This window comes from Agaricus bisporus (assembly GCF_000300575.1).
Source record: "Agaricus bisporus var. bisporus H97 unplaced genomic scaffold AGABI2scaffold_12, whole genome shotgun sequence".
NCBI classification, from domain to species: domain Eukaryota; kingdom Fungi; phylum Basidiomycota; class Agaricomycetes; order Agaricales; family Agaricaceae; genus Agaricus; species Agaricus bisporus.
In genome coordinates this window covers 881,079-1,143,613 of record NW_006267347.1, presented here as the reverse complement: position 1 = coordinate 1,143,613, position 262,535 = coordinate 881,079, and the positions used below count along the sequence as shown (strand labels likewise).

Genomic DNA, 262,535 nt, shown 5'->3' with positions numbered 1-262,535 from the left:
GCCAACTCGCTATATTAAGGTGCGCGCTTATCTATGTCATATGATAAGATAACTACTTTTAGAATTCACGCGTTCTGTCTTCCCTGGGAAGACAGCGCACCTCGTGCCGGAGCCAGGTGAGTTCTATCTATTCCGGTCCTTCATCCACTCTTTATATTGGTAGTTATTTCTGTATTGTACCTCGTTCTTTGGAAGCGAGGCGAGTAGTCTGATCGGCTTGTCAGATGCTCGATGTCCGAGGTCTTGGCCCTTATGACGTATGGCACCTGACGAGTCTTTAAAGACGAAAGGGCAGGCTCGGAGGTCCCCCCTCCCAGCCCTTGTGCCCCGTCGTCGAAACTACTCGCTTCGCTCGTAGTTTCTCCTCCGCCCCTAACCCCCTTTGGGCATTTCTGCTCTACTAGTGCCTAATTTGACAATATTTTTCCACAAGTTGGAAAACACGGAAAGATGTGTATTTTCCCCATTTTCCAACCAATGGTAATAGTTATTTTTAGGATGTGGGAAAATGCAGTGGGAAAGCGAGTATGGTATTGGGAAAAAGCGGGTAAGCCACAAATGGTAAGCAAAGTAGAGTGGGAAACCGAGTACAGTATTGGGACGAGGCGGCTATTCCAGAAGTGGCAACCAGAGTGGAGTGGGAAGTCGAGTACGGTATTGGGAAAAAGCGGGTAAGCCAGGAAAGGCAAGCTCCACAGAGTGGGAATCCGAGTATGAGATTAGGAAGGTGCGGATCAAGGGTCCACGTCCCTATCCGGGCATGGTTACCGTGAAAGGCAGCCAAGATCAAGGCACGAGCATGGGGCATGCTCGCTGGGTAAGGTTATTAGAAGCTATGTGGATTTACTCAGCACACGGAACGACATAAGACCTCGCATGCATGTCAAAGGACACTTCTCTTGGAAGATGAAAGACAGCAGCAACCCGCTCGTTAGGTATCCCCCCAAAGATAAGAACCTTAAGTGCTGGTAAGCGTTCCTGAAGTGCTTTCAGGTCGTAAATAAAAGTCTTCAATTCAGCTTTTGAACGTGGCTATAGTTATTCAGGGCACTTCAGTCCTAGTAAGTTGCATATCACTCACCCGGTGTAGTGCCTTAGGCTCCTCGGAAGATGTGCTGCTCTGATAACGAGCACATGCCGGACTCATTTCCTTCCAGTCAAGGTGTCCAAAGACAAGGTCTCTGAGCTGTACTTCCCGGAGAAGCTCTTTATCAAGGGCTGCGGATGAAACGTCCTGCTAGAAATGTGAAGCTCTGAATTGAAGCGAGAATTTGGGGTGATTTACCTTGGTACCAGATACATAGCCAGAAGGGTGATAAATGTTCGGCGGAAGATCGCGGAAACCAGATGCGAAGTTCACGAAGCCTCTCAGCTTCAAAAAATAACAGAGCTTTCTCACGTGAACTTTCTGTAAAGACTCATATACGGGAGGCGACATTGGTGCTAGCAAGAGACGAGGCACGATGGTTGCTATGTCAAAGATAGTGTCGTGGAAAAGGATAGTATGGAACTTTTCAGCTTTCCATGACATTGACTTGTGGTTCAATTTTGAACAGTATTGTTGCCACACCAGTTCGACGGACGCTGAAACCGAATTTAATTTAGTTGTTGTGAGGACGAGAAGACCATACATACCTGCGCTTGTATCGTCTCCACTACACTTATTCCAAACCTCTAGAAAGCTCGATATCACTTCTTGCTGAGCGTCCTCTTTATTGCCAACATGAAAAGCTCCGGATCTCGTCGAGTCCTTCAGATAATCGGAAAACGATGCATGAAGGAATGTCAACCGATTCTTATGAGAAACTGTCCAATCTGGTATCTTGAGTATGGATCGGCATTTGTCTAAGCTCGCATAGACGACGTTCTGAGTGACACCAAAGAGAATAGACATTCCGCGGAGAGTGAGTAAATTTGGCAGCAATTCAAAAAGAACAAACGATCCAATATCAATCCGCCCATAATAGATTGAAAAACAAAGCAATTGCCTTGTAGTTCGCCACAACGTCAACGGAATTGATGACAGAATTTCTTGGTAGAGCGCGTCCAAGTGAATGAAAGGGTTCTCTGTGGTTGGGACGGCATTAGAACGATCAATGACTGACAAGAGAAGTTCAAACTGCGAGACGGGATCGGCATGGCCTGAATCCCTGACAAACTCCATTACTACTTGAGCATAGATAAAAAGACCAGAAGCTGCGGCAGTGAGTTTCAGGAAATCGGTGTCGCTAGGCCAGTCGCTCTGAACGGAGTGCCGAAATTTCTTCCGCGTCACCTCGAAAGCTGACCGTAAAAAGCGTTCTACGTCCTCGCTGGCTTCCGTGGAGTCAATCGGAATGTGCTCTGACCAATAACTGCGCCGTACTTGGTCGTTGTCGAACGTATTAGAGATGTGTGACTCTGGGCGGCTGGCTATTATCCAGACAAGAGGAGCATCGGGATGTTCAAGCACAAAGGTGCTGATGATTTGTATGATTTCGCATTGTGCATCTGTCCCTTGGAGCTCATCGAGTCCATCCAAGAGTATGCCCCATCTTTTACCGCCAGTTCCGATCTTCTTCCCCACAAACGGCTCGACTATAAAGACCATAAACTGCGCTTGCATATCTCCGCTTAGCAATTCGGGATCAAGGGAGAGTCGTTCAATGATATAATGGCGATACGCCTCGATCCTCGTGGCTAAATGATAAGCGATAGTAATGAAGATGCCGTGCGGGTTGTCGCGTTTATTGGGTCGAGAAATGAATACGGATGCTCCCAGGAGTTGAAACTTGGCGAGATACTCGGCAAACGTCTGAACGACGGCGGATTTTCCAACACCGGCAGGGCCAGTTATCCAAAGGAGCGATTCCAGTGACGTTTGGCCTTCAAACCAAGCGGTGATACGAGCGATCAATTTGATACGTGTGTCGGGGTGGCACCGTGGAGGAGGAGAGCGAGCAGAAGAATTATGCGCAGCGCCACGGATGATATGTTTTGAAAGTAAACCCATCACTTTATAAAGACGAGATGAGCTCAAGGAGGAAGAGGAAGATAGCTCGACCCACTCTGTGCCACGACGCTGTGGTCCCCTTGTGCATTTGTGAAGGTATTATATTGATTTCCGTGTACGGCAGTCATTGTTGGGTTGTGTAAAGTAAAGCGTTGTACGTTATTGAAGAAGGCTCCTGGTCCTGCGTGACGTTGGGGACCTATGGATAAACTGTGTTGAGATTCATGACGCGTTGTCAATGAAACACTAACCATCAGGCATGAAACGAATCTCTTCCTTTGAAGAAAAGAAACCCCAGATCCACGCCTTCAATTTATCCCTTATCCGCCCGAGAGTCATTGCGCAAGAGAGAGACGGCGGACGTGTTGGGAAGAAAGAAGAGACATTAACACAGGGCGCTCGGCAATGGCCCGTCTTCCCTAGAGCCCATCATCTGATAACCACTGGTGCTTAGTCTTGCGCTCTTCCGTGTCTCCCGAACGAGTCATTCCGGTCAGTAGGCACGCTGACCTCCTTTCCCCGATGGTTTCAACAGTCAGCCATTGGTGCTGATACCTGCTCGATAGTTGCTTTCAAGCATTCCTCGCTACGCAACGCCATGAGAGTATGTTCTATTATAGTCGGAGGAGTGAATGATAGGTATGTTTAGCCATGTTTGTATCCGAATGAAAGAATTTCCCTACGTCAGAGGATGTGCGACACTTGCACTCCTCTTCGCTACAAAGACATCAAAGAGACCAGTTCAATGCCAAACCAGTCTGCCGTCACTAGCTACACTTATGACAGTATTGCCGTGCTTGTTCGGACTGCAGTCCGCTCCCCTCTTTCTCTCCACCACACTTCAACCGCTGGCCACATAGACTCAAAGAAGACTGGTTCACAATTCGGACAGACTGTTTTGAAGGATGTGGGAAAGAAGCACGACGCTGGGAATGTAGGATGTGTACGTCGGAATTGATACTTTCTACTGTTTCCACTTCCGGGAGTGCTGCTGTGAGTAGTCTCTGTCATAACTCTACTTCTACCTCATTATACGGAACATACAGCTCACGCGTTTTCTGTACATTTACCTCCAAATCTCATCAGTTCGAGACTTCTTGTCCTGGTCAAATAGTCGAATCAAAATTTTGTTGAAGAGCTTCGGGTCACGAACTGTTGGCCTTCTTCATCATCTGGATCTTCGTACTTCATCGTTACCAGCAATAGCACATATGTCCTTCAACTGTCGCGCCTCTGAATAGCCGTGTCGACACAAAGAGTGCCCCCCCTGGTACCTTCAACTGTTCTATTCTTCTTCATGTCCATAAATCGTTCGTTCCTGTTCGTGACAATAAACTTCAGGATGACCCGTTGAAGAATTTCATGAACATAGACGCCAGATTTTCCATCGTGCTCAAGGTTGTGCTGGAAACGCCAGGTTCACGATCCTTTCCACTTGTACTTCGAGCGTCTCCTTAAACAACTCCATGAGTTTCGGATAATTTGATTTGTGGGCTACCTCGATTCTCTTAGATAACGGCGGTAATTCTGGGAAATAAGTACGATGGTGGTTGACCAGCTTGAACAGCTCGAGAACTGAACGTGGGTGTGCCCTCGTCATGGTAAACAACGTGAGATTTAATGAAGTGGGCTTAACTCATGGCTAGTCCATCGCGGGACGATTCGTGACTGGAATATCATAAACCTAGGATCGAGTAGATGCCGGATAAAGACAGGAGATGTTAATCCCCAGCTTTCGATAGGTTGGGTATAGTCTGGATCCCGTATTATGATATTCCATGGAATGATGTCGCCGGTGAAGGATTATGCGGTCGAGATAGAGACCTCGAGTCACTGAAAACCTGTGAAAACTCGTCGTCGACGCATGAAGAAAATGAACACTTGGGCGTAAATGGCGTCGCGTGCGGCCGCTGCATCCAGCTTGTGCAATCTCACCATAAAAGCACACCCTCACAACGGCAGAGTATGTTACATTACATGTATCTTGGTCAAAATGTCGATCTTTGACTTCAACGAGAAGACGTGGTCCTATGTCGCCTATAGCCCGGTTTGCTCCTTTCGAGCTTGGCGGCCTCTTCCTCGTGGATCGGCACCGATAAGGTTGTAGAATTCTTGAATGTCAACGTGAAGCTGAAGAGCTTACTAAGCCAGTATACTGCGTCAGATAAGATAAGATAAGCGACAGAGTTTCCGTAAAAGGAACGCCAGGCTTTGCTGGACGCGGCGATGATGGAGGAGCAACAGCACAAGACGGACCAGATCGCGTACCATTTTTACACAAAACTCTTCTCGCTCGTTCTCGACGCTCGTCTCACGCACGACCACCCCACTCCGAAGCTCGACAAATGGGTCCGTGCGTTCTTTTGTGTGCGGAATACTGACTCACACGTGCACAGTTCAACCTCGAGTCGCCCGACTCGGACCTCTTCACCAAGGATGCCCGCGAGCTCTACCGCCAGATCACCCGCCACCCGCCCCCGTCGTTCGACCTCGAAGTCGTTCTTTCCATCCCCGAGCTCGCCCCGAACCAGGCCCTCGTCTACCTCCCCCCGTCCCCCGACTCCGCCCCTCAGCCACGTGTGCAAGTAGACCCGGCCCCGCGCTCCGTCCTCCTCGAGGTCTGGTCCGTCTCCCTCGCAGGCTCAGAGAATACCTCCGTTACCCCTCCACCCATATACAAGCATGGAATGGCCCTCTTTCGCAGTATCTATACCTTGTTACGCACCTTGCCAGCCTGGTCCCTCTACAAACGCATTCGCCGCCGCTCCGGTCGTGCTGCCGCCATGTCCATCTCGCTTCGACTTCGATCCCACACTGACGCTACCAACACACTCGTATTTCATCAACAAATATCTCCCGCCATCTCACCCATCTCAACTCTGTCCCAGAGCTTCCCTCCCGTACAGTTGCCCCCCGGCACTCTCGCTTTCTCTGTCACCTACCTCGCCACACCCTTCTTTGAGATCGACGAGCTTGAATCCATTCTGTCGAGTCGGTTCCGTTCAGCAGACGCCTACCATGGTTTAGAGGACGGTTTCGTGCCCACCCTCGCCACCGCCACTGCCACAACGAAATCGTCTTCCTCCAGCCAACCCTCACGATCGCCGCCCTCTGCTCCTCGTACCTCCACTCCCGCTCACACTAGACCAGTCCATAACGAATCTATCGCCGAACGTTTCATCCTCCCATCCAAACAGACTAATATTGGCGCTTCTCCACGCGACCCCCTCGCTCGAATACGCAGGGAGAGTATAATTAGCACTAATAGCCCCACTGCATCACCTTCTCCAACCACCTCTCCTCGCCAACGCAAACTCTCCTTGAACTCGTCTTCCCCTTCCAGTTCCATCCTCAGCCAGGGTCCGTTTTTGACAAACAGCACCGCCATGCCCGTAGGCTTCCCTTTAGCCGGTGGAGGCACTACCGCACCTAATGCAACTACGACGACTACGACTCCATTACCGATTCGCCGCGCCAACCTTAATCCATTCAAGAGCAATACCATTTCGTCTCCGTCCAGCTCCTCCCCTTCTGTCTCCCATCGTACTGGTCCCGGCCCTGCTTCCAATCCTCCACCTACCCCATCTTCTCCTTTAATTGCCCAAGCACCCTCTGGAGGTCAACCTTCGTCAGTGGGAAGTACCCATTCATCCATCCACGCCCATACGCGTCTCCGACATGCGTCCATCAGTGCTAGACAGCCTGCCTCACCCAGCCTCCCCCCTAATCTGGAACGGGAACGAAAAATGAGCACGTTATCGACAATGTCCGAGCGTGAAAGGGCGACCGTCGCTGGTACTGAACCCACCGGAGGATCTAGTCCAGTACAAGTTCCTCCTCCGACACGAAAGCGATACTCAAGTAGCTTTGGGCATCGATATACGGGAAGTGTTGGCTCTGCTACCGGAGTTGTTGCTGGAACTGCAACGAGTGGAGGAGGGCAGCGACCTGCGACGCCAGAAGTATCTGGAAGCAAGCCGGCAAGTCACTTTTCACTGAATCCCATCACCTTTGTCTCACGTATCTTACGTTAACAGGCATATTTGCATACGAACCCGGACGAAGACGACATTTCAATTTTTGTTCAAGAAATCGATTCTCGGAAACCTCTAATTGGACGCGCGAGGGAATACTCATCTGCACAAAGGCAACTACAAGAACGCATTTCTCCATTTCCTCGACGTTCTGGCGAAGGGTCACGATCACGGTCGACTTCACGTACGCGCGCCGCAGTCGTGTACGGACCTAAGGAACGAGAACCCCTCGGTCAGTTACCTGAAATTGGTCTAGGGCTGGCTGGCATCAGTAATTGGGCTACGTATGGGAATGAGGATTATGATGATCAGTTTGGCGAGAGGGGAGGGAGGGAAGATAGAGGGCCTTCAAGTGCAAGTCCACCCGTCTCACCCGATATGCTGCAGTTCCGGTATCAACAACAGCAACGAGAGATGAGAGAGAGGGGTTCCCCGCCTAGCATTGGTCCCCGAAGAGCAATCTCGCTAGGAGCGACGTTTGCAACGGCCCACTCCCCACCTAACGACCCAACGACCGCTGCCACTGCATCCTCTCCACCTTTAGATGTCAATCCAGCATACGTCACGAATCCAGAATTATCGACCTCACCTGGCCGCGGTCCAATGTTAACGTCCCAAGAAGAGGTCGCTGATCGTCTCCGCATCATGAACGAAGTTTTCTTGAAGAGCCTTGAAGGTATAAGCTCCGGCGTCTCCGGTCGTGAACGACGAAGGCGTAGAGAACGAGAACTCGAGCTTGAGCGAGAAAGGGAGAGTCAGAGGCTCTTCGAACGAGAGAGGGAGAGACAAGAAGAGGAAAGAAGGTATGAGAGAGATTGGGAATCGGAGCGGGAGAGAGAAAGGAGGTACTATTACGGGTACGATGAACAGTCTGGACTGGGGTTAGGGTTCCAATCAGCTGAACCGACGACGACGAAACACGCTGGGGACGACTCGGTCGTGGGCATAGGAATCCACCCTAGTACACCATCGCCACCAGACTCCCTTGCCAACGCGCCGCCTGCAGGTGCTACGGATCTCATCTCACCAGATCCACCTACGTCTCCATCTCCATCGCCACCTCAAGAATCGCGTCATCAGCAGCCCTTTCGGGCTTCGTACGCCCCAACGTCGCGAGTTGGGAAGTACGATACCAACGCTTTACCAAGCCCTTACTCGCCAACAACTACACACGGACAAACCTCAAGGACGAGCCTCGGATACAGTCAAGGGTCCGAAGAGGTCATTGGCAGAATGGAACTTCCCGACGATAGAGAGGGAAGAAGTATCTATGATGCGGAGAGAGAGAGAGAGAGGAAATTCGGGATTGGGGGAAATCGGTTTCGGGGCTTTTGATAATCGTGTGAGAGATGAAGAGGAGGAGGAGGAACGTGAGGATTGGGAGTGGAAGGAAGGAAGTGAAAGTGTTATTCTTGAAAGAGTTGAGGAAGAGGGGGAGGAGGAGATTACACCCGTGATGAGGATTTTGGATGATTTGGGTAGCAGCATTGAGTTGAGTGATGAGGGTACGGTCGGTGGAGGCTCCGGTATGGTTCGACGAGAGGCAAATAATCCTACTGCAACATCTTCAACACTCCTCAATCCCATTCCAATAATCAACTCTAGTACAAACTCATTACCCAATCGTCCGCAACACAGCCACCCCTCCGCACCTTCCGAACTCATAAAAGTCCACCACCGGCTCCCCTCTCGTGTTACTCCCAGTTCAGTGACTCCGCCTCAAGAGTCATCCAAGTCGAATCCGAGTAACTTGAATCAAGATCGGAAGAAAGAGACGGAAAAGCTGAGGAAAAGGACGCAAGTCGTTAGCGGCGCCGTTGGTGCTCTCGTTCTCGCTGTAGCCGGTTGGAGAATTTTCGGAGGGAATGGCGGTGGTGGTGGTGGTACCACAGGGCCTGGCGCCCCATCCTAGTCGAGGGTCTTTTGTATCATGCTTTCTTGCTGGCTGGTTCATTGGTGCTTTGGTAAATTGCATTTCTTTTTATGATATACCACACATTGTTCTTTTATTTTTTGTTTTTCAACACAACCCGGCTTGACTTGAACAATTTTTTTTTATCAGATTGGATTAATGCATTATAGTATTGCAGTTCACATGGTATTATACTATAGTTCTTTATATATAGATACAGATGTGTTGGATTTTGCTGACTAGTACTATGATCAAGATGAGATACGGCGTCGATCGAGTCCTCGATTTTAAACTCTTGGAACTTGAGCGCCGAAATTTTCCAATCGAGCTGTTTCTTTCTCATGATTTCTTCCCCGAACATTAGGCTTGGCATGGGTACCCAGACTTACACCGAGAATGTGATCTTTCTCGGTAGTTTAGAGGACTTTTTCCACTCCCTGGTCTCGGGCAGGCTCTTCCTCAAGGACAGAACAAGAAAAGCCTGGCTACCATAAACTGGCGGTTTGTGAACCTTCCTTCCAGTGATAGAATTTTACTAGGGTAAACTTACGTGCAGAACAACTTCAAGGTTTTAATCGCCTTCGTTTGTCCCACTCCTCTCGCCTCGGGTTAATTAACGGAACACGGACGCCTAAATTAAAATGCTCTCACGGAAAGGTTAAACATACTCAGTTTCAAAATGCGGCTGAATGTCAGGGTTTTTTTCGCTTGCTGAAAGTGGTGAAAGCCGCGTGACCGACGAGTCCAGGGTTACTCACGTGTCATTTAGAGCGCTTTTCTCTTACCACTATCACTCATAATCTTGTTTTCCTTCTCAAGTTCTCTTTAGTCCTGAGGTATCAACCTAGCGCCAACACGGTCCTACATCAGTTTGTTTTGTATCACTCGCCTGAACCGCAGTCCTAAGAATCTCCTTCACTTTCAGTTGAAAATAATACGCCGAATGGTTTTTTGACACGGAAAATCCATTGGCGGGATGAAACCAACACCTGACTTATAACAGAAGTGGAAGATTGTCAAATGGAGAAACCGAAAGAACAATGTGGAGTCTCGATGAACTTCTCTGCGGCCTTTCGCCAAGGTTGTAGAGACGTACGGTGCGCTATGTTTCCGTCAAACTATGCTAGAGACGTTCGTTAACGATTAGTCTATGATATCTTCACGTAACCCTGATAGACAGGCAAGGCTGAGTTCGCACTGGTAGTTCTAATGTCGACATCAAAATACTTCCCAATTTTCACAAGGAAGGCATATCGTCAGCTGTCTTTCCTACCTACTGCTGGCGCTTCGGCTGATCACTATGGAACCTCGTGAAACGGTTCTGCGAGGATTTAGCGACCAGCACGGGTATTAAAGGAAGCGGGGCACAGTACATTTGAGTATCAGTTCAGACAGTTCCTTTCTGCTATGCTGCTATCCACGAGGGTTTTATCATTCGCTTTGCTCAGCGTTCAGATTGCTCACGGCGCCATTATATATCAACATTCGGACAACTTACCGGACCATACTGATTATGACTTCATTATTGCAGGCGGTACATCCTCTTCCTATATATCACAGAAGTGATTATTCTCAAATATGTTCAAAGGTGGTACGGCGGGTTTAGTTGTTGCATCTCGTCTCGCGGAGAATCCTCAGTGGAAAATATTAGTCATCGAGGCTGGACCTTCGTAAGTTGAAATCACGGCTAGTAATTGGGCCTTCTCCATAGTTGACCGTAACGTCAGGGACAGCGATGTATTCGAAATAGCCGTCCCTGGACTCGTGGGCTCGATTCCCAAAGCTGTCAATTGGAACTACACAACTGTTCCTCAGAACCACCTTGGTGGAAGAAGTTTAGGATACTCAAGGGCGATGGTATTGGGTGGTTGTAGCTCCCATAGTATGTGATTTTCCCGAGATACCAAGCCAGAATAGGCACGATTATCTGTTTGCAGACGGGATGATTTACACCCGTGGTTCAAGAGATGATTGGAACCAGTGGGCAGATATAACTGGTGACGACGGACTACGATGGAGTAACATGCTACCAGTTATGGAGAAGGTTCGTTTTTACTACATTTTATTTTTGAAGAAGCCTAACAATCATCGTAGATGGAGCAATTTGGGCGAGATGTCACGTTCCTAGACGTGAGCGGACATATTGATCCTTCGTTCCACGGCAGCAACGGCGCATTGTCCGTGACGGCTTCTTATACCAATGTATCGATGAACAACTACTTGCTTCAGGCGACAGAAGAATTAAGTGACGAGTTCCCTTTCAAGTTGGACATGAATGACGGACAGCCAATCGGCATAGGCGAGTAAACCTCCCCTGGGCTCCAACTTTCTTGCCGGGTTAAATAGTGGTTGTTAGGCTGGACCCAATATACAATCACCAGTAACGGCGAGCGTAGTAATGCTGCTTCTGCATTTTTGCCTCGCACTGGGGACAACATCCACGTATTGGTTAACACACGGGTTACTCGCGTTTTGCCTGTCGGTCATGGATCCGATTTCAGAAAGGTCGAATTTACTGTTGATGCTAACGGTCCGAAGAAACAACTTCGAGCTAAGAAGGAAGTTATTCTAGCTGGTGGTGTGATTTCCTCTCCCCAAATCCTTATGAATTCAGGAATTGGAGAGCGAGCGGCACTTGAAATGATTGGAATCAAGACACTGGTAGATAATCCCAGCGTTGGAAAGAACTTTTCAGATCAGGTAGCAACGTCTATGAGATTCAGTACAACGCTTCCGACCACAAAGTAAGCCTCAAATCTATGCAATCGTTGTGGTGCTGATTAAGTCGATAGCTATGAAACTATCCGCGCCCTTGCCCAGTGGAACGAATCCCATACAGGACCTATGGCTCAAGCAGCCGCCTTGAATCACCTCGCCTGGATAAGATTACCTGACAATAAACTCTCCGGGAGCTCTGACCCTGCCAGTGGCCAGAGTTCGCCTCATATCGAATTCCAGTTTGGAAAAATATCACCTTCGATAACCTCGCAAAACGAAACAGGTGGGACGTTAAGTGCTCTCGAATGACACTTTACTAACTGCCCACCTACTCAGTACTGTCTGTCTCCGTAATAAACCTCCATACTACTTCACGTGAGTATCGTTAATCCGAGTGCCTTGATATCGGCAGCTGATCTCCCCGTATGTAGGTGGATCAATCTCTCTCAGCGACAGCAATCCATTCACGGACCCAAACATTGACCTGAATTTACTCGCCGAAGAAGTTGATGTCTCAATTTTGCGGGAGGGGGTTCGCAGTGCTCAGAGGCTGTTCTCCTCCACTGCCTTCAAAGCTCATATTAATGGGATGATAGCTCCTGCAGTGAATGTCACTTCGGACGAAGATTTGACTGCGTACATCCGAAGCTCTGCTGGGTCATATCTGCATGGAGTGGCCTCACTGTCAATGTCGCCTAAGAACGCCCATTGGGGGGTCGTCGATCCGGATTTCTACGTGAAGGGTACCAGTGGTCTGAGGGTTGTAGATGCCTCTGTGATCGTGAGTTGCCGCTTTATCTCCATTTCATTCCTCTCACCCGGGTGACTATAAGCCGTCCGTGCCAAGCGGGCACACTCAAATACCGGTTTATGGATTTGCCGAACGTGCGAGTGTTTTGATCGCAGAAACCTATCGTTCTACTTAGTAACTGGAAGTATCTTGAGCCGCCTGACTATATCTCCGCCAGTGGTTGAGATCTCCTTCATGGTTTGATGATCCCGATAATTCATTCTAGCCGATTCAAATAGGAGCTCCATTTTTGCTTTTTATCTGGCTGCCTTCATTGTATTCAAACGAAAACATCAGTCTCACGTTTGTGGCCCAAGTCAACATTTTGACAACCTCCTCGAGTCCCCAGAATCCCAAAAAATATTTTTCTTGGGGGCTGAAAAATCACCGCTTTCTTTCTTTTCGACGGCATCTCTGACTGGAGTATTTTTAAGAAAGAATCTCATCAAATCATCAGCGAAATAAACCAAATTGAGCTGGAGAGTGTAACGCGGCTCATATACTGAAATATGATTGCTATCTACCATTACAGTAAAATTTAAAATGATGAATCGAATGCGCGTTGGTCGGCCAGGGTCTGCCAGTGGCGGCTCGTTATTTTGGACCTCATCATTCACTTATCTATCGAATTGAACTGATGCTAAATGGGTTCGCTGAAGGCTTAAGCCCAGTAGTCTACCTCAGTCAGCCTTTCGAGCCGAAAAAAAGAGGCTTTTCCTTCTACCTACGAGCCCAAGGGGTTAATCAAGATACTAAGCCCTTCCTTTGATTCTTGTACAGCAGTGGCATGTACACTGCCATGGCTATTGCCATGTCCTGTCACTCTAAGGCTGGGAAGGTATTAAAGAAAGTTTTCGTTACTTTTCGCTCACATCATCATGGTCGCAAGTGGCGCCATCATGTCGAATCATCCAGGGCGTCTGCCCTCGGGGCGTTGACTATGACTTCATTACTGCCAATGGCGAGCTATCTTTACATTGACGATAACCACTTTACGTCTATATTTCTAGGCGGAGCGGCAGGGTCAGCGGTGACTTCTCGACTCGCTGAGAAGGAGAACCCCAGGTGAAAGCACAGGTGATTGAGGCTAGGCCTTAGGACGTCCAATACATTGACGAATGGCCACTAAGGCGTCGTCATTAAAATAATGACGATTGATGCAGGCACGAAGACACCTTTGAGAGACATGACTTAGGACTGACATATCACTTCCAGGAGCTCGTATTACCTGGAACTATACGGCAAGACACTCTCGACGGAAGGATTACCGTCTACCCGAGGGCCAAAATTAAGAAAGATTGAGGTTCTCACAATAAGTGACTCGACAGCCTAGAAATTCGTCAGTTCGTAATTTGTTTATACAAGTGCAATCATGATGACAAGTACGCGGGGTCGAAGGATAATTGTGGAACCGGTGGGCCAAATGATGGGATGATATTTTTTCTGGAGATGGTTAGTTTGTTTCGATCAGGTCATCCTCAACGTAACTTTCAATATCATTCGAAGAAAGTTTGGACAAGAGCAGTGAAATACCACTTTCGACAAGCCACATGAATCCTTTGTTTCAAGGGTGTAATGGCGGTACACTGCCAGTGATAACATCATACACCCGGGCCTATACTGCGCTGTCAATGAATGAGACGTTGCTCGAGGGTACTTGAGTGGGCAAGTCCTTGGCAATTTGGTTATGAATGATGGTCAACTGATTTGGGTATTTGAGTGCTTAAATTCACCCGTTCAGGGACGTGAAGATCTGATTGACTTGTCAGGGTGGACTAAATACACAACTGACGTCAATGGCGAGTAAGTCCTGCGCATATTTGGATCTCACGGAAGACAACGTCCAAGTTGTACTGAAAACATTGGAACAGTTTACAAGGCATCGAGTTCGCCGTCGATACCAACAGTCAAAAAGAGCATTCTGGCAGAGAATTTCAAGGCGATGGTTTTCAGGGGGAGTAATTGTGACATCGGACGAGGATCTAACTTCTGCCATGCGTAGCCAAATTCAGTATTGCTATTCTTAGCGTGCGTGGGGTCAATATCTGATCAATATGTCAGGCGGGGTAGCGTTGACCCAGAATTCCGCGCCAAGAGTACGGGTCTGTTGAGAGTAGTCGAATCGTGAGACGTGCCAGTGTGCGGGGCGAACCTTCCCAAACAGTGGCAAACGCCACTTTACGAGTTCCCGAATATGCGAACAAATTAATAGCAGAGAAATAATGTTAGAATATTTCGATACGTCGATCGATAGTGTTAATGTAATCAGACAGATTTTCGGTAAGGGTACGAAATGTAACAAACTGTGTCGAAGAAAAAGAAACGCGTAAAAAATACACCGGTACAGTGCAGAAAGAGAAGCAACGAAGATAGAGCGTTCGAGATCTTACCATCAGTATTACACGACAAGCAAAAAAGAACCATGATTGACAGACTACTAGTAAACATCCGATCCCCCAAGGGGTTCAAACCATACAAAAGAAATCGAAAAAGGCAAGCACACGGCATCATCAATCCAGAAAGCGCATCATGTTTGAATGATCAGGCCTTCCCCCTCCAACTCTCTGATTATCTTCCGTCCCAAAGTGATATCTGGATCTTCGCGAGGTGAAGGTTGACAGATTCCAATCCAGGACAACTTTGGATCCACAATCTTAATGGTCCTCAAATTTCTCTCATTGCCTGCCTCAGCAGCTTCTCGCCATAATACCTGTATTACCCTGACCACTTGTAAACCATTATGCACGAGGAAATGCACATGCTCCAGAGTTGGACAGATGTTTCGTAATAAAAGTGCCTCCAGAATCGCTATGACGTTGGTGTGAGGACCCTTCGGGAAATCGATAGTCTGGAGTGTGGGGAGAAGATTCAGGATATCAAGCAAATCGAGAGAGTTGACGCTGGTGCCGAAACCGTTCCCGGAGGAGGGGGTTCGTTCAAATCGCAAATGTCGAACATTGGGCGAGCGGAGGAAGAATGATTTGAGGGAACTACAGGTTTCGTTGAAAGCGAGACCTTCCATTGAGGAGAAATTGAGAGAAACAAGGGAGGGAAGAGATAGCAGGTCAAGGATCCCGATTTGAGTTTTCGCATCAGAATCCCTAAAGTTGAGGGAAAGTGATTCCAGGCGAGGCAACTCGAGGCGTGGGAGATCAGGATCGGTTGTTGGTTCCAGGGAGAGGGAACACGACTCTAGGGATGACTGGCATGCCTCAAGGATGGTGTGGACCCAAGATATGGGGAAGAAGAACCGGGCCTTAGTAGCAATGAGGCGTAGTGCTTTGAGATTATGCCACGAGATTCCCAATCCTCGGACATGGAGTGGCGGTCCAAGGATCAGTGTGAAATCTTCGAGTGGCGACCTTTTGAACACAGGTTCTACGCCGAGTATAGATGCCTGTTGGAAGTCGAGGCATTGTGCCCAAAATTCACAAAGTTGAGGAAATGAGCCGGGTGGTGACAGAGTGAAGAGTGTTTCTAGAGCATCATAAGTGAGGTAGACGTGGAGGCGAAATAATCGGTTGGCGTATGGAAGCACGAACTCCTCCAACTCCTGCACCGAGAACGCCATCTCCTCCCGATTCTCGATTGAAATAGGAGGAGAGTTGCCCGCTTTTTCACCACGACTCAACCACTCCTCATATAGGCCCCTATGCCGGCCACTTTTGGCGTCGATGATAGCAAATCTGGTCCAGAAAGCAGAGGTGCTGTGGATAAGCAAACGGATTCGATGACAGATCCTGCAAAGCAACAATCGCTGGCTTTGAGGCTCTGGAGGAAGTTGGATTGGATCTTGTGTGGGTAGGCAATACTGGAGAATGGTGAGCAGAACATCGTCGTTTAGGTTGAGGAGCTTGGAAGGGGGTAGACCATTCATTATGGTCTGGCGGTGATGGCTGGACGTCAGCATGGCAAGGGATAAACGATTTTACGCGTTGTTCTCCATCTCATGTTGTTTTGTCGGCTAACTCCGGGAGCATTTCCCGCAGGTTCAAAACAAGCCCTGAGCCCGTCTAATTTTACCGACTGATGTCTTTAAGGGTGCATCCTTGGAAACCGACAGCTTGAGATATCAATCATCAAGTATATGAAGAGACGAATGTTTTACGAGTGAGTATCTGGCCCCAATTCGGCATTTTGAAACGCTGACCCAGTTTAAGTCTCGTTCTCGTAACAATTTCACACGTAATGGACATAGATTGTTAAGCTCGCACATTTCTGATTGCGAGAAGGTACTAACTATCATAGCCCGATCGGACCTTGGCTGTATCTGACGTTGAATCTTGATTGAGATAATTAATGCCTCGAGTTTATTAAGTCAACTAGAAACATACCTCGTAGGATCGTACTTTTGGTAAACATGTTTGAGAAATTCATAATCGCCATATGTCGCATAGACATTTTGGGTGGCATCGCTCTCATTCATATCAAGGGGTGCTCCAGAACAAGGTGGGTTCCTGAATGCCAAGTATCCGTAAGTGCCACCCTTACATGATATTGATGTCTACCTAGTACGTACCGTCTCATCAACCACTTCAGTCCTAACTCAACCTTTGCAGGTATTTGCTCTTGTCCTTCTAGGAATACTGTATTCCAATGAGCAGACAAGTAGGGTCTCAGAGCGGGTTGCAGTGCATTCCCGCCCTTCTTCCGCGCAGTCTCTATCTGATGCAGTGGTATTGGGGTTAGACCAAACACGGTCGAGTTGACCGCATGAGCAGATTCAGTGGCAAAGCGCTGAAAATCTCTAAAGGCTTTCAAACACTTCTCCGGCTCACCCACAAAAGATGTCCCCGAAAAACGGTGTCCGAATCCACGGTCATCTCCTGCACCAAAGACATCTGTGGCTTCTATGTAGCTCATTGGAGCTAGGCTCTCAAAATCATGTGGGATGTCAAGGAAGTCGCCAAAAACGTCTCTTGGAAGTGATGAGCCTTTGTAGAAGTACGCCACTGTATGACTAGCGACTGGCTTTCCATTCTGCATCACATAGCCTAGAATAAACAGAGCCGCTGTTTTCCCCAAATCGATATAAGGCGGTAATCAGCTTTTCAATATATCTCCAACTAAAACTCACGCGACATCACCTGCTTTTGGATCCGTATTCGTTTGTACAAACTTATGTACTGCTCGGATCAATGCTTCAGCGGAAGATTCGGGATACTATTGAATCAAAAAAAAACCAAATCAGAAAAACTTGTCAGACAGCGGCGTCGATCCGATAGGATGAGCGCTAAATTGAAGCTCTCTTCGATAAATGATGAACGGTTGACTGACAAGGATGACGCCTCCGTACCAATTTTTGTCACTCCTCCTTCCAACACGGATAGGTTCGACCTCGAATCGCGTCACGATACCAAATCGACTACCACCCCCCTTCAATGCACGGAAAAGGTCAGAATATTCATTGCTGGCATTGACAGTAACTTGTCGTCCGTCCACGAGTACGACATCCATTTCGGTGACACCATCGGTGGACCAACCATTCTCGGGCGCAAGATAACTCACACCCCCTCCCAGAAGAAGTCCCGTACCGATATCACTATTGCGCGTAGTGCCATAAGAAATTGAAACCAATGTATGCCATTACTTACCCCAAGCGACCGCCCATCGGAGCAACGCCGTATGGTTCCAGTTGACTCAATGCTTCTCCCCATCTCACTCCTGGTTGTATCGTTGCCCGATTTCGACTCTCATCGTAAGTTATGCTCTTCATTTTCCCAAAAAATATAAGTATGCCATCCTGGACACTATAGAAGTCTCTGAGCGATCGTTTCATAGGAAATAGTTGAACACGAACGAATTCCACCCCGTCATTCCTGTATGTCCTCCCGACATGACTGCATATCTGACCCTATCATGATATATCGTCGCCATAGCCCTCTGTACATGCACGTCTACTCGGGGCACGACGACGCATGCAGGTCGTTGAATTGAATTAAAGAAGCTCGCAGGGTTTCGCATAGCTTCCACGTATTCCTCCTCACCGTAAAGTTGTACAATATCCGACCCAAGCTCCTCTCGTAAGTTTGTACATGATCTGGTTGACTTCGCTATTTCAGAAGTCAAGGTTGTGATATTGAGTAACGCGTCCTGATTGATACCAGGACCCCACTGAGTGTTGATGGCGAGAGCGTTGAGCACGAATGGTTTATCGACGACAACCCACACGGTAGCCAATACCCATACGAAAAATGCACCTAGTCGAATACTGATCAACATGGAAGACGTAAAAGGGAGAGAAAAAGGTAGTTGAAATGCCCTGTGGTATTTTAGGGTCTTCAGTGACCTTATATATAGTATTTGGTGACCACGCGAACGAGCCTGACTTCGAACTTGGAAACGCGAGCAAAATTGTAAGAGTCGCCATCTCCCATGATGGGTTGATAATGAAAGATGACTGATAAGAAATGAATGATGACAGATCCCATCTCTGTAATATTTAGATCTCCATTAGCTGCATTATGAACGTTCCATTCATACACTTAGTTTTCATTATTTTCGTCCTTGACTCGGAATAGTACGTCACGCGGCGTCCATTTCGGCGTTATGGATTGTGGATTTAGGAAGGCTAGAAAGTTTCGCATAAGTACGCCTCGATGCTCCTGCTTATAGGCTTGTTACTGCATCTGACAGAGATTGAGGTTTACGCAGGATTAGAGTTGAGAGATACTTTAAGGGGGCAGGGGCCTAAAATCCAGTTAAGCCAGAAGATACACAACAAGCAAAGGAAACTGACCCAGAGATTATAAACGGTATCATAACTCCCTTTTCCATCCCCAGTTTGAATCTCTCGACTTGGGCTTGCGAGGTTTTTGATCCGGTTGCAAAGGACAATTATTGGGCTGTTCGCACTATGGACTTCGAACATTCAAATTTATGACTCCCATAGTGTACAATCGAATCGGAAATTTTAGAATGAAGGCTAGGTATCATTATACTAGTAAGGACACATGGGTTATGTGGTCAACGCCGACGCCCGGCTTCTCTAGACTCAATTTTCTAACACTCCTTTTCTCTTATGACTAGCGGCCTTGCCTCTTCACTTTGTCGTTATTAGAATCATCTGAATAAGTATCCCGACATAATACATAAAGCCTGGCTAATGCGTAATTTCTGTGGCCAACTCGAAGCACATTCGAATGAGCAGGCACTGAATCGTAACAATGTGCGCGCTTAATAGGCGGGAGACCCAGCAATAGCTTTTCTCACTACACAAAGCTAGTTACAAATGGGGTATGTCAATGACCCGAGCAAGGCCTGAGGCCTAAGGAGGTCCCCATGAAACCGTTATCTCAGCAACATCATTGACCTAGTTATAGACCATTCCAGGACCATTCTGTAGAACACGCGATGAATAAATTTCATCGGCAAACAGCGGATAAAAGCGCCAGGTATATGATGTTTCAATGAAATTGACGCAGAAGACAGCGGGGTTATTCATTAATTGACGTACTCTCCATTACAAGGTCTTCTATTTGTATCTAATTAGCATCCATATTCATAACGCCACACATGCTGTTTGTGCGTGCCCAGCGTACAAGTGAACTAGTCCAAAGAGGAGGACAGAAACAAGGCCCGACACTGGTAAAGTTGCCGTATCCATATCAGATGCTCAGCCAACGAAGAGAATAGAAGTTGGCTAAATTTACCTATAAACTCGCAACTCCTTAAAGATAAACCCGCTCCCTCGACTGCTTTACTTTGACCCGACACCACACCCTACAGAACCCGCATTAGGCATAGTTGTGATCATTGCCCATCTCTCCAGAGCTCCATGCCTGGACAATGCCACCACCAAACTTGCCATCCGCGCACGCGCAATATATGTGTACACTCAATTATCAACGACGCCCAACAGATTTACTTAGTAGAATCATGGGACGCAAAATTTAAGAACCATTACGAGTGCTATTAAATTTTTTTTAACACCCAAATCAAGATCAGCAATAGTCTAAGAATCCTTGCAGCTTCTGCGCCGTTCTTGGTGGGAATTTGAAAGCGAATAGCTTGTCCCCAAAAGTCCGCACAATACGCGCTACGCCTTCTTTGAGACCTGAAGCGAGGGAAGATGGGAAGATGGGCGTTCATTAGCGTGATATTCATTCGACAAAGAGGGGGGGAAGGCAATAGGGGTGTTCATGATGAAATCGAAGTTCTTACCATCAGCCACCGCGCCCAACACTTCTCCAGCCTTTTCAACTTCATAACGCAATCTCTCGTGTTCTTGAATCTCCTTCGGCGTCATTTTGTCCTCCGGTTTAGGAGCGACACACAACGAATTCACTTTGATTTGACGTTCTTCGACTGCTGAAAGGAAGGAAAGGAAAGCTTCGAGAATACGCGGGATGTCACGTTGCACGACACCATATCGATCTTCTGTGAGAGAGGCGCATGTAAATCGTGAAATAACTGTTTGTTTATCAACAAAAGATGCGAATAACAGGTTTGGTTAGAGTTCCGTGCGACCATCAGAAATCTAGAAATTCTTAAACTCACCTTCTATGACGATGATATCCAACTCCCGTGAAGGCAAACACTTCTCTATGGCCTTTTGTGTACGATCATTCTTCCACCATGACATCCAGCTCTGAAGATGCGCCACAACAACAGGGGGGACATACATCTTGTAAATCGCACAGGCATAATGGCAGACTTTTTGCTTTATGGGGGCGAAATAATCCTTGGGGGTTTCAGCTGTCTTTTGAGCTTCCCTCGTAGCCTCTGGTGCAGGTTTCACCTCCACAGACCGAAATATTTGGGGTAAATCCGCAATCCCAGTGCTGACCTCCACTGCTCTTGGTATCAGGCCATTGGAGTGTTTAGCGTCTGAAGTGGTCGCCGAAGCATCATTAACAGAGTATTTGAATATCCCTTGACGAAGTACAGGTACAGGGGTGGATGGGATCGAAATGGCGGGAGTAGCTGGTGCCGTAGATGGCACAGTGGTGGGAGGCGGCTCTGGATTTCCACTACGTAAAAATAGCTGGTAGTCCTTGCCCAACAACAATAAGCTCTCACGAATGAAATGAGCCCATAAAGATGGGCTATATTTTTGGTCGGCGAAGAAGGCCCCGCGCTGGGCGATTGCTGATGCAGACTTGTCCTCAGCCAATGAGCATAGCTCCGAGTAGGCAAAATATTTAAATGTGGCGTCCTGCGAGGATATACCAGATATCAGTGTCTGGTTTGGATCAGCAGTAAGATAGGCAACGGGAATGCGCTAAGAGTAAGCGGTCAGCCATTTTCCGATGATATCTTTACGGCGTTAAATTCTTACCTTTGCCACGTTGAGGTCGAAGAGGGTGTCCAGGATTTCCCATGTGAAAAATGAAATGAATCCCAAACAAAAAGCCCGACATATGAGATTTATATGAGAGAACGGAAGAACAATTGTCCAAGAACCACGGAGAAAATGGGCAGTGAAGGGCTTGAGAAATGAGGGAAGGATGGGAAGCTTGTAAACAATAGGAAGGAAGAGGCGAGTCAGGGCAAACACCGAGGCGGTTACGGGCATAACCATTGCTGAGAGGACAGCAGAAACGATAGCAGCTCGCACGATGTCAGAAAACGTGAGCTTCGAATGAGTTTCATCTTTCTATAACATGCTCGTCAACAATGGTATCAAGAATAGACGGATATCACGAACTTGACTGGCAATATTCCACTTGAACGCAAAGCGATCCAACATGACACTTCGAAGTCCGTAGCTCAGGCCTACAACGAGTTGTGATATGACAAGGAATATGAAGCGACCATTCAGATAATGCGGATGCTTCCTAAGGAAAGAAGTTTCAATTGGGGCTTGGCGGAATTACATCGTTCAACACACCTTGATTTGACGAAAAATCCAAGCTTGGGATCAACTTTTTCTAGCCCATATGCCATTGCAGTATGTATTAGCACTAGCGTAATAGCCGAGGACGCGTAAACTCCCAAGGCACGCCGTATACTCGGTTTGGCGAGTGCAGTAGCAAGGGAGCTGGCGGGGGACGTTGTGGTGGTCCGAGTCGCTGTGCCACCTGGAGTCAGTGTCCTGACCGAGCAATAAAATATAACAGACAGACGTGTCAAAAGAAATTTCCTCAGCACAATGACAGGGAGCGCCATGAAACACCAGATGGCCATAGAAGCCAAAAGTGTAGAGGGACGGAAGGGTACGACCAAGAACTGGCCGACACCGTGCAGAAGTGAATTCTGCTGCCACCAGACGGAGAATGACGCGATTGCCCACGTCACTAGGCCAGAGTGAAGGAAGATGTTGTACAGCAGTCGATGTCGTAGCACGGTCTTGACATGAGGTTCGTAAGCATCGGTGGGTGGGGGGATGGTAGGCGCAGACTTGACAGCAATCCGAGAGGGTATGGCCCTCAGGGGCGTATTACGCGCAGTGGGCGGCGCTGTGGCAGACAACGAGGCCATCGCGTCGTCGCTGTGTCAAACAGTGAGCAGTGTGGTGGTCAACCTTCTTACTTATGTAATCATTTCACAGATTCATCAACTGGCAATTAATTCTGAAAACCTAACTTAACAATTCTCATATTATAATCCGTGCATCTGATATAAGCTCGTTATCTTTGCCATAGTGCGCCATCGTCTCTTCATCCGCCCATCCCAAAAACCCAGATTTATCTAGAGTCATTGATTGCGGAGCTCCCATAGTGCGTATCTTCATCTTCACTACAGGTATCCCTCGAACGTCGCCATCCCCGAGTAGCTCTGCTACTTGAGGATACTCTACAGGTAAACTCTCGTCGAAGACGATGAGCTCTTTGAGGGAATGCTCTCGATCCAACACGGGCCAAGCAAGTCGCCCGTCTAAGAGCAAGTCGTCGACCATATCGTCCAGTATCTCCTTCTCTCGCCGAATCTTGAGGCAAAATACCTCAAGTTTCGGAGCTTCTACCCTCCTCAAACTCCGATAGACACTCCTCCCCAAAACACTGAGGTTTAAAGCGCGTATGTTGGAAACGTGAGCAACTGGACCATCATAACCTTCCATCATGTGAACTTCCAATCGCATTGTCACTGCAGAAGTGCAAGATCGAAGAAGCCAAAAGACTTCTTCAGTAGACATCATATATGTCATATCGAGGTGCACAAGTTGATGCCACAGAAGAGTTGGCATGGCGCATCGAATACTCGACCGCTTGCGTTCAAATTCCAGAAATGTCAATCTACGCAAAGCAGTTAACCCGCGCAAAGATTTAAAGATGTGACTGTCAACATCCTGACCACATTGACTTGCTACTTGTATTTCTTCCAAGTTTTTCGCCTGAAAGAATGGAAGTTTCCCGAACGCGAAAGCAACTTCTCGATCCGGAACCACGAGCGTAAGCTTTACGCAGCGATGAATGTGCTGAGGTAAACAGTTGAGGGATTCCACGAGATTAAACGAGGAAATATTGTCATCTCCTTGGCGCTGAATTAGAGGATGACTTCCGTGTATGTCTCCTGCCCCGTAGAGATTTACTTCGACCAGAGAAGGATTTGAACATTCCACAATAGAACGAAATAGGGGAGCTGGAGGATAGCCGGGACCTGCCGCTATGTCGGAGATGATGTTCGCCCATAATGTAGCCATGCTCTGGACAACGCCTCGCCACCGTCGGCATACAGACGACAATAAAATTCTGTGCTTATACGATGGCGTTCGAGAGTACGACGGCTGCTTATCCATCGATTTAATGAAGCGAAAGAAAATTTCTCGTAGAACGTCATCAGGAAGGGAATGAACGTTTGTCAAAGACCTACTCATATTCGATTCAGCCCATCAGTTCAAGCGTAAGAAATAATGACATTTCAAACGTACATGAAAAACGGAAAGTTCGAAATGAACTAGAGGGATTAGGGGGAATTTAGTGAAAGATGGATGAACTCGATGAATCGCGGGTTATTTATACACAGGTAACCACGAACATACTTCTTGGATCATCCCATCTTTTGTTTACAACGTTAAACTTCCCGGATGACGACTCCAGGGTATCCATAATACCAATCAAAAAAAAATGAAACGAATCATGATCCCACAGGCTAATAAAGGAAGCTACCGAGGAATGGTCACACAAACACCGATAATCCAGTGATACGGATGGGACACAATTGGGGACAATTGGGGCACAATGGGGTCTCGGAAATACGTAGGCTACACGTGTATGGCGGCCAGGCTGCGGATTTCTTGTACTACCCTGGTACTATATACCTTGATTGAACACAATGGCGCATCCTAGAACCAGTTGATTCGAACGTCGATGCTCTATTTCGCCACTGCCTTTTGTGTTTGAACTAGGTCTAGCGATCTTCACCGGGCATGGCGATCGTTTCAGCATAGTAACCGTTCCACCGATACACTGAGAGGGCCATAAAATAATGCCTTATGATGTTCCGGCAGCGACTGATACAGGTCAAGCTCCATGTTCACAGTTGTAAGATTTCTGATTGAAGCCGGTATAGGTATGTATAAGATTTGGCAGCCGCTTAAGTTCCTTTACTAGTGTGCCCTGAGAAAACCTGAGATTGACCCCGAAAGAATTCCATGTCGTACTCTGATTTGATTGATATGTCGGCAATTTAAAGGTACTAGAAGGGGAATCCCAAGTAAGGAGTTGCAGAATTTCCTGTGTTATTCGGCCGTATCGGTGATATGACGCCCATGATCATAAATATAACGCACCAAATTGGAGGATAATAACTCAACCGCAATCAAATATCTCGATCTATATGATAGCACATGACGCGTGACGAAGGAAGCTCGAAGTTTGAAGATTTAAATCTGGGGATGTGCAGGTCCATCATTCAGAAACAATAAGGATCAAAATTCTCCACGTCCCGAAGCACAACGTGTTGAACGACTAATGAGAGAGCGCCCGTAACCATTGAAACTTATTGATATCTATCACCACGGACGAAGTAATGGGTACTTGCTTCACACGATGAACAAATCTGAGAGGGATTTCTGCCGATTGTTATACCCTGCCATCTGTCGACAGATATTTATGGCATTTGATAAATTTGATCCTTGGGCAAGGAGAACATGACTCCTTAAAAAAGTAAGTCAAACGAGATGGAGTCTGCCCTCGCAAAGTGGCGCTGAAATCTAAGCCCCGATTTTGGGTAGGTGGCCTATAAGGCAATGGATGAGCTGAACGCAAATGTGGGCAGTTCGTGAGTTGGTATTTTCAATTTCCTACTATTCAGCCGGTGCCCTGATCTGATACTAGTAGCGGGAAGTGGCTCGGCATCATCCGCCGTTTTTCGCATGGAATCATGGGTGACCATCCCTGGGCCTGGATAATACTTTCCCGATGTACGCAGTGGCGTGGTTGGCCTAGGGTAGCCAGTACTATCCCTTGATCTGCATGGATCAGTGTCCTAGTGTCCTGGCGTAACAAGCGAGGGTTCTCACATGCTATAGTCAGAAGTCCAAAACGTGACATCCAAAAACACCTCTATTTTTTTTTGGTCACAGCTATGTCGTCCGCACAAGGAAAAGCTGTTTCGAGACCACCATCTCCGCCCGATCCAGAGGATGCGGATTTCAGTATCAGGACGATTGTCTCCTTGCCTCTACTAGATCGCACAGAAACGTTATCTCGTAACGATAAGATACACGAGGTGCTTGGCTTCGGGCTGAAACTTTTTAAGCAAGATCTGCGAGCTTTTGGGTTGTCCGCATCTACTGTCAAAGAGCTTTTAATTCCTCCTCAGCTGGAAATATTTCCTAGTGAGTATAAAAATATATTTCTAGCACATATACTTAGTAATTGTAGTTCCCAAGAACGTTGATGGCGTTGTTGAAGAGCTCCTATCTTTGGGTACAAACCAAATGGCTATGATAACCAGCTTGTCAACTCGACCACAAGAAAATCTGGTTTCACTTCTGAAAGCCGGATCCACTTCTGCAACGTCTCCCCCTTCCGATACTTCACCGGATAATCAGGATTTCACCATACGGACTGTTGCCACTTTGCATGCCCTAGCTTTTGAAAATGACTTCCGGGGAACGGAATCTCATGAAATTATCATAACGGTGCTTGATGTAATTGCCCGTAAACTGCGCCGGGTCCTTGGTTTGCCCTCCTCCATTTTGGATGCTGCGGGAGAATTTTTTGAAGGCTTGGAGGTGTACCCTAGTGGGTAGACTCGAATATGTCATCCCCGGAAACATTCCTGACATGGGATCTGTAGATATGGTCGCAGAACAATTGCCGGAAGAAGGTCAAACGGCATGCCTACGCCAAGTTTTTCCTCAAGGTACTCAGAAAGTGCTCGCCATTGCTCGTTTGAAACGCGAATACTATGACTTGCTACTCGGATCTTTGGAAAAGGGATTATCTTATGAGAGTTTTCCAGACACACCTGAGTCGTCCGACGATGATTGCGCGTCAGAGGAGGTTCCACCAAGTTCTGCGACATCCGACTCGGGTAAGTGCTTGTCGAGCGTGTCGGGTTCCATGCTACGAACTGATACTTTCGCATACTTTCGCACAATTGAAGGAGATGCCACTCCCAGCGACGCATCGCCCGAATCGGCATTAACCGCTCCAGATTACGGGCTTGTCTTATCGCAACTACTCGAACGTGTTGCAACATTTGAGCACAATAACGCAGTTCTGCTGGACAAAAATATCGCTCTAGAGAGTGAAAATAACAGTTTGGAGGACAGAATCGCTGACCTCACGCGTGACAATGCAAACTTGGAGGGCAAAAACGGTAGCCTAGAGGGCGAGAAGGCCGTATTACTGGCTGAGAAGGCTCAACTAAAGGGCCGCAATGAACATCTGAAGCGTGAAAAGGAGAAATTCAAGCGCGACATTACTAACCTGCAGAATGACAACGCTGATTTAGGAAAGGATAATGATGGATTGTGCGAAGAAATCGCCATGTTGAAAGAACGTGTTTTGGAACTGGAGTATAAGAATGCAGCTTTAGTAGCCAAGAATAATGAGGGAACAAAGAAATTGGCCGGTGTGCAGGAAGCCCATGACAGTGTAAGTATCAACTATCTTGCCGCTTCCAGGTTTAAAACACGGACTGACTTATCACCGCCAACAGCTCTTAGAGATAAGCAGAGCAATAAGTCGGCGCTCCCTGCTGGAGAAAGTTCGCTACAGGCTTCAACAAGCGCATGGACTTCCCGACGATTATCTGCATCCTGACGCAACACCGAATCCCGAACTTCCAAGTCCGGAAGGCCTGAGCAACAGGGTGCGAAAGGGTGGTGATCGGACGCTGTCTGCAACTGCAATCATGATGGTTTTTGGGGCTGAACCTACGACAGATGGAGATACGATGCGCCGACAGACCAACCGAGTTGCCCATCGCTTCGTCAAGGGGGATGTTATGGAAGCTGTTCTGGCGGATGATTTAGCAGAGCAACAAAAAAGATTGTTTTCAGAAGTTTTCACGTTTTATTGGGGACATGTCCCCTCGTCCTCAAAGAGTACGTAGGATATTTGTGTACCAACGTCAGAATATGCGGTCCATAGGAAGGAGTGTGACAACCCATCACATCATCCGTAACAGCGTGACTGCACAGCTAGACTCCCCTCCCAAATGACCTCGTTAGTTCACAGTTCGGCGTATCTTGTAAGGGCATACCATACATCTCCTTCTCACCTATATTCACCAGATTACTAGGAATTCGGCTCAACAAAGTTTTCAAGAGATAAGGAGAAGGCATGTGGTGGTAGACTCTTAGCTGCTCAGATGAGGCACAGCAAACGTAGCACTGGGAGAGCCGAAGCCTCGTCAGGCCCAGGTTAGTGATTTCACTCTACTCTACTAGGCCTTACGATTTCAATAGTAGATTGTTCCAATAAATCAAAAAAACATATCAAACAGAATGACTCCAACTTTCGACACCAGTTAATGCTCGTTGACCAACGGTTGTCCGCGCTTGAGCGGGACCAGGGCCGTATCCGGATAAACCAAGACTGTATCTCTAAAAAGCAGGCCAGTATCCGGGACAAGCAAGATATTGTTAGGAATCAGCAGGTCAACATTGCCCGGGATCAGGAGCGTATTGCCTGTGACTACGCAAACATTAAGAAGGAGTTTGATGATATTGGACGAGAACAGGGTGATATTGAGCGCGGGTTTCGAGATATTCGGTTGGAGCAAGAAGACCTCGAGAATGGTTTCGCCAATACAAGATGCAAAATCGCCAAAAATCGCCGCTCTCTAGAGGATATTCGTGAACGAATGTCAGTAGTTGCTGAAGATCAGGCTAGGATCAGCCGCAAGCTTGAGAGTGACGACGAGACCTGCGAAACTGTAAGCCTGCCGTCATTTTATTGATTTCAGCTTAACGTACGATTGTCCTTAGTTCTTGAGAGCGCTTGATGTTTTCAATCGAGTTATAGTTGAGGATGAGGGGTTAGTAATAGGTGTGTGTACGTGGTTTTTCTATCTAAACGGATACCTAACCTATCTACTCGCTTTTAGATGAGCACTTTATGTAACATAGCAATGACAATAACAACACCGCAATGTATTTCCCGCTATTCAGAACGCTGGTATGATTTAGATGGACAAGACTGAGTTATATTCCCTTTTCATAATTCAAACTTGTAGAGCGGAAGGGGTCATCGATATCCAGCATGAGCAGGACATCAGCGGGGATCAGCTGGCTACCATTGCCCGGGACCAGAAGCATATAGCTGGTGAGCAGGCAAACGTTAGGAAGGAGTTTGGAAGTATTGTGCAAGCGCAAGATGATCTTGACTGCGAATTTAAAGAACTTCGGCTGGAATAGGAGTGTATCAGGAATGGTTTTGCTGATAACGGGCGCAAAATCGTCAAAAGCCGTTGGAGAATATCAGGACACAAACATAGGCGGTTCCTGACGATCAGACCAACATGAGGTGCAAGCTAGCAAATGACAGGGGAACCTGCGAGATTGTAAGCCGGCAGTCACTCCAAGATTTCCCGCAGCTAACCTATGACTGTCTTTAGTTCACGAGAGCGCGTTGATGTTTTCAATCGAGTTACAGTTGAGGATAAGTTCCTCCTCGACCACAAGAACATCTGATATCACTTCTGAAAGCCGGGTCCACTTTTGCAACATTGCACCCTTCCGCTACTGATTCGGAGAATCAGGATTTCTCCATGCGGACTGTTGCCACTTTGCATGCCCTAGATTATGGAAACATGCAATTACCCGAAAACTGCGCCAAGTCTTGAATCTGACTTCCTCCATTTTGGACGCCGCAGGAGAATTTTTGATGTCCTGGAAGTATACCCTAGTGGGTAGTACTCGAGTTTATGATCACCGAACACATTACTAAAGCAGATCCTATAGATATTGTCGCAGAGAAGGTCAAACTGCGTCCCTCCACCAATTTTTTTCCTGAATGCACAAAGAAAGTGCTTACAATTGCTTCTTTGGCAAATACTATGACTTGCTACTCGGATGTTTGGAAAATGGATTATCCTATGACATTTTCCCAGGCACGCACCCGAATCATCGAACGACGGACTCGCTTCGGAGGAGGTTCCACCCAGTTCCGCGACATCCGACTCGGGTAAGTAGTACAGCTACAAATCCTTCTACGGGCTAACCTTTGCAGTTAATCAAAGGAGCCACCACTCCCGGCGGAACGTCGTCCGCACCGAAGAAAAGCACCCCAGATAATGTGGTTATCATATCGAGATTAGTCCAACGTGTTGCAATAGCTGAGCACAGTAGTGCAGCTCTGGAGGAAATGAACAGCGATCTCAGAAGCGAAGTTAACATCTACAAAAATAAAAACACCTCGCTCCAGCGTGAAAGAGCCCACGTCTTAGCGTCATGGCGATGGGAGAAAAAATTTTACAATGCATATATATCGTACTCTGGTGAATTAACTTATTGTTTCCGCTCTCGTTTTCGGGTCTCTCGCCATCTCTTGTAGTCTCTCGTCCGTCCTCCGACAAACATGCTCCAATTAATTAGCATCTTTGTCAAATAGTAGCTGTTGCTTAGTAAGCACTTCAGCACCTCTTTCCTGCACTCACAGAATGGACACCACACAGCGCACCTCTACCCCTGTTGACTCTCCCTTGCGTCAACGGTCGGAGGCAGTTCACTACTTACCACCCATGGATGAAATTGGAATAGTAGAGTTCTACAGGCTTATCGATACGGATCCGCCAGCTTCTATGCAAGTGGAGGAGGGGACGTATGGAGAAGGAAGTCAGCAAGTTCAACAGGTATTAAAGGAACAGACAGAACCACGGGCGACAGAGCAAGTAACAAACAAAGCACACGCATTTGGAACAATAGACGCATTTGTGGACGTCCTCGAAAGCTGTTTAATGCGTCTCGAGAAGAATGGTAACTAGCTCATTCATCCATGCTATCCAACGTTTATGTGGCGCTTTGCGGTTTACAGTGCTCAAGGCCGATAAACACAGTTCCCTTGCCTCTTCCGGCTATCGAAATGTCACCAAGGCCAGACCCGACATCGTTATCTTTCGAGAGGAGTATTCACTCAAACCAAAGGAAGATAATGTATTCTGGAGTTCAATCGAAATGCCGATTCAATTCCACTCAGCTGGGAAATCACGCGAACAGCGCGTGGACCAGGCTGTTAGCTATGTCTCGGACCTTCTTCGGGCCCGACCAGACCTTGTCTCAGCGTTTGGTCTTCTCGTTGAAGTCAATAGCCTCGATTTCTTCTTCTGCAATATAAATGGAATCAAGAAGCTCAGCCTCTCGAATGCACACGACTATCTGAAGACGGAGTTTGCTGATATTGAGAGCCAAAAAATATTGAGCGCGAATTTCGAGATGTTCGGTTGGAGCAAGAGGATCTCGAAAATGATCTTGTTATTACGTTCTAATCACAATTGATCATATGGTTCACACACACGGTCGTCGCTCCGAAAAATCAGACCGCGCTCGTTCCTCGCGCGTTCTTCCACAATAACTCAACCGCAATCAAATATCTCGATCCATGATGGCACATGACGCAGGAAGCTCGAAGTTTGAAGATTTAAATCTGGGGATGTGCAGGTCCATCATTCAGAAACAATAAGGATCAAAATTCTCCACGTCCCGAAGCACAACGTGTTGAACGACTTATGAGAGAGCGCCTGTAACCATTGAAACTTATTGATATCTATCACCACGGACGAAGTAATGGGTACTTGCTTCACACGATGAACAAATCTGAGAGGGATTTCTGCCGATTGTTATACCCTGCCATCTGTCGACAGATATATATGGCATTTGAAAAATTTGATCCTTGGGCAAGGAGAACATGTCTCCTTAAAAAAGTAAGTCAGACGAGATGGAGTCTGCCCTCGCACATTGGCCCTGAAATATAAGCCCCGATTTTGGGTAGGTGGCCTATAAGGCAACGGATGAACTGAACGCAAATGTGGGCAGTTCGTATGTCGGTAATTTCGATTTCCCACTATTCAGCCGGTGCCCTGATACTAGTAGCGGGAAGTTGCTTGGCATCATCCGCTGTTTTTAGGTTGTACGCAGTGGCGTGCCTAGGGTAGCCAGTACTATCCCTTGATCTGCATGGATCAGTGTCCTAGTGTCCTGGCGTAACAAGCGAGGGTTCTCACATGCTGTAGTCAGAAGTCCAAAACGTGACATCCAAAAACACCTCTATTTTTTTTGGTCACAGCTATGTCGTCCGCACAAGGAAAAGCTGTTTCGAGACCACCATCTCCGCCCGATCCAGAGGATGCGGATTTCAGTATCAGGACGATTGTCTCCTTGCCTCTACTAGATCGCACAGAAACGTTATCTCGTAACGATAAGATACACGACGTGCTTGGCTTCGGGCTGAAACTCTTCAAGCAAGACTTGCGAAATTTTGGGTTGTCCGCATCCACTGTCAAAGAGCTTTTGATTCCTCTTCAGCTAGAAATATTTCCTGGTGAGTATTAAGCTATAATTCTACATATACTAGTATTTAGTAATTCTAGTTCCAAAAAACGTTGATGGCGTTTTTGAAGAGCTCTTATCTTTGGGTACAAACCAAATGGCTATGATAACCAGCTTACCAGCTCGACCACAAGAAAATCTGACATCGCTTCTGAAAGCTGAGACCACTTCTGCAACATCTCCCCCTTCCGCTACTGCCCGGGAGGATCAGGATTTCACCCTGCGGACTGTTGCCACTTTGCATGCCCTAGATTTTGAAAACGATTTCCGGGGAACGGAATCTCATGAAATTATCATAACGGTGCTTGATGCAATTGCCCATAAACTGCGCCGAGTCCTAAATTTGCCCTCCTCTGTTTTGGATGCTGCTGGAGAATTCTTTGAAGGCCTGGAAGTGTACCCTAGTAGGTAGACTCGGATATGTCACCCCCGGAAACATTTCTGACATATGATCTGTAGATATGGTGGTAGAACAATTGCCGGAAGAAGGTCAATTTGCAGGTCTGCGCCAAGTGTTTCCTGAAGGCACGAAGAGAGTGCTTACGATTGCTCCTCTGAAACGCGAATATTATGACTTGTTACTCGAATCTCTCGAAAAGGGACTTTCCTATGAGACATTTCCAGACACACCCGAATCATCGGATGATGAGTTCGCCTCTGAGGAGGTTCCACCTAGTTCTGCTACATCCGACTCGGGTAAGTAGTTCTGGAAGATGTTGGGTTCGCACTGCAGGCTGACATTTTCACAAAATCAAAGGACCCACCACGCCTAGCGAAACGGAGTCCGCGTCGGAGGCAAGCACTCCAGATAACCAGGCTATCGTATTGAGACTACTCGAACGCGTCACGACAGCTGAGCACAATAATGTTGTTCTGGAGGAGAAAAACAGCGATCTAAGACGCCGAGTTAACACCTTGAAAAACCAAAATGCCGAACTCGAGCGTGACAAAGTCAACCTGGAAGGCGTAAAGGCTAGCCTGGAGAACGAGAACGCTGTGTTGCTGTCTGATAATGCTCGACTCAAGGGCCGCAATGAACATCTGAAGCGTGAAAAGGAAAAGTTCAAGCGCGAGAATACTAACCTACGGAACGACAAAGCCGACTTGGAGAAGGATAATGATGAACTAAATGAAGATAACGCCTCGTCAAAAGAACGTGTTTTGGAATTGGAGTCTGAAAAGGCAGCTTTAGTAACCAAAAATAGGGACGCAACGAAGAAACTGGCCGCTGTCCAGGAAGCACATGACAGGGTAGGTACCACGCCAATTCCGCAAATCAAACCTAACCTAACCTACCGCCACCAACAGCTTTTGGAAATAAGCAGAGCAATAAGTCGGCGCTCCCTGCTTGAGAAAGCTCGTAACAGGCTTCAAAACACGCATGGACTCCCCGACAATTATCTACATCCGGACGCGATACCGAATCCCGAAGTTCCGAGTCCGGAAATCCTAAGCAATAAGCTCCAAAAGAGCGGCGGTCGAACACTTTCCGCAACTGCAATTATGATGATATTTGGGGCAGAACCTACGACAGATGAAGATACGATACGACGACAGACGAACCGAATAGCGCACCGTTTTGTGAAGGAGGATGTGACGGAAGCTGTTCTAGCAAATGACCTAGCGGCGCAACAAAAAGGATTGTTTTCTGAAGTTTTCGCATTTTACTGGGGACATATCCCCTTGTCCTCAAAGAGTACTTAGGATGTTTCCTGTAGTGACGATTGGCATAATCATTCTGCGGGAGCGAGTGTGACCTTGCCTGACCAATCACCAGCACCCGTAACAGCGTGACAGCGTGACTAGCCCTCTTTCCCCCCAACCTCTCACCAAAGTCGGAATGGTGCCGTCAGTTGACAGTCCGACACATCTTCTTGTAAGAGTATAATATGGTCTAATTTCACGCTTTTCATTACCTGAGTAGGGAATCAGCTCAACAAGACAGCTAAGAGCGAAGGAGAACTCAAGCAGTGACCTCTTGACAGCATTACTAGATTCTAAGAAGAGACAGAGCAAACGGAACAATGGAAGAGCCAACAGCTCGCTAGATCCAGGTAATTTGCTTCACATTGCTCGACTATCCCTTACCATTTCACCAGTAGATCCCTCCACTAAATCCAAAACCTCCAATAAATCCAAAAGGGACCTTAAGAAGAATGACGCGAAGTTTCGACATCAGTTGATGCTCATTGACAAACGGCTGTCTGCGGTTGAGCGGGGTCAAGACAGTATCCGGACGACCCAAAATGGTCTCGCGGAAGAGCTCGTCCATATCCAGCATGAGCAGGATACTATCGGGAATCAGCTGGCCAACATCGCCCAGGATCAGCAGCGTATTGCTTGCGACCAGGCCAACATTAGGAAGGACTTCGAAAGTATTGGGCGAGAGCAGGATGACCTTGAGCGCGAATATAAAGAACTTCGGCTGGAGCAGGAGGATATTAGGAAGGGTTTTGACAATACCAGACGCAAAATCGCCAAAAGTCGCCGTTCTTCGGAGGATCTCCGGAAACGACTATCAGTAGTTGCTGAAGATCAGGCCAGGATGAAACGTCAGCTAGAGGATGACGACGAGACCTGCGAAAGTGTAAGCCACCAGTTATACCGATTTTTCAAGCTAATTCATGACTGCCACTAGTTTTTGAGAGCACTTGATGTTTTCAATCGAGTTATAGTCGAGGATGAGGGGTCAATACTAGGTAGGGTTGATCTGGTTTTGCCGTCCTACAGATGCCTAACCCACCTACTCGCTTTTAGACGTGCATTTTATGTAGCATAGCAGCGACAGATAAGAACAGCACCGCGATAAATTCTCCGTTAATTAACATCGCCGGCATAATTGAGATGGACATGACAAAGTCTTTTTTTGGCTTCGTAGAGCGGAATTCTGTCAGCGCCCTGCGAGCATGTGAGGGAGGACCCCTCTCACTCTCAACTCATATTCGCCGCTATATTCAAGAAGCTGGCGTTCCTTTCTCATCTCCTCATGCGGTGTCGTTCCATTGGTCTATAACTCTAGAAGTCAATTTGTTCCATTCTAGCGTCTTAGCGTCATGGTAATGGATGGGAGAAACTTTTTTACAATGTATATATACAGTACTCTGGTGAATTAACCTATGGTTTCCGCTCTCGTATGTACCCCGCGCGTTTTCGGGTCTCTTGTAGTCTCTCCGTCCTCCGAAAAGCATGCTCCAATTAAGCTCCAATTAATTAGCATCTTTGTCGAATAGTAGCTGTTGCTTAGTAAACACTTTAGCACCTGTTTCCTGCACTCACAGAATGGACACCACACAGCGCACCTGTACCCCTGTTGACCCTCCCTTGTGTCAACGGTCGGAGGCAACTCACTACTTACCACCCATGGATGAAATTGGAATTATAGAGTTCTACAAGCTTATCGATGCAGATTCGCCAGCTTCTGCGCAAGTGGAGGACGGGACGTATGGAGGAGGAAGCCAGCAAGCTCAAAACGTATCAAAGGAACAAACAGAACCACGGGCGACAGAGCAAGTAACAAACCAAGCACACGCCTTTGGAACGATGGACGCATTTGTGGATGTCCTCGAAAGCTGTTTAAAGTGTCTCAGGAAGAATGGTAGCTAGCTCATTCATTCAGATATCCAACGCTTATTATGTGACGCTAGTCCTCAAGGCGGTTAAATTCGGTTCCCTTGCCCCTGCCCGCCATCCAAATGCCACCAAGGCCAGACCCGACATCGTTATTTTTCGAGAGGAGTATCCACTCAAACAAAAGGAAGACAACGTATACTGGGGTTCTATCGAAATGCCGATTCGATTTCACTCGGCTGGGAAATCACACGAACAGCGCGTGGACCAGGCTGTTAGTTGTGTCTCGCACCTTCTTCGGGCCCGACCAGACCTTGTCTCAGCGCTTGGTCTTCTCGTTGAAGTAAACAGCCTCGAATTCTTCTTCTGCAATGCAAGTCGAATCAAGAGGCTTAGCCTTTCGAATGCACACGACTATCTGCCGTTGCTCTCAGCCATCATAAAGTATCTGAATGATGGGCAAACGAAGAACAGAGATTCGACATTGTCCAGGGTACCAGATACTGTCTCATTTAACGTCTCTGTAACAAACGGAAGTGCATGGCCAGGTTTCACCAAGTATGAAGCTTGATCTCTATGCTACTCATGCAATCCTTTACGCATTTGCTCAAATGTTTTCATATATAAACCTGGGAATGACGTGTCTGCGATCCGTGTCATCAAAGATCAATACATCAAGAGGGGCCGCCGTTGGGTGGAGAAAGATGTCCTGACCAAGATACACGCACACGGAACATACCCTGCCGTTGTGAGGGTGTGTTTTTATGGCGAGATCGCACAAGCTGGATGCGGCGACCGCATCAGGGTTCGGATCTGCTTACAAGATTATGGTACCGATTTTCTCTCCTTGAAGACACCGCGTGATGTCATTTACGCCCTGTATGACCTTCTGGAAGGCAAGTGTTCAATTGTTTCATGCGTTTTTACGAGTTTTTACGAGTTTTCAGTGACTCGAGGCCTCTATTTTGACCGCCAAATCCTTCACCGCGACATCAGTCCATGGAATATCATGATACGAGATTCAGACTACACTCAATCTATCGGAACCTGCTCACCAACATCTCCCATTTTCATCCGGCATCTACTCGATCCTGGGTTTGTGTATTTCATTGGAAAAACATCTCGACTTACAGAACAATGAGTAGGGTACCTAAGCATGAATCATCGATATTCCTCATCGATTTCGGCTATAGTCAAGATCTCGAATCATCACGCGATGGACTGGCCGTGAGTTAAGCTCACTTCATTGGAATATCACGTTGTTTACCGTAACGAGGGCACACCCATGTTCATTGCTCGAGCTGTTCAAGCTGGCAAACCACTACCTCCCTCCCGCGGTATGTGTTTTCCAGAATTGCTGCCGTTATCCGAGAGAATCGAGAGAGCCTACAAATCAAATCATCCGAAGCGCATGGAGTTGTTTAAGGAGAAACTGGGTGCACAAACGGAACCTTGGGAAGCAGATCGTGAGCCCGGCGTTTTTCAGCATAAACTTGAGCACGATGGAGAATCTGCCGTCTGGTCTGCTTTTTGGTGGGCCCTCCTAGCTTTTCCTGACCAAGCCGAAAATGTTCCCATTAATGCATCAATTTGGACTGAGCTGATGCCCACGTTTAATACGCCTGGAACGGGATTTCCCGAGCATGACGAGAGAGACCTGATGCTTACCATGCTTCGCGAAGGACGTGAAAATATTTTTCACCCTGAGTACAGAGGCCTTCTCGGCTTGTTCCAGGATATCGCGGAAGCAATTATGTCGGACTATCATTGGGCCGAACCTGGTGTCCGACGATTGTCAGATTATGTCCACGAGATCCTTCAACGGATCATTCTGAACTTTGTTGTCAAGAACAAGGGTGAATCATTTATGGACCAAAGGAAAGACGATAAGGACAGAACATTGAGAGGAGAGGGAGCACGCTATATTTGTCGATATCGGAGGTCGATCATCGCCGTGTGTCATTGCTGGAATCCTTGCCCGTTAGTCGGAAGAGCTCGAAGCGAAAGACTCAGGAGACACTTCCCAACCCTACTCCACCCAAACATGCCATGTCTGGTGGTAATGAACCCAGTGATAGTGATCCAGCAGATGAAGACGCTCGACGTATTGTGAGTATTCCATCGGGAGCTCCACAACAAGGCTCTAACTTTATTATTTGACCAGGAAAAGAAGGCTCGCATTGGTGATGTATAAGTTAATAGTGTACAAACAGAATAAATCCCATGTTGTATAGAGAATACAACGAGTTATTCATATAAGCAGAGGAGCAATTAATATGCGAACTCAATGGAGGCGAAAACAAATCCACACTCCACAACAACTTGTTTTGTCATGAGATCGGTAGTAAAGCTAACACTGCACAATCCGCCATCTATGCACCTCGAGCGATCCCCGAAGTGCTGCTCCATCCACAGGAAATGCAGAGTAGGAATACTGTCAGTCATATAGTAAATCAAAGGATGAGCCATGAGAGCCACTTACTGTTAGGCTCCGGACGACTCAGAACGGCCTCTCGAAAGAGCTTCTTGATATCCAGGACGAGCAGGGTTTTACCGGGAATCAGCTGGCCCGGGATCAGAAGCGTATCGCTGGTGAGCACCAGAAAGGCATTCAAAAGTATTTGGCGAGAGCAGGATGATCTTCGAATGCACGTTCAGACTCTTCTGATGCACTTAAAATTTCAGAGATTAATGTAGTATATACTAAAGGGCAACGCAGCACTAAATTCCATCTCCCTTGTACAAGTTCGCCAAAATTGCATTCCTTTGTAGGGTCTCATGACAGCAAATGCCGAAGAACAGGCCAGCATTAGGCGTTAGTTAGGGAGTGACAGTGAAAACTGGTACAAACGTTCAAGCAAGCAGTCATTTTTGATTTGATTCTAGGACCATCGCAATGACTCTAACCCTCAACCCTCCTCGTTCCCCTATCATATATTGAAGAAACAGGACCAACGCTATTTCGCGAACTTTGGAAACTGTTGGTCGGATAGACTTGATGCCATTTATCTACGATTCTACGACGTTTGATCGTTGATGTTCAAGCGTACCACTTTGAGTATCCTCACCCACTATGGTACGGCGTTATTGGCGTTTTCGAACTCCTGAATCCTTTATGTGTGTGCCCGCTTTGGACGGCCTTCGGTTCGAGCAGTCTCAGGCTGTCAGTTTGACAAACATGACAGACTTATATAATCACTCCCATCCTCGTTGTCCCCTTTCACTGTCCGTTCTCCAAACAATTATCGGTTGTGTTTCTTGACATGGGCTCAGGCATTCTCGGGTCCTTTGCTCGGATATACACGCTTTTGCTCATTTCAGGGCTCGCTCTCGCTGCTGACCAGGTCGTCCTCGACCCGCCAAGAACTTTCACAACTTCGGGTATTCTGAGGCGCTTCTCTCTCCTTGGCGACGCTCAGAGAAAACAAATCCTACGCTCGGCCTTTGTACGCATACTATAACACTATTTGCATGCTTCCTGACGTGATTGTATATCAGGACAATGATGTTGACATCTGGCAAGTCACGGACTCCCATATCGACATATATACCCCTCCCCACGATCAAAATACACGTTTTGGCTTTGAAGACATTCCTCACACAACCTCCTACATTGAAACTAAAGCGAACTATACCTATACCCGCCCTGACGATTGGAGGTTGGAGTCCTTCGCTACATCCGAATACCATGCGACATATCACCCTTTATTCGAAATTGAACAATTCATGGATGAGCTTCAGAAACTTTATCCAGATACCATCAAGCTTCGAAGTATAGGACGTAGCTTTGAAGGACGGGACTTGCGTGCCATTACTTTATCAGCTCCTTCCGTCAATTCCACCTTAGGTCCTATATCAAAAGAAGGAAAGTTAGGATTCGTCATTGGAGGAGCGCAGCATGCGCGTGAAGTATGTATGAAGCCCCATTCGTCTTGATGACTTCTGAATTCAGTATGCCTAGTGGATCGCAACAGCGGCTGCAACGTACATCGCGCATGCTTTGGTTGCCCCTCCATCCCAACCTTACTCGCTCAGACATCTTTTGGATACCTTTGTGCGCCTCCGACATGATCACGCTAACAAGTCCCCTAATCCCGACATAGGACTTTCATATTATACCAGTTCCTAATCCCGATGGCTATACTTACACCTGGGAGACAGATCGGTACTGGTATGTGCTACTCCATCTCTTCGTCTCCTGGGGATCTCATAGGGCATAGGTACAAGAACCGCCAAGTACTCGGGTCTCACCTGCAGTGCGTCGGTGTGGATATGAACAGGTTCGCTGAATGCCGCTTAAATCTTGTTCGTTTTCTGATCGCTTGGCCTGGCTAATAAGAAACTGGGTGAGCGTTTTTGCTGGCCTAATCGCCGTCTAGAAACTGATATCTGTTGCCTTTGTAGGGATTCAAGTGGAAACATACCGTAGACGATGTTGAAACTCTGAATACCTCTAGCAGTCTGGGTCCCAAACGTAAACCACCTGCTGACCCGTGCTCGCACTGGTATCCTGGTCATCGGCCTTTTGAGTCCCCCGAGGTCAATAGTGTCGCGAACTTTGCAACCACATTGCCTAATCTCGTCGGGTTTTTGGATTTACGCAGTTACGGACAAATGCGTACGTACAGACTATCCTCGGCCATTCATTCTGAACTTAGAAGCCCTAGTCTCGGCTCCCTTTTCCCACAGCTGCACAAAGATGCCAAAGGATGCGGAGGATATGCTTGAAGCTGCTACTGGCGCAGCTGGTGCTTTGAAATCAGTGCACGGGGTTGGGTTTACGGTGACCAAGTCATGATCCGTCCTTTCCTAGCTTCTGCTGATGCACACTATCTTCCACAGATCGGTTCACTCTGTGATCTTCTATATCCAGCTCCCGGAAATATCATTGACTGGATGTACAAGAAACAAGGTATAAAGTTCACCTTTGCTGCTCACCTTCGGGATACTGGGACCGTGAGTTCCGTCATCTTCAATTCCAAAGCTTGTTAAGACTCATACCATTCAATGTTGAAGTATGGTTTTTCTCTACCCGAAAAGTTTATCAGGCCAGTTGGCGAAGAGACATCCAAGCTGGTAGAGTACTTGTCAAAATTCATCCCGGGGCGCGTCAAACGTGAGGTGTACTTCTCCTTTCGACGCATTCTATATGCTTATGTAAAGACCCCAGGAAAATCTTGACGTAGTGTTATCGCATGTCCATTTTTGCTTAATCTGTACAATAGTGTGATCTTGTTTTCTGATGGGCTTGTTCACAAATGCGGACAGTCGTCAGATTCTAAATGACCATTTTGATGAATATATTATCGGCCTGATGGTCTAGTAGTATGATTCCTTGTTAGGGTGGTAGTAACCGCGTATCGAGGAGGTCCCGGGTTCAATTCCCGGTCAGGCCCACGATTGTTTTTGGTGTTTTCGGAGTTGTTATATTGTATGAGACAGGGTATACAACACTATAGTATTCGTACGGGATCTATGCTGATAAAGTAGTCCACATGTTATCAAATCAAACAGTCTTGTTGGTATCCCTGTCGTCTTTCGTTCCTTCAAAATCAAACATGACTAGATCATTAACCTGGGCGAAGGCAGACTTGGATTCTCGACGTTTCGACGGCCTCCTCCTATACCTCGGGATCCTACTATCAACAAAATTCCACTCTGGAGATGAAGACGACGAATCCTGATCTCGGGCTCTCATAGCGGCTAAATGAGAATGCACACCGGTGGTAGGGGGTGTAGCTGTATCGATGGAGACAGGGGAAGAGAAGCTTCTGCTATCATCGCTGCGGACGTTGGAAGGGGACCGAGTATTGTTGCGACGGCCGTAACGACGTTGGGTTACTTTGGGTGTCGACGTTTGTAAAGGACCGGCGGCTCGGGAATTGGAGAATTTCGCGGCTGAGCGATAGCGAGGCCGAGTGTTTACCAAGGAACGATCGACGACGGTGGTTTTGACGACGACATTGTTTTCCTTGAGGAAAGAAGTATCAAAGGAAGGTTGGTCGAATACGACTTTGCGTTGAGAACGGACTCTGAGGATGCGATGGGGAGTAGGTGAAGTCTCGTTGGCGTCGTACATTTTCTTTAACATCAAGGGAACTTTGATACGATGCATAGTAGGCGTGATCATCTCGGTGTCTTCTTCGGTGGTGTTATCGAATGAGGCAGAGGTCTTACGCTTCTTGATAGCGCGGAAAAAGTCTTCATTGACGCCTGTCCTTCTCTTCTCCGAGTCTATAACCGCCGTCTCTTCCATGCTCTCCATCTCGTCGTCTTCATCCTCTTCTCTCAACATCGTTAACTTTGTCGGGCTTATAACCATTGAGACATCAGTCGTCTCTCCATCCCTTCTCCTGTTACCCCTCGTCGCGCTTATAACCGCCAAAGGACTGGTCGGAGGACTAATGGCCCGTAAATCCAACTCGTTCAAGGCATCAAAATCAGAATCCTTCTTTCCTGAATCTCGTCTTCCTCCTCGACTCCTCACTCTCTTCAACGGTGCACCAGGAACCTGAACCTCACTCGCCTTCTTAACAATACCGACCAACCTTTCCACTTCATTTCTAACATCCTTATAATTCCTCGACTGACTCAAATCGATCTGAAGCGCCTCCGGTAGACGGTCATTCATTTCCTTCGCAACTTCGAAAACGCGCGTGGGTTTCATAGTGAGAAGATCCTCGTGACAGCAGAAAGGTAATTTGAGGAGGGTACTGATGACCACAGCATCGATACTGTGATCAGAGTTCTGGAGGGCCACACAAGGGACGGGTGGAGTACGATGGGGAAAGGGAGAACGACTCCTATGGACAGAAGTAGGGCTATCGAGCTCGGCGATGGGCGAGGAAGCAATGTCAGAGGACAGGGGAGGAGTATTATTGGCCATAGCCTTCCGTCCCCGCCCATAGTCAAATCCACGACGTTTATCAGAACGGGGACGTTTGCCACCAACGCCAGTAGGATTAGATTTGCGGACTTCGAACCTAAAGAAGAAACGGCGGATCGGAGTCCGGAGGTATTGTCCGGGGCGAGTGAACATGTTACCACGAGTGGCGGGCATCGAGGTGAGAGACTTGTCGGATTCTAGTATGGTGTCCTTAGATCTGGAAAGCTGGAGCGACCAGTGCGATTTGGCCATGGGTGTAGGTGAAAGTCAGTGGCTGGCGCTGGCTTCATATAGGGCGATTTAGATGAGGCTGGTCTGGTTAAGAACAGCGACTTACCGTAATACCGTCATCCGCACAATGCAACAAAAATAGCACAAGTCAAATAATGAGCCAAGTAACCGCCGATAGTGCAAATAATCTAGTCACAGAGTCTAATATGGGAGGGAGAAAGGAAACATCTAAACCAACGGCGCTTGTCCCATCTCTCAAAGCTCGTGTTGCTGTATACTTTACCTTGCTCATCACACTCCTCCGAGTCCGAGCCGTAATGAGGACCGCAGCCATGAATTGATGTCGGAATCGTAGGATATATATGGAACATGCGCTCAGTCCATGACATCTTCTAAACCACGTCAGTTGGTTTCAGTATTGTGTGAACAGAAGGTCGCACATCTGCCTGGGTCTCGCCAAATCTTCTGCCCCCCCGCAAGATTGATCGGTTTGAAAGCTGAGGTCTAGCTTGCCTTGATACAATCTATAAACGTAACTGCAGTGCTGAACGACAGCCCTCGAGTGAATTAAGGAGGGAGGGAGCTGTTTAGTAAAGTTTGATTATCACTCGAAATCCCTCATTCGCGTCCTTGCGTTCGATTTTAGGCAATTCGGGGAAATAGGATCCTGTTGAAGGCAACGTTGAGCTCTCTCAAAACGTCCTGAGCTCCGATTGAAGAGGGGACAGAGTGGTGGTGACCATTATCGCATACAACGACATGGACATGAATCCGAAGTATTAACGCTTTATTGCCCATATCGCCAGGACGTGGATGGTATCTAGTAAGGTATATCCATCCGTCGAATTACCTATTAAATAATAAATTCTGAGCCCCAAAATCAAACGAAGAATAGGAATAAAAAAAGACAATTTCGCTAACGCCTAATCCACCTCCCACGTTCCGCCTCCTTCTCCACTTCACGAAACTTTCGCTGATGCATCTCTTCCGCCCGTTCATTGATCTCATTCACCTCTTGGGTACTCGGCATTGCAATATTCCAAAATCCAAAGGGTGTTTGCGCTCTAGCCCAATTGTGACGATGCCGTGATATCTGCTTTTTGTGATATTCAATATTCGCATGACTTCTATCGGAGGGAGAAGGTGATAGTTCGCGATCATGACTGTGCGATGAAGAGGATGCTCGTGAAACGTGTTTTTCACAACGCTTAACCGGAGTCGTTGACGGTGATCGCCAAAGAGGGCCTCGATCACGTATTGGCATCGGACCAACAGCAGTATACCACTAGAGCAGAAATGGTTAACACACAACGAGAATACGACAACTGTCAAAGAAAATACGTACGTCGCGACACTCTTCACAATCTCCTGCATCCATCCGCGATCGTTCTGCTCTGCCACGTACAACTTCGTCATACTGATGTGCAAAGCCTCCATTCCTTTGAGGGTTTATCTTGTAAACTGAATTAATAGTCTTTGTAGTTCTAGAATAAAACCACCATTAGTTCAGTCACATCTTCGAGAGAGGAAAGGCAAGAAACGTACTTTTCTTTCTCTTGAGTATCGCGACCACGACCTTTAGAGTGAGTATAATTTTCCAGCCTCGTTTGCACTTTGGTCGTAGGAGCAGCCTTCCCAACAGGAGTGTTCTCGTCGTTCTCATAACGCTTTTTCCCTTTCGCGATTTGACCAGTGGAGAAAACGCGTCTACTAAGTGAGAATTCGCGTTTGACAAGTTTGGGAGTCTGTACAGAAGAATCCAAACCAATCCGAGGTCTTTTTGCGGGACGCTTGTCCTGAAGGATATCATTCTGATCGTCCTCGGGTTCGACCTTGACATGGTATCGCAGAGCAGATGTCGACGCTTCCGTGTTGATGTTTGGTCTTCTATCATCCAATGGTGGGCGCGAAGGTAAGTTAATATTGGTGAGCCTCTTCACTGTGGGCTTCATAGCCGAAAATGGCGAGGTAATAGGCGGAAGCTCGGGGGATGAAGTCAAAGCGCTAGGAGCTGGAGATGACGCTCAAAAAGATGGAAGTTGGAAGAAATCGCACTAATAATTACCTTGAGAATCATCTTCTGTATCAGAAGATGCAGCGGGGCGGTCTCTTCGACTCTCAGATGGCAATGGAATTTTGAAGAGCTCACTGGATGCTAAATCGAGATGATCAGGTTCTTCGCTTCCATTGGTTGGAATTACTGAAGGGTACCTTGTGAGTCGTCCTCAGTATCTGACGATGGTAATGATGACTTGAAGAGCTGAAGGGGTTTAAGGGGTTCAATCGCTTCGCGCTTGATGGGAATGTTTGGCGTCAGCGACGGAGACAGGGGTTTACGAACAGGTGGAGTGCTCGAAGAAGCAACAACTGGGACAGAGACAGGTCCGGGAGCTCCATCCTTCCCGACAATGAAAGGATTATCTTCTTCCACGGGATTTTCAGCAGCGTAAGTTGCATCTAAGATACGATTTGAGCTAAACAAACATAATGCAAAGCTCAAAGATACTGACCATGACCTTCCTTTAAACTTTTCTCGAGAGTCGGAATATCGAGGCCCAATAATTTCGTTAACGCTGGTCCGAATTCGCGTAATAATTCCCTTCTTCCCAATGCCGTACTATTTTTCGAATAAAATTGATTGGGTCGCTCATTCAGCGGTTCCACGCATAACCATTTTGAAATTTTATAGAGTATCCTGCGATCCCGTTGATAATATTCTGCGGCCCTCTTCCGAGCATCCTTCATTGCGTCGTATTGCTTATTGGTATCCTTTAGCTCCTCTTGGAGCCGCTTTTCGTTCTTTTCCAGAGCGGCACTAGTGAAATATCAGTGATTTAGATTAAGGCATAGGAAAATAGTATTTACTTGCGTTCGCGACATAGATGAAGTCGTTCTTCCAATTCACTACACCTCCCTTCGGAGCTTTCCTTCTCCTTGCGCAGTGCATTAGCCTCAAGTTCCAAAACCTGCACGCGTTCGAAAGCCTGCTTGAACGTAACCTCGTGGTCTGCCACGTCTAAGGCCCTTTGAACTTCACCAATATCCGTGAACCCCAGCGATTCGGCTAACTGGCTGCACCGGCTTTGTAGACCGAGTTTTTCCTTGTCGACATCATTTATTGCTCGCTTTAGTTTTTGAACTTTACGGTCGAGGCTAGCTAGCTGTTCTTTCTGCTGCTGGTTTTCAGCGAGAAGTTTATCATTCTGTGCGCTCGAGGATGGGGTCATTGGTGAGATGTTCGCTTCCCACGCCAAACCGCGTTTATTGCATGGGTCATGTGATCCTGACACCTATCACGCCCACGCCTCGTCGAGATCATGAGATGGGCCAGGATGGCTCTCGCTGGGACCTTGAATAAGTAGGTTCCTGGTTTATTAGGGTACGATATGAAGCTGTGAGTACCGCGCCCCTACGGCCCTGTCTGCAGGGATTTAATCCTTAAGGTCCATGATACATACTTGCACCAAGAAGCGAACAGTCAAGTAGATGCTTTGTGCCCTTGAACCTATTATTCAATCGGAAAACTTTATAGAAGGGTCGCATGAGCTGATATTGAGGCGGGATCTGCAACTCCTCCATCCACAGCGAGAGCGCCTGGAAAGAAAACTTCATGTTGCTAGCCTGTCTGAAAGTGTTCTTACCACCAGCATCAGTGAACCGATTTACTTAGAACTGCCTAAATCATGCTGACCATACACGGAGACGAAGTGGAACCAGAGTTTTGCTGAAAATGTACTCAGACATCTTTTTTTAGCCAAGCCACGCTTCCGAACTGTTTGAAGACAAGTTAACGCAGCAACAGACAAACACTGAGTGCTGCCCGCTTAGCACTTATCTCCGCTTCAGAAATGTGGCGGCAGTGGTGAATATTTGGGACACAGTGTTTGGCCCTATTTTAGCCTGATTCCGTCAACTTCCGTACTGTCAGCTCCGATCGCGATCTCAGCAGCAGAGGAGTGAGTTTATCGTGAAGCGAAATGACTGAATGACAAATATGCCACTATTGTTTTCTCTAGCGCGCCACCACCGCCGAAATCATGGGGGACTCGAACACTACAAATCCTTTGAACGAGCACGAGTATCAGAACGAGAGGGGAACCACTTCTCACCAAGCTAGAAGCCCGCAAAAATATCTATCATTAGGCATCCATAATACTTTCCTACGTCGCTATGCGGTCCTTTCCGCTGTCCAGCTTTTGAGACGAATAAGACCTTCGGACGGCAATGTCATCTTCTTATCAAACAAGCTCTGCGTCAAATTGGGACCTTTCGTTCAACTTTCGGAAGCCTCTACACTCCAATTCATCGCACAACATACATCCATTCCCGTACCCAAGGTCCACTGTGCATTTATACATAATAACTGCACATACATCCTCATGGATAGGATAGACGGCAAGATGCTTCTCCTCGACTGGAGGTCTAGATCTGCTCAGTCTAAGGGGAAGATACTGCAGCAGTTAAAGGGATTCGTAACGGAACTTCGATCGCTCCCACCACCAGGTCCTGGCGTCTCTAATGTGGATGGCGGTCCTGTGTTCGACTATAGGTTTCCTGGACCCTCAAAGGCGATCGGACCATTCAAAAATATTCATGAATTTCACGTCTTCTTGCGCAACGGGGTACAAAGTTCAGACACGTATCCGGAAATCGGCCGCATGGCTGCTTTGCAGGACAGACCTTGGTCCATGCCAGTGTTTACTCACGGAGATCTGAGTAGCCTGAACATTCTCGCGCGCGGGGATACTGTCGTCGGTATTATTGATTGGGAAACTTCAGGGTGGTATCCATCATATTGGGAACATTCAATGGCGTGGTATGTCAACCCATGGAATGTCTTCTGGCAAGAAGAGGTGGGAAGATTCTTAGAGTCGACTCCTGAGGACATGGAAATGGAAGAAATTCGGCTGAGACACTTCGGTGATGTTTAAAGCGGCGCTGATTGACAATTCCGGTCATTGTTTTCATGTTGCGAGATCGGAACTGCTCCCAAATTTTGACGGAAATAATCAATATTCATTTCAAACTCATGCCAGGGCGATGCCTCTCAAACGAGTTCTTTGAGGCCTTGGGACTTTTACGCCACAATCAAAGCCCAATAATAGCTATTGCAAGGCGAGCAAAGATTGCATCAGTGTTCAACGGGCCACCTGATTATCTACACACTTGCCTTCACCATTCGGCATTTTGGCTGCGCCAGCGCGTGCATAAAGGGCGAGTTCGATTTATTGGATGTCACTGAAGGGAGATAGATGCTTTCACAGTTAAGCAGGACGATTTCTATGAGTACTTAGTATCATAGCGACTAAAGGCAAAACAAATTTAGCAAACCGAATTCACTATCATTGCTCTTGAGAAAAGTCAATCATCCGAATAGCCAGTGTCAATTCGCGCCGCAATCCCTCGATTCGATTTTAGGTCAAGTTTGGGCGCCAACAGAATCCAAATTGTTCAGCACCAAAATAAACAGAAGAAACAGAAAAGAAAAGAAATTACAAAGCTGAAAACAAATAAAAACCGAGAAGATTCTATGACTGTAACAGTCTTATGGGCGTATAAAATCGCATGTGATTCGCTCACGTTTGGGTATCGTATAAAAGCTGTACTAGACCTCGTCAATCAGTTTATATCTTTGCCTACCATCCTCAAATCAGTTTGGTGAGTTTGTATTCGCCATGATACTAATTAATTATAGCAAACTCCGTTCAGCTTTTAACGCATCTATCTCTGCTCAATGTCATCGAATAAAGACCGCCTCGAAATTGCTCTTTATGCTCGTGGTGGCGCACAAAAAAAACCTGGTGGTGGAGACAGGTGTATAGGTTGAATTTTATCGCTGATGCTCTGTTTCCTCACCTTTCAATAGATATCATTGGGCTCTAATTGTGGCCCCCAAACGCGAACATCAAGGCTCACGAGGAATTCGATTTCACGAAACAGAGAAGCTTCAATCAGACAACAGCTTGAAATTTGTCTATGATGAACGTGATATAGATGTGTTTTATTCCACTAACATGCTACTCGGTCCCATTATCGTTGCCAAGGTGGAGAAAATCGATCGCGTTTGTCAAATTTTGCGCGCTGTCCCGGTTCGGCAACGTAAAAATGCTGGCTGGAACTGCATTGCATGGGTAAAGGAGGCACTGGAAATGCTGGACGCCGACGAAGGGGCGCTAGGAACACGTATGCTGGAATGGAATAAGATCTGGGACACCGCCATGACATATTGTGGCGGGAAGATATCCTCTCACCGATTTGATGGGAAGGTGGAGCGTGTAGGCATAGGTGATTCGAGGAGGCCGCCCACTTTTGATTTGCTGGAGAACGAAGAGGTTGTGCCTTGAATATGGAATACGGTTTGGACAATCCTATCTCGTTTGAGCGTATCTTTTAATGAATAATCCAACCAATATACAAATAACCACAGCGTCAATACAAGCCTTCTCAAACGTGCCCGAAGAGTCTCAGCCGGATTTCTTCCATTTCCATGTCCTCCGGAGTTGATTCTAAGAATTTTCCCACCTCTTCTTGCCAAAAGACATTCCGTGGATTGACATACCACGCCATTGAATGTTCCCAATATGATGGAAACCACCCTGAAGTTTCCCAATCAATAATACCGACGACAGTATCCCCACGCGCGAGAATATTCAGGCTACTCAGATCTCCGTGAGTAAACACTGGCATAGGCCAAGGTCTGTCTTGCAAAGCTATCATGCGGTTAACTTCCGGATACACGTCTGAGCGCCACTCTTGTATACCGTTGCGCAAAAAGAGATGAAACTCATGAATAGTTTTGAATGGTCCAATAGCATTTGACGTAGGAAACCTGAAATCGAACAAGGGACCACCATCAACAGATCTAGACCTCCAGTCGAGGAGAAGCATCTTGCCGTCTATCCTATCCATGAGGATGTACATGCAGTCCTTGTGTACAAATGCACAGTGGACCTTGGGTACGGGAATGGATGTATGTTGTGCGATGAATTGGAGAGTAGAGGCTTCCGAAAGTTGAACAAAATGTCCAAATTTGACGCAAGCTTATTCGATAAGAAGACGACATTTCCGGTCAAAGGTTTTATTCGTCTCAAAAGCTGGATGGCCGAAAGAACTGCATAACGACGCAGTGGAGTATTATTGATACCCAGTGGTGGTTGTTTTTGCGGGCTTTCAGCTGGGTGAGGTGGAGTTTCAATCTCGTTCTGATGCTCGTGCTCGTTCAAAGGATCTGTAGTGGTCGAGTCTCCCATGATTTAGCTGCTTGCTCCTGCGCTAGAGAAAGTCTCTAAAACAAATGCCATGATCAGACATTCAGTTCATTTCAAGACAGACTTACTCTTCTGGTAGGTGCGATCGTAATCTGGGGGTACGTGACGGAACGGAAGTTGACGGAAAACTAATAAAGCCGGGAATGAGCCTGGTTATTTATGCTTAGTCATTCAATGCTTCCCTGACAATAATTATAAAACGTTCAAACCTTTCATAGACCTTTCATGGCACCAGCAACCACTGTCAGTCTTGTATCCTTTGTCCAGCAATGTGCCTCGTTGACGCCCATTGGATATGACCGTAGAAAAAGTCACGTTTACGCGCTCGGCCATATACACCCGCTAAGGTCTCTCAGCCCCTGATCAGCCCAGTCATCCCGTCATCGCGTCGACGTCCGTAAATGCGTCATGTTCTAGAAAACTTACAATAACCTTCCGTAAATGTCTCACGGACCTCTGCAAACGCTATCATCCTCATATCAAGCCACATCATGACTTTGATACCTTCTTGCTCGCCACAACGGATTCTAGATTATATGGGACTACAAGCGAGGATTTCTACCCTTATTCAGACAACTTTCATATACTCAATTGACAATGACAATCGAATCACGGAAGATGAGGTCAAGGATGGAAGAGCACGCGCGAAACCTTTTGACGAATCCACCCAGTTTCTAGACACGCCAGGAGCTGTTAGCGGCGTGCGTATGCAAGTGCGATTCCAGCAGTGACGTATATTGACAGGTACACCAGCTCAAACAATCTGTTGAGGACACCGACGTTCATATTCGCCCAATCCCGATTTCTGATTACTCAATTCGCATTGCATCGATTTCGTCGAGACTGCCACCAATAAACCCGAAAATTACTCTTTCGAATATGAACTACAGGCTGTCCCGAACAAGAGAACCCCTTGGTTACCATCTCCGACGCAGCGTCTTTCTTCACTTGAACGTTGCTTTGGTGTCAAGGAGAAGGATATAAAACCTGGTGAAGAGAAATTCTTGTTGATGGAAGGAACGACTTGTGTCCTGAAACGTCCGGGAATGCGAGTGTTTACTTTGAGGCACCTGTCCGATCGCGGCCTCCAGTGAATCTTGCTGATCTTGGTGAATTTGACGAGTTGGATTTTGGATCTTCCGCAGCAAAGGTAAGAAAGAATCGCTTTGCTAAATCCGGTGGGAAGTGTTAATTTAAATATTATAGCGATGTGGGTTTTGTCAGTGCTGCAAGTCTATCGACCTGTAGATATATTAACCATTGTCGTCATTGCTCGGAATTATTTTCTTAGCTCGCTACCATCCGGTACGAGGTGACAGTGTGTTTGCTTAAGCTTCATCCTCTAACAACAAGCCGGATTTCTATATCATCAGCGTTGTCAAGTCAAGTGAAATGTCAACTTGACAGTTGACTACGACTAAATGTGACCGAAATGTTTTACTCTTTTATTGGTGGTATCCGGAAAAGCTGGTCTTAAGAAGTCCATATCCAACCAATAAATAGAAAGTAGGAGTGATTGTACCTGATGCGGGGACGAAACGATCAAAGCAAGTAACGAAGAATCAGAATCTAAAGTGCAAATAATCTACTGGCCAGCTGTCGAATTGGCAGGAGACCAGTTCACTGGTGCGCGGGTATACAAAGGCTCCTTCGTTTCTCCAGTCTGTCCAGTTCCCGTGAAAGTCTCAATCACATTCTGCCCACCAGTCTTGTTCTGTTCATCATACAAAACCACCCATTTACCAAAAGCTTGACCAATTTCTTTATCAACCAGATTGTCTTCTTTGGCGATCAAAACGCGAGCGGGATTCAATAATATATCCGTCTCGTTATCAGTTCCGGCTTTGAAAATCGTCAACCTCGATCGAACGTCTGGGGAACTCGATAGCCATGTTCCACGGTCGGTGAGCGTATATTCACTCAGAAGGGAGGCAGCTTCAAGTGCTTGAATGGGGAAACGCGGGTATTGATGGTACCATTTCGAGTAGGCATAAGCCCATGGAACCTAAGGTCCAAGGAAGAATGTCAGCCATTTTGACATCCCATAGTTCTTTTTGGAAAACTCACTTGGCCGATCTTGATGAAAATCTCGCTTTCCTTAATGTTCGTGGCACTTTTGTCATACCGAGAAAGAAAACGGGTGACAGTGCCATTGGTTGGTGGGACCTAACGCGAGTTCGAATAGCATAAGTTTAAATTTCATATATTCATGGAAAAAGTATCTTACTGCAGCTTGTTGATTTCCGACCTGGACGATCCTACGCGCCATGGCAAGAATAGAATCGTTGGTGGAAAGTTGGGCTGGGTTACTCGGAGGTCCGACAAAATAGAAATGATCCTAGACGTAGAACGTCAAAATGTGATGTCAAATATGACGTCAGTACTAGTACTCACATGAAAACCGTAGAGCCAAGCGGACACCAGCTCAGAATCGTAGACCTGCCGTTCCGCAGCCTCATTGTAGGTCACAGCAACATCTACCTGACCTTTCTCCAAATACTCAATACTCTGGGTCGTATCGCCCAGATACCACTCCACCTAACAGCAATTGTCATTAACAGTCTTAATAAACCTAACGGATAGACTCACGGTAAAAGGTTCATGGCCTTTACCGACCATGTAGTTGATAAACGCGTCGCCCCAGGCGCCAATTAGCCCCGACTGTCCAGCGCCTCCGTTAGCAATACGTAGACCAACTTTTGTTGTACCATTATGACCGCCATTATAGACAGCTGCAGGCATCAAAGAGTCAGAAGTACTAGACTGGGCTTGAACCACAGCAAGGGGGGCAGAGAGGACCGCTAGCAATGCATAAAACCTGAGTGTGGTTTTCATGGTATGAGGCGAGTGAACCAGAAAGCTGTTGCATTTCCGGTGTCTTTTATTCTTGGAGGCGTCCGAGAATGGCTAGTGGACCAGCGGGCTTCTCTTCGGCTCCACTCGCGCTTTCACTTTACGCAGTCCATTTAAAACTGAGTGGATTGGTTACGTATGAAAGACAGAAGGTTTGATCGCCAAGGTAATAAATGGAAATTTTATTTCTTGAGGAGGGTAAGCTGAAAGCAAGAAAGCAGAGAAAGAATCTGTCTCATTTACTCGTCACCCCTGTGATCTGGGCAGTATGCGCCCAAAGCTTTTGTCTTTGGTCAAGTGTGCCATGAAACGGTGTCTCCAACCCCCTCCCCAACGACGACAACTGATGAGCGCCTCCGGTATGGTTGAATACACCAGCCCACATTCTTGTCGCACAACGATTTGGACGTAACATCAACGGCGACAAAAGATAGTTCAAAACGGGGCCAGCGATTTGGAGTGCGCTTGAATCTGATGATGATAACAAGTTAGTGCGAACGAAGCCGGGGTACGCATGGATAAAAGTGAGTCCTGGGTGACGAGACGCGAACTCCTGTGTGAGAGAACGGGTGGGTCAGAAACAGTTGAGGGAGTCAGACTCTGTGAGACTTACATCAACCATCAAGTCATTGTATGTTGCAGCATGCGACGCAGCGCGGCTGAGCGAGAATGTCCTTGCAAGTCCCAGATCAGTCATATCGATTCTTCCCTGGCCCTCCCCAGCAGCGAGCACAGAAATCACTTTCCCATCCTCCTTCCCCTCAATGGCTTTCTCCAGAGCGGGCATAAAGCCTTTGATAAACGCCCATCTTGAATAATAATGAACAGCAAGTTTGACATCCAGACCTTCCTCCGTCTCATTTCTTCCCTTCGTCGACATCAAACCAGCAGTCAAAACCAGGAAATTGATTTTAGGATGGCGCGAGAGGACTTGTTGTGTCGCATCACGGACGTTTTTCATACGAGACACGTCACATTGAACGAATTCGTGTTTGACATTTGGGTCTTTTGATTTTGGTAGCTGGGCGATGATCTCTTCTGCTGCGGCGCGGTTTCGTCCGATGATGACGATGTTGGCGTCTCCCAGTGTACGATTGCCAAAGTTTTCGACCATAGCACGGCCGATACCTGCAGTACCGCCGACAAAGACAGCCGTAGGAGCAAGTTGTGGGGAATAATGCACCGGCTCGGGATCGTTGTAATCCATGATGAAATCACAGGTAGCCCCAATGACCATACCAACTGCTAATGGAGGGACAACGAAGCGGAGAGACTTTTTAACTACTTGCATGGTGGGTTGAAAGTGAACAGAGGTTAACAGGCGAGGTTGTTATACATCGTTGGGACGTGGTCGCTGACTCGATTGACAGTGTGTGCGCTCGCTAAGGGTGGCCATGGGAAAAGTTGCCGGAACGACGCGTCGACGACCGGATCAAAGGCAAGGATCGCCACGAGGTCAATAATTAATTAATTAATAATCTACACTTCATTAGGAGTCAACTGCTGTCGCTTCTACTGTATGGTCCCACAGTTTCTTCTTTGCCTCTTCACTGCCAAAGTACCGCTGTTTCCCTAGATCCTCACCCTTCGATCCCGTTCTGAAAACGCCATCCGTACTATTGAATACTGCATGCCACATATATTCTCCACAGTCTTCCGGTGACGTGAACACAGGCCAGAGTAAGAGATTGACCAGGGGGCTGGCGAATTTCACGAGGGTAGAGTCTGATTTTTCAAACAATGAAGTACGAACAACCCCTGGATACCCATGAATGAAAGTGACTGCGGGATTCAAATCATGAAAAGCCTTGAAAATTTCACATGATTGAGATCAAATAATAACAGCAAGCGCTTGAGAGACGCACCTCCATCATCAAATCATTATACGTCGGGGCTTGGAGCGCAGCCTTCGTGACAGAAAAAGTTTTCTTGAGGCCAAGATCATTCAAATCAATTTCACTACCCTTTCCCGGAGCAAGCACGGAGAAAACTTTGGCATCCTCTCCTTCCTCGCTGGCTTTATTCAGAACGGGGAGTAGATCCTTGATGAACTTCCATCGAGAATAATAATGCACTGCGAGTTTGGTATCCAAACCCTCCTCCGTCTCATTCCGACCCCTCGTCGTGAACACCCCCGGCGACAATATTAGAAAATTGATCTTTGAATGTCGAGCGAGAATCTCCTTAGTAGCGGCTTCTACGTTTTTCATCCGTGTGACATCGCAACGAATGAATTCGCGCTTATATGTTTTGTCTGTTGGGGAAGGCATTTTAGAGAAAAGCTCGTCTGCGGCTTCCTTATTCCGTCCGACAATGACTATGTCAACTTTTCCTTCGATATGTCGCCCAAGTACTTCAGCCATTGCACGTCCTATCCCAGATGTTCCTCCCACAAATACCGCGACCGGCGTATATTTAGGGTTAAAAGTAGCATTTGCGTTACGGATGGAGGATAGTGAAGACATGAGAAGAGAGACTAATAGAGACAGCTGTGATTATGACGAACTGACTCCACCGGAAAACTCCGTGGCGCAAAAGGGAATCACATGCCCAAACCGGGTAATCTCATCAATAGCCGGAATTGACAATGCCTCGGTGTATGAATTGATTCCGGTCATCCACGCTCAAGTATTGTCTTCTGGTGCTACTTACCGACTCTTCCGTCAAATTCCAGGCTTACTGCCATGCCTGTAAACCACCCGACACAGTTGTTAAAGTGTGGGCTGTATAGGCATCATACGGAAGCAAAGGGTGGATAAATTCTCGATACAGAGACTCAAAACTATGCCAAAACTTGCGCACGCGACCCATGCGAGCGGTTGAAACAAGGGTTGAAAGAGGGCGGACTATTGAAATTTTGTCCATGCTGGAACCGTTCACAAGGAATCAGATGGACCCGCAAATCAAAGGGTTCCTAAGTCCTTTCACTGCTCCCCGCTCACCGTTTGCTCTACGTTACCCTTCGCGTTTTTTGGGTTGCTAGACAAGAATGTTAAGGCTGGGGAGCGGCGCTTGCCTAACATGAACGTAGGCCTACGTTTGCGCCGTGCGGGCCTCACATCCCGAGATGCTATATATAGCCACTTACCGATATTTCCCCGGTAATATCACCACCTTGACAAAGCCGTCCAGCCGAAAAAAAAACATAAATGACAACTCGATCAAGCTCTAAATTTGTATTAACAACAGGTCCACATTCCCACATCCATTCATTTTAACCCGCCCTCACAAGATATCAAAAGATCAACCTGTCAAATCCGATATAATGATGATTTTAAAATTATACCATTTCTGTCAATGTGCCATGTGCTTTTTTTTCATTCCCACAGGGACATCGTCATTAACATTTGTCTTAACGCAATTTAGGCCATTGGTTACCGGAAGGAACTTGGAAATCCCTTACAACGTCACGTTGGCTTGATCGCGTTTACTGGGGGTATACACGGGGTTAAGGAAGGTTAAGGACCGGTTGGTCAACAGCAGCAACAGCACATTAACCAGACGAGATATTCATCAAGGGTAGGACACTGAGTAGACACACATGCTTAAGATGATTGCCGAATCCAATATTTGAATATTTTAATACTTCATTACAAGGTACAATACACACGTTCTCAGAAAGATCCGAGACGGACGTGGAGAGGGAGAGAAATGAAATGGGGATTGCGAAATTTTTTTTACATCTCCTTGTCTCTCCGAACCGGTTCCATGTGTCCCGATCCCAAATTATTAAGTTTGTCTTCATCCCTATCCAATCTTCTAACCGAGAGCCAGAAGAGCGCACCAGCAATCGCAGCTATAACCGCCATCGAACCATAATTCCAAACCAACAAGGGATCCGTTGACAAGGCTTATTTATATACGTGATTAATGACGGGTTTTTGTGATGCGAACGAAAATAACTCACAAACGAAGGCTTCACCGATAGCCGAGGCAATCGCAGATGTGAACAAGAACGCGGACATGACCAAAGACCGCATATTCGTGGGTGCTTTCGTGAAAGCATACTCCAAACCCGTGATAGAAGCAAAGATTTCGCTCACGGCGATCAGGAAGTAGCTATTGTAGTAGTTATGTCAGATGTGAAAACGGTTTAAAACTAGAAGTACTCACGCTCCAGTTTGGAGCCAGACGTTGAGAGGCGATACAATGGCGTTTCCTTCCGCATCTTTACAAGTCGCAGCTGAATAATGACAAGGATTGGTCTATGAAGGGAGTTAGCTTTCTCATCAGCAAGCTTCCAAGAAGCGGACATACCTTGTAGATGAAATGTTGGAGAACTGGAAAAAGAAACTCGTCAGCCAATAATAAAACATAATAAAGAAGCATGGGAACGGACCGGCTGCCCAAGTCATTGCCAATGCCCCTGTGAAGAAACCACCGGTAATCTTCTTCAGCGCACTGAAGTTGATTCCTAATCTTCGTAGACCCGGATACACCTGAAGTAGATCTCAGTAAGTATGGTTCGTATATGGTTTGAGGGACACTAACAAGCAAGTCACAGATGGGAATAATGATGATAATAGCGATAGGATCGATGTTTGACAAAATATCGTTAGGTAATCCGTGAGTGTTCATAGTAGCGGCCTGGGATAACAGGTTGCTGTTAATTTGGTTGTATGTAAGCCCTGGTTGAATAAATCGGAGTGAGTCGCCGCCGTACATCGAAAGCACAGTTGAAAAACCACATACAGTAGAGCGGAATCCATAAGAAGACAGCACAGGCTTTGAATCCTCTTCGTACTTCATCAACCCACAGGTCGTCAAAGTTCATCCATTTGGGTCTATCCTCTACCTTTATATTACTGGGTTTCACATTCTCCCAGAAGTCATCTGCCCGCATGTTTCGTAATGTTTGCATAGGATTGAGACTCCACCTCCCTCGAGCGGCAAGCTTCCATAACCGTAACGCTGTGGAAAACACGGAACCAGTGGGAGGAGTTCGGTTGTAGCGGTGTCGTCCGAAGTAAAGAACAAATGGACATAATAGGAAGACAACAGTGGGCAAGGTGAAAGCAAGGTAGAAGCCGACGAACTGAGAGCTTTGTGAGGACCATAATCATGATATACTTCAAAAAAGGACGCACTTTCTCAGCGTAAGTCATAGAAATTTGACCAATGACTGCCCCAATGTTGATGAACAGGTAGAAATACTGAAGATCGGGGGTGGTCAACAATCTCGTAAAGGAGCGACAAGAACGATTAACTCACCATGTACATGCGAGAAACCGTCAAAGATGGATCGACGATCACTCTTTCGCCGTGTCGAGTAGTGATAACGAAGATTTTAGTCCGCTTGTACTGCTCAGCAATTAATGGAGAGATGTTTGACTTGAAAAAGCCCGTGCCTGTATACCATAAGCAAACATGCAAAAAAAAAGAAAGCTCGAAGTGGGCAACGTACCGAGACCAGTTACTATCATTCCCACAACAAACGCGCCGACAGCGCTCTTTTTCTCGATGACACCGGGTAGAGCAGCAATGATCAAGATGATATGTCCAACGAGAGCGATCCCCACAGCAATACAAATAGTCTTGTACCGTCCCCAGCGAGTGTCCGCGATATAGGCCCCATAGAGAGGAGTAATATAACACCTTGGAGAGTATCAGTAAATGGCGTTGAGGACACGTTCAGTAACGAACCAAAATTGATAGAAAGTGTTGAGACCCGTTGCGGCCTTTTGCCCCAAGCCCAAGGCACCAGCCTGGCCTATGAGACCGGCTGCACCTGTGTGAGAGCCAGGCGGGAGTGGTTGTTGAATGAAGTTGGTCTAATAGATATTCGTGAATTGGTTTTATAGGACAGTAGTGTGGCACGTACGAAAACGACTTGGGAGCCATAAAACTGTGGATTTTTGAATCAGTTTCACAGGCATGACACATTAGACCGAACCCAACTCACTGAAAATCTCTCGGCAAGTTCCACAAACGCAATCACTGGCGGCACGTTTCCATTAGTGACTCGAAATATAGAGAAATTTGTAGGGCGTACAGTATGCGGTCCAGGGTAATGCGTCCGCAACACGGCGAAGGGTCAGCCGTTCTTCTTCGGTGGGGAATTCGAGTCCCGCATGGACGTCATCCACCTCGTCGACTTCACTGGAGACCTCATCCCTCGCGTTAACTTTATCATCTACAACCTCAGGATGCTTTTCAGCAAGGTCGAGGACGGGGCCATCAGCGACGGCAGCCATGGCGGTGAGGGACAGGTAGAAGTAAAAAACGGTCCGGCGGGGGCATCTTTATACTACGCCAGCCCCAAAAATATCGCCGGTTAGCTTCCAGTGGATAAAAGCATGCTGATTTATTTTTGGCGCGTGGTGTACAATGATAGCACCTGACAGGCACCACAACACGCACACACAACTCGGTTGCCTGATCGTTTCTCCAGCCTCGCCAGGGTCCAATTACCATTTCATCCACTGTACTGTATCTCTCGCAATCAATAACTTTAAAATCATTTCATCCAGTATCATAGTTTGGGTAGTTTTATCCCATAATCTCGCTATCCTATTCCCATCAAGGTAATCCAATGAAGGTGTCAATGGTCCACGACCCACTCCAGGGCGACTCCAGAGCCAGTTAAGGCTACTGGATCTCACCCGTCTAGCCCCTGGCTGGCTGGTTCGAAAGGTTAGTTTCCCCTTCTTTCTTCCCATTGCTTCCGCGCCTCATATAGAACCGCGACAGGTGGTCAGGGAAGTTTCTCGAGCCCACCCGTCTTCGTCCTTACCTAACAACATGATCCTTTTGGGCGTGTCTTAGATAGCAGACGGAAGCCAGTCGCCTCCGATTTATCTGAGATGCGTCTGATGTGCACCTCATGGTCGGGTCGGCCGACGCCGCATATCAATTCCATGACTGCTTCCGGAACACAAGTATCCAAGGTACAGATGGCTCCAAGATGTCAGCATAACATGCCTCCACATGCTCACTATACCCGCTCAACACTTTTCTTCCGCCGGCCCCCACATAGCCGCAGCGCCAGCGGCAGTTTTCCCGTCAACTCGGCCATGAACAGTGGAGCCGTCTCGTGGTCTCATGACCAATATTAACGATGAACTTCGCGCGTTCACCCCCGAAGTGAAGTGGACGTAGCTTAAGGTTGGGTTCATGGACAATACGCACTAGTCACCTGATGTGACTTGACAGTGACCACAATTCAAACGCTTCATTGATCAGAATAGCCGAAGGGGCGTTTCTGCCGTGAAATCCTCTCTGATCTCATCTTGAAATGATAATACCGTTGGATTCTCGGCCAAATTCAAAAATTCACTCGCGCCACGTTGTGGAATTGACCGATTTCAAAAAGATGACGCGAAGGATTTTGTCGATTGTTTCCATTTGCCAGCGGTATTAAGCTGGCAACCCGCAAAATGGGCAAATGTAACACTTTTGTCACGATTTGGTCAGGTGACTAGTGCGTGTTGTCGTGAGCGCTCAGCGCAGGTTCTCGCTGGGTTCTCGCTCGCGCCAACCGGGGTTACGAACGACCTGAACACACATCACATTGGCTCAAAATTTTGACAAACGCTATTTTAATAATTTTTGACATTCCACCCAGATTCCACCCATCCAGAATGACTGTACCACATGCACTTAGATTCAACCCTAGATTTAACTAGGTTCAATCGCAGTCTGCGAGATCCTGGTTTGTCTGAATGAAGGCCTGATTCAGAAAATCCTCGTCACAGGCTGTTCGCCGGAGTATTCTTAAGGCCACCATAAGGGCTGCATTGTCCCTTTTCACCACAATTTGTCCTCTTCCCACTTCGGGAATCTTGCTCCAGTTGTTGTTCTTGTCGAGCACCGGATAAAAAGGTATGGCCGCAATCCAGCACGATGATATTGCCATTGCCGCTATAAGTGAGGTGAAGCAAGTGGGTAGTGAGAAGCATGACCCGGACGTCAAGAGCGTATCCGATTCTGAGACCGACTTGGATGGCATCCATGATGGCTTGACGTTTCCCACTCAGGAGGAGCTCCTCAGCCTCAGGCGCATTTCCGATGCGATCCCGTGGAATGCCTACCGTGAGGAAGATGTTTACCTTTTTTAATCATCTGAGGTGAAATTGAAAAAAATTGATATAGTGATCGCCTTTGTCGAGCTCGCCGAGCGATTTTCGGTGAGCTATCTTTTCCAATTATGGAAAATCTACAAGTTATGAATTGAATTGCTCGATCTAGTTCTATGGTTGCAGCGTCGTATATGTGGGTCTAAGAATTTTTTCCTTTTTTCGCTGTTGTTCATTGTTCATTGTACTTAAACAGACCAACTTCATTCAATGGCCGCTTCCCCCAGGATCTCATACCGGTGCGGGTGGTGCTAATGGGCAGTCAGGCGCCCTAGGAATGGGTCAACAAGCGTCCACCGGCCTTACAACTTTCAATCAATTCTGGTATGTGTCGCAATTGATCAAATTGACCAATCCCTCATCTCGACCGACAGGTGCTATGTAACGCCCCTCATTGGAGCCTACATCGCGGATACCTACTGGGGTCGTTATAAGACAATTTGCTGGGCTGTCGTCTTTACTCTCTTGGGCCACATCATCCTGATCATTACTGGTCTTCCCGGGGTAATTGAACATAAGAGTTCTATTGGCGCATTCTGTGTTGCTATCATCATTATCGGATTCGGTAGGTCCCATGGTCCTGGATCTCTACCATGGCTGAAGGTTATTCCCCAAGGATCCGGTCTATTCAAGGCCAACATTTCGCCATTGATCGCAGAACAGTACCCATACAAGAAACTTTTCGTTGTCACTAAAAAAGGCGAACGAGTGATTGTAGACCCCGCGATGACTATTTCTCGCATTTACATGGTAAGTAACACCGGTGCAAGATCTATACTGGTGTCTTAACCCAAATTTCAATCAGTATTTCTACTTGTTTATCAATGTCGGTGCCCTTGTCGGCCAGATTTCAATGGCATTTTCAGAGAAGGTAAAGTCACCTTTTATCTCCAAATACACACTTGGGTTCTAACTTTTACTTCCAGTACGTAGGATTCTGGGTCGCCTATACCCTTCCTACCATTGTATACCTTATTTGCCCGATCGTTCTCTGGTATGGCCGTAACCGCTACATCAAGTCACCTCCCACTGGCTCCGTCCTCGGAACCGTCACTCGCCTATGGTTCTATGCCGCCAAGGGGAAATGGAGTTTGAATCCTCACAAGACTTACAAGAACTTGACGTCCCCCAACTTTTGGGAGAATGCGAAACCGAGTAGTGTCAAGGGTACCAAGCCGAGATGGATGACTTTCGACGATAAATGGGTTGATGAAGTCAGACGTGGTTTCAAGGCCTGTGCCGTCTTCTGTTGGTTCCCCATCTACTGTGCGTCAACTATGATTGTTCTCGGTGATATCACTGGTTGAGACTTTTTTGAAAGGGCTGACCTACAACCAATTGAATGGAAACTTGGTCTCACAAGCGGCAACAATGTCGACCCATGGTTTGCCTAATCAAGTGTTGTCGAATTTGGACCCTTTTGCTCTAATCATTTTCATTCCCATCTGCGATATCTTCGTAAGCCATAACCCTCCGCCAGTTCGATTATTAATTTATCTCTTTCATCAAGATCTATCCAGCCCTTCGCCGTGGTGGTGTGAACTTTACTGCGCTTAAGAAGATCACACTCGGTTTCTTTTTAGGTGCGGCTGCTATGGTTTGGGCAGCCGTTGTCCAGGCCTACATTTACAAGACGAGCCCTTGTGGAGAATTTGCTAGCGAATGTGAAGGGAAAGTATCGCCCCTTAATGTTTGGATACAATCCGGAGCGTAAGTGTGATGACTGGCCAATTAAATCCTTCCGAAGACAAAGTATCGCTGACATTGTTTCAACCCATTTAGATATGTTTTAGTCGCTTTCAGTGAAATTTTGGCTTCTATTACTGGGTTGGAATATGCGTATACAAAGGGCCCAAAGAACATGAAGTCTTTGGTCACAAGTATCTTCCTCTTCACCTCCGCTCTCGCATCCGCCTTGGGTGAGGCCTTTGTCGGTACGTAAACCTTCTGATCGCTAAAAATACAAACAACCGACGTGAGAGCTATTTTTCCAGCACTGGCGAAAGATCCACTTCTCATTTGGAATTACGGTGTTATGGCTGTCCTTGCAACTCTGACTGGTTGCCTCGTCTGGATCTCTGTCTTCAAGCTAGATAGACAAGAAGACGAGCTGAACCAACTCGCCGAGGGTCGTATGGTCGACCCTAATAAGAAGGATTAAACAGGACATGACTCTAATAATGATAACGATTTGATTTTTCCACCTTGGGTTTTCAAGGTGATGATGCTCTACTATTTGTATTATCCGATTACTCGAGTCGCTGTGGCGGCTCGGGGAGTTTATATAGTACACGAATGTGATAAATGCGTTTTAACAATTTCCACGCCGAAGCGCCTCAACTCAACCCTTGGAAGAACCTTGTCCCCGGAATCGAGTGAGGTAATGACCTATTTTCGAGCGAAAAATTCTGACCCGAGTCAAAAAAGAGATACAATTTTGGAAAATTGTCTAGGAATTCGCACATACAATAGTACAATATCCGATTATAACTCAAACATTTCACAAGCGTCATGAAAGCATCTCCAATCGCGATCTCCGGGAAAGTGTGGGAGCACGCCAATGCATTAATATTTGTTATCATGTCCGAAGTCTTTCGGAAACTACGCGTCGCGCCGACATTTCCGAGGTAATATCTTTTAACCTGTCGTGTATCAAGGCCGGATACTGGCGGAAGAACTACTCCGTACGAACTATCGGGGTGAACCTCTTGAGCGCATCATTTCGAAAGTCGGAACCCTGGATACGCGTATACGGATACATCACAAACCCGAGAAAAACCCGTGAAGCCACGGTGTTCGTGTCGGGCCGGGTGAGAGGGCTTACTGAGCACCCGCAATCTGCCGTAATCGCAAGTCAATGGAAGATAACAAAAAGTATGACATACTCCTTGTTGATTATATATATACATACGTCCCCTCCCGAAGCTTCAAACCAGAATCTGGATCGAGAAAGATAATTTTCCGGACGGTTTCATAGATAATAAGAACGGATAATGATAACTAGGTAGAAAGAGGATCAGTGGAAGAGAGTCACCATATTTATCCTTCTGGCATGGCATAGGACGATAACGACCGTCTACACAATCAAATACGATTTCTATCTTGCTCGACGATACGGAAATACTCATATACTGACGATAAACAGACAGGGATAACACTTTAGATAAAAACCTTCTTTTCCAGGAACACCAAATAGAAGTCTCACCCTATTTCACCTCATTGCCACAATCTCGCAATCGTTAAACTTGCACTTTCGGCAAGTCCGTATACCACTGCCTGTGTATGTCCACTTGCGGTGGATGGCTAAAGGGACATTGATAACGCAAAGCAATGTATGAAATTGGATGTCCTTACAATAATAGACGCATCAACAACTCTCAGTCCTTGAGTTCCCTTCACACGGAAATCTGGATCAACTGCGCCATGACTGGTTCCATGAGGCGACATAGATAACGACCCTACGCCATGAATCCATGCAGTCACTTTGCTTCGAATGTAAGCGTCCAATTCGTCGTCCGAGGTAACATTCGCAGGAGGTGAGATGACAGCCTTTACTGAACTCTCAAAAGATGGAGCGGAAAACAGTCGTTGTGCACTTCGAAGTGCCTCGCGCAAGATAACATAATCTAGATCTTGAGCGAGCAAATTAACGTCGATAAGAGGATAAGAGAACGGGTCGGAGCTATTGAGAGTGATAGATCCCCCTAATCCTGTGTCAGATTCGGGCGCCACTTCCACTGGAGAGCACTCACGCGAGATTGGATGGAGATTGACAGTGGATACGCGGAGAACGGTGCCTACATGATTAGATTACTTCGTTTCCTCACACGTTCGACGCATCAGTTGGTCACCTACCTTCTGATTCTGTCGCTATCATCTCAGGAGCCCTGGCGTTGATTGATACCAGCGATAGCTCGATATGAGGGCTGTCTTCACCTCCCGTTGGGTCTGCTGCACCAAGGCTGACGTTTTTAGGTAGACGCACCCAAACGACATGATTGAGGTGGCCGGAGTGCGATGCCGGCCCCATGTGAGTCTTATTCCATTCCGCTATTGCCGCATCTATGTCGTAACTACAGCTGTGTCAGTATCAGACGCGAGTCCTATATGAAGACTGACTCTGTCGTTGGAAGACTTGTGTCGAATTCAGCAGGAACCATTGCATGATCCGAAAAGTTCTTTCCGACCGCTGGATTATTCACTAACGTCTTGATTCCGACCGCTTCGAGCTCCTCTCGTTTTCCTATGCCTGACTTCAGGAGAATTTGTGGCGAACCAATGACACCTCCTGCCACAATAACTTCTTTTTTTGCCTTTACCTGCACCCTTGGACTCTGTGGATCGGCAGCAAACTCAACGACTCTGAAATCCGTCTTGTTATCGCCGGCAGGTAATACACGAGTGACGAATGTGTTAAGCAATACATGAACATTGTCGTTCGTTGTGCCGAGGTAAGCTGTAGCAGAACTACTTCGCTCACCATTATGGGTCATAGTAGCTGGCCTCCAACCTGTCACCGTTGGGTGAGATTGCTTATCTCCTAAGAAGAGCTTTGAACGCTCGAGAACTCACCGATACCCAAGGGTTTCCCTCCATTCAAATCCAATAAGAATGGGAATTCGTCGTTCATGCCCGGGTCTTCTGTCACTTGAAGTAGTAGGTCGTTGAAGGGATTGGTGACGTTGAGAGGAGATACTGTCACGGATAGCTTTCCATGAAGGCCATGAACGGTTGGATCGAAACGACCTTCCACGGGTTGGTTTTCGATATCTTTAGTAAACCTTTCTCCCTAGATTCATCAATTGAGCCAAAACCCCAGATCGTGTTTGCTAGTCGAAGAGACTACCTTCATCATAAGGGGCAGTATCTTATCCCAACGGAATTCTTCATTACCAGTTAAGTCGGCCCACCGGTCCCAATCGTCCTTCGACCCTCGCGTGTAAATCATTCCATCTCATTGATCCGTAAGTTTCCCAGGGATTCACTTAAATCCTATGTGACACTTACTATGGGAGCTACAGCCACCCAATATCTTCGCTTGTGAGTACTCCATGTCTCTTCCGTTCAAGTGAGTTTGAAGAGTAGTGGTGTAATTCCAGTCAATTTCCGGTCCCGGGGAAAGACCTGGAACATGAGTTGCGAAAACATCATCATTCCTAAGTAACCCTCAAATCACGAACACGCGCGACAGTCGCCGGAAGTAATACATACGATGGTCCAGCTTCAATAATCAAAATCTTCCACTTTGGATTCTCCCCTAGTCGAGTTGCGACAACGAGTCCCGCAGTTCCACCTAAATATAAAAGCGTCAGGTGAACAACTTGCAGAGTGGAGTTTTAAATATGCTTACCTCCGGCAACGACGAAATCATAGTCAATCGTTGGAGAGAAGTCATCTGGGTGTTGGAAGAATTTTGCACAATTGGTAAAATCAGCATACAAGAGTGCGAAAAAGAAGGAACATGTTAGAAAATCTGCGACTTGTTGGAACATCGTAGAGTGGGAGCACAAACAGTCCAGTCACCTATGCTTTATGTGTCAGAAGAACAATTGGGCCATGATTGCAGTTTTGGAGGAATATCGGACGTCGATTCGCAGCCATTTTTTGAACATATGACTTGCGTTTCCTATTGACTGACAAACTCATTGGATGGTATTGTAGGTATGAGAAAGGCTGGGCGACAAAATTAGCGATTGGAGGTGGCAGTCAGCCACACAGGGATACAGCGGCACGCTCTTGCGACTTCTTTTCCACGCTTTTCACACAGCGTAGATCACGCTACTTCCTTATTCAATTTTACACATATGGTCGCTAATCGGAACATATGGACGTCTCCACCAACTACTAGAGGATTTCTTCATCATCATTGGACATATGACTCTTGGAGCAGCCACGAGATGATGGAGTCGAATATCGAGTAGCTAAGATGGGGAGGGAGGGCTGGCACTGAAATCATACTTACATGTTCTTTATATGAACAATGGGCTATTACCTCACGGCCACGATTGGTTATGAAATTCTTACTCTCGCAGTTGATGTCGGACGATAGATGGTGGATAATTCAAAATATAGTTCCCGATGCATGTTATCGGGTATTCGAGCGTATGCTCTTGAAATAATGTGAATACTTGGATGAATACTTTTATTGGCAAGAGTACGTTTCGACTGATGAGATACCATGTATCTATGACTGGCAGCCAGTTGTTTCAATGCGTTTCTTGATACTTCTAGCCATCAATATCAATACATACTTAGTATGGGCCGAGCGAGGGTCGTCCTTTGATATCTTCACATCTATGACATTGTTGCAATGTTCTGACCGGTCTCTAAGGGGCAATCCCTTTCAATCGCTTCTTCACCTCCCGTAGACAAGCACAGCTCGAACTCACAACATTTCTTAACTGATCCACACTCAGCGTATTGTGGGTTGCGCCCTCAGGAGCCATGCTACTATGAGTTCTTAGGCGAGTTGCACCGAAAAGCTCGGAAACAATATGACAACGATGAGATGGGATCGGGCCGTAGTGCAACCCGCAACAGCATGGCCTACTTTTCCATCCATACCTGATAATAAAGAGCCTTAGAACGATCCAAGAATAGGAATGAACAATGTGATCGTTCTTCGTACAGCCTCACCACCACTGTGTAATTCTGGAGGTGAGTTCGCCGTTTTCTTGCCGAGATCCATCCAGCTACAGCGCGAAATGCAGCTCGCAGCGGAAACTTGATGTGCCGCAATGATGACGATGACGTCGAAAATTGACAACTTCATTTCTTCCGATCATCAAGCTTCAAGTGTACTAGGAATTGAGAAAAGAATATTGATGTAATGCATTGCAGGACCGGAAATATCTGCGGCGCTACTGCATAACTGATCAGTCCACATTTATAAATTCACCCCTCCAGATAGTCGACTCCAAAGCCTGGGGGTTAATCGAAATCAATCGTTATAAAACATACATTTCGATCGGATATCATAGTAGCCAAAACACAGGAGGACAAGAAAGGACAAGTAAATACATCTTTCCTCTCCTCATCCAAAACTCAAACAAAAAGTCCTTTACATACACCAAAACCAACAAAAAGAAAGAGCAAAGCCAAAAATAAAAAACCAAAAAAAAATGTAAAGGTCGAAGACATACATAAAACAGAAAAATATCCATTAGCATGTAAAAAACTTTCCCTCATTTATTCTCCGTAAACTTTCCTTGTCCCCCACCACCCCCACCACCCCCACCATACCCATCATAATAATACGTCCCAACACCAGCACCCACATTCACATTCACATTTCCTCTCCTCTCTCCACCCTCACCCACCTCCTCACCCCCCTCACCCTCATTCAAATACGCCCCAATATAATCATACTGTCCCTCCCCCAAATCCTGCTGCTGCTGCTGCTGTTGCTGTGACATTCTCGGTTTACTTATCCTCAACGGCGGCGTATCCTGTCCAGAAGTCGGACTAACCGTATTATTCGAAAACGGCGTAGAATTCATACCGGCAGCGCTCATACTGGTATTAGCACCAAGCCTAGGCGAAGGTCTCTTAAACGCCGCAGCCGAAATCTTTCCTCCCCCTCCCCCACCACCAGGCGTAAGACTTCCCAAAGACGAAGTCGATCTATTCCCACTATCCGGTTTATTCATATAAGGCGCATTCGGCGGCCTTTCATACAACGGTGAACGAGGTTTCCCACCATTATTATTCTCACCAAGTGGTGACGATATCGATACCGAAGGTGATACTGGTGGTGGTGGAGATTGTTGTCTTAGCGGTTGGTTATATGGCGGATAAGCTCCACTTGGCAAACCATGTACAGGCGACGACTGAGTTTGAGTTTGAGGTACATTCGGTAAAGGAGAACTTGATGGCAGATTGGACAACAACATCGAAGGCGGTGTACCACCTCCCCCTCCTCCTCCTCCGGTATTTCCAATATCTTGATGTTCACTATAAGGATTATAAAAATCCTGCTCCTGCTCCTGCTCCTCTCTCAATCCATACCCACCACCTCCAGCAGGATAAACGCTTTGCTGCATCCCTGCAGGTTGATACAAATGCACCGGCGTCGTCGCCTCTGCCGACATCACTTCAGGAACTTGTTGATGTGGATATGGTGTTCGAGGATAACCACGATCATGACTCTCATGAGTATAAGGCGGTTGTTGTTGTTGTTGTTGTTGTGGCGATGAAGAAGGAGGAGATAACGGGTATTGAGGGTATTGTGGTGGTGACACCGATGACGACCCAGCGCCTCCGACAGGTGGACCATATTGATTATGATACGATATAGGTTTCTCCGTATACGTAGGCGCTCTCTCAAGATCCGTCATTTTCACACCACCACCACCAGAAGATGAAGGGGATGAAGGGGACGGTGAAGAAGCACGCGCCGCCGCCGCCGTCGTCTGAGGTGCTGGCTGTTGTTGTTGTTGTTGACTATCATCGAATGGGGAATTCAACTCTAAAGCAACTTCACGAGCAGCATCAGCATCCATCAATTGTTCATTCCTCATATTCCCACTATTATCCTGTTCTAAATTTCATTTGTCAACTCAGAGCAATTAATCAATCTCTATATTGAAAACGTACCTTCATCTTCATTCTGCAATAATCGTGCCAACCTCGCTTGTTGTCCCTGTCTAGACGGCGTCCCTAAAGGATCTTCCTGCTGAGGTACAGTATCAGCCGCTCCAAAATGCACATGTCGACTCGCATGTTGACTCTCTTCCCGTTCAGTCATATAAGCCAAATTGGATTCATCCACCCCTCCCCCTCCTGATTGTTGACTCCCAGAAGACGGCTTGCTCTGCTCCAAATCCACAGAAGCCTCATACGAAGGCGCAGGTTCATTCGCAAACCTTCCAATTTTCGATGGTGGAATCTGTTCATGGGTAGTAGTGGTGGTAGTAGTAGTAGCAGCAAGAGCTTGAGCTACCGAAGACGAAAACGAATCCGATTGACCACGATCAGGAGGAGGTGTTGCCAATAACGAATATGGAGCACCAGCACCCTCTGCAGCAGATGTAGAACCAGAACGAGCTTTAACTGGGAATGTCGCAAATCGACCACCACCGCCACCGCCGCTGCTGGGCTCAACGATAGGACTTCCAAATTCGTCAACGCGCCTGCCGCCAGATAGAGATGAAGGCAATATAGCATTTGATAATGAATTAGAATACTGATGTTGTTGTGGTGATTGCTCAACAGGTGAATCGAACCGTCCTAATGGAATCGTTGGAGACTGCAAGTCCACCAAATTTCGTCTAGAAGGATCATCGCTATATGATTCTGTCATACGATGTTGAGTCGGATATGGTGCTGGCGAATAACCTCCTTGGGATGTGAAAGGTGAGTCAGAGACATGAGGGACTTGTGGAAGTTGTTGTTGAGGTGGTAGGGAATTGGAAGGGACGGTGGATAAGCGGACTTCGTTGACGCATCGATGAGCTTCGGCCACGAGGTCTCCGATTCTGGAATGGGCGAGGTAGGGAGGACGAGGTAGACCTGGTTGGGATTGGTCTTCTGGGATTTCCTGTATATAGAAAGTGAGTCAATGACACGTGGAATTATTACGACACGCACGGAGACGATGAGTTTGCCGTATTCCCCAGCGATCTGGACGAGAAGAAGGTTTTCATTTCGGGTGATCGTAAAAGAAAAGAAAAACGACGCACTACGCCTTTTTCACAACATTCGATCAATCCGCCAAACTTCAAACCAACCCACATCCTCGTGGACGACCGTTTGAAATCGCCAATCGCAGCTTCATCCTTCATGATCTCAAAATCAAGACTTCTGATTTCATCTCGAAGTTTATTGAGCAGTTCAGTTTGAGGAACAAAGTTTTTATTTTCCATATTCATCTTGTTCAGTTTTTTCTCTGCGGCATCGGCTTTGGAGTTGACGGTTCTGCGACGACGTTTGAGTTCGTCGAGGTTTTCTTCACGGGTTCTGATGAATTTGAGTTGTTCACGCATGGAGTGACCGTGGGCTGCATATTGGGAGAGGGCGGAGGTGAAGTGGGTGAGGATGGTGGTGGAGGCGGTGAGGATGTCCTGCCAGGCATCGTGTGAGGGGCGTGTTCAGTGATGAGAGAGACACGAGCTTACGCCGAGATCATCGCCCTCGCCGAGGCCCCATGACTTGAGGGACTCGGATGCTTTCGAGAGATCGGTCGCGAGTCGCTGCAAACTGTGACGTGGTCAATGCGGGCCAAGACGACAAAGAAGAAACGAACGAAAGGATGACGGCCTTTTCTGCGGTGATGAGGTCCTGGAGTGGGCGGAGGTCCTGGTTGATGGCCAGCGCAGGCAGCGTCGAGTTGTGCGCAATCTTGGTTGCCGCGGACTTGAACATCGCCGTCTCGAGTCAAGCACCAGTCACAACATATCACATATCATATCACAATATGTTATCACATTTATATATACCACTCCCCCTCCCTGCTGCTGTTCCCCGCGTAAAGCATGGGACACACCCTCCAAGACGTCCTCTGCGTCAGGCGAGCCCTCTCTACCCGTATTCCCTACGAACTCGTCGACATCGTCCTCAACCTTGCCCAATACTGGGTCTACGCCTCTACCCGCCGTGACACTCTCCTCCAGGTCCAAGCATCCAACGAGCCACTGTTCAACGCCAAATGGATCTACATGCTCTCTGACCCCATCCCCCCCATGTTCGACGCCAACGGGCACGTGGTACCCACTCAAATCCAATCCGTTCACTTTTCGATCAACAGCTGTGACCAAGGTTGGGGCGGCTTTCCCGAATACAAAAGTAACCAAATTTGTCTCTGCTTTTTCAGTTTCTAATCTTGGTTTTATATAGACGTGTATCGTAATTCGTACACATGGTTTGAAGCATCCATCATCCGCTCCTCCTCCTCCTCCTCCTCACAACCTCTATGGCTCTTCGAAGCCCTCCATAAACCCGTCAACCTCTACACTACCTCTCTCACACCAGCTCCTTCATCCCGTTGCTCCATCACAGAACTTCACAGTCCATATAAAAATAGAAAGAAGCGTTGGCTCGTTCAGATGAACGTTCAAGCTTCTCGCCATGTCAGACGTCACGATATCATGTGGTATCCTAATTCTCCACATGAACTCGAATACGATGAAAAAACAGGGAGTGGTCGTGGGTTTGGGTTCGTGGATGCTTTACGAGCCGGTGATCGAATTGCTTTAGTTGCTAGAGCTTTGGTGAGTGTCTTTCTTTTCTCTTTTCTCTTTTTCGCACTTTTAATTTTTGGAATTAAAATAGTATCCTGGATGGGAGAATAATGTGCAGAGCGCTGAGATTGAGATTGCTTATCAGATTTAATACTTGCATGATGATATCCCTAACGACTTTCATGATATACCCCCATGTTCATTACATTCTCCTTAACAATACATCTCTCTTTCATTCATCTGGCAATATATCCACTTTGTTTCTACCTCAATCATCCGTATCAGTCGACACGCCTTCCAACCAAATGTCTTATTTCTAATTATCAACAACCTCAAATTTTTGAGATGATAAACGTGCGTTTTTAAAATCCTCAACGCTGACTATCATCACTTCCTCCAATGTCCATGGTTCCTTCAACTTAGAAAGTCGACTGAATAGCGCACATAGACTTGAAGGATTGGTTTGACGAGATTTGATATAACGCCGAGTTCGTGGAGGGCATAGGGTTCGATTGGGAGAAACAATACGAGGGGGTTATAACTTTCGAAAAACGGGAGCTTGTTGGCGGCTCGGAACAATTTAGTGCCGAATTCACTGAGGGTGCCTCCAGGGAAATAACTCAAACCATAATGATAGCTTTTTGAGTTTTAAAAAAAGTGAAGAAACTCTATTAATATACTTTACTAACGAGTAAAAAAAAACATACCACTAACCTGATAATCCTAAAGTTGAATAGATACATCAATCCTCTATACTGGGCATTGTTAAAGTGGATGCCAGGAGAGAGGAGAGGTTTCATGCAGGTGGAAATGTTTCGTCTGAGGTTCAAGAAAAATCGTAATGTGTTTCGGTTCTCTACTGGAACAGAAATTGGGGCTTTCATAAATTTAAAAGACATTAGAAAAAAGCCCGGACAACTCACGCATTCCATTAACTTTGATACAAGAGAATTGAATATGAAGCGAATGATGCTGCGAAATATTTTATCCAAGGTTAAGAATTGGTATGTTCTCTCACATCTCCTAACAAAATCTCGGTATCATCTACTAGTAGTAAACACAGAGGATTTCGGACTAGTGCAGCTATACCGCAAACCCTCAGCGTGTATCGCCTAGCGGAATTGAAGGCCGATACTCACAAGAAAAGAGGCATAAATGAAGCCATCAAGAAGGCGTTGAAAGATGTCTGGCCACAGGTAATCGAATATGCGAATGAAAAAGGTGCCGCAGGATCATTATGGGCTCAATTAAGGTGAGTTTTGGCGCTCTATACTGAGTTAATCTTTTTTTTAACAATTTAAACTTGCCCTTCACAGATGCGGATTTCACCGTTCTGGCAGTGTTTCCCGTTCTGCGTCAGATTCTGGTGATCACGCAACCTTGCGAGTATACGATAGTGCTTCAAGACATGTTGGAGGCGTCCATGCTCCAGAAGATCCTGAAGTAGCAGCGACGTTCAAAGGCGGGTTTGAGAAAATTTCGTATCATGGAGAAAAAAAGGTCAAGAAAAATCATGTGTTTCAAATGATAATGTCTTAATGTAATGGCAGAATTCAAGTTCACAGCTTTGTAGTATCATGATAAAATTCTTATCGTTGAGTGGAAACGAAACTCCTCGCGGGTGGTAAACTCAAATACTAACTACCTCGAAAATCTGTGGTTACAAAATACTACTGAGGGAATTTCAGCTTTTTTTTTGGTTTTGTAAAACACCCTTGTCGGATCCTCTTTATCCTTGTATTGCTGAAATGCTCATCATTCTGCGATAAGTCCAGTTGTTGACTGTGACGTACAGTCAAATTGGAATCGACCTTTCAGATGATTTGCTTATTGTTCAAGCTTCAAAGCTTCAAGCTTCAAGCGTGAGGTAGATTGGACCTTAATTCGCTCTAATCTCACATTGTGATTGTGTGGGAAAAGCTCGTTGATTTGTACTCTCTACCAGGTACCTCGCAGGCTCCTTCCCAGACCCTCGTGAGCGAGGAATAAACAAAGGTAAACAGTTATAAGGAAGACCTCGCTCTGCGAGGGGCTGGCACAGAATGTTGTTCCCACGCCTGCACCTCCCAAATCAGGACAATGACTAATCCAATTATTCGGTTATCCCGAGTGACGCGAGAGGAGTAAGTTGTGACAGTGCCGATTTGGTGCTACGGCTTAGAAAATCCCTCAACTATATCAACACTTGTTAGAGCCATTTTAATGTAACCTTGAGTATCTACTACGAGACTACAACATGGTTTTGTGAGGGCCAAAGCATGGAACCCCCGCATCTCTTCCCTCTAGCTCGCAGAGTAGTTGAGAGAACAAGAACCCCTCCGATATGACAATTTTATCAACCGCTGCTTTTATTATTCAAGAACTTGAAGAGGCGCATATTTCATTTGTCGAATGCCTGACAGTCATATTGACAAATCCTTCAATGCAAACCTCAACCACAGCACGACAGTTGATTTCGGATATTCCAGAGGTCCTTGATCTTTTTAAATTGAACAAAAATACAGATAATGCTACTCGGACATGGATGATGGAGGGTGCTAGCAGCGTGTTTTTGAAAGAGGTTCAGTCGTTGACCAGAAGCGAAGCTGGATATCATTTTACAGCAGAGAAATCCTCGGTAGAAAAAATACAGGAGTGCGACATCGAGCACTTGGGAGCCAATATGGAGAAATACGCCCCCAGTATTTGGACTCTACTCCTAGATTGAGATTGCTTATCAGATTTAATACTTGTGATATCCCTAATGACTTTTATGATACCCCACCCCCATCATGTCCATTACATTCTCTTGACATATATACATCTCTTCAATCAAATTGTTCCAGTATATCCACGTCGGCTCTACCTCAATCATCCGTATCAGTCAACACGCCTTCCGAAAGAATGCGACAAATTGAACCAGATGTCGTAGTTCTAATTATCAGAAACCTTCAAATTTTTGAGATGGTAAATGTGTGTTTCAAAATCATCTACGCTGACTAGGCTTCCAGCTTCTACTTGAGGTACTACCTGCCTGATTGGCCCTCAATCCGCTCTGACCTCGTTCGGATTGTACGTCGAGACGGTGTTCACCATTGCGTAGTCGCCGGTAAAGAGTTCAATCACAGGCATTTTTTTCATGTGATAACAGGCTCTTGTGGGAAAAACTCGTTACTATTGTGCCCCATGACTTCCTCATTTGACTCCCTCGTCAAGAAATCATGATACTTTTGCGACTGACATATCAGTCCCTCTCGTGTGTCTAGACGTGCCTTTTCGTGCTCGCCATGTCTTCAACTTTCAGCAAGTTATGGCCACCGACTCTGACGCTTTCTGACGTTCTGGAGCGACTTTCTGTTATCAAAGGAAAACACGTTGCTCTTGCAGTCGTTGGTGTGTCCAACCTGAGTTTTGTTTTCCTTACGTACACGCTTAATTCTTTGCATTAGTTTATACCTTCTACCTCGCAGTACACCGACTCATCATCTGGCCTTACCTACTATCTCCTCTACGACACCTTCCAGGTCCGCCGACTGGCCACTTGTTATTTGGCCAGTCTCGTCTCATCTTGAAGAGCGAGCCTGGTATACCTCAACGCGAATGGGTGAAAGAATACGGACCTGTGGTTCGTCTAGTAGGGCCTGTGGGAATAGAACGGTTGATTTTCACGAATCCAGAAGTGTTGCAACAGATATTAGTTAAGGATTGGTTGCAGTATCCTCGAGTGGGTATCTAGTCTACTTGTACACCAGGTGGCACTCTGAGAACGAACATCACTAGCCAGGGTTTCTGCGTCATATTCTGGGGCTCGTTGCTGGTTATGGACTGCTTACCGTGACAGGCGATGAGCATAGGCAAATGAGGAGAGCGATGAATCCGGCTTTTTCGATACCCAACCTTATGTCCCGTAAGTCAGCCTTGTGTGATTCTCCCCTTTCTGATGCTCAAATCTCCTTAGAAACTTATATGTATTGGGAGTCCATCGATGGGTATACTATACTCGTGGGTTTAGTGATTTCCTACTCAGGCTATGCTGCAGACTCGTCGATCTTTTGAAAACGGAAGTAGACTCAACACCCGAGGGAAAAGTCGTCCAAATTTATGATTGGAGTATGTCGTCCCTTTTCTTCTTCTTCCTCCTTGAATATCTTTCCAATCGAAATTCTCAGTGAGCAAGGTTACCCTCGATATCATTTGTGAAACAGCTTTTGGATATAAAGCCGACACACTTCACAATCCACACAATGAGCTCTCTGTGGCCTATGAGAAATTGATTGCTCTACAATCCGGTATATTCTAGTCTTTTTTGTTGATGACTAGACAAGTTTTACTTACTCTCACGATAGGACCTAATATCGCTCGTCTTATTTTGCTGATGGTGATCCCTGGTAGTCCACGGTTCCTTGCATCTAAATGGGCCTACCGTCATCGCGATCTTTTTGACTACCTACCTAGTTTGTTCTGTAAGTTTATCTTCCAAACAAATATTTGTTCTTTGCCTGGCTCATCTTTGCTACGCTCCCTTAATTATCATAGATGGAATCAGTACCTTGGTGGGATCCATGTACAAGATCAGGCGGCTGTCAAAGCAGCTTCTACAAGACAAATTGCAAGAAGCGGCACATGTTTCCGACATTGACGCGAAACGGGATATAATGAGTATCCTTGTGAGAGCGCAGAAGGCAGAGAAGGAAGGGCGTGATGGATATAAAATGACTGATCAGGCTATGATGGACCAAGTAGTGCGTACTTCCATTCGCTAACCTAACATCTGTTTATTGACGTTTGTAGTTGACGTTCCTGGGTGCGGGGCATGAGACGACGGCTTCTGGGTTAACTTGGGTTAGTGTTATCGTCCCCTCTACAAATGTGATATTTATAATGTTTTGTTATGATAGACGTTATGGCTTCTAGCAAATGATAAAGAGAGCCAAAGGAAGCTACGTGAAGAATTAAGGCCCGTGATGGCTGATAATCCTCATCCGGATTATCGAACACTCAAAGACCTCAAGTGGCTTGACTGTGTCGTGTGAGTGAACAAGTACTTGTCAAACGTTGACTAATGCGAACAACCCAAAATAGAATGGAAAGTATGAGAGTGATGCCGCCTGTACCACTCACCGTTCGCATTGCTAAAGAAACAGGCGTCATTGACGGAATAGTTATACCTAAAGGAACGATGTTTTACATTCCTGTTAGTATCGCCCTATTCTTCTTCAATCTAACCCCAACGATTTAATAATCCTCAGATTCGCGTAGTCAACACATGGAAAGTCATTTGGGGCGAAGATGCAGAAGAATACCATCCAGAACGATGGCTCAATCTACCGAAAACTTACAATTCGATGTTCTCGCTTCTATCATTTATCGCTGGACCTCATGCATGTATTGGAAAGACCATGGCGATCAATGAAATGAAAGCTGTTTTAGCGTACGTGATGATTTATCATACTTGGTGACTTTTATTCATTCTGATTCACAATTTTAAGTGGATTGATTGTAAATTTTGAATTCGAACCTGCCTATGAAGGACAAAAGGCGAAACCGGCTGCTGCCATTACAATGAGTAGGTGTTTTTACCCCCCTGACTTTATGTGAACACTTCTGAGTGTGATTTTTTCTTAGAACCAACAGATGGGATGCCGTTGCGCGTGAGACGAGTTTAAAGGACGCGGAAAGTGCCGGCAACAACGAAGATGACAAGTGCAGTCTAATAGCTGAACCATCTTGCTCGCACGACGAACGCCATTTATTGATATAGCTTTGTACCAGTAGTCTTATCGAAATTACAAAGTCAAAAACGTGAACGATAAAGCTTCCAGTAACTAACGAATAGTTACGACGATACAAAGCTGATGATAGAAATCCTGCACATAAGGTTCGTTTCCATAAGCCATTGCAGGAGAACTGTCCAGCTGCTCGTTATTCGGTAATACGACCCATGTGACGGGTAGAGTTTTGAACCTTTCGGATTCTATATATAATTTAGGCCAATCACCCCACCGAGGACGAGAAGACGATTCTGCAACAGAGACCAGGAACGAGCCTTTTTCGACAGCCATACGGTCGAATCTGTCATCAGAACTTAACTCGTTCTCACAATCCAAAATCTCGGGACCATCAAGGAGTTTCTTTGATAAAAGTCGGAGTGAGGAATATTCCGGTTTGTAGTCAGGTAAAATATAGAGTAGATAGAAGGAGAATTCAACGTCGAGGTCCTTCAGAATATGGACGAGAACGGCATCGGAGCCTTTGAGGTGCATATCGGCGGGATTCGTGATTGCGGTTTTGAAAGGGTACGCATGCTCGAGCCCGAAGCCGAGGTGTGGGTGAGCCTTTATATTATCCTCGTTTTCGAGGAAGGAGCGCAAAGCCGCTTTGAAAGGATGTTCAAGCGGACTACCAATAGGGGCTTGAAACAAGGGAGGCTCCTTGGCTTTGCTGAAGTACATGTTGTACGTTATGGTTACCCTGTTTCCAGATTCAACAGAGGAGACTTCATGTTCGATGTCGCTGTAGAACGCGATATATGCAGCGGATGGAACGGAAGCTTCTTGGAGCGTAGCATATCCGTCAAAAGCATGTTCACGACCCCGGTGCCTTAAGAGCAGTTTGCCTCCTTTATGTTCAAAGGGAAGAATTACAACCAAAGATCCAAACATGTTTGAACCACGTGGAGTGTCTTGATGAGCCTTAAAGAAAGAATCCTTTCCTACAGAATGATCAGCCATGAACAGGATACGGACTAAACTATAAAAATGATATACCGTATACATTGAGCTTGTACAATTCGAAATTGATACCTTGCTTGAGAGAGTTCCAAGGGAAAAGGCCCGAGGCAACCTCCGAGTTCGGATTGAAGTTCCAAGCGAAGTCTCCTGCGTCCAGTTTTCCAGCTTTGCGATAGGTCAAGTCCAATACGTCTTCACCGTTGCGGCCAAATGTAGCAGGTTTGCATGCAGTGGCAAGGTCTTCCGCCTGGGCAGTTGTGGTGGACGAGAGACTTATAGAACTGGGACGATTGAGCCTTGTCAATGTGCTGAAAAAATTCACTGTGAATACTTCTGTACCTTGTAGTTCCATCCTGCGATTTATAGAAAAGGGTAGAGGTAGTGGGCGTTATAGGGACCACACCGAATGTCCACGGCACGTAAAGATTGCTTTGTTTGGCTAAAGAGTCGCGAAGACGCAGGATTGTGTTATCCATGAAGAGCAGAGGAAAGGTCGATGCCTCGAGATGAGTCACGTAGATGCCTTTTTCGCGGCATAGAGTGCGTTGCCGGGCTGATTATAATTTAGCTTTTGTTCAAATTCATTTAAATAGAAAGACGGAACTCGGGCAAGCCCCGCTCGGCATCGCGCTCGGCTGGGATGGACATACCGGCTTATGTGATCCAATGTACATGTTCTACTCAGGCCTGCAAAATGTCCGCGTTTCCTGCTGCTTCTGCTACCCCCTCGCCTGGAAACACACCACGTAGAATAAGACGACTATCTGGTATCTACCTTCGATTTAACCTTGGCAGTTTCGTCTGATAATCTATTTAGCTTCGGCTGCTGGCTTTCCTACCCGTTCCCTTGATCCACCAAGTCTTTCCAACGACGCCCCCAAGACCAAGCTCAAAATACAGATACCACATTCACATTCAGGATCAGATACTGATGGTGACCAGTCAAATCCATCACCTACGCCTTTACCGGGCCCAGAAAGCGCTCCAGTCCATCCGTTTGCTCATTCGACCGCAAAGCTAGAACTCTTGCCACATTCGACGGCTGGTTCGGGCGATATAGATATAGAAGAGGAAGCCCGGCTATTTGACGAGCTTTGTCGAACTTCCAAACAACATCTACCGCCTGTAAGCTCATTAATTACCTTTCCCGAGGTGATCTTAATGGCGCTATCATAGGTCCCACAATATCGCCGTTTCTCTCCACCGCCTCCGTCCGTAGTTTCCAGTGATATCTTTCTTGCTGATAATACGGGTGAGTCTCCGAGATCGTTTGCGCAAGACGTGCGTATCCCCGGGTGGACGAGCGTTGGAGATGCGCCACCCAGTAGCGGTGTCAAGAAAAGTCTTCAAGCCGTCGCTGACGGTAGCGGTAGTGCCTTCATCGGTGAGTGTCCCTCAACATCCATCGTGTTATCAAGCCTTACACCAAGCCCGCCAGTTTACGACTGCGTAATAACCACTAAAGAGGCAAAGTTCTCTACCCAAAGTGAATGCGTCATGTGCTTAACGTACATTGTACATTTTCCAGGGCACGACCATACATATCTTGAAGCGATATACCTCCTTCGTCGAACTGGATACAGCACTTCGAAGAACGTTACCTGTACGCGACTTTACTACTCCCTCTCATCTCTTATTCATTTCATTCGGCTCTCTAGCGGCACCTTTTACCCTCTATACCAATTCTCCCCCCAAAAAATCCCTTAGCACGATTCCGACCTGCATTTCTTGATCACCGTCGCAGACTTCTACAATATTGGCTGGCGAACGTCCTCCTCCATCCAGAAGTCGGTGGTTCTGAAGTTGTGAAGAAATGGGTTATTCAATGAATTATACTATTCATCGCGATGAAAGGCTAAACAATCACCGATTCATAGGGGATAACGGTTTCCCAGTCATATCTGTTAGCCACAATGGCACGCCGAGAGAGTGGTTATCGGAGGTTGGTCTTGTTGGCTAAGACGTTGGGACGGAGCATATGCATTACTAGTCATTTAAGACTCGTTCCATTGCACGAGGAGCTCGAATTCATTTGCCGTAGGCTATGCACAATGTGTTCCTTCACAACATACGCTACATATCTTCTCTTCGGCTTCTACGACCCGCTTGACCGGAAGGTACACCAGAAAGACCTCCACTACTCGAAACACCTTCCGCGACCACAGCAGGACTTATTTAACAATCATTGGAGACGCTTATTGCATGGAACACGAATAAATAAATGAAGAGATCCTTGAGATAGCAATATTATGTCTTGATGAGGCGGCAGGTCTGTCAGAAAGGTGACCCGGACCGGGGCCGGACAGTTTAATCCCGCCAGCCTTTCCACTTCCGAGCGTCTCTTGAGAAAACAAAAAAGTCCTTTTATATATATCACTTTAAAAAATAAAAAATAAATCGCGTTGTTAATGAACAAGTTTGTGCGTTAATTAATATTGTCCAGATGCGTGCAATAGTGAGTAAACCAGGTCTTAGAAAGACCAAAATGATTTGAGATAAAAGAACGAATGCTCCTTCACAGGAAAGCGAGACAGCAGCTCTTAAACTTATTGGATAGGTGATAGAATGGAGAACAATCTCAGCCTAGAATTCCCGGTACTAAAAACCGAATCAGAGGTAAGTCAAGTAACCATACGTGAACACAGTGGCACTCACGATTCAACAGATTCAACGTGCTATGCCTCTTTACCGATTTCTCCACATCGCACACATCTGGCGTCTCCCCGGGAATGTCCCTTCTCCTATCGTAAAATCGCACAAAATCAATTGCTATTGACTTCGGTAATTGATCTCTCGATGTACCGCTTGAAATTGTATTAGCTATATTCGTTAATTGGCGCGTTAAAAGAATCTTTGCCTAAGGAAGCACTATAAGAGTTCACTAACCGAGAATACCGAAACTGAGACTCAAAGTCACGTCCTCATCCCTAATAGGAGGAACGAAATTATCTGGAGCAGAATCAACATGATACCACGCATCACCGGTCCACTATCATTTAATTCGCTTAGGCCAAGCTGGAAATTGACAAATAAATATCACGACGTACGAAGAGCTTTCCCTCAGTCCCATTTGGCAGAAGCAACCCCATTTCCACAAACCCACGTCCAATGCAAAATGGTCTGATACTGTCGAGGACACCACTGATAAACCGGCCAGTGGTTGAATCAATGTCGATATGAAATTCCACTGTGCCGTTTTTCGTGGTGATTTCTTGTGCGAAAGACGGGTCATCGTTACGAGCCACAAAAGATGGATCGTCCGTGGGGATTGTGCCTGGAAATATCATTAGCGTATTCATTTGTATAAAATGTACGGCGAGACATACCTGGGGTTCCTCCAAAGGTTCCTCCCCGCAAGTTGAACTCGTCTGAAAATACCAAGTCGTATGTGAAATTATCCGTGCCCAAGAACGAAAGGGCAGCCTTTGGTGACGCAGCATCGACGAAGTTGGACCTGAACAAGATAAATTTGATAAAACGAGAGCGCATACAAAGACTCTCACTCATTAGGAGCCAGCCCCGGCAAGGCAAAAGCAACTTGACCCGAAGAGTTGACCATATTATTATCCGCAATCAAAGTGTTCCGTGAATTATCATGATGGTGTACCAATACCGGGTATATCACGAAAATAGTAAGCATGACCAACGTCATCGCGATCAACGTGAGGATGTTGAAGAAACCAATGACAGATATATTATTTTTGCCTTTCCGAACACCAGGTCTTTGTAGCAACTCATCCTCGCCTGCTGGCTCTTGATCATCTCCGACTTCATCTGATAGGGGGTCATACGCATAAGCAATTAATCCTTGTTCCGAATAGACGGAATTTGTGGGGTATTTTGAGTCTGCTGATATCGAAATGATGGAATCCCTGGAGAAATTAGAAACGACTGATTGACGAGGCATACGAGGTCGGGCAGGAATATCACGAAGACCTAGAGAAGGGGTAGAGCCTGCATGACGGTACAGGATCATTGAGGCGCGGGATGAAAGAGCAGAAGGATTCGACATTGATAATGCGCGGCTCTCTTCGGAAGCTCTGCGTGGGAAGCTTGGGGCAGAATTTAATCTTGAGCGAACGAAGGGTTGGTTGGAATTGGAAGGAATGGGAGGGTGCTGAGTAGAAGGTAAACTGCGACGGACGGTGCGGCGCGACTGTGAGGGCTTCGTCGGGCGCGTAGCGACGGCGGGGGCATCAGCGACCGCAGGCCAGCTGCGACGAAAAGACGACGCTGATATTGTTCTGGGTCGTAGATGGCCGCCAGGGGAAGATGCCGTGAAGGAATCCGGAATATTTGCAGATGCCCGACGATCCGTGTTTAGAACGCGAGAGTCTTGTTGCTGCTCATGAAGATTGATCCATGAATTACTCGCCCTCCTGGGTTCCACGAAGTTATATGGATTGAATTCGGCAGAGGTGCGCGAATCTTGTGTGTCGTAAGAGTTGAACCTCCTGTGGTCAATCAAACCAACACGGGATTCGTTTGGCTCATCAAAACTAATCCATGACCTCCTACGCTCATCCAAGGAAACTCGCGAGTCTTGCGCGTCGTAGGGATTCACGAAGCCACCTGAACGGTCGAGTAGAGAAATGCGAGACTCCTGTGGCCCGTAAGAACTGAGCCTCCTGTGATGATAGGGATGGGTATCTTGTGCATCGGAGGAGGTCCTGCTACGAGTCTCTCGGGTATCGAAGGGGTTGTGCCGTGAGTTCCTGGGGTTGGCCATGCTGAAGGCGGGGGGGAAGGGGGGTATCTGAGGCTTTACCGAGTCGTCGTGAGCGCGCGCTGGTCCTCGCAAGCATTTAATCTAGTAGCGATACGTCACAGCCATCACAGTGCATTTCCTTTTGTCAGACATTTTTCAAGTCACTGCCCCCTAGCGCAAATTCGGGAAAATTTTTCTCTCCGTGACCCCTCATTCGGCTCTGGAGCCCCTCTAATGCCCGTCAGCCCCTCAGTCACCTTGAAGAATGACGGAGGATATGAAGTGTAGTACATCATATCAGTTAGTACTGTGCGCCCCCAAGGCCGAACAGTATCCTCTGACCATTCGTCAAGTGATTTTCGTCACTTGCAGTGCTTTCAAAGTTTACTTCCGATGACTATTTGTTCGATCGAGATGCTAACTCCATATTGCTCAGCTGGAATGATCAGCAGTCAGAGGCAATCAGTCATAGTCAATAGGAAAACAAGCTTTCAGAGATGCAGGTGTGACATACCTGTATTAGTGGCCCGTGGGTCCTTGAACATGGAGAGAATACCTTATATGGTGTTGATTTGTTGATGATTTCGAGTTTCACGCTGAGAATATTCTTGCGGTGATCGAAGTAACCACCACGACCAAATGAATACCTGTGAATTCTCGTGGCATCAAAATCGACCAGACGCAAGCGGTACTCACTTTATTCACCTTCATTAATCGCGCGTTCTCCAGTGAGAGCTCATCTAAATCTTCGCATAACAACCACCTTCAAGACCTAGGGTCAATTCTCGTTTAGAAATCTAGGCCTGTTCAATTTCAATCTTCTCATGAAATGGTCACGTGAAAAATGTTGACTTGCCGCTGCCGAATCATGATGAAACTGAAAAGCGTTATCAAAAGATGATCCCACATTGTTGTGATTGCAATTTGATCTGTGACGTATAGAATATCATGATGTACAGACCCCTATTTTTATTTAAGTCAAGGGAACGTTCAATTGTCTGATACCCCTCTGTGGCAGTAAGTATGCATTGAAGTTTGAACATGTCCGACAAATGCCCCCGACAATGAATAATTGTTTACAGCAGTATACAACTACCACCGCTTTCGGTGAAGTTGCTCAGAAATACCCGGGTCTTTCCTGACCTGAGTGCTATACTTGCGATCCAAGTCCATTCTCGCATGAGTAGTACTATATAATACCACCGCCGAGATGAAATCGGTGCCTTGTTTGATGTGGGAGGTGGCAGGGGGCTTTTAGACTTGCAACAAAGGCTTGAGCTCGATTGACCAAACATGTCCTCCGGATTTGTTAACTCGTCAACTCAATTAGGATGCCACAAATCGAATTTATAAGTCATTACTCGAGTTGGGATAAATGCCGCAACTGCTGTAGCCTTGTAACGTTGGCTATCTTACTTATGATTATCTTTTATTTGTTTTTGTTCTCTTAGCCAAACAGGAGACTCGCACTTATATAAAGATGATTTTGAATGTATTTCACCTCCACTAGATGTCGATGTCTTCGCCTGAGAATAAGTTCGTAGTGTGACCAACTCTGCTCCCGCTAGCCTCATATAGCTTGGATCAGTGGATCTTCTTTACAATACATGCTTCCTACACGAGGCAAATGTCCAGCGGTCTAAATCCCTTCAGCTCGGGTGCTTCATTTCATAATTCAACCGTCCCGCAACCAGGCGAGTTGCAGTCGAAGCGTCACCACGACAATGGAAACAGCTGACTGCCCGATTATTCTGTCAGTCTTATATCTTTCAACAAGAGCACCTCATGACTGAATTCCTTTGATTAGTGTCCTGGGACTTAGTGGCGCAGGAAAAAGCTCAGTGAGTCTATCCTGCAAGGCTTGACTTGATTTTTCCATTATCTTCCCGTAGTTCATAAGAAGCCTGGCTGAAGATTCCGACAAAGAAAAAATCTCTGTCGGACATAGTCTCGTACCTCATACACTTTCAATCGCTGAATACCAAGTCAAAATTGGAGATAATACAGTTATTCTGGTTGATACTCCTGGTTTAGACACCTCAGACGTCGCGTTCGAAGATATTGATGAGTGGATGTCGCAGAGGGAGTTCCCGTATGTCACTTCTTATTTTTGAAGTATGGTCACCGCGTTCAACCTCTAAGGGTCTTAGAATCAAAGCCGTGGATGGAATAATTCTCTTACACCCGATCAACCGTAATCGTATGTCCGAAGCTTCAGTCGCCTTGGGCACTCTACGAAAGCTTTCAGCAAAGTTCTTGATACTGATTTGGAATCACGGTATCCTTTCTTTCGAGTGGCCTTGGCGACTACACTATGGGTGACTGAGGTGACCGGCGGAGCGGCTACTAAGGCAGCTATCGAAAAGGAACGTGCAAAGCAGATTAGACGCGAATGTGACCTTCAGGATAATTGGTGGAGACTCTTAGAGGTGCAGGGAGCTATGTTTCGGCGACATGACAATGATTTATATGAATCCGCCAAGGATATTGTATTATCAGTCATCAAGGTAAGACCTAATTGTCGGTATCAAAGAACTGAATTGACTCTGATAAGGCCCAAATGCCCGAGCAAAAGACAGTGTATATACGAGATCAACTAATTGTTGGGTAAGACACTCTCTGAAAGCACTCAATTGTTAAGCCCTTCTCACATATTTAGTATAATCGGGTCAACTCAGGCAGGAAAAAGCTCGGTAAGTCGCCCTTTGCGTCGAGTGAAGGATCAGCAAAGTTGTTCATGCACCTTTTTCTATTCAGTTCTTGGAAGCTCTGACAGAAACGAGCCCATCTAGTAAAGGAAATGAAATATGGATGGAATCAATTGAACCGTACGAAATCGAAATAAATAAGGAGAAAGTAGTCTTGTTGGATACCCCTGGACTCGACGCAACAGAAAATCCAACAGATGTTTTCCAAATGATTGCTGGATGGCTGAAGGCTCAGGGAAGGTAAATTTTCAGTTGAAGGTCGATGTTCCCGCGGTTCACTGACTACGATACCCGACGATTCAGGAAAACCGCAAGAACTCGTCATTACTTGGATGGGATAGTCGTCGTTCACCCCATTCTCTCGAATGAACAGTTTGGCGAACTCGTGTTACAATCAGTGTTGATCGAACAGGCCAACAAATTACTCGGTAAACTGAAGAGAGTGTACGACGTAAAAGATCCTAGAGCATACTGCCGCGTAATTCTCGCAACAACAAAATGGGACAAAGTCAGTCAAGACGAGAAAGAAATCGCAGAAGAGAAGGAGAAAGATATTAGACGAACCAATTGGAATATCATGAGCGTTGCAGGATCACCCGTTATGCGCTTTGACAATACCGCCGAGTCTGCTCAACGTATCATCAAAACCATCGTTGACGAAAAGAAATCCGCCGATGCTATTTATCAGTATCGGAATATCCGAGCAGCTCTGAATGACATTGTGAGTTTTGGCCCGCTTGTTTGCGCTCTAGCAAATTGTATTGATATCTGGTATTAGAGTTCTGGGTTTGGTCATATGCAAGAAGAGTTCAGTGAGTTGAAGAAAGCGCGCACTGCCATGAGCCGTGGGCTTAGGTAATCGACTTACTTGAATTTCGCACACATTCAGGGAATCACTGAGAAAAACTTTCAATTCTCCCAAGTTAAAAAGGCCTAGTTTGGTATTTTCTTACATAAATTAGGTACCGAATGAAAATTTATTGAAAATGTACTTTCAAAAAGCCTAACTAATCTCGGCAATCTACTCTTTTCAATAGCTAACTCGGGGAAACCCGGCGCATTTGGGCTCACAGTGTATCGGTTGAACGGGTGGACACGCTCTGACAAGTTCCGCTGGATCAGATCATTAGGCAAGGACTACGTTCAATTTGAATTCGCCCATGAGTAATCTCTCCATTTCATGAACGTAGTCTTAGTACATCATATGGCGTATCTGTTTCCTGAAGCGCATGGTCATGGTCAAGGTGAAAATTTCTGGGGACCATACATCCACTGTTTCCCATCTTCGGTGAAAACTTTTTATGAAGTGTTCGTAAGGAACGAATTTTAGATACGTCTGATAACGTTCATAGCGTCGAAAACGCATTCTATGTGCATCACCCGAGGTCAACTCGGCGCAATTTTGATGGTCCATCGATTATCCAATTCAGAGTATAGGCGCGCCTTCCACCTCATTGAAAGGACTTGAAGGGGTGTTAGGTCGATTTGAATTTCCCTAAGAACCATGCACGAAAGCGCCGTCAAGGAGCCCAGGTCAGAATTACACTGCCATGCTTGTGATCTTGTTGAGGTCTCATCGAGATAAGCGGGCATTAAGGGTAGACCTGAATTAAAGGAAGTGCATAGAATAGTGTAAGAGAAATAAAGCCTGATAAATTTGTTACAAAGGGCATTTCCAGCACAGAAGGCGACGGCAGAAGTTTCATTCAAAACGTCCAGAAATGGATCTGTGGATCATGAGTTGGGTTTGATATCAGGGAATATTTTAAATGAATACGAGCCAGAGCAACAAGGAATCAGAAAGTAACAAGAACTTATCGAGCATCGTCTAAGAAAGTACAAATTCTACGCCTCGCCACTTCACAAAGGCAAAGGAACAGTCATCGGCATATAAACCACTCTGCGCTGTTCAACACCATCCCCATACCATACCGGTGCAGGATACATAGACGGCGAAGGAGCGTACCCAGGTGCCAAAACTGGACCGCCGCCGCTTCGTCCTTGGTGTCCATGACTTGTATGATGCCTTGGTCCCCTTGGTCCTGTCTGCCCGTGCTGCTCGGAAGTTTCATCCTTTTTTGTCCCTTCCTCACCGCCATGCGTCGCCCCAGGCATTCCTTGATTAGCAGTATTTGCATCTGGTGGAGTAGGTCCCGCCGGTGGAGGATAAGCAAAATAAGGGAATGGCGGCGACACGAATGGATATGGGTACGTTGAAGGTACCATCGGACTTATATTCCGTTGATGGTGATATTCTTCGAACGTGATTGTCGACATCGATCTTCGTCTGTACGTCCTTCCTCTAACGCGTCCATTATTACCCCCACCACCATATCCGTGTCCATGGCCATGGCCATGTCCGTGTCCGTGTCCGTGTCCGTGTCTGTGTCTGTGTCCATGCCCATGTCGAGTATTATCCCGTAAACGATGACCATGCCTCCCCCCACCTCCATCCCCAACACGATCAGTGTTGTTTCTTCTCATGCCTCTTCTCCTCCATCCACCCAAAGGGCTAACCACAGATGCTCTATCATCTCCATCTCTATCACCCTCACCAGAAGAGAGTAGATCCAACGAAAGACTTGCACTAAGTCCCGCAATATCTCCTTTCCTTCGATACCACGATTGATTAGATTTCTTCCCCATTCCACCTCTCCCGCCACTCTTCCCGCCAAACCCGGTGAAAGGACTGTAATCGACAGTACTCCGTTCGGAAACCCAAGGTAGGTGATAGAAGCCAGCGAAAAATCGAAAAACTGGGTTCAAATCCGATTCGAATGATGGATCTGTGGAAAATGACGTTACTTGAGTGCCCGCGGTTCGGGGCGAGGCGGTCATTTTCAGATAATCATTCGCTGGTGGAGGATGTGCGGTTTCAGGGGATTGAACGTTCGCTGGAGGTGATACAGTCGTATCGATAGCTGGTGCTGGTGTTGGTGTTCTGACTCTAACACTTGATCCTTGTCGACTTGAAGTCGATCCTGACCTGCCGGAAGGAGGAGTATTAGACTCTTCTTCTTTGTCATGATACATCGTAACGGCAGTACGCCCTCGTTCGGTATTCGGTGCAGGATATTCGACAGCGGACGGCGGAGATGGCGATGGTTGATTACCGTGAATATCTGAGTGATCGAAGTACTCTTGATCGGCAGTGTTCAATCCCTGTCGTAACGTCTCCCCCGAAGGCCTAGTCAACTTCAAACTAGGATTCCTAAGCCGCTGTGGCGTTGACGGTTCCGCCGGCATTTCTCCAGGCATTCGGTTTTCTTGTTCTGCGGAGATGGGGGGGTTCCTTATATTTCCCCTTACACCCGTTGGCGTGGCAGGATGCGAAGCGTATCCAGGAAGCATGTCATCAAAATTCCTCAGATTCCCAAACTCCTCATCGCCCTCCTCCTCAATGACCGGTTTCTTTTTCCCATACCTCAATACTCTCTTCGGCAAACTTTTCAATCCAACAAAAAAACCTCCGACGAAAGACGGAGAAGGTGACGACGAAGTCTTGTCTTTCTTTTTCTTCCATTTGAGACTTTCGATTGTTCCTCTTCGTCCTAGCGGTTTTTGAGCTCCAGGAACTGGTAATGGCCTACCGGGATATTGACTAGGATTTGGAGGAGGAATTCGCTCCATTGGAACACCCAACCCATTGGGACCCATCATTCCGATAGGCATCGAATATCCGTTGTTCGGGACATTATTGTAACCGTTTTGAGGACGAATGTTATGTTGGTGACGGTGTGGGTGATTAGGAGGGGGAACATCAACATAATCTTCTTCACCACTACCTTCGCCTCCATCTATTTCTTCCTCTTCTTCTTCTGTAACGTTTGTAATATAGAGCCCTCCGCTTGCTGGTCTTCCTTGTTGATGGTGATGTTGATGTTGGTGACCATATCTCAACCCTGGTCCCGCATAACCGTATTCTGCCTGTTGACCTCGATACCCGCCTCCACTACCACCTGTCATGCCGCCGTAATCGCCTTGTTGACCAGGCTGTGGACTCATATAACGCGAAGCTGGGAACCGTTGAGGATCAGGTAATGGTCTCGAAGTCCTCGTAGCGGGCGTAGAAGTTTCGATCATGGTGGATGGGTTGACCCAACTAGGAGTACTAGCGTAACTGAGGTAGGAATTCCGGGTAGCGGAGCGTTGAGGAGTAGAACCAGGACCTGCTGTGCCTGCTACGCCAACGTTCATACCAGTTGCAAGAGATGGCGTATACGCATGATAAACAGGCGTTCCTGCCATAGTTGCTAAATTCGTCTGCGGACTGTAGCTCATATTACTTGTGTTCGCCTTCGGTGTATGTCGACCATGACTAAAAGAATGAGAGTAGGAGTGATTGACGTTTGGGTCGTCGGGATTGGGATATGATGTATACGTGACGTTGTCGGGATTCATGCTGCGTCCGCTTTCGTATAGAGCGCGAAATTCAAGAGACTGAAGACCAAGATCGGAGTGCGGAGCGAGTGAAAGTGCGAAAGATAGCAAAGGAATATTGCCTCGAATGATTTGTTCGAGATTGGCAGGAGGTTCGAGTTCATAAAGTTCCCGTTCCGGAAGTGTCAAAAGAACACAGCACGAGCAGAAAGCATGGAAACAGGTTCTGCTGCTCGAGGAATACACTCGCTAGGGTGAAGAAAGCTTGAAACGCCAGATGTCACCTGCATACACGTTTTTGGTTTCGTCACTCCCTACTCTGATCCTGGCCTCACGCCCGACACCAGGAGATTTGAACTTGGCTATGGCGACATATGAAATGAAATCCACGCGACAGGCGGAAGGTAGATTTTCAGTGTGATGCGGTCTACGGGCGTGGACATGACTGAAATTGTTTGGCGAGTAAGTTTTACTATTTCTGGGCCAAATATTAAAGACGCACAGCCAACTGACGCTCATGAGTTGTAGGTAGGATTCCGGGCCTGTACATCCTGGAAGACAGCAAGGTTGCCTCGGACTCGAGGAACGCTGAGAGCATGCACTTGCAAGCTATCGCTCATCATATGCCAGTGACGGAGTAGTGTACAAACGAGCACTTGACCAATGGATCATGGCGGTAATTCTGCAAGTCGCTAGTGAAATGAGCGAAAACCTGGCGAAAACTGTCATTCGTTGGCAACATTTCACACGCTCAAGCGCTAGCGCTCGTGTTCATGTTTTCACCGCATCGATCGCAGAAATGACGATTGCCATATTAAGCTTGAATAATGCCTTATTCAGTGTTCAACGGTATATATATTCTTTGATTTCAATAATTCACACAGATCAAGAAGGCCCGAACTTTGCGTACACGAAATCCTAAATATGTGGGAGAATGACTCCAAATTGATATAACCACCTTGACACTCGGCCTGTCTCGGCGGAGAACTACAATGGTACCCTGTGAGATCCTTTTGTTGAACATTTCTCTCGCCCCATTGGCCTGTCGGAGTCGTCATATCAGCACAAGTGATTTCTCGTTTAGTTTATATCTTGATGTCAACCGCGCTCTTACTCTGGTGAGAAGAACGTCAATTAATAGCGTGATGTACTAATGTTAGGATACTGACCGTCAAGCCCGTGAGGACAACCGAATGCGGAAAGAAAAGCATAAAGCGTATTTAACCCGCTATTGCCCGGAGTGTTAATGAGCTTGCCGAAAAGAAGCACCACCATAGAAGAGGGTATCGGACTCCAAGGAGTTCAACGCTGCATCCGCTTGCCAACCAACGAAGCTTTTCCGCGAACTGGGAAGAGGAGGCTCAGGTCAAGCACTTGATCAGAATATCCTGGAAACATTGCAGTCACATCTGGTCCATTCGAACACCGTGGCCACAAAGGAAAGGCCCTTTTTGATTAAGAGCCTGAAGATGTTTCACGGACAATGACGCAGACAGTCGGGTATTTGGGGTAGACGGAGGTACCGGTGTCATAGCGGCGGTAGCCATTGCGACATCCAATAAAGCGGGAAAACCTAAGAATTCCAAAATGTGCCGACCGAGACATAATGATTAAAATTAAAGGTAGTTCTTCACCTGGAGTCCCAGTCATCATTCTGATGACTCAAGCCCATGCCCGGACCACTCATCCGGTGCTGTTATTATCGCTGAACGCGGGTGAGTGTATCAATTTACGGACAGGCGAGTGAAATTAGAGGTCGGCTAGCTCTCGGAAATCAGGTTCTCAAATCCACATCTCGTCTTTCAAGGTGGAGGTATAGAATATTTATTCCTCCCAATGGCAAATGCATGACGTATCCTGTTACCGAATGAGATTTAAACTATCAATCTCTATATTGGGCATTAGTGACAGAGTAATAAAAAATAAAAAGACTCAACGTGAGTATACTAGAAGAAGGTTTTAGCCGATCCTCAAACTCCTTAGCCGATTTGATACTGAAATAATCTTGGCCAGTAACGCAGTTGTTAATGATATCACAAAATGCTTGAATATGGTCATGAGTAAGGGAAGCCTGCATGACAATTTTCGCGAACAAGAATTCAGATTTGGTGTTAAAGGGCCTGTACATGATGTTAGAGGAGGGTGGAGGTATATTTTGAGGAGCCGGTTGACGAAAATCTTCAAGGCGGAAATCGGAGGGAGCGCGATTTTCTGAGGGGTGATATTCAACGTGCACGTCGATTGGTGCATCATCGGAGACAGCTGGGCTTGCCGGCGGTGGAGTCTCATGTAGTTCTTCTACCCATAATATATAAATCAGGTTAAGATAAATTCGACGAGCCTTACGCGGAGATGGCGGCTGCATTTCTTCTTCGGGGTGATGCCTAGTACGTGGTTTGCTTAGTCGTTCAACTCGTTCCCATGGCTCCTCTTCATATATCAGGGCGTTGGAGCGCGAGTTCTGAGCAGCTGATATGGCAGATAAAATAAATGGAATGTAGAATATCAATGTCAAAATTTAACTGACCTTTTACGGCCTTTTCCAATCTCTCAAATACGTCCCGGTTTGAACAGGCTCGTTCGTGGCTAGCAATACCTCGGGGATCGAAGGGGCGATAACAAAAAGTGCACAGGCGTTTAGTAAGACTTTGGGACGGCTGCGGATCAGCTACAAACACGCGAAGGCGAAATGGCTATACTTAGCACCTGCATAGTCAATTAACAATGGATAACTTACGATGGGGCTGAGCAGGGGGATTTCGCTGGGACTTTTTGGCTTGTTCAGCTGGCATCGTGATGGCGGTGAGGACAAAGGGTGGCCTTGTTTGTTTGCATGGTTGCCTTCACTGGGTTCGCTGCTTCATTGACGTAAATCCATTGTTTGTCAACATATTGCTCGGTCGGGAGCACAAGAACCAGTTAACAAATAGTCACGAAACAACAGTGTATACATTTCTTAACGATGAAGATCACTCACACGCCAGCGCTCAATGTGTGGCCCAAATATCACTGAAGCTTCAAGACAAGCGCAGAAACATCGCCATCGAAAATCATATCGTGTACAATGGTCGCTACGCATATTACAGCATTTTGAGAGTCATGAATAGTCATGAAAACGAATAAAATAAGAAAAGTCGAAAACGAATCATGCAGATACTTTCTCCTCTTCCAAGGAATCTGACCTCTTGTCCTAAAAAAAAAAGTTATCGGTAAACATGAGCGCTCGAAAGCCAGAATTTCAATGAACTTACCGATTTGTGTCCAACAACTTCTTCCACGGTCTTCTTCCCAACGTCCCTGCCGATGCGCCAGGCGGTAAATACATGTCCCTGTTGGAAGATTTCTTCCACTTCTTCGAGGGAACGACCGACGGTTTCGGGGAACATGAAAAGGATATGAATGAAAGCGGCGAAGTTGAAAGTGCCGAAAATGAAGTAGGTCTTCCATGCAATGGTACTCAAACCGGGGGGTACAGCGTAAGCGAGACAGAAGTTGAAGAGCCAGTTGGTGGCCTGTAGCCAATCGTCAATATATTGTTAAATATAGGAGTGCATCTGGACACTTACGGTGGCGATTGATACCGCTTTGCTACGGACTTTTAAGGGGAACTATTTTGAAGGGTTCAATTCTGTTCAACAAACGCTTGTAGCACCAGCTTACGAGTTCGGCAGGGTAAGTCCAAGAGACAGGACCCATGGTAACAGCGAAACTAGAATAGCAAGATGATCAGAAGCTAGTTCGTGAGGATAATTATGAATTCCCGCATACCTGCAAACGAAGAGGTAACTTGAAACGATGATACCCTTGGTAATTGAGTCGTGACCCGACACGACCCAAATCGCTAAGAATATAGAATTAGCGGACCATACACGTAAATTGAATCTAATTTCCAACGTACAATTACCGTCAACTACTCCCCAGTCACCGAAGGTTCCTTGTAAACCTCCGACAAGGAAAAGCCAGAATCCCATCAACAATGTTCCAGCCAGAAGCATTGGTCGACGTCCCCACTTGTCGATGTAGATAATAGCAGGAACTGTAATATGTGCAGACTAAGATCAATCTGAACAGTCGTGGAATGATTTCATACGCACTAGTCATGGCCACGTTAAGGACATATTGAACTGACTGGTAATCAACTCAATAAGGTATATACGCCTTGAGAAAACGAGTAAACTTACTGAGGCAATAAGGTTACCGCGAGTACCAGTCAAACCAGCACCTTGGAAGACGTAGACAATGTAGTACATCATAACGTTCATTCCACTGAGCTGAGACCACATTTGAAGAGACATTCCGAGGAAAACACGACGAGGATTGCCATCCTTGAGAAGATCAAAGTAAGATTTCGCGCCCTGGCTGCGTTCATATTCCACCTTTAATATTCATTACGTTAGTTAATCTTGTTCACAAGTTGCAACAACGCTCATCATTACCTGTTCCTTAATTTCGTGGAATTCAAACTGGACTGTTTCGTCTTTTATGTCTCCTCTGCCGTGAAGGTCGGCCAAAACTTGTAGTGCTTCCTCTTCACTACAGCAGACTTAATAAATTGAATTTTTAAAGTTTAAGTCGTACTCACCGCCCATGGTCATACAGCCAACGTGGGCTCTCCGGGAAGTACATCATTCCATAACTCAACACGATTGCCGGAATCATTTGCAAGCCCCAAGGAATTCGGAATGATGCGACACCCTCGATATACGAGCAACCAAATTGAATGAAGTATTGAATCAAGATACCCCATGTAATAGACCTGCGGAAAGATCGTTCAGCAATCCGCTCGTGTAGATCATGCGATTCAACCATACCATTGTTGTAAAGAGACTATGCGACCACGAATCGATGGATGTGTGATTTCAGACTGGTAGATCGGTACGATAGCACTTGACAACCCTACAGAAAGCCCTGAAACGATACGACCGACAACCAACATGCCGCGATTCTGTTTGTAAAAAATTAGAATAAGTGTAGGCAATTAAAAATGTCTGCATACCACCGAAGCACACTGCAAGATAGATCCGATAACCCAAATAAGACCAGCAAGAATGATAGTAGGTTTACGACCAAGGCGATCTCCCAGGTAGGTGACAGCAAGAGCTCCAATGAATGAGCCTGCCGGCATGGAAGCGGTGATGGCACCTTGAGGTCCACTTGCAGGCTAATCTAATGTGAGTAAAGTCCTGGCGGTCTGTCAAATGGCTCTTACATGGTTGAACTGTCTCAGATAGTATTGGTTCTAGGCGAGTGTCAGACACCTCATTTAACTTGACGAACGAAGAGGGTTGATTGTACTCACGGCCAACACCCCGGACATGGAGGAGATGTCCAGACCAAACAGACCTCCTCCAATGCAGGCAAACGAGCCCACAATGTACTACGACTTGAGTGAGGACAGAATAAACGCTAACGCCGAAGAAACACATACTGGATTCGACGCAATCCTTGCACTGTACTAGATTGTACTTTCAATACTGGAGCATTGACATAGGTGAAGGGTTTGGCTTACCTTCATGCTGAGAACTTCCTTGGAGGGTGAGGGAAAGTCGGAAGAACCCCACGCGCAATCATGCGCTGGGATTTATATTAGTCTCCTCATGCGAGTGGGAGAATTGAATGATCAGGAAGCAATTAGTCAAAGTAGCAAGTGTTAAATCAGTACCTGCATCTATCCCCACAAGCGATAGGGGAACAATCACGAGGAGTTGGAGAAGAGTGGCGGAATTTCATGGGAAAAGAACCACAAGACTCAATGCTTCTGTCCGCACCATGTGCAACTCCCGGTTTTCAACTCGGGATTTAGAAATGGAGCCTTTCTATCCTGCAGCTCGGCAGGGATTCATCTGAGTCTGTTAGGGCCACTATTTCTGGTTCGATGACGAGTTCCGTCCGGTTTGATTGAGATTGAGGGTATCGAATGATTTAGGGAGAGGCAATGGATGTTTGTTGTTTGCTGAGCGGGCCGGACCGATCGGCTTGGGGATCGGCTCGGGACGGTTGTCACCTTTCTGGAATTTTGGTGGTCATGAGACTCTGTTGAAGTTGCCATTCAAGTCAACTCTCACCGGCACCGCTGAGGTCGCTACCCAAAAACTCCAATTTTGTACATACTCTCGTCTAGTAGCCTGTAAGTCGAGCCCCTTCGCAAGCCACAAGCATTTAATCCCCCCATGGGCCCCACTCTCAGGCTAAGAATAATATGGCAAAATGATGCTCCACTGAACCCTCAACTATACTTGACAGACCAAACCTCATGCCACACGACCATATGATGCTTGGCAGCCATAAACTTGGCCATGACACCCGCATTCACATTGCCCCTTTAGTTTGATCTATAATTAATCCAGTGGCCCTGCACTCCAAATATCATTGCGGTATAAATTTAACCTCACGGGTTGAAGAGGCCACTGTGCAGTCTGTGCTGATGATCCTAAGTATAGTAGTATCCCGTGAAGGCTAAGTCCGGATTCTCTGGCAATTCGAGTATCATAGGCAACCCTTGAACCCTACATGTACATAACTTAGGCCCAGGCGTCATCCGACTCACACCTAAACTCATTCGGATCTGAGCAGATGAAATAGACATGAAGACGCTTAGAACTCTATTTCTTCACCAGGCCAACCCAGTCCGACATAGCCAGAAGTTGCAAGAAGCTATCCTTTCTGGACGTAGCAGAGAATGAGCGAGTTCAGAGCAGGACTCAAAAACTGGTATCGAGTCTTTGTCTCAAAGTGTATCTATGCGCACGAGTAAGGGTGGGTATTGGTACGATGTAAATTTGTTCAACTGTAGGTGTCCAGGGCATTAGGGGATATGACCGAAAGCTCCTAAAAGTGGCACAGTGGCCGCCGGGCAGCGGCGCCAAGTTTTCCGGCTTCAGAGGGTCATAAATCCATCTCATCAAGTTGCTGCAGCGGAATCCTGGGCATGTGTTACACTCATGGGAAGCAGCATTTGAACCAAGCTATGACCTTGAATCTAGACGAGCCTCAGGTGACATAGGTCATTTGTACACATGCTCCCTTTATAATGAGTTAACGAAAACAACCCGAAAACGATAAATCCTCTACATATGTAGAAATAGAAATTCTTTTGATGTCCTAAATTCGGGACCGGCACATATTAATACATACATACCACGACTGGTCAATTGACTCGGACTGTATATAGAAATTGCCTCGTATTCCTGTTATAAGCGGTGGGGAAGTGCGGGAGATCAATATGATCGAATGTATTAATATGTATATTCAAATTTTGCTGATGATACAAATTTATTGTCAATTACTAGAATCTTCTTCTTCAGTTGACTCGATCATCTCGTCATCCTACATGCAAATTCTGAGTTACTTTAGTTAGCTAATATCATTATCATCATCAGCACTAAAGCGAGGAAAATCACTAATCGACATCCTAACAAAGGCCGGCTATTCCTTTACTAGCCTTCCGAAAAAATAGACTGGTCATTACGATGGTCCAAGTTTCCAAAACAAGGACAATATCTTACCCCAATTTTGTCCGATGACGTCCTTTATTCCGATGTATTTCCGATATCCCAAGCCGTGAAAAACCCGCCCTTGGACATTTTCTCCCACTGTCAGCTTAAAAGATCACTCCCCTGTCTCAGATAATATAAAGGAAAAATTTATGAAGGAAAGCGGCAAAGTTAGATGGGCCGAAAATGATTATTATCTAGGCAGAGAGGAATCGCGTAAACGAGATAAAAATTGGTGGCCTGTAGCAAATTTTCGACACCTCTTGAGTCTAGTGTATCGGATTGCTTACAGTAACCATGATTGATACCCCTCGGATTTCCATAAGATACTGCTTTCATGCGCACGAAATACGATAGGGAGAAGACTAAAAAGCTTGGCGTGATATGTTCAACAGCCAGGTCCCATGGCAATAGCTGGGGTGCCGTAGATAATGACCAATGTAGACGACCACTATGATACAAGTATTTCCACAATCATAGAAGCAACTGCATACCTTAGTGGCAGGTCATTGTTCTCCGTAGTTGTGGCTCAGGGCCCCAACTATGATGAGATATGCACATATATTTGCGACTCTTATGCATCTACTAGATATAAATCCCGGCATCATACACGTATCACAAAGTTTGAAACAAACGAGGATCCGAGTTCTAAGTAGCCCGAGTTACGGCCCTGGGCTTGGGGTGATCAAGTTAGGATTAAGTTGGTTGCCGTCGAATCCCCTCAAACCTCGGATCAATTATCACTAGCGTCCTACCGAGTACATACCCCGCGTGATGAGAGATGTAAGTAGGATAACTCGATTTTTTCTTCTTCATCTCATCCTCTTTGCAACTAAAAGTTCGGAAACCAGAAGTCACCCGAAATATCCTTCTTGACCATACCACCCGCAGCCAAGCTCAACCCCACAACCCCATCCCACCCTCTCGATTTATTTTGAGCCCAAAGCTATTTTTGGCAAACGCGAACCCATAAAGTAATTTAATTTAAACAGCTCTGACGTCAGGGCATGTCGTAAAAAACATGATGAACTAAGCGAGCCTCGCCAAGGACGTAAACGAACGAAAAATGAATTAACATTTTGACATTTTGTTGACATTGACATTGTAAATATCGGCTCAAGGGCCTTCGAGATCAACATTGATTCGACACATCGACATTTTCTGTCAAGGTAGGGAACAGACAAAATTAACCCCCTTTGAACGTTGTACGTTGAACCTTCGCGTTTCTCATTCCTGAACTTCTTCCCCTCCAAACAAATAAATAAAAAAGGAAATACGTCACATAATTTCATTTCGAAAATACCGCGGATCTCCTACTACAAAAGAGAAAAAGAAAAGAAAGAAAAACAGCAATAACAGCAAGCAGCTACCCCAAGAAAGAAAGAACATTAAGAAAACAAAAGTCCCAAATCATAAGAAAAAAGGAAGGGGGGAAAAAAGACGCACATCTAAATACAATTGTTACATACACGCACCAAGATCAAAAAGAAAAAGACAGCGAGTGATATATGTCTAGATATACTGAATGAAATTGTGCTAATACCTTTAGAATGTATTATAGAATATACACATATACGCCAGACACACACATAACACAACACACACATGAAAAACACAAAAAAAAAGAGAATTATAGGAAAACTATGCTGGTCAAAATACAACAAAAAGCTAGGATAGTACAACAAGATGTAATGCAGAGGAGCGAGAGAAAGCAAGTCTGTACAACCAAAATAAAACAAAACGAGGAACAAAACAAGACAGAGCGAGTTGTGTCAGTGACGATGGAGGAGACAGTAACCAATACGGATTGGGGGATGAAACCAAGCGAAACGGTTATCAGATATCAGGAATATTAGTAAACGGGTCCAGGTGGGCGTAAGCATGAATTAGGATCTCATCACTAGAGCGGAGTAAATGAATCAATAAACGCAGCATAAAAAAAATATGTATGAAAACACACCTCATTTCATCCAATTAACACTATTCACTTTCTTAACCTTTCCCTTCCATCCCTCAAACGCATTTACATCGACTTTATATCGTCTCGTAAATGGTTTCCCAACCATCGGTATCCCTCTCTCCAAGACAAGCAACGAAATAGGATTTCCATCGCCGTCCGCAGTCACATCATATGATCCTTCTTGTTTGAGATGATTCGGACATCGTTCTTTCGCCCATCTGACATTGATCTGTCGCAGCTTTGGATAAAATCGCAGTATGAGCAACGCAGTCTCGACCATGCTTTCATCTCGGTATGTATGTCCTTTCGTAAGAGAAAATCGTTTGAGATCAGGGAGAAGCCACAGTTGCCTGATAAGTTGTTTCAGCTGTTTCTAGAGTTTTTATGAGCATGAAATTGATAGATAGATGAAAAAATTAATTTTACTCACTGCTGGGAATCCGGTCGTACACATAAAATGGAAATCAGTCAATTTGGGTACCGATTCGATGAGAGTCCGATAAACCATGGTATTGTCTTTTGAAGGATGCGCGACATGAGTCCAAATATCCAGCGAAGTCAATGACGTCAATCTCGCCAACACCGGACAAACCGCATGCAGCCTGCTTTGATACATTGGCTCACATGTCAAATCAAGCGTTTCCACTGACTCCGGATGTGGAAGTTCAGCGAGTTGTTGATATACTCCAATGTATGTGTCCAAAGCGGGCAATGCTGTTTCTCCTAAATGCATTTGTATGACCTCTGGTGACATCCATCGTTTAAAGTTCCATAAGAAGCGAATGTACTTGATTGAGGTATGAGAGGTGAGGAAGTCGCCGAGAGCATGGGGGTCAACAGGACCAAGTAGGAAATCGTTTTGATATCCAAATGAACCAAGGGTGAGGGTGTGTAGTTTGGGCCAATTGCCGTCGAGAGCAGGTTCAAAGTCGAATACGCGGGAGGAGGAAGAGAAGCTACAGATTGCGAGTTCTTCAAGGTTTGGACAATGTTTAATGATCATCTCCCAGAAGCGCGGCGGGAGTTCTTCGAGTGGCGGAAATAGCTCTGAAGGTGCACGTCCGAGGATCAGCACCGAGTGCCGCGTACCAAGGTCGAGTAATGCAAGACGCACCTGATCCGCCTAAGCCATGCCGGACGATGAGAGAAAAGCTAGTGAGGTCTCTAAAGTCGAATAGCTATGTCAGGTCAGCGCCACTCGTGGTTGGAATATAAACTAGAAGTGAGCTCACCCGGCTATTGCCATCCAAGGGCCTAGTGCCAACATTGGTAAACACGCTCGTGAGTTTCGGGCATCTATGCGTAATATCAATATGCTGTGTTCCGAGGGTAACGAAAGAAGGGCGCACTTGAGTCGTAGGGTCTCCCACAGTCTGTCTTCTGGCAACTCGAGTCCGTCCCAATCAAATGTGTGCATGTTCTCCAAGTCTTCAGCAATGGTCTCGAGCTGCCGAACAACCCATTGTTCTTGTAGAAACTCGTCTGGTCTTGGCCACGATAGATAGTAATTGGGCCGTACAGCGAGCTTCTTGACGAATTTGCAGAGATCTTTCCGTCGCCCGAGCATTTCCAGTGCGATACGACACTTGCGACTTGATTTAAGAACAACGGTTTCATATAGGAATGGCATGAGAATCAGGCGGAGACACGAGGACTGGACAATCATTAATAGAAATCGGTGAAGGAGGGAGTAATACATACCGTGAGGCTGAAGTTGAGGATGTCGGCGATAGAGAGAAGGGAGGCGATTTCTCGGACAATGTCCTCTGGAATGTTTCCAGCAATCCCTGAAATTGTTGGACATTTTGCTGGCGATATATGGAGTTCTTCGAGGTCGAGCGGGTCAGCGTCGAGATCCACGAGACCATACTTGCCAGAAGCGCCCTGAACGGAGCCGCGACGCAGTGGGACGGACGAGGCAGAGAAGAGATTCATAATGCTTCGTCTGGAGTGTTTTTGTCGGTGCATGGGTGCTGGAGAGGAGATGGACATGCTGCAGGAGCTGGGTAACATGCGCGACAAGACTGTCTGACCAGGGCAGCACAGCCACCTGATACCCGCCACCCGAAGTCGTCAAAATAACATCCCTGCATTCGTTAATGAGTCCAGCCTCGATTCAACTACATTATTGTGCACTTGTCAGGAACACCCAACACCCTCGACCTCTTGCCCTAGTCGTCACCATTCACATTGACTACAAGACTAAATACCCTGTGTATATCATGGACGTATAGCCATGTCCCGGTCTTTGATTGTCATCTCGCGAAATTTAAATACGGACTCACGAATGTATTTTTACACGAAATTCAGGATCCATATAAAGGTGTAAATGACTTTGTCCCGCCATCAAGAACCTGAGAGTTTTTACTCATCACTACAGTGAATTTGAAGAATGACAGTCAACGAAATCGCGACGCGTTTAATCTCTATGAGGTATGTAGTGACAGTGGTTTCGGGATCGCTGGAACGTTACCGAACGCTCACTGACCCCCGCGGTTTCAAGCCCACCACGGGTTTTGAAACCGTGGGAACAAAATTTGGCGGGCTGTGGGTTCGAAACCGCGACGTCCGAACAGGCCCTTAACCGATACTCGATACTGTTCCCTGATTAAGCCTTGAGCGCAACTAGGCACACCAGGGATATCGCAAACCCTCAGGCAATTGAAAAGGGTGGGACTACCGGTGGGGTAAGGGTTGGCTTGTTTCCCTATGGCGGTAAGCCTTCCTCCACTGCATTCATTCGACATCGTCGGAAATTGCAATAGTTGTGCTTATATTCTTCTCTACCCGTGCACTCTCCGTTGAACAGGAATCTCTGGTTGATTGCCGGTATGGAAGCACATCTGGGCTGGGAACTTCATCGGCCAGGATGTCAAAAAAACGATGTAAGGATATCAGATACAGAATCGTCGAAGATGATTGAGTTCTTTTTTGATCTCACTAGGGAGCTTTATAGGGAGCTTTGTCGGGATGTTATAATGTGCGTGATGTATAGATTACAGCTAGAGCTGCTATATCTACAGGTTCCATCAGACTGGGACTCTGCAAATTCTCCGAGTCCGAGCTACCCGAACATTGATCAATTACCCGTGGTGGGCCATAAGCGCAACATGGCCATTGGACCTCCAAGGGACTTGAAAGGACCGGAAGATTAAACCTCGCTTATATATAGCCAACGCCGAGGTTATAGAACATGGCTTGTCACTCGAACGCTTTATCAAGTTTCTTGAGAGGTACGTCTTCACCGAACAAACCGGGTCAATCAGTGAACTTATACTATCTTCTCACTAGCACAAGAAAAGTCTAGACTCTAGATCAGGCCCCAAGTGGCGCGAGCGATAAGCCCAGACATCAAAACATGATATCAACTTGAATCCGCGCAGGTGGACCCTCGCTCTCAAAGGCCTTCAGAACAAGAATATCTTCTGTATCCCCACAAAACCGTCATTCCGAAACTTGAGAATTTGATTGAATCATAAGCAAAGAGGTTAGTCGCGCTCGTAGAATTATAGAACATGATAACACTATACTCATAATATTTGTATCTCGATCCAGATGCGTCCGATGGTCGACGCTCTAGGGATGTAAACGCTCAGGTTCAGGACAGTATAAAAATCGTCCTTGTTGCAACCAGACATCAACAGATGTCCTCGCCCAACAGCGCACTTGCAGTATACCCAAGAGATGTCTTGCTTGCCATCTTCTCTTTGACGCTACCCTCTTCCGAGCTATTCAAGCAGAGACATTGCGCACTCACTGCGCTACGTCTCGTTTGCTACCACTGGAATTCTGTAATCGAATCTAACGCTATTTTCTGGTCGACGGTCGATATTTCTATTCCGTCACAAGTTATTCCACACCCCGTTCTTGTCTTGTGGTTGGACCGATCACTGGACGCAGCTCTAGATATCTCTATGAAGGATACTCCACCTACAAATTGGACTCCTTCAGAGATCGGCCTTCGTACAGAATTGCTTTCCGCGATTCAATCCCATCTATCTCACTGCAGGTCGTTGCAGTTGGAAGTTTCCTTTGGATTTTTACCTGCGTTCAAAAATCTTCCACTTACTGAGGCACATCGTCTCGAATATCTCAGCGTCAATATGAAGGGTAACACCGACGCTGATGTTCATCAGAACATGATTCGTCAATTGTGTTCCCTTCCTAATCTTCATCATCTCTCCTGCACCAGTAACTATCCCTTGTTCACGACTTCTTTACTCCATCAAGCTTCACCGTCATGGTTCTCTCGCCTCAGACATATCGAAGTTTCATGCCCAATATCTTCTGATGAAATGGTTCAACTCTTCAACCAATGCACATCCGCGCTTTCACTCACTCTGGACTACGTTCGACCATCTTCATCAAACTATCCCGCCCCTTTATTTGACCCTGTCAAACTATCTAATCTCCGCGTCCTCGATATCACTCTCCACTCTGATGTTTATCAAACCCTTTTCCACAACTTCTCCTTCCCCAATCTCGAAATCCTCAAAATCCAAGGTCCCACCATGTCAGATCTCTCATTCACATTAAATCATCTCTCCCCCTCTCTCAAACTACTCAAATTCAACATCTCGCTTCATCGCTTCATGCATCCTCAATTATCCGCATTCTTGAAACACGAGAATATTCGTAAGATACCTATACTCGAGATGGAGTGTAGGCAATACGAGATCTGGGATGAATATGAAGGGTGGGGGGGAGATGAGAATGTCACGGTTTTTGATTTTGGTGCTTCGAAGGAAGCATTTTGTCAATTGATTGATGAGTTAAATCGGCAGTTAAGTCAAGATAGCGGCAATGTTGCCGCGGCTAGTCTCGGTGGCTCTCATGCTGATAGACTTGTCAAGTATGATAAAGATTTAGATTTGTGTCACGGTTGGTTTATTGGTTGGGTCGATTCGGGTTTGTGTATGAACAATTAGAAGGAAAGTGTCTCGGTCTTATTATGATTCGGCCTCATTTATTTTGCGATGGTATACCAGTATAACATGTTTGTCTTGGAACTCTAGTTCGTAGTTTTCTTATTCTTCTAGGCGACTCGTAATGTTTACTCCAGGTGAGAGAAAATGACTATAATCATAATTTATCTTGTTTTGTAAAAACGGCACCTAGGACATGAAAGGTTAGTCCGTGATTGTTGATTGAGAAGTGCATATCATATGCCACAAGAGACCGAGCCCCAAGCCATGACACGAGGTACCACACCTATAATCGTAAACGTCGTTCCGAGTTTCTGTCCGAGTCGGTATTTACGATTAGTGCAATGGAAAACGGTGCTTCTAGTCATCTTACCACCCGGTCTCGCATCAGGGATTCTGATTCTTAATTGTCTCCTGACCCTCACATCAACTTCATATCGAGAAATTGATCATCTAGCGTGTAATCCGGTGCGGAAGAAATTATTTGAACATGCATAGGAGCTGTTTGATTCCCGGGAAAAGGAGGTTCATATTGCTTAGAAATACCGTCTCGGGCTCTTGTGGCTGAGACGCATCTTCACGTGGCATCAAACTCGATATCGCTCCTGAGGCCTGAGGCCTGAGATCCGAAGATCCAACATTTGGCTGTTAAATCAAAGCTTCGTATGTAACAGCGAGGAATCAAATCATCACGGCGCAGTTATCTATGATATATATGATATCTGGGCTGACCTGGAGTATCTCGGTAAATGTCAATAATAATTCCAGCCAGTGGATACTGAGTAATGAGTGAGAACCAAAGCGTAGTGAATGAACATTTCATGGTGTACTATAACCTGCCCGTTATCTCCATTTTAGCGCTGTATCATTGACACGAATATTCTCAGCCTGGAGCGATCTGTTCGATTCTCGGTAGATCACAAAGAATTCTACAAGAGGGGGAAGAGTGTGAGAAAGACAAGGAAAGAGAGGACCAGGACAGAGACGTTCAAGACGCCGGCTCGAGTGCCGCTTAACCTATCACTATGGGCTTATAATTAGATGAGGATTCACAAGTAATTTGTTCTACCGTCAATCTTGTCTTCCACCTTCCACGCCTCGTAAACTTGTGCTGAGGGGAAATTATTGGAAATTATACTCAGTAAAAAATATTCTCAGGATCTATCAGGCTAATCCAGGTCAATTCAACGTAATTCGGGACAATGCAGGCTGATTTAGGGCTGATTTAGGGTCGATTGGCACCCTGAAGGTCGGTGAGAGTTGAGGTTCTTACACCTTGAACATTGCCTGATCACAAGCTGAGCTTGGCCCGACAAATGTTCCACATTTAAAGCAACTTGCCTGAACTTTGGCTGATTATGTTCTCGCATTGTTCGAGAAAGAGGACAATTTTCAGCCTATGTTCAGGGCCTGAGATACCCGAAAATGCCTGAAAATCGCTTTTTACTGAGAATTATACATCACCTGACTCGCCGTGTTGATATAACAAGGACAACCTGAGGACAAGAACAACATTTAGGACACCAGCTCTGGTGCCGCTTAACATTTCATGCCACCGTATTTTGCCTCTGCCACCAGAACTAACAACTAGTATAGGTTGAGCCGTATCGATGCTCCAATAACACAAAACATATTTAAACTACTATTACACTACAGCCTCATCATCAGACAAGTGACAATCATCAGGTAAAACTTGATCACTATGTGCCCTAATCTGCGGATGGGCATCAATATACTCTTGTTTCCTCCTCTCAACGATCTCCAAACCTGGGTACCAAGGAATAGTTTCATAATGCCAAGGGTCCGCCTGTCCATTCGGATCCACTGTGATGGAAGTCCCGAGGCTCTGTTAACGCAGTTTTGCATGCATTACTCATGTGTAAATACTTACAGAAGAAAGGAAGGGTACAAGCAGCTTTCTTCATATCCGTGTCAAGGATTTGAGCTTCACCTTTGCGTTTGCGTAACCCGTTGCGAGTGCCTTTGTTTATTCCACGGCTGTATCTGCCTCTACCCCTACCTTGTCCGCCACTCCTGCGGCGACCACCTCTACCGCCACCGCCATCTTCATCACCTCCACCATCAGTCTCTGGGGTCCCCAGAAATTTAAACCTTTTTATACCTTCCAAGGAGTGCTTGACAATCTTCATCAATGACCATGCAAAACGAGCGTAGAGTAGTTCATGGGACAATGCATGATTATGACCGAATGGTGTATCATGGTATTGTTTGGCACTTTGATTTGGTTGAAAGAAATGAACAACGAGTTGACCAAGCTTGGGAACGATAACGAAATTTGCCTCATCAAATTGGCCCAGAAGTAAGTCCAAGCGGAGGGTGAAAAGGTTACGGGGGTTGTGGCAGAGTAGACACTGGCTACCCTTTAGGTAGTCACGCATTCGATTTCGATTCAACTTGGTACAAGTGTCATCAGATTTATTGATAACCATTATGGTCTGATTTTGGCGTACCCATGTTTCATCTTTCTTACCAACAATATAGGAAGCAGAGAGGGAATCTTTTGATCCTGATATGAGACACTGCCAATGGTCTCGAGCTTTGATTTTCACGTTTAATTCAGGCCAATCTTCGGGCCAAATGTCAAGTTTATCAGTTATTCGACCAACAAGCTCGCTTGTCCAGGCTGGGGGGAGGTGTCCATGCGGAAATGTCCAACGAGAAAAATCACGACATAGTGGATACAGTGCTTCGGATTTCGGAGAGAGAAGGTGGTAGTAATAATCGCCGGGGAGGATGATTGAATCCGGATCAACATTGATGCGCCTGCAAATGTCACCGTGATCAACAATATAGGAAGCAGAGAGGGAATCTTTTGATCCTGATATGAGACACTGCCAATGGTCTCGAGCTTTGATTTTCACGTTTAATTCAGTCCAATCTTCGGGCCAAATGTCAAGTTTATCAGTTGTTCGACCAACAAGCTCGCTTGTCCAGGCTGGGGGGAGGTGTCCATGCGGAAATGTCCAACGAGAAAAATCACGACATAGTGGATACAGTGCTTCGGATTTCGGAAAGAGAAGGTGGTAGTAATAATCGCCGGGGAGGATGATTGAATCCTGACCAGCATTGATGCGCCTGCAAATGTCACCGTGATCACGAGAGCTGTGGAGAGGAAGCCCTCCTCGTTACAAGCCAGAATTTGACATGCAGTTACGGCGGTTCCATAATGAAGGCCAAAGTTAGGGGAACAGTAGTCAAGGGCAGGAAGCTTTAGAAAAATAAGGTTATTGGCCGGATGATGAAAGTTGACCCAAGCTGGCCGGGATGGGGGCTCAGGCGGGGCAACCTGGATTTGTGGGCGTTGTCGAAGTTCGAATCCTGCCACAGTATCGAGAGCTTGTGACTGAGTCATCGGTGGCTCCATGGTAGATGTAGTGACGGAGTTGTGGCTCACTATTTACACTGTGTTCCACTGTCTGAGACTCTGAGCCGTTAATACAAAAACTTTCTTGCCGACGGTTTTATCATACGAGCAGAAACCATTCATGATGCTACCGCTTTATAGCCCTTCTCTACCGCTCAACCAACGTTTTCGGACATACAATTCGAACGCCCTGCACTGTGATTCACTTTGTCGCTTTCGATTTCAGATCATCACACGCTGTTCAAGCCTCTTCGAATACCTGGAGGTTGATGCTTCCACTCAAGCTCCTCATATAAAGGCGTTTCTCATGGGTTTTTTGGAGAGGAAACAAGTTGCAAATGGACGGCGAGAGGACAATAATGAGCCCGGGTTCAAATAACCAGTGTTTATTGAAAACGGATTGTAGAGTGTGAATGGGGCATCACGAAATTAGGAAGTGTCGAGTTATATAGTAGAATGAAGGGAAGACCGTCATCGCCAAAGGTTGCTGGCACCTCTGTCCCGTCGAATTTCCTCAAGTCCACCAAGTATCAACGCGACGTTCAGAAGGCCCACTGGGTTGATTTTATGCACGTTCGGGAAAGCTCAGTACTTCGTCTAACCAAATCTCAAAAAAACTGACCTATGAAAAAATTATCCCGTTCCTGCCTACTCACCCCGTCAACGACATTCATTCACACCTCTTTTTACTTTCTTCCGATCAATCTATCAAAAAATATATATAAAAGAAAGCAATAAAAAAAAACATTGAATTCGATACGAAAAAAATATATAAAAAGAGTAAGGAAAACAAACAAAGAAGAGGTCCCAATAACACATGAACGTTCTTACTGAAAAAAAAAGAAAGAAAAAAAGTCCGATAAAATATTAAAATCCAACTACCTAATACTAACTAACTAAGCAAAAAAACGACCGTAAAAAACGAGTGATAGAGTTATATAGATCATTGCAAAAACCGTTCAAATCAATAGGGACACAAAAAAAAAACACATAACAAAACTACTCCCCAGCCCAACCCAAACCCCTCCAACCAAAAGAAAATAAAATCAAACTAGTGATGTGTAAAAGCGAGTTTTTTGAAATTGAAACAAGGATAAGTGAAAAAAAGTGAGTAAATGCTATAAGTTTTTGTGTAAATGAGTGAGTGAGTGAGTGTAAGTGTTTCCGAAAGGAAGTAAAAAGTAATTAGTTTCAACATGATCCATCATAAAGTGAATTCCTCGGCTTCGCATAAGGCCACTCCGTCATATTCCGATCTACAAAAGTTCAACACATTAGTTTTTTTTTTCTCTCTCCTCGAGCCTAACAGAAAACTCACCTCGATAAGCATCAATATGACTCGCAATATAATCCGCCGTCGGATAATCCTTCGGATCACACCCTACATTCACCTCATCCTTCCTCTGATACACCCTCACATAATCAATCAACATCTCCGCAGGGAACAACAACGTCGTCTCATCAATCGTCTGCCAATTCGCTAACCCATCCACCCATCCATCAGTATCGAGAGAGAAAGAGAAAAATCATAAACGCACGTGAAATCCCCAAATTCAATATAATCGACATCGGTTCCACCGGTATCAACCTCTGCCCCACCCCCGATCCACCCCCCTCTTCCGGATCCGGTCCAACCGCACTCGCATCCATCCTATACGACTCCTTCGAATCCACCGTCCACTGCACATACCCCGACCCCTGATCCTTCGGATCCGACCAATACTCAAACCCATACACCTTGTACGGTTTCGGTTGCCCCGGTTGCACATTCCCTTGATACCCATCACTCGGTAATCGGGTTAATGAAGATATCGCTTGTTGTAATGCTGAACCGTGATAATTGTTTGGGACGGTGAGGGTAGGATCGGAAATGGTTAAAGCACTAGGATCGTAAAAGTAATCATGCGTAAAAGGTGCAAATTGTGCAGATTGAGAAGAGACTTGTGTCAATCCACTCGTCTTGTTGATTTCCACTTCGAATATATCAATTTCAGGCGCTCCGCGGCCTCTATTATAAACCGGCCCAGGATGGTCTGAATCAGGACACGAACACGCTCTGAAAGGAGTGTCAAAAAAATAGTAGAGGCAGATGACAAACAAAAAGAACGTACGACAGTCTTTGCCCTGCCAACCAACTCAACTCGTAATTATAGCCCGCTCTCGATTCTTCAGAATGCAGGGCCGCCGCCGGACCCAATCCATCCGGATTCGTCTGATTAGGAAAAGTTCCCACATCACACGAATCATACGTATACGGCCACATCCCATCCGTCGTCGCTCTATAACCCGGTCTTGCCAAATTTCCCATCGTCCAAGCGCCAGGCCACTAACCTCATCAGATCAGTTGTCAAAAAGTGAGCACAACGGGTGACTCACGTATCCTTTCGAGTTTTCGTCAGACCCTGGGAGAACGACAGCGACTTCGATGTAACCTCGGGTAAAACAGAATTTATTCCAGGATTGAAGCATTCCACTCCGATAGTTCAAGCCGTAGTTTTCAGCAGGAGTGAATGGGGCCGTCGAGCCTGGATTGCTGTCAACAAAGACAAAGAGAAAGAGAAAACGGAGACGAACCAACGGTAAGATTGGGTTGAAGGGTTTGGGTGGAATCAAGGGTAATGACAAGGGCGCCCTCACGGGTCGTGATTTGTTGAGGATCATACCATTCGAGATCTCCGGTCTGACCATACCAGAGTTCGACTGCTTCCCAAAAGGGATCATCGCCTTCATAAAAGGATCTGCCTTCCTGCTCGAACTCGTCTGAAAAGACGAGTTCGTAGTCCTTGCCATCAGAACCCACACGGGAGCGGACTTCTTGCGGCGTAGCAGCGTCTATAAGTTCCGGCATTTGGAATAGTGCGGGCGCTTGCCCTAAGGAAAAATTAAAAAGGTGACCAAGACGAGTTGACGGCAATTTTACCTGTATTATTGACACGTATATTTCCAACGATCTGTTCATTTCTGGGTCGATCACGAAAAAATTGCAAGACGGGGTAAAAGACAAAGAGGGAGAGGAGGGCAAGGATAAGGAGGAGGAGAATAGAGACGTTCATGATGCCTCGCCAAGGAAAGGCGCCTCGTTGGCCTCTCATGCCGCCTTTACTTGTAGGATCGTGAAGAAAGTCTTCTTCATCAGGAGCATCGAGCTCATCGAGTACGGGATCATAGGGGTATGCGACCAGGCCTCGCTGAGTGCCTGGCATGCCAGAGGGGTATTTTGAATCCGAGTGAAAGGAAAAGATGGAGTCACCCGAGGTGGAAAGGACGGATTCTCGGTTGGAGGGAAATTTAGGAGGGACGAGGAGGGAGTCGTGGTCGCTTCCGTTGGTGGTAACGAGGTTGGAGGTGGGGCGGTCTCGCTCGTCTGCGAGGCGATACAGGACCATGGAACCGCGCTGGCCGACGCCTGCGGGGAGGGAGGTGCCTGTGAAGTGGGGAGAGAGCAGCGCCGAGTCGTCGTAGGAGGGCATGAACTTGGAGAGCGTGGTGGACGAGCGGGAGGGTGGGCGAGAGGAGAGTGAACGAGCAAAAGGCGGTGAGGCTGGGTTGAGGGGCGAGGATATAAAAGAGGCGGTGGAAGACGAGCGGACGGCGGCCCGGTTCTGGAGCTGGCTGGTGGTGAGCTGGGGGGAGGCGTACTCGGACATGGCCAGCAGTTCTTCGTGCTCGACGTGTTCTCCTCGCTCGCCAGGCGACTGGAACGGGTTCTTGCTGTCGTCGGCCATGTCAACGCCCTGCTGAGAAAAAACAAACAATCCACTGCCAAGTCACACTTCATCAGGTCACATCCTAAATGGAGTACTCTATCACCGGCCTCGCATCGCCGATACTCAGGCGTTTCCGTTCATCACTCTAAAAAGCGCCAGATTCTTACCTATCCTTCGGAATCTTCACGGTGCCGATGCGTGGCAAATCATCAGGTACTCATAACTTTCGATGAATTGGGTGCTCAACTGCCGCTTGATCCTGAGAGCACGGCACACATGTTTTCACTGATTGTGTGAAGTACGTGCCGAAATTCCATGAAGCCTACTTCCTGTAGTCTGGAAAATTGTAAACAAGCGAAATGACTTACTTATATGAATCCAAACTAGCCTTATCAGGATATCTTACGAATTGCCAGTACCAGTGAGGCGATCTGGAGGCGATGATGTGTGTTTTTTGTAACACCCTGATGTGACACGTCCTCACGCCTCTCCAACATGGTCATCTATGTATATCGTCTATTGCGGGCCACCTTACCGGACCATCCCTTAGACCAAAATTTCCCTATCCATAAGCTCTCTCCGATGTCTCTGGATTGATTCGCAAACTAGCACTCACGTCGAATTATCAATTGAGCTTCGTTTCCGCTTATGATGCTTTACCTCTAACTTTTTGCCGACCAGAGTAAAACGCTACTCGTGCCGTCCTTCAAGCCAAGTTTACTTTCATGTTTATGTTATTCATCTAACTCATCACAACTATCTTTTTCCTGTCCTCGGTCCATGTTATCACCTCAAAGTGGATGCTTGTTGACCCAACCCGCGCGTATGAGTATCAATTAAAATGGAAGGATATCGCATGATATATAAATTCTTTCCAAATTCTCGTTTTCCCCGAAATTATTGAATCCTCTCTCAACCACGTCCGAGATCTCAAGCCCTTTTCAACCCAATCCCTACATTGAATTATTAGAGCTCAAAAAAAAAAAAAACGTTTTTGCGCTCATCATTTGTGAACCTGTATGATTAAATATAACCATGATGTCATATCGCGCCTTTGTACTTACTACATACCAAACTGAATTTCACTAGCATTCACAAAATTGTTCTCTCTACAACACCTAATGAACGAGTTCCTCGATCTTTTTGATGCACTCACCGTCCCCTCTTATAAGTAGTTTACCAAATTCAACTTGTTAATCTCACACTCAACTCAAATCGATCGCTCTCCATCCTCTCCCCTCTATCATCACCCACACCCCACACTCAAAAAAATATCACGAAAAAACCAACTTCCACACAACCTCCCACCTTAAACCTCCAATTCAAAAAACCGGCAACCAACTACACAACGCATATAAAACGATGGAGTTGAAAAAATGCGAATATCCACATATACAACCCCAACCTGCCTGATTCGAACAGACGCCATTTTCAGGAATCAGTCACAACTGTTTTTTGTGGTATGCATAGTGCCTGAACGCTCTTTCCAGCTGAGCTAAAGTTGGTGATGAACTATATATTGGCATCTCACTTGGTCATGCTTTTCTGACTTGGGGGTACCGTCGGTGTAGGTATATACTGTAACTATATCTCGAGAAAAACACTTTCATATTCTGCACCATTCAAAATTTACTAATAAAATCAGCATCAGTCAAACTATACCCAACTCTAATTTGATATAAATAACGGCAATCTTTACGTACAAAAGCCATATACGCCCTTCAAAAAGTTTCTTCCATCACCACGATGAATCATCTAAATGAAAGAAAGCAAAAGACAAAAAAAAACAATAAATCCGACCTGCCTGGTTCGAACAGGCGACATTCAGATATAGCAGGTATCCTATTACAGTCTGACGCTCTTCCAACTGAGCTAAGGTCGGTTCTTCAAACATACCGACACTCGGCTAATATTGCATCTATAATTATCTTTTAGCAACCATGAAATTGAAGCTTCGGCAATTTCTCATCGAAACCGACCGAGACCGAATACCCGCGTTCGTGGGACGGGTAGAGAAAAAAAAATTTCGTGTATTACACATGGTCGTGAAAATAAAGAGAACGGTAAGGTACGAAGTACAACAAAAAAGTAGCAATTTTTTCAGCTTCATCACTCGGTAGTGTCAATTATAGACATCGTAAAGCGACAACTCGAGAGTGTGAGAATAAAAGCATCAACAAAAAACGATATGAGAGTGTGCATAGCCTCAGGAAAAGAGGAATTAAGCGATCGGAGGACTATCGACTTTCTCTTTCTCCTCCATAATAGGTGGGGTACCACTTCGAACGGGGGGAGGAAGGGGACGATGGGATTCCATGCGAGAGGCGGCCATGAATAGGATCATGGTGGCAACGAGACTAAAGAAAAATTCGATCCACGGGAGAATGGCCAAAAGACGCACTTAAAAATAGTCACCGCCGACGCAGTAAGCATCCAAGTCGAGACTAAAAGTTATAATAACTTACAATACCCAATTTGCATATACACAGGCGTGAGACCATTTTCTTGTTGAATACGTTGAATAATCGCTTCCGGTATTTGGATGGTACCGAGAGTGGCATCAATATGGGCACTACGAGTTCGGAAGAAATGGGTGTAAGGAACGAGGGTGGCGAAAAGCCATGTGGTAAATAATGCGAGAATGGAAGCTTGAGCGGTGATAAGCTTCGGCCGAGTAAAAGACGTAGGACGGTAGATGAGAAACGCAAGAGACCCATATGTGACGAGGAAGATGACCAAGGAGACGGCGGTGATGATTGCACCAGTCTGAAAAACATCTTTTGCACAGGATAAAATTAGATCGCGAACGGTGGGGGAAAATAATTAAACGATGGACTTACCATTGTCATTGACGTTGACGGTAGAATTATTAGGAGCAAGAGCTCGCACCATCTCCTTCTCGCGATTAGACTTGACAACGGCATTTATCCCTGATAAAGACGACGCGCGCATCAAGCGTCTGTGGAGATCAAAGATAATGAACCGACTCACCAGCAGCGAAAGAGACAATGGCCCAAGCACCGGCCATGGAAAGAGAAGCAGCGCGGGCACGCCATAAGGGGACGTCGTTCATGATGAAAAGGAAAGGAAGGGATATGAGAACGATGTGGAGAGAGGAAAGAAGGAAAGTGGAGGGGGAAGGCTTAAGTAGTCCAAAATTACATCTGATATGATTAGCCAAGGAATGGAGTTGCCTGCGATGTTCTAGCTTCGGTTGACAGCCTTCTTTCAGCATGTCGTATTAAGTTCCGCATGTCACAACCCTAATCTCTCCACGTGCAGCAATCAAATCCACATAAAGGAGCTGCTCGGGCCATGCTGGACGTGGAACATGAGACGGTGTAGCGACAAGTTCAGCATACTAGACCACAGAAGAAATCCAGCGGAAATTGTTCCCTGGGACAAACTCCTCGACGAATGAATGTGATTGGAAATAGAATGGAGACGACGCCGTGAGCGCTCAAGGCAACGTGTCACACGTCATTCGGAACCTTTCACACGCTGTCACGCTAGCTCCGCTGCTTACTCCTCCCAGCATGCCATCTTCGTCCAGAGTCGAGGACACCTACGAATCCCAAAACGACCAACGCTTGGACGACCTCCACTCAAAAATCCGAACCATCAGAGGCGTACGTCGTGGCATCCATTGCCCTTATTTGTCCTAACTTGCTTGATATGAAGATTACAACTGACATTCACAACGACGTCGAGGCACAGAACCTTCTTCTAGATGAATCAGTGCGAATGCTCCTCGCTTCAACAATCATGCGCTGTTTTGCTTACATGTGCTTTGCCAGAATGATCGGTTCTCCTCATTTAGGACAACGCTCTCTCAAACTTCCCGTCGAGCACAACATGCCTTTGGTATAGGAACCGGGAGCCTCAAACCTTGGCGCATCGCTACGCTCCTAGTCGGGCTCTTTATTACTTTCTGGATTTCTTCCAAGATCCTCGGATGGTGGTGGTCAGAACCCATACCGATCACGCCAGCATAATCATGCACATCTTTACGACGCACATCTATATATTTATCTGGTTCATGGTGAGTTTCCGCATCAAACTCGTGAGAACGTTGACGTTGAAACGTCGCTAGTTTTTTGTTTTGGTCAGGCTTGGATTGTACTCTATCTCAATACCTTAATCCGTTAATATACCTCGTTGGTCTCTTATCATCCGCTTCGCAGTCCCTTCGGAAAGGCCTTCAGAGTACTTCACTCCGATAAGCCATTCGAATCACGTTGATGTGCGTATCTGGCAGCGCATTGATGCGTCAGCCCCCGGACGGTCGCCGCGGTTGCGCCTCATGTTTACGGCCCCGTATTTTGTGGACACCACCAGTATGTCGTTCTTATCTTGTGCACCTCGTTCGTCTATCATCCGCTTCACCGTCATCTTGAAAGCGCCCATAGACTATTCGATTGCTCTAGACGAGTTTCGGATCGAGCTTTATGGGCATATTTGGCAGCACGGTGGAAATCCAACTTCCTCCTAGCGGTATCTCATGTGATGCTCGTCGTCTCCAGTTCCATCCTTCATCTTTACGTTCTCGCATTGTGTTTACAACCTTTCAACCAGGTAGTCATTTACATAGGTGTATCCTGTCGGTCGGTCATTTACCACCCGCTACGCCGTCCTTTTAAAAACGCGTTCAGGCGGCACTCATCTAAGCAAAATACTGGCTCGAGTTTATGCATGTATCGTGCGAGGCCGTCGCCTTACCCGATTCTTGTCTACCGCCTGTCTTGTGAATCAACTGTCGACCCCGGTTTGTTCGTTTCTTCCCCTTTTGTCCGCTCAATATGTTTCGAAGTGCAGACTGGCCAGAAAAGCCTTGAAGCACCTTCCGTATGCAGTCGTGGCTATGTTCCGATCAAATCCGGCTCTTTCGACAGCGGAATTACTATATGTTTTCAAGTACTGGCGGCGGGGTTTCTTCGGTATGCGGTAATTGCCCAAGTCCCGCATCCAAGCGGCAAGATGTAGGTATTCGGAAGGTGACAGACATGTATATGAGCTATCAAAAAGAGAGTACGTCTACACCTTTTCATGATACGGAAGGATATAATATCCCAGGTCTTCTGCACTCCAGCTCCCATGTCGTGGACGATGCATTTGTTCTTTCAGATCATCTTCGGTATACTCATATACAAAAACTGCGAACTTTTCCCCTGGACTTCCACCTATCAAGACTTGGAGTTGTGGCTGGCGTTGTTGAAATAGTTGAAGGCCTAATATATACTTTTCATGTTCTTCCTGAGATGTTAGCTTAATAATAAAATGTCAGATAATCAAACGGTTTCCAACAAAGCATCTTTTACCTGTATTCCTGCCAATATTTGCCAAGTTGACCCTTCCTTACAATGCAATGTGTGAGGAGATAAGCATCCATAACTGTAATCAAATCGAAGTTCTTGAAAGTCGGCTTCATGAATAAGACCTTGACTTGTGAGCTCCACCTGATATGTCTTTAATTCCAATCAGAAGAACAATATAGAGGTACCAAATTGAAACTCACATTCCAGATATCAAACAACCAGATAACAAACTCTTTCCGCTTCCACCAGCGGAACCCAATACATATAGTAGTCAAGTCCAATTGTCCAAGCATGTGAAAGACTTCATCTCGACTCTGCTCTAACACAAGCCTAGCAGTGCCATATTGTTGAATTGAAGAGAAAGGTGCATCATGAATATCATGGAATAGATCAGCATCAAAATCAAGTATCAATGGATTATCTGATGAGTTTGTAGCAGAATGATATTGTAAACAGTAACTTGTCCATTTCTGGACATAGTCCCAATCTAAGTAATCAGCACTACTGACAATGTGGAAGGCCAAGTGAACCTACCAGATAATCCACTGGAGAACTTCCTGAAATCTTGCCAGATTTTAATGAGTAACCTCCAAATGTAGGTTTCCGCATTTTCCATAGAAATGTAAAATATTTGAGATCGAGTATAATCAATCAAATATTCACAAAAAGAAGGATGATGAAAGGCCATAGACTCCCAAGAAAGTTCCTCTGGAGGTATCTTGACCATTGGATAGAAGCCTCTGAGAGCAGTATAAACTACACTCAGCTCAATGCCCAGAACTGCAGAAATGCCCCTAGGAGAAGCAAAAGACAAGGACTCATACAATGAACTATATGTTAGAACCTTGCCAGAATGTCACGGCGTCACGCTGTCACATCTGTCACATATTTTATTATTACATAATAATTTCCCTCTGCTGCTACAGTTCGACGGAGGCTAAACTATCGGCATACTGCTAAAATGGCACAAATTACAGATCTACCAATTGAGCTTATCGATCTTATCTTTTCTTTTCTACCTCCGAACCATGCGGAGCAAGTACAATGGCGGAGGAGGGCAGCGGCTATAGGGAGAGAAGCAAGGCCGGTAGGTTGGCGCCTATCAGGCCATCAGTGTAGGGAATGCGGGAGAACGACGTTAGCAATGTGGGACGCGGAGGAGGATAAAGAGTGGGTAATACAGAGGTGGTCAGCGTGGGGGGCTCGGTATTGGGAACTATCCGGGTTCTTCATACTATGTCCGTGTGATGCGTTGTTAGGAAACTACTTCGGGCATCAATGGTTTGTGTGAGTAGAATACCGGTTTAAGAGTTGTTTGTACTTGTGGACACTTTTATGGTTTGTTTAGTGTTGTTGACGTTTTTATGATCAATTTACTTTTGTTTACTTACTTCTTACTCCACTCTTCTTTTCTCATGTCAAATGTATAATTAGGTTACTTTCCCATACGTACTTCTTTTCCCATGTCAATATATAAATAGTTACCTAGGGTAGTTGGTCTGTGCGCCATAGTCTAGGTATATAAAGTAGGTAGAAACTTGTAGAAGACTCCGTCGAGTTCTCTTAGGTTCACGCCTAATATTACTTTTGTCACTATACTCTTTAGTTCTTGAGTTTAGGTGTGACCTGTGACATCACAGTCACAGTCGCCCTAACACTATAGTAGAGAGCACCCAGAACTTGTTGTGTTATTGGCCAGATGTCCTGAGGAACCGAGTTGAGCATGTGGGTGTATAAAGCATCAACATAGATGAATGGCTGATCACTAGAAGGATCAATTTCATCTATGAGAGATAGAATTTGGTCAAGACGTGTGACAGGATCACTGAAATCAGGATCTTCAATAAATTGAATAGCTGTGTCAGCGAAAACTGGTTGGTGAGATGCAATACCAGCAAATTTCAGAAAATCCTCTTTGCTAGGCCAGGTATTCTGGGTAAGCATAGGATAGCTTGTTTGAATTGTGTCAAATTTGACCCTGAAGAAGTGTTCAGTGTCATGGTAGAAGTCGGATTGGGAGTGTGGAATGACAAAATATATCCAAATTGGAATGGTATCTGAAGAGATTGAGGGATCAAGGCTGTAAGGTTCCAGATCTGATATATCAGCTTTATGTCTGAAAAACAGACAGCCTTTCCCCTGATGCCCACATGCCAAGACTGGAAGTTGTGGAAAGCGTGATTCGAGATGAGGTATTTGATCAAGAATGTGATGAAAGCTAGCCTAGAGAGTGAAAATGAAAAGACATGAGATACTAAAGCATTCAAATCTCACCATTTTGTATTCCTCTTCAACCAATGTTGATTTGCCTTGTATTACTTGTATCTGAGCTGGACACCCTCCAAGATTGGAATACTGGACTTGATTCAACTCCACCTTGTACACAATCCCTTTGGATACAAGTTCTTTGTGATAAAGCTGTACCAAATCTAGTCAATGGAAACAATATCTGAGATACGCGAAATATCACTTTACCTCCCACATATCAAACAACCAAAGTAAAAATGAAGGCAATTCATTACTACCTTCGAAAATGTTGCATACAGTAGCATCTTCAAGCTGGTTCAGCAAATCAAAACATTGACATTGATCTTCTTCAGACCGGAATGGTCTTTCATGAGCAGGATTATGTTTTTCAACCAGAAAGGTGAATAACATGTCATGGATATACCACATTAGATCATATGCAAGATGTCGTCCACCACTGCCAAACAAGTTAGGATGATAATCAAGCCGAATTCTAAGCTCACCGCTCACGAGTTAAAGGATACTGATCCAGAAAAGTATTTCAGCCATCGTGTGTCATATGTCAAGCCTGAACAATTAAATCAACACCACGGACTTATGACTTAAATAATTTCAACTTACCTGACATTGGAGGGTAACGTGTCTTGAAGTCCTGCCAAATCTTCAGAGACGACCGCATCAAGTCGTCTTCCACATCTCCAATGGAGATACAAAAGTCGTTGGATCGAGATGAGTCCAACAAGTAGTCACTGAATGACGCATGATAAAGGTTCACCACTTGCTGGTCGGGATGTTCGGAATTAAACACATTGAGTAAGGAATAGCAGCCGTGAACTGAAGCATAGATGTCGCCGAGATCGAGACCAAGGACAATAGAAAGTGGCCCCAGCCTCCTTAGCACCAGTCTCGTCGCCTCTCCTTGAACATACAATAGCGCACCGAGGACCCGTTTTGTAGTCAACCATACCTCAGGTGGAATTGATCTCAGGATACTCGTGTACAGAGCATCCAAGGAGGTGAACGGCTGACTATCAGAAGTGGTCGTCAGATCATTGAGAGCGGATAGGACTTGGCGAAGACGCATGGTAGGGTTGGCATATCGTGAATCCTCGATGAACCGAACCGCCGTGTCAGCAAACGCGAACAAGCCAGACGCGGCAGCGGCTAAGCACGAGAATTGCTCCTCACTTGGCCATTGCTTTGATACAATCCGTGGAAACTCCTTCTGGATTCTTTCCAGACTTGCCCGCAGGAACATCGTAACATCCCGACGGGATTCCTCAGAGTCTGTGGGAACATACTGTTTCCGATACGTCGGAACTACTTTCGCCTCGTTGAATGTATCCGAAATATGTGGTTCCTGGCGGCTCGCAATGGCCCAAAGGAGGGGAGCGTCCGGATGCTCAACGATAAAGTCAGCGATGAGGCGGATGATCTTCCGCTGCGATTGATGTTCATCGAGCTCGTCCAGCCCATCCAATAATATACCCCATAGTCCAGCACTAGCTCCGATCTTTTTCCCCACAAAAGGTTCCACAATGAAGACTTTGAACTGCTCCTCCATCCCCTTGTTGACTAGGTCGGGATCACGAGTAAGCTTGTCGGTGATGAATGTGCAGTAATCCTCGATAATCACAGCGAGTTGATAGGCAATCGTGATGATGAGCTTTCGGGAGTCATTGCGTCTGTTCGGTCGGGAAATAAATACAGACGCTCCCAGGTGCCCGGATTTGGTCAGTTTCTCTGCAAGAGTCTGCATGATGGCCGATTTACCGACTCCAGCAGGACCATATACCCAGATCAGCAGCTCCCCCTTTTCTTCGTCATAGAACCAAGTAATTATATGTTCATTGATTCTGATGCGGGTACCCGGGTGACATTTCGGAGGAGGATCACGAGCGGACGAATCGTGAGCTGCACCACGAATTATATGCTCGAAAAGTCGGTCCATAGCTGCAGTTGTCTTAATATGGATACAATACAGTCAAGTAAGGCTGACTGGCTCACCTTTGCTTCTATCACTTGCTCCATAAATATTCACCGTAGGATTAACAGCATTGTCCATCATTATCGGATTGTTCACGGCGAAATGGCTAGCATTGGGAAAGATGCCACCGCTTGAGCTTGCATGATTTCCAGGAGCTGAAAACGTATATCAGTATACTGCGCTAAACGCTAGATCGGAGGACGACTCGAGACCTTGAAGTGAAAGACTGGACACGATGATGTTGGGCGCGCTAGTACTAGGCGACGACTCATTGACGGCGACATCGGGTGGAGCAGCGGTTAGCGATGTGGTAAGTCTGTCAACCTGAACGTCTGAATCCGGTGATGAGCGCACAATAGCTCATAGTATCGGCGCACTGACTGTTAGACACAACATTGTCCTTTGTCTTGGAAAACGGCTTGAGAATCAAGGCCATAAACTTTTGGCGTTTCGATCGTGAGGCCATATTGATGGACGGCGGTGTTTTGAGCCTCACAAATCTGGCGAGAGTGGTGGGAGTAGGCAAGAAAGCGGGTTCCCACGTCGCTAACATATTGATAGGTTGGCGCCGGAGTCCAGCCGAGTCGCAGCGCTGACATGTCCAATTGTTTGATCAAATTGATTGAGGAGAATGCACAGTCGGAAATTCACCAGCAGTAAGATTGATAGTTCGTACAGAAAGTAGTAGTACGGGTACTTTGACGGAGGCAAAGGCAAAGTGCATCGACACACAAGCTACTCTTTGTTACTTGACATTCAGCTCGGTCCTCGCCATATGATAGCCAAACGGTACCGCGACAGGTATGCCGGACTACCACATCGTCCTTGCCTTTCAAACCTCTTGATCTCATTGAAGTTGCCCGTCCTTGCGGAAAATGTGTGTCCTTTCTTGGTGGATCGCGTACCGGCATTAACTTGCATAGGTTTGTCTTTACTGATTCGAAAAGTGTCACTGGAGGTGCAGTAACGGAAGTCGAGGTCGAGGTAGGTATCTGAGACTAGAGGACCAAGAGAGGGAAGAGTCTTCAAGGGAATGACTGGGAGGGATAAGCGGTGAAGGCCGGAACAACATATAGCTTTCGTTATCGATGCCGTATCATAAAGGAGACCCAAAAACTGTGCACATGATGGATTACAAGGTTGGAACATTGAGGACTGAGATGAGAATGTTAGCCGTGACAGGGACCTCCAAGTACAATGCCTTGCGGTGACATAGAGTTGAGCTGCACAAGCGGGCCGGCATCGAACGAGAATCATGATGGGGGGAGAGGAGTCCTCCAACGCATAATTCGTACGCAACCGCCAGTTTAACAGGGGTTTGGTTTCTTGCGCATCGGTCCTCCCGTCGCCTGAGTATGGCAGTCCCTGCTCCCACCCGCTATTCACTAATTTCCAAAGACCCGGCCCCTTTCAACCCTATTCCAGAATCGCAGATATTGAATATAAAAATTATCTTTCTATGTCGGTGGCGTTCGAGTATCGTCGACGATTCGACCTTTTCTTCCTCTATAAAAACAGGTCTTGAGATGGGAAAGGGTCGATTACCACCTCATCTTTGAGTTTTTTTTTCGTCACCAATTTAACAGTTTCGCTCTAATTGACTCCCGTCTCTCTCTCTCTCGTCTTGTTACTGTCTGGTCTCCGCTTCAAGCCTTCAAACGTGTACACGCTGTTGAACACATATCGTGGATGTGGAGCCGTCGAGAGATGATAGGTGAGCGGGAAGGACACCCCCGTTTCGTGCTAACCAGTACGCGACGAGCTGTATACAACTTTTGTGACGCGCCAGCCATGACGCTGGCCTTGTCTATCTGGTAAGGGGCGAGAGGTATCCTGGATGTAGATCAGGTGCATCGACTGTTGGACACGTCCTCGTCCGTTTTGCTGGAAGATCCCTTGTGACTTATAACGTCTCTATCCCGGAGGCCGTATTGGCTTGTCGGAAGATGGGACCTCGCAAGTCTGGCGAGCGTGGTTGAAAGAGTCGAGATGAGTCAATTTGGGGCAAACTGCCAGGACGTTGACAGGACAGCGCAAGTTGGATTCCAGTATAGCCAGAGATCCCAGGTATCCAACTTCCTGAATCGTCCAATCTTCTGCACAAAGGAACTCTGTTTAGCCATACTGAAGAGAGGGCATACTGGAAAAATTATCAGGCACGATCACTCTGTTAGACTGACTGAATTCTCTCACATTGACAAACGCTCGCCCCTCAACATATACGCTACACTCTCCCATCCATAGTGAAGTCAAACAATGCTCAGACACATATATTGTTCCGCACGCGTCATTCTTGCCATTCCGACTTTTCGATCTAATCGAAACCGCCTATCCTTGTTGAGGCTTTGATTCTTCCCTAACGCAGCAAGAAATACAATAGTGCCTGAACTGAAGTTCTACTTCCTCGGTTTGATTGGAAAGGTGGCAACGGAGGCGGGGTATTGGAGGTGGAAGGTGAGGAGGGCTACGCGTAGTTCAGAATGACCGTAACCGCAGATACGTACTTGCCCGAGATCCCGCTCGCATCACCAGGAGGTGCCTCGCCTCAATACGCCGGAGAAGAGAAAAGTCGTCAGAACTTGTTGATAATTACTGGTGAAGAGCACGTGGGGTTAAGGTCGGAAGGAAATAGAATTGTCATGTCGAGTGTCATCATCGACGCTGCACAGTAAAGTTCACGGAACGATGCACCAAGTGGTTGGATATCGGAATCCCGGTGGATTGCGAGGGAGACAGTCTCTTGCGAGGCAGTTGGGAGATTGATAGATAGAGTAATTGTATAGCAAGATCATGCTAAGCAGGGGGAGGAAAATTGTAGCTTTTCCAGATTATAAAGTCGACGATGAGCGGACGGCAGTTTCTGTCCGGTATTCGGCCATGAGGGCAAGGCGCAGGCCAAACGAGAGGACCTGTCACAAAGTCGTCACACGTTCTCCACGTAGTGGCAACATAGACTATGCATCGATATTCCTCGTCCATTTTATGGATCTTCACCACCGGACATGGACGGAAAAGCTGACCGTGTAATCGCAGATTGTAGTATCGCCAGTCCTATCTCATTATCCCCCTCTTGTCGTATTTCCGAGCGCTCCGGTCCACCGTCATCGTATCACATCTATCTCTATCTGGCAGCCATTTCCGTCCAACGTGAGAATCATCTATGCGCGACCAGATTGTCAAGATGTCTTAGTGTAGGACGAGTAAGAGTCTCACTCTATGCTGGAGAGTAAGTCAGCGAAAGGCCTCCGTTGAACGGGATACGACTCCTGATGTCGTGTTGCAACCTGAACAAGGACGCCATGCACGGATTCAGAGAGGTGAGGACACGACCGTATGTCGGCTGGACGGAGAAAGGACGAAAGAGACCCGCAAGGGGAGCACGGGAGCAGGGGGAAGAAGATGCAAGATGGTCTGCGTTCATCCAGGAGGGAGGGGACAGGTTGTGTGAGACGCCGATCGGAACTGGGAGGTATTATAGGGAGCGGGCTCGAGCGCATGGAAGTAGCAAGGGAAATATAGAGCGATAACGAGTAGAAATCGAAAGTCATGGTTCACGCGTTGAAGTAACGTCGTTGAGCGGTCTTTATGGAGGGACCATGGCCAGAGAGAGGTGGTGGAAGATGGCAATATAGTGCTGGGGGATCCACGACCTGAAATAGCCATATTGCTGTTAGAAAAGTAACAAGGATGCGACTGGATGATGCCCACCTTCCAGTCAGTCCAGTCGGAACTTCGACGGATCGAATGAACGATTGGGGATTAAAGGTGAGAATTTATACCAGACGTCCACTGTTTGGCGACATCGCGGCTCTGGCACGGAAGGAAACTCGTAAAAGCTCTGCCAGACGCTGCCAGACGAGTGTAGGAAGGGACAGTCCATCAGGCTGCCATTCAAATCACTCTCACGGCCTTCTTCTGATGAACTGGTATATACATATACTCCTTCTAATGACAATTTGCTGTTCGCTTACACGCGCTTTGCCAGAATGATCAGTGCCCATCGTTTAGGACAACAACGCTGTCTCCAACATCCCGTCGAGCACAAAATGCCTTTGGTAAAAGAACCACGAGCCTCAAACCCGGCTCCTAGTTGGTCTCGTTAATGCTTTCTGGATCTCTTCCAAGTTCTTCGGATGATTGTGGCTAGAACCCATACCATCGGCCTGCCAGCATAATCATCTACATCTTGACGACGCATTTCTATATTTTAAACTGGTGAGTGGTGAGCGGTAATACCAAATTTTCGAGAACGTTAGTCGTTGAAATGCGAATAGTTGAGGTTCATTTATTCCTGTCCTTGGATTGTACTCTATCTGAAAACATTAATATACCTTATTGGTCTTCTATAATCACCATCCCCGTTCTTTCGAAAACGCCTTCAGAGTTCTTCACTGCTCTAAGTGACTCTTTCTGAAACACATTAATGAGCTATCTGGCAGCGCAATGGAGCGTCAACCTCGGGCTTCGGACAGCCACCCAAGTTGCGCTTTCGTATCTACATCCCCGTATTTTGTGGACACCATCAGTAGTTCATTCTTATCTCAAGCCCCTCTTGTGATCCTTTTATCATCCGCTTCACCGTCCCTTTGAAACTGTTACACTGCTCAACACGAGTAATGGACAATTCAACCCCTAGAGCTATCTCATACAACCCTTAAGCTCAGCTTATCCAGTAGTGTCTTCACGTTTACATTCTCATATTATACTTACCGTCTTGCAACCAGGGGGCCATTTATATTTTGTGCAACCTGTCGGTTGATCGTTTACCAACGGCTGCATCACTGTGAGCCCAGGGTCGACGTGATTGACAACCCTTAATGAGGTACACATGTAGAAAATTTCTGCGAAATATCGATAATTCTCTATCCTAAAACAGCCTAGGCAGGAATTTTGTTACATAAATGTAGAACCAATCAAAATGTAACCCTGCTGTAACCTTCAGAAAACTGAATAAAGAAATGTAATTTACTCTTTTTGTCATTTAAATCAAAAAATAACTTCGCTTCCGGGCTCACAGTGCATCATTCGCTTATCACGATAAGTCAAAAATTTAAGGCCGATACTGCGGCCTCTGAATGGTATTAAAAATGCGAAATCAATACAAGACAAAGTGGTAATAGACTTTCAAAACAGCAACCCAAAGCAATATGTAGCATTCCTCGTCAAAGATCCCATTGATCATCATGGGACGGAACCTGCCTCGCATAAGTTATTGCAAGAGGTTCCTGAGACGTCATTTCTCTCTGAACCAAACTCTTCATATGTTTTGGGACCCGTTTTCCAAGCTCCAGCTCGAAACTTTGCAGTCTGACGAGAGAATTACGTGGCGGTGAAAGACGAGATTTTAGCATAGTAATAAACGCATCGAAAAGGCGTCCGGCGGTGATGTCAAAGTCCAACACGATCTTTTTCAATTTGGGGCAAAGCCATGAAGACGCTGAATGGTCAAAAGTGAGATTTTGGAGCGGGGACATTAAGACTTCCTCGTTACAGGATGGTAGGGCCAATGACTCGATATCAGGAGTAACGCTGAGAAAGGATAACAGACGAGGGGTTGAGAATTTGAGGGATTTGAGTGAACACCCCGATCTCTGAAGAAACCCTCGAATACCGTCCAGCTCCCTATCACAGCATTCACCGACAACTTCCAACACAGATAACTGAGGAGCCATAAGAAGCCCAAAAAGTTGGGAAACTGCGTCGCGACCATCCTCATCGTCGGCCTCATTATAATTAATACTCCAAACAAATTTTTGAAGGTGTGCGAGTTCGACTTCGGGTAGTGGGCGATCATCAAAAGGACTTTCTATGGAATAATTGTCGTCATCAGGACGAATCAGCGAGTTTGAAAACACCAATGTTTCGACGTCGGGGGTCAAGCTGAGTAAGAAGGACAGGCAAGGACTCGGGAGCGTGAGGCATTTGATTGAACATCTCGATCTCTGGAGACAGCCTTGAATAGATTCCAGCTCCCTATCGCCACATACGCCTTCCACCTCCAATGTTGACAACTGCGGAGCATTGAGGATTTTAAAGAACGGGGCGGCAGGACTGCCGTCGTCGCTTTCATGGCACCAATTTGAGAATTCAATTTGCTCGAGGTGTGAGAGTTCCAATGGTAGTGGATCTTCGTCACTGTAATAATTATAACTAATCCAGTATTCGAAAGTTATGAGATTCGGCGTGTTCCTAAGAATGTCCAACAGATTATCGAAATCCCCTTTGTCTGCGCTTAGGCTGAGATGAGAGATCTGAGACCAAGGGAGTTGGGAGAGATGAGAGATCTTAGACGAAGGGATCCCAATGTCATCGTCATCAAAACTTGAGTCTCTGTATGGAAGTTCGCTGAGAGAAACGCATGATAACAAAGGAGCGTCACGGAATAATCCGACAGAGTTTTCCGTGAATGTCCGATAACCATGGTCAATGCAAAGACGGCGAAGACAAGTATACTGAACAGGACCGTTCAAGGAAAGATATGATAGCAGCGTGTCTAGGGAGACACATAAAGCGACCGTTTCCCACCGCGGAATGTGCTCCATCAATGGTTTTAAGAACAACGCACTCAGAATTGACAACTCTCCGTTACCACTATCTCTATTGTTGAATCCCGAAGCAGAAACAACAGTGAACTTGATAGCAAGAGGATGACGACGTGAGCGTTCGAGGCAAAGGTTCCACACCGAAAGCAAAGCCAAGCACTTATGACGAGTTTGGCTGTCATATCGAACCTTGAGGGAAATGTTGGACCACAGACATGGGGTTGAATGGACAACATTCCACCAATCTCGACATACAAGGGCAACATCCCAAGGGCTAGGAGAACCAGCGGGATGAAATTCAGGTATGTGAAGTTGGATTTGACCAACTACACAGGAGAAAATCTCTCCCAATATCTCCACTGGAAGTCGGCGCGAGGAATTCTTCGACATTGTCTGTGCTGCGGAGACCAAGACTTGGATATCCTGGATCCTTCTACTCTTCGACAGTCACAAATGCATCGAAGTGTAGATTCACTCAAACTCACTATGTACAGGAAAGCTGTTGAGCGCAGAACTAGGTGGCGGTAGGCAGGAAGGATGAAACATTACGTCCATAGAGTTGTTATGCATTGATCTATATTTAGTAATTAGAGTACACGATCAATGATCATGCTCAGTAAAAAGAGATTTCAGGCATTTTCGGGTATCTCAGGCCCTGAACATAGGCTGGAAATTGTCCTCTTTCACGAACAATGCGAGAACATGATCAGCCAAAGTTTAGGCAAGTTGCTTTAAATGTGGAACATTTGTTGGGCCAAGCTCAGGTTGTGTTCAGGCATCTTTCAAGATGTAAAAACTTCAACTCTCACCGACCTTCAGGGAGCCAATCGACCCTAAATCAGCCCTAAATCAGCCTGAATTGTGGTCGGACAAAGATGGTGAGAGATGGTAGCGTCGTGGTTGGAGTTACGGAAGCGTTATCCGTTTCGCTGTGAAAGACAATAAGCGGTGGGGCACAACTTCAAACAAAACCTGCGTGAAGTGATGTCGGACTACGGGAGGAAATGATACGACTAGATGGCGCTCACTTCTAGCTAGCCAAGCGGGTGATTCACTGGATAAAATAAAACAACCTGGAGCCAAAAACGATCCAGATGGAGCCGGAGAGTACTGTCGAGGGTTACGACTTCGCGAGACTAAACAGGGGTGAGGTGCGCAGTTTCGCGTCATTGTTGATTTAGCAGAATCCCACAATTTGCATTGTGTAAGTGATTGAGAGTCCTGGGGCAAGAATGACGTCGAATAACGTTGTTGCAGTGAAGAATCATGCATGATTGAGGTGCGTTCACTGATCAACCGATCAGTGCCAACGGTGTATTCACGCCGACGCGTGACCTCATCACAAAAGCTCAGAGTACTAGGGGAATATGCGCGTGGAAAGATTCCAGACGAGACAATGCTAATCAAATGGTAGGTTTCACAGACTCGTGGTAAATTTGCTGCTAATACATGGGGGGAAAGGGTATGGTATGTAGTTCCGCTTCACTACAAGAAGGCTGTATCACTGTTTGTACCCCACATACGGCTTTCCAATTTCTAACGACTCCGAGCGGGTTGAGGGATTTCCTCGCCGTAACAAAGTCTGCTTGTACAAGAGGCGACGACTTAACTAACACTGACTGTCCATTCTTTTCCTGGCATATTAGAAAACCAACTTACTTCAGGCATCAATCAGATATTTGAAACTTAATTGGTAGGTTCAAATCAGCTTTTGAGAGCGATAGTGGGTAGCGCGTCCAGGGAGAGCAAGAATCAGGGAAAGACAAAAAATTATAGGTAGAGTGATGAGCAAAAGATGACCGAGTTCGGCCTCTCGAGCATCTCCGATGCCTTCTCAAACTTTTCTTTGAGCTCTTCGTTTCCAATGACTTTAGCAGCTTGAGCCATCTGACGTAGTAGTTCGCCTAAACGTCGGAACACTCGAATAATACTGCCTTCGAATTGATCCGTCATCTATAGTTATAAATTAGTCACTTGCTCTAAAAATGGATTACACCGGACGATTTACCTTCAAAATATCGGTGAATGAAGAACCTCGACACCAATGGACAACAGCGTCCATGAGTTCCACTTTAAACGAAGATACATATTCGTTCTCGTCGATAGAAACCTTCGACTCTTTTGATACCTTAGCTATCCGACGCGCGAACTCTTGCATCACGCGTAGAGGCGCAGCAAGTTCTTCTTTGAGGTTAGTCTGCTTCTCACTCTACGAAAATCGATTAGCCATGCACATTTTAGACATCTGTTTAAATACCTTCTCCGCAAATACGAAACAACTCAGTAGGCCCGCACAATGCTCCGGCTGTAGCGAGTTGAAGACTCCGTTGAAAATCAACTCGGTCAATAGTAGTTCATCTCCCGAACTAATCTCGCATGCTACACGACCCTTCATGTCGACGATATCAGCTGAATTCGTGAAATTTAACCGACGAAGAACGCGCTTCCGGCATTTCAGTTCCTCTAGTTGCAGTACATCATGTGTCGCTTGAATTCGCTTTTTGAGGTCCCGAATCTTATCTTGGCGCGCCCGTTTGTTGGAATAGAGTGTATAAAGGTGCGGTAGTTGAGGTGAGTCATGTAAAGGACTAGAGAACATCTTATTTTCCAGTATCGATATTTTCTAGGCGGACGCCGTCAGTAAGGGGATGCAAGCCGAGTAAATAAGCGCTTACTTTAACCAAGTCTTTGAATTTTTGGTCTTGAATACCCATATGTTGAACTGGGTCCAAGAGAGTTAGCCCATTAGGGAACCGTCCCTGCACCTCCAGTACACTTTTCCAAAGGTGTTCCCTTGCGGACTCTTGCCTTAAATCCTTGGGGACAAACAATCGGAGAGAGCTTATGGATTCAATCGTGGATAGTAAGACTGGCACAATTATTGGCTGGCCTTTCTGTCCGGGAGGACAAGGCTCGATACCGGTGGATTGGATGGCCAGGGTGTTGTGACCTTGCGTAGCAGTACTGCCTTTCGCACAGTTAAGGAGGACATCTACGATATATTGCTCGTGTGGTGGCAGGTCCGATTCAGGAACGGGTCGGTTCTGAAGGTGATGACTCGTTCAGACTAAGAACGACGGTCAAGGGAAAAAGCAAACCTTAGGTGGCAACCGCTTTTGGAAATTGATGACGATACCCCAGCCGAACTCTGATTTCTGATATTTGACCTTGACGAGGCGGCCCGGAAGAAGGAAAGGTAGAGAATATGTTGGATGGGTGATGACCTCTCGAAAATCGGCGTTCAGCTGGTCAAGTTGTTGACGATATTCATAATACTCAGCTACGCGCTCTTCATCAGTTATCACCGTAGAGTTCTTGGATTCTTCTTCGTGCTTTAGTTCTACACGCACATCCGTTAGTCTGCTATGTCAGGTGTTCGAGGATGCCTACCTTCTGCAAGCTTGGGTATCCCAGCACTACTCTGGAACTGGAAGAAACATCTCTCGAGCATATACTCTGGACTGATACCTTCCACCTTCATCAAATTCAGAATCATATTGTACCCCAGATGGAATGCCGAGTCCAACCGATCCGCCTCTCCTTTCACCATAGCTTTTGCAGCAACCGGCTCTAGTTTCTCATCAACCATCATAATCACCACTCCGCGATCGTCCAAACCACGTCGACCAGCGCGCCCAGACATCTGAATATATTCTCCTGAAGACAGATTACGTATTTCACGACCATCAAATTTGCGGGCGGCAGTGAATACGACTGTCTTTGCAGGCATGTTCAATCCAATGGAGAACGTCTCCGTTGCAAAGAGCACCTTGATAAGACCTTCTTGGAAGAGAATTTCAATTACTTCTTTTAGAATGGGGAGTAATCCACCATGGTGCACGCCGACACCACGGCGGAGAAGAGGGAGGATGTTGGCTATTTGAGGTAGTTGGCGATCAACTTCGGCTAAATTCGCGATAGCGTTATTGAAGATATCGGCAACAAGGGTCTGTTCTTCTTCGTTATTGAATTCAAACTTGGACATGTTTACGGCGAGACCCTCGCACTCTCGTTTACTAAAGGAGAAGACGATAACGGGGTTGTAATTCTTGACCATGATCATTTTGACAATTTTTGAGATATCAGAAGAACCTAACAATTGTCAACTCCTGATTGTAGGATTGGTTAATGAACTGACCTCTTTTATCTGGTCCTCCTTTTCTTGATTTACCTTTCCTACCTTTACCCGCCTTTGGGTCCGCAGGATCATCCCCCGCACTCTCCTGCAGCTTGCCCATCGCCTTGGTGAAATTATCTTCTCGAAACTCGCCCTTCTCGTTAACGACGAGAAAGATACCCTCTCCACCGGCAGGGAATAGATAGTGCTGTAGAGGTGTAGGACGGAAGTCGGTGTAGACGACGTGGCACGGCTGTTCGTGAGAATTGCATATCCACTCCGCAAACTGCATCGCGTTCGGTATTGTCGCAGAAAGGAAAACATAGCGAACCGTGTGTGGGAGGAGAATGATTGTTTCCTCCCAAACCACACCTCGCTCCTTGTCCCGCATGTAGTGAATCTCGTCGAAAATGACCCATGCGACTTCGCGCATGATCTCCGAGCCGCGGTAAAGCATCGAACGTAGAATCTGCAATATGACATCAGTAAAGAACCACTGGTGTAGATCAACACACACCTCAGTCGTCATCACTAAACATGTTGCAGAAGGATTGATTGTCACATCTCCAGTCATGAGCCCGACGTCCCCAAATTCCTTGAGCATATCACGATATTTCTGATTACTTAGTGCCTAAAGAAAAGCTGGGTGAACAATCCAACGACGTTGGTTCTCAAGCAGGGTAAGCACCTTGATAGGACTTGTATAAATGACTCTCTGTTTTCTATTAAGACATTGGGCAATAGCGTATTCAGCTACGACTGTCTTTCCTGCACTGGTATGTGCCGACACCAAGACGCTCTCGTTTCGTTGAATAGCATATACCGACACTCTCTGGAACGGATCGAGCTCGAATTCGTATTCGCGGTCGGGTTTGGCGGGGGGTACATGCTTTGCTATTGGAGTGTAATTGTATCCCGGAGGCACCGCAACTTGATGCCGAACCTAATGAGGAGTACACAAGCAGTGAGAAGGCAAGATAAAATAAAATATGTTAGCATGAATCTACCTGATGCCGTAGTTCTAGACGTGATCCCGCCTCGGTCGTAGCTCCAGTCAAGCCGGCACTTGCGGCTATCTCGCGTTTAGCTTCTGTTTCAAAGTCATCCAGTACGATAGGTTTCGGGGAGCCCATCCGTGGGCGTTTTAGGTCAATTTCTATGTTCGTATCACCATTTTGCGCGGTGGTATCGATTTTTCGTTTAAGAGTCGGGGGGGTTGACGATCTGTCCGCAACGGAAGAAGTCTGTCCGGCCTCTGGAACATCTTCCACCATTGCATCGTCATCGTCGTCCGCAGTGGGCTCGAGGAAAGAAAAAAGGTCGTTGGCACTCATCAGAATCAAAATGAAAGCCAAATCTCAACAAATATCATTTTGCCCACACCTGGATTTAGACTCCGACATTGATCGCAAGTCCATTGCTTGCTCCTCATTTGATCATGATCAGCATTTTAACCTCGACAGTGATCAGAAATTGTATCAATTCAAAGTCTTCACAAAGTTTCGACTCTTCTAGTCTTATTTTTAGGGCCGATACTGTGACCTCGGAATGGCATAAAAAATGCGAAATCACACACTCAACACGAGACAAAGTGGTAAGAGGCCTTCGAAACAACAGCCTAAAGCAATATGAAGCATTCCTTGTCAAAGGTCCCATCGATCAATGGACGAAACCTGCCTCGCATGAGTTATTACAAGAGGTTCCTGTGGCAATCTTTTCTGAACCCAACTCTTCATATGTTTCGGGACCTCATTCCCAAGCTCCAGCTCCGTTAATCTAGAACATCGCAGTCTATCGAGAGTGTTAGGTGGCGCTGAGAGACGAGATTTCAGCATATCAATAAAAGTGTTGAATAGAGGTCCAGCGGGGATGTCGAAGTTCAACACGATCTTTTTCAACTTCAAGCAAAGGCACGCAGACGCTGAATGGTCGAAGGTGAGTTTTTGGAGCAGTGGCGTCAGGATTTCCTTGTCAAAGTCTGGCAGAACCAATGACTCAACATCAGGAGTAAAGCTAAGAAAGGATGACAGGCGCCGGGATGAGACTTTGAGGGATTTGACGGAACACCTCGATCTCTGAAGAAAATCTCGAATAGCTTCCAGCTCTATATCGTCGCATTCATAGATAACTTCCAATACTGATAACTGGGGGGCCTTAAGGAGCCCAAAAAGTCGGGAGGTTGCTTCAGGGCCATCCACACTGCCAGCCTCATAGAAAGTGCATCCCAAAACAACTTTTCGAAGATGTGGAAGTTCGACTTGGGCTTGAGGGTCGTCGTCAAAAGAATTATATGGAGGGTAATTTTCATCATCCAATTTATTTTCAAACACCAATATTTCGATGTCAGGAGTCAACCTGAGCAAGGAGGACAGGCAAAGAGTCGGGAGCGTGAGGGATTTGACAGAACACCTCGACCTCTGAAGACACCCTTGAATAGCTTCCAACTCCCGATCACCGCATACACCATCCACTTCCAACGAGGATAACCGTGGGGCTGTAAGGATTTTGAAAAAAAGGGAGGTCGCAGGAGGATCTTCATCTTCCCATCCGTAGTAAACACCGTACCAAATAACCTGTTCAAGGTGAGAGAGTTCCAACGGCGGTAGTGTGAAGCTACCGTAATAATTGAACGTGATCTTATAATAAAGGGTTACGAGATTCGGCGTGTTTTTAAGAACATCATACAGATCATCGAAGATCCCAACGTTCACACCTATCCAAAGATGAGCTATCTGGGACCAGGGAATCCCAACCCCACCAAGCCTTTGGCGATAACAAGGAAGATTGAATAGATAAACGCATGATAACAAAGGAGCGTCCTGGAATAACCCAACTGGGTTTCCAATAACTGAGCATTCCCCAAATATCCGATTACGATGGGCAATGCAAAGACGGCGAAGGCGGGTAAACTGAGCTGGGTAGTTTGAAAGATACGGTAGCAGCGTGTCTAAGGAGACACTAAATACGACCGTTTCCCAACGCTGAACGTGTTCCATCAACGGTTCCAAGAACAACGTACTTGGACTCCTCGACTCTCCGTCATCACTCCTGTCGCTGAACTTGATAGTGAGTGGATGACTACGGGAGCGGTTGAGGCAAAGGTTCCACGCCGAAAGCAAGGCCGAATAATTAAGACGAGTTTCGCCGTCGGGATTGACCTCGAGGGAAATGCGGGACCAGACATATGGGGTTGAAAGGACAACACCCCACCAATCTCGGCATACCAGGGCAAGATTCCAAGGGCTTTGAGAACCAGCACAATGGGGTTCGGGTACGTGAAGTTCGACACGGTCAACTGCACAGGAGAAAATCTCTTCCAGTATTTCCACTGGAAGTCGACTTGAGGACTCTTTCGACATTGTCTGTGTCGCGGAAACCAGGAATCGGATCCTGCAAATCATCGGATGTTACTAAATACATCGAAGAGAATTCTACTCAGACTCACGTTCTGCACGGAGAAACGACGCAGTTCAAGCGTGTAACAGGACACCTGATCGATGGGAGAACTTGGTATATAGTGGCAGGAAAGATAGGTAAGGATTTTTTGTCCCCGCTTGTGGTGCATGGATCTATATTTAGTAATTGAGGCGCACGAGTCATTTGCACTGATCATGATCATGAACTTATGGGCTTGTCTTGTCATTGAACACAATCACGCATTGTAGCAGTTCCTACGTGACGCGTAATATATGAAGTGGCGGAGCCTGGGCGGAGCACAGTAAAGTGCGACCAAGTCGGGTTTCTAATTTCCCATGCATGCCGAAAGCGATGTTGCTTAAACATGGCAAGGTTCCCTCGATTTCAATTCTTGAGGCTGATACTGGCCCGGAAATATAGTATTGGAATTATCAAGTCCCGCCACTACTTACACATAAAAGCAAATTCTCAATCAATTCGATATCATGAGAAACGAAAAAAAAATACGATCCATAGCAATGGTAATTGACCTTCTTCGAAACAACAGCCTGCAGCATTATGTAGCATTTCCTGACAAAGGTCCCATCAACTGATGGAATGAAGTCGGAATGAAACCCGCCTCGCATAAGTTATTACAAGAGATTCCTGAGATGTCAACCTTTTCTGAACCCAACTCTTCATATGTTTCGGGACCTCGTTCCCAAACTCCAGCTCCTTCAATCTAGAACATTGCAACCTAACGAGAGAGTCATGTGGCACTGCGAGACGAGATTTCAGCATAGCAAGAAACGCGTTGAATAGGGGCCCAACGGCGATGTCGAAGTCCAACACGATCTTTTTCAATTTGGGGCAAAGCCATGAAGACGCTGAATGGTCAAGAGTGAGCTTTTGGAGCAGCGACATTAAGACTTCCTTGTCACAGGATGGCAGGACCAATGACTCGACATCAGGAGTAACGCTGAGAAAGGATGACAGGCGAGGGTTTGAGAGTTTGAGGGATTTGAGTGAACACCTCGATCTCTGAAGAAAATCTCGAATAGCTTCCAGCTCTATATCGCCACATTCACCGATAACTTCCAACACAGATAACTGAGGAGCTTTAAGGAGTCCAAAAAGTTGGGAGGTTGCTTCTGGATCATCTGTATTGTCGGCCCCATTGAAATCACTTTTCAAAACAACTCTTTGAAGACATCTAAGTTCGATTTGGGATAGTGCGTCATCGCCAAAAGAGTTATACGAGGTATAATTATTGACATCGAAAGTCGGCGCGTTCCCAAATACCAATGTTTCGACGTCAGGAGTCAAGCTGAGTAAGGAGGACAGGCAAGGAGTCGGGAGCGTGAGGGATTTGACAGAACACCTCGACCTCTGAAGACAACCTCGAATAGCTTCCAGCTCCCGATCGCCACATGTGCCATTGACCTCCAACACCGATAATTGCAGGGCCTTGAGGAGTCTGAAAAAGGCGAATGTGGCGGGAGCGTTTCCATCTCCGCCGTCATGGTAATAGCTTGTCCAAACAATTTTTTGAAGGTGTGGGAGTTCCAATGGCGGTAGTTCTCCGTTGCCCAAATAATTATACGTAATGGCGTAATCGAGAGCCACGAGATTCGGCGTGTTTTTAAGAATGTCCATCAGATCATCGACGGTTCCTAAGTATGCGTTTATATTTAGATGAGATATCTGAGACCAAGGAATCCCAACCCCACCAAGCCTTTGGCCATACTGTGGAAGATAGATCAGAGAAACGCATGACAATAAAGGAGCGTTCTGGAACAATCCAACAGGATCTTCCATCGGCCTGTCATAGCCATTGTTAATGCAAAGGCGGCGAAGACTGGTGTAATGAGCTGGATAGTGTGAGTGGGAAAGATATGGCAACAGCGTGTCAAGGGAGGCACGAAAAGTGACTGTTTCCCACCGCTGAACGTGCTGCATCAGCGGTTTCAGGAATAACGAAACCGGACTCTTCGGCTCTTCGTTACCAGTACCGGCGATAAACCTGATAGTGAGGGGATGATTACTTGAGCGGTCGAGGCAAAGGTTCCACGCCGAAAGTAATGCCAAGTACTTATGGCGAACTTGCCCATTGGGAATGATCTGGAGGAAAATGTTGGACCAGAGGCGTGGGGTCGAAAAGACAATATCCCGCCAATATTTGCATACAAGAGCGAGATCCCAGGGGGTATAGGAACCAGCAGAATGAGGCTTAGGTATGTGAAGTTTGATACAACCAGTTGTCCGGGAAAAAATCTCTTCAAGAATCTCCACTGGAAGTCGAAGTGCGGAATTCTTCGACGTCATCTGTGACGCGGAAACCAAAAGTCAGATCCTTCAAATCCTCGACCGTTACTAAATCTATCGAGGTGCAATTTTACTCGTACTCACTGTCACGGGAAGAATGTCGAGGGTAGAACTGAAGGTAGTGGTTAAAAGGAAAGAAGAAGCTTTTTCGTCTCCGCTGTCGTGCAAGAATCTATATTTAGTAATTGGAGTACACGACTCGTATGCATGGAACTTGAAAGGCCTACGTCAAGGCTACTTGATCAAGTTCATGTTTTCGGCCATACATAATCATGTATCAAGTTTAATTTTGAAGTGGCGGAGTATGCTGAGCGCGCGACGGGGTCTGGGCTTTTAAGGCCGATGTGCTTCCTTGAGTTGTTTCTTCTACCAAGAGATTTACATCTTACTCACCAGACTCCAAGTTTGAACGCACTTAATCGTCAGATTTCATTGGGACATGCAACTTGATTGTCAGCCAGATTCAGCGATGCGATGAGGAAACCCAGAATCACGAGACATGCCGTCTCAATCAAAATCAAAATGTCAATATGCTGCCCTCCACATATTCTTCGTTAACACTGGTTTCTCAGCGACACGCGAAGCACGGAAAGTATAAAGCAGTGGATCATCGTCCTTTATTTCCAATATTTGATATATTATCACCGAACGACCAGTTTGGCTTTAGCTAATTTCTTTTCTATATCCTCGATTCCACCAATGAGTAAACTCAACCGTTTTTCTAGCTCATCAAAACGGTCTCGTTCACTCTTGTCTAAATTATCGAGACTGTACTCCCCAGTATCGTCATCGTCGTGATAAGCTTGAGCTGCAGTGTATGAGTTCCTGAATCTTTTGAACGCCACGTCGTGGCGCTGAGGTTCGGTTACGGCAGTAGGACCTTCACGATTCGTTCGTTGTTCGCGATAATCTTTGCGTTCCTCTGAAGCGTTGGAACCAGTTTTTCCATCTATATTCTTGTCACTATAGTTCAACCCCTCATTCCACGTCCGCCTGTCGCCAGAAGTAACTTCCTTTCGAGGCGTCTTCTCCTCGTCTTCTACAACTTCATCGGCCGCCTTGACTTCCAATGAAACATCCCGCTCCTTGTCATCGCCTCTCCCGCCTTGGTCAGGTAGATGTATCCGAGGAACACTAGCACCAGCAGTCGCACTCTGCGATTGCGCTTGCCCCTGACCCAATCCTGACGACCCCACTCCCAAACCCAGATGCCCCAAATTCAAACTCATCGATCTAGTACCAGCCAACATACTCGATCCACTTCCACTCATCCTCCCGATACTATTCTTCGAACTACTACTCGTCAATAACAAAGTCGGCGTATGACTTCTCATCGACAAATTCGAAAAACTTCCACCTCCGCCCATCAACATAGCTGCCGTCGGAGTAGCACTTCTTCTAGAATTCGATAATGATGAACCAGGTCGAGGACTAGGGCTAGGTGGACCCTCCGAATCAGTTATTTCAGTTTCCGAACCCGAATATCCAAAGTGTGCGTCGTTGTCCAATGAATCAGGGCGATTATTATTATTAACGTTGTTGGAAATGGCTGTAGGAAGAAGAGGACCGGTATGCTGGGGATCCAAAGGATTCGAAATATTCGGTTGTTGCTGTTGGGTCACGGAAGCATATGACAACGAAATCGAAGCATTGTTACTCATCGAAAACGATGACGTTCGATAATCCGGCATAGGTATAGGATCTCCCTTGAATCTCAATTCCTTCCTCGCCAGACTCCCATAACCCGACCTTACAGAAGCAGGATTATTCAAGATTTTAGGTTTTCTACCACTCTCCAAAACCTTCTTCCTCGCGCTCATACCGACGCAATCAACTAATTGCTTCATTGCTTCACGGTCTGATAAATCTCTCCGTTGGGACGTACGTCCGGCTGTACGAGGAAGAGTGTTTGTTCGGAAAGGGGTGAATGCGTAAGTGCGGTTATTTGGTGTTGAGAACGTATTGTAGCGGTGTATTGGAGTAGTTAGGGCATTAGTTACAGGTTGGGGTCGAGGTGTGTTGAGATGAGACGGCGTTGCTAGCGATGAGACTCGGGGAGTAATCGGCGCATGTGATCGAAGTGGAGGAGAGATAGGGTCCGCTGTTGACGGAAAAGCGTCAGAAGTAGGACCCCAAGAAAACCCAATAAATGGAGCTGAAGGTTCTTCCTGCATCGCCGACTTCATAGGTGTCTGCCGAAGAACTGCAGAAATTGCAGGAGAAGTGGTGCTCGGAAGAGGAGATGATTGAAATAGGGCAGAAAATTGGAAACCCTGGGATAGAGATTCTTCGTAACGGGATGACGCGAGTTGTTCTTGTACATGAGCGGGTGGCTGCTCATTATAGGTGAATTGAGGAAGGTGTAGACCTTCAGGTGGCTTTTCTGTTCATGGTGGTGATGAGCTGGCGAGATTTATGATGGGACCTGTGATGACGTACGTTCATGCAGGTTCGTCCAGTTCACAGCTTCGAATAGTGGGTGATCAGTGATTTCCATTATGTTATGTCTTCCGATGCGTCTTTCCGGATGTGTTAATAATCTGATCAGAGGGGATAAATGAAAGGTTTGACACAGATATGATATCACGTACTTGCTGATAAAGTCTTTGTAGACAGAGGGAACGGGTATAGATTCATCAAAACGCAGACTCCTCTGTGTAAAACACGGTCAACGCGGGATCATAAGCCAAACGTGAGGACTACTAACTTCGTGATTCATGATTTTTTGATAGGTATGTCGGATTTCATTCGCAAAGAACGGAGCAACGCCATAAGCCATTTCATAGATCATAGCTCCGAAACTCCACCAGTCTGTTTCGACCCCATATCCAGGTTCATCGTCTCCTAATGATTGATAGGAGGGATATTCGTCCTCATCATCCATCTCCAATGCCAAAAGCACCTCTTCGTGCGCCATCAGGATCTCAGGGGAGATGTAGTCGCAAGTGCCACAGGGAAGGATACAGTAACGTTTCGGGAGGAGTTGACATCCATCCGGACCTGTTGGTAATAGGGGCGCAGCAGAGCCGAAGTCAATGAGGAGGATATGAGCATCTCTTGTGAGGACAAAATTTTGTGGTTTGATGTCGCTGATGTAGAACCGAAGTGAACACGCAGGTGACAGTAATAGAGCATGATTAGAACGTACCGATGCGCGAAACCTTGACTATGGCACCAGTGGATAGCGCTGACAACTTGCGGTATCCACCACTGTAGGTCATCTTCGAGGAGTTTCCCGTTATGAGGACTCGATTCGAGAACATCCCAGAGTGAACCCCCTTCCGCGTAGTCCATAACAAGGTTCAAGTGAGTCGGCGTCTGAAAAGCGCAGAGAAGATGAGGTGCCCATGTTGTTTCCGACTTGAATGCCTGTAGCAGGATATCTCGTTCAAACTGGGGAAAACATTGCTGCAGCAGGGTTAGTGCCCAAGACAATCAGTGTACAAAGATATGTGGGGCGTACGTCGCGTGCTCGTAAAGCGAAGCGTTTGTCGGTTGATTTACGGACATAAGTTTGCCCGTTGAGACGACAAGTGACTACATCGATCTATGTTCACCGATTCGATTGATCTCTTGAGTGCCAGAAGTCACCACAAAGGCTTACTACACCATACTGCCCGAATTCCAACGTTCCGACGACATCGAGATCTTTATCTCGGAAGCGCAACGCGTCTATTTCGACGGTTTTAGCTGGCGGGGATGTGAGATGAAGAATTGCCTCGGAAAACAAAGATCACTCACGAGTTTTACCGATGACGTTCTGGCCATGAAGAAGGCGGTCGAGGGCGATGCCGTCTGCGTCCTCGTCTCCTTGGCTTTTGAGCAGCGAGGCCAATTTCGTTTTCCGTTGAAGCCATGAGAGAGACATGCATCACGTCGTTGCGCACAAACGAGACCCAGGGACAGCGTTCCCACGCGCAGCGCACAAAAAAAAATTGTGTCCCAGGGAGGATTCGAACTTCCGTCTTCTCGGAGCAAGTGACCACAACGAGATGATCTAACCACTAATCGACAAGGACGTATAGAGACAAAGCAAATTAGCAATGCCAGATCACAAACATAATTACCTAATATTTAGCCTTGGAACCACCGCGACTGATTCCTGACTCGCATGGCCCGAGCAAGCGACAACGATGAAGAGCCCGACGTGTCGTCGCTTGAAACCCACTTTGTTGCACGCGAAGACGATGAAGAAACTCTATGGGACGTTCGTGAAATTATTGCAGAAAAGGGCAAGATGTACCAAGTTCTATGGGAAGGCGTCGATCCCCAAACCAACAAACCTTGGCCACCGGATTGGGTGCCCAAAGAAGACTGTACGGATCCATTAGTATTGTCCTGGAAGCGCAAGAAGGCCGCGAAGAAGGCTGAAAGAAAGCGGGGACGCAATTGTGAGCCGGATTTGTGGACGATGGCGTTTTGACGAACAATCTCCACAGCAATACGAAGTCGCGCGTCTGCAACGTCCAAGGCCTCTGCCGACTCTTCTGCCACTGTGACACGCACAACTGCAACTGCATCTACAAAGTCTAAAGCCTTCGCTGCGGGACTGAAACGGAAACACGGTGAAGATTCCCGGAGCACTAGTTCTCGCGTTTCACGACAGAGTATCGCACCAGAAAGTGAATCGTCTGCTCCCCCTAAGAAGAGGCAGAAAGTCGCATCGAAATCCCCCTCAGTCGCAACACGATCGTCTTCATCCCGGGCCACTTCAGGCCGACGCAATGGGCGGACAGTGGATCAAGAGCCAGTCAGAGAAGAAGCCGAGTCGAGTGAAGATGAACAGGAAATTATTGCCCATCTCAGACAGTCCAAGCGCAACCCCCAGCCATCCAGACCCTCGGTCATGGACCATGTGTTCTCTTCAGATGAAGAGCCTCCTCGTCCCAAACCTCGCCCGAAACACGCCCAGAAGGCGACGAGTTCGACTACTGCAACACGAAAGGCCGCTGGTGCAGCTCCAAAGCTGTCCCCACAGGTATCGAAGACATCACGCATACACACCATTATTACACTTGATGAAACTGAGGACGAGGCGTCCTCTAGTCGAGTTTTAAATAAACCGCACGATCGAGCTTTGAAGAAACCCAGCCCCATGCAATCAGATCTCTCAGACGATACTTCTCCCCCTAAACCACCAAGAAGAGTCAAGCCAAAGCAGCTACGCGCGGAAGTACCTGGTTTATCTCCTCCACAAAAGTCTCCTGCTTCAGCAAGAACTGTGAAGCGCGCTGCAATTCAAAAACCATCAACTCCTGTCTCTCCCTCTTCTTCCTCCGCTTCTCCCTCACAAGCTTTACACGACGCGCCACCTTCTCCTCCTCGTCACCCTCCATTCCTACCAACTACACTACCTAAGGCCAAAGATACCGCATATGCCGCCAAAGATACCCGGAGAAATGACGATGAAGACAGTGCCCTCGAGTATGTCGAGCTACCCCTCCCATCACTGCCAGGCTCGCCACGAACTCCACCTTCAGCGCAAAACCCGCGCAAACGTTCGCTTTCTCCACAGCTCCAGTCTCAACCTGCGTCTGCATCACCCCCACCAGCTCCAGCATCTTTACGTCTTTCGCGGAGATCCAAGTCGCCACAACTAGCATCACCTCAAGTTCAAGAATCGCAATTCGTATCTGAAACCGAGGGTGAAGAATCTCAACACTCTCGTCGACGTTTCAATCCAACATCACCAGTATTGTTGCGTTCACCCTCGAAGAATTCATTTACGTCGAGGATGAAGCCACGTACGCCAGGCTCTAAGAAGAACATTCCTGATCAGGATCTCATTACTTCTCCTCTCCCCTTCAATGACGATGGTGATCGGAATTCTAAACTACGTCCTCCAAAGAAACTTCACCCATTCCTCAAATCTCCCCTTCTAAATTCTTGACTTTACCTTCCTCTACCATTGAAAGCGCCAATAGTCCCGCCGCTCGCGGCAAGCATGACGATTCAATTGAACAATTCGAATCTCCCAATAAATCCGCTAGCTTTAGGAAGGGAGGCAAGGACGTGAGTACCACCACCAACGGAACTATTTCTCAGGAAATACCGGATTCGACTGGTGAAAGTGGTAGAAGCAATGATGGGAGTTTACCTGTTCCGTCTGCAGCTACGAATGTGATTGATAAAGGAGTTGCTATGGCTGATGCAGCGAAGAAAGCGAAGTTCAATGGACCATCGACTCTGGCGAGGGTAGCGCTTGGTACGATTATTGAAAATGAGAAGGAGAGGCAGAGACTGCGATCGGCTAGCAGAGGTAGTGATTATGAAAGTGGAGAGGAAGGTACGGAAAAGGAGAAAGACGAAAACGAAGAACAAGAAGGGAGTCAACAAGAAGAAAAGGGTGCCCCGTCGACGTTAGAAGAATTTGCAGATTCCTTCTTGGATTACGATGCCGGAGTCGGTCAAGATATGATCATGAGTCAAGAACAAACTCAGGATCAGGATGAACCTGCGCAAACAGAGGAAACAGGGAACGCTGTGGATGGTGAGCAGCAGGCGAAGGCGAAGGCGTATGAGAAACGAGAAGAGGAGGAAAATACGCAGGATTTGTTGGCGGAAATGCAACAGCAACAGCAGGTGCTTCAACTACTCGAACGAGCGGTACCGGATGTAAATAAGGGTTGGGTACATCCAGCCGAACCTCTCACTATCAGCTCACAGGCACCTCTGAGTGGCGACGAAGAGATGGTTGATGCGGATGTTTCATTGGAAGTTGCTCCCCCGAAGGTGAAGTTTTAGATGAGACAGGCTTCGTGACATTACAACTAACAAACCCCTAGTCTTCCGGTCCTATTATCGATAGCCTTCTGGATTCTGCAAGCCAACCACAGCCTGCCTCTCAACGTACCCCAGACAAAAGAGCCCTGCATTCCGTGGAGCAAACGCAGGAAATTCCACCTACAATATCTCCAACGCGACCCGGTCCTGAATTCCTCTTTTCCTCGTCTTCCCAGTCGCAGGTATGTGGTGTCTTGTAGCGTTCAATCATTTTCATTTTCATTGAATGTCATCTTTTAGGACCCTCAACTTGAAGCAGCTATGAACCTCCTCAATAAGAAATCGGAAGAGATTTCACGTCTCGAAGGTCTCCTCGCGGCTACTCAAACGACAGCTCAATCTCTCCAAGTTGAGAACGCTACTCTTAAATCCCTATATGATGCTCGCGAAAACCAAGCCTCAATTCTTTCCGAATCACTTGAATCGCTGGAAGCTAAAATTTCATATGCAGAAAACAATGCCGAGATTTTCAGAAGACAGTATCTTGAAGCTTCGAGATACGCATCGGAAGTTTTAGCAGAGAATAGCAAGCTCCAAGAACGAAGTGAAGTGGCTGAATCTCAAGTTTCTTCAGCGGTCGATGGTATACGTACCATGTTTGAACGACGCGTTCAGGAACTCGAGAAAGAAGCGGCTTATCATAAGCAACTTGCAACTTTCGTCATGGAACAGACTAAGCGGACTGGGGATGAAGAAATTAGAAAAAGAGCAGCGGAACATCCGGAACTGGAGATGAGATATAAAGAGTTGGAGAGTAGATTGGAAGGTGCTGGTGGTATGATTGATACGTTGGAGAGGTTGATTACGATGAGGGATAAGGATGTCGCAGATCTTAGAAAGGAGAAGAGAGAGGAAAAGGAGAGGATGGAGAGGGAGATGGAAACGTTACGAGAGGAGGTGGAGGAGCTGAGGAGGAGCGGCTATATCGTGCACGGGGAACATCACCGGCTACCAACACCGACTCGGACGTGGGGCGGTATCGATGCCTTACCTGTTACTGAAATGGAGCCCAAGTCGACGGCTCTAAGAGACTTACGAGCAGTAACCTCAACTTTGGCGAATGGTGATATGGCCATCTCCCCTGAACCCGAGATGGAGACTGAGCCCCCAAGGCCGAGAGAAAACGCACCTGGAGATATTGTAGTGTATCGCTGCCTTTGGCGAAAGGATGGAAGCGATCGGTGTGATGCCATGTTCTTAACGAGAGAGGTTCGTTTTATTATCTTTGAAGCCAGAATCTTCTCAAACATTCGGGTACTCTTTCTAGGAATTGGGTCGTCATCTGGAGATTGGTGGACATCTACAATGAATGTGTAATAATATCAAGTTTTTTTTTCTTTGGGCGTTTGCTTGATTATTCCTCATGCTGAGTGATGTCTGTAGGGTTAAAAGTAAAGTGTAGCCAAAAATCCCGTATTTGGGTATTCGAGATGTTACCTATTCCGATTTCAAGTGACATATCCAGACTTTTCCAAGTCGTCCTTGTCGATTAGTGGTCAAATCATCTCGTTGTGGTCGTGCTGCTCCGAGAAGCCGGAAGTTCGAATCCTCCCTGGGACATCGTTTTCTTCGAAAGATATGTTTTATTCATTTGTGATACTGGTCAAGACAGTCAACACCCCTCCATGAGCGCGCTTGGCTTCGGTGACTGCTCTTGTACAGGTCGAGATGCATCATCACATGCGTTTTGCTCCGTTCACTCCGAAGGCCACAAAACAGATCGATCCTTCCTGTTGCGTGGAAATGTTGTTCTTTTTCATGCATGTTCTACGTGTACCTCTGGAAACCATCACATGGTGTTTCGTTCGAAGCGCCCTGTCTCGAAACAGCAATGTAGTTCAGATCAGCTGAAGAACCGCTTGCGGATGGCTCCAGAAACACCATTGTAGCGGCAACTAGGATGAGAACATCGACGATCAGAGGTCATGGTGGTCAAGCATTTAGTTGGGAGATTACGAAGAAAAGAATATGGGAGACCAGTATGTGTGACTTGTCTATATATGTGGCTGATAACATTATCAGGTTATCGTTTGTCTTAATAGATGGCCGGTCGATAACTGGCCAAATGGCGGAATGAACTACCGTATCAGTTAGTTGCAACTTAAGGTAACCTACTGGACGTCAGCATCGGCCAAGGTATCCGACGACAAAATCCAGAGTCCTTTTTTCACTTGAACTCAAGTTAATTCGGGCTTTAGACTGGCGGTAGCTCAATCGGTAAGCTACATTCTTCGGAAGACAACCTGATACCACTCTCAACGTCTTGGATCGTGCTCCTAGATCATACTACCACGCCCTCTTCCCTCAGTTCACTGCGGGTTGCAGGGTTGGTCGAATGAGCAACCATAACTCTAACAGCCGACCTTGAAGTCGCTCTTGCATCATCCGTAGGGCCAAGTAAATCCAGAGCTACTTCCGAACTAGTTGGAGCGCCCTCACCGGAAGCCGTGCCACCGCTTTCCCCTTGACCTACTAGACCACCAGCTCCTGAAGCTGGACTAGGCGACTCTGGATTGACCTGAGCGCTATGTACTCTTTTGAACAGACGGCACGTCGCTGGCTGAGCGAAGGTGTGAACGGAATTTTGGAAGGGTGGGCAGGTGATATGACCATGACTGGACCTCACGAAGGACCCTAACTGCTGCCCGACTTCACTAGCTCAGACCCTGACACTTCCGAGCTACTGTAGCTACCAAGTGCATTCCTCCCTTTCTCTGCCGCTTGTTGGTGACATTGACATTTTGAAATTTCGTCTGACGGCGTAGTCAGAAATTGACAATATTGATTCATTAGGTCGACTAGATGAGTATGATTTCACCTTCATAGCCCTCCCTATCTATAACCGCGATACGTAATGGAAGGGATTCACCGTCGTGTGCAACTTCAATTAATATACAATTTCCAATACGCCTTTCTCCCACCATCCTCTTTTCCCGTGGGGGTCTAGGAGTTTTCTCAGAAACCGGATAATGGATTCTCTACTATCCTGCCTGCACTTGGCTCGAACACGACAGATGAATTTTTCGAGTCGGTCATATACGTCAGGACGCCGATCAAAGGCTTGACTTATACTGGCGTCCGGATCCAGATTGAGCGATCGATCCAAGACCCCCAGGTCACGCGCGAATGAAATATTAAGGACCAGGGTACGAAGACTGTGTACGTTGATCGTGCTCAATAGTTCTCGAGTCGAATTGTGGACCAACAAAGAGGATAGGTCAAGCTCCAAAGTGTGAAGGTTTGGATTAGGGCGAAAATCCAGAGAGGGCCGGGGGCAGCAGCCATAGGAAGGCCAGGAGCTGCAGTGATAGTCAATTTAAAGTTACTTTCTAAAAGATACCCTCACCTTAGAAACGAGTAGGCGGAAAGCGTATTTCGAGGGAAGGCAAGATACTCTAGAGATGGACCGATCAATCTGAGCATTGTGAAAATCGAGTCTATCCTTGGCATGCAAATCTTCGGCCCGCCGGTATCATGTTGATCATACTTATATATGACTCTCTGTACGTGTTGCAGGGATAAACGGCTGTTGATCACTGCCACCAGGCCGTCCTCCGGCTGCACAAAGGAGAGCTCAACCAGGTCGGATAAAAAGTTGGTTGGAGGGCGTCTTGTGAGATCCTGTGACTTAGTAGGTTTGGATCGTCGATGACTTAGCCATTCGCACTGCAACGTTCGGATCCTCGGAAATAGGGATAGGACTTCTTCAATGGCATAAGGTAGGTTGTCAAAAATTCCTCGTCTGAGAACCAGCGTCTCGATTCGATCCAATCCCGGATACAGCTCGCTGCAGATTTCATGGCTTTCAGAATGAAAGTCGAAATCCTCAAGGCAAAACCACTTCACATTTGGCAGTAACTGTACAATTCTCCAAACGCTTTCTGTGAAAATCTTGAAATTCCTCTTGATCAGTTTTCCGGACTGTGGTCTGGGTAACTGGCGAAAATGCAGTTTGCGAACGTGGAGTGTCAATGAGCAGTGAGGAGATGTAACGAGACGAATGAATTCTTCGAGTTCATCGAAAGCGACGACAACTTCTTCAAAAAGGATGCTTCGAGTGACGGGGACCCAATCCGAGCTGATAAGTGAGACTAAAGTAAGGTCATGATCTTCGTCGGTGTATCTCATAATCTCGCGGACGATTTCTGTTGGGAGGGGCGAACTGGGTGGAGTTTTGCCGATTCCTGCGTCAAGAGTGGTTTTAGATATTTATGAATATCATTCAGATGTTTCAGGCTTACCCGCAACCTTGCGAGGCCGCAACGCATATCTATGAGTTGACGCGTAATTCATTTTCCTTGGTGACGTGTTCTCGTAGTTGCAACGAAACAAATTGTTTATGTTGTGGAGTATCCAAGTTGGAGCCGAGTCAAACACCGATCTAGCAGACGGCTTGTCCGGTAAACAACCGGGACACAATCTGTAAATCTTTCTGTGTTTCCAGACGTTGCAGCAAGTCGTGCACCAAATTTAAAATGATTGTCAGATTGATCATCATTCTAAAAAATCTTGTCACCAAAAAAACTTGCTTGCGTCATAGTCGACGATCACGATAACTTCCGAACAGCCACAAACAAACCCACCCTTGACCCGCGTGCCTGAAGCCATTTCCAGTTGATGCCGAATTGACCCCAAATGTAAAAGTCGAATTCTGCAATATGGACTATGATTGAAAAGAAAGAACGATCAAGAATAAGGCAGCTGTAAGTACCCACTACTACTAATGACCGATAGTTTGACTCAAAATTAACTAGTCGTACGGTAACTTCATAGAACAAGTACTTGACATAAGAAAAATGAAAGCAAAAAAAAAAGAGCGCGTCAATGCATAGTCCATATCAAAATATGTGGACGAGAAGATAAAAATGGATGACAAAGAGTGAAAAACAACCACAAAATAAACGGAGATTCGGAGAAGGACCACCACGTGAACATAGTCGTCTGACATTTGTGACTGACGACTGACAAAAACGAGAAGCGAGTGAAAGGCCTAAAAGAGGAGGGAGGAGGAGGGAAGGGAAGGGAAGGGAAGGGAAGGAAGATAAATACGTCACCAATAAGCAACAGCACAATTGCGTGAAGACTTCATTTCCAGCGTTCCCCAAAAGACCACAAAAACATCCGAGAAACCCAGCCATTTTCACAATTCGACTCCTATCAGCGCCGGTGCTCCACGAAACCCATATAGCTGGAGGTTCTAGAACCAATCCAAATGATGGAAGCTTGTGACTTGTCAAAATGCAGAAAGGAATTGTTATGGGGGTGGGGAAGGAGAATCATCATGTTCGTCATGGAGAACGAATCCTGAACCCTGCAATGCCGTTATCTTCTTTTTGATGTCTAAGTATAGAGAGGACTTAAATCATGAGGGAGCGTGTTTTGATGCAAGTCAAGTCGATGAGAGGGTGAGGGGAGGAATGCTAATCGATAACCAGTTCGCTTGATTAAAAATACACTGAGTTGCGTGAGCGACGTGAGGAGACGTTAAAAAAGAAAGACAACAACGACAGCAAAGGCATTCTACAAACAAAGTTGGTTAATCATAGTCAGAAGGAAGAAAGTATAACACACTAAAAAGTTCCAAGATGATGAGAATTCATGAGCATGGTCAACATGATAAACATCGTTCCGCCGAATACGCCGTCCATCCTAACATCCCGCAGCCCAAAAAATCAAAAAATCAAAAGAAAAAAAAAATCAAGAATCCACCTTTAATTCAAAACACGAAAAGAAAACACTCACCCCGATTTTCTAGATATCCATCCATAGCCTGAAACGCACACTTCTTCAACTCGCGCTCCAACAACCAAAGATCATCACACTGCAAAACTCCACATTCATGCAACGAAAACACCGCATCCAAAAACCACGACCTCGAACTAAACTCCGTCAACTCCCTCATCTTCTCCTCCCTCCCATCCGGTATCGCCACCGTATTAAAAATCGGCAACAAACTATCCTTCCCCACCAACACATCATACCCACCCAAAAAATCAACATCCGCAAGCCGAACGACAGCGACGACCAACGGCCAAGTAATGATATTCCGCGTCTCGACTTGGAGTTTCCATTTGCTCGTGGCAGAGTCAAAGACGACGTGGAAGAGAGTGCCACATGATCCGATGGGAAGTTTTGAAGGGTCTGGGACGAAAAAGCTCCAGTTCCAGGATGCTAGATCACCACGATAAGAGAGGACGGCGTAGAGTCTGCCGGGGTCGAGCTGTGCGGCGTCGAGAGGCTTGAGCTGGTTGGGCGGGGGGTCGGCGAGGTCAGGCAGATGCATGTTCGTCGAGAACGAGCTGCTCTTCGGAACGGGCTTTGCTCTTAATTCAGTAATCACGCGCACCAGTCACACTCTATGTATATGTCTATTATAGTACACAAATCTACAGCAGCCGTTCCTTCACGCTCACACACTTGATCCATATTTCACCCGGTCGACTACCCAGACACGTCAGCACCCAGAAATCACACACAAAACAAGGAGCACATACCTCCGCTCTCGCAGAATCCTAAACACCTTCCGGTTCTCCACCTGTGCCTGGCTCACAGCCGCATGGGCCCCACGCACCCGTGGCGGAAACGCCCCTGGCCCACACCGATCCTGCAAATCCGCCAACGCCTCATTCGTCCCCTCAGCCTCAACCACAATACTCCCATACCACCCCGGATCAACAAATAAATTATCCGTTCCCGTAATAGGAATGCTCCCCACCACCGCCGCTTTATTGCTATTCGACGTTTTCACAGAAGAACGTCGACTCGGCGGACGAATCACAAATGACGATCGATGAACCCATCGCACCACGTTGTGATACGCTCCTTGAGGTCTATATACAGCAAATAAGAATGTGTGCAAGCGACACAAAAAGGAAAAAACTCACGTTTCCGTACGTACTCGATCTTGCAACAACTGCAGATTAGCAGCAATTTCCTCTCCCCAAGGAGATACATCAATATGCACAATCGGATTACTCCCCATCGCCCCCGATCGTATCACCCGATGAAAGTACGACGGTGGGAACGCCAAGGCATGCATGTACTTGGGCAATTCACCCATCGGCGAATACGTGTAATCCAAATCCTTTTGTAAAAAGCAAAAATCAGAAAAAAATGTCAACCTTCGTTTTTTTTCATTTTGACTCACGATGAGGTAACTTCCATCCCAAACCAATCTCCCCACATTCCCTTCATCACCCACCGCAATATCCCAAATCACATCCCCCATCTTCAACAAATGCGTAACCCCCGCACGCTTACACTCAGCCTCACACTCCAACACACTCTTATCCGATAACCAATCCCCTTCCGGCGAAGGCACAAACACTCTCAAAAGTGGCGCACGTCTCATCCTAAACAACGGCGACCTAAACGTAATCCCTTGTTGTGGCTGCTGCTGCTGCTGTTGATGGTGTAACGATGACTCTGGTGTTCGATTTTGAGAATGCGAAAACGCAGAAAACGTAGGTGACGGTGCCCGACTCGACATCCGTGACGCCGACGGAGGGAAACTAGTCGTCGTATTTTTACGCATACTCGCATTAAACACCGCCTGCTCCTTTTCAGCTTGACCTCGAAGTCGCAACACCACTCTCGTATACGCTCTCGCAGACGCCGTCAACGCACGTACAGTATCCAATACATCCGGATCACGGTTATTCGGATGAATAGATAACGATTGCACGTATAATCCCGCAATACGAGCATATTCATGTGTAGGTGTCGACACCCCTCTCATATAATCACTCAAATCCTATAACAACCCCCCATCAATCTCAATGCACAACAAAGGGGAAAAAAAGAGAGACTCACTTGAAGAGACAACGACAAAGCTTCAGGCGACTCCTCCCAACTCCACCTCTGATACCCAACCGGCCTCAAAAACCTCTCCAAAATCTCCTCCCTCAAATCCCTCTTCTGAACCATGACGATCCTAATCGTCCTCGAAACACTAGCAAGCAAACTCCATTCGAAAAAATTCAGATACTCCAACAGCATCTGCAAAAACTCGGGATCCGCAATAAAATCCGTCAACATATACGGTCCATTCACGTCCGTAACCCGAAGTTGTTCTTTCTCTGCAGCTTTTGCTATAATATCGAGGACGAGGGAGGAAGGAGGAGATGAAATGAGTTGCGAATAAACCAAAGCCCGAGATTCTCTGCTATCAGAATTGGCAGTAGCAGAACGTGGTGTTGGTAGGCATTCTTGTTCTTGTTCTTGTTCTCCTTCTACACCATGATCCTTCTCACCGACCACATGTGTTGAACCTCGATTCGAAAGACTCGAAGAAGAAAGTGGTCGTACTCGTTCCACCGATGGTAATGGTGGCAAAGTTCCCTCTGCCAATCCCCCATTTTCCTTCAATGGCTCCGATAAACTCAACTTTTCCTTCTCCTTTCGCCTCTTACTCTTTCCCCTCTCTTTGCGTTTCTCCCCTTTCTCAACTTCATCCTTGCTTCCCTTATCCTTCTTTCTAGTTTTCCCATTTTCTTGAACTTGATCTTCGAGACTAGCAGAAAACGATTGCAAGGCCTCTGGATCAATCAACGGTTTACTTGACCTATTTAATTTCCCAATATCACCATTCAATTTACTTTTCGGCGGAGACGTTGGCGTCAATGGTCGACTACATAATACCAATATCAACACACACAGCAAGTCCAAAAACACAGGACACACATACCCATTTCGATTCAAATCTCCATTCATCATCACAGACGCATCACCACCATCCAAACCTACATCTTCATCCCAATGTAAAACACCATCAACAAAAAGAAAAACAATAAATAAATTAAAAAAACTCACTCATCGTTTCGTCTTCGTTTCTAATACCACCACTCTGTAAATCCTTCACCTCGTTCTGCGTCGTATTATAATCCGAAATCACAGGAGAAGGAAACTCTCTTTCTCGCTGTAGCACCCCCGAAACCGGTCGATGATAATTCGGAACAAGCAGTGGCGGTGGAAGAGGCGGCGTTGAGCTTTGTAACGACGCCAAAGGTTGTTGTTCGTTCAATGCCGGTCGAAGATCGACAGGTTGAACAACTGAAATCGAAGCAGGTCTAGACAAAGCACGAAAAGTCGTATGATGCTGATGGTTCTGTTCTTGATTATGAGACGATACTGGCGGAACTGGGGGTAATGGATGTTCTTCGGAAACAAGTGCTGAAGGCGTAAAGGACGACGGTGGTGGTGGTACAACAGAAGAAGAACGGCTTGTTCGGTTCGTTTTTGAACTACCCGACCTCGGTTTACCCAACGGTGAACCTATTAAACGAAACCCACAACACGTGCATTTCACATCAAGATGCGTAAATGCCAAAAGGGTCGCGACAATAGTTTCATCAGTTTAGCGCGTCCCGAAATAAAATGAATAATAAAGAAAAATGGTCCGAACAAGGGGGGTTAAAAAAATGGTTAGCACCAAGAACCTTAAGTAATAAGTTTGGTACTTACTCGGAGGGGGTTGAGTCAACGATGTCCGATGTGACATATTTGGCGTATTCGAATGTCTATTATGCTCTGAAGGAGGTGATGGATAACCATTTTGCATCTCAAACTCGTGTGGAATCTCTTGCAACTGCGACATACGAAACGCATCACCATCACCATGATGACCATTCACTTTCGCTTGATGATGTCCGTTCATAGCTTCCTGTGCAGCGAAAATTCGAGGTTTGTTAGGCCCTGCCAAAAAACGTCAGTTTCTCATCATATCCAAATATGATGTCGCACCACAAAAAAAATCAAAGCTATTTATACATACCTGAGTATGAATTATTTACCAATTGCGGTTGTTGAGGAACAGGCACTATATTTGTTGCGGGCTGTCCCACAGGAGTCTTGAAGGACCTATGACGCCTCGATGCGGTTATAGAGGGTATTTGTGCCTCAGGAGGAACCTGCGGCAGAGCTTTTTGCCTTTTTGATGGCGTTTTCGGCGGTGATACGGGCGACCTTGCTGTGGGTACCGGTGGAGAAGTTGGAGCTCGGCGAGGAGGGGAATTTGATGAAGATTGTCTGTGTTTCTCGTGGGGTGAGGGTGGGAAGGAATTATTTGGAGGAAGGGTAGATGATCGTAATGACATCTTCATTGACGACATATTCCCGTGTTGCGCGCTGATAGTGATGCCCATGTCGTTATCGGGTGAAGGAAGGGCGTTGGGAGTGAAGGGAGAGTGGGATATGGGCGGGAGGCTAGAAGGGGACTATAACATTTTAAATATGAAAAGGCAAAAACATCGTGGTTTGAGGGAAGAAAAATGAGGCGAGCTGGGTTAGTAAGAGCTTAATGATGTCATGTAGACAGTCTCTGACCGAGATTGGGGTGCTGGTGGACGAAGCATGTTGTTGTTGTTGAGGCTGAGGTTGTCCGGTTGACTTTGAGTTGAGGGAGTCTGGAGGAGTGTTCGTAAACAACTTGTCACCGAATTCCTGATGGGGAAGGAGGAAGCGTCAGATGAAATTGACGGCCGAGAGTGAAAAAAAAACGAGATGAAGGGAAGTGGCAAGATTCGAGGTCGAGGGGGGGTCGCGTGGCGAGGGGAGAGAGTATAGGCTTTGAGCACAAGGAGCCAGGGATCGAGTTTACACGAGCCGAGCTTCAGTCTGCTGTGACAAGCTTCTCCCGCAGAAAAGTGACACCGGAGAGTTAATCATGGAGACGGAGAGTCAGGATGACAGAGATGATTTTCACGGCATGCGAATCTTTGGAGGATTAACCTCGAGCGATGGACGCCTAGGAGTGGGAGAAAGGGAGGGCGATCCAAGAGGGAAACTTACCTGGAACAAGGCTATCTCTGGAGGAAGGTCGATCAAGTGACTGCTATGGTCTTCCTCATCGACGACGAGAGCTGGACCGGCGATGTTCGGCTCTGAGAGGGGTGCACGAGGAGGGATGTCGACGGGAATGTCGACGGGAATGGGCACGCTTTCGGGCTGGGCTGGGGGTGGAGCACGGAGGGAACGCCTGTAAGCGACATACGGATCACCTACAGCGACAGGAGCCAAAGCCTGTTGGGCAGGCTGGGCGCGAGGAGGTTCGTAACTCGACGGCGGGGGATTCGTCGGGCGGCGTCGCGGCTGTTGTGACTGTCGCACAGAACGGGTCGACGGTGTGACGTGCGAGAGCGACATGGGCCCTGAGACGACGACATCAGGCGCAGCGTCTTTCTTGGTTTTTCTGCGAAGGAAACCAGCCATCGCGGAACGAGATTGGCAGCCTCGAGGAGACCATCCACGCTCCCGTCCACAAATGGTAATCTATGTCTGACAACCACTCGTGACCCTGGATCACAGAAACAGACTGCGCGGATCAACACTTTCGTATCATGCCCGACGGCGTATTCTACCCGATTCTATGAGGTAGAACCCTCTAGGAACCAACAAATCATATACAAGGATCACCTCCTTCTGGCAGTAACTTGATAATGCTTGTTTACCTAGAAGAAGACACCACACGCTCAAGAAAACTTTCTCATGCTTTTAAACGTCGAAAACATCTAGTACTTACTTCCGAGCCAAATAGGCATTGATCCTTGGATAGTCAACTCCCAAGTAAGACTCGTGCTCTCACGTCATTAAGAAACCAGAATGAAAAGATCAACGGTGGATGCGTGACATGATATTCATAACTGTCGCAACCTCGGTCACTGAATCCCCCAATTAATGCCATTTCTGCGTATATCAGGTAGTACACTGACTACCGACCTATCAGTCCTCCCGTGAAGAGTGAAGCCTATCCATCACCTTGCGACTATCATTTCAGACATCAACTTCGTCGACGCGTCGTATCACCCTTCCTGACCGGGTTCTACTCTGCGGTTCCCAGCTCAGCTCAGTTTCCCGGGGTTCATCTGTTTACAAAATTAGTCTTACGATGTCGGCCCAGGCCGACCTTCAATCCAACTTCTTTGACGTCTACTATGAGCAATGGCGATGGTATATGAGTTTCTTCCCTTCTTTGTATACCTTCCCTCCAGGAACAACTCAAACGAAGAATCAATTCTCACTGTACGAGAAAAATCTCTACATGCAAAGATACTTCAAAGCCGTATTTCGCATCAGTTGCCCATCGGTCGCCATGGGGGGTTGTATCAACTGTGTAGGTCTGCAAAACTCTCACCGAATACATTTTGTGCGAACAAAAAATTCAAGATCAATTTACGATATTTAGCTCGGTCTTCAAAACTTGGAATGTGGGTCCAGTAGGATCCCATTTCGTGGTATGGTTTTAACAGATATTGTCTTTAGATTCTCGTTTCATCTGCTTGAGGTTTTTCGACATTTTCCCTTTATCGAGGGGGAGGCCAAATGTTTTTTTCACGTTCCCAATTGAATTCAACTTCTTGAAAAACATTTTCACACCATCGTCGAACCTTACACGGCGGACATCCTGTTGTCAAGTGGACCCGAGCGTGATGCTGTCAAGTGATTTGTCAGGAGAATGTCCGCCGTGTTACTGTCAGTAGTTGCAGAGTAGTTGTAAGCCTATGCTGATGTCTATCAATGATTGGTCAGATACGTCGGAGTTATCATCACACCGGTGATTGACCAATAGTATTGAAAATTGGTGGTCGAAGTGGGAAAGGTTTACACATGCGAGATACATGATAAAGTTGCATTAGTCGTTTGACTTCTTTTTCTTTCTATCTCTTGCCTCAACGGCCGTAATTCAATGGACTAGAAAAAAAAATTCTTTATCATCCTGTTCCTTACAGTATCCCTCACATCAAATTCCGTGAGGAACCTTCGGATCCCAACTCCTCACTTTGTGACCGAAACTTTAAAGACGTGCCACGAAGAATATATACATGATGATATCCTCCTTTGTGAATTGTTGAACATCATTGAGCTCCAATCTGAAATCTGTTTCTAACTTTCTGAGCTCTAGGCTCTAGCACTTTCACTTTCTCTAACCCGCCAGTGTAGTCCGTAAGATAAAAGCAAGTCTCCGGCAAACTCGGTCACACATCCGATAACCAGTTTTTTCCCAGTATCAAACAAAATCTCACGGCTTCAATATTTGAATTTGAAAAATTTGTTGAGATCTTGATAAGGGTGCTTCTAAGCTGTTTTCTAGGTATCAGATACGTTCTAGCGTCGTTTTATATAAGGTCCTAGTATGTATGTATGTACACCAATCATTTTTGCAGCAATCTTTATTTCGACTTTTGAAATTTGAAGCTTCACTGATAACCTATTTTCAGTGATCAACAATTGGCATTGGTCTGATCAATAATCGTACGCGAAATTGATGGTCACTGGTTTTTGCAACCTGTCCCTGAAGTCATAAATACTGGAGCCCTGATGTCTAAAGTCTCAGGATCTGCAGCCGTGCTCCGACATGCTGGCCCATGAAGTCACCCATTACAGGGCGTGAACCAAATCATGGAGCGTTGACTTTTGAGTAGCATATTGATGATCGTTTTATAAAATAATGATTTGACCGCCGGGGCGCGATGAGAGCCTATGGAGACAAATTCCTCGCGGTGTGGCGTATAGTGAGGTGTATCGGAGCTGGTTTGAAGCTTCGGCATACTCACGATTCCACGAACGGAGATGTTTTTATTTCCGGCGTATTACTTGCCACGAAGTCATGATTGTAGAACAGTAACAAAATCCTTTCCATCTAACGACAACACGAGATGTAAACTATGATGATTGTCTTAACGATAGCCACTCCACCACAGACCATACTAAGCTGCTACATAAGTTACAGTATTGCAGCTACAACTTAGGTAATGGTTGCTTATGTAGCGCCCGGCAACTCACCGGGCCGATTAACGTCACTTATTTTTAATCAATACACACCCAATATTACAATGCGTCGGATGCACTTCCGACGCAATGGGGTTTATAGCTGGAAACCTTCCCTCCGTCGGTGCCATTTTCTCGTACCATGGATCCTTTATCTCCCACTACCTCTTCCCCAAGTTCGAAGCGACCAACTACAACTCCAACTCCAACTCCAAACTCTGAAGACACCGCCAGAGAGGATAAACATGAAGACTCAGAGCCTGATATAATTGTGGTTGATTGGGATGGGCCGGATGATCCAGCGAATCCAAAAAAGTGCGCCTTTTGAACTTGGATACATTCGGCGTTGTTGCTAATACTTTTCTTAGTTGGAAGTACTCGAAAAAATGGGCTTCAACGGTCATTGTGTCGTTGTTCACCTTCATATCGCCAGTATCGTCTGCAATGGTGGCTCCAGCCACCTCACAGATAGTGGAGGAATTCGGAGTTCATAGTTCAGTCGTTCAGGCTATGATGACTTCGGTGTTTGTTCTGGGTTACGGTGCGTGCGAGGTTGCCATCTACCGCGAGGTTCTCTATTCAGCTAACTTATAACTGTATGAAGCATTCGGCCCTCTCGTACGTTTTGAACCATTCTGCCCTGGTCACGCATACTAATTTCCTTCAGTTTCTTGGGCCTATGAGTGAGATATGGGGACGATCACATGTACTACAACTATCCAACCTTTTCTATCTCGGTACGAATTCACTGCTCTACTAGTCCTCCAACCCTTAGGTTTGATTGCGTTTTCGTTTATAGTTTGGAATCTAGCTTGTGGTTTCGCGCAAAACAAAGGGCAACTTATCGCGTTCCGTCTTTTGGCAGGTATAGGGGGAAGCGCACCGTTATCAGTAAGGTTTCTCTTCCATTTCCAGCCGACTCTCCTTAAACACAAATATCAGATAGGTGGTGGTGTACTTTCCGACGTATGGCGGGTGGAAGAGAGAGGTAGAGCAAGTGCGATATACTCGCTTGCTCCCTTGTTGGGGCCCGTCATAGGACCCATCTGTGGTGGTTGGTAAGTTTTGATTTGGCTTCAGTACCGGATTCATGTCTGATTGACTTATAGGATAGCTATGCGATCAACTTGGAGATGGGTGGTATGTACTCCGAGCATTCAAATTGGATCACTGTTCTTTATCTAAGAGGTATCTTTTTTAGTTTTGGTCGACGAGTATTATCGACGTAATAGTTCAATTGGCTGGTCTCTATTACCTCAATGAATGTAAGTATTTCACCCTTTGCATCGGCCTTTACTTTTGTTGATTGCTGAGGTAGCCTTTGCACCATACCTTCTTGGAAAGAAAGCGAAAAAGCTTCGGGCTAGTCTACTAGAACGAAATGAACGAGCGAAAGAGGTCCGGACGGTGTATGAAACCAAAGGTAGTCGCCAGTAAGCGGTCATATATGCACTGTTGAGGTCAATGAAAATAATCATTATTCTAGGTGGAAACATATATTCCGTGTCGCTCTCACTCGGCCATTTTCTCTCTTTGCATTCGAGCCCATCATCCAACTATTCGGCGTCTACATGGCACTAATCTATGGAGTTTTTTATCGTGCGCTATTTTCCAATAAATTGCGACGCAAATCTAATTAATGACTTAGTATTCTTGACCACGATCCCCCAGATTTTCTCTAGCACGTATCACCAGAACGTTGGAATTGGGGGCTTGCATTACATTGCACTTGGGATTGGACTCTCTGGTGCATCCCAGGTAGGAGTTGATTCTTACAGAGATAGCTACAGATATTAACCCATCCTAGTTGAACGCTCGCTACATGGATAGAATATATATCTGGCTTAGAGGACGCTATGGAAACGGAGTTGGTCGACCAGAATTTCGATTGCGTGAGCTCTACGCCACAAATCATTTTTCGTTAACTCAACTGATGGCTGAAAAACAGCTTCAATGCTCCCAGGCACCATCGCTATGCCTTTAGGATTATTATTAACAGGATGGGCTGCTCAGAATAAGCTTCATTGGATCGTCACTGATATTGTGGGTATTAAGACAGCACCATTTAGTAACAATCTAACGATTACAGGGCATCGCATTCGTCGGAATGGGTGTAATCCTAAACTTCCAAGCAATGCAAATATACATTTTAGATTCTTTTACTCTCCATGCAGCGTCAGCACTGGCTGCTGTATCATGCCTACGATCTCTAGCAGGTTTCGGCTTCCCTCTCTTTGCGCCGAGCATGTATGATACTTTGGGATATGGTAAAGGCAACACAATCCTCGCTTGCGTAGCAATCGTAATAGGGTGTCCTGCGTAAGTCAATTCGAGAGTATCTCGTGCACAACCCGTTCTTAATCATTTGTCATTTTCAGTCCATTCGTTTTCTGGATATATGGAGAGAAAATTAGGCACGCGAGTCGTTTTGCCCGGAAATCTGAATCACAACCTCGTGCACAGCCATTAAAAGAAACTAGTGCACAATCCAGTGACCCTGACGTCGAAAAGGCCATCGTACCATCTGGTGGCCCCGACCCGGAAAAAACATCCACGCATTCATCTTAAAACTTTCATCATCACTGCTTTGAACTGTCATACGAACGCAAGATTATATTTACATTGATGTAGCCATATCACATAGATAGCATCCTCATATCTCATTTTTCCTTGCGTATTTACCATAATAGAGACGTTGTTAATGATTCTAGATATTAGTTTCGTGAATTTTCCTAGACCCTGGTTGGCGAATTGCTCATGATCATCCAGTTGAAATGGAACCAGTTCACTATTGACCGTGATATCTTTTACAGGAACGGAAAAACTTAGTTCCGAAGCAGTTTATAAAGATATTGTATGGACAAAACGAAAAGCATGGACCAATGATGCTTAACCGGTGACTTGATAAGAAAAGAAACAATAGCCGGTTCATCTCGAGGGTAGCGCCGAAACGCTCTCCCTCGTATGTCCTCAGCTTAGCCACAATATAGTCGGCATCTCACCTAAACAAAAATAGACCAGCATTTTGACCATAACCGGATTCCGGAGTAGCGGAGGCAGTAGAAGGCTAATCCGGTTCTTCCGAGATTGCAGACCGCTCTTGTGTCTTCTTGTATACTACATAGGCGATATAATAGCCGCTGTATAACCTGCATTATCGGAGCTCATATGTGTCGCGTTGTGACCATGGATTGTGCTTGGGATCATATCTAATAATGAAGCGATCAAACGGATATTAAGAGCGCCAAGACAGAGAACAATAATAATGATTTACAATCTCGATAGGAGACAAAATAGTACGGGGATAAAGATTACGTTAAGCACCCTTTACCGCATAGGCGGGAGCTCTACCAGCTATGTGCACGACATCCTCGTCCTTCAAATCCAGCCCAAAGTAATCACGAAGCGCCTTTATCCTATCCGACTCTGTTTCCAGAGTGTGCACAACTTCTTTGTTCGGGCCAGAGGTTTTCCAGACTTCTTTCCCGAAGAGAGTTAAACGATACATAGGTCTCTTGGATTTCTCTAGATGAAGGTTACCCTCATCTATAGTGAAGAGTTTGAGACAAATGACACCGGTCCAGAGGAAACTTCTTGGTGCAGGACGTTGGGAGACACCATAGGAAGCAAAGGAGCAGTCACTCGGAAAGATTTCGGACTCGCTGAAGGAGTATTGAATGCGCCAGATACCATCAGTGGCATCCGGTTTCTTGTGCCAGACTTCCATATTCCACTGGTCCCCGGCGGTTGTCGTATGATCCTGAGAATACGCTGGTAACAAAAATAGATCAGCCACATAGAAATAAATAGCATCGGGTTTTCAACTTACCGACGCTGGAATCCGGACGCGGACTGCGAGTCAGGCGGTGGCGTTCCGTTTCAGATAATCCCACGATAACGTTATCGGGATGATTGGATAATAAGAGTGGACGAGTGACGTTTGATGGACCGTAGCCGACATCGCACACGTAGGTCTGGTTGCTGTTAACCGATGGCTGCACGAGGATGACAAGGTGAGTGGCTGATGCAGTGTACGTATACGCATTCCCTGCAGTCGCTACATTTGTTCGTCCATTAGCTCCATAAGCCCTACGTTGAGAATGTAAGCGTCACTCAGTGGATAGAGTGTGTGGTAAGTGTACCTAAAGCCCAATCCACGCAACATTTCTAACAAAAGGCCATTTTGCCCAAAGCAATAAGACCCTCCGCGCCTCTTAACCAGGCGCTCAAAGAGTCCTTCGGGAGTTACATCCATCGCGTGATCGGAAGTGCTTTGGGAATCGACGTCAGATAACAAAGATGCGCCGAAATTTAACTCACTAATGCATTGCCGTGTTCTCGAATGGAAATGTGAGTAAATGCAAACGCGTTAACCGCGTGAGGGTATCCAAGTTGACGGGGAAGTTTCCCGACGCAATGACCTCTGCATCATAGGTTGGCTCGTACTCAATAGCGGAAAGGTACTCTGCTATTTGATTCGCCGTATATTTTGAAGGAACTTTCTTGATCCAGAGTCCGTCTTGAAGAGTGCCGCTGATAAAAGGTGGTGTCATGTTTGACGAGGTTGGGTGAATGCGCTCAAACATAAGATTACTTGCCCTATATATGAGTACGGATTAAAATCGTGGCGTGACTTACAGTAGGTGAATCAAACCTTGCATGTTCCGTCTGAATGGGGCTCAGGTAATAAGACTCAACAGCCCCGATCAATTCTTCGTAATCAGATCCTTTGCTCTCGGCAGCCACATCGACCATTCTCACTCCGATACTTTAGGCTACGATTCGTGATCGTCAATGATTTTCTATTAACATAACTTATTTTCTCGTGTGTTCTCATCTACGACCCTGAGCCTATCTCCCTCGAGTAAATAGAAGGACTAAGATATAAACTTGATAAATCCTTGCCTGCAGTAGCTACTGGTAGACTCTTCAGTTTGGAATTAACCTTCCTGAAGAAAGAGTTAGAGGGCTGGGAATATACAGCGTCAGAAGCACTCGGGGTTGTTGTGGGTGTGGTGAAGAGTCCCATGGCTACGGAGAACCGAGTGGGTCTGGAGAAGGACCGAGTGTGGCATGGATGGACCAGGGTTGGGCCAGCAGTGGTCTGTGCATACTTAGTTATTTCCGGGCCGCGTTCGGTGTCGGGCATAGAGACATCGGTGCTATATCCCATTTCCTGGCACTTAAGTTTCAGTTTCACTGTCGCCGCACAGATCGTACATTAAACTGATTAAGAAATTTTCGTTTCGCCCCTAACTTTCTCATTCCTATAATCCCTTAATCCCTTTCAACATGTATAGGCTGCCTTCTCCATCCTCTTTCCTCGCATCACATCTCGCGAAACTCTAATTTCTGGGTAGTATGACATACATATTCACCGGGCACATATTTCTCCGATCCTGATTTCTTCTAAAAGCACCGATCTATTTATCAATATATTAGCATACTTGGCATGGTTTACCGCGAACGATCATGTTCGAGTGTCGCGCGAATTTGTTTACTCAGAAAAATAGACATCAATACTATCGGCTTGAGGATTTACGAAAGAAAACGATACTGAGTCGGCAGGATCTAGCGCTTCTGCGCAATCCTGGTGGGTTCTGGCCTTGGCTAGGGTGTATTATCCTAGGCCCGCCGATAGTTTTGATAGAAGCCAAATTTTAAGCTATTCAGGAGTTCTGTCGGGACATATGCTGGCCGATTCTTTTGATACTTCCATATTTCCTTACCGATTCTTGGGTGATGGCCTTAAAATACATGGGAAAGCAATTCCAATGGTGATTATTGAGCGACTGAAACGGCATTGGTAACACTCAGCCGTTTATTTACAGTAATTTGTTTGGTTAAGTTTAAATTTTTCGGAGAGCCTAGTCTCTGCAAATTTGTGTCTCCGACAACAGTTTGAGCCAAGCAAGGCTTGGATGTAGCGTCCCGTCCCACGAGCACTTCCCGCCACACTTTTTCTTCCGCCCCAACGGACTTATGGTAGGCCGTTAGCTGGAGCTATATCCGGTTCTTCGGGGTCCTGTCATCACGCGTAGCAGTGTCAGAAACGGTTGGCGAGTGATTAGTGGTTAGACTGTCAGAGGCAAGATTTTCGTGTGGCGTCGTTGCCCACCTGGACGATTGACCGAATTAGGAAAATGATTTTCCCAATAGGGTGTCTCTCCAGCGATTGGGCGCGTCAATGGCGCGATTAATGCATCGTCCATTGTGTCGTGGAGGACTTGCGGTTCATTCACACTCGGGGGAGGCCGTGCGAGCGAATTTGTTGATTGTCTAGGAACATGCCCGGGGGCATCTAGACCTGTCGTCCATTTCAATGTGACAAACCATCTCGGTTGTCACAAGAAGCACATGATTTTCAACGACAGAACGGGGCTCAAGTCATTGTACAGCATAGCTGTTCGTTTCACTACAAGTACGATATTGGACGTGTTAAAAAGCAAGGTTCAAAATTTTGGGCACATAGCATGTATTGCGACCCGCACGGTTGCGGGTAAGTCTGAAGCAATTGAAACAAGTCATTGAATCACTCTTGACGCAAGAGCCATCGAAAGTCCGCCCAGGAATCGCCTTCGAGAACATTGGATATGCCAAGGAAGATCATGAACTTACTTCGGCCTCACTCATTAGCTTGTTGACTGGGTCCCAATCATTTGAAGCATGAAGTCGGTCAACTCACTCACCTTCTTGTGTCTCCCTATTGCTCACTGAAACCCCACATTCACAAACTGCATTTTCTCCGGGTACTTAGACTACCGGTCTGGTGGTCAACAGTTGTTTATTTTTGCAACACGTACTGAAGGTCATCTGTGATAATCAACATTCTACTGGCAAGGCACACAGTCGGGCACCGTCAGCGTCAAAAACACCGTCATTTTCTACAATGCTCGGATTGATCGGTCCATCCTTAGACTATCTCGAACTCGCTCAAAACACGATTTCCATCTTTTTGGGCTGAGAGGTGAGGAGAATAGCAGCTCGAAACTGACGATCGCCGCAGCTTTGAGTACTTTCTCGATTTTCAACATAAACCAAACCTCCACACTTTGCAATTGGTGTTTGCCTACCGTCTTTTGTGTTTAACCATGTCATTCGAGAATTATTGGGCACGATCACCATACACAATCTTTGCTCCCTGGTGCTGAACATCTCACTTGCGCGTGGCTCGGGTCCCTGGGCGAGTTGCCGGAGTATAAGTGAAGCTTTTGTTCAGCGTCCTGACCGACTCGAAAAATTGACTTGTCATGTTCGACATATGTCCAGGAGGGGTGGCAGGGATTTGGTTATCCTGTCGTTGAGAAAACAGCTAGACCCACACGGGTAAAGGGGTTGGTAGGAGAGAGGTATGTTGGAAATGGTGTTTTAGCTCAACTTGCTCTGCAGATCCTCTCTATTATTTAGATAGAGTATGCTCACACTGTAGGGAGGGCATGGAAGGTAAAACGGTACTTACTTCGTTCATCAACTTAACCGATTCAGTATTTTTAAATCTTTCACCTGCCCACTTCTGCCGTGCAGGCCGATGCTGGAGTTATAACATGAGCAAAGTGTAGCATTCTGCTGGCGCGAATGTAAGGCACGAGTATCGGTAGCAGAGTGTGTTTGCCCTATTTCTATATCATCGCACCGGTCAGATTCCGATGTCAAATCTGCTCCCTATCGCCATAGGGTGACAGGCACGACCAACGGCAGGCAAGACGCGCTACACGCATTGGACCCCAACAGACCCCAACAGGCTCCTGAGCCTCCCACTCCCCTGTGTCATACTTCCTTTCGGTAGCTTGTTCTCTTCCTTTTTTCTCCCATCGAACGTTTTTTGGTTCCTTGAGGAGATTCAAATTGCTGATCGGATGACATTAAATCATTGACACATTCAACACTGTTTGCACATTCCGCTTCGCAACAAGGCAACAACTCGAGTAGGGATAACAATCAAGGCACGCCCGGGCCATCAAGGGGCAGAAAATAGGAAAAACGCACTTGCCATGTGTGTGTGAGCTCGAGTCAGTGTCACGGACAATATCACACATACTAAGGAGCAATCAGCGAGCTAGTGAAATAAGCGGAGATAGAGTCCTTGTAGGTCCAATCATACCAACCACCTGGCACCGCTCCCTCTCCTTTCCAAAAATTTCCACCGAATCCCCCAGCTGCGTCACGAGCCCGCATGCGCTCTTCTTCCTTTCCTCTCGTTTCTTCAGCTATCATCACCTCGACCTTGTTGTCCCTAAGTACCGGGTATAATCCACGACCGACGCAATGGAGGCTAATGGAGGCCAATCTGACTGACGTAGCCAAAATTGAGCTCTCGAACTTCTTTAGAAAGAACACTGGCGCAACGCTGCGTTATCACGGCCCCCCATGCAGCCGTGCGCCGTCGAATTAAATCTTCCTTGTCCAGTTGAAAAAAGGAGCTTAAACCTTGTCAGTTCCATCCATGATTTTTTCGCATCAATTTGTCATGTGGTGGTAAGTCCTACTATCAATTCATTAGGCCGGAAGTAGTAGTCACCACAACTTTCGGAAAGATTTACTATATTTTAAATGTGAACCTGAGGCCATAAATCATGGACTGGAGAGGATGCGAGTACGAGTGATGGGATATTGAGGCGAAGTAACGATGTTTAATTTTAATTTTCCCAAAGAAAACATGTATCACATGGATGCGTCACACGCTGGGACCGATCGTTGTCTTTTGTCTATAGCTTTCCATTATCTTCTTCTACAACACTAAAGATGGCCAATAAATCCATAAAACCAGTTCTACCTAAAATACAACCCGATAAAGAAGAAGACCTAGACGATCTTGACGGTACGTGCCCCCGACATCTCACATCCCCATCAGTAGCAGCTACTTACCTTCCAACGAAACCCGAATTCTGACATACTATTCCAAACGTGCTCCAAATTAGATGTCCTAGATGAGTTCTCTGAAGGGACTTCCGCTCCGAAAGCACCCCCACCCAGTGCGCTACCCTCGTCTTCGAAAGCAACATCAACACCATTCGGTAACCGACCAAGACACAATACTCGTGTTGATGCACCACCTGTTTCAACACCAGGCTTAGGACGTCGACAACACCAACAACAACCACCACCGCACCTCGATTCAGCTGTCGAAATCGATGAAACAGCTCTTTCCGAAGATTTCGCTAGGGAATTGGCTCAGGAAATGGAGAATCTTCTGAAAGGAATCGATACTGTTGCTGGTGGTCCTGCAGCGAGGAGTAGCGGTGGTGATGGAGATGGTGCTAGTGAGGAAGAGTTGACAAAGGAGGAGAGAGATAAACTTCAAGCTGCTTGGACAGCGGCTCTCGTTGAACAATTGGCAGATAGCTATGACGCTCCCTCTGGGCCTGAAAGTCAGTCAGGTAAAGAGGGTAGTGGTCAGGACTCGACAACTCCGAACAACTTTCAATGGCAAATCAAACAAGCAATGGAAAAACTCAAAGAAAGCGAATCAAATCTAAAGGTCTGTTATACTCTTCCTCAATCTAAGCGCCCGCTGATCTGATTATTATCCATTCATCAACCTACAAACACAAAAAGACGAGTTCCAACACTCCCGGCGTCGACCCTCAATCAGATGTACTCCAAAACCTCTTAAAGTCATTAGGCGATTTCGATCTTGAAAAAAACGGTGAGAACGATGAATCCAACGGAGCCGAAATTGCTGCTACACTCGAAAACGTCATGGGTCAACTGATGGCAAAAGACATATTATACGAACCCCTCAAAGATCTAGGAGATAACGTACGTCTCTCCAACCTCTCTTTACTCCTAAAAAGTAATATATCATTCCTGTCAATTTAGTTCCCTGGATTCCTCGCCAATCCACCAAAGCCTCTCGACCCGGCTCTCAGGACGCGTTACGAGAATCAGTACTCGTACATCAAACAAATCATTGCAGTATTCGAAAGCCCCAATTTTGACGAGTCAAATATGGAAACGACAAAGAAGATTCTGGGTCTGATGAATGATGTACGCCCTATCTCATTTCTTTTCATTGTTCAAACACTCAGAGTTATCCTTGGAAAAAAAAGATGCAAAGTCAGGGATCACCACCACCCGAGATCATGGGTCCAATGCCTCCGTTACTCGAACATGGGCTATCAGACGACAATTGTACCATCGCTTGAAGCAATTTACCTATATCACTGATATTCTCGTTCAATGTTCTCTTTTTTCCGTACCCGCTCTCTTCAGTCTCCTCGGACCAATTTCTTTTTCACTGGTTGGTCAAAACTAAAAAAATTTCAGTGTCTTTTTTATATAACAGTTTACCCCGGTTACAATTCGATTATCTCAGACGGCATCAAAGACGAAATCCCCTTCCTCGGTCCACAGTAGCGATACCAATAAATATATTCTCGTACTCCCCTATGCTTAGTGCAGAGAGGCATCTGGCTATCGCATGTTACGCTCTACTGGACTGGCTAAATCATCATGTCACATACACGCAAGTCAACAAAATACAATACGAAAAGGAGAACAAAAGAAGATAAATAACCAAGTTGTTGCAAACGTTTGGAAAAATGTATACACCGTGCTGGAAATGAGGGAGATAGAAATGAACCCTGGGCTTTTTACGGGGAGCACAACTCGGGGTAAGTAACCGGAGGGAATGAATGGCGGAACAGGTAGAGAGAAGATGGATACAATCACACCAAACGTTAACGGTACAGGGATACAAACAACTTTGTGCGTCATAACAGCCGGGACACGAGGATGGAGAAAGCGACAGCGACTGCAGGGAAGTTATAGATAGTGGTAGGATGAATGGCAAGAGAGAAAGCAGAAGGGAGTATAGCGGTGGCAGGATGAGTGTCGAATCGTGCCAACACCAAGGCACGAATCCAACGAGGTTTCCGGTTCACAAGCCAAAAAGAGAGATCTGAGATAGACATGAGATACTCGTCAAATTTTCGTCCGTAGTCCGACTAGAGGCCATGGAAATAGAGAGGTCCTGATGACAAGGTCGGTTTACGAACATCAAATCAATCAGACCTGAACCAAGATTAGATAAAATAGTAAGGCCATGAGTACGTTACACACCACTGTTTCAGACGGCTGAGGTTCAGCATTGACTTGCGCTTCGGCCTCAGGTTCCTCAGTAATAGTCTCTGCGACTTTCGCTGGAGCAGCGGCGGGTTCTTGACCCTCAACCTGGTTGAGTTGGACATGAGTTTGGTTTTCCCACACAGGAGACGAGAGGCCCCAACGGCGCTAAGGCACGGCGAAGCTGGACGTAGATTGAATGCGAACCTTGGACGAGGGTTTCTTAGAGCCTGCTCTTGAAGGTGGCTTGGATGATTTTCCACCAGCTCTCGAAGCAGGTTTTGCACTGGCCTTAGAAGAGGGTTTGGCGCTTGCTTTTGACGAAGGCTTCCCGCTTGCTTCCGGGGCATTAGTAGACTCTTCCTTCGACGCTGATTCGTCTGCAGTCTTAGAATCAGGTTTGGCCTGGCATTAAGCGAGTAGGTAAGTATGCGCATGTAGTCAGGCGGGCGAAACGTCGGACCTTTTTGGCGGGCGGTTCATCATCTTGTGCTTCCGCTGTAGCACCGTTGGCTTCAGTGTCCGCGGGAGCCTCAGGATCCTTGCGTTTCCTGCCCCGAGCAGATTTCGGCTTGGATTCCTGATCTTCCTCGCCCGATGACTTCTCCTTATCAGCCTTCTTGGCTCTGGGTTTGGCAGGCTTCTTTGCGGCGGGTGCAGGTTTCGGTTGCTCTTTGATACGCGAAGAGCGACGAGGCTCGGATGCAGGAGCGCCAGATTCTCCAGCGGCAGCGGCGGCTTTGCGGGGCATTATGGGCAGAAAGTGGGAGGAAGAGATGGAAGAAGGAGGCAGAGGGGCAAAGACGCGACATCGATTCAACATCTCGGCCAGGTTCTCATCACGTGCCGCGCGCTGGTCACATGCTTCCTCTCCTCACGCGGCCACGGGCCACGAACACGGACCACAAGGCAGAGCACGGACCATGGGGTGCGTGGGTGTTGCATGTTCAGTTCTGAATGTGATGGATCCATGAATACTGACTTGGTTCATAGATCGTAAACTGCTGCACTGAGGTATAGTGGCCTATCCCATAATACAATACCCAGTATTGTTTTCCTAGAAATTAACTACGACGGCTCATATTCTGATATACTGATAGAATTCGGAGAGCGCTCCGGTGGCGATTCCGTGACGGTGAAGCAGACGGCAGGCATGGGCAGTACCGTCAGTCTGCCGTCAGTCGTCCATAAGCAGGAGTCGAAAGCCGCGGATCGGGCGACGAATTCGAAGCGCCTGGCGATGCCGACGGGACATGCCTTTACTCGGCGGAACCGGCATCAGCTTCTCTCTACAGTGTACGTAGTTCTTTCGATCTAACGTAAGACTAATCTACAAACTGCACATCTCGTTGTATAGGTCGTCCATCCAACACTCTTTCATCCTATATAAATCACCTGCGATGATGCTTCAAACCAAGCACCTCCTCCCGTTTGACCTCCAAAAAACATGTCCACCTTCGCCGACCCCAGTGTACACTTAACCGCTACTTACGAACCAAGGCATAATGAGATAAAGTCGCTTCACAATCTCATTCGCAGCCTCGCTTCGGAACCGCTATGCGTGGGGGTTATGGGTCCCGAAACCTTTGCCACGGTTTATAACTGACTATTTTTGTAGTATGATTATGTCTCGTGCCGTTCAACTTTCTGGAAATCAGAAATCGGACGTGGACTTCAGTATCTCCTGGAGCGGGTATCGGTGTCTCCAAGCGTCGTCCGTGACTTCATTGATTACTTCGACCATGAGATTGTTCCTCTACTGGGTCCCACACCACAAGAATTTATGGCACAAGGGATTCGACCTTGCACCTTCTTCTCCGACGATCACACTCCAATGGAGCTTATCTGGGCTGTTGACGCCGACGGTGCAATGTCCATCCGCTTCGCTATGGAACCTCTCGACTATAGAGATGGGACGCCTTGCCCTTCGAGTGATTGGATGAGAACACTTCAGGGTTTGCGTTCCTGGAATAGGACGAAGGCCTGGTCCCTCGAGTGGACAAATATCTGCCGCCAGACTTTGATCCTCGATCGGACAGAAGGGAGCAAGAACGCGAATTACTCATCACAATTCTTCCTAGGTTTGTGTTCAATTCCTTTAGCAGGTTCTGAGCTTAACTCATGATACAGGCGGTGATCTTTCGAAAGACTCGATGGTTGGAAAGTTTTATTTCCTCCCTCACCTACGTTCGACAGCAACGAAGGTACCTCAGGAAGACCTGGTGACGCAATGTATGTCGCGCCTCGATCTCATAGAACCATGGGTACGCGTTCTGTCTTTCATGGAAACAATCCCAAAGTGCCGGCGCCCTGTTCCGGATATGATCGCAGTTGACTGCGTCCCCTCCGAACAAAACAGAATAAAGGTCTATTTCCGGTCAGATGCTACTACGTTGGACGAAATCATTAGCATTATTCGTTTAGGCGGTGCTCTCGACCACGATCCACTTACCAGGGAGACATGTGATCTGATTGAACGACTTTGGGGATTCTTTTTCCCTGGAGTTGGGCGCTATGAGCACATACAACCTTCAAGTCCCAAGAAGGTGGTAGCCCATGGATTCTTACTCTATTTCGAGATAAGGAGAAGGTCGAATCGCTTGTGGCCGAAGCTGTATTTTCCCGTTCGTCATTTTTGCAAAAGTGATGCCTTCATCGCGAACGCGATTTCTCAATTCTATGCCGACACCAACGAAGAATTTTCGAAATCTTACGTTAGGGATCTTCGAACTGTTTTGTGAGTCATCGGCATACATTTCAGCTTTACGACTATTACTGACAAAGAATCCCATAGTAAACATCGAGATTTATCTAGCCGAACTGGTATTCATACCTACGTTGGCTGCTGCATCCGAAAGAATGGACCGCAGTTGTCGATGTATATGAGTCCTGAGGGCTTTGCCCCAGAAAGGTGTAATCGTCCATGATTTCCCTATACGATCATTTCGTTTAAGCGTAGCAAAAATTGTTTGAAATTTCTACTTGGTATACAGAAAGATAGATTCCTTATGAGAGGAAGATAAATATTTAACTTGAACTACTGGAATTCAGGCTCGATTGGGTTGTTTCCTGGGCAAAGATCCAACCAATCTCGAGGAGTGATCTGAGATTGGGGACCTTCAACGTTGTCCTCTAGGGCCTCGGCGAACACGATAGCGAAAAGGAACTTAAGCTTAGTTCAGGAAGAATGTTTTTCTTAGCGAACCCCAGGAAAACCTCTCCAAGGTTTCAGAACACCCCGTCCCGACAAAAACGTCATCAGGATGATAAATCAGGGTACAGTCAAAACACCAAAAAAATGTGATGCAGGTCAGATGCAGGTGATTTCTTGAGGTACGTCGGCTGTGTGAAATTTCCGGGATGATTTCAACATCTGACCATATGATTGATCAGGCGCTCAGCCGTTCATAGCCGCCAAGCCGGTTGCTGTCCAAATGCGAGGTAGCGGTTGCAATTCGCTGTCAAACCGCAGTTACAATTCCATTCTCAATTTTCACTGATGCCTTGTGGGAGCGCCACCCCGGAAATCTGGAGGTGGGTATCATGGCCATGGGGACGGCCCCGGACATCGGATAAGAAACCACAGTCCACTTACTATTACTTACTATGAACTTAATACATTCTGGTCGGAAGCGCGTACCTGACCCACTCTCTTCTCCCTTGACAACCTCTGTCACGCGACGGAAGAACAGTCCGATTGCTTACCGCTGACTAAATTATGTTGAATCATGGATATATTTCTGACGCGTTCGAGAATTATATGTATGGTTTTGACATAACGAACAACATTGGTATCGGTATAGAATACAAAAAATTAAAAATTAGAAAAGTGCACAGACAAACGAAAATGCTTAGTACTAAGAGCACGGATAAAGGTTTAAGCTCAGTAAGAGAACAACTTCCTATATATCCGGAGGAAGAAAGGCGCACGCCGACGTTCTTCCCGCCACTATAGAAGGATCGAATGATTAAAAAAGATTTAATGATTTTGAAACGAAGATACATACAGCGTTCATTTCTTCCGCGGTATACCAAGTCTTACGACCAGAGTCGAGATTGATTTCACTTGCGCGTTGTGGGAGTCTTCTCTTCCAAAGGAATCCAATAATGTAGAAGAATATCATCACAAATAGGGCAAGGTAAGCCTCTGTAATGCACCGATCAGGAAGCTGTTACTTGGACTTTTTAAAAAGAACGTACGGAAGAAATTTTGAGCTACTCCTTTAGAGCCGCCTACCGCACCACCAACAGGCGAGATAGCCTAAAAACCCACAGTCAATGACTGAGTTAAACAGAGAATGGAATGCGTACGATGTAGAATTGGGCGATGAGGACAAGGATAATCAGAATGACACCAAGCCAGGATCCGTACACTCCACCGAATGCACGGAATGGCAGCTCATCGACTGAGTGACCCTGAACCTTCCAAGCGCGACGGAAACGAATGCTTAAAACTGTTGTTAGACCCTATGTGCATAGTTCAAAACCGAGAACTTACTGGCATAAACAGATTGACAGCCATGAGAAAAGAGCAGACAAGCCCGAAAGAGCGACAAGCCAGTTGACTGTGTGAGCACTCTAATCAGCCTCTGAAATATTTCGACAGATCAGGCAATGATGCACTTACAGACGGTCTCTCCATTTGGCGCAAGATTAATGTAAGCAAGAGGAGCAAAGGCCAAAACGGCAATGACAGAGAAAAGAGGACGAGAAGATTTGTCGACGTAGGTGAAGACCTTTGGAGCATATCCAGTTTCAGCGAGGGCGGTCAAAGTACGGGAGCCGGCATAGACGCAAGAAAGTCCGATGGAAAGGACCGAAATGCAGATAGTGATGTTGACAAGATCTATGGGAGAATAAATTATATACCATGTCCGGTTCACTTGACTCAAATAACATACGATTGAAGCCTTTAATGCCAGCAAGATCAAGTGCGACTACGAAAGGAGAGCTGCCTAGCGCCGTGTTAATGCAAAAGACGGGAGCTTGAAAAGTATACACATACCTGCACCGCTGCCATGCGAAATACTTTCATTATCGTAAGGAACCATGAGGCCGATGATGGTAAGAGATGTAAGGTAGATGATGGTCTGAGCAGTAAAGGATGATTAGCAGCGCAAAGATGAGTGTAAAAGAACGCCTCACAATACGCCAGAAAGTACCCTTGACAGCACTTGGCATAGTTTCACGGGGGTTGGGAGTCTCAGAAGCGGCAAGGCCAACAAGCTCAGTTCCAGCTGTAATTTGATATTAGTTTTTACGATTTCGCAAGTATTCGAAATGTACTGACAGAAAGAGAATGCAGCTGGAAGATACACTTTTGAGCGCAAATTTCATTCCAAGACCAATAAAGACGCACCAGTAACGAACACAGCGCATATACCTTTGAATCCATTGGCGAACGCTCCAGGGTCAGACCAACGAGCACCTCCGACATAGTTGCTGAAACTTCCGGTATCAGGGCCCCCACCAGAAATACAAACACTGATAAACCTATCAAAACGCGCAATCAAATGACTTAAAATGGCTACTCACATGCCGATGAAGATGAAGATCACAACTACAGCCAGTTTAAGGCATGATGACCAGAATTCTTCTTCGGCATAGCCCAGGGTACCAAATACACAAACAAGCACTAAAATAGGCATGTCAATGGGAAAAACAAAATACACGGGTGGACCAAAAACTCACTGATAACAATCCAGAATATAGTTATCCAAGCTCCTAAGGGGACTTTCGCCGCTTGTGACCAATATTGCACCGTCGTGCCCGCGACCGTTATCTCGAGTGGCAACACAATAGCCCATTGAAGGAAGTAATTCCATCCCATGGCGAAAGCGAAAGAAGGATCGAGGAAACGAACAGCCCAAGTATAGAATCCACCAGAAACCGGGTACAGAATAGAAATTTCACCAATTGCCTACAACCACGTCAAAAAAGCTACAAGATCCAACAATTTCGGATAAACTTACCTGAGTAACATTAATTAACATCACACCAATAATAATCCATGCGATCAAAATAGCGGCTGGACCACCGATACCCAAAGCAGATCCAGAGCCTACGAAAAGTCCCGTACCGATGGAGCCACCTGGACACGGAAATAGGTTTAAGCCATGCGCAATGCTGCATGTAAATGGCACGTGTCACTCACCGACAGCAATCATAGTCAAATGCCTCTGCTTCATCTTCTGCTGCAACATAGGCGCATCGGCCATGATTTTTTCGATATCCTCCACATTGTTACCATACACTGCCTGCCCCCTATATCGCGTAAAAAGTCAGATATAAATTCTTCGTCACATATGGATAAGCATTATGCGTACGCAGTCGTCCCAGGCGCACGCTTGAAACTCTCGAAGTTCACTCCCAACCTCGTCCATACAGACTCCTTCGAGGGATCATAGAATTTATGTCCAGAGTCTTCGTTATAACTGCTTGAATCGGGATCCTTCTGATCCTTCTTCTCGTGGATCGACATAGCGCAGGAGAAGGGTGGTTGTTAATGGGAGAGGGGGATGGGAAAGGAATAGAAAGGTAGGATCTATATATGATATGTGCAGGACGGCACCTGAAATTGTTGATGATTGATGGATCCCGCGCGACTGTTCAACTTAGGAAGGAATCTCCGTTTGAGTGGAGAGATAACGATTCCGGTTAACCATGATAAATGGGGATATCCCTTGGTACCATGTGAGCACTTTTCCATTTGCCCAGGCTTTCTTGGATAAACGTCACCCCATGAGACGCCCTCCACCGACGCCGGAGTTATCCCCTTCTTACAGCGTAACAGTAGCCGGTTTTTGCCTGTTCCAGTAGATCCCAAAGTGCCCCATTTTACTAGAAACTGTGCGAATAAACAAATTCTTATCGCAGGCTGCTAGATCCGTGCCTGCGAGACGCTATCGATCATTCTCTTATCAGGACCAAATCTTTTCTGAATTCCGAATAACCCGCCGGTCTTCGGAATACGAATATTGATTACAAGGAGCTGGGCTCAAGCATTGAACCTCCGAAGTACACCGGCTGACGGGTCCAAAATGTGTCCGCACAACTCCGCACAACACCTACGATACCCCAGGATACCCCGGGGTCCTGTCAGTGCATAGCCAAATTTAGAAAATGATCTTCGTTCGCGATCTCTGACAGTCTATGGCCCGGAGGTAGATTGAGCGAACCGATCTTAGGGTTGGACACCCCATTTTGTCCAGAATTTAAAATCCGCGTGGTACACTCATAGCCACAATCGCCAAGTATAACGCTCAGTGGGCCTGGTAGGCAGGTTACGCAATCGCCACAAGAAAGCCTGTCTGTGAGCTGGCGGAATACTGAGCTACCCTGGCATTCTGTTGCAATTAATTCCTAATCGACAGACGAACGCTGGATCAACAACTCGTCAGGCGGAGAATGTCGTCTCAGGTCTATGATGCAGGTCGCATCGGGCGCCTTAGGAACACCGAGAATCGGTACCTCAATTCTCACGATGAAATTATTCCTTCGGGGTATTGGCAATGTTCCAGTTATTGGGCTCTCAGTGATCCCGTGGGTATTGGATATTGAGTGTAGATGTTAAATTTCTCGAATCAAACTCTATCAAACTATACATCGACGAGTCTAGGTTCTGGGTATTAAGAATTTGGTGCCCGGCCCCACAAGCGGAGGTCATTGTGTTGATTATTACTGCTGCCCAAAGTAGCGGTGATTAGGTGAACGGTATAATACCATAGTTAGTAAATATTTCAGGGAGGCGTCATCCGACAAAAACCCACATGATATTCCTCCATTATCACCCCTGTACCCCAACCTAGCCCCCGACTGGAAGTACCAAGCAGGTACCAACTGTACCAACGGATCTTGTATCGAGGCACCACGTCACCAGTATCAGTAAGCCAGCGACCTCGATCGCACGTCACGGTGAAGGAGTATACGATGCCATGACTTTCAAGGTGCTACATAAAGTTTCTTGTTCATGTAATGTTCGTCACGATTCTGGCACACTTCTATGTAGCTGACATTCAACCTCTCACGCATAGATCCAGCACTTGTCCGACGTCTTCGCGAATGGGAAGTACGCGGCGGGAAATGGGGAGGATGTCCCGCCAACGATCAGTGAATAAACGGATGTTCTCAGGGTGGGCTTGAGAAGAAGTCTTTTGAGGCGTCGACTTACGTTCTCTCGCTCTTCGCTTGCGTTCCCGACGTTTCGCCATGGATATCATGGGGAGTGCGGTATCAGGATAGTGACGGTAACCCTGGTCATACACTAGAAGCTTCATGAAAGAAGCTCGTATTCTGAGTTTCGTTCGCACACGCACTTGGTGCGTGTGCCAAGTTAGTTGATGCCAAACGTTTAAATCCTCCAATGGCAGACTCGCGAAAAACCCGCATCGTTTTCTATGTTTTCTCATTTATCCCGAACCCGACGAGTCATATCGATGGTATCTGACTCAAAGGTGCTATACAATCCTGAGGACTGCGTGTCGAAACCTTCAGAAATCAAAGCTTTCCGCCTTCCCGGAAAAACGATCATTCGGCTTCAATGCGGGGTAAAATCCCACGCTATTCTCGCTTTGGAGTTCTTTTTCCTGTTCCTAAAATAGCGCAGCTGTCAATGGCCTGTCAATGGGCTCTGGAGTCCGAATCTCTCAGCACCCCGAAAATGCTCGCACAGCTTAGAGGGGGTGGGTAGGTTTTCACAGAGTAAGCGGCCTTGAGCTGTGGAGTCGGAAATCTGAAACGACCTTTCAGAGTTGACTAGGGTCGATTCACGAATTAGGCTCCCTTCCGATGGTCCCTGGAGGCCCCAAGAAAGCTATCTGCTGCGAGCTGGTGAGTCAGTGACCCTGGAAGATGGTTGAGTACGTGTCTCGGGATCCTGGTCGAGAGCATGGTATGGAACCCGATTTCCGTTGGATTAGAAGCAAGTATTAGTGGAGCTCTAGCTCTTGACGAAGCCAAATGAAACATAACCGCTCCATGGATGAAAATCTTCTGTAGCGGTTGCATCGAGCTCACCTTCGGGGAAGAGCTCCGTTCTTTTCGTGCAAATACGTCATCGTCGTGGTACATGATGATATGAACACCATGAATGAATGTCAAATGGTTGAAAAGAGCGGGAATCGAGGAGTTTACGGACTTCTGGTAAATGAATAACAGTAATAGAATTTTATTCAACTGTAAAGAGATGAACGTCTCCGTCGCTCGCCGTTGGCGACTTTCATCAAAGACTTGTTCACATTCAAAACTTCTCGGAAAACGTGAGACCGCAGAATTTGAAGAAACTGGATAAATGGCACATCTGTTATGGATTATGGTAGGTCGGAGTCCGGGTCGGACTGTATCAGATTCGAACGAACGCTGGTCTATTAACTGAACATTGTTCATTGAAGTGTCGAATAAATCTTCGCGTGACCAGGCACATAGTGATACAACTTCTCCAGAGAGAAGTCACCTTGGCTTGGCGAAATGTCAATGTCAAAGTAAGGCCGCACAGTGAAGCGTACAATTTGAGCTTCACAGCACCTCAAGCCTCAAGGGGATCGAAATCACATGGGTTGAGTTCTATTGAAAGTGCCATCAGCCCTTAACCAACTTCTCTTCCGAGTCGTTCCGTCCCTAATCGTATCCACATGTGCGATCCGGCAAGATGATATATCTGACTCAATCAAGAGATGCTTCCTGGAGATCGACAAAAGAGTTATCCCCCCGTGAACCGCCCCCGCTTATTCTTTAATAGCAGATGGTTCCACCACGCCACAGATACTATTATTTCAAAATGTTCCTGCAATTGAATTTTGGGGCCCAAGCCACGGAGTTTTCTTGGAGCCGGAGTCGTAATATACGCCAACGGCGGAGACACAAGTGAAAAAAATTCAATGTCATTCGAACGGTACTTGGCAGGAGTGAGTTATCACTAGGGCTCGAATTTCTCTGTACTCGAGAAGACTACATGCATCCACGGAAAACGAATTTGATGACCTACCAATTTTCCGCTTTCGGTTCTTTCAGTCGCATCGCTAATTATAATTTCAATGGAATGGTAATGAAATCATAGACGTTTTTCCATCGCTCGCAGGGTGTAGTGGATATTGTTGTCAGCATGGATACTTCGTCTGTTGCTCCATCGTTCCTTTGCATTCTTCCTGACTGAGAGTTGGCGAAGATATATGATGGCCATTGCAGCGGATCGTAAATCCTTGACGTCATGAATACCCTTGCCGAGGACTCGATAACGATTATCCCGTTGATTTGTCTGAGGATTCCAAAGATTGAAATTGAGAGGTTACATATTAGAACACCGGAGATACATGAGGCTCACTGAACGCGATCTCACTTTTGGATCGAGGCTGCTTGGTCAACAGAGAGGTACGTCTTATGGGTCTACGGTGTAGATGGAGGGGCATCATCTTCTACATCGGAATTGTTTTCTTCGGAAATGCCCTAGACGTAGAGGATATGAAAGCGGTCACTCAATTAGCAAGCACAGATTCTGTGGACTCTTGTCAGCTTGGGACCCTCAATTAATTCAAACTGCTTTTCTTTGTTCTTTGAGTTGCTCCCATTTTTGAATGATCTCTATATTCGTGCCATGGCACTGACAGCGGACTCCAGTGACAGCGGTATTGAAGTGGCACTGGGAGGCATTGTCATTCTAGGTAATGTATACCCAATATATAATAGCTATGCTGAGACTACATTTACAACCGCTGGATAGCGCGCGAGACACAAAATCTTGTATTTGGATTGGGAGGACTAGCATTGACCAAGGCTCCGTAACTCTATAATCTAGTGATGGCGCCGAATGAGACGGAACAAGACGGGAATATGCCCGGCATATTCCAAAAAGCTGTCGTTAACTCATGTCCATCTGGCCGGTTGACCGGTCCTCAGATGCTGAAGATCGCGCTAAATTCCTACACCGGTCGGCATTCGCCTAGCCTATTCAAAAATTATTTTATGGCTTGAAACAGTTGTACTGACGCGACACTGCCCCGTGGCGTGTCATGACATTGGACCATGTGCAGTGGTGCGTTACTTTGATCCTGTCCACGCGCTGGTTCCACTACATGAGAGAAGGAAGGCGCAAGTCATGCAATGTCGCTATGTAGTACCCTAAGATTTCATCTCCCTTGCATCCGGACATGTTAGTATCACGCTAGTATCTCAGCTAAGCTTGTGCTGACTACCAACCAGTTTTAGTCCAGGGCCGCGTCTTCTACGCCAATCTGGCTTGGCCTTACGTGTGTTCTTTCTGTTACTCGCGTATACCTGCAACTTTTTCCTTGCGTTTTCCTCCTGTCAGCTGTATTTCTCCTGGCCAGCACTCAGCAGGGCTATACACCTTTCGAGTCCACCCACGACATCTCGCACGGGGGCTAGCAGTCGCCTGTATATACGAGAACATTGTTGAGCGATTTCCTTCTACCTACACACTGCATTAGCTTTTGGTTCTTCAAGTTTTACGCATTACCTGACCGGTTGGCCTGGTTCATTTCTCCCTATACCCTTCCCTCATTCAAGCCACTCCCTACCAGCACCCTCATGACCCCGCTACGCATCAAGCCTGGTCACTCTTTGCTCGTATCTCGGAATCATCATCACGTCGTCTGACTCAGGAGACCTTACTGTGATCGTTTCTCTTCAGCGGCAACGACGCATGATGCTCCCGTGGTCATTGCCATGCAGCACTCACAACGATGCTCTCCGACCTGGTTGCGTCTTGTACTGTAAGCTATGTATCTACATCCACCCCGGACACCGAGATGGAGGATACGGGGGTCCGTGACGGGAATAACCGTCAATGGGGGCGGAGCTGCGGTATGAACACTATCGAGAGCACAATCACTAGGACAAAGATCCCTGAGGGTTGAGATACTCGAGGAACAGGATGCGCGATTTCGTTTGTGGATTTTGGGTGCGGCGGAAGACTGGGACTGCCTCTGTGTTTCAAACCGATAGATGGGAAGCGGCGGAGCTAGCGAATTTCTACAAGAATTTGGCAGCATGTTACACAAGTTACAAGATCTCACGAGACGCCCTTCCGCCAACTTTCTACCCGAATTGGCTGAGCTCTCGATCGTGCGGCCAGCGTACAACCTTGTGGCGTCGATTAACAGTTGCCTATCCTTGCAAAACATGCAAAGTCGCTATCATCCAGAAACCTGGACCTCATGGCAGAGTCAGGCATCATCGAGCTTGTTCAATCTCCAACCTCTCGGTTTTACCGTGCTAGGATTGAGAACTTCATCGTTACAATCCTTAATCGACTTTGCGGGGACAACCATCTACAATCATTGCAAGCACAGGTAAGGATAACCCTCAGCATAAAATTCAAACTGACGCATGTGCAAGTGACAACAGCAGTCCTTTACAGATTATTGCAATTGGACACTATCATCATGCCTAATCTTCGCTTCTTGTTTTCAATGTCTTTTTTAAGGAACTATGGAGATATCCTCACTTTGGCAACAGCGGCCTAAGTCAAGCCCTTGATGGGATCCCGACGTATACGACCGAACATTTGCATTCGGATATACTCGGAGGTTCGGACGATGTGGTGATCGAGCCTCGCCGACTTACATAACAAGTTCTCATTCGCCTGTTGACTTTGATCACTCACCAGCAACTCCTAGCATCTATCTCGCCCGCAGTGCGGTCTCCTCTTTCTATCTGTTCCCAATCAAAACCACTAATGGCTTACTACCACCTAAACAAAAACTATCTTTCGGGCGTTATCCTTCTGGTGATTCTATGCCATCTCTCTGGGGCTCTTGCGGCGCTCTACCCAACACAGCCTGTGGCAAAAACGGTCTTTGCTACTGGAAGCTCTGCTCTTGTGACTTGGAAGGACGATACTCATGTTCCCCATGTATATGATCTAGGCGATCTGGTGATCAAGTTGTATACAGCTCAAGCTGTAAGTCCTCCAGGAGCGTGCAGAGTCCGAAGTCTGACTGACTATGTGACTATATGCGCAGGTATACGTAGCGACCTTGGCTCTGGGCGTAAATCCGAACTCGTTTGGAACTCAGGTGACGTTTCCGGCCGATTTACGGAACGATACTCTCTAGTAAGCTATCTCGCTTGGGACGCCGTGCGCCAATCTGAGAATTTGTCGAGTTTCCTTACATTCCGCGGTCCTGGACTTCAACGTGACATATATACGGCCAACTTCGCTATAGTTTCAGATCCCACCTTGGTTAAAGCGTCTTCAACAACGCTAAGCGCAGTTCCCCCGGTCCAATCCTTACTCGCTGATGGCTCGATGAATTCTACAGCGGCGAATATGAATTTAACATCACCAGGACAACAAATGTTTACGAGCACTACCATGCTACCGGTGTCGACTGTCGCCGCTGATCAATACGGATCACCTTATAGAAACAATGGTGCAGTACACAGCCGGGCTAGTCAACTGGAGCAGGCGAAATTCAGACTTTTGTTCGTTGTCTGGCCGATCATGTTTGGATTGTCGATGGCATTTTAATCACTGGCATTTTAATCACTGGATTGTGCCCGAGCGAATTTTCTAGCTGGATCGACTCCGCTGTCATTCATTCACCCGCGGCACAAAGCTTGGACTATCAACAATGTATATTAGCAACATAACCCTGTAACATCATAAACTTGGAACATAAAAATTTGGAATCATCACAACGAGACGCGCTTCAATTTTGGCGACGGCCTAATACGTGGCGCCAGTTTTTTTAACTTGTCACTCTTGACGCAGGAGCCACCGAAAGCCCGCCTAGCCCGTCTCTTCCGATTTTGCCAGGTCTAGATACCCTGCCGTGCATCAGACGGACAGGTTATCAAGAGGGGTTTCAACAAGATTTTTGCAGGAAAATGTCGAAAATTTTACAATCACTGCCCAACGTGAAGCGCCTTTGCCTTTTCGATTCTGAAAGCCATGAAATTTGCGACAGGCCTTATCCTGGATTGGATCAAATTGAAAACTGGTTTCCAGACGCGCAATAATCAATGACCTCCCTTTTGCCATCGAAGACGTCCTTACTTCATTTCCAAGTATCCAAAAGATTGCAGTGCCAGGAGCTGAGACACCGAGATCGTAGGCAAGAAGATTACCGACGGCATAAACTGGAAGTCCAAGAGTCACCACGAATTACAAGATCTCAGGAGACGCCATTGGACGCCAAGACGATGGTCAACTCAGGCTCGACCATGCCCGTATCTTCTTCGAAGCGGCACGTTACCCCGATGACTTCCACAGAGCTGCCCGCCCCATGAGCGCTGATAACGAGGCCGTAGTGCTTGCTATCCACCCCCTTGAGCCAGGAGCCAACATCGCTGGTGTTAACACTTACACTGTCGACCGTAATGCACCAAGACTTGACAACAAGTGCGGTATCTTCGAGTACCACATCAACCACACCTTGCATATGCTCTACCCCAACACCACTGGCAACTTGTTGGACGCCATCAGGGCCAACATCCACTACTTCTACGCCTCTGTCCAAGCTAGGGGTTGCTCAGAGATCTTCCCCTACAGTAGATTCGAAGACGGCGAAAGCAATACTTACTACGCGTTCCCTGATTACCCCGAGGTCGAACTCCCCGAGTATGGAACTTTCCCCTACCCCCCAGTCGAGGCCCTTACATACACTGACGCCCCCGCCCCCGCATCCACCAGTGCGGTACCACCTGCAGCATCAATGACTGTTCCTGTAACTCTCAGCGATTAGAGACCCAGTTAGCATGTATCTTTTGTAGATTTTTCAAATGATTTTACGACTGTCAAATTAAGCAAGCTTTGAGTATATCATTAATACTGTGTGTAAGTTGGTGCTGCATATTACGCAGACTTCCCCTCCATCCGACTTCAGAAGTGTTCTGACCGGACAACAGAAAGCGAATGGAAGTGACGAACAAGTCCAATATTGCACATGACAAGTCAAGTAAAGAATGGGATGCCATTGTGTGGGCGCTTAGGAGGTTCTAGGCGCAACATGCATAATACAATGAATAATATGTGAATAATGCGCTAGTAAATAAGGAAAGGCGATACTACTAGAATCTGAAATGCAGTCATTAACCTATATCAAAAACTAGTCAGGAACCGGGACCGCATCTGCTCCACTCGCGTGCGAAGATAGATGTGAGTCACAGAATCTTTCTCTTTTATGTTCTCTCAGGACCCATAAACAGTTCTTCCATCAGTAGTGCTTTGCCGGCTACCACCACAAACGGTGATTAATTATTTCTTCATCCACAATCAACAATAACGATACGCCTACCAATTCCTGCGCTATGATTTGGCTCATAACCGGCACTTCATCGGGTTTTGGTTATCGCCTCGCGTCTATAGCACTGTCACGCGGAGATCGGGTACTCGCAACTGCCCGTTCCCTCCCTAAACTTCAAAAGCTCGTCGACGTTACTTCTCAAGATCCTGATCAAACGAAGAAGGATAGACTCAAGACGTTTAGATTAGATCTTGGCGATTCGGAGAAAACTATACAAGATACCATTCGAGAAGCTGCTAATGTGTGGGGTAGAGTTGATGTGTTGGTGAATAATGCTGGTACGGTTTTCCCACTCGGTTGGATCTGTTTTTCTAAGGGTGAATGTAGGTTGGGGTGCTACCGGTTTGGCGGAAGAATTTGGGTAACGACTCTCTTTCTCATCTCTAGTGGCGTTTGCGGTCTTAATTCGCCTTTCGGCTAACATCTGTTGCCTATCTCTAGATTACCATTAATCCAACAAATAATCAACGATAACGTCATGGGAACAGCCAAAGTCACATTCGCAACCCTTCCTTTTATGCGGGCTCAAAAGTCCGGAACAGTCGTTACCGTTGGAAGCCGATCAGTTTGGAAGACAGAGCGTCCCGTATGGAGACATTTCTTTTTCTTTCCTTAGCTAAGAGATTTTTCAGGGAATTGGACCTTATGCCATGGCCAAAGCGGCCCTACATGGTAAGCTATCCAGCTTTTTTCTTGCATTTGATAATATTCAAGCACGTCCAGCCTTTACTGAAAATCTTTCCGTCGAACTCGCCCAGTTCAACATTCGTACACTCCTCGTAGAACCAGGTTCCTTCCGTACGGAGGGAATATATGCCCATGGATGGATTTCTAATGACCCGTCTCCCGATTATGACGACTTTCGTACTCGTGCAAAATCATTTGCTGCCACTATACCAGGAAACGAAGGCGGAGACCCTGATAAGGCAATGAACGCCTTAGCTGACATCGTTCGAGGCGAAGGTGTTGCTCAAGGCCGAGAATGGCCAAAATATCTGATACTTGGAAAGGATGCTGACAGAGATGTGAGAGAAAAATGTGGCATAGTTTTGAATGCATTGGATGAATGGAAGGATGTGTCAAGAAATGTTAGTTTCGATGATACGGTGGCGTAAGATAGAATTCGAATAGAATGTTGACCGATTCAAAGAAATGTGTTGGACATGCAAGAAATTGTTTTCGGCATGGGGGGGTGTCTCTACTCATGAAATCACGGGAACCTGTTCTGAGCGGTTTCTTATCTTGCTAGTTTCCAACACAGTTTGCTTGCGTTCAATGAATAAGTATTAATAAGTATTCTATCCGGAGAGGGATTATTCGTATTAGTTTTCATCAGGTTTTCATCAAGATGTGCTGATTGATCAGCATAACGGGTTGTGGGCCGCTGCAATCGGCCTGATAGGCCATCAATTAATTTCCCTTTTCTCACATATCTTTCATTCTGCGGGATGTCATCCATTGCCAGATCCCGAGATTGTGCATGAAAAAATGTTGAAGAATGAAACACATACAAAGGATTAATTTGAAAAAGCTGTGGGCAAATTTCGTTGAACGATCATGTATTTGATTTAGTGCAGTCGGAAGATAAGAAGCAGCGGTAATTTCGATCGTAAAGTTCAAGTATCATTGACAGCGGGGCTAAGCTTATTCGACAGTCGGTATGGTGGGCTAAATGTGGGACAAAGACATGACAGATCATCGGGAGAAAACATCGCGCAAACGACTTGGTGCATCACCGAGTACATATCTTGGATGAAAATATGCCAAATGATCATCAAGACTACTCCTCTCTAGTGACCCGCAGAACCTCGAATAACCTTAGCTTCTGATTAAAAAAGAGAACCATTCCCCTGATGCTGTCTCAAGCCGGCCTGGAAAGGCAGCTATGCGAGAAGTAAATTTTGAGATCCATTCAATAGGCATATCGACGGTTCATCCACTATTTAGTAGAATATCATCTTATCACCTATTTCCTTCGGGCGGCTGACTGTGGAGTTGTGGCAATAAGGTTTTATCGTCAATGCCTCTATTTCTTTACTCGACGGCTCTGTCATATACTCCAAACGGATGATCGAATGGATTCAAATTGAGGCTAAACAATGATGAAATGACAACTTGAACCTCGCTGGTGTAATTTTTGATGTCCTCAAGAGTGCTAATTACGTATTACCCACAGAACAGGTTGAATGAAGGTTGGGATCGTAAGCCAAGAGCGGTCCTTTGACGCTAAAAATGATAATAGAAACTGCGTGAATTGTGACAGAAGACGGGAAGCATTACAAGTTTTTATCTCGGTTGTTGATGTTCGCGCGATATTTCAGGTTCACTCCTGATTTCGGATATAGATTAAGATAGATTTAGCTATATGATTGCTTCTAATCGAACTGCCCTCATCAGAAGTTTGGCAATTATCTTTTTTTCGCTTTTTTTCGCTTGTACAAGCTAAAAAAGCGATAAAAGCGATAAAAAGCGGCAAAAAAGTTGTTGCCACGTTTTGGGCCCGGATTCAAAAAAAGCTGGCCTCCTGCAGACGCCGTGAAAAACTGGAAAAAGCGAAAACCTGGGAAAAAAACTGAAGGTTACAGACGTTACTACTAGATGTACCTAATGCTGAAAAGACCATTTTATTCTTTCGACTTTTGCCTGGCTTTTGCACATGTATCAAATTTGCAAAAAGGCCGAAAAGCGACAAAAGGTAAAAAGCAAATTGCCAATTTGCTGATGGCCTGGGATAGAGAAACTTCCGATAAATGAGAGTTAAGATGCTCACGTTGGTGAGGTAGAGGCGGTAAAATTTCCGCTGAATTGGGCGCACGATTAGCTTTGCGTCAGGCGCGTAAGCTACAATAAAAAAAATCAGAAGAGGGACATGATGCATGATGATCATGATGATCAATGATCCCGATCAACATTCAAGCTATCTTCGGAATGACTTTTATAATATCATAACTCCTTCTGCAGCGGCTTCCTGTGGCGTTGTGGGGTTGATTTCGGAGTGATTTATTTCCACAGCCTTTCCTCAGTCCCAAGACCTAGCGTTCCCTCGTCTTTCATCTTTATTCCTAGGTGACAGCTGAGTGGTAACTAAGTTACTTGGTCAGCAAGGAAGCGGACAGGTGCACTGGATACAGACAGACGTGGAAGTCCGGTCGCCTGGTCGCCCGTCGTGAGAAAAACCCCAAGCGGAGGTATTCCGGATCAGCCACCTGGCTGTCACGCAGTCATCATAACCGTGCTCTACCCCTTCTGCCACCCTAAGTATTGGTAGCCGAATTCTGTCACTTCGATAGCAAGGCAGATAAGTAGGGTGGCGCTTAAGCCCTTCGATAAGCCCTTTCGCTAGGGTGGAATCCGCACAATTACCTCCCATCTTCTCTGGGCCGATACTAACGCTCTCTGCGTCCCACGGTCGAGTTCTTCTGCACCTAGCTTACGGATACTATGTCCCTGATTCAGGCCATCTATTAAGTGGCTCAACCACGAAATGAATTTAATCTAGTTATGTCTTCTGAGTCCATGGAGCCACTGTCCTTGATCATTCTCCTCGTTTAAAACCAATGACGCATTCAATCGGTCTTCAAGCTCCCCTTGGTAGATAAGGCCCGGCATTCTTCTTTGCTTATCGAAAATGACAGGCTGAAGAAGCGCCTCAGTACGGCATCATTTTCATAATGAGCACGCTCGGACAGTGCGCCTGCGGCTTTGGAAAGGCCCAACATTTGGGCAAAAAATAGATAAGAAAATTAACACAAATCGGGAAGAGAAATTGCCTTTATACTCGTGTCCGATATGGCTCTGTACAAGGTATCCTTCCAGGTACTTGTCGCTTGCCTCCCGGCTCGGGAGGCTAGAGGTGGCATGACTGTATATTCCATGTAAATAGAATCCGGAGTGGCCATCGTTTCTGAGGGGCCAAAACTTTGAGCCTCCTCCGCGTATGACCTCACAAACATTCGTACATAAATGTGATGCATTACAGGAGATTCCCTTCCTCGACCGGCATCTCTGTCCAGATTCAACAGTTTTCTTGTCAACTAACTTTCAGCTGTCTATCGAAGAAACCATGAACCACAGCACGTAAAATTGCAAATAAAATATCGGCTACTCGGAACGGTTTGATGGCCTCTTCGCAGATGGCTGTCGTTCCACTCATGTCGCATATACGTGTGCCGCTTTCCATTACCACTAGCCACCTAAAAAAAGCATGAGGTAAGTCGCGTCTTGCTCCAGTAACTCCCCTGAAACCGGTAAGAGAAAGGGCATGATTGCTGTAAGTAGAAACGAATACACCTTCTTCACTTCAGGCCATATGTAAGCGTAAATCTAACGACGTGACGCAATAAAAATTTAGAGGCGAAGTAGATCAATGGTTAAACGACTCTTAATTAACACCCGAACTGTAGGAGAGTCGTAACAGCAGGCATGGTCCAGACTCCACACTATCCACTATGCCAAGAGTTCAAACGTTCAAACGTGCCGGCGCTACGTCACGGCCGGTGCGTTTCAGGACCTGCAAGAACGAAAGATTTTTATAAGCCTAGCATTCAGCAGCATATGGCTCATTTATAATAAATGTCTACCGTAGATACAACAATCCGAACGAGATAAAATCATTCATTGTGACCTATCATTTTGAAAATGTTTTCCCACAAGGAACTCGCGGAAACGCTGTCACGTTAAATAACTTCTTTTGATTAGATCAATTAACCTAATTCCCGAACCATGTACTTATCAGTGAGTCTGCTGGCTGGCATACTCCTTTCGTAAACGCTACGCCTTATTCTTGATGGCTGCTCGGTATGAACTTGAGTTAAATCTCCGATCAGGTCGACCAGAGCGCTTCACCGGGACATGTACGCGACCATCGAAAAAGGTAGAGCATGTTCCAAAGACAAAAGAGTCCGCCCTGCTCGGCCGTTATCCGCCCAGTATAAATGGCTGTTCAGCTGCATCGTTCTCTCTTCATAGTTTCAAGCTATCCTTACTACTGTCTCAACGTCTTTGCATCCACTCAAACAACCATAATGTCTCAACAGGAGCGCACCCGCGTGGCCATTGTGTGGGTTTTGTGCTTTTCCTTCAGCGACCTGACAGCTCACACAAATTTGGATAGTGGCGCAGGCATTGTTGGCCTCACTCTGGCGATTGCTCTTAACGCTTTCGATAAGGAGCGTAAACTGGCCATCGATATTTATGAGAATGCTTCTGAACTCGCTGAAATCGGCGCCGGTATCAACGTTTGGCCCAGAACATTGGCAATCTTCAAACAAATCGGCGTCGAGGATGCTCTCATTCCTCTGCTCGATCACATTCCCGACCTCGAACCACGTATGTTCTTTCCGAGTACCTAACTACTCAGATGACACTGAACATGACTGTTTCTAGGAATTATCTTTGGCATACGGAAAGGAGACGAAAAGAACGGATACCAAGTCTATGATACCATGAACAACGGTAAGCATGACCTGAGCTATGGCTAGCTGGTTCTGCGTAATGAAACTGACCCGTGTGCTAGGTGGTGCCCTCCGTGTACACAGAGCTCATCTTCAGAACACTCTTATCCAACATCTACCTCTGCCAGGCTCGAAAGTCACAGAAATCAATAGCATCTGTGGTTTCCATTTAGGGCACAATCTCATTGACTATAGTCATCACTCTTCATCAGGCCAAGGTCCTCTCACCCTCCATTTCTCTGACGGAAAGCCATCCAGGACATGTGACATTCTTGTTGGCGCTGACGGGATTAAATCAACACTCCGCCACCTGTTTTTGCCCAGGTTACCGAATCCGGAGAAGTATCTGAACTGTTACGAGCCCAAGTGGAAAGGACTTTTGGCGTATCGCGGTCTTGTTCCCAAGGAAAAGCTAGAAGCAGTCTCTCCTGGGCATAGAGCTCTTACTCATCCTGGGCTCATGGTGAGGGTTTCGTGCTCCTTACATTTGATTCCTGACTAAACTATCCTCATCAGTATAGCGGAAAAAGCGCCGTGAGTTTTCATCATTTGTCCTAAAACCAGTTCTAACTCGTAGCCAGTACGCCGTCGTTTATCCTGTCTCCAACGGAAAGTTTATCAACGTTGTTGCTATCGTTCACGACAATCCCACAAACTCAACTGTATGGCCGGGACCATGGAGAATGGATGTAACCCAAAGCGAATTTTTTGAAGTATACAAGGGCTGGGACGAGGAAGTCCTGGATCTCATCCGCGTCAGTGCCATAAGGTTCTATCGATCAGCAACAACTAATCCTTTGCGTACCTCAGTGTGTCGATAAACCAACTAAATGGGCACTCCATGCTCTGGATCATTTGGATGTCTACGCAAAGGGGAGAGTCTTCTTGATGGGTGATGCCGTGCGTTACTTTCCGCACCCATGTTGGCCATTTCTCAACCTTCATAGGCACATGCAATGCTTCCGCATCTTGGGGCAGGAGCACACGTTGGTATGGAGGTAAATCTTGTTCTTATCTTGGAGTTTCTTGAAGGGATTCTCAGATGCCATTTCCCCTAGGACGCATACATCCTTGCCTCTCTGATCACACATTCTTCGACTCCTATCTGGCCCTCAACGCAACATGTCGGCGAAATTGCCAATATCTATAATACGATGCGTATTCCGCGGGCTGTCTCAATGTCCAATTCGACCGACGAAGCAGGCTATCTCTGTAATTTAGAAAATCCCGGACTCGAGGAATTCAAGGTCGGAGATCACATTCCCAAAGAACTCTTAATTCAGACAGCTCGTACCATGGAGAAGAAGTGGGCGTGGACAACTACGTACGCGGATGAAGATAGGATTAAGGCGATTTCGCTGCTTGAAGGGCCTAGAGCGGTGCTATAATTTCAACTTATCGTACCTGACGGTTCCAGAATTTATCCTTAGAGCTTCCTGCATATATTGATTAGAGTGCACTGTTAATACTATCAATTACTTTCAGATTACTATCGCTATCGTTCAGATTTTCAGCTTAAGCGCAACGCTTACTATTGCCCGAGCCCAGTACTTGATTGGCGGAGAAACCTTTCAAAGTATATGGGCAATCAGTGCTATTGACAGTTCTGTCAAGAGGTTCTGTTACGCCAGTCGGCGTCAAGTCGGCGTCTAGACGGCGGTAGTCGGAGTCCAGTCGGAAAGTCGGTCGACTAGGCGCCGACTTGTGATGGCGACGCAATGGGCTGGCTTACTAATTATGTATTGCGTACAAATTCCGCACCAGCCTGGCAGCGGGCTGTCAACCGATGGCCGCATTGACAGAAGATTGGGTCGAGATACCAAGGTCCAACACTACATACATATCTGAAACCCGGAAGAATTGTTCTAATCAGGGAGTAGGCCAAGGGGCAGGCGTCCGACTCGGAGCAATTCCCGCTACCTTTAATTCAGGTAGTGGGTCTAATGAGGGATTGAAAGTTGACAACATGCATATATACATCGTGGCATCCTCTCAGGTGGATGCTCATTGGATCCATCGTCGTGTAACGGGCTCCTTTCTTCTTGCCCGGGTGTAGCCACGCGGGCATTTCGTTTCTTATTTTATTATTCAGATATGCTGGTCGAATTCAATTGCATGCTACGTCTTTCTCAAATTTAACATGTTACCTGCTTCGGTTAATTAGTTTTTTTAGTGTTCTATAGGGGAGTTTATTAGGGATCTCCAGATAAACAGGGGAAAGATAGAACAATTAATATTTGTTTTGGGGACTCATCCTCGTCAAGCAGTCTCCATAGGGGTGTACTTAACGAAGGCTGGGACGGCTTGGTGTGACCATTCCTGCCATGTGTTGCCGGGTGCGAGCAATGGAGGTCGGTTGGTGCGTTGCTTATATCTCTCGAGCGTTTATGTCCTCCTTTTGCTGTTTACAACGGTGGGGGTATTTCACGCAGTATTACAGCATATGGGTCGGAGGTATTGGGGTACGCCGGGTGGCAATTCAAAATGTCGACTTCGGTGGATTGAGGTATGGAGGTTCAACCTTCCTGCCATTTTGAATGTTCTGTAATCTGTAAACTTCCTGAGGCTTCTGATTGCGATGTTGCTTGGCTTGGTTTGTAGAAGGGTGAGTACTGGAATCCTCGAGGATCGTTGCCTCAGACGAGGATTCGAGGCCACTGCCGGGTCTTACCGCCGTTCAGGACCAAGGACCAAGGGCCTTGTTTGCAGGGGCTGCAGGGGGGTTGATTTGATTGATTTGCCAGCCCCTGTGTAGGATGCCCCCTCATCTCCTCTTATCTCCCTCATATAAATTCGCTGCGGCATCTCGGAATATCCTCTTGGAGATAATTTAGGCTTTCCAAACGATCCTACATACTTACATAGATATCTGCGGGAAGTCATCCAGTGCAAAGGGAGGTAGGTATATTGAATCAACAAAAATGTGACAGCACGTATGGTAGGGCACGAAGCGTTTAATGCTCCAAAAATCGGTGTAGCAGACAAATTTCAAACAGTAGAGAGCTCCCGAACCCCCTCCTATGTACAAGTCAACCGGTGATTCGGTTTGAACTGTTTGAAGTCGATCAATTTCAAAGCCGTGGGAACGAAATTTGGCGGGCAATGAGATGAACTTCGGAGTTGCCGTATGTACAGGCCCTTATTATAATTATGGTTTACGAAATTCGAATCGACCACCTCTATCTTCCCCCTGAATCATGCTTCAGGGTGAGCGAAGCCATATCGCCATCATGTCCGTCTTTCTTGGCATAGCTTCAATTGACTGTGATACTCACTGGTTGATTAGAGGTGCTGGTATCGTCGGCCTTGCATTTGCCGTGGCGCTTAATGCGCTTGACAAGGAGCACAAGTTTACGATTGACCTCTATGAGGCTACTCCTGAACTAGTAGAGATAGGCGCAGGAATCAATGTATGGCCTTTGACTCTGAGCATCCTCAAAGAAATAGGTCTCTACCAAACATTGGTTCCATTTTTCGACCACTATCCTGACCTGGAGCGACGTATGTATTCCTTGTGGTTCTGTGCATGAGAACGCGGCTGATGAATAACCTCAAGGTATTGTCTGCGGTCTGCGAAAAGGTGACGAGAAGAATGGGTTCCATGTTTATGATGTTATTAACGAAGGTCGCTGTGCCTTGCTTGTGGGAGGGTTTACTACACTAAGCAAAACTAATATATAGGTGGCGGTCTCCGTATTCACAGGGCAGATTTTCAACGAGGTCTCGTTCAACACCTCCCCTTGCCCAAATCGAACAAGGTTCACATCAACACCCCATGCACCTTTCATCTCAACCACTGTCTGATAGATTATACCCGTGACGGATCAGAGGACGGTCGCATAAAACTACACTTCGATGGAAAACCTTCAAAAGAGTGCGACGTGCTCATAGGTGCTGACGGTATCCATTCGACCGTCCGTCAGCTCTTCTTATCACGGTTACCCAACCCTGAAAAGTACGAGAAATATCACAAACCAGTCTGGTCAGGTCTTGTTGCGTATCGTGGGCTTGTTTCAAGAGAAGATCTGGAAGCAACACATCCTGGACATAGAGCATTAACGCATCCTGGGTTGATAGTGCGTATAGTTGTTTTATAACAGTCGATAGCGTTTGACCCAATGACTCTTGCAGTACACTGGTAAAACACGAGTTTGTCTCTTATTTTTCTCAATGTGAAATGGCTAATTGTCCATTATATGTTAGTACGTCACCATGTATCCCGTGTCAGGGGGCAAGTTCATCAATGTTGTGGCAGTCACGCGAGATACGTCCAATAACACGGGGGTGTGGGAAGGACCATGGAAGGTGGAAGTAACACAAGAAGAACTCTTTCGCGCATATCAAGGATTCGACGAAGAAGTCTTGGCTTTAATTCACGTAAGAATCGGTATCAAATGATGTCCAATTGATGTTGACACGACTCTTAGTGTATCAAGAAACCAACCAAGTGGGCATTACATGCGCTGGACCACCTTGATATATATTCGGAGCAGCAAGTATTTTTGATGGGTGACGCTGTGCGTGCTCGCTCCACGAGTGACTCTCTAATCTGAAGCGCACGCATGACTAAAAATATCCTCGCTAGGCACACGCAATGCTTCCCCATCTTGGCGCTGGGGCGACTGTCGGCATCAAGGTTTGTTCAGGAATCTATTCTCTTTCTTGATGAATCTCAACACATGATTTGCGCTAGGACGCTTATATTCTCGCATCCATGTTGACACACCAATCAACATCTCGACCTCTCGACCTCGAGAAGATCAAATTGATCTCGACTATCTACAACATGGTTCTTGTTCCCCATGCGACTCACATGTCTAAATTAACCATTGAAACTGGCGACCTCCTTGACCTCACGGCTCCGGGATTTGATTTGGAACGATATAAATTAGGGGATAAGATCCCAATGGAGACGCTTATAAATGCTTTCCGCCAGGTTGAAAGGAATTGGACTTGGAGTTCCTCTGATCCTAAAGAGGACCGTAGGAAAGTAGAAAATCTTTTGGAGAGCTGGACCGGTCCTACATAGACTTCCTTTCAGTCATCAGTAATTTGCACATGTAGGTAGCATTTATCGTTATGTGAATACTCTCCTTTCATGCGGAAACAAATAACATCTACTTGGTGCGTTACTTGGCAGCTAAAATGCTTCGGACCTACCGGCGGTCCGGTTGTTTCAAATATGATCTTTCAAGCTTTAAGAGCCACTAGTTACAAACTAGGGGTCGGTTAATTCTCATTCGCGTCTCGAGATAACTCGAGATTACGCTCTAATTCTACTGCTCATGAATGGCAAAGTATGAATGTGAAAGATATTAGGTAAAAATATCGAGATTATCTCTTGAGCGGACATTGATGTCGATTCCGGCTCCGTATTCACCGAGTTTTGGGGTGTCGATTGCAAACTCACCTTTCTCATCTGGAGTCTTACAAGGGTAAGTTCAATGATTCAGATGTCACTCAAGAGTCACTTTAAAGGCGCAGAAAAATAAAGATTGTGGATTATGAAGTACAGATGATAGCAATGTCTTCCTCATCATCGAATCAGAGTCCAAACTGTTGATTATTCTCATCTACAGCATTGGCGTGATGGGTTTCTCTAGATAACCTGTAGCGATCCTGCGATCTTTCTCCGGATCTGTAGCCGTCCAATCCCAGTTCCGCTTGACAACAGAAAATAAATCATCTAACAGGTCCCTAGGCACGTCATCACCTTCCTTATATTTTTCAAAACCGGGGGCATGGAGCGTGTCCAGATAACCTTGCTTTATCGAAGCCTTCGACATCGCAATGGCATGTGGAACGCGCACGAGATTGTAAATATCGCCAAGCTGTTTGATCCAGGATTCTGAAAATGACCGAGGACTTGACGGATGAGTGAGGAGTGCCGCGAGGATATACGCATCCTATACGAGTCATGTAGTTAGCATGTCGCCGCGCCGCTACTATGCAAAAGACTGATTTACCTCAATCCCAGTACCGGCGCCTGCACCTTGATGTGGAACCATTGCATGGACCTGCAGCAATTCAACAACAGAGTCAACGCAAAGGTAATGGGAATATATACCGCGTCTCCCATTAAGAGTACACGTTGTTTGGCAAAGATGTCCAAGTGATCGAGGTTATTTATGGGCCACTTTGTCGGCTGCTTTATGCACTAATGGTGGTCTATGAGTTTTTGTTCAGTGAACCATCCGGAGTCGAGCGTACATATATGAGTGCTCGCAACTCTTCCTCCCATCCTTCGAAGCGGCTGAGGAATTCGGCCTGATCCACTTGTACACTCGATGGTCCCGTCCACTCTGTCCCCTCCTTAAACACTTCATGCACGACCGCCACAACGTTGATGTATTTGCCCCCCGATACCGGATATACCACGACATGCTGACAGGAGTTCAAATTCTCATCCAGTAAACTGACGTAACCTGACCCACCTTGCTTTTCCCCACGTACTGGTATAACAATGTCATACGACCTCGAGTTCAATCAGGGAAGACCACTACTCACCATGATTCCAGGAAGCTTGAGGATTCGATGATCCGGGAAGGCTCTCATTAACTCGGCCTGTTCAACTAGTCCACGATATGCTGTCGAACCCGACCACACTGGCTCCATATACCGCTCATATCGCTGTGGGTCAGGTAACCGGTTTAGAAAGAGAGGTCGAACTGTAGACTTGATTCCATCAGCTGCGAGGAGAATGTCACAGGATACACTCGGTCTGTCAGCAAAATGTAATGTTATAGGGCATGAATGTGATGAACCAGGGCTTGATGGGGCGGATGTTTCCGAGTAGTCGATCAGTCGATGAGAGAGGTGAAGGTTGCAGGTACTATTTATATTCGCGCCGGATCCGGGGAGTGGAAGACGTTCAACGAGACTTCGTTGGAAATCAGCTCTATGGATTCGCAGGGCTCCACCTTTTGAAAGTAAACCACCATCACAGGTTGGCTAGAAAGAAAAGGCGTGCTTACCTTCCTTCACGATGTCGGTTATTCTGAACCCGTCTCTCTGATCCGACTTCCTAATCTCGAATACCACACCTAAATGGCCCAGGGTATATATCTTTATTTTTTCATTTATCGGGGAAGTTGGGGAAACAACGTACGGCGCTTCAGGTCTGGATAGTGGTCAAGTAACGGAATCAAAATGTCCTTCATGCCTATTTGCTCCAAGATTCGCCAGGTCCTGGGCCATATATTGATTCCAGCACCGATTTCAGACAGTTCCGGAGCGGCCTCATATAAATCTATCGCGAATTTGTGTTCCTTATCAAATGCATTCAGGGCTACTGCAAAAGTAAGCCCGACGATGCCAGCGCCTCTACACAAAAATCAGCCCAAATCCAGTAACATATCAATAGGAAAGTACTCACATTATTGCTACACGTATGCGGTCTTGTTCTGACATACGAGAAGAAGCGTAACACCTGGCATGAGAAAGTGTTGGAACTATATATATCTAAGTAGTCCCAACCGATAAGTACTAGCACTGGCTGTCATCTGGAGCAACTTAGTAGACAGGTATTAGTGGCTAGGTGCCACTATCGAGGATACACAATCACAGCTGTCGACCGTCATCAGATGACTCACCCTTTTGACGCCTTCAATGCCGTCTTAACAAAGTCTTTAAAGCATTGAAGATTTTTCCTGGCAATGATCTGACTCTGGTCAGGCCTCGATAAAAACATTTGGTTTTTGCAATGTGCATCACGAAAACGAGCCCGAAATATCATATGACAGAGGGAACAATAAACAGGGTCATGAAATGATTCTGAACCACATACGGATCACGAATGGAGCTAGAACGCCTTCTGAGTCGTAGCACCTCCGTAGCTTGCTGCTAAGTAACGTACACCATGTGACACCTTCCAGATTCATACTAAGTAGATGTTATTCGTTTTCACATGAAAGGAGGGTATTCACATAACGACATGTGCGGCCTGCATATGCAAACTACTGGTGACTGATAGAAAGTCTAGGACCACTCCAACTTTCCAGAAGATCTTCTACTTTCCTACGGTCTTCTTCAGGATCGGAAGAGCTCCAAATCCAATTCCTCTCAACCTGGCGGAAAGCATTTATGAGCGTCTCCAGTGGAATCCTATCCCCTAACGTATACCGTTCTAAATCGAATCCCGGAGCCGTGAGGTCAAGAAGGTGGCCAGTGTCATTGGTTAATTTCGACATGCGAGTCGCATGGGGAACAAGAACCGTGTTGTAAATAGTCGAGATCAATTTGATCTTTTCGGAGTTGAGAGGTCTAGACGTCGATTGGTGTGTCAACATGGATGCGAGGATATAAGCGTCCTAGCGCGAATCATGTGTTGAGATTCATCAAAGGAAAAGAATAGAAAACCTGGACAAACCTCGATCCCGACAGTCGCCCCAGCGCCAAGATGGGGAAGCATCGCATGTGCCTAAGAAAGTATTTTCAGCCAGATGTCTACATCAGAAGAGCCAAGCGCGTACAGCATCACCCATCAAAAATACTTGCTGCTTTGAAAATATGTCCAGGTGGTCCAACACATGTAATGCCCATTTGGTGGGTTTCTTTATGCACTAAGATCTGTGTCAACATCAATCGGACATCACTTGATACCAGTTCATACGTGAATCAAAGCCAAGACTTCTTCATCGAATCCTTGATATGTGTGAAAGAATTCTTCTTGTGTTACTTCCACTTTCCAAGGTCCTTTCCAAACGCCTGTGTCATTGGACGTATCCCGCGCAATTGCCACAACATTGATGAACTTGCCCCCTGACACGGGATATATGGTGACGTACTAACATAGAATGATCATCAGCCATTCCACAATCAGAAAAATGGGAGACAAACTCGTGTTTTTCCAGTGTACTGCGGGAACCATTTGGTCAGATGATTGATATAAACTGTTATAGAATGCATATCACGTACTATCAACCCAGGATGCGTTAATGCTCTATGTCCAGGGTATGTTTCTTCCAGATCTTCTCTTGAAACAAGTCCACGGTACGCAACAAGACCTGACCAGACTGGTTTGCGATATTTGTCGTACCTTTCAGGGCTGGGTAGCCGCGATAAGAAGAGCTGGCGAACAGTCGAATGGATACCGTCAGCGCCTATCAGGACGTCACACTCTCTCGAAGGTTTTCCGTCAAAGTGTAGCTTTATACGACCGAAATCCTCTGAGGCATCGCGAGTATAATCTTTCAGACGGTGGTTGAGATGAAAGGTGCACGGGGTGTTGATGTGAACCTTGTTCGATTTGGACAATGGAAGGTGTTGAATGAGTCCTCGTTGAAGATCTGCTCTGTGAATACGAAGAGCGCCGCCTATATGGTGGTTTAGTTTAGTCTAGTAAACCCTCCCGCAAGCAAGACACAGCGACCTTCGTTCATAACATCATAAACATGGAACCCATTCTTCTCGTCGGCTTTTCGCAAACCGAAGATAACACCTAGTGAGGTCATTCGTCGGCCGCGTTCTTATGAACAGAACCACAAGGAATACATACGTCGCTCCAGGTCAGGATAGTGGTCGAAAAATGGAATCAATGTTTGATGGAGGCCCATTTCTTTGAGGATGCTAAGGGTCAAAGGCCATACATTGATTCCTGCGCCTATCTCTGCTAGTTCAGGCGTAGCCTCATAGAGGTCAATCGCGAACTTGTGCTCCTTGTCAAGCGCGTTAAGCGCCACGGCAAATGCAAGGCCGACGATACCAGCACCTCTAACCAGCCAGTAAGTATCACAGTCACATGGAACGTATATCGAGAAAGACGAACATGATGGCGATGTGGCTCCGCTCTCCTTGAACCATGATTCAGGAAGAAAAGTTGGATGTGGGTGGAGAAGTTAACCACAAGGCATTTATAACGGAATATGTGTTCTGTCACCAAAATAAACAGGAAGATTGGTTAGTATTGGCCTTGTGAGGAGCCACTGTCCATCCTCTCGTCACCGCTCGATGCCGAATAAGCTATCTGCAATTATTAAATTCTGTATCGAAGGACTCCCTCGGTCTGAAATGGTATCTCACCGTGACAAGGATCTCATTCTTGGTTTTGTGGTGGCGTCAAAGGTAATTCAATGTGGGACGAAAATATAAACTTTGTGCGTGTACTGATTGGAAGAGAGGGCAAATAAATTAAGTTCGGTGGTAGTGGAAGCCGCCATGGTAGTGCAGCGTGATTAAGGCAGCTGGAAAGTTTCATTTCGGGTAACCCCGGCCAATTCGGAATGTATCAGGAGGGTACTAGACAGCCCGATGCCGCCGCACGCAAATGCCACTTGGCGAGGGGCAGTGCATGACATTCATGAACCATTCCAAGTAACCTTAGTTGAGCGCGGCCAGCGAAGCATATATGTATCAAGATCTATGTCCTATAGATTAGAGTTTACGTACGATATAGGGAACAACCTTCGTCCGCAGTTCTGCGCGCAAATGACTTTACCACATACCCATATACACTGGGCCGGAGTCACAATAAGCCAAATGACTTATTGAATATATATTGATTTTTTCGTGACAAAGTAACGCTTTTGTGACAAGAAAATCAATTTACATTCAATTTGCCACGTGCCTTATTGTGACTCCGGCCCAGTGCATAAATAATCTTACCAACTCGGTCACTAAATACGTTCTTCTCAAAGTGGCCTTTCATTATACCTGTGACCGGGGTTTGATCTTTGCAACTTGAAGATAAGTGGGTTCGTTTCGCGAGTTGTTCAGTTGACACCCCCGGTCTGGTTTCTACACAAGCTTTGATTTCTCCAACATAGCAAATCATCCAACTAGCTCCACTCAAAAGTTGTATTCAATACTTCAGTTGTAGGTTTACCAGTTTAGAACACCGCGAGACTGAGATGCAAATCGTATTAGTGGTTCAATTTGGGTTCAAAGCAATTCTGCGCTTGTCGTCTAATTCCGTCCCTGATAACGGTAACGATGGTGGATCAGATGGCTCTTTGATGCTTGACATGTTCCTTGGGTGAACGTTGGGTGAACGCGTCGGTTTCGCTTCTTCAACCCGTGTTTCCTTCTTACGAGGACCACGATCATTGGACAACTTGGGAAGTTCCTCCTCATAATATGGTTCTGCTTTCACGTCCATTGCCATTATCTTGTTTTCAGTTTGGGGAATTTATTGCTTGAAGGTCAGGTAACTCCGAAATATTCTATTCATAAGAGACTATTTGATACATGATGGCTATACAAGAAAAATTACAATTCTGAGGTCCTCGCGAGGCTAGAAAAGAAAAAGAAAAATGAGTATCTACTCAAGATCGAATACCAAAACCTCCGCCCTCTTGTTACCAATGTTCTCAACTTCGAGAACGTTATCCTTTTGCCCGACGAAGATATAAGCTCCATCACCCTCTTTCAATTCCAGCGAGTCATAGCCTGGGCCACTGATCTTCACAGTAGCACCCTGCGCTTGACCAGGGTTGTATCCACTGGTTTGAACAACGTGAACATAACCCTTGCTTCCTCCGAGAGGTTGTTCGAGTTTCTTCCCGGAGTTCATCAAAGTGGCGTAGAGAGTGAGATCACTCTGGACGGGAGCGGGACCATCTGATTCGCGAGCATGGATCACATCCTTAGCCCCGACGGGCGCAACGATTTTCACCCATTTGTCTTGTTTCTCCTCATCGGAGAAGTGGCGAGTGAAATATTTAGGTTGAAGACGAGAGACTTTGGGAAGTGACCAAATTTGAAGGAAGTGAACTTCTTTGGCGCCATGAGCTTTTTCGGAATGCGAGATACCAGTTCCAGCAGAGGTCAATTGGATATCACCGCGTTTGAGAACTTCGATGTTGTTCATGGAGTCTTTGCTATGAAATCGGAAAAAATCAGATTTCCTCGATGTTTATTATAAATGAAGAAGACCCACTGTTCTAATTCGCCATTTACGATGTACGAAAAGATTTCAAATTCACGGTGAGAGTGTGTACCGAAACCGGTGCGAGGGGCAACGCGGTCTTCGTTGATAACACGAAGAGGACCGAACTGTTCATGGTCTTTGTCCTGATACCTGGGTACCAGTTCAATATAAGTCTCATATTAATGTGCGAACGAGGCAGAGACATACGAAGCGAATGAGAAGGTGTGGAAAGTCTTTAGCCAGTCGTGATCAGCATTTCCACGTTCCTGGCTGCGGCGAGCAACGAATTTCATAGCGTTGGCCATTGTGATATTAGGATGTGTGGTGGTTAAGGGCGCTACTGAGATCTTTTGGTTAAAGAACCGTTGAGGCAAGTTTGTTCTGGCGAATTTGAGAAGAGAAGGAATTGGCGGAATGATACCAAAGAAAGATGCAAGAGTTATGTAGATGGGAAGAAGTGCGATGTGGAGGAGTGCGAGTCTGAACTGCATTGCATTTTCAAACTGTACCCTCCTTTTATACTGAAGCTAAGTGGTGCGCTGACTATTCGCCATCGCCTACGTGATGAAGATTACACCAAAATTGGTGTACCACGTGACTTTCTACTTGCCTTTAAAAGCAACTCCTTCCCTGGTGTTCCCACGTTATCAGCCGATAGTAATAATGGTTGTCAAAGAGTCGGTAATGAAAGGCTCGATTGACGCTGGATTGACAATCTTCTGCGTAATATGGTTTATGCTCAAACCATCAGTGAGACTGCGAGTCTCTACTTTCATTAAACATTCGTTGTAGAGCTCAGCACGAACCGTCACAGGAGTCAACTCGGACCGTCTACCTCGACCCAGATTAATCGTCCGGCACGGCTCCTTCTTCAGACTTGCCATAAATGCAGATAAGGTGGTGATAATTGATACAGCCATTGAAAGCGTCGACTGCTTGCTTTTCTTGCTGCTATCTCAAATGCATCTGGATCAGTAGCGAGGAGGATCAAACCGCTTCCCTCATCAGTGAACAGGAAGCCGTAATGCCACTGGTTCGAGCTTCCGATTCACGGAGCCTCAGCCTAAGCGAAGCGGACAAGGTGGTCATGATCATATGCACCGCATTATATTAGGAGAAGTGATGAGTCAGTGAACCTCCTGACAAAGTACTCAAGAAGCTTGTCGTCTGTTCAATGAACCGAGCTTGTCCGAGGAGGGGACTGGCCCTTTTGATGTTACATCGTCTTCTACAACTGGTTTTATCGAGAATTGATATTGTCTCCCACATCTACATAAAAAGGGGAGCGGGCCTTATCGTTACATATCCGTGACTCGAATCGCTACAGTAAATCCAGCTAGAGATCATATTAGGAATCCTCATATGCCCATTTTTTTGGCAAGAGTATGAACTAGGTACCATCTTCTATCTGCGAATGAGCGGTTTGAAAGGTCACTGAATGCAATATATATGGTGTAATGAACGATGGTGTATCTGCTTTCGTTTTTTTTTTTTAATGTGAAAGTCGATACAACCGGTATATATTTAGGTATTTGAAGGTGGGTGGCGCTGTTCTGGTGGGTGGCGCTGTTCTGGTGGGTGGCGCTGTTCGAATTCACGGAGCAGATCTTCAACAAGGATTCGTTCGATATTATTATACACTGCCGGTAGTACTTCGGGAGACCATCGATGAGTCCAATCCCACCATACTAACCCCCATCATTGTTTATCTGTTTGCGCCCAAAGTGTCAGAGTGACTGCCTCAAGGTAACACAAATCGTCATTTCCCTCACTAGCGGGGACCTTCACCTCATCAAGATTCCACTCGAAGCCATTGTCCAAGAATAAGCCCACCAGTCTTGCAACGTCGATGAGGGTCTTCTGCTCTCCGGAGACGCCCCCCATGGTCTGGTACAAAGTCTCCCAGAACATGTCCCGCAGTTCCTGCTGCTTGGAATGATAGCACCAGCCCTTACTCATCGTCCGCTTCCCGAGCATGGTTTCGAGGCCCCCGAGAGACATCCCAAAAGGACCAATGGTAGTGTCTTTCCAATCACAGATGCCCGTGAGGCGACCGGTCTCCTTGCTCACATGGATGTTGTTCTCCAGGAGGTCAGTGTGATTGGGCACCAGTGGCCAATCGGCGGCCAAGAGACTCGGGAGCATCGAGATAAGATATTCTAGAGTCGGGCGAAAGCGCTCGGGTAGTCCTGTCCGGAGTTGAGTGAGCTCTGTTAAGTATTCGCTGAGCAATGAGTCGCGACTCGGACATGGCATCCGTTTGGGCGACTTATTCCATGCCGAGGCGAAGAACCTGATGGGCCGAAGTCAGCTGCACGTGCTCTTATCGCACGTGGGCGGAGGGGACTGGGGGACGTTCATGTCGACGTACCTGGCAAAGTCCTTCACCGTATACTCCAGAAGGCGGAAGTTGTCTTGGTTCAACTTGTCTCGGGCAAGATACATTGACACTCCTCCAACGTTGCCCATCGTATAGACATGGAGCTCGCCCAATTTACCGACAAACTTGTGGCGCGGCGTGAATCCATCGTATGCCTCCTCAATGCATCTGAGAAATGCGATGTCGAGGGCAGAGTAGCCTGCACGAAACTGGACGACACAAGTTTCATCGCGAGAGATGACAGTATAGCTGTCTCCGCCTTGGAGGGATGTCGTTTGAACAGACATGCCTGTAATTTTTTCGGCCTCCAAGTTGCATTGCTGCTGCGTCGCGGGAGCGGTCTTCTTAAAGAATTTCGCGATCTGAAATTTGGCTAATTCAGTAAGATTGGCCTCCATTGTGTCGGTCGTGGATGATACTGGACGCTTAGGGACAGATGATGGCGGAGGAGATCAGAGCCAAGGAAAAAGAAGAGTGCAGGCGGTCACGGAAACTCATCAGGAGATATACATAAGCACAAATAGATTGAATGAGCACTACGTATCAAGAATCAAGTAAAACGATAGATATACCCTGACTCGATCTTCAACTCATTGATATCTTGATAGTGTCAGTAATCAGGCGACAATAATATCGTGCTCGACAAGTATCTTGATAACCACGTTGGGGTGAGGCCTTGAGGAGCTCCATACCACTGCAGTGTACCTCGTGCGTGTTCTTGGGTCTAATGTCCGCGTTCCAGTGCTCGCTCTCAGGGTCAGTGATCAATAGTTCGGTTAGTCACCAAAACTCTATCACCTTGATTGTGCTTCGTCGAGAAAAATAGATTTATGAGCTATTGAGCTGAAAATGGTGAGGTGAAGTGTGGTTGGGAAGAGAAATATTCAGAGAGCGGGCACCAATGGGGTACACCCTCGATCTATATATATCAGAAAACCGCCTGATCTGATTGGATCACGTTGAATAATGAAGGACCTACATGGCCAAACAAATATAAACGAAGCTGACCGCGCATAGTTTTTGAACTTGGAATAGAAGAAATAGGTAGAATGTCCAGTAATCAACAGTGTACCAGCTCGTACCAGTGGTACTTAGTATTCTCCATTCTAACAAGGAAAAGGGGGATTGCCTTCCCCTGAACACCTGCATTATGTAAGCCGTGAGCCATAAGCGCGTCGGTAGTCGAAGTTTTTCAAGCGTATATGCCACCAGGTCCTGCTTACAACTGGCTATGCGTTCTTCATACTACTGCAGAAATCCTCGCAAATGTTGCAAGACATAGAGCCGTGCCTGTCAACAGAATCAAGTCAAGTCGCGTCGAGAGGGTAGGACGAAGGGAACTCGACAATCAACTAGAACATGCGTCATATACAGGAACGTGCAACGTGGCGCGAGATCCGCCCAGCGAGCCCAGGATTGAAACTGTACCGTCTACTGTTTCGACTGGGGAAGAACCCGTATCATCCATTCTCCAGCAGAATCCTGTAAAACCTACAAACGTATCCCCGGAGTCCGTAAGTTTTTCTTCTATAGTTAGCTACCTGCTGCTTATATTAAACCTCATGTAGGAACCAGTTCTGTCGTATGAACCACAGGCAGCGGCGCCATCTGGCGACATTGGCCAACCAATGCCATCTCCAAATCCCTCGACGCCCATTGTAATACCATCCCGCACGCTTCAGTCTTCCAGAGTCCCCTCTTCGCGTATCGGACGATTGTTCCACTACGGAGGTCTCGCTGCATCGCTGGGATATGGTGCAGCTGTAGAACTGGCTCGTCGCACAGGCAACAACTCGGACGAATCACGAGGATCGCTTATAATGAACGAAGCCAACATTAGAAGGCTTGTATCTAAATTATCTCAAATGCGCGGTGCGGCGCTTAAACTGGGGCAATTCTTGAGTATTCAAGGTGAGATATTCCGCAAATTTTGTAGTTTGAATGTATAACCAATTCTCGTTCTAACGTCTTTGTATTTTCGGGTTGTAGACACACATTTGTTGCCGCCAGATATAGATGCGATTTTTCGGAGGGTCCAAGATAGCGCACATTACATGCCTGATTCTCAACTCAACCAATCACTATCTTCCGAACTCGGAAAAGACTGGGAAACGAAATACTTTTCCTCGTTCGATCATATACCGTTCGCTGCTGCATCTATCGGCCAAGTACACTCCGCCTCCCTTCTCCCTCACGCAACTTCTACCTATCCCATCACTAATACAAGCACCGGTATACCTGTTGCGGTCAAAGTGCAGTTCCCGAATATCCGTAACTCTATTGATTCGGATTTATCTTACGTCCGAATGCTTTTAACAGCATCGAAAATTCTCCCAAAGGGAATGTTTCTAGAACGCACTGTAGAGGTGATGAGATCTGAATTGGCGGATGAATGTCTATATACCCGAGAAGCGAGTTATTTGAAGATGTTCGGAGATTTTTTAGAAGGTGACAACAGGTTCAAGGTTCCGTGGGTCTGGAAGGGGAGTACCGATGGCGTGCTTGTAATGGAACATGTAGAAGGTATCAGTGTGGGTGAGGCGAAGAAAATGGAATTGAAACAGGAGGATAGAGACGATGTGAGAATCAACTTGTTTATTCTGCCACGTTTATTTCTGCTGAATGCCATCGTTGTAGATTGCCGCCAGGATCATTGAATTGTGTCTCAAGGAGCTCTTCCAATTCAGAGTTATGCAAACTGATCCGAATTGGACAAATTTCCTTTGGAATCCAAACACGCGCCAGGTAAGTTTTTCGCTCCTCATATTCATAATCACATTTAGAAGACTTGCCTTAGATTGAGTTGGTTGATTTTGGAGCTACCCGATCATACGACAAAGGATTTATTGATAATTGGCTTCGACTCCTTCAAGCCGCCGCATCCGAGGATCGTGATGCTTGTAAAGAATGGAGTTTAAAACTCGGTTATCTTACCGGTGAAGAAAACGATGTTCGTTTCTCCTCTTCCCCTTCTCCACCTTTTACTGATATTATTCTACAATAGACCATGCTTGATGCCCATATAACCTCAATGTCTCTTCTCGCGTCGCCATTCAAACCAAGCACTCCTCAACCGTTTGCGTTCGGGCCTGATTCGAAGTGGGCAGAGATTACGAAGCAGATTAGGAGTTTCATTCCGGTGATGTTGCAACATAGGTTAACGCCGCCACCAAGGGAGACGTACAGTCTTAATCGGTTGGTTTTTCACTTATTTTTAAACATAACGCAAACTGAAATAACTGATATGCAGGAAGTTGAGTGGGGCGTTTTTGTTGGCGGCTAGATTAGACGCTACTGTTGATACTAAGGCGATTTGGGACAAGGTCGTGAGTCAGTATCAGTTCGACACAGAATAGAAGCTTTGTCTACGCTTTTGGGCTATTTCGAAGTCTGACTCAAATAAAATATTAGTTGACTGGTATCTCAAAGAGCTCATTGAGGAGTTTTCGAACGACCGGCGGTGCTGAGGTAAGTAAAGCTTGGCCTTCGGCCTTGGAATTTGAAAATTTCCAGTTTGACGTGCAAATTTTATATGTGCGTAATGCCTCCGGTTCAATTCCCGCGATGACCGTCGGTTTGACGTTAAAATCTGATAACTGGGACTCGTATGCTTCAGCATTCAATATTCAATATCTTTATCATATTATCATATTTGACCGTTGGTCTTCCAGCTTCAGGTCATACCTCGATTAGCAGTGACCCCTCGCGGAAAACACGGCGATCGCTTGGCACGCGCTGGGGGCTGGCCTCGACGCGCTTAGTGTAACATTGTTGACATGTTGATCCGATACAATGGCTTGTGTGGCAGTTCCGGAATTAACGGACGAAGATCGGCTCTCCTCGCTATTGACACAAGACCAGAGCTATTTTCTCACAAGCGCAGAAGACAAGGTACAAACTTTAATTGCGTAAATCTCCACAAGAGCCGGCCTCGTTTACTGAATGGACGTCAAAGGGCCAATCGGGTACAATGCCAGTGAAGGAGACCAATGACTAGAAGTCGCCAAAGAGAGCAACAACGCTAAAATTGACCTGACGAGGGAGCCGTGAACGCGAAAAAGAGGAGCTACCCATCCACTCTACGTTTTGCGATAGATGATACTTTTATTAGAATACTAACAAAACCCCGAGCCAGGCTTCCTATCTTTTGTGGATCCCTCTCCGGATACTTTTACATCCTCCGCCAGCGCGCAGCCGACACCAACGCTTAGACGCATTCTCTGTCATCCCAAATATCAGCACGTGAACGCGTGAACCGTCGCTGCACTAGTTTTTCCGTGCTGCTCCCCCTTCTGCCGCTGTCTACTTGTACCCAAGTAGCCGCCTGGTATAGCGCCACGTAAAAGTAGGTAAGGTGGTGATATGTAGTATATTGATATGGCCATTGAGAGCGTCGACAGCTTGGTTCATCCTGCGAGGTTAAATACTAGTACATATGGACCAATAGTGTGTTTCTGGATTACATCGGGAAAATGTAGTACCAAAAATGGGTACGCTGCATTTTCGCTTATGATTTGGGACCCAGGTTGACCCTCTTGAGTCGGATCAACCTTTGTCCGTGCAGGCAGGATGTTAGATCAATGTATGATAGATAGTGGAAAGATACCCTCCTGTGCCCATAACATCTAGACACAAGATTGGCCAAAGTTTCCCCCAAATAATACCAGCCTTACTGGTTGGCCTATTCCATACAAGGATATTGTTCTAGTTAGGATTGTCAGGAACTGTCTTGATTATTTCCCTGAGGGCTATTTCCCCTATTGAGTCGGTTTTTAGCTATCACCGGTCCGTGTGACTTTGATCCGTCGGTAGTCACGTTCGACTAGGCAGCCACATAACAAAGTGGCGAATCCTTCTTTTTTGATGTAACCCACTGGGCTTTCTAAATTGGCGATAACAAAGTGCTCAGTTGATAGAATAAGAGTGCGCCTAGAGCCTAACAACACTCTACTGGCACTCTATAACAATTTTCCGAATCCATTTTAGAGTTGAGCTGGCGATCAAAGAAGGAGTCTAGAGTGCCACAGGCTGACCGATCCGACATACAATGTAAAGAACTAGATGTCATCGGCTGCATCGCCGTAACTAATGGAGAGTTGATGAAGAGCTGATGAAAAATTGTTATCCCGCAAATTAATAGGAGTGGATGTAAGAAGGAAGCCAAGTGCGACGTGCGTGGAAGTTTCAAGTTTCGTTGTTTCTAATGTTCGCAAATTGTCTTAGCCCACATTCGATCCGAACCGGAACCCAGCATGTGCTTCGCGCGCGCCGCATATCCCCTAGAGCAGACGAGCTTGCACGATTTCAATAGGCTTTTAGTATCTCCGTCTCACCATATTTATAATATAAATGGCATGGTTTCATAGGCCTTATCACCTTCCCCTGTTTAGTTCGGTGACAGAACACATAATCTACTACCAATACCTTCGACTTTAGAACCCAATCACCTACTCAAACTTCTTAACATTAATTATGTCGCAAGACAAGCGGACCCACGTTGCAGTCATGTTAGTCCTTTTCCTTGATGTCTACCACAAAAAGCTTACCTGGCTGACAAGGGGCGCTGGTATTGTCGGTCTGGCGTTCGCAGTGGCGCTTAATGCTCTTGATAAGGAACGCAGATTTGTGATTGACGTGTATGAGGCAGCTGCGGAAATAGCAGAGATTGGCGCAGGAATTAATGTATGGCCTTTGACATTGAACATATTCAAAGAAATGGGTGTCTACGAAACGTTGATTCCATATTTCGACCATTATCCTGACCTTGAACCACGTACGTCTTTCTCCTGTTTCTGTTCGAAGAACACCTTGACGAGTGACATTCGCTAGGTGTGATCTTTGGTCTGCGGAAAGCTGACGAAAAGAAGGGCTTCCATGTTCATGATATTATGAATGACGGTCGGTTTGCCTTCTGTATGGAAGTTTTACTTCAAAACTAAGCAAACGCGATATTATAGGTGGCGCTCTTCGCATTCATAGAGCAGATCTTCAAAAAGGACTCATCCAACATCTTCCGTTGTCGGACTCGAACACGGATCAAAACAATCGCCGATGCACCCTAAATCTTGACCACCGTCTGGTAGATTATACCCACGAGAGCTCCGGCCGTGTAAAGCTTCACTTTGAAAATCAACCCTCTAAAGAATGCGACGTGCTCATTGGTTCCGATGGTATCCACTCGACCGTTCGCCAACTGTTTCTATCCCATTTACCAAATCCTGAAAAATATGAGAAATACCGTAAACCTGTGTGGTCGGGTCTTATTGCGTATCGTGGGCTCGTTTCAAGAGAAGCTTTGGAAGAAATGTATCCGGGACATAGGTCACTGAGACATCCTGGGTTGACTGTGGGTGATTCCCCATTGATATAAATTCTAATCTCTGACCGTATGATTTCTGTAGTACGCTGGTAAAACACGGGTTTGTATTTTTGCTTTTTTTTTTAGCGTGGAATGACTCAAGGATCATTCTACGTTAGTACCTCACCACGTATCCTGTGGCAGGAGATAAGCTCATCAATGTTGTGGCGATTGCGCGGGATGAGTCCGAGAATACAGGCGTGTGGGAGGGACCATGGAAAGTGGAAGTAACACAAGAAGAATTCTTTGAAGCATATCAAGGATTTGATGAAGAAGTCATGGCTTTGATTCAAGTACGAATTGCTATCAATTTTAGTGTCCGGTTGGCATTGACAAAATTTCTCAGTGCATAAAGAAACCCACCAAGTGGGCGTTGCATGTGTTGGACCATCTGGACATATTTTCGAATCAGCAAGTATTTTTGATGGGTGACGCTGTGCGTGTTTGTGACTCTTCTGAAGTGCACGTGGCATGACTAAAAATACTTTTTCAGGCACACGCCATGCTTCCCCATCTAGGTGCAGGGGCAACAGTAGGCATCGAGGTTTGCTCAACAATTCTATTCTCCTCTTGAGTCGAATCTCAACGCATAATTTGTGCTAGGGCGCTTACATCCTCGCTTCCCTGTTAACACATCAATCAACATCCGGTCCTCTCAACTCCGAAAAGATCAAGTTGATTTCGAGCATTTATAATACCATCGTTGTTCCTCATGCTAATAGCATGTCGAAGTTAAGTGACGAAACTGGCGATCTTCTTATTCTCACAGCTCCTGGATTTAATTTGGAACAATATACGTTGGGAGATAAGATTCCAATGGAGACGCTGCAAGATGTTTTTGGACAGGTTGGGAAGAATTGGTTTTGGAGTGCCTCGGATCCTGATGAGGATCGTAGGAGAGCAGAAGAACTTTTGGATAGGATCGGAAAGGATATGGGTATTCAGGTTGCAGCTTAATTCGTTCCTTGTCCCAACTGATATGGACTTGGATCAAATCACTGGCTTGGACGACGTCTAATCATATAAAGATCGCTTGGCTTTGAAGGAAGCCCTTACACACATTTGAATAAATTGTAATTTGATACCATTGATTAACTGATAATCAAAGCATTCTCGAAAGTTTACAATTACACAAAGATTTATGAATGTCTAATACCAGCCTCGTGTGCAAATTATGTTACAACCTTAGCAGTCGCTTCACCATTGTTGTGGCTGATAGAACAATGCCACGTTCAACTCATCATGAATATTGTTATATTTTTCACATCATTCTGATAATAGTGTCCTATCATCTCACTGGACGATTTCCCGTAGCATTTTAAAATTCATAATTTTTTCTAAACCTTGTTTTCATTGAAACCCCGCTGGTTTAGTAGCGATAAATTGAACCGTAAGCAGTCGGAATAAAACAACAGCAATAAATATATGATTGAAAATAGCCAGAGAACCTGATTAGATACCATCTCGTCCATGCCTCCCAACATGGCCTACTGCTTCGACAGCAATAAAAAGACGACATTCAAGAGTTCCTGCAAACACAAAATATGACTTATCAGATACAGAATTTTGAAGAGGACTCGGAGGACGACGATGCGATATATGGCAAGCGACTCCAAATCTTCGTGACGATACAAACGCGGATGGATTATTAGCTGATGACTCAATCAGCTAGGACTCGGACATATCAACGCTCTCTAGATGCTGCAGGAGTTCTAGGTCTGCTCTGACACTGTCTGAGCTCAGCTTCTGATGTGTTATGATGTAATGTGTCGTAATATTACAGCATTTGCAGTCTGGGGAGGGCGTTGAAGGCCTTCAATCTGGAATTAGGTTGATTTTAAGATCCGCTCATGTGTCACACCGATTTAGTTAACGGCTTCTCCGGCATGGGCTCGGACTAACATCTGGAAATTATTTCTGCATTTTTATTCCCCACGGGAAATCGTCCACTTGTAATCATCTTGAATGATGATAGTAGTCACCGTGAGACCGGGCAACACCGTTCGATGAACGCCACTGCTCCACCTTTAAGATTCTGGCGCCTTGGCGGGAAATACTGATGCTGGCCAAGAAGTTCGGAGTTGGATCCCCTGGACTGCCGACTTGTTTATTGCTAGGTCAACCAGCATCCATTTTTTGTTATTGATCGTGGTATTGTTGAAGGTGGTATTGAATGGTAATCGCATTAAAATATTTGTGTTGGTACAGCTAATACCTGCTTATCGACCTTAAGCGGTTGGCTGCCAAGGTGAATGCTGTCATCGGCTCTTACAAGAGACCACCTGTTGAATTGTTTGAGATGTCCGAGTCTATTAATTTATAAGATAGCCTAGTGTTGAAGTTATGAAGGTATGAGAAGATAAACTTGTCTGGAGAGCTTCGAATAGTACCTTGACATATTCCCAGTTTTTCCGGATCTACTAGCTGCCCCGGAGGATGTTGGGGACATAAAATCCCATTGGGTAAACCAAGTATTATCTCGGCTTTTCACCGCCAGTGTGAAACCTACGGATTTGATGGATGTCCACTATGATCGTGTATTTTTAGGTGAAAGAATAGTTTACTCAGCGCGAGAAGCATCGATTCGAATTAAAGCTTGTCCTCTGATGAGAGAATCCATGTACAATCAAGTTTTGTAAAGAAAGCGCGAAATTTGGGGCATAGCGGCGTGGTCGATCATATAAAGTTGGCGAGCAACAGTGAAATGAAGATACTAGCGGCGGAGAAAGGGATTGGGCGGCCATAGTCAATACATCGAGTCTTCTTCGGTGGATTCGAATGTCAAAAGTGATGTGAAGCAATTCCCCTGAGTGAGGGCTGTGTGAATAAGGTGGCCGGGGTCCTGTGATGACAGGCAGTGCGGTGTTGTTGCTGTTCGTGCAGAATCATCCACCCCGCACCGTGCTGGCTCTCGGTGTCAGCTCCCATGTCGCCCCGCCACCCCCCCTCCCGCGCAGACGATGACACTGACGACGACGACGACAACATCGATCCCGAGCTCCGCCTCCGCACAGTCCGCACCGCTGCCTCCGCAATCGCTGAATCCATTCTCTCAGAACAGCGCGCTGAACGTCGCAAGACCGTTCGTCAGAGACGCTCCTTCTTTCGTCGCAGGCACCGTGCCAAAAAGCAAGAGTCGCTGCCCCCGCCAGATGTTACCCCGTCAAAGGAAATTTCTGGTCTCCGTAGAAACGTCTATGTCAATCATCCGCTCTCGTCTGCAGAAGTCGACGGAAATGGAGAACCCAGATCTCGCTACGTCAGAAACAAAGTCCGGACGACTAGTGCGTTTTCCTCCCTTCTCTTGGGTTATACTAACTTGCATCGATAGAGTATACTATCTTAACTTTCATCCCGAAAAACCTGTATGAACAGTTCCGACGGTGAGTTACTTTCAATTCGAATCACTTCCCTCTTATTGACAATGCTCACGTAGTGTTGCCAACCTCTTCTTCCTTTCCCTCGTCATCCTGCAACGTATGCTGCTATTTCTCCTCTTTCTGATACCAATCACTCACGACGATCAGTGTTTCCCGTATTCGGAGCACCAAATGGCTCTCTAGCTGTCCTTCCGCTCGCCTTCATCCTAACCGTTACCGCCATCAAGGATGGCATCGAAGATTACCGACGAGGTGTCATTGACGAACAAGTCAACACATCCGCGGCGACTAAACTAAGCGGCGGGTGGAAAAATGTCAATCAACCTGCGGACTCTCGTTCATGGCTCGAAAGGCTTCTACGTGTCAATAGCCCCGGGAAGGTCACAAAAGGTGTCAGGAAATTGAGGGAACGTGAAGCCGGTCTCGCTCGACAAGAGCTCAAAGTCGTTTTAAGGCAAGGCAACGATGACTCAACGGTGTCTACGGAGGGCCGGATGAGTAGCATCGACCTCTCGAGAGGCGCTAGTGGAAGAAGGCTGGAAGATATTCAGAGCGTTGATTCACATAGCTACCCTCCCGGTATTCCTCTTGATCCTTCCAAGATTTCGTTATCGGACTCGGCAAAGGATTCTGCGGAATTCGGAAATGGAAGGTTCTCTACTATGGGTTCACTGTCTCAATACCAACAATCGGTTCATTCGCAGTCGAGCTTTGGCGTCGTGGATTGGCGAAAGCATACAGGAGGTTCCGCACGTTGGGAGAGGACTTTATGGAAAAAACTCGAGGTTGGAGATATTGTCCTACTACGAGACAATGATCAAGTCCCTGCCGACATCGTCGTCCTCTCCACATCAGATTCAGACGGCATGTGTTATCTCGAAACCAAAAACCTCGACGGAGAAACAAACTTGAAACCACGCAAGGCCATCAAGGCTACATCCACTATCTCGTCCGAAGAGGACATTGAACACTCTTCATTCTACCTCGATTCCGAACCACCTCATCAAAATCTATACGTTTACAATGGAGTCATCCGTTATAAGGATCCTAATACTGGTGAATCAAAACAACAGGGTGTCACTATCAATGAACTGTTGCTTCGTGGTTGCGCTTTGAGGAATACCAACTGGGTTATAGGTCTCGTGGTGTTTACGGGTTCGGATACCAAGATCATGTTGAATGGTGGTGATACCCCTTCCAAGAGGAGTAAAATTGAGAGGGAGACGAATTTCAATGTTATCGTCAATTTTTGCTTCTTAACGATCATGTGTCTGATTTCGGCTATTATGAGCGGTGTTCAGGATGGGAAGACTGGGACTAGTTCAGAGTTTTTCGAGGAAGGAGCCGATCCGACTAGTTCGCCCGTCGTGAACGCTCTCGTTACCTTTGTGTAAGTCTTCTTTCATAAATCGAGTCTTCTTACTCAAGGATTTTTTATAGTTCATGTCTCATCGCATTCCAGAATATCGTCCCTATATCCCTATACATCTCCATCGAAATCGTCAAAACTATCCAAGCCTACTTCATCTCTCAAGATATCGACATGTATTATGCACCATATGATACACCCTGCGTACCCAAAACATGGAACATATCCGACGACCTAGGTCAAATCGAATACGTCTTCTCCGACAAGACCGGGACTTTGACTCAGAACGTGATGGAATTCCAGAAATGTTCTATTCACGGAGTTTGTTACGGGGAAGGAATAACAGAAGCCCAACGTGGAGCTGTACTTCGCAATCGCCAGCCTACTACTTCATCTTCTGCAGATCTGAATTCAAGAGATCTTATCGACAATCTCGACAATCTCAAGAATTCGATGATTTCGACTATGGAAAAGACGTTCAAGAATAGATATCTTCAGGCTGACAAAGTGACACTGGTCGCACCTCAATTGGCTTCTGATTTGGCTGATAAACGGAATCCTCAACGGAATCATATAATTGCTTTTTTTCGCGCTTTGGCTTTGTGTCATACGGCGTTGTCGGATAAACCGGAACCGACGACGAATCCGTATTTGTTGAATTATAAAGCGGAGTCTCCGGATGAGGCTGCGCTTGTTTCGGCGGCTAGGGATGCTGGGTTTCCGTTTATTGGGAAGTCGAAGGAGGCGGTGGATATTGAGGTTATGGGACAGATTGAGAGGTATAGTCTTTTGAAGGTTTTGGAGTTTAATTCGACGAGGAAGAGGATGAGTGTGGTTGTACGTGCTCCGGATGGGAGGTTGATTTTGTACTGCAAAGGTGCAGACAGTGTCATTTATGCGAGGTTGTGCAATACTTTTGCAGATGAATCGGAAAGAGAACAGGAAGGACAGTTGAGAGAGCAGACTAGCAAGGATATGGAACATTTTGCGAATAATGGGTTGAGGACGTTGTGTATTGCGTATAGGTATTTGGAGGAGGAGGAGTATTTGAATTGGAGTAGGGTTTATGATGCGGCGACGAGTGCGGTGGAGAATAGGGATGATGAGATTGAGAAGGCGAATGAGATTATTGAGAGGGATTTGAGGATTTTGGGGGCGACGGCTTTGGAGGATAAGTTGCAGGAGGGGGTGCCGGAGGCGATTGAGATGTTACATAGGGCGGGGATTAAGTTGTGGATTTTGACGGGTGAGTTTGTTGTTTGTTTCTGGAATATGTGTTGTTTTGGCTCATTTTTCATTTTTCTTAAAAAAACAAGGCGATAAATTGCAGACAGCCATCGAAATTGGGTATTCATGCAATCTTTTGACCCAATCCATGGAATTAATGATCCTCTCCGCCGATTCTATGGAACAAACACGATCGCAAATTGAAGCTGGGTTGAATAAGATAGCATCGGTTTTGGGACCGCCGACTTGGGAGCCGAAGAAGAGGGGGTTTGTGCCGGGGTTGATGAAGGCGTCGTTTGCGGTGGTTATTGATGGAGATACGTTGAGGTTTGCATTGATGCCGGAGGTGAAGGAGATGTTTTTGAATTTGGGGACTCAGTGTGAGACGGTTGTGTGTTGTAGAGTTAGTCCGGCGCAAAAGGCTTTGACTGTTAATTTGGTGAGTTTTGCATATGTTCGACTTTCTTTGAGGGAGAGAAATTGATTCTTTTTTCGGGTGTTTTAGGTTAAAGAAGGGAGGAAGGCGATGACGTTGTCGATTGGGGATGGGGCGAATGATGTTGCGATGATTCAAGAAGCTAATATTGGATGTGGATTGTTTGGATTGGAGGGTTCGCAGGCTGCGATGTCGGCTGATTATGCGTTTGGGCAGTTTAGGTTTTTGACCAAGTTGTTGTTGGTTCATGGGAGATGGTCGTATCAACGTGTGGCGGAGATGCATAGTAATTTCTTTTACAAGGTGCGTTTGCTGGTTCTTTTTCTTCTTCGTATGGAGTGCTGATGGTGAGGAAATAGAATGTGATTTGGACGTTTGCGATGTTTTGGTTTTTGCCTTTTAACAGGTGAGTGTGGTGATTCTCTTTGTGTGAGTAAAAGGCTGATGTGGATGGATTGTAGCTTTGATGCGACGTATTTGTATCAATATACTTTCATCCTTTTGTATAATCTTGTATTCACCTCACTTCCCGTTATCGTACTCGGAGGTACTGCACTTCCCACTTCTTCTAATGATAGCATTTGCTCACTCTTTATTAGCATTCGACCAAGACATCAATGCGAAGGCTGCACTAGCATTCCCACAGCTCTATATCCGAGGGATTCGAGGGCTCGAATACACGCGAACTAAATTTTGGTTATACATTGGCGATGGATTGTATCAATCCGCGATTGTGTATTTTATACCTTATTTGGTTTGGCAGTTGGGGAATCCGCTTTCGTGGAATGGGAGGAGTATCGAGAGTTTGGCGGATTTTGGGACGACGGTGGCTGTTGCTGCTATATTTTCGGCGAATACGTTTGTGGGGATGAATACTCATTAGTGAGTTTTGTTTTTCGTTTTTCCCTTCCCTCCTTTTCGTTTTGCTGATGGTTTTGGTAGTTGGACGGTGATTACGTGGATTGTGGTGGTCGGATCGACGGTTGTGATGATGCTTTGGATTTTGATTTACTCATTTTTTATGAGTATTGATTTTGTGGATGAGGTTTTGATTTTGTTTGGTGGTATTCAGTTTTGGGCTACGGTCTTGTTTACGACTACTGTTGCTCTTGGTGCGTTCATACACATTCATTTCATTTCCTTGTTTTGACTTGACAATAACCATTTACTAGCTCCTCGATTTATCTTCAACTTCATTTCGACGGTATACTATCCTCTCGACAAAGAAATCGTTCGAGAAATGTGGGTTATGGGGGATCTCAAAGACAAGCTTGGGATTCATCATCGAAATGCCAAGAAGAATCGAGAGTTTTTGACGGATTCGACTTTGACGACTAATAATCTTGAAGCGGCACCGATGTTTTCGGAACAACATTGTCGATCGATGTCGGAATTGTCAACTGCGAATGGTCCTTATGAACCGACGGAAATAACGAAGGTTACTCCTTCGTCTTCGCCTTATATCGGGGGTGGAAAGGGTGAAACACCGTCACCACGATTATTACAACATCCTTCGAGTCCGTCGAGTCCGCATCAGCAACAGCCGTTGATTTCGTCGTCACCGATTTCGGCGAGTTCGTCATTGTCACCTTTATCTCGGGTGAATCCAAATGCGAGAGTTGATACGATTTCGCCGCAACCTTCGTATTATTCTGTTTCGGATTTGCCGCCGCCTTCACCTTTGCCTGCGACGAAGTATAGACTTGCTTCTGGGGAGGTTACGATTAGTCCGCCATCACCGTCTACGAGGAGGTCTAGTTTGATTTCTTCTTTGAGTAATAGTAATAATACGTTAAGGCAGAGTTTGGGTCGGTCGATGGCGGCGGGGATGAATTATACTTCGACGAGTTCGCCGGTTTTGGATGCTCCAACTTTGGGGTCGCCACCTCCGCCGATAGTTATACATGAATCGTCGGATGGACCGGCTTCGACGGGTGGACCGAGTGGGCTTATTAGGAGGTTGAGTGGGAGTGGTGCGAGAACTGGGGGTGGGGGTGGGAATGGGAGAGGGGAGGAAGAGGCTTATGAGATGGGGGTGAGGAGTCCGCCGCGGTTACATTCACATCAAGAGCTGTGGCCATCGTCGCCGTCATCAACACAGCAGCAGCAGCAGCAACAGCAGCAACAGCAACAGCAACAGCAACGACAGTTGTATCAGCATGAAGAATCGAAGTATGAAGAAAATCCGAGACGAGTGGGGAGTTCGACTTCGTTTGCTTCGCAGGCGACTTCGTATGCTACTGCTGATGATGAAGAGTTTTGGTTGACTGAAGGTGATGATCAACAATACCAGCGCCATCCACATTTACAACAAGATGCACAATCGCACCAGCAACAGCAAATTATATCGCAGTCGCAAGGAATTGAAAGAGCATCTGAGGAGACGGCCAGACCAAGTTATGATAGGGATACCATCATTGGTGTTGCTGGTGTTGGTGGACAGCAGCATGATCGACAGATGAGTGCTGCGAGTTCTTCGACGACGGACTCTTGGAATGCGATGGGACGAGCGGTGTAGATCTGATTGCTACCAATAGAGAAATGGATGGATCAATGGATGGACTGTGCTTGGATTTTCTTTTTCTTTTCGTCACTAGTGTTTTTTCCGCTCTTCCTTCATATTTACATAACATCCTATTAGTTTGAGTGTGCTGAATGTGTAATTTGAATTGTTATTTTCTTATTTTATGAATACCACGTTCTTTTGTTTTTTTTTTGGCTTTGGACTTTTCTTTGTTATATTTATTTATCTTTATCCTCGCTCACAGTTACTATATATATACCTACGTTTTTATTTTCCATCAGAGAACGTGCAATTGATTTCGTTGAACCTGGAATATAACCATTTCATACCTCTATTCCTCATGGAATTTACAAACGTATAGAGTCCTCCCCTTTCGATAGGGGCTGCTACTTAATGTACCGGGGTTTTGGGTGGGTTTCGTCATGATCAGATGACAGGTCGGCCATCTAAACGGGTTAGCAGTTGAATAGAATTTCATCGCGTCAATATCCAATTACACCTCAGGGCCATTGACTAAGCCGGCTAGCGAAAAGATAAATTATTATCAGCACGGGTTTTTGTCTCGCCTAGATGTTGGACGATGTGGATGGTAGACTGACAGAGTCGAAATCACCAATTCGACTGACGCCGCAGGCGTTTCGCAGGAGTTTACTTAGTCATACCGGTCCGGGTATATATCAGGTCGAATTGCCGGTGAAGTCAGGTTCTTTATATGTAGATGAATGCGAACTATTTGAAAGGGGGCTTGTCCCACAAGAAGACAAGAAGTGAGGGCCGTGACTTGCGATTGTGATGGACACATATTTGATGAGTGAGGCACTGTGTTTTCGGGTAAATTCGGTTGGCTTACCTATTGAGTCAGTGAGCCATAGTTGCAACTTTTGTTTGTTGCTATTCTTGTCAGCTAATGTATTCCTTTTCTTGACTCTATTCCCCCATCATGCCTCCCGTTACGACCCAAGATGCCCAAGAACAGCAACAGACTCAACAGTTATCATCGTCTTCTATACTCAAAGAACGGCGATTCAAACTTAGCAGGTGCGTATCGCCGTCGTCAGTCTTTGGCAGGCACGAGGCTTAGATTTACATTTCCCGGTACTTTCATAGGGCGTGTGACCGATGTCGGTGAGCTTTTGTGTTGCGCATGCAGTCTCGATAACCCTTTTCTGAGGCGGTTTACAGGCGGAGAAGGATCAAGTGCGATGAGGGGCATCCATGTCAAGCTTGCCTCACGGCCAATTCAGCCTGTACGTTCGAGGAACCAGGAAAGAGGACTCATCCACACAAATCAAAGTGCGCTTTGGTTTGATTTCATTATCCCTTGATCGCTTAATCGGCTGTCAGGCGCACGGCGACTCTCGAGGATCGTATGCATCACCTTGAGACGCTCATTCAGGCCATTCCGCCCGCAGTCTTTGCCGCTGGTGGAGTACTGCCACCGACTACCACGACGCTCAACAACACCAACGAATCCGCTTCCAGCCCGATTGTCCCATTCATGCACCCCTCAAACATGCCCCCTGGCGTACCCCCTCCTTCACTCCATGTCTTTCCCTTGACCGGCCCATCCGCACATTTCACGAGGGACCCAAAAGTTGAAGAGAGGCAAAGCAGCCCCCAAATGTCCTTTGGATCGTTCTTTGGAGGGCCATACGGATCGCATAGTCAGGTTCAAAATCCGGATCAGCTGGCTGAAGTGACTTCAAGGATGTCTCTGACTGCTTCTTATTTGTATTTCGACGATGAAGGTGTCACGCGCTGGCAGGGTGAAACTTCGGGCTTCCCTGTCCTTGACCTGCTTGTTGAACGACATGCGCCGCAACAAAATCGGGTGACCAGTGCTCGCCCACGTTCCGAATCCACATCCTCTGTTAATGCGGACGACAAGATGGCTAACGCCAGCAACGCTGATTGGTTCCCAGACCGGTCTTTGCATCGCACGGACATGAATCCACAATCACTCTGGAGACTCATCACGTCCTACATTGTACCAGAGCTGATGGACAGGTGATTGTCATGTTGCGTGATATCGGTTGTATTCCCCGTTTGCTCATTTTTTGTCAGCCTAGTCCAATGCTATTTATCGACGTCATATTATATCCTTCCTTTTCTCCACGTTCCCACATTCTTAGCCGTGAGCACCCATCACTCATGATCACAATCCCATGTCTAACAGATGTATTCTTTGCGTCTCGGTTATCTGTTTTAGGACTATGGCAACCCACAAAAATGGGGAGAACCGGGTTTTGCTGCTTTTATTGTCGCTATCTGTTGCCTAGCCTCTCGCCACATGGACGATCCTCGCGTGCGAGCCGATTCCAATGACAGTATTTCTGCCGGTGTCCATTGGTTTGAATTATTCAATCGACTCGGGATACTCCCAACATCGGACCGTCCTACACTTTACAATATTCAAGCAAACCTCATTGTGGCGGTTTATGCGGTGGGCCTGGGCCGTATTTCCAGAGCGGCTGCGATACTCGCTGAAGCTGTGACAATGTGCATCGATGCCGGACTCCATCGCTCCGCTGACACATATGATCTTTTTGACCCAATTGAAGACGAGGTGCGGAAACGTACCTTTTGGTGTGTTTACATTTGGGACAAACAGTTCAGTGCCCATTTCGGGCGGCCTTCGATGCTTCGCTTGAGAGACTGCGATGTTTCCGAACCTTCTCCTGTGGACGATGAATTTATAACTCGAGACACAATTGAGACGCCCCCTCCGGGAACCGAGTGTAGGTTGAGTGCCTTCATTGTATCCTTAAGGATCATGGTTGTACTCGAGTCTGTACTTGATGTTCCACCAGCTCGACAATCCGATGATTCAAAATCCTTCCTGCTACGCGCGACGAACGTATTATATGGAATACGGAAATTCAAGCCCATGCGGGAAGAGGAGGCGCTACTCGATGAGATCCATCGTGATACTCCTGCTTTCTGGGCTCACACCCCCGAAACTGTGAATAGTGACGATACAATCCGACTCACTCAAGCAGAGCGGCTGCATTGCGCTGAACAATTTGTGCGGCTCTTGATCTATCGGCATCGATTCTCCGAGTACCTCGCCGAGAGGACGAATGGGACTCACGAGGAGGAGCAGACGGATGCAGAAAAGGAAGCTCTCATTGCTGCTCATAATGCTGCTCTTCAGATTGTCGCTGCGCATGTCAACATTGCTAAAAAGGGTCTCATGACATATTGTAAGTCTCTTTCGGATATCTATCCTCAAAAGAAGCTCAATTCGGCTACAGATGGTGTACATGTGATACACCAACTGACGCAAGCCGGCCGTACATTGGTTGCTATACTGCTTTGTTGCAAGTCTGAGGCCCTGCAACCCTTAATACCTCCCGGTTTGGAGGCGCTTCGATCCTGCATCACGCTTTTGCGACGGTTTAGTGGTCGTTATATCTGTGGCTTGCGCTCAGGTGACCTCATGGAGGAATTTTGTCGATGTGAGTACTATTGTTAGCTTATCTAGATCAGGAACTGAAAGTCACACGTATTCTCAGTGACCCAAATACCCCTTGGGGATCTTACGAATGGCGCGAGACAGGGCTCTCCTTCACCGTCTTCACGCCCAGCTTGGATACGCCCCATTCGGAAAAAAGCCCCCTCAGCACCAAGGTCGAGTCACAGTGCCGGCTCATCGTCTCCTCACAATAGCAGTCCCGAAGCTTTTTCGCCTGCAGAATTTTTTAATAACGAACCCGCGAAACCGACTACACCCTTTACTAATTCTTCCTCGGCACCGGCTCCGTCAGCAACAACTCAGCTGCCGTCACCAATTCAGTATCATGGTCCCAATCTCCCATCAGCGGCTGCTCCGCCATCTTTCAACATGGGGATGGATATGATCCAGGACGACCCGCAACTTTATTTGTCGCATGGAGACATGATGAACCTCTCACTTTTCAATGACGGGGCAATTGACGTCAATCAACTTTTCTCATCCGAGTTCAATATTCCAATGAATGGGCCCAGTCAGCAGCAACACCAACAACAAGCACCGTGTCCACAAGATACTCCGCAAACATCATCATCTGTTGGCGATCCACAGGGAGGTGGTGGTGGTGCTAGTGGGAATATTATTTCCTCTTCGAGCTCCGCCGCTTCGGGATTCAGCAGCTCAAATACGTATATCAAAATGAATGGGCTGTCGGCTTCGTCTTAGCGAAGGTATGAATCTCACCCCCATGTTCTGTATATGATTATTTTCCTCTTGTCCTTGAATACCTTTCATCTTTTGCAAGATCCCTTGTTCAGGATCTTGGTTGTACATTTTGTTTTCGTTTACGTCCTCTAGTTCTATTGCGATATTATCTCGATGTAGCCTTCTTTCTCGCTTACTGTCTTGTTGAACTATCAGATCCTTGTAATCATAATAGTCTTGTACACGAATTTGTACCTAAAAAATTTCGTGGTCATTATTTATTTTTCTTGGTTCCTTTGCCAACGATTGCTTGCGAAGATACTGTACAGGGTAAGGCATGTGAGAGTTCGAATGCGTTTATTCCCTGAGACATAGGTACGTTAGACGGCAACTGTTGCATGGGCGACTGAGCTTTGCGACATACGGGTGGAAAACGAGAAATCCTGGTAGAAATCACGGTACATATGGTCGTCAAGCCTTTCGTATATATTATATACACTTTATGTTTCGATGGACCTGATTAGTTATCGTTCTCCTTGGGGTTTGACGTTGAACCTGCGTTGAACGTTGAACGTTAAACGTTTGAACTCATGAGGTGAGCGACGGCATCGCTAAAAATAGATCTTTTGATCACGTGATTTTAAAGATCAGTCCAATTCTGGCGGTTACTTTGTCTGCCTGTCCATTAACCATGAGCCCATGACAATGATTGGACTCAAAAAGGGCGTTGCTTTCAACGTAGGGTACGTGTACCCAAGTAAAGAATGAATCAGAAACTCTCGGCGTTTCCTCTTCTTACCGTTTCATGGTCTCCTCGCTTTACTCGCCCCTATGCCATTCGCCTCGCTCGCACGATTTTTTCCTTATCAACTTTCTGGCGCCGGATTAATTCCCTCGAGGAGTTCTTTTTAGAAAAGGGAAACAATTAGATTTACGTTGCAAATCGTTGACCCTCTCACACTGGATCACGGCCATTCTTTAGTACGCCTTTTGCGGAATTTTCACACGGGACACTAACAATAAGGCATTGGCATTTGGGTTCGCTTCCAGGTTCGAGTTTTTTGACAGCGCCCGATATAGATCCTTTTTGTTCTTGGTGATATGCAAAGACAAAAAGCGAGGTTGCTACTTATATCCCATGGGCTGTTGGTCCAGGGTGTCATAAGCCCTCCTCCCCGCCACGCTGATACCTCGAGTTTCCGTCACTTTGTTTGGATCCCACCGCTTTTCTCCGAACACATTACATCTCAAGCTCTTTTTAGTACGACGACACTGCTCTTACAATGTTTTCTGCAAGATCGTCGATGATTGATTGCTTGCCTGTTGAGCTTCTGGCTCACATCTTCACGGTAGCGACCCATGGAGAGGAGGATCACACATTTAGCCGATATTCACCCTATCGTCCTGCCTTTGATACGGCGTCTGTCAAAGTGCCTGTTACGGTTTCTTGCGTTAGTCGGCATTGGAGGAATATTGCTGTGAATACGCCAGCTTTGTGGACGAGTTTGTGTATTACCTTGGAGATGATTAGGAAGGATGGTTGTGGAAGAAGTTATTTGGATACTTCGTTCCTGGATCTCTATCTTCGTCGTTCGAGGATGTATCCCCTTGATATCCTCATCGATGCTCGGGATTCGGATTGGGATATTAGTGTTGCCGAACCAAGGTACGTTCTTGTCTATCTCGTTTGTGTTTGATAGAGACTGATTTAGGTTTAACAGGACGCCGTTTCCACATAGTGACGATGTTTACTACCCGTTGTTTGGTGCATCTCACATGCTAGAGTCCTTGAACCATCTATTACCTCATATACAACTGTGGAGATCCCTTGAGATCCTTACCGATGTATGGGCGCCCATGTTTGTTGCACTCCATCATATTAACCCTACCCTCATGTCCTACGGCGCGCCACGACTCGAATCCCTCTCCCTTTCTCGCTGTAACGAGTACGTCAGTTACTCACCAGAATTCCACCCCAAAAGCATGAAAAATGCACCTCTCTTCTCTTTCGAAAAACAATCTCCCCAAAATTCCGACCAACTTCTTCCCAGTTTGCGCTACCTAAAACTTCAAGGCGTCCATGTGGATTGGTCTGGCCTAGGAGAAATATTGAACCGACAAACTCATAGTCGCTTGACGTCCTTGGAGATCGACTACCACTCTCGTGACGTGCGGCCTTCACCAGAAGAGTTTTATCAGATTCTAGCCTCAAGTTCAAGGCTTGAAACGTTGACAATCTCAGGGTCAGGACCTTCGGTAACCGATTTTGACGATGATGTCACTTTGGTTCACCACGATTGTCAACCTGTCCTTCTACCATACCTCAAGGATCTGACTCTTGGGTATCGTGATACTCTAGAGTGTCAAACGATTCTGGAGTCACTGTATGCTCCTAATCTGAGGACGTTCAGTCTTGAAGATGCGACTCATGCTGCCGACCCAGAGGACGTCGATGTTGGACCCATACTCTCTTATCTTGGAACAGGACATTTCGGGGAGTTTGAACAGAAAAAAAAATTGGCCTCTGGTCTACCATCTCGTGGAGTATTTCCTGGACTCAATACACTCTCCTTCTCCTCAATCAAGGCGCAAAAACAGTCATTGAATTCTTTCCTGAATTCTCTGCCGCAACTCCAAAACTTAATGCTTTCAAATGTGGATTTGGAGGAATCCATTCCTTCGCTTGTACCTTCTTCCTTGAACAGTGACTCTATCATCTGTCCGTGTCCTCGGCTCGAGAACCTTACTCTCAAGCACGTTGACCCCGAGCGAGTGGCTCAATGCCATTCGATTATTTCTTTTGTCGATAAAGCCAGGCGGACTGGAGGGTCTTGGCCGTTGAGGAGTCTTGATATCCAGACCATCCCGGATTGGGATGGAGATGAGGAGGAAGATGAGGATATGGAAGCAGAAGCGGAGTACTACCCTGGTGGGGTATTCAATGATCCTGAGTTTGATCAATATTATGCTGGTGCTGCTGTTTTACAGCACCGATGAACTTTTCTTCCGGACCAATTCGTTTTTCAGCTTTGTTGTATTAGTAGTATCACTTGTATGTATCTTTTATCATTATTGTTGTTGTATTATGTCATCTCAGATAGATTTGGGACCAGAATTGTACGGAAGTTGATTACACTCCTAAAATAAGTCGCTTGTGCTGATGGAGTAGCGGAATAAATAAAAGATATGCCGCAAACATGAAACTCTGGTCTAGTGCTAAATGCCGTCCGCGATAATCGATCCAACCCAAAAAATGCCTGCACCGCCGCTGTGTTTGTTTACGCATTGCTCTTTGCATGCTTACTCTGTCTTCGCCTCCTCCCACAACCATGGCGAAGAAGCAGAGCTTTTTGAAACGTGGGCTGTCTAAGATTATTGGACTTGGGTTGATAGGGCTGGGGTTGTCGTATGTTGCTGTTGTGTCCGTGGTGATGATACCCATGGTGCAGACTTAGTGAGTGGCATCTGCGATTACAGATTTTCCGCGGACGCTCATCTTTTTGTGGTGAAGTATAACATATGCTCATCACCTGGAATACTTTGGGTTTAACAAGTTTGATCGCCCTGAGAACTATGGTCTGGCTCGTAAGTGTTCAACATTGATCGCCGCCTATAATGGATTCGCTGCTCACACGTTCTTTCTACTCAATACAGCGGGAAAAACTGTGAACCTGAAGCTTTCTAGTTCGGACAATACCAGTATCGGAACGTGGTTTATCTTCGCTGATTCCATCCACCGCGAATCTGTCCTCCAGTCCCATCCTGCTCCAGAAGAAAATCAACTTGCTCGCCTACCTCATGCACTGAAAACTCGACCTACCATTCTATTTCTTCATGGAAATAGCGGAACTCGTGCTCTTCTCGAACGTATCACCGTCTATACCGGTTTGACAGCTCGTTTGGATGCCAATCTGTTTGCGGTTGACTACCGTGGCTTTGGGGATAGCGATGGGCAACCAACGGTGGAAGGCGTAACTATGGATGCGAGAGCAGCATGGGATTATCTCATGCTTCAGGGTTCAAAGCCTCAAGACGTCCTAATTGTGGGTCACAGTCTGGGTACTGCGATCGCTAGTTTACTGGCTGCGGACCTTGCTCGGGATGGAAGCGAACCCAAAGGTCTCGTCCTCATGTCGGCATTTTCCTCTCTCCGCAGATTGATGGAGCATTACTACCTATTCGGCTTTATACCCCTCCTTCAACCTCTTTCGTATATACCACATGGCCCACGTGAGTATCATATCTCGGACCTACATCAACGTATGATGTTAACAATCTCTTGACCACCCCCAATAGGTTTGTTATCATGGTCACTTACACATAGGTTCGACACTCTTACGCTTGTGCCTGAAGTCAAAACTTCGGTCCTTATCGCTCATGGAATGGATGATTGGACTATACCACATACACACTCCACAATTTTATTCGACACCTTCCTCGAATCGTATCTCCCTTCGGCTCCGGGTTTGCCGATGAACCCAATGTCCAATTACAACTGGGACGATTATGCCGTTCAACAAGATAAGAGAGCCGAGCGTCGAAGAAAAATTGTTCAAACTACTGTTATTGATGGTTTCGGGACCTTGGAAGAGTTCGTGGATGCTAAGAAGGAAGGACGGCGAATAGCAATGCTTAAGACGAGCGCTGGTGCGCATGACATAGGTCGTCTGGAAGGGGTTCAAGATGTGGTAGGAATGATGTTTGGGTTCTATTGATTGGTATGCAAAGTATCCCTGGAATGCACTCTCCGATGTAGTATAGTCTAGTATAGTATCCAAAGCCTAAGTGTATATAATGTAGCAAGAGCAGAAAAGCAACTGAATTGGACTGACTGAATTGGATAATTCCACGTGTGTATGCACCATTTCCGTTTTGACAGCTGACCATTTCTCACGCACTTATTGTCTCTGGCCGCGACCCTTTCACAAAGACAATTAGACAAAGGTTCACTGTAAGAAGCGTCGAATGTTGGTTGACATAACATGATGAACCGCCAGAGACTCGCTCTTTTGTTCTGGAGGGTATGTACTTAAAGGTAGCCATGGAGTTGACCCACCCCCGTTTTACGACGCTAGAACTCTGGAGCCTCCTAGCGCCATCCTCCTATCAGCCACTTTTCGGAATAATAACGACCCAATTACGTGTTCTCTACCTTGAGGTCTATACTTATCGCTCGGGAGGCTTTCCGACTCTTCTCGGCGTCTTTTAATCTACAACTCGTTTCAGTGATAGACTTGCCTTCTAGCGCCAGCCTTCGCCAACTCTTAATATCAAGTCCTTCACATTTTTAATTCGCCCTCTGTTCTTGCTTGACTACACATGGAGTCTCTGGAGTTCCTACCTACTAGTCTCACCACCCCTGTTGTTTTCCCGCCTCCTCCTCCCACCAGCAACACCCTTACATCCGTTCAACGTGCCCAGCTTCGTAAATCTACGAAGAAACTTGGCAAGATCCTAGGTGAAACTCCACATCTATTAGATGCGGATATCGTTAGCATCCTGGGTAAGTCAAACGCTTTCTTACTCCCTCCCCCCCCTCTACTCCAATCCGCTCTTATAATCGTTCTACTACAAGGCTAACGCGTCATCTCGTTTACTTCTCTGGTTGCCTTTACATTCTTATAGGACCAGTGCACGTTGAACTTCCACCACGGGGCGAAGCTCCTTCCCCTGTGCTTTCCGACTCCTCCTTGGATTCCTCCTCCTACTTCTCGAGGTCTTCGTCAAGCTTGTCATATTATTCTCATCCATACGCGGCTGCATGCGCCACATCATTTGAATCAAGACCGTCAACACCTCGGAGTCCACCCTCTCGCAAACCCTCACTTGGGCTCAGATCCTCTTTGGACCGCTTAACGGACCATTTCAATCCTCATTCTGAAATTAATAAACAAGGCCCTCCTATCCTTCGGTTAGCCGTTTCGCCACCATCATCACCGACTTTCCCGAATTCTGTTATTGTATCGCCTTCATCTCCAGCTTCGAATCGACCTTCTGGAAAGTTCAATTCAATCCATAGGCGCTCTACTTCCATTGACGACGATATCAAGAATCATTCTTCCACTTTTTTCCCTTCATCTCCGAGCCCTTCCCCCAGCGATATGAGATTTACGTTACACCACGCCCGTCATTCTACCTCTTCCTCTCCCACCGGACTGAAAGATTACGATATTGAAAATTTCGCCAAACCATCCAGTTACGTTCCTTCTTCGATGTCTACCTCCAACGCTCGTCGACAAAAGATGGAAAGACTTCGAAAGATGTTGGGAGAAGATGTTCCTGTGCATCTCGTCTTTCCCGATCAGGAGAAGAAGATTGCCAAGGATGGCTATTGGATTGACTCGAAGAAATCTACGATCGCACAAGATTATGAAGTGATTTCTTCTGCTTCGGGAGAGGATTATGATTACCCGAGGGGACTTTCTCCCGTGGCCGTCGCCGGTACGGTTATCCCGCGTTCCAAGACGAAAGGAAAGATCACGGGTGCTCGTGATTCTATGGGCGCGGTTACGCCTCACAAAGCTTATCGCCAAGAAGCCCAGAAACTCAGAAAAGCGGATCCGATTCGGCACAGTATGAAATCAAATTCTTCATCACCACCACCACCACCACCACAACCTTCTAAGCCGACGATAATCAAAGTTCCTGCCACGTTGTCTTCCCCTGAAAAGGATGCTTCGCAGAAAAGGTTAGGTGTTATAGTGGAAAGTCCTGAAGAACATGGATCAAGTGCGTTGGAAGGTTTTGGGCTAGCTGGTTGTACGACTGGTACGAAAATTGGAACGACGACGACGATGACGAGAAAAACGAATGTTATGGTACAACCGTCTTACCCAGTTGATGATTTTTCAACTGGCCATTGCGGACGTAACTCGAGGATCAATGAAGAGGAGGAAGAAGAAGCGTCTATGAATAAATTGTGGAGTACCAGAAGAGGATATACTGGGTGGGATCGTTCAGCGGTGTTTGGTCGTAGTTCGGAATCATCGTTATCGTCAGGTTTGCTTGAACGGAAGAGATCTATGGGTTATCGCAGGTTACCTATTGTGGATTTTTGAATACGCTATTGTTGTGTTGGTTTCCTCATTCTCTTTTTTTTTGTTTGAGAAATTGTGACTATCGCCTGGAGAAAGCCTGGTGCTTCCGGGTATGATCATTACTGCATGTCTAGCTATATATGTGACAATAGTGTTTATGTTATTCAGTATTCTTGGGGTGTGTTACAGTTCTTCGAGAATACCAATGGTCTAGTTCGCCGGAGTCGCAATCCGATAAAACGTTGAGATGAATCTTTGAAATCCTTTTCGAGTTCATTTATCCCTGAAACTCCCATCTTTTACCGTCTTCTCTCGCCGAATTGCATCAATATGTATCGGATCTCGAATTTTTAAAAAGAATGCTGTCAGGAACCAGTGAAATTTGTGAGGTCGCGATGTTCAAATAATAACACCATACACGATCTCATACTGGAGACAATACCTGGAGACAATGTTGTCTTTTTGGTATTGGTGGATCAAATCCATTATTGCTTACGTCCCGGTAAGATGGTTCAAATAAACCATGGCGAATCTTGTTGAAAGAGTGACAAAATTCTTTCTATCCTCTGGAAAACTTTGGCCTTCACAGGCGGCGTAACACCACAATCATCCATGACATCATGATTGAATCATTCTCTCCGTCACTCTCACCCAAATAAAACCTTAATTGAATGCAGACGAGTACAGTATAACTACCAGCCACACGGTTGGTGTACAATTACAAAATTACAATCTAAACAAATCTACATGTGTTGGCGGGCTTCTTGTTTCTCCTCATCAGTCGGGAAAGTAGAGAAGTAGTCCTTCAGCTTGTCAATTGGAGCTGAAAGAAAACCAACAAAGGTCTCATAGGGAGGGCGAGCAGGAGCACTAGGATGGGGCCTTTTGCACGCCGTCAGCATATAGTCACACAAAGACTAAACTGAAGCTCACCTAGTAGGGACAAACTTCTTGGTTCGTTCGAAACTCTTGGCTACTCTCTGGCTTTCCTGGGGGCCTATGGCTTTCTCCAGAGCTGGGAGATCCTGAGACTCTTCACTTTCGATGTGGGATTTGAGATGGTCGACGATATCCTGCATCAAAGAGGCGTGTTCCTTCGATCCGGGTGCCATTCCCTGAAGTTTGTAGAGCCTCTCTTTCACATACTAAGAAACAGAGGTGAGCTTAATGAAGGGATATCGTGGAACGCATATATAGCTTACTTGATGGTCACGTCGGTCGCCTTCCGCGAGATCATGCCCTTGGGCACCAAGATGTTTTTCCATAAGAGGATAGACAACAATTTCTTCGCCTACCGAGTGCCTTGCTACCTCCCAGGTGAAAAGATTTGTCCAACGCTCTTGTGCGCTGGAATCATTTTGATTCTTCTTGTATTCATCAAAATAAGCCATTATCTTTCATTTTTGTGAGGACGAGTACAATGAAGCCAAAAGTGAGACTATACCTCGCGATGATCTTCTGTGATCACATCTCTGAGAGACCGCGCTTGAGTGGTAGCTGTTGCCATTGTTCTCGAGATTTGAGCGGAAATTGGGAAAGTTCTTATGCTACGAGTGGTGGAGTTGAACAGAGAGGAAGAACGAAGTGTCGCAGACCTAAAAGCAAAAGGGAGCATATTTTATGTGACCTCATATTGCCCAGACATATATATATGACTTCACTGAGTGGAGAACGACGCCAGACCTTTCGTCAGTTGTCTTTCGTCAGTAGATGCCCCCCTATCAATCACATGCCGACGGATCATTGCTGACTAAGCACGTAGTTGAGTTGCAAAAAAAAAAGCCTCGTCGAGTTGTTCCCTCACGACCTGTGCTATGGCAGAAAACCTCAAAGACATTTTTACTTTCTTCAATGAAAATCTCGACCTGAGCAAAAAATCACTACTCATCTCGCTTGCTTCGATTGTCTTTAACCCCACCGCCTGGAACATCATCGCTCGCAATGGTAAGGCTCCACGATTCATATAAAAGCCCCTATTTTTAACATCTCCTCAACTCGATAGAACATCACAACAAGACGATAACTCGTCTTTGTGGCAATAACCCACGCTACGGATGCTATCTCCTTGCGGCCCTCATCTTTGGTTTTGGATTGTTTCGTGACTCGTTGTATCATCGAGCACTCGCCGACCAACCCACCGCTACGCTCCTTCCTCAGCCGTATGCAACCTATGTACCCATTGGTCTTTTCGGTCTAGGACAGTTATTCGTCATCACTTCGACTTGGGCGCTTGGTTTCACTGGTACCTTCCTGGGTGACTATTTCGGTATATTAATGGATCACAGGGTGACGTGGTGAGTAATCTTCAAGGTGTTTGATATTTTCCTTCAATCGAACATGTTTTTTCTAGTTTCCCGTTCAATATCTTGAATGATCCTATGTATGTTGGAAGCACACTCTGCTTCCTCGCCACCGCCCTTTGGTACGAGAAGCCTGCTGGTCTTTTGATCACACTCTTTGTTTGGAGGGTCTATGCCGCAGCCCTCAATTATGAAGGGTAATTCATCATTGCTTCATCCATCGTCTGCATGCTGACAAATAATCGAACTCTAGTCCATTTACAACGATGATCTACGAACAAAGGGCAAAGACCGCAAAGAAATCCTCCTAAAGATGGAGTTCTGCGCTTGCATATGCCATCTATCACCATCCTAATCCACATACCTAGACTCTCATCAGTTGTTTCGTTTGAAATGTCCCTCCTGTTTCATCGGCATACCCCTCCATAGGCTTCAACGCCTTTAGACTTACATTACTGCTGGATTTATTTTAGCTTAAAGCTTATCCCCAGGTGAATAAATGCGATGCGAGTTTTCTTTCCCAATATGGATCCTTCAGGATGAATGTTTGAAATGGCAGTCTCTCGGCCGTCGAGGCAGGCCTTGTTGTATTCAAGGATCAACACATCTAACGACCAGTCACACGCAGGCACGCCTCCATTTGCTTTTTCGCTCTCAGATCACCACTTGTTTTGAAATACATAACAATATTTAGAACGAACATACATATCATGCGATCTCTGAATCCGGTTCACGCTCTACGCAACTTATCACGATATCAATGACATCAACACCAAACTTCGGTGTAAATCATTATTGGAGCTCCAGTTCTTCTCGTCATTCCCATCTAAAATCCAAGTACTCGTGATATGTAGAAGTACTCGCGGAGACCAGCCAGTGCCCGCACAAATGTCGAGTCATGTGTTGCGCTGAAAATGCACCCTGAGAAAATTATTTTTACATTGAAATACTCCAGTTTCAGTCTTGAGCATAGAAAAGGGGATGACGAATTTTCAGCGTCACGATTCTTTTTTTTTTTTTTTAAAAAAATCAAAGTTTTATATACCGGCGCCCGAAGTCAGTCCGGTCGTTATTGGATGAACAAACGCGCGTCGAGTATATGAGTAGAAGAGGTATGACGAAAACTTCCTTTTATATTCGGTTTCACTCGTAGTGTACAAATGTGGCTCGAAACTTATGTACACCTCAGTTCTCGTCCCCGAGACTGAGGTAGGCTTGATAACTCTTCTCTGTTGTATTTTCGTCTAATTGTACTTGTATTAGCGTTGTATTCTTTCAGGTATACATCAAATATAGAGTTCTCGTCCCCGAGACTGAGCGTTGTATTCTTTCAGGTTATGGGCCCCGCCCCATTGTGAGACATCATTTATAAAAGTGTTGCAAGCGAAAGAAGTACGCAATGTCAAGTACAGCAGTTATAAACGACGTATTGCCACCCACCGTGCCTGCATTGGATGTTTCCGGAACGAATTGGGCGATATTCGAGTTGCGTTTCCGGATGATTGTCCAAGGGAAGGGCTTGTGGGGTCATTTCGACGGTTCAACTCCTCGTCCTACACCACCGCGAGCTATCACTCCGGCGTCGCACCCATCTACTCCAGTCCTAGCTACTTCTCCTTCAACCGCAGCTGCGGCTGTACAAGTTCCTATTCCTTCGACTCCTACACCAACAGTGGCCGATATTGATGCCTGGGATCGTAACGAAAATATTGCGCTATCGCTTCTAGCTCAGCGAATTCCTGACTCCACACTTGTAGTGGTTTCTGCCCAAACTACTGTCAAACTGATGTGGGACAAAATAGTTCGAGACTATACGTACAAAAGTGCTTTCTCTCAAGCAAACCTTCGCCAAGACTTCATGTCTTCACGTTGCCCAAGTGGAGGTGACGTACGCTTGTTCTTAAACGAGTTACGAGCTAAAAAGGCGGAGCTACTCGCTATTGGTGTCCACATTAGTGATGATGAGTATCGAAGTGCAATAATTCAATCCCTACCTCGTTGGTTGTCGACATATGCTTCAAATCAACTCTCAGCAGCTCGTCTCCATACTTCTCTTCACAACACAATTGATCCTGACATGCTCATTGTTATGATTTGCGATGAATGGGACCGTACCCGACGTTTCGCCAAGAAAGGTCAAAAATCTGAAGGGAATGATGCATTAGCCGTTGAAGAGGAAGGAAAAGGAAAGAAGAAAGGGAAAGGGAAAGGGAAAGCTAAAGATGGCGAGAGGAAGAAAGGACCATGTTGGTTTTGCCAAGGCGAGCATTTGAAAAAGGATTGTGCGGAATGGAAGAAGAAACAAGAGGAAGGGTCTAGTGAGAAAGACCAATCTAAATCGAGTGCAAATGTAGCTGAAGAAGATGATGACGAGTCTTTTGCAGTAGACATAGATAAAGGGGGAAAGGTTTCCGAGACCATGGCCCGAGTCGAAGTTTTCGATTCTGGATCCTCTCGACACATTTCTCCTTATCGAGATATGTTTACTACGCTTCAAATGATCCAACCCTGTGCGTTGCGAACCGCAAATCAGCAATGCTTAAACGCAATCGGGAAGGGAGAAATCAAACTAGACTTGCCCAATGGTGATTCACGATCCCAACTACATCTTAAAGAAGCACTGTATGCACCTGAAGCTGGTTATACTCTCGTTTCTATTGGTCGTCTGGACACCGACGGTTTTTCCACGACGTTCAGGGATAATAAATGCATAATTCGAGACTCGAATGGTGCTCGTGTCGCCGAAATTCCTAGAAATGAGAAGGGGCTGTATAAATTGGTCAAATCCAGCTGCGATGAAGTAAATGTAGCAGTTGAAACCCTTACCGTTGATGCACTACATCGTCGTCTTGGTCATATATCATCTGTGGCCGCTCGAAAACTTGTTACGAGTGGACTAGTATCTGGACTAAAGTTGAGCGGAGATGAATCTAACTCGATTACCTGTGATTCATGCTCATATGCCAAAGCTACACGCTTGCCGATAGCGAAAGTTCGTGAAGGTGAAAGAGCGTTGAATGTTGGCGAGGAAGTTCATACGGATGTATGGGGACCATCCAGAGTTGCGACAAAGAAAGGACGACGTTACTACGTTACGTTCACGGACGACTACTCGAGGTGGACTCACATTGAGTTCTTATCCAACAAATCGGATGTTTTTGAAGCGTACAAGCGGTTTGAAGCCTGGTGCGAGACTCAGTTCAATTCTCGTATCAAAGTTCTCCATTCAGATCGAGGAGGGGAATATACGTCTGAAGAATTTCAGAAGTATCTCAAATCGCGAGGAACTCAAACAAAACTTACAGTTCATGATACGCCTCAACATAACGGAGTAGCAGAACGTCGTAATCGAACCATTGTTGAACGTGTTCGAGCATTGTTACATGCTAGTCGTCTTCCAAAGAGCCTATGGGCTGAAGCCGCCGCCCACATAGTATGGTTGATGAATAGAACCAGTACTAAAGCTGTTCAAGGTATGACACCTTTCGAAGCTTTGTATGGCCATAAACCTCGACTCGGAAACGTTCGGGAGTGGGGTGATGAAGTTTGGGTTCATCAAGCTGGAGGGGATAAATTGGGTGCACGAGCGAAAAAGGGGAAATGGTTAGGATATGATACCGAGAGTAACGGCTCAAGAATTTTGTTTCCTGATACCGGGACAATCAAGATTGAGCGTAACTTTCGTTTTATCAAAGGACAAACTGACCTTCAGCTCGAGGGGGAGTATATCCCGACTCCCGAAGTACCCACGTCATCCGCACCGACTATTTCATCACCAGAACTTCCTGAATCTTCCACCACTCCAGTTTTGCCTAGCGTTGGTGGTTCCCCCACTCAACGTGAATTGTCACCGGCACAAATCCAACAATCTGATTCATCAGACTCGGATGAAGAACCGGTTGTTAGGCGATCACAAAGGGCACGTCAGCCCAGTCAAAAGGCTCGTGAGATTCTAGAAGGGAAAGCAGTTAGCATAGCTGAAGACTTGGATTGGGAAGAAATACATGCCTTGGTCATGGAAGTTGAAAGAACGGAAGCGTTGGAACCAGGAAATTTGAAAGAAGCCATGGAAAGATGTGATTGGGAGCTATGGAAGAATGCGATGAAGGATGAGCTGTCAATGTTGAAAGATGCTGGCACATGGGAATTAGTTGAACGTCCATCAGACGTCAACGTCGTTGGATCAAAGTGGGTTTATAAGGCCAAAAAGGATGCCGCAGGAAACATCGTGCGTTATAAAGCTCGTTTAGTGGCCCAGGGTTTCTCCCAAGTACCCGGAGTTGATTACTTCGATGTTAGAACTTTGCCAGAATGTCACGGCGTCACGCTGTCACATCTGTCACACCTTTTATTACATAATAATTTCCCTCTGCTGCTACAGTTCGACGGAGGCTAAACTATCGGCATACTGCTAAAATGGCGCAAGCTACAGATTTACCAATTGAGCTCATTGATCTTATCTTTTCTTTCCTACCTCCGAACCATGCGGAGCAAGTACAGTGGAGGAGGGCGGCGGTGGCTATCGGAAGAGAACCCCGACCAGACGGATGGAGGTTAGAGGATCGTAGATGCGTAGTGTGTGGAAGAGTGACGTTGATAATGTGGGACGAAGTATTGGAGAGACCCTGGATGTTGCAGCGATGGAATAACCCGGACTTCCGTCGTTGGGAACCGGTCCGGTTCTTTACGATGTGCCCGTGTGGAGAAGTAATGGCAACATACTTCGGCAGGGATTGGTACGAAAGGTTACGTCCTTAGATAGTTGTTTATACCTGTGGACACTTTTATGGTTTGTTTGGTGTTGTTGACGTTTTTATGATCAATGTACTTGTGTTTACTTACTTCTTACTCCACTCTTCTTTTCTCATGTCAAATGTATAATTAGTTTATTTTCTCATACGTACTTCTTTTCACATGTCAGTATATAAATAAAGTTACCTAGGGTAGTTGGTCTGTGCGCCGTAGTCTAGGTATATAAAGTAGGTAGAAACTTGTAGAAAACTCTGTCGAGTTCTCTTAGGTTCACGCCTAATATAACTTTTGTCACTTTCCTCTATAGTTCTTAAGTTCAGGTGTGACCTGTGACATCACAGTCACAGTCGCCCTAACAGTAGAACTCGACAGCTCCGGGGATCGCACAGCACAGTGCCCTCCCCATCTCTTATTCTCTCACCGCCCTCTGCTCTCTGCGCGCCGTCGCGGCCGCCACACTCATAGCCGGTCCCTAGGCTTAAGGGGTGATCGGGTACAGTCACAACGTACCCCGTTGAGATTAGGGCGTGTCACGTGCCCTAGTCAAACATGAGACGTTCACTACGTGAGGTGCTCTTAGTATATACTTGTATCTTTCAACATATCAACCTCGTGCTGCGGCTGCATTGTCAGCTGGTACACGCAGAGGAGTGAGGGATCCACTTTAGGTGACCCTCTAGATTAGCGTGGGAATCCGTTCCCGTATATACTTCTAAACTTAGTCTATCCCTTCGGCCAAAGCGGCCTTTCTTGAATACAAAACTTTTTCTTTTCGTGTACACATCCAAGTGAAGCAGGCTATTGGCTTCATTGGATCGGTGGATACGTACTAGGTGACAGGAAAAGACCTCCCTCACCTCCCTCAAAATTTCTCATCAAACACCGCCCGGAACCTTTCGAGTACCTTCTTCCGACTCCGAGGAAGAAGAAGAACACGCTTCGGGATTCCAATCCGAGGAATCCGAAGCAGAACAACAAGAACCTTCCGTATCCCCCTTACCCCTATACCAATCACCTCCCCCCGAATATCCCGAACCAAACATGTCTACCGCCCAACAAATTATGGACCAAGTGTCCGCCCAAGCCGCTCTTATCGCGCAACTGCAGCAGCAACTCGCCCAGCTGCAGAACAACCCGGTGCAGGGACCACCAGGACCGCAAGGTCCACCTGGAGATGATGGGGAAACCCCTATCGTCCAACAAGCACCGCCACAAATCGATGTGGCAAAACCAAAGATATTTTCAGGAGAGGGAAGGGAGTTGAACGGTTTCATTACCGCATGCAAGATCTATTTAAGTTTGAAGATGGCAGGGAGAGCACAAGGAGATCAGATTACGTGGATATTGTCGTATGTACAGGGAGGAGCAGCGGAGTCGTGGAAGGAAAATATTATGGAGATGATCGAAGGTGGTGAGGATGAAGCTCCGGCCCACACGGAGGAGCTTTATGATAGTCTTCGAAACAATTTCGGAGACGCAGATGAAGAGAGTACGGCGGTAGGAAAGTTGAGGTTAATCGAGCAGGGAAGTAAAAGCGCGGAGGAACACGTACAGGAGTTCAAAAGGATTGCACGAGATAGCGGATACGAGGGACGAGCCCTCATTGAAGAATTCAAGAGGAGTTTATCAGGAAGGATTAGGAAGGCGCTGATGGAGTCAGAGAACCCACCAACTACCATCAGGAGTTGGTACGAGAGGAGCATGAAGTTAGATAGGCAGTGGAGACAAGCAAAGGCGGAGGAAGACTACTATCGGCGGGGGCAAGCTAAGCCCCAATTACGAACCCATACCTCCAACAACACTTTCGTGAGGCCTCAGCCTCAACGTCGAGATCCCAACGCGATGGATGTCGACACCGCCGCAGGACCCAGTCGAGGTCCTATCAAGTGTTACAAGTGTGGGAAGTTGGGGCATATGGCCAAGAACTGCTGGAGCAAGGCTCCGGCTCGAGACGTGCGAACGTTAGATGTGGATGAGCAGCGAGTATATTGGAAGAGGATGTTTGAGGAGGAGCAGAATTTAAAAGAGTAAAGGAAGCAAAGTCTCCTCGTTTGACTTCCTACAACAAATTTGATGTACTATGTAATGAAATCAATGTTTTGGACACTGTACAAGAGGAGAGTTTCCTTGTAAGGACAATTCGACCTTTAAGGGAAATTAAGCTGAACGTGGGAGTGGAGAAGTTGGACACACATGATGGAGTAGGAGTACAAGCGTTGTTGGACAGTGGAGCGACGGGGATGTTTATGGATAAGGTGTTCGCAGAAGAAGAAGGGTTCAAGTTGGAACCATTAGAAAGACCAATTCCGGTTAAAAATGTCGATGGAACAATCAACGCATCTGGGGCAGTGACTCATCGAGTGGTTGCAAATGTGTACTACAAAGGCCATAAAGAAAGAGTACACTTCGAAATATGTGGCTTAGGAAAAAATAAAGTCATATTAGGAATGCCCTGGCTACAAATGCATAATCCGGAAATTGATTGGGAGAAAGGAGAGGTAAAGATGACCAGGTGCCCAGACGGGTGTGGGTACAAAGACAAAGGAAAAGCCAAAGAAAAACAGGAGGAAATACGAAAGGTAGAAGAACCGAGGAAATCAACTAGGCAGTTGATGAAGGAAGCGCGAGAGGAGGAGAAAAGGGAAAAGCCTGACATGTCACACAAGCAATATGCAGGTTGGAAATTAGTTTCCTTCCCAAAGAAGTCGAATTGGGGAACAGTGTTGCAATATAGATGCGAAGAGTGTGGAATCCAAACATCGGAACACTTGTTGAGCAAACACAAATGCCCAGCAAGAGAGGAAATTGCCTTAGACGAGTTTGGAATGCCATACGAAGGAAGTGATGACGAGGAAGAAGGGCCAACTATGGCCAAGATAGAAGCATATGAAAAGGAGCAGGAGGAAATCAGAGATGAGGAAGATAGATTCGAACGGGTAAACAGGGCAGTAGGGAGATTCACCACTCCCAAAAATATCATCGAAGGGATTGCCCTAGGAGTAGAAGCAGCGTTTGCTAGGGAATTGGCACGAAACAGGCGTGCCAACAGTGGAGCTGAGGGGTTGGCGCAACAACCCAAAGAGAAAGCTGAGGGGTGGGCGCAATCACCCGGTGACGCGGCTGACCGATTAAATGGGGATAAGGCAGAACGTCAAGAAGAAGACAACAGCAAGACAGCCACCGCGGGACAAGCGGGGGCTGAACAGGTACGTCCTAAACGAATAAGCGCCCAAAGAAAAAATAGGAGTAGAGAGGAAGAAGGACAACTAGAGACGTGGGTAAGGGGAATGACAGAGGAAATGCCGGAAGAAGAAGAGATTCGAAGCATAGACTCAGTGGATCAACTTGTACCCAAACGGTTCCACAAATTCCTTAAGGTATTCAAACAGAAGGAATCGGAAAGGATGCCCACTAGGAAACCATGGGATCATGCTATCGAGCTAAAGGAGGATTTCAAATCCAAAAAAGGAAAAATATACCCATTATCACCGAACGAGAGAGAAGAGGTCCAAGCGTTTGTCAAAGATCAACTACGAAAAGGGTATATTAGACCTTCAAAATCTCCGCAAACTTCACCAGTATTTTTTGTGCCAAAGAAGGATGGGAAAAAGAGGATGGTACAGGATTATCGATTTTTGAACGATTGGACAATTAAGAACAATTACCCTTTACCTTTAATTTCCGAACTTATAGACACTATGGGTAGCAAACGATTATTTTCTAAGATAGATTTACGTTGGGGTTATAATAATATTAGGATAAAGGAGGGAGACGAGTGGAAGGCAGCCTTTACTACTTTCATGGGTGCCTTTGAACCAACTGTTATGTTCTTTGGACTTACAAATTCGCCTGCTACTTTTCAGACTATGATGAATGAACTTTTTAGGGACTTAGTAAATACTGGGAAAGTAGCTGTATTTATTGACGATATTTTGATAGGAACAGACGATGAAGAAGAGCACGACAAGGTGGTGGAAGAAGTGTTGCAGAGGTTGATGGACAATGACTTATTCGCAAAACCAGAAAAATGTGAATGGAAACGAAGTGAGATGGGGTTTTTGGGGTGTATAATAGGAAGAAACGGAATCAAGATGGAGGAAAGGAAAGTGAAAGACGTAGTAGAGTGGCCGACTCCAAAATGCGTTAAAGATGTACAGAAGTTCTTGGGACTGGCAAATTACTATCGACGGTTCATTGAAAAATTCGCCAGTATCGCAAAACCATTGCACGCGTTGACTAAAAAGGACAAGAAATGGAGTTGGGGAGATGAAGAAGAGGAGGCCTTTAGTACGCTAAAAGCAAGATTCACATCACATCCAATCCTAGTAGCCCCGGAGTTGGATAAAGAGTTAAAGGTAGAATCTGATGCATCGGCTTATGCCACGGGCGGAGAATTGGCAATGAAATGTGAAGACGGAAAGTGGAGGCCGGTAGCATACATCTCCAAATCAATGACGGAGACGGAACGAAACTACGACATTCACGATAGGGAGATGCTGGGAATCATGCGGTGTTTAGAAGAATGGAGACACTTCCTGGAAGGGGCGAAACACAAATTCGAAATTTGGACAGATCATCGCAACCTAGAATACTTCGCGAAAGCCCAACAACTAAACAGACGACAAGCCAGATGGGCTTTATATCTATCTAGATTCAATTTCGAATTAAAATTCCGTCCAGGAAAGACGATGGGGAAGGCAGACGCATTGAGCAGAAGACCTGACTTCGAGCAAGGGACAAAGAACGATAACAAGGACCAAACCTTGTTGAAACCCGAATACTTCGCAATTCGAGCATTAGAGGAAGGTCATATGTTAATCAATGCGGAGGAAGAGGGAATATTAGATGAAATCCGAAAATCAGAAGCAAAGGAAGATGATGTGGTAAAAGCGGTGGAAGAAATGAAACGAGCAAAGGTGAAGTCGTTGAGGGGAGACGAGTGGAAGTTAGAGGAAGGATTAGTACTGAAAGAAGGAAAAGTCTATGTGCCGAAGGATGAGACGTTGAGAACCAAAATCATTCGACTACATCATGACACTCCCATTGCCGGACATGGAGGACAATGGAAAACAGTGGAAATGGTGACGCGCAATTACTGGTGGCCCGGCGTCACTAAACAAGTCCAGAAATACGTGGAAGGATGCGATCAATGTCAACGGAATAAAAATCGACCGACACCACCGGCAGGTAAACTAATGCCAAACCCTATCCCTACAAAACCATGGGCCGACATATCTGTCGACTTCATAGTGAAATTACCAGAATCTCAGGGAATGGATTCAGTCTTAGTGGTATGCGATCGATTCAGTAAAATGGCTCATTTTATTCCCACTACGGAGACAACATCGGCACTAGGACTAGCCAAGCTGTTCAGAGATCATGTATGGAAGTTGCACGGATTACCAGAAACGGTGATCTCAGATAGGGGACCGCAGTTTGCTGCAGACTTTACAAAGGAGTTGAATAAAATGCTGGGAATTGATACTAGGTTATCTACGGCATTCCACCCACAAACCGATGGCCAAACCGAGCGAACCAATCAAGAGTTGGAACAATATCTCCGATCATTTGTTGACCATAGACAAACTGATTGGCCTGATTGGTTAGCAACGGCGGAGTTTTCCTATAACAATAAGGAACAATCGTCAACAAAGGAAACTCCATTTATGATCAACGTGGGAAGACACCCGAGAACTGGTTTCGATCTACGATGACAAGGCAATCATCCGGCAGCAGCGAACTTTGCGGACCGCATGAAACTTCAACACGAAGAGACTCAAGCGGCTCTAAAAAAGGCACAAGATGATATGCGGAGGTATGCGGATAGAAGCAGGGGAGAAGCGGTGAAGTACAAAGAAGGAGACAAAGTTCTATTGGCTACTCGGGACCTTCAAATTCAGGGACGACCAACTCGGAAACTTACGGAGAAGTTCATCGGGCCGTACACCGTCAAAAAGATTATTTCCCCCAATGCAGTGGAACTAGATCTCCCCCGATCTATTCGGATCCACCCGGTGGTCAACGTCAGCCGAATAGTAATGTACCGAGAACAAATGGAAGGCCAAGGAAGCAAGCCGGCACCAGCCGTAGAAATAGAAGGGGAACAAGAGTGGGAAGTAGAGAAGATCCTGAACGCCAAGTGGCTCCGCGGAAAGAAGCGGTACTTAGTTCGATGGAAAGGATATACGGCAGAAGCAGACTCGTGGGAACCCGAAGAGAACCTGGCTAACGCCAAAGAATTGATTACTGAATTCCACCAACTCTATGGGGAACTCAATAGGATACAGCACGTCTTACGTGACACAGGTTTCCAAGAACGGGAACTACCTAATCGGTTCACAGCCAAAGCCTTATTCGGATGGGATGACAAACAGTTTGATGCCGAATATCTTAAGAAGTTGGAACGAAATTGGCGAACGTGGAGGTCTTGAAGGGTCGTCTCCGGAGGAGCCGACTTTAAGGAGGGGGTACTGTTAGAACTTTGCCAGAATGTCACGGCGTCACGCTGTCACATCTGTCACACCTTTTATTACATAATAATTTCCCTCTGCTGCTACAGTTCGACGGAGGCTAAACTATCGGCATACTGCTAAAATGGCGCAAGCTACAGATTTACCAATTGAGCTCATTGATCTTATCTTTTCTTTCCTACCTCCGAACCATGCGGAGCAAGTACAGTGGAGGAGGGCGGCGGTGGCTATCGGAAGAGAACCCCGACCAGACGGATGGAGGTTAGAGGATCGTAGATGCGTAGTGTGTGGAAGAGTGACGTTGATAATGTGGGACGAAGTATTGGAGAGACCCTGGATGTTGCAGCGATGGAATAACCCGGACTTCCGTCGTTGGGAACCGGTCCGGTTCTTTACGATGTGCCCGTGTGGAGAAGTAATGGCAACATACTTCGGCAGGGATTGGTACGAAAGGTTACGTCCTTAGATAGTTGTTTATACCTGTGGACACTTTTATGGTTTGTTTGGTGTTGTTGACGTTTTTATGATCAATGTACTTGTGTTTACTTACTTCTTACTCCACTCTTCTTTTCTCATGTCAAATGTATAATTAGTTTATTTTCTCATACGTACTTCTTTTCACATGTCAGTATATAAATAAAGTTACCTAGGGTAGTTGGTCTGTGCGCCGTAGTCTAGGTATATAAAGTAGGTAGAAACTTGTAGAAAACTCTGTCGAGTTCTCTTAGGTTCACGCCTAATATAACTTTTGTCACTTTCCTCTATAGTTCTTAAGTTCAGGTGTGACCTGTGACATCACAGTCACAGTCGCCCTAACATTCGACACGTTTGCCCCCGTAGCTCGCCTCTCATCAATTCGCTCGGTTCTTGCCATCGCTACTGCTAAAGATCTAGATATCCATCAGATCGACATCAAGGGAGCCTACCTTAACGGGAAACTCAACAATGATGAACGTGTCTACATGAGGCAGCCACCCGGCTTTCACGACGAAACCCATCCCACCCATGTCTGTCATCTCAAGAAAACGCTTTACGGTCTCAAACAATCTGGTAGACGTTGGTATCAACGTTTATGCGAAATTCTTGTTGATAATTTAGGTTTTTCGCGATGTGACGTCGACCACGGTGTTTTCTTCAAGCTTAACCAAGTTTTGATCATCGTACTTGTTCATGTCGATGACTGTACGATCGTATCGACAAAACTAGACGCTATCAAGTGGTTAAAGGAGCGGATGAATGAATTCGTTGAGGTTACGGATCTGGGAGAAATTCATTGGCTATTGGGAATTGAGATCAAAAGGGACCGTGGTATAGGCAAGTTATCCCTTTCGCAACGGTCATACATTGATGCGTCGCTTCGACGATATGGTTTTGAGGACGCTAAGCCCCTTAGTATCCCCATGGATCCCACCATACATCTTTCATCCGATCATTCACCTAAATCAACCACCGAAGTGGCTCGTATGGCTCGATTACCATACAAAGAGGCTGTAGGCACCTTGATGTATGCAGCTATTGGTACGCGACCGGATATTGCTTTTGCGGTTCAAATTCTTTCAAGATTCTCCGTTAACCCTGGAGAAAAACATTGGGAGGCCGTGAAACGAGTATTCAGATATCTGAAAGGTACTCGTGATTTATGGTTGACATATGGTAACCAGGGAGATGCGTTAAGAGGCTACGCTGATGCGGATGGTAACATGTCGGAAGACCGCCGTGCAATCTCAGGATTTGCATTTATCATAAACGGAGGTGCCGTTTCATGAAGCGCAAAACGACAAGAAATCGTTACTCTATCCACTACGGAATCCGAGTACGTAGCAGCAACTCATGCTGCCAAGGAAACTCTATGGCTTCGCTCCCTCATTTCACAGGTATTCAACATAACACTTCCCACTACGCCTTTGTTTTCCGACAATCAATCGGCTATCGCATTAACAAAAGATCATCAATTTCATGGTCGTACAAAGCATATCGACATTCGTTATCATTTCATACGATGGATAGTCGAAGAAGGAAAAATCCGGCTTGTTTATTGTCCAACGGAGGACATGATTGCAGATACGTTAACAAAAGCGTTACCATCTCCGAAAGCAAAACATTTCGCGTGTGAGCTTGGGCTCGCCACGGTTTGAGGGGGAGTATTGGATGAACAAACGCGCGTCGAGTATATGAGTAGAAGAGGTATGACGAAAACTTCCTTTTATATTCGGTTTCACTCGTAGTGTACAAATGTGGCTCGAAACTTATGTACACCTCAGTTCTCGTCCCCGAGACTGAGGTAGGCTTGATAACTCTTCTCTGTTGTATTTTCGTCTAATTGTACTTGTATTAGCGTTGTATTCTTTCAGGTATATGTACATCAAATATAGAGTTCTCGTCCCCGAGACTGAGCGTTGTATTCTTTCAGTCGTAGCATACACGTCTGTAACTACAGTTAGAGAAATAAAGATACTGTCCTTCCTCAGCAACAAGGCCAACAAAAGACTCTGAAACGAGTCCGCTTCCGTGAACCCATAAAGTCATGCTCTCGATCCATCAGCTAACTACGCCAGACCAGGCCAGGATCCAACCCGAAAATCCCTCTCGCAGCGTCTTGAGACTCATCCGTAGAACCCTTCCCGCCGCAGCAGTACTTCACCTTAAGCTAGTTCATCCGCAAGGAACACCCCGGGGAGTGTGGCTACCTTATGTCGCATCGCTAAGTGCCCCCATTCCACGTCATCCTACAGCACCGGACAAGACCCCCAAGCCTTCACCTGATACCCCAACCCGACGGCCGCCGAAAAATCCCTCACATGCGTCGTGCCTCCCGAGGGAGGGGATTGAAGGAAAACAACCATGTGTTATCCGACAAATACTGATAGAGCTCTCCAAGATAGTAAGGATACATCTTGAAGCGCCTGGGGCGGACAAGCATATTGCATTGTCTAAGTAAATGAGCCCGGGTCTGGTTTGCACCAGTACCACAGTACATCAGGAAATCCAAAAATACTTTTTAGGTGACTTTTGGTAACTTAAAATGGGTTTAAGGCATAAATAAGTCAAGAATCTGATAAGTCACCAAAAGCCTTTAAACAACTGTTAAATTTGCTTTTTCTCAACTTAAATTTATCTTGTTGGTACTTTTTGAAATTATCTTAAAAATATAGTAGCATTTACATGTGACTTATACCAGACTTACATGACTTAGATTCCATCTTAAGACCAGGTCAACAAAGATTAAGCCATACTTAAGTCATAACATCACACTAAAAAGTATCAAAAAGTATCAAATCAATATTCAAAAATCATACTAAATACATCACATACATAAAATAGACTACATATACTAACTATTATACCTTCCTAAAAAGGAAATAGACCCTGAATAAAAAAGCGGACTTTAGTAGTTTCAATAAGGATCAAATTGACAACATACCTGGTGATAGTGAGGATGATGAAGAGTGGATTAGATGAGAACAATGACTATCTAGAGATATATTAGCTTTCAGAATAATAGAACAAATAGAATAACTCACCAGGCATAAACACTCCCAAAAAACCCCCCTAAAGAGCATCCAAAAAAGGCAAAAAAGTGTCCTAAATGGGCCCAGGAATCACCTCAGAGAGGAAGGAAGAGAAGGAGATAGAGAGATACCTGAAAAGAAACAAATTGGGCCAGGAGAGAGACAGGAGGGAAGTAGGAGAGAGGGAAGGTGGTGGTGAGGAGGAAGGAGAATCTCGGTGCACTCGAAAACAGAAGTTCAACATGTCACATGACATCATGTGACTGCTGGACTTGGGATTTTCGAGTCAAAGTTCCTCAAATCATAGGTAGGAGATATTTTCGGGTCATTTCTGCATGGATTTTAATGATCTAACAGTGTATTCCTATAGTTTCGAGGTCAGGGAGTTCGAATATCTAATTATAATCTTTGTTAAATGGAGTCCTACTGAGATATGGCACATTTAACATATGAAAAACACGAATTTCCGCTATAGCTCCTCTAATATTGATCAGATAATATTTGTAATGACAGATTCGGATTCCTGGACCTTGAATACATATACAGTGACGGACAAAACCGTTGCAATGTTTATAACACCTTCAAAGATACTATTATAGCATGTGACGAACTAACCATGACATTACGTAATTGACATCGTGTGAAAGCTATGCTTCGTGGCTTTAATTCGATAGTAATACCATTATGTAATTCCAAATATTCGTCGAAATACTGGCAATTTACTAACAAAGATGCATTGCAACAGTTTTGTCCCTCTCATTCACCAAGTACAAATCTCTATGTTTAGTACTTAGTATAGCCTCCCTTTGCCTTGATTACAGCTTCTACCCTTCTAGGCATACTCTCTATCAAATTCTGACACACCTCAGGCTTTATATCATTCCACTCCTTATCCACTCTTGTCCAAAGTTCTCCAATTCCCCTAGGTGCTTCTTCATACTCTTCAAGCTTGATTTTGAGGTGGTCCCAGAGATGTTCAATTGGATTGAGGTCTGGAGACTGTGCTGGCCATGGCAATAAATCAATGTTGTTCTCTTTGAACCAGTTCTGGGCCTTTTTAGACTTGTGCTTGGGGTCATTGTCCTGCTGAAATATGAAATCCTCCCTTTCTTTCCCATAATACTCCACACTATCCTCCAGATTGTCCTCCAAAATGCTAACATATAGATCAGCATCCATTTTACCTTCAATTTGGCATGCATAGCCACATCCCTCCCAAAACATACAACCCCACATCATCAAAGAACCTCCTCCAAACTTCAAAGTCCCAGACACCAGTCTATCACTCAAGCCTTCTCCATCCTTTTTCCACACCCATTTTCTTCCATCTGACCCCAAACGATTAATCTTTGTTTCATCAGACCATACTACCCTTTTCCAGTCTTCTATTGTCCAGTTTTGACGAGCTAAAGCCCAGTCCAAGCGATCCTTGCGGTGTTTGGGCTTGAGCAAAGGACGTTTAACCTTTACTACAGCCTTTATACCAGCGCGGGAAAGAGTTCTACGTATGGTCTTTGTAGAAATTGAGTGGGGCAAGCTGTTGGCAAGTAGTCTCTTGACTTGAGAAGCGTTGTCAGCTTTTTGAGAGGTGATTAAGCGAACAGCGTAGCGGGTATCAGAAGATGTAAGCAGTCTAGGACGACCACCTGAGGATGTAGCAAGGTTGGGACGGTGCTTGGATCTAATTCTGGATATAGTGGAATGATGTATGCTGGTAGAAGTAGAAATTTCATGAGCTGATGCTCCTGAATCAAGCAAATAAAGGATATGAGAGAGCTGACTTGGAGTGAGGGGCTTCATTGTAAAGAATCATGCCAAAGATGCTCTGTATATATACTCAAAGTGTGGCTGTGCTGACTTTTCATCTTTGTTGAATGTGGCTGTGCTGATTTTTCAAGTCAGTCAACAGAGTCAGGTGACTTTATACTTGGTGAATGAGAGGGACAAAACTGTTGCAATGCATCTTTGTTAGTAAATTGCCAGTATTTCGACGAATATTTAGAATTACATAATGATATTACTATCGAATTAAAGCCAAGACGCATGGCTTTCAAACGATGTCAATTACGTAATGTCACGGTTAGTTTGTCACATGCTATAATAGTATCTTTGAAGGTGTTATAAACATTGCAACGGTTTTGTCCGTCACTGTAAATATAATTTATATAATACATATGTACTATGTAAATCATATGTAAATTTAAAATTCAATAAAGCCCATTTTAAGGCTTTTATTTGCATAAAGTTTAGTTATATTTTACATATTGCAGATGTACTATGTAAATTATATTTACGGTAATGTTTCCATAATACATGTGTATTATTCAAATATAGGAGTTGTGTAATGGATGACCTCAGTCATCATCTTGAGTGAATAATTAGCATCAATCCACTGAATTACAATAGAGTATGTACCCCACCATATATATTAAGTAGATGTTTTGTGATCCACTCAGGTACCATTGGAGTGCTCATTCTGTATATAGGGTTAAATGTGAACATTTGGACGAGAGCATTGCATATTTTGAATTGCCTGAGAATGGTGGCAAGCATAGCACCAGGTCCAGGGCAATTGAACAGGATATGGAGATATGAATCAGCATCAGGCACTGCCATTGGTTGCGAAAACAACAGAAGCTCTTGGTTCATGAGTTCATTTGATCTGGCTCTCAACTTCACTTCCTCTTTGTTCTGGGATAGATATATCCCAATGTGGGGTGCAGTGTTAATGTGTTCTGTACAAATATTAACAGTGATTCCAAACAGAGATTGATTGCTCATGTTTGTTGTACACAATACAACCCCATGTATTGAGTGTGTTCAGCGAGAGTGAGCCATGTCATAATCAAGCTGGATATGCGGGCATGGCACATCATCATCTTTTTCATTATCTCTATCTCCGGCCTTCTCTTGATCATTGTTCCTAGCCTTGGTAATCTGCTGGAGACACTCTGCCATCTTCTCTTTGAGCTCTGTTCTTGCCTGTGCCACAGCATTGACACGGTGATAACCACCACAGAACAGCAGTTCTTTTACATGAGGCTGAACTTAAAGGGCTGGAGCTGAACCATCAAAGGATGGTGCAGTGTTGACACAGGCTTCTACAAGATCTCCTTTGTACATAATGATAGGAAATGCACACTGAGGTGCAAACAGCATGAAGGTATCATTGATGAACACCCAAGTGAGTTTTGTGACAGCAGGGAGTTGTAGAGGACAAAGGTTGAATGTACCAAACTTGGGTGTGGCCGGTGGCTTGGAGATGGAGATTGTGTTGTAAGATAAAATACATCTTTACATGATAAGTCTAGTTAGAGTGTATTCTATCGTTCTGATCTTGTACAGTTCTTAAACTATAGAAGGATTAGTAGTTAGACCACTTGTTTTGCCAACACCTAATTGTGCCTACTTCTAAGGGACCTTTGTGTGCTTCTAGATAAGTATTAGGACCACTGTCAGGATCTTAAATTGATCTTTTGGTGCTCCTAACACTGAAACCATAACACTTGTACTTTTCTTTCTACACCTCACTGGGCTTATATAGCCATCCCTTGCCATAACACTGTGATGACAATTGGTGGGACTCTTCAAGAAACTATTCATACAACCAATGGTTCTATCTCATCATTTGCGATTATCATAGAAGCTATCTCATTTACTCCTCACCAATTACTGCACCAAAGTCTACCAACTTGTAAGTTGTTTACTTCAAATAAGCACATGAAAACCTGTCCAAATATCATGAAACTAGACAATGACAGACTGTAGGAAGGGTTGGTAGTCAGATTGGATAATGATAATTATAATTTGACCAGATAAAGGGTGCATATCTGAAAGAAAGAGGTTGAAAGTTGACTGAGATTTTTGTAAGAAAATATGAAGGAATAAACTATCTGACAATGGGATGGTATATATACTGTGAGTGAGTTGGATGCTTGTACATGTTTAGGATATTATAATTACTAGATATTACTATGATAATTTAGAGTAGAAGAGTAGTGAAAGGCTTTGAAAAGTTGAAGATTTAAAAGGAAAGAAAAATATTATAGTATAATAATAGCTTTAGCATTGGAATCTTCTTTCCAATTAGGTTTTTTCTCATATTTCTTGACATTAGAATTACACAAACATGTTTTTGACTGGTTTTCACCAATGAAATAGTCTTTTGAAACCTGGAAAATGGCAAAAAGGCTCTCAATAACCAAAGTAGAGATTATGATATTAAAGTAAAGTAAAAGTAATGTGTTAACCTCTCATATATGTGTATATAATGTTAGGTAACATCTATAAATATTTCCTTGAATTTTAACATTTTCTGTGTAGCTGTAGATCATCATTTCTGAAAATTGAGTAGAAGGTCAAAAAACTGTCCCAATGATTGATTATTTCATTGATTTAATTTCACCACTTTTCACTGCTCAAAATTACGTCATCTTACATACGTTTTAAAGATCACATGCAAGAGCATACAAATATATTAATTACATAATCATATTCATAAAACTCATTGAGCTATAATACAAATAGTGCAAAACCTTGAAACATTGTGACAGTTTTTTGAGCCACTGTATCATTGACATATCTTTATATTTAGTTCCTTTGTCATCTTCTTTGTCTCCTTTGAAAACATGTTTCACTTACAACAAGAAGTCTTTGAAGAGAAGAGCCGATGATGAAAATGTGAAAATCTACCAAGAAAAGAACTGATGATAACAATTCCACCAAGAATGCAAAAACCGAATCTACTAGCAAAAATACTACTGATACATAAAAAAAAATCTTTCTCTTCTACTATTCCGTGTCCTTCATTAATCTTTATAAATAAGAAATATAATTTGTTAAGACTTTACTATGACTGAAACATTAATTCAATACAAAAAGGAAGCAGCAGCACAGTGCACCACTCTGGCACTATATATGACTATACAAATATAATTCTTTTATCCTTATGCATTATCATGTTCCTTATGATTGAATTTATACTAACTTATAACTTCCTACTGTCTTAAGTACCTACATATGCAACTTAAGATAAATCTTCATGACTTATGATAATTTTGAATCTTATGACCATATTGTGACTTATGTACTTATGATTTACATAAGTATTTGCATAAGTCAGAACCTCAGATGGTGACATGCCTTATGCAAAAATAACTTATACTGACTTATGATTTTTATAAGTTTGCATAAGTCAAATGTAAGTTACTTTACCTTTTCCTGATGTAGACGCTATGAGGCATAAGCTAACAGACAAGAAGGTTCGACGGGTAATGAAGCTACAAGAAGATAATAAACACAAGATAAAGAATTATCACTTTAATTCAGGTGACCTAGTTCTAGTTAAGAATACTGCGATAGAAATGTCGGCGGACAGGAAAATGAAGCCCCGGTGTTACGGCCCAAGCTGTTTCACGCTTGAAAACACTTAAGCTACAACGTATAAGTTCATTTAGTGAGCTAGCTACATCTCATAACCCCGGCTACATGACATACATCACCTCCGTGTAGTATCTCAGACGTAACAAACCCAACCTTGGCTCCTATCTGGGAAACTTGTACCAGTAGGGAAAAGATAGCCACATAGCTAGGAGGATTCGCTATCCAAATAGAGGTTATAAAGTGACACCGGTGCTAGCTAGGACAAAGGACATAGTCGGGACTTCATAATCAAGGAAGCTTCGCTGTGCCTTATGCCTAGACCCATTAGGAACACACCTGAGAAGCTACAACCATACGGAGGAACCTTCGGGTCAGTCAGATGAGATAGCCCGAGACTCCGGTTGATAGGCATCAACAGACCAATCAGCCAATCATGGACCCACTAGCTAAATTGGAATCGGAGGTAAACAACTACCGTTCACCCACATGGCTAGTGAGGCGTTGCTACCTGCAGAAATCAGCTGTTTATTGTCTGAAGCTACCAGCTACCAGCGAGCCTATAGTCTAGCCCAATATCCGGACAGCAAAAGCTTAGTCCACGGATGATCAATCCAGCAAAGCTAAGCGGTGTCTTTACCGTGTGCCCCTTGGCCTGTAATTGGACAGGTCTATCTTATACCCTATTCCGAAAAGTCCGAATCACATGTAACAATGACTCATAGATAGATCCGTTTGTAACATAGTTCTCATATCTAGAATATAAAACCCCTCGAGCTAGCAGCAAGAAAGCAAGCAACGTCTTGCCTACGCTACGCTTAGAGGATCGTGAATTTATAGTAACGGTTAAACGAAGTTTTTAGTCCAAGCTTTAAGAGGTTTCTTCGGTCCTAGACCCAGCTCAGCATTAACACGTCCTAGACGTTGTCAGACCCTAGAATTCACTAGGTTGCCAGTGATAAGATAGTTTCAGAGACTAGCTTGGTTGACATCGCACCTATATCTAAGGAGAGGTATACGTCGGTGGCTTCTAAAGTTGCAGTTGCGGAGTCGGTGACTTAGTTGGCAAACTTTGACATCGCAGCTCTTCAGTGAACGTCATTGGTTGGTACGTAGCTTGGCTGCACACGCGGGTAGCTTGAGTTCAAAGGTTTCACAGCACTTCGACCAGTCGAAGCTTGAGCAAGTTCAGGACCACCCAGTCAATCTTGTTATTAATTGAATTTACATATACACTTTCGAGACTTTTACATTGTTTTATCTCCCACAAACTCGCATTTCGAGTCACAGCATTGGAAGCTTGGTGTGGTTATTTCATAGCTACGCTTCGTATTTCATTTCTGCTTCTACACCGGTATCTAGGGCCCATGATAGTGGTAAAAAGACTGGCTAAAGGAGCTTATATCCTAGCTGACTATAATGGAGCAGTATGGCAAAATAAGGTAGCTGCCTTCAGGGTAATACCATATTTCACGAGAGAAAAGATCAAATTTGGAAAAGAGGTACAGAAGCTACTCGACTCTACTGAAGAAGAGTTGAAGCTACTCGAGGAAGAGGTAAACACAGACAACCTAGTAGAAGGTTACGTAGAAGATGTAGATAGTGAAAGAGAAGAAGCTACATCTAGAAAAGAATAGTTAAGAAGCTAAATGGTGTTGAGGGGTGATTTGGAAATCATCATCTCCAACCAAAGGAACTCGGTGATACTCTGGCGGTAGTGCTCAAAGATCTTACCGAAGGAATGGGTTTTAGACATCATATCATCCACTACCGAACTCTGGAGTTCTTGGAAGAAAGCGCGTGGGTGAGAAGAATTGACCTCACGTGCACCCATGTTAACCAAGCGAAATGTATCGACAATGTCGCTACATGCTTTCGCTACTTCGGAAATAGCGGCCACTAGGGGATAAGACATAACGAGTCAAAACCTCGATACAAGGAAAGTATGAAAAGGCGTACAAGGGGGAGAGTCATTCTCTGGTTCCAAAAGAGAGAACTGAGGAGTAGATAAGAGCCTGCGAATCTCCTGGATAAACGCCTTCCAAGAAAGAGTTGAGAAATTATAAAGATAGCGAAAAAGAAGGAACGTTGTAGCTACCTGATGAGGGGTCATAATGTTCGACCGATGCTTATATGTATCGACAGCTTGGATAAGTTGATCAACTATGTCGTCAATACATTGGCAGTTGCGACTACTAGAAGCAGACATTGGGTTGTTGGTAGATTAAGCACTGGAAGACTTGTAACCTTTTAAAAAGAAACGCTACTTCAGGGGTCACTTCAGGGGTAGAGATAAAACGAGCATATATAGTCACTACCTAGAGAACAGCTCGTGGAAACAATCAGACATAGTAGTGACCTAGTGAAATACAAATACAAGAGATAAGAGACATCAGCTGAGCTACTAGTCAGCTTGAGTACACTTGGTAACCGAGCTACCAAGACTCTGGACCAAAACCTTCTGATTGGTCATGGCAGAATGGTAGCGCCAAGACAAAGCTTCCAACTCGTTCGCCATTTTCAAAAGGTGGTTGGAGTTAGACAACAATTGATATTGACAAGCCTCGAGAGGAGTGTTAGCCATAAAAGCGCGATGGATCTCCTTTGTGTTCAAAGAAAGGCCCTCTATTCCACCGAGGCAGAGCTTCACTACAACGAAAGTCAATACTGTGTAGCTAAGCATAGGAGGACTAAATGGACTTACAATTCTCCTCAGACACCAAGGGGAGGTCAATAGACTTGTCAGAAGCAATAGAGACCTGAACAGCACATTTGTAAGCAGAGCTAAAAATATCCATGCATCAGCAAAAAGTCACACAACTTATGCAAACTTATGAAAAAGTTGCCTTATGCTTGCCTTATAAAGACCAACTTAAGGCACATAAGTCTCCAAAATAGCATAAGTTCATAATTTTCATAAGCCAGACAAGAAGTTTACACATAAGTCAGACATTAGTTCATAAGTTTATCATAAATTCATAAGTTGGATACAAAGAAAGCATAAGCACAGGACATTTCATAAGTCAGACCAAAGGTTAAATCACAAGTCAGACAAAGTTTCATAAGTTTATTGACAAGTCAAACAGGATCTCATAAGTGAATAAGTTAGATAACAAGGCAAGCATCATAGCATTATAAGAACATTATGCTGTATGTCTCGTTCTACTACTCATAAAATTCCGGAAAAATCACGACAAATCTTAGAATATTAAAAAAACATAAGTGTATATGTATGTTTTTGTCAGATAACATACCCATTATGGAGATATCAAGATTCCATCATGGGGTGGGGGGGTCATTGTCAACTGCAGATAGACTCGTCGTAGAGCCTGCTCTACTAATCGAAAAATTCTGGAAAAATCATGACAAATCTTAGAATATTAAAAGAACACAAGTTTATATGTTTGCCTTTGTCGGAAAACATACCAGTTATGGAGATACAGAAAAACATAACAAGAATGTCATGTTTTCTACTGGTTACTGTGTCGATCTTGATGATTGAAGAGTGTAAATATATGTTTTCAAGGTCCAGGAATTCGAATCTGATTTTAGATTTATTATCTGATCAATATTTGAGGAGCTACAGCGCAATCTTGTGTTTATCATATGTTAAATGTGCCATATCTCAATAGGCTTTCATCCAACAAAGAATCTAATTAGATATTCGAACTCCCCGACCTCGAAACTATAGGAATACACTTTTAGATCATGAAAATCCATGCGGAAATGACCCGAAAATATCTCCTACCTATGATTTGAGGAACTTTGACTCGAAAATCCCAAGTCCAGCAGTCATGTGACATCATGTGATATGTTGAATAGGGTTGGGGAAAATACCAGGGGTTATTTCCCAGGAGGGTTTTTACAAGTAAATTACCGGTAAATTACAGGTAAATTACCAGGGGTCGAAACGGGCTTTCACTAGGTAATTTACCTACGTCACGTGTTATAAAAATTTCCATAAACGGTAATATAGTGGAGGCGCGACAATTATCACAGAAAAATTGAAACATTTGCTCGACGCCAAATGGACATACCAAAACCTATCCTAGATGGGTGTCTACCAAATCCCCTCATCTCCGTCATCAGCCTGCTCCAGCATCCCCCTCCGAATATCAGTTCAGACATACCTGATATACCTGTTGACAGCATTTTGTCGAGTCAGCCTAGCTATTTCACGGAGTACGACGCGTCGAGGATCTTGTTGACCGTTTCTTCACTCGTGGTCCCTCCTATCAAGTTTGTGCAAGATCTGTACAACACAATCACGACAAACACAGCCTATTCATCGTTTGCATACCATTGCAGTGGCAGCCAGCTCCTGTTACCTTTCTGGGTAGTCAACCTGTGGCTGGAACAGCACAGCGTCGCTCATGCCCAGGCCACCTGGAGCAGAGCAGTGCAATGGGTTAACGGGTTGCCTACAGCCCACGAATGGATGGGCATGTTGACGAGTATCCCATGGAAATATGAATTACCTCGTGCATGTTAGAACCTTGCCAGAATGTCACGGCGTCACGCTGTCACATCTGTCACATATTTTATTATGTAATAATTTCCCTCTGCTGCTACAGTTCGACGGAGGCTAAACTATCGGCATACTGCTAAAATGGCGCAAGCTACAGACTTACCAATTGAACTTATCGATTTAATCTTATCTTTCTTGCCTCCGAACCATGCGGAGCAAGTACAATGGAGGAGAGCGGCGGTGGCTATCGGAAGAGAACCCCAACCAGACGGATGGAGGTTAGAGGATCGTAGGTGCGTAGTGTGTGGAAGAGTGACGTTGATAATGTGGGACGAAGTATTGGAGAGACCCTGGATGTTGCAGCGATGGAATAACCCGGACTTCCGTCGTTGGGAACCGGTCCGGTTCTTTACGATGTGCCCGTGTGGAGAAGTAATGGCAACATACTTCGGCAGGGATTGGTACGAAACGTTACGTCCTTAGATAGTTGTTTGTACCTGTGGACACTTTTATGGTTTGTTTGGTGTTGTTGACGTTTTTATGATCAATGTACTTGTGTTTACTTACTTCTTACTCCACTCTTCTTTTCTCATGTCAAATGTATAATTAGTTTATTTTCTCATACGTACTTCTTTTCACATGTCAGTATATAAATAAAGTTACCTAGGGTAGTTGGTCTGTGCGCCGTAGTCTAGGTATATAAAGTAGGTAGAAACTTGTAGAAGACTCTGTCGAGTTCTCTTAGGTTCACGCCTAATAAAACTTTTGTCACTTTCCTCTATAAGTTCTTAAGTTCAGGTGTGACCTGTGACATCTCAGTCACAGTCACCCTAACAGTGCATTAGGCACATTGGGATCCAATTCTTGGCTGGGTTCTGCTCGACAGATTGGTTGTCGAGCCTGCGCATCGATCAGATGGCAGCTGTTTTGGACTGTTGACTCGTAAAGGAATTGCAACGTAAACGATCTATCGGGACCGTATGGAGTGATGTCCTGCGAAATATGTATCGCTCCGGGCAAGGCGAGTACTTGTCGAGTTCGTCAGGACACTACCTCCGTTATTTAGGTGAGGAGATCAAGGGTGGCCGGATACAGTATATGGCCACGATTATGTCAGTGTATCTTGCTGGTAACCAGACAGCTGTACTCCCAAATACATCTCAGCCTCGAGGGAATCACTGGGTGGCTGTCGTCCTGGATCTTGAGCATGGGGTAGTACGATATGGAGATCCCACAGGGGCCGCAGCACCCTCGGAGCTTCTGGAAATGATCATGTGGTGGTTAGGACAACACGAATGGTCAAGAGAACTGAAAACGGAGATGTTACCTTGCCCCAATCAAGTGGACAGCCACTCGTGTTCCACACTCGCCTTCAATTCCGTTGTTTCCCACTTCTACCCTTCGATTCCACTGGTTTCGGCTTCACCTGATGGGGTCCCAGGTCGTTTTCAAGCCATCGAGCTGATTGGCTGTTATATACAAGAACTTATAGTGAGTAACATCAAAGATTGGAGCTATATAGGACACTCACCATAACAGACTGATAGCGGTGACGAGCATGAGAGTAAAGATGCCTCATTCATGCCCAAAACGAAGGCGCCACCCTCTAAAACAGAGGGATCGAAACAATTCTTGAAGCGGTGGCCTGGATTCACTTTGGATGAGCAGATCGGAGTCATATTCAATCAGGTCGTACCTCTGTCTAGTAAGCGAGGCCTCGATACATCAGGTTCGTCAGCAAAGCGGGCCAAACAAACCAAACAAAGCGCAGCCTCGTTTAGTCATGACGATGCTGTTGGAGATGGGTCGCGCGACGATGACATTTTCGGTGGATTCTTCGAGGATGAGGGGGGGGAACAGTCGGATGAAGAACCAGGACAGAGGTTTCTGGTGGATTGTGTAGAAGAAAAAAGCCGGGATGGTCACAAAGGAGGAAGACCTACATTAGATGTATTGGACCAATTGACGGTCCGTTGTTATAAGGTATCGAACCCCGAAAACCTTCTGTGGAGGTGCTCTGGCCAAGGGTGCACTCACACTTTCAGTATCCGAGGGAAAGATCGCGTGTTCAAGCACGCCCGGATTCGTACTAAGCTGGCACCGGGTTTGCAGGAAACGGTGCGCGTGCAATCGGCACAGAGAGCACCATCAATGAAGGTGGAAAAGGCAGACGAGGGAATGGGGAGTAGCGAGAAGGAAAAGACATGAAGAATAAGAGCGGGAATGTGAGGCTACATGGGGAAGTCCACCAGGGAAGTGTTGATTTCTTCAACCGTGCGAAGGAGCTGGGCAAAGCACAACGTCACAAACAAATAACGTTGGCTATAACCGAACTCTTCTGCGTCTGTGGGCTCCCTTTGTCCCTAGCCTCCTCTACTGCCTGGAAAAAGGTACTCACCTATGCCGATCCCTCTTATAAACCTCCCGATCGATCCGCTTTGAGTGACAAGTGGAATCCTGCTGAAGCCGACCGAATCTACATCAAAACTATTGAAGACCTGAAGGGTTTCAATGACTTAACCCTCTCCCTCAATGGGGGAACTTCCCATGGTGGAGAGTCGTTCTGGACACTCCATGTTTCAACGCCTTTGAGCCAAGTATACCTCTTGCAGGTTCGAGAGGCGACTGCGGAGTCACATACTGGAGACTGGTTCTGTGACTTTGCTATGAAGGTAAGCACATCTATCAACACTGGCCACATCCCTAGTCATCCTGTTTCAGACAATCGATGCCATTGGGCCAGCCCGATTTTCTTGCATGGTATCAGACAGTACAGGGAACACCCTTCTTGGGCGAACGAAAGTGGCTCGCGCTGTCCCCACAATTATTCCGGTCGCCGACTGTGTGCACCACCTGAGCAACACAGTTGGTGACATTGTCAAGCTGTCTTTCTTCCGACAGGTAAAGTTTTAGTCTATAATAGAGGGGTAGCTAGCACTTTATTCATTGAATATTGGGTGTAACCAATGATAGCAACTTCATAGTTCCCGAGGACCAGAAGATTTTTGCTTCTTAGCCTCCCAATGACTTTTTCATAGCTGATTGGGTAGCAGACAAAATGATTATCATTATTATATGGGTAGACACATGTATCTTCATTATTCATATCTGTATCTTCATTCTACCCATATATTGTTGCATTCAGAATCTTCATTATTTCATTATCTGTATGGGTAGCCTGATCTTCATAAATACTATTATTCTTCATAATAGATTCTTCATTGTACCCATATATTACATTCATTAGGAATCTTCATTCTGTCATTATGTGTATGGGTAGCTTAATCTTCATAAATATCATTATTCTTCATAATAGATTCTTCATTCTACCCATATATTGTGTCATTAGAATGACAATGATGATGATGATGGGATCAGTGATAGTATCAATGATGGTATTATTGATGGTATCAGTGATGGGATTATTGATGGCATCAGTGATAGGACTAGTGATAAGATTGATGATGGGATCAGTACCATCAAAATTGGAATGCTTTACCCAAAACCTCAATTGCCTGCCCATGGCTGATCCAATTGCTTTCAAACTTTAAATATATAGTTACATGTATTATATTTCCAAGGCTGCACAGACAGATATTAAAAACTTGACCTGGATACCTTGTTATTTAACAATATATTTATATCACTAAATTGCGGTTTATGAGCATGTTTTCAATTAAATGGGAATGTATTATCCATATGTAGAAAGCCTTAAAATGTGGCTTTCCAACAAAAAAAGTTGCATCAGAATCCAATGAAAATTGGGGATGATATAGCTGAATGATCATCTGGGTAGAAGCACTGACAGATTCCATGTTGGAGAACCTGTAAACAGGTTGACAGTTACCACAAGTACAGTCATCTATAGACTACCACCCTAGGATATGGTGTTAAGTTGTAGATAGTGATTTGATCACTAGGTTAATATTTTATGAATTAAACAAAATATTGCTTTTTTCAAGAATGAATATCAGATTTGTGGGACAATCTCTCTCCAACCCTTCTAACTGAAAACATAGAAAATTAGTAGATATATACGGGTATCCAAAACAAAAGACATCTAGTCATTTGAATAAGAACTGAGTAAGATAAGCCAAAAAATGCGTTTTGGGCATGAGTGAAGTACAGCTTTAGCAATTGTTCCACAACCATTCCAATCACCTTCTTTCTCATAAACACATTTTTCAACCTAGCTCACTCAGTTCTTACTCAAATCCTTAGTGGTCTTATTGGGTTGGAAGCCCATCTATGTCTAGTATTTATCTATGTTTTCAGTTGGAAGTGTTAGAGAGAGAATACTCATG

The 262,535-nt window shown here is 46.1% G+C and overlaps 83 protein-coding genes, 4 non-coding genes and 1 pseudogene across 88 annotated transcripts in view; 42 read left to right on the top strand and 46 right to left on the bottom strand.

The window, feature by feature from the left end:
- The window catches only part of AGABI2DRAFT_146188 (hypothetical protein), a gene marked incomplete at both ends in the record, with an annotated part of 1,931 nt that extends 1,063 nt beyond the window's left edge, over positions 1-868 (top strand). Inside the window, 3 exons of the mRNA XM_006456257.1 lie at positions 63-116; positions 498-547; positions 632-868. Of these exons, the coding sequence (XP_006456320.1) occupies positions 63-116; positions 498-547; positions 632-868 (341 nt within the window). The remainder of the gene's footprint in view (positions 1-62; positions 117-497; positions 548-631) is intronic.
- Positions 869-2,146: 1,278 nt separating this feature from the next.
- Positions 2,147-3,025, bottom strand: AGABI2DRAFT_228225 (hypothetical protein; the record flags this gene model as incomplete). The annotated part of the gene is made up of 1 exon (XM_006456256.1): positions 2,147-3,025. A coding segment is annotated over exon 1 (846 nt), but the record flags the coding sequence as incomplete, so codon positions are not given.
- A 1,290-nt stretch (positions 3,026-4,315) lies between these two features.
- On the bottom strand, positions 4,316-4,601 carry AGABI2DRAFT_195491 (hypothetical protein). The gene has a single exon (XM_006456255.1). It carries the CDS (start codon positions 4,590-4,592, stop codon positions 4,386-4,388), a length of 207 nt encoding a protein of 68 aa, XP_006456318.1. The 5' UTR covers positions 4,593-4,601; the 3' UTR covers positions 4,316-4,385.
- Positions 4,602-4,798: 197 nt separating this feature from the next.
- On the top strand, positions 4,799-9,113 carry AGABI2DRAFT_180988 (hypothetical protein). Its single transcript, XM_006456254.1, has 5 exons — positions 4,799-5,039; positions 5,192-5,341; positions 5,389-6,954; positions 7,030-8,123; positions 8,152-9,113. The coding sequence occupies exons 1-5, from the start codon at positions 4,884-4,886 to the stop codon at positions 8,936-8,938; spliced, it is 3,753 nt and encodes a 1,250-aa protein (XP_006456317.1). The 5' UTR covers positions 4,799-4,883; the 3' UTR covers positions 8,939-9,113.
- A 1,232-nt stretch (positions 9,114-10,345) lies between these two features.
- AGABI2DRAFT_188295 (hypothetical protein) lies at positions 10,346-12,690 on the top strand (the record flags this gene model as incomplete). The annotated part of the gene is made up of 10 exons (XM_006456253.1): positions 10,346-10,472; positions 10,527-10,608; positions 10,666-10,820; positions 10,876-10,982; positions 11,033-11,237; positions 11,295-11,682; positions 11,731-11,939; positions 11,993-12,031; positions 12,088-12,437; positions 12,490-12,690. The coding sequence occupies 10 exons, from the start codon at positions 10,346-10,348 to the stop codon at positions 12,580-12,582; spliced, it is 1,755 nt and encodes a 584-aa protein (XP_006456316.1). The 3' UTR covers positions 12,583-12,690.
- Positions 12,691-14,713: 2,023 nt separating this feature from the next.
- On the bottom strand, positions 14,714-16,355 carry AGABI2DRAFT_195487 (hypothetical protein). Its single transcript, XM_006456252.1, has one exon. It carries the CDS (start codon positions 16,321-16,323, stop codon positions 14,974-14,976), a length of 1,350 nt encoding a protein of 449 aa, XP_006456315.1. The 5' UTR covers positions 16,324-16,355; the 3' UTR covers positions 14,714-14,973.
- Positions 16,356-16,688: 333 nt separating this feature from the next.
- Positions 16,689-18,410, bottom strand: AGABI2DRAFT_77442 (hypothetical protein; the record flags this gene model as incomplete). The annotated part of the gene is made up of 7 exons (XM_006456251.1): positions 16,689-16,728; positions 16,781-16,903; positions 16,966-17,458; positions 17,534-17,609; positions 17,724-17,988; positions 18,041-18,196; positions 18,247-18,410. 7 exons carry the CDS (start codon positions 18,408-18,410, stop codon positions 16,689-16,691), a joined length of 1,317 nt encoding a protein of 438 aa, XP_006456314.1.
- A 1,845-nt stretch (positions 18,411-20,255) lies between these two features.
- AGABI2DRAFT_195485 (hypothetical protein) lies at positions 20,256-22,910 on the bottom strand. The gene is made up of 7 exons (XM_006456250.1): positions 22,514-22,910; positions 22,279-22,459; positions 22,096-22,225; positions 21,727-22,044; positions 20,946-21,669; positions 20,610-20,858; positions 20,256-20,502 (listed from the first exon to the last, which is right to left on the bottom strand). Exons 1-7 carry the CDS (start codon positions 22,866-22,868, stop codon positions 20,390-20,392), a joined length of 2,070 nt encoding a protein of 689 aa, XP_006456313.1. The 5' UTR covers positions 22,869-22,910; the 3' UTR covers positions 20,256-20,389.
- Positions 22,911-22,933: 23 nt separating this feature from the next.
- AGABI2DRAFT_195484 (hypothetical protein) lies at positions 22,934-24,164 on the bottom strand. The gene has a single exon (XM_006456249.1). The coding sequence runs from the start codon at positions 24,124-24,126 to the stop codon at positions 22,984-22,986; it is 1,143 nt and encodes a 380-aa protein (XP_006456312.1). The 5' UTR covers positions 24,127-24,164; the 3' UTR covers positions 22,934-22,983.
- A 3,492-nt stretch (positions 24,165-27,656) lies between these two features.
- On the top strand, positions 27,657-27,949 carry AGABI2DRAFT_195482 (hypothetical protein). The gene has a single exon (XM_006456248.1). The coding sequence runs from the start codon at positions 27,696-27,698 to the stop codon at positions 27,894-27,896; it is 201 nt and encodes a 66-aa protein (XP_006456311.1). The 5' UTR covers positions 27,657-27,695; the 3' UTR covers positions 27,897-27,949.
- Positions 27,950-27,996: 47 nt separating this feature from the next.
- On the top strand, positions 27,997-28,978 carry AGABI2DRAFT_195480 (hypothetical protein). Its single transcript, XM_006456247.1, has 5 exons — positions 27,997-28,034; positions 28,086-28,206; positions 28,252-28,721; positions 28,774-28,840; positions 28,893-28,978. The coding sequence occupies exons 1-5, from the start codon at positions 28,002-28,004 to the stop codon at positions 28,907-28,909; spliced, it is 708 nt and encodes a 235-aa protein (XP_006456310.1). The 5' UTR covers positions 27,997-28,001; the 3' UTR covers positions 28,910-28,978.
- Positions 28,979-34,146: 5,168 nt separating this feature from the next.
- AGABI2DRAFT_195478 (hypothetical protein) lies at positions 34,147-35,192 on the top strand. Its single transcript, XM_006456246.1, has 5 exons — positions 34,147-34,207; positions 34,256-34,385; positions 34,431-34,918; positions 34,970-35,030; positions 35,089-35,192. The coding sequence occupies exons 1-5, from the start codon at positions 34,172-34,174 to the stop codon at positions 35,103-35,105; spliced, it is 732 nt and encodes a 243-aa protein (XP_006456309.1). The 5' UTR covers positions 34,147-34,171; the 3' UTR covers positions 35,106-35,192.
- A 499-nt stretch (positions 35,193-35,691) lies between these two features.
- AGABI2DRAFT_122217 (hypothetical protein) lies at positions 35,692-36,469 on the top strand (the record flags this gene model as incomplete). The annotated part of the gene is made up of 2 exons (XM_006456245.1): positions 35,692-35,926; positions 35,976-36,469. The coding sequence occupies 2 exons, from the start codon at positions 35,692-35,694 to the stop codon at positions 36,467-36,469; spliced, it is 729 nt and encodes a 242-aa protein (XP_006456308.1).
- A 2,692-nt stretch (positions 36,470-39,161) lies between these two features.
- AGABI2DRAFT_77117 (hypothetical protein) lies at positions 39,162-41,079 on the top strand (the record flags this gene model as incomplete). The annotated part of the gene is made up of 10 exons (XM_006456244.1): positions 39,162-39,344; positions 39,397-39,807; positions 39,860-39,952; positions 40,002-40,069; positions 40,119-40,178; positions 40,238-40,244; positions 40,303-40,516; positions 40,566-40,681; positions 40,741-40,854; positions 40,915-41,079. The coding sequence occupies 10 exons, from the start codon at positions 39,162-39,164 to the stop codon at positions 41,077-41,079; spliced, it is 1,431 nt and encodes a 476-aa protein (XP_006456307.1).
- Positions 41,080-41,206: 127 nt separating this feature from the next.
- Positions 41,207-41,294, top strand: AGABI2DRAFT_t134. The gene has a single exon. It is a non-coding gene; the product is annotated as a tRNA-Pro (tRNA).
- Positions 41,295-41,311: 17 nt separating this feature from the next.
- AGABI2DRAFT_180981 (hypothetical protein) lies at positions 41,312-43,221 on the bottom strand. The gene is made up of 2 exons (XM_006456243.1): positions 43,122-43,221; positions 41,312-43,068 (listed from the first exon to the last, which is right to left on the bottom strand). Exon 2 carries the CDS (start codon positions 43,034-43,036, stop codon positions 41,405-41,407), a length of 1,632 nt encoding a protein of 543 aa, XP_006456306.1. The 5' UTR covers positions 43,037-43,068; positions 43,122-43,221; the 3' UTR covers positions 41,312-41,404.
- A 710-nt stretch (positions 43,222-43,931) lies between these two features.
- Positions 43,932-46,242, bottom strand: AGABI2DRAFT_122214 (hypothetical protein; the record flags this gene model as incomplete). Its single annotated transcript, XM_006456242.1, has 7 exons — positions 43,932-44,300; positions 44,361-44,499; positions 44,561-45,026; positions 45,081-45,170; positions 45,227-45,472; positions 45,526-45,830; positions 45,881-46,242. 7 exons carry the CDS (start codon positions 46,240-46,242, stop codon positions 43,932-43,934), a joined length of 1,977 nt encoding a protein of 658 aa, XP_006456305.1.
- A 131-nt stretch (positions 46,243-46,373) lies between these two features.
- AGABI2DRAFT_195476 (hypothetical protein) lies at positions 46,374-46,654 on the bottom strand. Its single transcript, XM_006456241.1, has one exon. The coding sequence runs from the start codon at positions 46,625-46,627 to the stop codon at positions 46,454-46,456; it is 174 nt and encodes a 57-aa protein (XP_006456304.1). The 5' UTR covers positions 46,628-46,654; the 3' UTR covers positions 46,374-46,453.
- Positions 46,655-47,052: 398 nt separating this feature from the next.
- Positions 47,053-47,946, top strand: AGABI2DRAFT_146177 (hypothetical protein; the record flags this gene model as incomplete). Its single annotated transcript, XM_006456240.1, has 1 exon — positions 47,053-47,946. One exon carries the CDS (start codon positions 47,053-47,055, stop codon positions 47,944-47,946), a length of 894 nt encoding a protein of 297 aa, XP_006456303.1.
- An 803-nt stretch (positions 47,947-48,749) lies between these two features.
- AGABI2DRAFT_77227 (hypothetical protein) lies at positions 48,750-49,359 on the top strand (the record flags this gene model as incomplete). The annotated part of the gene is made up of 2 exons (XM_006456239.1): positions 48,750-48,829; positions 48,882-49,359. The coding sequence occupies 2 exons, from the start codon at positions 48,750-48,752 to the stop codon at positions 49,357-49,359; spliced, it is 558 nt and encodes a 185-aa protein (XP_006456302.1).
- A 1,455-nt stretch (positions 49,360-50,814) lies between these two features.
- On the top strand, positions 50,815-51,095 carry AGABI2DRAFT_180979 (hypothetical protein; the record flags this gene model as incomplete). Its single annotated transcript, XM_006456238.1, has 2 exons — positions 50,815-50,984; positions 51,037-51,095. Coding segments are annotated over exons 1-2 (222 nt in total), but the record flags the coding sequence as incomplete, so codon positions are not given.
- Positions 51,096-51,709: 614 nt separating this feature from the next.
- On the bottom strand, positions 51,710-53,025 carry AGABI2DRAFT_211210 (hypothetical protein; the record flags this gene model as incomplete). The annotated part of the gene is made up of 5 exons (XM_006456237.1): positions 51,710-52,288; positions 52,351-52,449; positions 52,511-52,621; positions 52,678-52,821; positions 52,873-53,025. 5 exons carry the CDS (start codon positions 53,023-53,025, stop codon positions 51,869-51,871), a joined length of 927 nt encoding a protein of 308 aa, XP_006456300.1. The 3' UTR covers positions 51,710-51,868.
- A 215-nt stretch (positions 53,026-53,240) lies between these two features.
- AGABI2DRAFT_180977 (hypothetical protein) lies at positions 53,241-54,512 on the bottom strand. The gene is made up of 2 exons (XM_006456236.1): positions 53,750-54,512; positions 53,241-53,689 (listed from the first exon to the last, which is right to left on the bottom strand). Exons 1-2 carry the CDS (start codon positions 54,425-54,427, stop codon positions 53,372-53,374), a joined length of 996 nt encoding a protein of 331 aa, XP_006456299.1. The 5' UTR covers positions 54,428-54,512; the 3' UTR covers positions 53,241-53,371.
- A 113-nt stretch (positions 54,513-54,625) lies between these two features.
- AGABI2DRAFT_188287 (hypothetical protein) lies at positions 54,626-55,601 on the bottom strand (the record flags this gene model as incomplete). Its single annotated transcript, XM_006456235.1, has 2 exons — positions 54,626-54,943; positions 55,002-55,601. The coding sequence occupies 2 exons, from the start codon at positions 55,599-55,601 to the stop codon at positions 54,626-54,628; spliced, it is 918 nt and encodes a 305-aa protein (XP_006456298.1).
- Positions 55,602-56,684: 1,083 nt separating this feature from the next.
- On the bottom strand, positions 56,685-59,335 carry AGABI2DRAFT_195475 (hypothetical protein). Its single transcript, XM_006456234.1, has 14 exons — positions 59,129-59,335; positions 59,039-59,073; positions 58,958-58,981; positions 58,780-58,907; positions 58,541-58,731; positions 58,348-58,484; positions 58,224-58,289; positions 57,829-58,171; positions 57,628-57,764; positions 57,476-57,575; positions 57,394-57,416; positions 57,250-57,341; positions 57,044-57,195; positions 56,685-56,986 (listed from the first exon to the last, which is right to left on the bottom strand). Exons 1-14 carry the CDS (start codon positions 59,328-59,330, stop codon positions 56,814-56,816), a joined length of 1,803 nt encoding a protein of 600 aa, XP_006456297.1. The 5' UTR covers positions 59,331-59,335; the 3' UTR covers positions 56,685-56,813.
- Positions 59,336-60,902: 1,567 nt separating this feature from the next.
- AGABI2DRAFT_188285 (hypothetical protein) lies at positions 60,903-63,372 on the top strand (the record flags this gene model as incomplete). Its single annotated transcript, XM_006456233.1, has 12 exons — positions 60,903-61,167; positions 61,228-61,262; positions 61,324-61,347; positions 61,408-61,535; positions 61,586-61,776; positions 61,828-61,961; positions 62,017-62,082; positions 62,138-62,477; positions 62,533-62,669; positions 62,722-62,921; positions 62,994-63,145; positions 63,206-63,372. The coding sequence occupies exons 1-12, from the start codon at positions 60,960-60,962 to the stop codon at positions 63,370-63,372; spliced, it is 1,782 nt and encodes a 593-aa protein (XP_006456296.1). The 5' UTR covers positions 60,903-60,959.
- Positions 63,373-64,427: 1,055 nt separating this feature from the next.
- Positions 64,428-66,703, bottom strand: AGABI2DRAFT_211194 (hypothetical protein; the record flags this gene model as incomplete). Its single annotated transcript, XM_006456232.1, has 10 exons — positions 64,428-64,514; positions 64,566-64,915; positions 64,964-65,008; positions 65,067-65,284; positions 65,331-65,721; positions 65,784-66,000; positions 66,058-66,164; positions 66,219-66,367; positions 66,423-66,504; positions 66,562-66,703. The coding sequence occupies 10 exons, from the start codon at positions 66,701-66,703 to the stop codon at positions 64,428-64,430; spliced, it is 1,788 nt and encodes a 595-aa protein (XP_006456295.1).
- A 1,692-nt stretch (positions 66,704-68,395) lies between these two features.
- AGABI2DRAFT_122204 (hypothetical protein) lies at positions 68,396-71,573 on the bottom strand (the record flags this gene model as incomplete). The annotated part of the gene is made up of 6 exons (XM_006456231.1): positions 68,396-69,750; positions 69,807-70,749; positions 70,800-70,832; positions 70,892-71,272; positions 71,327-71,408; positions 71,455-71,573. The coding sequence occupies 6 exons, from the start codon at positions 71,571-71,573 to the stop codon at positions 68,396-68,398; spliced, it is 2,913 nt and encodes a 970-aa protein (XP_006456294.1).
- An 18-nt stretch (positions 71,574-71,591) lies between these two features.
- On the top strand, positions 71,592-72,626 carry AGABI2DRAFT_195472 (hypothetical protein). Its single transcript, XM_006456230.1, has 3 exons — positions 71,592-71,993; positions 72,045-72,418; positions 72,480-72,626. Exons 1-3 carry the CDS (start codon positions 71,684-71,686, stop codon positions 72,537-72,539), a joined length of 744 nt encoding a protein of 247 aa, XP_006456293.1. The 5' UTR covers positions 71,592-71,683; the 3' UTR covers positions 72,540-72,626.
- Positions 72,627-73,345: 719 nt separating this feature from the next.
- Positions 73,346-73,927, top strand: AGABI2DRAFT_122202 (hypothetical protein; the record flags this gene model as incomplete). Its single annotated transcript, XM_006456229.1, has 3 exons — positions 73,346-73,392; positions 73,443-73,640; positions 73,705-73,927. The coding sequence occupies 3 exons, from the start codon at positions 73,346-73,348 to the stop codon at positions 73,925-73,927; spliced, it is 468 nt and encodes a 155-aa protein (XP_006456292.1).
- A 1,885-nt stretch (positions 73,928-75,812) lies between these two features.
- On the top strand, positions 75,813-77,965 carry AGABI2DRAFT_77297 (hypothetical protein; the record flags this gene model as incomplete). The annotated part of the gene is made up of 11 exons (XM_006456228.1): positions 75,813-76,091; positions 76,148-76,278; positions 76,380-76,477; positions 76,537-76,656; positions 76,714-76,857; positions 76,904-77,109; positions 77,159-77,209; positions 77,266-77,396; positions 77,450-77,561; positions 77,617-77,798; positions 77,857-77,965. Coding segments are annotated over 11 exons (1,563 nt in total), but the record flags the coding sequence as incomplete, so codon positions are not given.
- Positions 77,966-78,192: 227 nt separating this feature from the next.
- Positions 78,193-79,614, bottom strand: AGABI2DRAFT_188283 (hypothetical protein; the record flags this gene model as incomplete). The annotated part of the gene is made up of 4 exons (XM_006456227.1): positions 79,438-79,614; positions 79,135-79,379; positions 78,366-79,079; positions 78,193-78,341 (listed from the first exon to the last, which is right to left on the bottom strand). Exons 1-4 carry the CDS (start codon positions 79,572-79,574, stop codon positions 78,193-78,195), a joined length of 1,245 nt encoding a protein of 414 aa, XP_006456290.1. The 5' UTR covers positions 79,575-79,614.
- Positions 79,615-80,044: 430 nt separating this feature from the next.
- AGABI2DRAFT_228191 (hypothetical protein) lies at positions 80,045-81,194 on the top strand (the record flags this gene model as incomplete). The annotated part of the gene is made up of 5 exons (XM_006456226.1): positions 80,045-80,223; positions 80,275-80,482; positions 80,537-80,565; positions 80,627-80,701; positions 80,757-81,194. Coding segments are annotated over 5 exons (662 nt in total), but the record flags the coding sequence as incomplete, so codon positions are not given.
- Positions 81,195-82,060: 866 nt separating this feature from the next.
- Positions 82,061-83,110, bottom strand: AGABI2DRAFT_211183 (hypothetical protein; the record flags this gene model as incomplete). Its single annotated transcript, XM_006456225.1, has 4 exons — positions 82,061-82,087; positions 82,146-82,372; positions 82,425-82,552; positions 82,602-83,110. Coding segments are annotated over 4 exons (891 nt in total), but the record flags the coding sequence as incomplete, so codon positions are not given.
- A 2,387-nt stretch (positions 83,111-85,497) lies between these two features.
- On the top strand, positions 85,498-87,552 carry AGABI2DRAFT_195470 (hypothetical protein). The gene is made up of 9 exons (XM_006456224.1): positions 85,498-85,559; positions 85,614-85,647; positions 85,699-85,898; positions 85,957-86,313; positions 86,361-86,413; positions 86,466-86,499; positions 86,564-86,754; positions 86,818-87,235; positions 87,293-87,552. The coding sequence occupies exons 4-9, from the start codon at positions 86,248-86,250 to the stop codon at positions 87,371-87,373; spliced, it is 843 nt and encodes a 280-aa protein (XP_006456287.1). The 5' UTR covers positions 85,498-85,559; positions 85,614-85,647; positions 85,699-85,898; positions 85,957-86,247; the 3' UTR covers positions 87,374-87,552.
- A 1,005-nt stretch (positions 87,553-88,557) lies between these two features.
- On the bottom strand, positions 88,558-89,060 carry AGABI2DRAFT_195469 (hypothetical protein; the record flags this gene model as incomplete). Its single annotated transcript, XM_006456223.1, has 1 exon — positions 88,558-89,060. A coding segment is annotated over exon 1 (441 nt), but the record flags the coding sequence as incomplete, so codon positions are not given.
- A 3,716-nt stretch (positions 89,061-92,776) lies between these two features.
- AGABI2DRAFT_122195 (hypothetical protein) lies at positions 92,777-93,686 on the bottom strand (the record flags this gene model as incomplete). The annotated part of the gene is made up of 3 exons (XM_006456222.1): positions 92,777-93,363; positions 93,422-93,562; positions 93,632-93,686. 3 exons carry the CDS (start codon positions 93,684-93,686, stop codon positions 92,777-92,779), a joined length of 783 nt encoding a protein of 260 aa, XP_006456285.1.
- Positions 93,687-93,904: 218 nt separating this feature from the next.
- Positions 93,905-96,572, bottom strand: AGABI2DRAFT_195468 (hypothetical protein). The gene is made up of 16 exons (XM_006456221.1): positions 96,404-96,572; positions 96,323-96,349; positions 96,194-96,271; positions 96,104-96,133; positions 95,891-96,055; positions 95,706-95,839; positions 95,477-95,650; positions 95,331-95,427; positions 95,076-95,270; positions 94,989-95,022; positions 94,793-94,930; positions 94,663-94,735; positions 94,555-94,603; positions 94,461-94,502; positions 94,146-94,406; positions 93,905-94,084 (listed from the first exon to the last, which is right to left on the bottom strand). Exons 1-16 carry the CDS (start codon positions 96,407-96,409, stop codon positions 94,040-94,042), a joined length of 1,548 nt encoding a protein of 515 aa, XP_006456284.1. The 5' UTR covers positions 96,410-96,572; the 3' UTR covers positions 93,905-94,039.
- A 3,785-nt stretch (positions 96,573-100,357) lies between these two features.
- AGABI2DRAFT_228181 (hypothetical protein) lies at positions 100,358-102,320 on the bottom strand (the record flags this gene model as incomplete). Its single annotated transcript, XM_006456220.1, has 6 exons — positions 102,049-102,320; positions 101,697-102,001; positions 101,580-101,643; positions 101,462-101,525; positions 100,778-101,394; positions 100,358-100,720 (listed from the first exon to the last, which is right to left on the bottom strand). Coding segments are annotated over exons 1-6 (1,680 nt in total), but the record flags the coding sequence as incomplete, so codon positions are not given.
- A 1,671-nt stretch (positions 102,321-103,991) lies between these two features.
- On the top strand, positions 103,992-105,275 carry AGABI2DRAFT_122193 (hypothetical protein; the record flags this gene model as incomplete). Its single annotated transcript, XM_006456219.1, has 1 exon — positions 103,992-105,275. One exon carries the CDS (start codon positions 103,992-103,994, stop codon positions 105,273-105,275), a length of 1,284 nt encoding a protein of 427 aa, XP_006456282.1.
- Positions 105,276-106,917: 1,642 nt separating this feature from the next.
- AGABI2DRAFT_211175 (hypothetical protein) lies at positions 106,918-107,671 on the bottom strand (the record flags this gene model as incomplete). The annotated part of the gene is made up of 2 exons (XM_006456218.1): positions 106,918-107,096; positions 107,164-107,671. 2 exons carry the CDS (start codon positions 107,669-107,671, stop codon positions 106,918-106,920), a joined length of 687 nt encoding a protein of 228 aa, XP_006456281.1.
- Positions 107,672-109,128: 1,457 nt separating this feature from the next.
- On the bottom strand, positions 109,129-112,382 carry AGABI2DRAFT_180963 (hypothetical protein; the record flags this gene model as incomplete). Its single annotated transcript, XM_006456217.1, has 9 exons — positions 109,129-109,211; positions 109,338-109,362; positions 109,453-109,487; positions 109,976-110,137; positions 110,196-110,713; positions 110,769-110,983; positions 111,034-111,182; positions 111,232-111,528; positions 111,578-112,382. 9 exons carry the CDS (start codon positions 112,380-112,382, stop codon positions 109,129-109,131), a joined length of 2,289 nt encoding a protein of 762 aa, XP_006456280.1.
- Positions 112,383-113,763: 1,381 nt separating this feature from the next.
- AGABI2DRAFT_t133 lies at positions 113,764-113,869 on the bottom strand (annotated as a pseudogene). Its single transcript has one exon. The product of its transcript is annotated as a tRNA-OTHER (tRNA).
- Positions 113,870-114,158: 289 nt separating this feature from the next.
- Positions 114,159-114,246, bottom strand: AGABI2DRAFT_t132. Its single transcript has one exon. It is a non-coding gene; the product is annotated as a tRNA-Tyr (tRNA).
- Positions 114,247-114,373: 127 nt separating this feature from the next.
- On the bottom strand, positions 114,374-115,787 carry AGABI2DRAFT_139093 (hypothetical protein). Its single transcript, XM_006456216.1, has 4 exons — positions 115,356-115,787; positions 115,205-115,294; positions 114,830-115,141; positions 114,374-114,764 (listed from the first exon to the last, which is right to left on the bottom strand). The coding sequence occupies exons 1-4, from the start codon at positions 115,435-115,437 to the stop codon at positions 114,586-114,588; spliced, it is 663 nt and encodes a 220-aa protein (XP_006456279.1). The 5' UTR covers positions 115,438-115,787; the 3' UTR covers positions 114,374-114,585.
- Positions 115,788-115,887: 100 nt separating this feature from the next.
- On the top strand, positions 115,888-116,541 carry AGABI2DRAFT_195465 (hypothetical protein). Its single transcript, XM_006456215.1, has 4 exons — positions 115,888-115,993; positions 116,046-116,102; positions 116,162-116,406; positions 116,458-116,541. The coding sequence occupies exons 1-3, from the start codon at positions 115,901-115,903 to the stop codon at positions 116,357-116,359; spliced, it is 348 nt and encodes a 115-aa protein (XP_006456278.1). The 5' UTR covers positions 115,888-115,900; the 3' UTR covers positions 116,360-116,406; positions 116,458-116,541.
- An 857-nt stretch (positions 116,542-117,398) lies between these two features.
- AGABI2DRAFT_122188 (hypothetical protein) lies at positions 117,399-118,406 on the bottom strand (the record flags this gene model as incomplete). Its single annotated transcript, XM_006456214.1, has 4 exons — positions 117,399-117,617; positions 117,683-117,829; positions 117,880-118,166; positions 118,214-118,406. 4 exons carry the CDS (start codon positions 118,404-118,406, stop codon positions 117,399-117,401), a joined length of 846 nt encoding a protein of 281 aa, XP_006456277.1.
- An 875-nt stretch (positions 118,407-119,281) lies between these two features.
- On the bottom strand, positions 119,282-122,466 carry AGABI2DRAFT_146157 (hypothetical protein; the record flags this gene model as incomplete). The annotated part of the gene is made up of 7 exons (XM_006456213.1): positions 119,282-119,902; positions 119,954-120,108; positions 120,205-120,383; positions 120,437-120,494; positions 120,548-121,879; positions 121,934-122,068; positions 122,295-122,466. 7 exons carry the CDS (start codon positions 122,464-122,466, stop codon positions 119,282-119,284), a joined length of 2,652 nt encoding a protein of 883 aa, XP_006456276.1.
- Positions 122,467-127,075: 4,609 nt separating this feature from the next.
- AGABI2DRAFT_122186 (hypothetical protein) lies at positions 127,076-128,845 on the bottom strand (the record flags this gene model as incomplete). The annotated part of the gene is made up of 1 exon (XM_006456212.1): positions 127,076-128,845. The coding sequence occupies one exon, from the start codon at positions 128,843-128,845 to the stop codon at positions 127,076-127,078; it is 1,770 nt and encodes a 589-aa protein (XP_006456275.1).
- A 1,380-nt stretch (positions 128,846-130,225) lies between these two features.
- On the bottom strand, positions 130,226-133,705 carry AGABI2DRAFT_77358 (hypothetical protein; the record flags this gene model as incomplete). The annotated part of the gene is made up of 10 exons (XM_006456211.1): positions 130,226-130,408; positions 130,464-130,664; positions 130,713-131,078; positions 131,131-131,499; positions 131,554-131,795; positions 131,846-132,547; positions 132,594-133,041; positions 133,090-133,203; positions 133,261-133,515; positions 133,580-133,705. The coding sequence occupies 10 exons, from the start codon at positions 133,703-133,705 to the stop codon at positions 130,226-130,228; spliced, it is 3,006 nt and encodes a 1,001-aa protein (XP_006456274.1).
- A 510-nt stretch (positions 133,706-134,215) lies between these two features.
- On the bottom strand, positions 134,216-135,931 carry AGABI2DRAFT_122184 (hypothetical protein; the record flags this gene model as incomplete). The annotated part of the gene is made up of 1 exon (XM_006456210.1): positions 134,216-135,931. The coding sequence occupies one exon, from the start codon at positions 135,929-135,931 to the stop codon at positions 134,216-134,218; it is 1,716 nt and encodes a 571-aa protein (XP_006456273.1).
- A 643-nt stretch (positions 135,932-136,574) lies between these two features.
- Positions 136,575-138,293, bottom strand: AGABI2DRAFT_122183 (hypothetical protein; the record flags this gene model as incomplete). The annotated part of the gene is made up of 1 exon (XM_006456209.1): positions 136,575-138,293. The coding sequence occupies one exon, from the start codon at positions 138,291-138,293 to the stop codon at positions 136,575-136,577; it is 1,719 nt and encodes a 572-aa protein (XP_006456272.1).
- A 641-nt stretch (positions 138,294-138,934) lies between these two features.
- Positions 138,935-142,161, bottom strand: AGABI2DRAFT_180961 (hypothetical protein; the record flags this gene model as incomplete). The annotated part of the gene is made up of 7 exons (XM_006456208.1): positions 138,935-140,676; positions 140,733-140,833; positions 140,885-140,946; positions 141,001-141,382; positions 141,442-141,701; positions 141,898-141,983; positions 142,035-142,161. 7 exons carry the CDS (start codon positions 142,159-142,161, stop codon positions 138,935-138,937), a joined length of 2,760 nt encoding a protein of 919 aa, XP_006456271.1.
- A 70-nt stretch (positions 142,162-142,231) lies between these two features.
- AGABI2DRAFT_t131 lies at positions 142,232-142,312 on the bottom strand. The gene has a single exon. It is a non-coding gene; the product is annotated as a tRNA-His (tRNA).
- Positions 142,313-142,404: 92 nt separating this feature from the next.
- AGABI2DRAFT_180960 (hypothetical protein) lies at positions 142,405-146,552 on the top strand (the record flags this gene model as incomplete). The annotated part of the gene is made up of 6 exons (XM_006456207.1): positions 142,405-142,684; positions 142,733-144,109; positions 144,142-145,025; positions 145,079-145,258; positions 145,317-146,285; positions 146,344-146,552. The coding sequence occupies 6 exons, from the start codon at positions 142,405-142,407 to the stop codon at positions 146,383-146,385; spliced, it is 3,732 nt and encodes a 1,243-aa protein (XP_006456270.1). The 3' UTR covers positions 146,386-146,552.
- A 2-nt stretch (positions 146,553-146,554) lies between these two features.
- AGABI2DRAFT_t135 lies at positions 146,555-146,636 on the top strand. Its single transcript has one exon. It is a non-coding gene; the product is annotated as a tRNA-His (tRNA).
- A 3,869-nt stretch (positions 146,637-150,505) lies between these two features.
- Positions 150,506-153,169, bottom strand: AGABI2DRAFT_195461 (hypothetical protein). Its single transcript, XM_006456206.1, has 7 exons — positions 152,889-153,169; positions 152,224-152,829; positions 151,961-152,160; positions 151,571-151,906; positions 150,819-151,517; positions 150,648-150,725; positions 150,506-150,596 (listed from the first exon to the last, which is right to left on the bottom strand). Exons 1-5 carry the CDS (start codon positions 153,111-153,113, stop codon positions 151,463-151,465), a joined length of 1,422 nt encoding a protein of 473 aa, XP_006456269.1. The 5' UTR covers positions 153,114-153,169; the 3' UTR covers positions 150,506-150,596; positions 150,648-150,725; positions 150,819-151,462.
- A 5,725-nt stretch (positions 153,170-158,894) lies between these two features.
- AGABI2DRAFT_211161 (hypothetical protein) lies at positions 158,895-161,408 on the top strand (the record flags this gene model as incomplete). Its single annotated transcript, XM_006456205.1, has 15 exons — positions 158,895-159,155; positions 159,209-159,381; positions 159,445-159,458; positions 159,508-159,577; positions 159,640-159,731; positions 159,783-159,898; positions 159,950-159,980; positions 160,042-160,105; positions 160,159-160,273; positions 160,327-160,439; positions 160,489-160,598; positions 160,648-160,732; positions 160,789-160,883; positions 160,930-161,159; positions 161,219-161,408. The coding sequence occupies exons 1-15, from the start codon at positions 158,983-158,985 to the stop codon at positions 161,406-161,408; spliced, it is 1,671 nt and encodes a 556-aa protein (XP_006456268.1). The 5' UTR covers positions 158,895-158,982.
- A 715-nt stretch (positions 161,409-162,123) lies between these two features.
- AGABI2DRAFT_228161 (hypothetical protein) lies at positions 162,124-163,423 on the bottom strand. Its single transcript, XM_006456204.1, has 4 exons — positions 163,161-163,423; positions 162,983-163,111; positions 162,670-162,929; positions 162,124-162,611 (listed from the first exon to the last, which is right to left on the bottom strand). The coding sequence occupies exons 1-4, from the start codon at positions 163,391-163,393 to the stop codon at positions 162,157-162,159; spliced, it is 1,077 nt and encodes a 358-aa protein (XP_006456267.1). The 5' UTR covers positions 163,394-163,423; the 3' UTR covers positions 162,124-162,156.
- A 4,124-nt stretch (positions 163,424-167,547) lies between these two features.
- Positions 167,548-169,135, top strand: AGABI2DRAFT_195459 (hypothetical protein). The gene is made up of 5 exons (XM_006456203.1): positions 167,548-167,658; positions 167,759-168,318; positions 168,396-168,599; positions 168,660-168,827; positions 168,890-169,135. Exons 1-5 carry the CDS (start codon positions 167,583-167,585, stop codon positions 168,983-168,985), a joined length of 1,104 nt encoding a protein of 367 aa, XP_006456266.1. The 5' UTR covers positions 167,548-167,582; the 3' UTR covers positions 168,986-169,135.
- Positions 169,136-169,193: 58 nt separating this feature from the next.
- On the bottom strand, positions 169,194-170,694 carry AGABI2DRAFT_195458 (hypothetical protein). Its single transcript, XM_006456202.1, has 4 exons — positions 170,368-170,694; positions 170,112-170,309; positions 169,902-170,012; positions 169,194-169,853 (listed from the first exon to the last, which is right to left on the bottom strand). The coding sequence occupies exons 1-4, from the start codon at positions 170,653-170,655 to the stop codon at positions 169,848-169,850; spliced, it is 603 nt and encodes a 200-aa protein (XP_006456265.1). The 5' UTR covers positions 170,656-170,694; the 3' UTR covers positions 169,194-169,847.
- A 657-nt stretch (positions 170,695-171,351) lies between these two features.
- AGABI2DRAFT_122175 (hypothetical protein) lies at positions 171,352-172,831 on the top strand (the record flags this gene model as incomplete). The annotated part of the gene is made up of 4 exons (XM_006456201.1): positions 171,352-171,465; positions 171,523-171,985; positions 172,035-172,641; positions 172,699-172,831. 4 exons carry the CDS (start codon positions 171,352-171,354, stop codon positions 172,829-172,831), a joined length of 1,317 nt encoding a protein of 438 aa, XP_006456264.1.
- A 792-nt stretch (positions 172,832-173,623) lies between these two features.
- On the bottom strand, positions 173,624-176,415 carry AGABI2DRAFT_180954 (hypothetical protein). The gene is made up of 16 exons (XM_006456200.1): positions 176,231-176,415; positions 176,059-176,168; positions 175,877-175,995; positions 175,596-175,824; positions 175,440-175,539; positions 175,264-175,397; positions 175,195-175,209; positions 175,050-175,141; positions 174,910-174,994; positions 174,806-174,859; positions 174,532-174,750; positions 174,403-174,469; positions 174,216-174,351; positions 174,105-174,165; positions 173,912-174,051; positions 173,624-173,853 (listed from the first exon to the last, which is right to left on the bottom strand). Exons 1-16 carry the CDS (start codon positions 176,383-176,385, stop codon positions 173,788-173,790), a joined length of 1,782 nt encoding a protein of 593 aa, XP_006456263.1. The 5' UTR covers positions 176,386-176,415; the 3' UTR covers positions 173,624-173,787.
- A 1,444-nt stretch (positions 176,416-177,859) lies between these two features.
- Positions 177,860-178,199, bottom strand: AGABI2DRAFT_139083 (hypothetical protein). The gene is made up of 2 exons (XM_006456199.1): positions 177,938-178,199; positions 177,860-177,880 (listed from the first exon to the last, which is right to left on the bottom strand). Exons 1-2 carry the CDS (start codon positions 178,178-178,180, stop codon positions 177,872-177,874), a joined length of 252 nt encoding a protein of 83 aa, XP_006456262.1. The 5' UTR covers positions 178,181-178,199; the 3' UTR covers positions 177,860-177,871.
- A 4,396-nt stretch (positions 178,200-182,595) lies between these two features.
- On the top strand, positions 182,596-184,606 carry AGABI2DRAFT_122173 (hypothetical protein; the record flags this gene model as incomplete). The annotated part of the gene is made up of 2 exons (XM_006456198.1): positions 182,596-183,292; positions 184,041-184,606. The coding sequence occupies 2 exons, from the start codon at positions 182,596-182,598 to the stop codon at positions 184,604-184,606; spliced, it is 1,263 nt and encodes a 420-aa protein (XP_006456261.1).
- A 445-nt stretch (positions 184,607-185,051) lies between these two features.
- AGABI2DRAFT_211148 (hypothetical protein) lies at positions 185,052-186,282 on the top strand (the record flags this gene model as incomplete). The annotated part of the gene is made up of 5 exons (XM_006456197.1): positions 185,052-185,445; positions 185,495-185,528; positions 185,609-185,753; positions 185,800-185,839; positions 185,891-186,282. Exons 1-5 carry the CDS (start codon positions 185,172-185,174, stop codon positions 186,280-186,282), a joined length of 885 nt encoding a protein of 294 aa, XP_006456260.1. The 5' UTR covers positions 185,052-185,171.
- Positions 186,283-190,140: 3,858 nt separating this feature from the next.
- Positions 190,141-192,152, top strand: AGABI2DRAFT_195454 (4-aminobenzoate hydroxylase). Its single transcript, XM_006456196.1, has 9 exons — positions 190,141-190,226; positions 190,281-190,495; positions 190,553-190,621; positions 190,683-191,083; positions 191,137-191,154; positions 191,202-191,375; positions 191,431-191,520; positions 191,568-191,618; positions 191,679-192,152. Exons 1-9 carry the CDS (start codon positions 190,192-190,194, stop codon positions 192,006-192,008), a joined length of 1,383 nt encoding a protein of 460 aa, XP_006456259.1. The 5' UTR covers positions 190,141-190,191; the 3' UTR covers positions 192,009-192,152.
- A 1,665-nt stretch (positions 192,153-193,817) lies between these two features.
- On the top strand, positions 193,818-195,649 carry AGABI2DRAFT_239564 (hypothetical protein; the record flags this gene model as incomplete). Its single annotated transcript, XM_006456260.1, has 9 exons — positions 193,818-193,849; positions 193,907-194,121; positions 194,177-194,245; positions 194,302-194,696; positions 194,752-194,769; positions 194,824-194,997; positions 195,048-195,137; positions 195,206-195,256; positions 195,314-195,649. 9 exons carry the CDS (start codon positions 193,818-193,820, stop codon positions 195,647-195,649), a joined length of 1,380 nt encoding a protein of 459 aa, XP_006456323.1.
- Positions 195,650-196,193: 544 nt separating this feature from the next.
- AGABI2DRAFT_239563 (hypothetical protein) lies at positions 196,194-198,030 on the bottom strand (the record flags this gene model as incomplete). Its single annotated transcript, XM_006456259.1, has 9 exons — positions 196,194-196,526; positions 196,587-196,637; positions 196,688-196,777; positions 196,831-197,004; positions 197,055-197,072; positions 197,128-197,540; positions 197,595-197,663; positions 197,729-197,943; positions 197,996-198,030. 9 exons carry the CDS (start codon positions 198,028-198,030, stop codon positions 196,194-196,196), a joined length of 1,398 nt encoding a protein of 465 aa, XP_006456322.1.
- Positions 198,031-198,495: 465 nt separating this feature from the next.
- Positions 198,496-200,506, bottom strand: AGABI2DRAFT_195451 (hypothetical protein). The gene is made up of 9 exons (XM_006456195.1): positions 200,387-200,506; positions 200,117-200,331; positions 199,991-200,059; positions 199,537-199,934; positions 199,459-199,476; positions 199,232-199,405; positions 199,092-199,181; positions 198,989-199,039; positions 198,496-198,929 (listed from the first exon to the last, which is right to left on the bottom strand). Exons 1-9 carry the CDS (start codon positions 200,419-200,421, stop codon positions 198,576-198,578), a joined length of 1,404 nt encoding a protein of 467 aa, XP_006456258.1. The 5' UTR covers positions 200,422-200,506; the 3' UTR covers positions 198,496-198,575.
- Positions 200,507-201,757: 1,251 nt separating this feature from the next.
- AGABI2DRAFT_139077 (hypothetical protein) lies at positions 201,758-202,994 on the bottom strand. Its single transcript, XM_006456194.1, has 3 exons — positions 202,694-202,994; positions 202,496-202,636; positions 201,758-202,436 (listed from the first exon to the last, which is right to left on the bottom strand). Exons 1-3 carry the CDS (start codon positions 202,789-202,791, stop codon positions 201,878-201,880), a joined length of 798 nt encoding a protein of 265 aa, XP_006456257.1. The 5' UTR covers positions 202,792-202,994; the 3' UTR covers positions 201,758-201,877.
- Positions 202,995-204,211: 1,217 nt separating this feature from the next.
- AGABI2DRAFT_228136 (hypothetical protein) lies at positions 204,212-205,312 on the bottom strand (the record flags this gene model as incomplete). The annotated part of the gene is made up of 2 exons (XM_006456193.1): positions 204,912-205,312; positions 204,212-204,728 (listed from the first exon to the last, which is right to left on the bottom strand). Coding segments are annotated over exons 1-2 (870 nt in total), but the record flags the coding sequence as incomplete, so codon positions are not given.
- Positions 205,313-206,068: 756 nt separating this feature from the next.
- On the top strand, positions 206,069-208,559 carry AGABI2DRAFT_122165 (hypothetical protein; the record flags this gene model as incomplete). The annotated part of the gene is made up of 9 exons (XM_006456192.1): positions 206,069-206,380; positions 206,435-206,777; positions 206,856-207,445; positions 207,504-207,611; positions 207,664-207,816; positions 207,871-208,061; positions 208,117-208,192; positions 208,278-208,334; positions 208,380-208,559. The coding sequence occupies 9 exons, from the start codon at positions 206,069-206,071 to the stop codon at positions 208,557-208,559; spliced, it is 2,010 nt and encodes a 669-aa protein (XP_006456255.1).
- Positions 208,560-210,338: 1,779 nt separating this feature from the next.
- AGABI2DRAFT_211127 (hypothetical protein) lies at positions 210,339-212,181 on the top strand (the record flags this gene model as incomplete). The annotated part of the gene is made up of 9 exons (XM_006456191.1): positions 210,339-210,373; positions 210,425-210,639; positions 210,696-210,764; positions 210,824-211,212; positions 211,268-211,285; positions 211,344-211,517; positions 211,571-211,660; positions 211,718-211,768; positions 211,828-212,181. The coding sequence occupies 9 exons, from the start codon at positions 210,339-210,341 to the stop codon at positions 212,179-212,181; spliced, it is 1,395 nt and encodes a 464-aa protein (XP_006456254.1).
- A 1,969-nt stretch (positions 212,182-214,150) lies between these two features.
- On the top strand, positions 214,151-220,154 carry AGABI2DRAFT_122163 (hypothetical protein; the record flags this gene model as incomplete). Its single annotated transcript, XM_006456190.1, has 12 exons — positions 214,151-214,508; positions 214,556-214,607; positions 214,661-214,701; positions 214,752-215,994; positions 216,045-217,219; positions 217,290-217,639; positions 217,706-217,939; positions 217,996-218,042; positions 218,098-218,183; positions 218,236-218,518; positions 218,579-218,748; positions 218,809-220,154. 12 exons carry the CDS (start codon positions 214,151-214,153, stop codon positions 220,152-220,154), a joined length of 5,385 nt encoding a protein of 1,794 aa, XP_006456253.1.
- Positions 220,155-221,100: 946 nt separating this feature from the next.
- On the top strand, positions 221,101-224,540 carry AGABI2DRAFT_228126 (hypothetical protein; the record flags this gene model as incomplete). Its single annotated transcript, XM_006456189.1, has 8 exons — positions 221,101-221,198; positions 221,268-221,285; positions 221,343-221,453; positions 221,505-222,167; positions 222,225-222,294; positions 222,370-223,363; positions 223,415-223,618; positions 223,676-224,540. The coding sequence occupies 8 exons, from the start codon at positions 221,101-221,103 to the stop codon at positions 224,335-224,337; spliced, it is 2,820 nt and encodes a 939-aa protein (XP_006456252.1). The 3' UTR covers positions 224,338-224,540.
- A 946-nt stretch (positions 224,541-225,486) lies between these two features.
- On the top strand, positions 225,487-227,514 carry AGABI2DRAFT_195446 (hypothetical protein). Its single transcript, XM_006456188.1, has 2 exons — positions 225,487-225,982; positions 226,038-227,514. The coding sequence occupies exons 1-2, from the start codon at positions 225,600-225,602 to the stop codon at positions 227,311-227,313; spliced, it is 1,659 nt and encodes a 552-aa protein (XP_006456251.1). The 5' UTR covers positions 225,487-225,599; the 3' UTR covers positions 227,314-227,514.
- A 116-nt stretch (positions 227,515-227,630) lies between these two features.
- AGABI2DRAFT_195445 (hypothetical protein) lies at positions 227,631-229,144 on the top strand. The gene is made up of 4 exons (XM_006456187.1): positions 227,631-227,770; positions 227,828-227,901; positions 227,971-228,546; positions 228,613-229,144. Exons 1-4 carry the CDS (start codon positions 227,646-227,648, stop codon positions 229,029-229,031), a joined length of 1,194 nt encoding a protein of 397 aa, XP_006456250.1. The 5' UTR covers positions 227,631-227,645; the 3' UTR covers positions 229,032-229,144.
- Positions 229,145-229,635: 491 nt separating this feature from the next.
- AGABI2DRAFT_122159 (hypothetical protein) lies at positions 229,636-231,374 on the top strand (the record flags this gene model as incomplete). The annotated part of the gene is made up of 2 exons (XM_006456186.1): positions 229,636-229,819; positions 229,942-231,374. 2 exons carry the CDS (start codon positions 229,636-229,638, stop codon positions 231,372-231,374), a joined length of 1,617 nt encoding a protein of 538 aa, XP_006456249.1.
- Positions 231,375-232,025: 651 nt separating this feature from the next.
- On the bottom strand, positions 232,026-232,944 carry AGABI2DRAFT_228119 (hypothetical protein). The gene is made up of 4 exons (XM_006456185.1): positions 232,798-232,944; positions 232,556-232,747; positions 232,287-232,498; positions 232,026-232,235 (listed from the first exon to the last, which is right to left on the bottom strand). Exons 1-4 carry the CDS (start codon positions 232,858-232,860, stop codon positions 232,097-232,099), a joined length of 606 nt encoding a protein of 201 aa, XP_006456248.1. The 5' UTR covers positions 232,861-232,944; the 3' UTR covers positions 232,026-232,096.
- Positions 232,945-233,156: 212 nt separating this feature from the next.
- AGABI2DRAFT_211112 (hypothetical protein) lies at positions 233,157-234,174 on the top strand. The gene is made up of 4 exons (XM_006456184.1): positions 233,157-233,297; positions 233,356-233,647; positions 233,704-233,850; positions 233,907-234,174. The coding sequence occupies exons 1-4, from the start codon at positions 233,168-233,170 to the stop codon at positions 233,962-233,964; spliced, it is 627 nt and encodes a 208-aa protein (XP_006456247.1). The 5' UTR covers positions 233,157-233,167; the 3' UTR covers positions 233,965-234,174.
- An 878-nt stretch (positions 234,175-235,052) lies between these two features.
- On the top strand, positions 235,053-236,570 carry AGABI2DRAFT_77616 (hypothetical protein; the record flags this gene model as incomplete). The annotated part of the gene is made up of 3 exons (XM_006456183.1): positions 235,053-235,203; positions 235,297-235,650; positions 236,467-236,570. Coding segments are annotated over 3 exons (609 nt in total), but the record flags the coding sequence as incomplete, so codon positions are not given.
- A 459-nt stretch (positions 236,571-237,029) lies between these two features.
- AGABI2DRAFT_46345 (hypothetical protein) lies at positions 237,030-237,317 on the top strand (the record flags this gene model as incomplete). The annotated part of the gene is made up of 1 exon (XM_006456182.1): positions 237,030-237,317. A coding segment is annotated over one exon (288 nt), but the record flags the coding sequence as incomplete, so codon positions are not given.
- A 2,738-nt stretch (positions 237,318-240,055) lies between these two features.
- On the top strand, positions 240,056-240,436 carry AGABI2DRAFT_77695 (hypothetical protein; the record flags this gene model as incomplete). The annotated part of the gene is made up of 1 exon (XM_006456181.1): positions 240,056-240,436. One exon carries the CDS (start codon positions 240,056-240,058, stop codon positions 240,434-240,436), a length of 381 nt encoding a protein of 126 aa, XP_006456244.1.
- Positions 240,437-253,618: 13,182 nt separating this feature from the next.
- On the top strand, positions 253,619-255,313 carry AGABI2DRAFT_55650 (hypothetical protein; the record flags this gene model as incomplete). Its single annotated transcript, XM_006456180.1, has 2 exons — positions 253,619-253,778; positions 255,084-255,313. Coding segments are annotated over 2 exons (390 nt in total), but the record flags the coding sequence as incomplete, so codon positions are not given.
- A 95-nt stretch (positions 255,314-255,408) lies between these two features.
- Positions 255,409-255,972, bottom strand: AGABI2DRAFT_122152 (hypothetical protein; the record flags this gene model as incomplete). The annotated part of the gene is made up of 3 exons (XM_006456179.1): positions 255,409-255,662; positions 255,723-255,801; positions 255,862-255,972. 3 exons carry the CDS (start codon positions 255,970-255,972, stop codon positions 255,409-255,411), a joined length of 444 nt encoding a protein of 147 aa, XP_006456242.1.
- A 195-nt stretch (positions 255,973-256,167) lies between these two features.
- On the bottom strand, positions 256,168-256,561 carry AGABI2DRAFT_122151 (hypothetical protein; the record flags this gene model as incomplete). The annotated part of the gene is made up of 2 exons (XM_006456178.1): positions 256,168-256,412; positions 256,468-256,561. The coding sequence occupies 2 exons, from the start codon at positions 256,559-256,561 to the stop codon at positions 256,168-256,170; spliced, it is 339 nt and encodes a 112-aa protein (XP_006456241.1).
- A 2,672-nt stretch (positions 256,562-259,233) lies between these two features.
- Positions 259,234-261,760, top strand: AGABI2DRAFT_146132 (hypothetical protein; the record flags this gene model as incomplete). The annotated part of the gene is made up of 6 exons (XM_006456177.1): positions 259,234-259,267; positions 259,298-259,722; positions 259,771-260,349; positions 260,484-260,903; positions 260,953-261,132; positions 261,581-261,760. The coding sequence occupies 6 exons, from the start codon at positions 259,234-259,236 to the stop codon at positions 261,758-261,760; spliced, it is 1,818 nt and encodes a 605-aa protein (XP_006456240.1).
- Between the last annotated feature and the right edge of the window lie 775 nt (positions 261,761-262,535).

Excerpts from the sequence above, each read along its gene's own strand:
- AGABI2DRAFT_195491 (XM_006456255.1), bottom strand. The coding sequence starts at position 4,592 with ATGACGAGGGCACACCCACGTTCAGTTCTCGAGCTGTTCAAGCTGGTC.
- AGABI2DRAFT_180988 (XM_006456254.1), top strand. The coding sequence starts at position 4,884 with ATGGCGTCGCGTGCGGCCGCTGCATCCAGCTTGTGCAATCTCACCATA. Across the intron at positions 5,342-5,388 it reads CTCCGAAGCTCGACAAATGG|TTCAACCTCGAGTCGCCCGA; the intron begins GTCCGTGCGTTC and ends ACACGTGCACAG. Across the intron at positions 8,124-8,151 it reads CAGCAGCCCTTTCGGGCTTC|TACGATACCAACGCTTTACC; the intron begins GTACGCCCCAAC and ends CGAGTTGGGAAG.
- AGABI2DRAFT_195487 (XM_006456252.1), bottom strand. The coding sequence starts at position 16,323 with ATGAATGGTCTACCCCCTTCCAAGCTCCTCAACCTAAACGACGATGTT.
- AGABI2DRAFT_195485 (XM_006456250.1), bottom strand. The coding sequence starts at position 22,868 with ATGGCCTCGTTGTCTGCCACAGCGCCGCCCACTGCGCGTAATACGCCC. Across the intron at positions 22,226-22,278 it reads GGATTTTTCGTCAAATCAAG|GAAGCATCCGCATTATCTGA; the intron begins GTGTGTTGAACG and ends TTCTTTCCTTAG. Across the intron at positions 20,503-20,609 it reads GTTGGGCGCGGTGGCTGATG|GTCTCAAAGAAGGCGTAGCG; the intron begins GTAAGAACTTCG and ends CCCTCGCTTCAG.
- AGABI2DRAFT_195484 (XM_006456249.1), bottom strand. The coding sequence starts at position 24,126 with ATGGATAAGCAGCCGTCGTACTCTCGAACGCCATCGTATAAGCACAGA.
- AGABI2DRAFT_195482 (XM_006456248.1), top strand. The coding sequence starts at position 27,696 with ATGATGGTTTTTGGGGCTGAACCTACGACAGATGGAGATACGATGCGC.
- AGABI2DRAFT_195480 (XM_006456247.1), top strand. The coding sequence starts at position 28,002 with ATGACCTCGTTAGTTCACAGTTCGGCGTATCTT. Across the intron at positions 28,035-28,085 it reads TTCACAGTTCGGCGTATCTT|GAATTCGGCTCAACAAAGTT; the intron begins GTAAGGGCATAC and ends CCAGATTACTAG. Across the intron at positions 28,722-28,773 it reads ACGACGAGACCTGCGAAACT|TTCTTGAGAGCGCTTGATGT; the intron begins GTAAGCCTGCCG and ends GATTGTCCTTAG.
- AGABI2DRAFT_195478 (XM_006456246.1), top strand. The coding sequence starts at position 34,172 with ATGGTGCCGTCAGTTGACAGTCCGACACATCTTCTT. Across the intron at positions 34,208-34,255 it reads ACAGTCCGACACATCTTCTT|GGAATCAGCTCAACAAGACA; the intron begins GTAAGAGTATAA and ends TTACCTGAGTAG. Across the intron at positions 34,386-34,430 it reads CAACAGCTCGCTAGATCCAG|TAGATCCCTCCACTAAATCC; the intron begins GTAATTTGCTTC and ends CCATTTCACCAG.
- AGABI2DRAFT_180981 (XM_006456243.1), bottom strand. The coding sequence starts at position 43,036 with ATGGCCAAATCGCACTGGTCGCTCCAGCTTTCCAGATCTAAGGACACC.
- AGABI2DRAFT_195476 (XM_006456241.1), bottom strand. The coding sequence starts at position 46,627 with ATGAAGTTTTCTTTCCAGGCGCTCTCGCTGTGGATGGAGGAGTTGCAG.
- AGABI2DRAFT_180977 (XM_006456236.1), bottom strand. The coding sequence starts at position 54,427 with ATGCAAGTAGTTAAAAAGTCTCTCCGCTTCGTTGTCCCTCCATTAGCA. Across the intron at positions 53,690-53,749 it reads ACAATGACTTGATGGTTGAT|GAGTTCGCGTCTCGTCACCC; the intron begins GTAAGTCTCACA and ends TCTCTCACACAG.
- AGABI2DRAFT_195475 (XM_006456234.1), bottom strand. The coding sequence starts at position 59,330 with ATGGCTGCCGTCGCTGATGGCCCCGTCCTCGACCTTGCTGAAAAGCAT. Across the intron at positions 59,074-59,128 it reads ATTACCCTGGACCGCATACT|TGATTGCGTTTGTGGAACTT; the intron begins GTACGCCCTACA and ends ACGTGCCGCCAG. Across the intron at positions 57,342-57,393 it reads TCCAACATTTCATCTACAAG|ACCAATCCTTGTCATTATTC; the intron begins GTATGTCCGCTT and ends CTCCCTTCATAG.
- AGABI2DRAFT_195472 (XM_006456230.1), top strand. The coding sequence starts at position 71,684 with ATGGGACACACCCTCCAAGACGTCCTCTGCGTCAGGCGAGCCCTCTCT. Across the intron at positions 71,994-72,044 it reads CGGCTTTCCCGAATACAAAA|ACGTGTATCGTAATTCGTAC; the intron begins GTAACCAAATTT and ends GGTTTTATATAG. Across the intron at positions 72,419-72,479 it reads CTTTAGTTGCTAGAGCTTTG|TATCCTGGATGGGAGAATAA; the intron begins GTGAGTGTCTTT and ends GAATTAAAATAG.
- AGABI2DRAFT_195470 (XM_006456224.1), top strand. The coding sequence starts at position 86,248 with ATGTTTCGGCGACATGACAATGATTTATATGAATCCGCCAAGGATATT. Across the intron at positions 86,755-86,817 it reads TGGCTGAAGGCTCAGGGAAG|GAAAACCGCAAGAACTCGTC; the intron begins GTAAATTTTCAG and ends CCGACGATTCAG. Across the intron at positions 87,236-87,292 it reads GAGCAGCTCTGAATGACATT|AGTTCTGGGTTTGGTCATAT; the intron begins GTGAGTTTTGGC and ends ATCTGGTATTAG.
- AGABI2DRAFT_195468 (XM_006456221.1), bottom strand. Across the intron at positions 95,428-95,476 it reads TGGCTGTATGACCATGGGCG|TGAAGAGGAAGCACTACAAG; the intron begins GTGAGTACGACT and ends AGTCTGCTGTAG. Across the intron at positions 94,503-94,554 it reads GGACTTACCCTGCCGAACTC|TTCCCCTTAAAAGTCCGTAG; the intron begins GTAAGCTGGTGC and ends CCTTCAAAATAG.
- AGABI2DRAFT_139093 (XM_006456216.1), bottom strand. The coding sequence starts at position 115,437 with ATGAACGACGTCCCCTTATGGCGTGCCCGCGCTGCTTCTCTTTCCATG. Across the intron at positions 115,295-115,355 it reads CATTGTCTCTTTCGCTGCTG|GGATAAATGCCGTTGTCAAG; the intron begins GTGAGTCGGTTC and ends CGTCTTTATCAG. Across the intron at positions 114,765-114,829 it reads GTATATGCAAATTGGGTATT|TGCGTCTTTTGGCCATTCTC; the intron begins GTAAGTTATTAT and ends ACTATTTTTAAG.
- AGABI2DRAFT_195465 (XM_006456215.1), top strand. The coding sequence starts at position 115,901 with ATGCCATCTTCGTCCAGAGTCGAGGACACCTACGAATCCCAAAACGAC. Across the intron at positions 115,994-116,045 it reads AAATCCGAACCATCAGAGGC|ATTACAACTGACATTCACAA; the intron begins GTACGTCGTGGC and ends CTTGATATGAAG. Across the intron at positions 116,103-116,161 it reads ACCTTCTTCTAGATGAATCA|AATGATCGGTTCTCCTCATT; the intron begins GTGCGAATGCTC and ends GTGCTTTGCCAG.
- AGABI2DRAFT_195461 (XM_006456206.1), bottom strand. The coding sequence starts at position 153,113 with ATGTTGACGGATTTTATTGCGGATCCCGAGTTTTTGCAGATGCTGTTG. Across the intron at positions 151,907-151,960 it reads GATCGAGTACGTACGGAAAC|ACCTCAAGGAGCGTATCACA; the intron begins GTGAGTTTTTTC and ends TGCTGTATATAG. Across the intron at positions 151,518-151,570 it reads AGGATTCTGCGAGAGCGGAG|TCGACCGGGTGAAATATGGA; the intron begins GTATGTGCTCCT and ends GTGTCTGGGTAG.
- AGABI2DRAFT_228161 (XM_006456204.1), bottom strand. The coding sequence starts at position 163,393 with ATGACACCACCTTTTATCAGCGGCACTCTTCAAGACGGACTCTGGATC. Across the intron at positions 162,930-162,982 it reads TTGCGTGGATTGGGCTTTAG|GGCTTATGGAGCTAATGGAC; the intron begins GTACACTTACCA and ends TTCTCAACGTAG. Across the intron at positions 162,612-162,669 it reads GCGTCCGGATTCCAGCGTCG|CGTATTCTCAGGATCATACG; the intron begins GTAAGTTGAAAA and ends TTTTGTTACCAG.
- AGABI2DRAFT_195459 (XM_006456203.1), top strand. The coding sequence starts at position 167,583 with ATGGCCAATAAATCCATAAAACCAGTTCTACCTAAAATACAACCCGAT. Across the intron at positions 168,319-168,395 it reads AAAGCGAATCAAATCTAAAG|ACGAGTTCCAACACTCCCGG; the intron begins GTCTGTTATACT and ends AAACACAAAAAG. Across the intron at positions 168,600-168,659 it reads TCAAAGATCTAGGAGATAAC|TTCCCTGGATTCCTCGCCAA; the intron begins GTACGTCTCTCC and ends CTGTCAATTTAG.
- AGABI2DRAFT_195458 (XM_006456202.1), bottom strand. The coding sequence starts at position 170,655 with ATGCCCCGCAAAGCCGCCGCTGCCGCTGGAGAATCTGGCGCTCCTGCA. Across the intron at positions 170,310-170,367 it reads ATGAACCGCCCGCCAAAAAG|GCCAAACCTGATTCTAAGAC; the intron begins GTCCGACGTTTC and ends GCTTAATGCCAG. Across the intron at positions 170,013-170,111 it reads CTAAGAAACCCTCGTCCAAG|GTTGAGGGTCAAGAACCCGC; the intron begins GTTCGCATTCAA and ends CAACTCAACCAG.
- AGABI2DRAFT_180954 (XM_006456200.1), bottom strand. The coding sequence starts at position 176,385 with ATGTCGATCCACGAGAAGAAGGATCAGAAGGATCCCGATTCAAGCAGT. Across the intron at positions 176,169-176,230 it reads CGTGCGCCTGGGACGACTGC|GGGGCAGGCAGTGTATGGTA; the intron begins GTACGCATAATG and ends TACGCGATATAG. Across the intron at positions 174,470-174,531 it reads GCCAAATGGAGAGACCGTCT|TCAACTGGCTTGTCGCTCTT; the intron begins GTAAGTGCATCA and ends GTGCTCACACAG.
- AGABI2DRAFT_139083 (XM_006456199.1), bottom strand. The coding sequence starts at position 178,180 with ATGAAGCTTCTAGTGTATGACCAGGGTTACCGTCACTATCCTGATACC.
- AGABI2DRAFT_195454 (XM_006456196.1), top strand. The coding sequence starts at position 190,192 with ATGTCTCAACAGGAGCGCACCCGCGTGGCCATTGT. Across the intron at positions 190,227-190,280 it reads CGCACCCGCGTGGCCATTGT|TGGCGCAGGCATTGTTGGCC; the intron begins GTGGGTTTTGTG and ends AAATTTGGATAG. Across the intron at positions 190,622-190,682 it reads CTATGATACCATGAACAACG|GTGGTGCCCTCCGTGTACAC; the intron begins GTAAGCATGACC and ends CCCGTGTGCTAG.
- AGABI2DRAFT_195451 (XM_006456195.1), bottom strand. The coding sequence starts at position 200,421 with ATGGTTCAAGGAGAGCGGAGCCACATCGCCATCAT. Across the intron at positions 199,935-199,990 it reads TTATGATGTTATGAACGAAG|GCGGCGCTCTTCGTATTCAC; the intron begins GTCGCTGTGTCT and ends ACCACCATATAG. Across the intron at positions 199,040-199,091 it reads TATTTTTGATGGGTGATGCT|GCACATGCGATGCTTCCCCA; the intron begins GTACGCGCTTGG and ends ATACTTTCTTAG.
- AGABI2DRAFT_139077 (XM_006456194.1), bottom strand. The coding sequence starts at position 202,791 with ATGGCCAACGCTATGAAATTCGTTGCTCGCCGCAGCCAGGAACGTGGA. Across the intron at positions 202,637-202,693 it reads CACACCTTCTCATTCGCTTC|GTATCAGGACAAAGACCATG; the intron begins GTATGTCTCTGC and ends ACTGGTACCCAG. Across the intron at positions 202,437-202,495 it reads GTAAATGGCGAATTAGAACA|CAAAGACTCCATGAACAACA; the intron begins GTGGGTCTTCTT and ends CCGATTTCATAG.
- AGABI2DRAFT_195446 (XM_006456188.1), top strand. The coding sequence starts at position 225,600 with ATGTTTTCTGCAAGATCGTCGATGATTGATTGCTTGCCTGTTGAGCTT. Across the intron at positions 225,983-226,037 it reads ATTAGTGTTGCCGAACCAAG|GACGCCGTTTCCACATAGTG; the intron begins GTACGTTCTTGT and ends TAGGTTTAACAG.
- AGABI2DRAFT_195445 (XM_006456187.1), top strand. The coding sequence starts at position 227,646 with ATGGCGAAGAAGCAGAGCTTTTTGAAACGTGGGCTGTCTAAGATTATT. Across the intron at positions 227,771-227,827 it reads ATACCCATGGTGCAGACTTA|TATAACATATGCTCATCACC; the intron begins GTGAGTGGCATC and ends TTTGTGGTGAAG. Across the intron at positions 228,547-228,612 it reads GTATATACCACATGGCCCAC|GTTTGTTATCATGGTCACTT; the intron begins GTGAGTATCATA and ends CACCCCCAATAG.
- AGABI2DRAFT_228119 (XM_006456185.1), bottom strand. The coding sequence starts at position 232,860 with ATGGCAACAGCTACCACTCAAGCGCGGTCTCTCAGAGATGTGATCACA. Across the intron at positions 232,499-232,555 it reads GCGACCGACGTGACCATCAA|TATGTGAAAGAGAGGCTCTA; the intron begins GTAAGCTATATA and ends TCTGTTTCTTAG. Across the intron at positions 232,236-232,286 it reads AAGAAGTTTGTCCCTACTAG|GCCCCATCCTAGTGCTCCTG; the intron begins GTGAGCTTCAGT and ends GGCGTGCAAAAG.
- AGABI2DRAFT_211112 (XM_006456184.1), top strand. The coding sequence starts at position 233,168 with ATGGCAGAAAACCTCAAAGACATTTTTACTTTCTTCAATGAAAATCTC. Across the intron at positions 233,298-233,355 it reads GAACATCATCGCTCGCAATG|AACATCACAACAAGACGATA; the intron begins GTAAGGCTCCAC and ends TCAACTCGATAG. Across the intron at positions 233,648-233,703 it reads ATGGATCACAGGGTGACGTG|TTTCCCGTTCAATATCTTGA; the intron begins GTGAGTAATCTT and ends TGTTTTTTCTAG.